At 47.7% G+C, this 288358-nt stretch overlaps 2 protein-coding genes and 1 long non-coding RNA gene across 9 annotated transcripts; 1 reads left to right on the top strand and 2 right to left on the bottom strand.

Annotated features, from left to right (window-relative positions):
• The first annotated feature begins 33700 nt into the window (after positions 1–33700).
• GPR26 (G protein-coupled receptor 26) lies at positions 33701–75551 on the top strand. 2 transcript variants are annotated; one of them, XM_077877311.1, is made up of 3 exons: positions 33701–34417; positions 43708–43821; positions 74443–75551. In XM_077877311.1, the coding sequence occupies exons 1-3, from the start codon at positions 33750–33752 to the stop codon at positions 74639–74641; spliced, it is 981 nt and encodes a 326-aa protein (XP_077733437.1). In that variant the 5' UTR covers positions 33701–33749; the 3' UTR covers positions 74642–75551. The 2 variants fall into 2 exon arrangements, with proteins under 2 accessions (XP_077733437.1, XP_077733436.1); XM_077877310.1 differs by lacking the exon at positions 74443–75551 and adding an exon at positions 55606–64318.
• Positions 75552–101594: 26043 nt separating this feature from the next.
• On the bottom strand, positions 101595–232146 carry CPXM2 (carboxypeptidase X, M14 family member 2). Its single transcript, XM_077877309.1, has 14 exons — positions 231826–232146; positions 222170–222268; positions 199628–199737; positions 180153–180292; positions 142394–142478; positions 141276–141426; positions 129346–129434; positions 122885–123008; positions 121294–121490; positions 119934–120113; positions 114188–114485; positions 109380–109519; positions 108681–108780; positions 101595–102971 (listed from the first exon to the last, which is right to left on the bottom strand). The coding sequence occupies exons 1-14, from the start codon at positions 232136–232138 to the stop codon at positions 102718–102720; spliced, it is 2280 nt and encodes a 759-aa protein (XP_077733435.1). The 5' UTR covers positions 232139–232146; the 3' UTR covers positions 101595–102717.
• Positions 232147–237528: 5382 nt separating this feature from the next.
• On the bottom strand, positions 237529–264529 carry LOC144300980 (uncharacterized). 6 transcript variants are annotated; one of them, XR_013367727.1, is made up of 4 exons: positions 264347–264529; positions 263572–263742; positions 262390–262493; positions 237529–237662 (listed from the first exon to the last, which is right to left on the bottom strand). It is a non-coding gene; the product is annotated as an uncharacterized LOC144300980 (long non-coding RNA). The 6 variants fall into 6 exon arrangements; XR_013367728.1 differs by lacking the exon at positions 237529–237662 and adding an exon at positions 243254–243297; XR_013367725.1 differs by lacking the exon at positions 237529–237662 and adding an exon at positions 259963–260359.
• Positions 264530–288358: the final 23829 nt, after the last annotated feature.

The raw sequence follows: 288358 nt of genomic DNA, 5'->3' as shown, positions 1-288358 counted from the left end.
TGCGAGACATTTACCTCACGTTTTGCCATTTGTACAAAGAACTTTTGGAGTTGTATGTTTTAAATGAAAATGGACAAAATTAGTGCAGATAAAAGTTGAAAATGTATCTGTAGACTAGTATTGTTTGGCTCATTTTGGTTTTGTTTTTACTTTTTAAAAAATGCTTAGGAAAGCAAATCTGTGTACTACTTTTACATTTTAAACTTCAAATTCCTAGAAGTTACTTTTAAAATCAGAATATTTACTTTTGAATATTCATTTCCTCCATAAAAAATCCATGGTATTTTGTATGGTGTAGTTTTGACTTTTACTGTGATTTTCTACTCCCATTTCCTATAAAATCTCAGATTCATATGTTTTTAAAACCGTTGAGCATTGGTTAAGTTTGAACTTTATATTGTAGCTGGTGTGAATGTAATACTGACCTTCAGGATTTTTTGTCTTTTACCAAAAGGGAGGTGGGTCAATACATTCAACTGAATTTTTAAAAATCAAAAATTACATTTCTCTAAAGATGTTTGAGGAAAGATAAATTACTTACATCTTCAAAATATTGAGGCATTTAAATTTATTCATAATTCTGTTTTCATAATTCAAAATATCTTCATTGTAGTAGATGCTCACATAATCAGAATTGCTATTTTGCCTTTAATAAATACAAACCTGAAATGTGCAGAAATGCTTGATTTTGATTTTTTTTACTCTCCCCAAAATTAGAAAAAGTAGAAAAGATACTCTTGTTAATGGCACTGATAATGAAACTTACATAGTTTCATAATTTTTTATTTAAATGTTCTATATTGCTCTATAATGTGGATTTTTACGTGTTCATAGGAATTAAAACTTAATTGTTCCCATATTCCTCTCTATCTCTAGGTGCTTTTTTAAAACTCACCATTATTTTAAAGAGATGGACTTTTTTTCCTAAGGTTGCTTCTCCTGGATAAAGAAAAATCTCTCTAGAAAACCAGTGTGTAGCCAAACTGCTTATATAAACTAAATGGAAAAATATATATAAGGCTTTCCCTCCATATCATTAGAGTGTTGTGACTGAGTGGAATGATTTAATGAGATTTCTATGTTTTCTTTTTAACTATTAAGGAATCTTTAGTGGGAAATAAAACATAGGTTGCCAAAAAAAAGGTGAAAGTAATAAGGAAAGAAGAAATATATATATTTACCAGGCAAATACTTATAAAAAGAGAGCTGGAGTAGCTGTATTAAGTTTTAAACAAAATTAACTTTAAGACCAAAAAAAAGGCATTAAGGATAAAGAAGGTCAATGCATAACAGCAAAAGAAAAAGTTCCCTGAGAAGAAATAACAATTCTAAATTCGTATGTATCCAGTCATATGGTCTCAAAATAGATAATAAAACAAAAAACCAAAAGAATAAAAATCCATCCATCAGGTTGGCAAAAGCCTTCTTTTTTTTTTCTATATGTGGAGCAAAGCTGAAGGAAGCAGAAGTTGCAGTAACTTTGGAAAACATCTGCGCGTGGGCAAGGACAAGGACATTCACCTACTGAAACCTTGTTTGAAATGAGGAGAAAATGGAAAGCACCTCAATGCACCTTGACAGGAGAACGGACGTGCTGGGTTATTCACATGACCAAGTAACATAGAGCAGCTAAAATAAAGGAGTAAGGCTGCATGCAACGAGGTGGAAGAGTCTCGAAAGAGTAATGTTGAACTACCACAAAAGCCATGATGGTTTATTGTGTTGCTTTCCTAGATGAGATTTCCTCCAACTTATGGCACAGGGATGCCTGGCTTCCTGGGCAGGGTGACTTACGGTTTGGGCATGGGGCACGTGTCAGATGTCAGCAGTGTGTCCTCTGGAGATGTGGTACATGCCCACTCCGGAGTGCACTGAGCACATCCTGGGAATAGGTATTTCTGATGGAGAAGTCCAAAGTAGGTTCACGGAGAAAATGATGTCTTGATCCTCCAAAGCCACCAAGTGTGGCCAAGATGTATGTGTCAGCAATGTGAGCAACACATGTGGATTCTCATCTTTGGGAGAGGCTGGTCGAGTTCTTGGACGTGTTCTGCATCTTGCACAGTGGAGGAGCTCCTTTTGTTCTTTCTCCCAGTAGAAGAGAGCTGTTGTAAACACGGCAGAGCCAGCAACATGTCAGGTGTCTCTCAGGGTAAGGGGACAGGTGTGTAATCACCCCCCACCTCAGGGCTGGGATATCAGACATAGGCTGCCCTTGAGCTGACATGTTTATCGGGGGTGGAAGGTGGCAGAGAGCAGGGTGGGAGCAGCGCTACAGGTGGAGAGAATACTGTATGAACATGAACCTATCTGTGCAGGGATCTAGGCTGTGAGTAGGGCAGAAGGAGCATAGCATGGAAGTCAGAGAAACTGACTGAGTATTCCCTCTCTGTCCCCTCACCTGTCACAATTGGTAGAGAAGTTCCTGGGGGAGGGGTGGAGCTGGGAGTCAGGCAAACAACCTGAAAACCAAACCCAGGGCCAAGACTGTGCTACCAGCTTCCCACTCAAGAGAGAGGTTTCAAACAGAAAGCTGCATGCCCAGAGCCAGTGAGACCTGCAAGATCTCCCAGGGGAACCGAGGAATACACTGGCTTGGCAGGAGTTCCTAAAGAAATATTATTTTCACTTTGTATGGTAGCAACCGGAAAAACAAGACTGAGGAAACTCCCAGAGGAAGCAAAAAGCTGTTCTCTGCTGACTCAGAAGCACCCACAGTTTCTCTGGAATTTAGGAGTTCTTTGGGCAATTGACCAGCAAGGCTGGACGCAGTTGCTTTGCCCCAAATGATGGGGATCAAGCCATAATTTTCTCCCTGCAGAATAAGGTGGGAGTGCCAGATGATTTAAAAGGTCTCTTCCAGGTGCTCTCTGTCAGTTTCCTAAGGGGAATTTCTCCATGAACCAGGAAGCTCAGTCAGGACATCTGGTAGAACACCACTCTCTAAAATCCACCTGACTGTCACACTGGATGCGAGTGTAGACGCCGAGTGAACTGAATGCCCTTCTACCAAAAAGCTGTCTTGGTTGGTTTCCCCGCTGCTGACCTTTAACTGATGTTTTAGTGAACAGATGGTTCTGAGCTAACAAAATGACCAATTTCTGAGCATAGATGTATAACTGATGGGGGTTCATCTCTGGATTCATCAGAGCTTGAAGCAAAGTCAGATATATCAGGTGAATCTTAGCATTTCCCAAACATTAAGGCATTTGATCATTTCCTCAGTCTGTGGGTCTCAAGCTTGCAGTCCACCACTGATCTACCAACACTCCCAGCTAAGATTCCAGTGCTGTAGACCACAGGGACTGTCCCTTTCAACAAGAATCAGATGAGGTTTGGAGGTTGGAGGGGAGAGTGAAAAGAGAGGAGGTGTGCATTCCAGTGGATAACCAGTGCCCTAAAACCCCCTTCTTGCAACCCTACTTTTGAAAGTAAAGATGCTGCAGAATGGAAACTCACTGCTCTTGAACTCTCTGCACATCTCCTCTTTGGGATGAGACAATTATCGCCATTTCACAGGTAAATACATTCAAGTCCAGAGAACTGGCACAAGTTGGCCAAAGTCCTATAGCAAGAAAACAGTGGAGCTGCTCTCACATCCTCATGAATTAGGATCCAAAGCCCTTTCTGCCATATTGGCAGAGCCCATGACATGTGCTGGTGGACATAAATTCAGCAACAAGTCCAAAGACTGGTAAGATCCAGTCTATCCTTGGGGAGCTTTCAGTGCAGCTGAAAAGAGACAAGGGTTAGATTGATTGCATGTTACTGTTCAATGTTATGGCCCCTTATGATTTCTCATGAAAGAACAAATGAATGAAAGACACAGCACCTGCTTCAGTATTTAGGGAGGGACAGATGGCATTTAGGGAAAGCTTGTGTAACTCTTGCATGTGTCACACTTAGCTAGGTCTCCCTCCAGAAGAAGAGCCAGGTCTCATGTTGGTCCATGCATGGCACTGAACAGGTGCTTAGTGCACAACAGATGAAGTAAGGAGCATACAAATGACTTGGGGGAAGGGAAGTTTCCCATTTGGCTCACTTGGAAGGCTTTTGCTGTAGGTGATCATGGCTTCTTTGCAAAGTGGAAACAATAATACTACCACTTCCCTGATTTTTGTGAGGCTAAAATGAGACCAAAAAAGACAGAGAAAGTGTATGGTCATTACTAAGGCTCTCCAAGGTAGATGTACTCATCCAGCAGACCTGCTGGCCCCAAGTGGCCTTCACAGTTCCCCACAGAAGGATCAGACTTGGATTTAATACCTACCAAGTGAATGAGCCAGGCTGAGTTTTGTATGTTTGCAGTTCTTCTAGACTTATTTGACTTCAAAAGAGATATAGAACAGAAATTAGTTTTCATCAAGAACATCATTCTTTAAATATTTATGTCTCATCTTCTTAACTAAACCCCTTGACAGAAGAGCAACGTGTCAGGTGTCTCTCAGGATAAGAAGACAGGTGTGTAACTCCCCCCTTAAAATGTGTCTAATTCCCTTTACTGAATACTGCAGGGGCAAGCAGTACCTGCTACAGATGTTGGTAATAAGGAGCACCCACCTACCTCTGCCTGGTAGTTCCATGAACACACAATAAACCCATATTCATGTATTTATTTATTTATTCATGGATTCAATCAACATATGCTGATCACTGACTTTGCTTGGTATTGTGAACATAAAAATGAACATGACACGACTTAATATTCAAGGGGCACATCTCAGCAGAAGATGTAGAGATATGCACAAACACCAGCAGTATAAGGATGGGTGCATCCAGAGTGTGATGCTCAGTGCAGTGCAGCCCAGAGAAGTTGCCCAGGGAGGGAGGTCCAGGGCTGAGAGGCTAAGAGGGTGAGGAAAGCTTCAAAACGAAAGTGACATTTGAGTTGGCACTCAAATGATGTCCAAAAAAGGACAAGACTTGTGGAATTACCGAGATGTAAGTGAGATTATTAGTCAATGAACAGTGATTTCATTTGTATGTAACACAGGACAGGTGCCTGGGTTGGAAGGAGGGGAGGCTGAATGGGGAAATGGAGCTGGGCATGGGGCTCATGAGTTGGAACCACAAATACCATGCTGAGGAGCTCAAACTCCACCATATGGACATTGGGGTGAGAGGCAGTACGGATTTAAGCTCCTAGAGGAGGAGGGAAATAATCCACTGATGCTGTGGGCAGTGGTCAGGAATAGAAGGGACAAGGGGAAAGTAAGGAAATCAGGAGACTACTATATACATCCAGGTTTGAGATGATGAAGTTCTGAACCAGGGCAGTGACGCTAGGCTGGAAAAAGAAAAGGTGCTCTGGTAGACGGAGTCCATCCAGAGGCCACGCTGAAGGATTTCTCATCTCTCCAGTGCCCTTGGCCTCTTCAACTACAAGCTTAGACTGGGCCAGCTGGACCTCAAACTGTATGAATTTAAAAGATCAAAATTGCAATCATTGGCTTGGACAGGTAGCTTTGGAAACACATAAGCTTGAACTGTGGTTTGACTCTGCATCAGGTTGAACCCATCATGGGTGACTCATTTAGTCAATTACTCACTGCTGGAAGCATTTGAGCAAAAATGATGACCGGCAATTTGAGGAACACTTGACAGGTTTTTTTTTTTTTTTTCCACTGGGAAATACTGCACTAGATGAACTCTACAGCTCTAAGATCTAATAGTCTGTGATTCTAATGTCCAGATAGATGGTCAAAGAAAAGCCCTGCCCTTGATGGGCTCATGTTCTGAAGACTAACTTGCAGCTGTGGGGCAGAGTTGAGCCTCTAAATCAAATTTTATGTGCGTGATGTGACTGCACACAACAAGTTCCCCAGTGAAAACCAGTACTACTGGTGACTCATCTTGTTGCAATGTCTTTTTGAGCCTCAGGAACTGAAGGATGAGAAATGCAGTTCATCCCCAGCAGCAGAAACTAGCCAGCGGGGGAGAGTATCTAAGACAGCTTCAGTTTTCTCTGTGCTACTTGTGACATATTCTTACCTCTGTCAGCATCCCCTTGCCATGCTTTTCTAATATAAGGAAGGAAGTCCCAGTGGGACCTGAGGTGTCTGGAATGCCACCAGCTCAGCATGGGGTGAGACTTTTCCCGTGGATGAGTAGGGTCATTTGAGTAGAAGACTACTTGGAAGGCAAGTGGGGAAATATGAAGAGTCCTTCCCTGAGGAAGCCAAGGTTGGCTTTTCTGGGCTTCCACATTTTCTGGCCCCCATGACATGGCTCAGGATAGAGCTGAATGATCATAATTTGCTCAGACAATTCTCAAAGGTCTCCTACTGGCTCATAAATCCACATCCAGACAGTCAGTGAGAGGACAACGATCCCCCCACTCCTGGGAGCACTGAGGGCAACTAGACATTCGTCCCCATCCTCGGTTGCTGTCCTCCGGCCAATGAGCCTCATGATGGAAGCAGAGTCAGCGGGGGCTGCCTCATTACCTAAGTGCACCTGCCACGCATGGCCCCAACCATGCTGTGTAATCTGCCCTATCTTCCTCCCTGCCCCTAGGGCCTCCTGGCCTCTGAGATTTGCCTTCCTTTCTATGTCACTTTCCTACAAATCCAGTCACTCAGAGCTTGTCTCTTTTCCTCTGAATACAACCAGACCTTCTACTATTGTCTGTCTTCATACTGAGCCATCAGCCTTGTCCCATTTCATACTGTTGAATTCTTGCCTTTCCTTTAAAGTCCAGCTGGAAGGCCACCTCTTTCACAGAGGCTCTTCCTAATCCTCGGTTGAAATGAAACTTTCTCTGGGGGTCCTACAAAATGTCCTACCTGTACTGATGCTACTGATGCAGTGAAGCCTCTCTGCCCATATTACAGTGACCCAGATACATGTCCCGTATCATTTCCACAAGCTCCTTGAGATCATAAATAGCATCTTATCCAAATGGGTAGCTCTAGCTCCAAGCACGATGCCTAACATAGAGGAGGTACTTCATTATGGATCACGGCAATACATGTCACGATGCCTGAAATCTCCACCACACAGGCATGCCTCAGGTCCCTGGAGACTGGAATATTCTATGAAGGGCTTTTACTTCCAGTGAAAGATCTCTCCAAACCCACAGTGGGTTTACCAATACAACCATGAACAAACTGCATTAATTATACACAGGCATAGACTTAGAATTTCTTTAAAAATACTGTCAAAATAGGTGTCCCTTCGGTTTATAAAAAAATTCATTTTTCCTTTCGTATTATGAAAAATCTATTTAAAGATGATATCCACCCAAGGGAAATACATATAACAGGAAGGTCTCCTCAAACACCTCTGGGCCGGAACAGGCTCTGCATACACTTGAACCCACGTGCTCTGGGATTATTGCCTCTGATGACAAAAACAAACAGCCTAATGAAAATGAAAACAGTCTGTCAATTGTTTGCACATTGAGAATTTGTCTAAGTGTTGGAAGCAAAATTGGCTAAATTTTTACAGGTCTGACCCAATGTTTTTGTCTGAAAAGCTGTGGCAATATTGGGCACAAATCAAACACAAACTATTTGAGGAGTCCAAACAGTGCACAAAGTTGATATTTTTCCCTGGCATTTAAAATGGAAAATAATTGAAAGCCAGGGAGGAAAAAAAGTATTTGCCTGTACTGGGAAAAGAATAGAACCAAGTGGTTCAGTCAGCCGCAGAAAAGTGGAATACGAAGGGTATTTCCTTATGGTATCTGCCCGCAAATTCAAAGTCTTCTGAAGGTTTACTTTGCTTCTCCTCAGACATCCCCAGGAGATGCGAGGGGCACACACACCAACGTCTCCTCAGGGCTACACGTCAGGTGCTCTGCATGGGGCTGGGACCCACATGCACATTCAGCACCCAGGTGAGGCTGTACTGTCTGGAGTCTGAGAACCGCAGCCCAAGCTTTCTTCTTGCTGCCTGCCAGGACCTGAGGTGGGATGCAGCGACCAGCCAGGGGGGAGGCCAGTGTCCTTGCTTAGGGCTTTGTTGCCATGATTCCAGTCTTCTGTGGCTTTGTCAGGAGAGAGAGAGAATGATGTGCAGAATCCAAGGCTCTCCCTCCCTCCTTGCTCCTGATGGTCTCCTCTCGGAAGTGAGTGCTGAGTTCCCATCCCTTTAGAAGAAATTGGGCCCACGCAAAACTCAGGGATCCATGTATCGGGTTTTTACCCTTAATGAGGGAAGTTTCAGCTGCTTTAACAGCCTATTTCTACAAACTTAATTAGGTTGGCCATGCAGCCCATCCAATTCATACCCTCTGATTACCGAGCGTGCAGGATGGGCCAGCATTAAGTACTAGGAGGCTTTTTCTGGATTTCCCTAATCTCTAGTCTCATATGAGGCTCTGCTACTGGCCTTCTTTAAATGGCACTGCTGGGTGAGAAGACTTCTGGTCTGGGGGAAGGCTCTTTTGGGGAACGTAGAGTGGCAGTTGAGGTGGCTGCAGGTGGCAGTGCAAAGCTTTCTGAAGCAAAGGATGAAATGACGGTGTTGTGGTTCGCTGGCAAGCCTCCAGCATAAAAATGAGAGCCACATGCAGACAGCTCTCTGTGTGAGTTTCCTCCTTGCTCATGGACTTGGACACATGCCATGGAATTAGTGACATTGAAAGACCCCAGGCCTCTCAGATCTTGCTGGTAAGCCAGCTCTCCTCTAAAAAGAGAAGGCAACAGAGACTTCTGGCTACGAATTCTGCTGGAATCAGGGCTGATATGTCTTTGTGATGGATTCCAGTCTCCAACTCACTCAAAGTAAACTTGAAAATAGCTCAAATGAGTGAACAGACCTCATCGCTCTCTGGGGTCAGCAGGACGAAGAGGCAAGAGTGGGGGTTTTGAGTCATTTTGCCTGACAAGGAATCCAGCTCCACCCCTCAGCAGTGGGTGTGACCTTGGGTGAGGGCTGGCTTTCACCTTTCCTGGCCGCAGTCTCCCCAGTGGCAAAGAAGGGCGCTAATAACTCCTTCGTAGGGTTGTGGAGAGGATGACGCAGAAAGACAAGGATTCTAGGAAGAGCTCAGCGAAGGCTAGTTTCTACTCTTCCTGGCAGAGCCTGAGGCAGAACCGGGGCCAGCTCTGTGGAGGTTAGAATATGGTGTTCTTGCCCAAGTGCTGGGGATAGAAGGACAGGCCAAACTACTATCATCCGGGACTGGTGACGGGCACCCAATAGAAGAGGGCGGCTCCAGGAGCCTCAGGGTCGTGCCCTGAAATTAGGGGCCATCATCAATTCCCTCTGTTATTTAGTGAGCGCTCTTTACGTGCCAGCTACAATGATAGGTAGCTCAGGGCAAGCAGTTAGCCAGGCAGATGTTGTCAACCTCATGGAATTTACAAGCTAAGGCAGTGTTTGAAAAATAAAGAGCTGACTTTAAAAAAAAAATTTATTTGAGTATATAGTTGACGCACAATGTTACTCTAGCTTTAGATGTACAACATAGTGATTCCGCTTCTCTATACATTATGCTGTGCTCACAGGTGTAGCTCCCACCTGTCACCATACAACCCTATTGCAGTATCCTTGACTGTATTCCCTTTGTGGGGTCTTTGATCCCTGTGATTTAATAATTCCATAACTGAAAACCTGTACCTCCCACTCCCCTTCACCCATTTTGCTCACCCCCACTGCCTCCCCTCTGACAATCACCAGACTGTTTTCTGCATTTATAGGACTGTATGTTTATTCCTTTGTTCTTTTCAGATTCCACATATGAGTGAGGTCATATGGTATTTGTCTTTCTCAGCCTGACTTACTTCACTTAGCATAATATGTAAGAGCTGATTTTTAAAAGAAATTGTTCATTTAAGGAATTCTTATTCTTTTTTTTTTTTTTTTGAAAGAGAGAGAGAGTTGCGGGGAGGGGCCAGGGGAGAGAGAGAATCTTAAATCAGGCTCCATGCTGGGTGTGGACCCTGGCTCGCGATCCATCTCACAACCCTGAGGTCATGATCTGAGCCGAAATCAAGTTGGACAGTTAACCAACTGAGTCACCCAGGCACCCCTGTAATTCTTAATCTAATGTTACTGAAATGTATTAAAATATAAAACTACATATTAACTTTATGAGTAACTTTTACACAACTGGGGAAATAAAGCAGATTAACAGCTAAAATAGAAATAAAACTGTAAAACCAATCACACTTAAATTATCACAGTTTGATGTGACAGATGATGCTGTTTTTCTGAAACTAAACATCCAATTTGGAATTTAAAAGTAGGAAGATGCTGCCTCCTGTCTATATTCAATGAAACTTTAGCAAAATTTATGTACCCACAGAATGGGAGGAATTATTTTCAGGTCGTATATCTCTGATAAGGGACTGGTATCCTGCATATATAAAGAACTCTTACAACTCAATAATAAAAAGGCAAATAATCAATTTAAAAAACAGGTAAACATTAGAATAGAAATTTCTCCAAAGGAGATGTACGAATGGCCAATAAGTATGTGAGAAGACGCCCTACATCCACAACTGTTAGAGAAATACACATCAAAACTACTAGAATGGCTATAATCAAGCAGTTGGATAATAACATGTATTGACAAATAGGTGGGGAAATTGAAACCCCCACGCACTGCTGGTAAGAATTTTATATGGTGGGACTTCTTCAGAAAACAGTTTGACAATTTCTAAAAATGCTAAGCACGGAGTTACCATAGGACCCAGCAGTTCCATGCTGAGGTATATAACCAAAAGAATTGAAAGCATATGTTGACATAAAAATGTGCACATGAATGCTCATAGCAGCAGTTCATATGGCCAACAAGTGGAAATTTCCAAATGTTCATGAACTGACTGAGGGATAATTGTATGCATACAGCAGTCTATCTGTACAATGGCAAATTTGGGGGACATAAAAAGGAATGCAGTCCTACACCTGCTACAACATGATGAACTTAAAAACATGTCAAGTGAAAATAAGTTAGACCTAGGAGACCACGAACTGTCTGATTCCATTTATATGAGATGTCCACAGAGGATAGGCAAATCCTTAGAGACAGAAGAGAAGTTAGTGATAGTCTAGGCGTTGGGAGGTGGGGGTGAGGGTGGGGGCGGCGGTCACTGTTCATGAGTATGGTGAGTATGAGGTTTCTTAACTGTATGGGGTGGGCAGGGACCAAAAGCCTCCAAAACTGGATGTGATGGTTGAACCACCCTGGATATACTAAAAAACATTTGATCATAAATGTAGGTGGATGAATTGTCCAGTATGTTCATTATACTCTCAATGAAACTGTTAAAAAAAAGGAAAGACAACATATGCCCAGAAACATATGCTGAAGAAACAAAGATGTGGTATCCAGGGGTCCTAGTCCCACCCAGGCACTGTTTTCCAGCGCTGGGTATGGAACCTCTGCATAGAACGGAAACTTGCCATGAACAATCCATAAACGCCTATTTTAACGCAGCGCCGCTTGATAACGGAAAAGCTACATCATGGCATTGAAGGTAGTTACCGCGGGGGAATTATTCAGGTTGGGAAATTAAATGGATGCCTCATCTGATTACTGCCGCTGGAATCGCGAACAAAATACATTTACTATTGTTGTCGAAAGCTGGTGCACGTGGACATGAGTCCTCAGACTGGGGGTGGTTTCCTGGCAAGACCCTCTCACACCGGGGCTGGAAGGAGCTCAGTTCTTCTCAATCACTGGCACGACCAGGCGCCAGGTGCTGCTGCACCTGTTTTCTGTCCATGAAACCGTCGATGCAGGTGCCCTGACATCCTCTGGTGCTCACCTGGCCCAGATGTGATGGCCAACACATGGGGTGACATTGACATTCTAGGGTAGAAGCAGGTTTTTCGATGGCGTCCCTCAAAATTGTGTGTTTGTCATGCAGCTACATGTGCACAATTACTGTAGAGAAACCCAAACCTGCTTAAAGAAACACAGATCAAGAGTTTAGAGCGCCAGGAACATGGAAGGGAGTCGATGAAAATAAGCAAAGCTGCTTGTAGAAACCGGGCCCGTGGGCTTATGGGGACTGGGTTGGGGGCTTCACTGGACGGTGAAATAAGCCCCTGGGGAGTGTTGGGCCAGCCTGAGGCACTGCAGGTGGGGTGGGGGGTGGTGTCAGGCTTTACAGGCTGGAAGGATTTGTGGAGGAGGGCTTAAATGCTAAAATGTCACCTATCCCTCCTGCCCCATGGGCTCTCTAAGAGAGGCAGCCTCTGGACCTTTCTGCTGTTTCATCCAGAGATTTCTAGCCATTTTCAGGTAAAAAGAAGAAAACTACAGACACAAAGAACCTTTGGAAGGTGCAACCCATGACCCAGCAGCAGAATTATTCCAAAGAGCTGCCAGAGGGGCTGGCCTTCGGCCAAGGCCTCAGACCTGCTGCTTTTCCACACCTTCTTTGGTTCCTGGGGGCGGAAGGAGATAAATCAACCCAATGAACTGAACATCAGGCCACTAATTAGCATTCTAGATAAATTAGGATGGAGAAATCACTCCCTCTCCTAAACAACCTAAATGGTGGAGCGGTGCTGGCATGTTGTCAGTGTGTGTAGCCGATGTCCGAACTGTACAGCCTTCTTGGGCCGGAGTCTTGCCAGTGCTTTTGCGTCCTGGAACAGGACCCCAGGGAGCCAGAATGCTCTTTTGTATCTAGCACATTTGACAGGGTACGCTGTGCTTTCAAAAGGCAAGTGCCGGGACACCTGGGTGGCTCAGTGGTTGAGCACCTGCCTTCAGCTCAGGGCATGATCCCGGAGACCCAGGATCAGGTCCTGCATCGGGCTCCCTGCAGGGAGCCTGCTTCTCCCTCTGCTTATGTCTCTGCCTCTCTCATGAATAAATAAATAAAACCTTAAAAAAAAAAAGGCAGGTGCTGACTGTGGCTGCTGTGGGGTGGGAAGCTCAGAGGTGAGTCTGGATCAGGGTTTGACAAATGGGGCAGAGGACAGTGGGGAGAGTTTTATACGGGATAGTTCTTTATCCTGGGGAGTCAGGGTTCTAGGTCCCAGCACCTGGGTCAGGACCTGAGGCAGTTGGGAGTGGGCTCGTGTGCCCGAGTGATAGGAGACCCCTTCTCCTGAATACCCACTTCAAAGGCCCCTGGCATGGGTGACTCTCTGAGATGCTGGCATCTAGACCCTGTCACTCAGCCCTCTGCAGATAGGTGCTGGACACTTGTCATGGAGGCAGAGAGACAGGAGGGGTCCAGTGTGCCAACTCGGGTAACGTTTTGCACTTATTAGCTACACGGGAAAGTTTGGAACCTTGGCTTCATCCCCAAGATGCAGACAGCAGTGCCTAACGATGAGATCTTGATGTTAGGCAATGACACGCCTAACATCTACTCTCACCTCTACTCCCAGTCCCCGGTGTGCGCTCTCCTCACCCCCTCCTTACCTCGTCGCAGTCATCTTCCTACTTATGCCTGTTTATGATTTGCACGTACATGATCTTACCGGATCATCCCCCACACTGGGGGGTCTGGCTTATTGTTCCTGTGTAACTGGTGGGGGAACTGAGACATGGGGAGGTGAGGTCACCTGGCGCAGGTCCCATCACCCAAGCTCTCAGCCTGAGTGACGCGCCCTCTGCTGCCCCCTGGTGGAAGTGGGGGTGGAGGGCCTGTCATGCTCAGCACTCACCCCTCCAGGGAGCCCTGAACCCCCAACTTTGCTGCTGGAGAGCCCGCCATCCCCTTCCAGAATTTATGCTTCCCGGTGTCATGGATTCCGTGTTTTTACAGAGGTACCTTGTTACAAGAGAAGCAAAGAATATATGAGTGTGTGGTAACGGGCAAGGAAGGCCCTCCCCAGCCTCCCACCCTAACGCCTCCCCACACCCAGATTGTCTCCACGAAGGTTTTGGAACATCCTTGCAGCTAAGTGTTTATATGCATATTCATGGGCATATATTTTAATATGCAAGGTGCCATACAACATATATTATTCTGAGAATTGATCTCAACAATACGTCTTGGGGAGACTTCTAAATCAACGGCCTCATGGTAAAGGCCTTTAGAGTGCTCCCTTGCATGGCTGATGCCTATTTTACCAGTTCTGCAGTGACAGGTGTTCAGATCGCTTCCATTTTTCATATTCTGAATGATATTACAATGACCACTCCTAGACATTGGTCTTCGTGCATATGTACAAAAAAAAATTTCTTCATTATACCCATTTTACAGATGAGCAAAATGAGGCAGGATGAGTTGAAGGGATTTGCTGGGACCAACACATGAGTATTCATAATCTTTCACAAATGCTCGTGTTCTTCAGAATTCTCAGACGTCCCCAGAGGAAGCAATTCCCACTGCCACGTGGAACTCTGAGCATAGGTCCTTCCTCTCGTCATCCCGCACACGGTGCAGCTTGACTCGCCACTGTCTGCTTACACCTGCTCCCTGCCCCCCAGCTGGTCCCCATGCCCTTGGGAGCAGCTCTGCACCTTCTTCCCCAGCACTCCTCCTACCCCAGCACTCTTCCCACGCCCCTGCATAGCCCTTGTTTTTGAACTTCCTTGTCTATGTCCCCGCTCACCAGGTGGACTGCCCTCAGCTCTCAGGTCACCTTGACCTGCCAAGCCCCCCAAGAAACCTCCTGGCGTCCTTCGCAGAGTTTTCCAGCCTAGCGCTCCTCCGCCCACCTACCTGTCTCACACCGGGGCGCGGGAGCTGCAGGAGGGGAAGGGTGGCCTCCACTCACCTGTCCCCTGGAGTGGCGCTGGCCTGGCACTGACTGTGGATTTGCGGAACCTATGAATGAACACCCGAATGCATGACACAGTCACACGCTGCGCCCCCTGGGTGGCCCTGAGAAGCGGGGGACATCGGACACTCTGAAAGCACTGACACTTCGACACAAGGCCACCCCCAGCGTCCTGGGACGGTCACAATGCACAGAATTAGCCACTTCACTTGATTCTGTTCCCAATGCTGCAGGAGCCAGAGTCTCCCTCAGAGGAAGAGAAGAGAGAAAGGGGACCAAGGAGGAGGGTTGGAGGTGCCCAGAGGGCCACCGTCGAAGATGGCTTCAGACGCTGGCACCTCGCTTGGGATGGCAGGCAGGGAGGGAGTGGCACAAGGCGCTGTGGCAACGTCGTGGTCACAGGATGAGCCTGTCCCTGTAATCTGGGTCCTGAAAGGACCAGCACCGTGGGGCACGCACCCTGCAAAGACGGGCACAACCGGCTCCTCACCCCACCGGCCTGTCTACCTGGTGCTGCTGGCTCCGTGAACACCAGCACCCGCAGAGCTGATGGAGGGCCTGCTGCCCAGGCACCTGGCGGCCCAGCATCCTTGGCGTATGTGCCTAACAGTAAGTGCCCCTGCAGAACTGACTTCCTTAAGTGTGGTCATTATTGCCACCACCGTGCCACTGAGCAATGGAAGTCGGACTCTTAGAGGGATGAGCAACATGTGCCCAGGCTCGGGAGGTCCCAGCCTGACCTCTGTGACTCTGGGGCATCGCCGCTGGAGCTGCATCGGGTACGGAGGGTGTAGACAATGCCGGGGACACCATCTGGACTTCTCTTTCCCTGCCTCTCACCCAGCTTCCTCTCTCCCTCTCTGCCACTCCCTACGCCAAGCTTTTTCTTTGGAACAGACCCCAGGAGTAATTGCTCCCAGGAGCACACGGTTCCCAGGAAAAGACCTGCTGCCCTCGTGGAAGGGTCTGTGCAGCTAAAGCAGATTGAATGCTCGAGGACTGGGATATTTTTGATTTTGAGGCAGGTGGCTGAGGCAAGATATTCCCTAAAATTAGAGAAATGTGTAAAATGTATGCTTTAGACTCTCTCTGGAGGAAGACTCCCTGCCTGAGACTGGTGCATCCCTGCATCCCTCAGCCTGCAGCCAGCTAGGCATCCCACTAGGGCATTGTAATGAGTTTCAGGGCAGCTAATGCCTTTCCTGGGTAAATGGTTCAAACGCTAGGATAATGCAAAGATCCCTCCAGATTCCAGAAGGGGCTGGATGTCAGGGTCCAATGGGTATAGGAAGAGACCAGAAGATGCAGAGAAAGGCTGTCACAACCCAGAGGGGAGAGGGGATAGAATCAGAGGGGAAAATGTCTGTGTTTGGTAAGAAACACTAATCAAAATTAAAGGGGAAAAACTGCTTCCAAGGAATGTGGGGGGAGGGGAGTAAGTTCAGGGCACCATAAGGAAGCAGCAGGACAAATCTAGCCGGTGGGTTTGTCTGCAGGGGGCCTGATCTGCCACTTAGTTGGGACATTGTTGAGGTAGCAGAGACCTGGGACATGGCAATATGCTCTGAGAGGTCCTGCATCACATGCTGCTTTGAACGAGCCAGCTCTAGAGACCATGGTTGGGTCAATCAGAGAAATTAGAATATGGGCTGGGGACTAGATGGTGTAAAAATATTCCCAAACCAACAGCAAAGTAGAGATTATTTACTGAAAACAATCAGATTATAAAACATGATGTGCAGAATGATCTCATTTGGGTGAAGTAAAAAAGGAAGGATATGCACTGAGGTGTTAGTGGTGGAAAGCTCTGTGTGGTAGGAATGTGATAACTTTTCATTTTTACTTTTGCTTGACTACATTTCTCCTTGTCCATAATGCACACGCAGGGGGGCTGTCCTGGTCTTTCCAGCAAGTCTGTCATTGTGCTGAGTAACAGGGACCTAGAGACAAAACAGTACGATCCAGGTGTCACCTCAGAGCTTCTAGAACAATGAAAGATTCATTAAAGGCCAAACTATTTGGACAATCTTTCTTTCTTTCTTTCTTTCTTTCTTTCTTTCTTTCTTTCTTTCTTTCTTTCTTTCTTTCTTTCTTCTTTTTTCTTTCTTCTTTTTTCTTTCTCTTTCTTTTCCTTCCTTCCTTCCTTCCTTCCTTCCTTCCTTCCTTCCTTCCTTCCTTCCATTCTTCTTCTTCGCTTTCTCCTTCTTCTTCCTCCTCTCCTCCTCCTCCTTCTTTTCTTCTTTTAGAGAGAGAAAGAGAGCACACATGCATGAGCAGGGGTGCAGAGGGGAAGAGGGCAAGAAAAAATCCTTAGCAGACTCCCCACTGAGCAGGGAGTCCGCCAAGGAGCTCAATCCAACGACCCTGAGATCATGACCTGAGCTGAAATCAAGCATCCGATGCCTAGCCAATGGCACCGCTCAGGCACTGCAATATTTCTAAGTAAGCTTGGCAGACAAAGGGCTAATAACCCCAAGGGGAGCATTCCCCCTGGACCTATTAGAAAACACCAAGGGAAGAAGAGGAGAAGGGGGGTGCAGGGGGGAGCCAGGACACAAATAGAAAAATCCACGGAACAAGGAAATGCAAATGGCTAGTACATTTGAAAATGTTCACCCTCATTAGTAATCAAGGAAATGCAAATTGGAACCAGGAGCCAGCTCTCTCCCCATCAAATTACTAAGCACTGGAAAGAGAAAGAATAGCCCGCTGAGTGAGGAGAGGCGCTGGTGGGCACGCCCGCTCCCTACCTTCGTTGCGGGAATAATCTGACCCTGAACATCGGAACCCTTGACGATGTCCGCCCTCATGAATTCACTGCTGTGAAGTTTTCTTTAAAAAAAGAACCATAATATGAAAACTGGGATGCTTGTTGCAACACTGTTTATGATTCTGGAAAATTAAAACTCCTCCAATCGTCTGGCGTGTGAAGGATGCTCTCAGGTAGACAGTGGCAATTCAGGTGGCTGCTTTAGGATGTTGAAATGCGGGACAGATTTGTCATAACATTAAGTAAAAAAGGCCATTGACAATATCATCTCCATCAGGGAAAGCAAAAGCACAAAAAGAAGCCTAGAAAAGGATGACAAAGAAATGCCCAGAAATGTTTCCACCTCTGCCTGGAGGAGGGAGGTGTGGTCAGCTCTTTCCTTATTTCCAAATGTTGACGCATGCCTCTTACTTTCATCATGAGGAGCTAGAAAAAAATAGCAAAAAGCTGATCCTGAGGCTTTTTTTTTTCTTTTTCTTAGATTTTGGGAAAGTTGAGAAAGCTCTGAGTGCATGAAAATCAACCCAGCCAGCGGCCTGAGTGGCAGCCACCAACGTGCTGGTCAGTTCTTCCAATGCCTGTGAGCCACGGGAGCCTCCATGTCCAGGAAAGGAGGTAGGAGCAGAGGGAGGCCCAGGCTGGACGTGGACTTCCCACAGAGGTGTGGGAGCAGCCCCAGGGGGGTCACGGTACCCCGACCATCTGACTGTAGCCGGCCCCAGGCCAGAAGCAAAGCCACCGTGGCCAGAGTGGTGCCAAGGAGACTCTGCTGCCTGGTCGGGGCAGGATGCCACGGCTTCCGGAGCAGGGGCTGGGGTGGCCTGCAACGCAAGAGGGAATTGCAGGGTGCATCCCCTGTGGCCTGTGCAGGTCCCGAGTCCCGGCCCCAGCCTCCCTCACACCTTCCTGCTTCTGTCACTCTCTGGTGGGTGGCTTTGGGTAAGGCTGACCTCTCCATGGCGTGGTTTCGTCCTCTATCCTGTGGGGCATTCATTCCCTGGGTGGGACTGTGCTAACCGAATATCAGGCATTTATTCTCCCACAGTTCCAGAGGCCAGACACTTACATCCAAGGCGTTGGCAGATGGTGTTTCCTCCAGAGGCTCGGGCGGAGGATCCTTCCTTGCCTCTTCCAGTTTCTGTGTGTTGCCAGTGTTCCTTGGTGTCCTTGGCTTGTGGTAGCGTCAATGAAACCTCTGCTCCGGTTCCTACACAACTGTCTTCCCTCCGTGTCTGTGTCTGTGCCTAAACCTCCCTCTTCTTATGGGGACATGAGACATTGGATTTGGGGCTCACGCTAATCGGTATGATCTCATCTTGACTTGTTACTTCTGCCAACACCTTATTTCCAGATGAGGTCACATTCCCAGTTTCAGTGTGGACGTGAATTTTGGGGGGACTCTATTCAACCCTGAACAGATGGAGACACTAATCACACCTGCCTTATGCAGTTCTCTGAGCTTTAAATGAGTGAGTATAGATCAAGTACAGAGAACAGTGCCTGACATTTAGAAAGCACCGGCTAAGCGATGATTATTTTTCTTCAGCTGAAGCCTGAAGCTGCCTTCTGGAACTTTCCCTACTCATAGGCAGATATTCAGAGATGCAGGACAAACGGTCCAGCCATAAACATGCCCTCAATTTTACTTCCCTTAGATGTTTTCCCACGGAGGCCATGGTTTTTGATTCCTTCTGTCTTGCTCTTCATGGTCCATAATAGCCTGAGCCCCCCATCAGTGGTAGAGAAATGGGGAGCAGGGAGAAGAATGGGGTGCATCGTGGCTATCAGGGAGCTTCCTTGGTCATCGGGCCTGCATTGAACCCCCATCACCTCCATGAGGGGGGTGGCCCAGCATCTTGGCTCTCCTCTCCCTTCTTGTTTCTTAAAATGCTGTCACTTCCTGTTGGCAGCCACTCCCTCCCAGCACAGGTGTCTCAAGTGCCCAAGGAGCTCAACTGCACCAAGAGTCTACAAAGTAACCAAGGTCATGCTGTTACACCTCCTTCCCCCCCTTGAAAGGTAAACTTAGTCTCCTCTTCACCCCTGCCATTGCCATACCCCAGGGGCTGTGGCTGATCTGGTTATAAAATCACCTCTGAGGGGCACCTGGTGGCTCAGTCAGTTAAGCATCTGCCTTCGGCTCAGGTCATGATCGGGGTCATGGGATCGAGCCCCACGTCGGGCTCCCTGCTCAGCGGGGAGCCTGCTTCTCCCTCTCTCTCTGCCCCTTCCCTGCTCATGCTCTCTCTCTCTTGCTCTGTTAAACAAATAAATAAAATAAATCTTTCAAAGAAATAAAATCACCTTTGACTGATGTACTTTTAGCTAAACTGGGGGCAAATGTACTTTACACCCTGGAACTTCCTCTCAGCCCCTGGAAGAATGTTCATTTGTTATTTTGTCCACCATGCAAGTATAAAGCACAAAGATGACAATGAATGGGCACAGCTTTCCACCTTACAACTAATCTTTCTTCTCTGACAGCAGTTGTGATGGGAAGCGGTGGTGCCCACGGCTCAGGCCTGACCCAGCTCAGCCACTAAGAGCCCTTCCCTGGGATTTGTTCATGTCCAACGAGCAGAAGGGACTGGGGTCCCCTTTGGAGGTAAGTTGATAACACGTGAGGTTTATAGGTCTTCAGTCACCACATTGTCTACCAGACAAATGAAACCAGCACAGATAAGAAAACTGACATGGAGAACGGCAGGGTGACAAGTAAGGACAGAAGGTGTAGGACGGTGCGGTGTTCCTGGGGCTGCTCACAAGTGTCTATAAGACACAGACGCTCCCTGAATCAAGGTTAAGGGGCACCTCAGCTTCTTTCTAATAGATCTCTTCTTTTGCTAAACTAGTTCAAATTGGGTTCCTGTCCATTACAAACATTCCATTCTTTCTTTTTTAAAAAGATTTTTAAAAAGAGAGAGAGGCAGAAGCATGGGCAGAGGGAGAAGCAGGCTCCTTGATGGGAGCTCGATGTGGGACTCGATTCCAGGACCCCGGAATCACGATCTGAGCCAAAGGCAGACGGTCAATCACTGAGCCACCCAGGGGCCCCCATAACATTCTTCCTAAAAGAACTGACTATATGCCTGTCCTCTTGGGACAGATTATTATTATTTTTTGGTGGAAAAGGAGAAAATTGAACAAATAATTACAGCTGTGACCAGAATTATGAAAAAGAGAAACACCAGGGATGGTAAGGTCTGATGCTAGCGCCTTGGGTTTTAATGTATGCTCTCTTGTTGCTACAGGAAAGAAAACAAAGACAGAAGTGTGTGTGTGTGTGTGTGTGCCTGCATGAGTGTGTATGTGTGTGTGTAATTAAACACAAACAAAGACAGCATCTTGTTGGCCCCAGCTGAGTATTCAGAAATAACCAAACAATCTTCAAAAACAGCAATGTGCTAAGTCATCCTGGGTTTTGTTTCTCAGGTGTTGGTGGTGACAGGTGTTCTCTAAATCCAGCTCCTATCAGCTCTTCAGGACGTGTCTAACCATATTTTCACACACAAAAAAAGAATGATATGGTATGATGAACGGAAGTGGAGCCTCCCCCAGGCCAGCTAGGGATGGGGGGAGGTGAGGGTGTCACCCTCTGTTCGGAGGGAGCTCCTGCCTGTAGGGATTGTCCCGTGACACTTTGCCCACACTGCTGACCCTCGTCCCGACTGGTGGCCTCCATTCCAACAGGAGCAGAGTGTCTGCTTGTGCCATTCGTTTGTGGTTAGTGGCATCTGCCACCTTACTCTGAAACAAGATTAAAGAAAAATCAGTATGGTCCTCACATCCAAGGTATTACAAATCGAAGAGATTTCCCACACGCTTTAGGCGTTCTCACACTGCATGTGCATAAACTCTTCCTTCTACCAAAGATGCTCTTCCTCCTGGTGTAAGCTCAGGACTTAACTCAGACCTTACCTGTTCCGTGGTCAGCCAGCACACACTTAGCAAGCACCTACTATTAGCAGACACTCACTTCAAGGGCCAGGATCATAGCACCTTCATCCTGCACCTTCAGTGAGGTCCAGAGACCCTCTGTAGTGTGTTGAAGGGAAGAATGAGTGAGCTGAAGCCACATAGGAAAGTGAATGCAATTGTTTGATGATGACTTCTTAGAATTGGCTTATCAACACAGAGCTGATGTCCTAAAATCTCAGTGAAAACTGTGAACTTCTCAAGGGACAAAGAAACACTCTCACAGGGCCAGCCTTTCACATATTCTCCTCTATTCCCCAAGGTTCACCCCAAAGCCCCATGCCCGGAGGAACCCCACCCCAGCCTACCTGTATGAGCTCAATCCCTTCCACAAGAGGCTTTTGATTTCCCCTATGGATTTATACAGTGAACCTTACCAAAAACACAGCCCATCCTAGGGGAACCAGGGCACTGGGTCTTGGCTCAAGCACCAGGTGACTCAACTCAGGTGGCTTTGGCCCTTCTGTGTTCCTGTAGCTGGAAGCTGTGGCAATGGGATGGGGACAGCCCAGGGCAGTTTGCAGGATTTCAGGACTATCAGATTGGCCTTCTGTTCTGTTGTGGGCACCATACTCATTATGGAAAGGATGAAATGTCTGAAGCCACCTTCAAGCTGACCTGAACACAACTGACCTGAGACTGGACAGAGTGAGTGGAAAGCTCCCCAAGTTGTGGGAAGAAGTGGTCAGAGGCAGTGAACCTGCTCTCCTGAATTCACATGCTGACCATTCCCATGCCCTCTTTTAATTGACAGAGGAGGTAGCCCAGACTAGAGGTCACTTAACAAAGAATGTGGGCTTTGAATATATTTTCTTAAAGAATTTATTTATTTATTTATTTATTTACTTATTTATTTAAATTTATTGATTTATTTAGTGCAAGTGGGGAAGGGGCGGAGGGAGAGGGAGAAGGAGAATCTCCAGCAGATTCCCTGCTGAGCATAGAGCTGGATGTGTAGCTTGATCTCACAACTGAGATCTCACTCTGTGATCATGACCAGAGCTAAAACCAAAAGTCAGATGCTCAAATGACTGAGCCACTCAGATGCCCTAAGAATGTGGGTTTTGGAATGAAATAGACCCTGGTCCTAATGCTGGACCTGCCAGTTCTTGTTGCAAACCTTGGACCAGTTCTCCCATACTCCGTCTGTGAAATGGGGATAATGATATGTTGTGAAGTAGAGTGACAAAACAGCATGGGATCACTCAGTGCAAGAGTTGAGGAGTCTGAGTCCTGGGTGTGTAGCACAGAGGAAGGAGAAAGGGTCTGACAAGGGATACAAGCAGGGCGGGTATCCACAAGAAGCTAGGAACTTGCCTCAAGGCCAGTTTTCCTGGGCTACAGCAAAGTGAGCTCTTCTCAGGGCCTGGAACCATCTCAGCCAGGACAATATCACTTTCCAGTTGCCTCCAGGGTCCCACTGAGGGAACTGGCCCTTCTGGCTTGTGTCTGCAGACATACAGTCTATTCCTGAACGAGTCCTTCACCGCTGCTAACATACCCTGAGGCGAACCACCCAGGGAGAAATGAAGAGAAGACTCACCTGGAGCCCAAATGCTTCCTGGCCAAGCCCCTCCCTCATCACCCATCATCCGTCAGTGTTAACCTATCAGTGTTAACCTTCGAGGGTCTCTGTTTGTGAGACTTCTGATCGGCAGCCACTCTGAGGCACATCTCACTGTCTCAGCATTCCTGAGGGTGTCCTTTTTGAGGGCAAGTAAGTTATACTATCTACATGGGCAATGTACCTCTTATCTCAAATCTCCCAGGGGCTGTGGGGCTAGGATGGGGTGGGGTGGCAGGAGTCAACTCATTTCCTGTCTTTTATAAAATGGAAGTAAGGAGAGATACATTCCTGACTGGGGGGCAGGTTTGGGGATTCTAGGTCCTAGTGCTATGTAACCCTCTCCAGCCTCTCATTTCCCATCTGTAAAATTTGGGGGCTGCTATAGATTATCCTCAGGGTCCTGTTAGCCTTCAGTGACCGTGACTCTGGTGAAACAGGTTTGCCTCATGAAGGACTTAAATGTGAGTAATCTGAAGGGGAGGGGGCTGGAGATGCCTCAGGGGCATTGGATCATTCAAAATCCAGACTCACCTCCCCAGCAATTTGGGCATGAAACTATGAGACCATGCGCTCGAGGAAAGACAGTGGGTTGCCAACAATAACCAGAAGGCTCTTGCTACATAAAACCCCAACACAAGTACTCTGCTAAAAAACAAATAAAAAAGGGTTTTATTGACAAAATAGAAATTTTCAGTTGGAGTCCTGTGCTGGCTTGGCCAGAAGACTCAGTGTTGGCAAAGGCATGCAAGTCTTCTCTAAAAGCATGGAAGGCCTATGCCAAGAACCCTGATCTCTCCTGAGGCCCACTTCCCTGGACTGCTCCCCACCACAGCCTGGCCCATACACCTACATTCCCCCAGATCAAGTGTTGCCAGTGGCACTTTAGATCAAACTCTCAGGAGGTGATGAGGGTAGGGTGGGAAGGGCAGATGGAGGTTCAAATCCCAGGTCATCTGTAAAGTGGGTATAATAATGCCAAACTATCTATTGCTAAGCTAATTGAGGTGAAAGCAATACTTGCCGTGGTCTTAGGAATGCTTTATTAGAGAACACGATGACTAAAAGGTCAGTATTTGGAAAATCTTCTGAGTGTGATAGAGGAGTCCCAGGCAGCCTGTGGGTCCCATTGCCTCCTTATCCAGCAGGTGGCCTCAGTCCTGAGTCTTTCTTCTGAGGTCTAGGAGCTGCTTAGCAATATGAAATCCATGTTATCAATATCTGACATGAAAAATGCCTGTCCCAGCTGCTCTGTTTGGCTCCCAACTTCTCCTCTTTCATTCTCGATTTTATGCTGTCATGATAGTCCTCTCTGGTCAGCGCAGCCCAGCATCCCCACATTTTGGCCCCAGAAGTGGGGACAGACACTTTCTATATCTACTTTGTGTAGGGGACTTAGCCTGCAACGCAGTGTGTGTGCTGAGCTGCAACAATGTCTCCCATCCACAGGTTCTAGAAAGACTCAAGTCTTGCTGCTTTCTTCCCCACGTTCTCTGGTCCTCTGCCCACCAAGGCTGCATCTCTCCCACCTGCTCACGGAGCACTGGGAGGGGTTCCTGAGATAACATGCGCAAAGCACTTGAATTGTCCTCTATTAAGTAGATTGAATCCACACTTTAAGACCTTCCAACAAAGAAAACCACATGCCCAGAGGGTTTCATTGGTGAATCCTCCCATTTAGGAAATAAATAATATTAAATCTATACAATATCTTTCAGAAGTTAGAAGAGATGGAACACTTCCCAACTGATTTTCTGAGGCTAGTATTTAGGCACAAACATAATAAAATTATTTTCAGTACCTGTATCTGAAAACTCAATAGCACTAATGAAGGGAATCTGAATAGACAGATGTATCATGTTTACAAATTAGTAGACTCAATAATGCTAGGATATTTATTCTCCCTGAATGTTCTATAGATTCAATACATTCCCAATCAAAATCTGAATAAGATTGTTTTGTAGATATCAACAAGCCAATACCAAAATCTGTATGAGAAGGAAAAGTAAACACGGTAGCCTAAACAATTTTGAGAAGCAAGAACAAAAAAGGGGAGTCACAGTTTATTTTAAGGCTTATAATAAAGCTACAATTGAGATCTCACAATTGAGATGTTGTGATATTATAGAAGGACAGATACAGAGATCAGTGAAAAAGAAAAGGGTGTCCAAAATAAGACCCACAAACAAATGAAAATATATTGAATTGCAAAGGCAATTCAGTGAAGAGAGGATGGTCTTTTGAACACACAAGTGCTGGAGTAGTTGGATATCCATATGCAAAAGAATGAGTCTTGACTTATCCCTCACACCTCATAAAAAATTAACTAAAATGAATTACACACCTAACATAAAACATAAAACTTTACAACATATGAGAAAAGTCTTTGAGTTAGACAAAGAGTCCTTAGAACAACAAATGCACTATCCATAAAAGAAAAAAAATGGGAATTTGTACTTTATCCAAGCTAAATAGGTTTCTCTATGAAACACATTGGCTAAAAGATGAGCCCCAGATTAGGAGAAAATACTTGTAAGTCACATAGTTAACAGAAGACTTGTATCTGGAATGTTTATAAAAGAGTCTCAAAATGCAACAATCAGTAATAAAACGCCCAATCTAAAAAGAGCGAATCTGAACAAACACTTTGCAAAAGGTAAATAAAGAATGAAAAAATGGTCAATATAATTATTCAATGTGGGAATGTGAATTAAGACCACAGTGAGATACCTCTGCACACTGTTAGAATGGATACTTTTTGAAACCCACAATACCAAGTTCTAGTAGGCATGCAGAGAAACTTGAGCTCTCATAAATTTCAGATAATAATGTAAAAATATCATAACCACTTTGCAAAACAGTATGACAGCTTTTTATAAAGGGAACATTTCACAAGTCTTTCAATGAGGAAGCATAACCCTGATATCAAAATCGGACAAAGCCGGCAGAGGAAAATAAAACCGTAGGTGGATATTCCTCAAATACATAGATGGAAAAAACCTTGAAATCTTAAGTAAAAGAAGGGCCAACTGGGAATGTGGAGTTGGTTTATCATGAGAAAGTTAATGTTTTTCACTAGATTAATGTTATAAAGGAGAAAATAGAAAGGATGACATTTTCTCCAAACTAATCAAAGGATTCACTGCCATCCTAGTCGAAAGTCCAGCATTTAAAAAAAACATTGGCAAGCCAACTCTAAAATTTATGTGTCATCAAAGAACACCATTAAGAAAAGGAGTAGACAAGCTGCAGTTTAGGAGAGTCATTGCAACAGATAAATCTAATAAATGACTTATATCCAAAATAGATTTTGAAACTCCTACGACTCAATAAGAAAAAGACAAACAGCCTATTTTAATGTTGGTTGCACTGCAAAATTATACAGACACTTTGGCAAACTGTTTGGCACTTTCTCATAAAAGTTAAATATAAACGTAGGTATTTACTAAAGAGAACTAAAACATATGTATGCTAAAAAAAAATGAGTGCAAGAATGTCCATAGTAGTTTTATTCAGATTATCCCCCCAATTTCATATAAAACAAATGTCCATTAATAGGAGAATATCTAAACAAACTGTTGTACATTTATATAATCCATTTCTACCCAACAATACAAAGGAATGGATTACTTAAATACACACCAGCATAGATAAACCTAAAAAATCTTATGCTGAGTGAAATAAGGCAAACTATAAGACAATAAGTTTGATATAAAAGAGCACACGTGTATGTTTTCATTCATATGAAGTTCTAGCTCTTCGCAAAATTAATCTGTTATGATAGCAGGACAGTAGTTAGCTAGGGTGGAGGCAGGTTGCCTGGAAAGGGGCATGAAGAAAGTTTCTAGGATGATAGCAACATTCTGAATCTTAATGAGTGTTTAGATTTCAGGGATGGTGTGTTTATCAGAACTCATCAATGACATGATTTGTATCTTTCTCTATGTAGATCAAAGTTTGGTAAGAAAAAAAAAAAGAATTTGCAAAGGAAAAAGGAAGCTTCCAATATCAGAGTCATAGCACACAGAACAGAATGACTCCAACAATCTGATTGGCTACTGAGCTGTCTTCCCAGTGGGGGAGCAGAAGAGGGGTGGGTGACGTCTTCCCTCCCATCTCGTTGAGCCAGGCCAGTATGACACCTTTTAGTTGGATCCCTAAGTGTCAAAGATACAACATCCGGTTGGGACAGTGACTTCTGATGTTAACAGGTGGTAAATGAGGATGTATGATCGGCCTTGGGTCTGAGAGAAGCACACTCTTTTCTGTAATACCCTCTTCCTTTATCTCTCTGCCTTGAGCAAATAGTTTGGTCTTCCATAAAGTGCCCCTTAGTATCCACGCAAAATAAATGACTTTGTCCTGCTTTCTAAATCTTATTAAGTTCCACCTCCATAAAAGTTGAGTTATTTAGTAAGAGATTTATGTCTGCCTCAGTTTCTCTTGTTCCCAAACGATAAGAAAAGACCATTTTCAGGTCTCTAACCAGTCTGACTCATTCCCTCTTCCTCTCTAACTTTCTCATTTTCTCTCCCTCTCTCTCTTTGTCTCTGTCTCTGCCTCTCTGTCTGCCTCTCTCTCTCTTTCTCTCTCTCTCTCTCTCTCACACACACACACACACACACACATACACACACACACACACAGAACCTCTGTCCCCAACAGACCCACAGGCGGTTCTTTTCCTGAATCATATATAGAGCAGCACCTGTTATGCATACACAGTCCACTTAGTTGTGTTGAGGGCAGAAAGATGAGCCCTATGATTGTTTTGACTAATGCATAGTCATAGGAGAATGAGCACACACACACACATGCACACACACACACACACACACACACACACCTCTTAAGCTAGAGTCATGCATGGACTTCAGCTGCCACTGCAGTGGAAGGGTTTGAATTCCAGCCAAATGGGGAAGGAAGGTCCCACAATGCCTGTCTCTGCTTTCCCTCTTTCCTGCTCCTTCCCCCTTTATCAAATCCTTGATGTGGCATCATTAAGCAGCCCAAATTCACAAGTGAGATTGCCTCATCCACCCACTTCATTCCACAGATGGGGAGTCTGAGCTACAAGAGGGGAAAGAACTGCCCAAAGGCATATGGTCAGTTAAGGCAGTGACTAGGCCAGAATCCTGAACTCCTGTCTTCTAGTGCAGGGTACTGTCCACTGCATGACACTGTCAGCGCAAGGTCTCTTTCCTATCACAGAGATGGGTTCATTCCCCCCAGAAAGTACTGGAAAGTGGTACTCAGATCAGGGGCTCCTGCCTCCTTGTTGAGGACTCATGTGACTGTGGCCCCAGTCCTGGAGTGAGGATAAGACTGGGAGAACTTCACAACCACCAGTAAAGCATGTCTCCTTTTCAGACCACTGGGAACATAGACCACAGAGGTATAGATCATGGGGACAGTCCTCAGGAAACCTAGTGGAGTCAGGTCAAATCAGGCCACACATAGGAAAGGGAGCAGCCCGGCGTGTTGTAAATGCTACAGGAGCTGATGATGGACAGAGAATGCCCAAGACATGGTTTCCAAACAGTCCAACTTCCAAAATGATAGAGCAGTATAGTTCAGTGATTAAGAGCTTTAGAATCCAACAGACCTGAATGTTGCCCCTCACTAGATGTATGGCCATAAACCTCAGTTTCTGAGTATACTGAATGGAATTAAACAGCCTAGAATTCTCTCCATAAATGGTAGTTGAATCTGGCTTGTTTTAAAAACCTGGTGTAGGAATTCAAAAGACACAGACCCAGGTCAGGTCTGGGCTTCCACAGCCACTATTTCTTGAAAGTAATGGGAGAGCGAGACCCTGCTGGGAGGAGGGGAGCTGTCCACTGCCGTGGTGCTGATCCTTCCACCACTAAACCCTGGGCAGGAGCCCAGAGTCTTCCCAGTGCTCAGGACCCCTGCTAACCTCCAGTCAGTAATAGTGGGGGAGTAGGGACAGACATGGGACAAGAAACTGCGAGAAACCGCCCTTGCTGAAGATTCTAGTCCTGGAGATATAAGACAAGCTCCAGTGCTCCACTGTAGCTCAGAGACAGGAAATGAACAGAAGCCAGACATCCTTAGAAGTCAGTCCAAACTCAGAGAAGCCATTGTTCATGGAGCGGTTCAATGCCTCACAGTCTAACACTCAGGAAGATCAATCACACACTTCTGTCCTCGTGGAGCCAGTACAGGTTGCAAATAAAGAAGCTGCTGCTGCCATGGGCAAGTTTAATGGATTTTCAAGGCAAAGTGCAAACCTCACTGGCTGGCTGTGTGGGCACGGTGAGTTCCAGTGGAGAGGAATGGCTCTATATTTTGGCCAGACGGGATCTAGCTGGACTGTAGCTCCTTCTGTACACCCAGTTGTGGGGGCAGCTGTGGTGTGGTGGCAGAGCCCTGGGCTGGGGCCAGAGAGGGGATGGGCATTGCAACCCAGACTTACCATGACTATCTGTGAGAACTTGGGCAAGGTGCATAGCTGCAAGACCCTATCATCTCACCCACAGGTGGGATGGCGATTCCTATCCTATGAACTCTAAGTGGAGAAATGAATGTAAAGTGCTCCAAAGAAGGCCCGACCGATGAGAAGCTCTTGAGTTTACATGTGTCACACTGATGTCTTATACCACCCAACTGATGGTCACCCCAAAGATCCTGCTTGTGAAGGAAGACAGGATAGGAGTGATGGTTGATGAACATCATCAGAAGTGACTAAATCTGGGAGTAGAACAGAGTTGCATGATTACATGGATAGCATCCACATTCCTTCCCTCCTTTACTGAAGTCCTGGGCACACGGATTAACTTTTAAAACCTCAGTTTCCCCATCTGTATAATGGTGGTAACTATAGCCTCTCTGATATAGGGTTGCTGTGAAGAATGAGTGAGATTAGGTAGACAGACTGTCTGGATCATCACCAACCTTTGATAAATGTTCTTAGCATCATGAGTCCCATCAGACAGAGGTACCTCATCTCTTTCCAGGAGACCACCAGCCAAGACTGCCAGGCAGCAGGCTCCCTCTTCTTTCTGATGGGCCTACTGCCTCCTATTTCTGGTCTGTGGGGCCTGGTTTCAGCCATGGAGACTCAAGAGTGGCAAAGATCCTGTCCAGACAGCCAATTCCCCTTCTCCCTGCTAATAGCAGAGGCCTGATGGTCCTGTTGGAAAAACTGTTCAGTTTCTTCTGTTCACCTAGCTTGAAGGCTGAGCCAGGAGTCTGCATGAACAGCCTGTCTGGAGAGATACCACCACAGAGGTAACCACTCTGGAAGTGAACTGACGCCAGCAGCAGAGAGGACATTGGTGACATTCCAGTTTCTGTTCAGCTTATATAAATCTTTCACCTGTTTTTAAAGATAGCCATGGAAAGGACCACCTCTCACTGTGAGTATATGTGCTTTGTGTGTGTGTGTGTGCATGTGTGTATGCAAGCACAGATGTGACAAGTCGTGTGTGATCAATATAGTATCACAGTGGAAAGAACATGGTTTTTAACGTCCAATAGATAAGGATTCTAATCTTGGCTCTGCCATCTTAATTCATTCTGCCCTATCTATTGATGCCCACCTGGAGTGACCTTGAACAAATTGTGGGTCTTTCTGGGTCTTGGCTCCTTCACATGTCAAGACAGACTCATGACACTCATGCTGGAGGGTTGTGGTAATGATTCCCTACCACAGGTATATGCACCTGCCACTATGTTGAACTATATTCAACTATCTGAAGGGAAGAGGCTCAGTTCTGGTTTTGAATATGTCCTTGGGGCCCAGTTGCAGTATTTAATGACTTATGTTAATGCTGTCATGAACATCTCATCACTTATCTCAGGTCAGAGAAGTATTCAGGCATACAGATCTGTTCACAGTGTGACAACCACCCCCCTGAGGATAGGCTCTGCACCCTGACATCTCATGTCCCCTGATCAGATGTGCCAGATGCTTGAGTTCACTCACAAGAGGCAGAGGGGCCCCAGCATTCAGGCCTGGACAGACACAGGCATCTCCCCTTCTGGTGACTATGACCTTACCGTTGGTGTCTGGGGCTCTGTTAGGACCTGCATCCAGTGAGGCCCAGGTTGGCTGAAGCCATGGGGGTTGGGTACCTGGTCACCATGGAGGCCTCCTTCAGCCTTCCTAGGAGCAGGAAATATTGTTCACAACCAAAAGAAAATTAACTGTTCTCTAGGAAACTGAGTTAAAGTATTCTGAGTGTCTTTCTGGCCTTTTAATCTTTCAATATTGCCTTTAAGAATTCAGAAGGCAGGGATGCCTGGATGGCTCAGTGGTTGAACATCTGCCTTCGGCTCAGGTCATGATCCTGGGTCCTGGGATCAAGTCCCACATCAGGCTCCCCATGGGGAGCCTGCTTCTCCCTCTGCCTATGTCTCTGCCTTTCTCTGTATGTCTCTCATGAATAAATTTTAAAAAAATCTTAAAAAAGAATTCAAAAGGCAAATTGAAAATGATGTGTGTGCATGTATGTGCATGTTCACTGGCTATTCGCTCTTGGACCTGGTTACATGGCCACTGATATCATTTTAATGTTGCTAAGTTGAGATGCTTTCAAGTTCCTGACCAAGGACACCTGCTTGAGAAGGTGACATAAGACCTTCAGAGCGTGCAGAAGGGACCCATCTATGGACCTACTGATACCTACTTCCTCCCTTACCAACTCTCTCCTGTGTGCTCTTTGAGCTTCAGTGTCCTTTTCTTGTCGTTGTGGCAATGATTAAATAAAGTGTGATAATGTTGAATGTGTCCTGTAAATGTCGAAGTGCTCTGAGGGTACTAGTTAGGGCTTGGCATTGTACTTCCTACACATGCTGGTGACCGGTCAGCGTGTGCCTCCAGGCCAGAACATCAGGCCACTGTTGGAGGATGTGCTCAGGTGATGAGCAGACATCCAGCTGGCCCAATGGCCCGCTTCTCATTGAGCGTGCTCTCCAGGCATACTCACAAATCATCCTCATTGGAGTTACCTAAGAAGCCCACTGACAATGCAGAGCCCCAGACCTGCTGACTTGGAAACTCCAAGTATGACCCAAAAATCCCAATCTTTAACCAGCACCCATGTTTATCAGGTGAGTCTGCCAAACACCAAAGTGTGAGACTCATGGGCCCAATGGTGCCCCCAGAAATGTATTCCTTGATTCATTTACTTTACAGCAGTACATGGACACCTATCTCATGCCAGGGGCTGTGTGTGGGGAGCCTTTGGGAGCAGGAGATGCACAGGTGAACACCTCACTCTCATGTCACACACCAAGTATCTAATGAAGACACCTACCCAACCCTGAATTCTGTGGGCCCCACCAGGGGGGCAAACGATGCATAGACTGCTGGTATTCGGCTCTGTCTCCTCCCCCGGGGAGGCAAGGTTCTGCACACACACCATTATAGATGCTGTCCGCCGGAGCTTTGAAAGGTAAAGAGGGAAACTGGGACTCAGCAAGGTTGCCCAGAGTCCTAGGACAGCAGTGGTGTGGTGGTAAAGGTTCAATCAGGCTCTCAGGGTTGGGGAGGGAAGCCCTGCTCCAGACACTTTCCCTGCAGGGTTTTAGTAGATGGACAGAAGGGCCACCGTCTCTGTGCACCTTCCTGACGGTAGGCTCAGACCTTGCATATCCAGAGTCCCTAAGGCTGCCACCAAGCCATGCCACCCGCCATCCTCCCCTTTTTCTGAAGAGCTTTGGCACATTATGTCATCCAGGTCCTTCATAAATTGGAACTCGCTGTCTCACCAGACCCAGGGCAGATGGTGTGTGGCTGACAGATGGCCGCAGCTGGAACTCAGGCCGGGAATGCTGAGCCACACCACGGCTCTGCCGAGGCTGGCTGTGGACGGACAGGCTGGCCCAAGTGTGCGTGCTCGGAGTCAGATAAAGGGCTCTGCTGGCTGAGGGGATGTCCAGAGGTTGTCCCAGCGAGCCCCGGCATCCCCCCAGCATCCCCCCGCAGACTTGAGCAGCTCTGGCTGGAAGGTGATGGGAAGAGAGCACCACAGGTGCCCTGGAGCCAGGCCCTTGGTCACGCAGGATGGAGGAATGTGCGTTCCTTCGCTCTCAGCCCTCTGGGCCGAGGCAGCCTCCCCGAGTTCCCCCAGCGCAGCCCGGAGAGGGAGGAGCGCCCCCGCCCTGCGAAACTCAGCCCGGCCCTCCACGTCCAGGTCTGGCTGGGCTGCCGCTCGGCCTGGGACAGGTGGGACCGAAGCGTGCAGGTGCCCGGGCAGCCGGCCGTCTTTCTCAGACAGACTTCCTGGACCCAGCCTGTCTCGGACACCCGGAGGGGAGGGCTGGAGGGGCGGGGAGCGACCGGGAGCCAATCACCTGCAGCGGAGCCTTCAGGGCTGGTTCTCTGGGTGTGAGTGTGTGTGTGTGTGCGCGCGTGTGTGTGTGTGTGTGTGTGTGTGTGCGCGCGCGCGCATCAGCGGGGATTTCTGTGATAGCAGCAGCCAGATTCCAGAGAGCGAGAGAAGAGGAGGGGGGAGGACCACGGGAGGGGAGGAGAAAGATTGGGGGTGGGAGAGGCAGACGGAGAGAGCAGCAGCGGGAGAGGGCAGAGGAGCGCAGCCCGGGAGAGCGCGCGGGCGCGGGCGCGGGCGGAACCACAGAGCCGGTGGTTGCGCGGCGGCGGCGGCGGCGGCGGCGGCGGCGGCGGCGGCCCGCGCGTGGAGGGATGGGGTGAGGGCCGCGGGGCGCACGGCGGCGGGGGCCGGGGGGCCGGGGGGGCGCGGGGCGGCGGCGGCGGGGGCGCCATGGCGACGGGTGGCGGGCCCTGAGCGCCCGCGGCGGGCGCGCACCATGAACTCGTGGGACGCGGGCCTGGCGGGGCTGCTGGTGGGCACGATGGGCGTCTCGCTGCTGTCCAACGCGCTGGTGCTGCTGTGCCTGCTGCACAGCGCCGACATCCGCCGCCAGGCGCCGGCGCTCTTCACCCTCAACCTCACGTGCGGCAACCTGCTGTGCACCGTGCTCAACATGCCGCTCACGCTGGCCGGCGTCGTGGCGCAGCGGCAGCCCGCGGGGGACCGCCTGTGCCGCCTGGCCGCCTTCCTCGACACCTTCCTGGCCACCAACTCCATGCTCAGCATGGCCGCGCTCAGCATCGACCGCTGGGTGGCCGTGGTCTTCCCGCTGAGCTACCGCGCCAAGATGCGCCTCCGCGACGCCGCGCTCATGGTGGCCTACACGTGGCTGCACGCGCTCGCCTTCCCCGCCGCCGCGCTCGCCCTGTCCTGGCTCGGCTTCCACCAGCTGTACGCGTCGTGCACGCTGTGCAGCCGGCGGCCGGACGAGCGCCTGCGCTTCGCCGTCTTCACGGGCGCCTTCCACGCGCTCAGCTTCCTGCTGTCCTTCGTCGTGCTCTGCTGCACGTACCTCAAGGTGCTCAAGGTGGCTCGCTTCCACTGCAAGCGCATCGACGTGATCACCATGCAGACGCTCGTGCTGCTCGTGGACATCCACCCCAGGTGAGGGGGGCGCTGGGGGAGGGTGGGAGGGCCCCTGGTGGGAGGTAGGGGGTCCCTGTGCGCCCCCCGACGCCCCAGCGTGCAGCCTCAGGCAGGTCCCTTGGCTGTGGAGCCTCCATTCTTTCTTCGGGAAGCTCAGGTGGAGGTGGGGGGTCGGGACCGGGGCTGCGGGTCTTGAGACAGGGGCTTAGAGCATCCACAAAGCAGGGCCACCAAAAACGTGGGTGAGATGGTATGTACGTTTTGTGAAGCCTCGGAAGAAATTGGCGTCAGGACTTTTTGGATTGCTTATCCTTCTTCCGTGTGTTTGTGGATTCCACCTTAGCCAGCATGCGGAAGGCAGGCAGTGGTCTCTGCTGGCTGCTTGAGTCCTTTAAAAGGCTCCACGCGGGCCCTGGGAGTGTGGCTTAGGCGCCCGGGAAGCCCCTCGAGAGCTCTTGGAGTGAGAATGTGCTGCTCTTCTGGGTCTTTCCTTTCTCTGGTGTCTGATGCTGCCTCTGTCTCCTGATCCTGTGTGTGAGAGAGTCCTCGGGCTGCACCTTCCTCTGTGGGTCCTGAAAGGAGCATCTAAGGGAGCTGGAGGAGGGGGGATGTCTCTTCCCGCCCTCGCCAAATGGCACTGTCCTGCGTCTCCCAGACTTGGAGGTCGGAGGCCCCTGCAGAGGGGCAGTATCACCCACAGGGCTCCTGGCACAAAACCTGCCCACACCACCTCCCGCTCACCTGGCTGCCGTCTGAGAAAGGCAGGTTGGGGTGGGCAGTTCAGGTGCAGGTACCCCCTGGGAACTCACACCATCCCCTGGAGCATCTCCGGGAATAAAGGAAGACACTCTTAGCTGAGGTGTCCTGAGCTCACCTGGGTTTTCCTTATGAGGCTAACAAATCAAGGAAGGAAATGGCTGGTGGTGTCTCTAAGGACTGTTCTTCTGTATCTCAACGTCCCAGGGAAGGGCAGGCTTCCCTTCTGTCACCCAGGATCCTACGGTACCGGGCTTTGGCTTCCAGATGGCACAGAAAGTGAGGTAGACAGAGAGCTCCTCGAGGAAGGGGGGGGCCTGGGGGCAGTGAGAGGGAGCTGGGTCCTTAGCATGCGAATGCCCCTCCCTGCCCAGGGAGAAGCAAGCTCATGGCTGAGGGGGACAGACCGGATGTATCGGTCGGAGCAAGGGTTCATTCAATGTGAGTCATTTCTGCCCATGAGCAACAGAAAGAAGAGCCCTTAAACTTCACTGTGTCTGCACGTGCAGAGGGAGGCATGTGTGCGTTCATTGTTTCTCCCCAGAATGACCCTTCCTCATTACGTGCTGGGCCAAAGCTTCCAGCCTTCCAGTCTTCTCCATGGGATCATGGACAGTGTGTTATATGAATGACCAATAGCACAAGGACACCAGGGCATATGAACAGTCGCGTGTGTTCATGTGTAAACTGCATGTCTAACGAACGGGCCAGCACATGTGCACCTGTCACAGGTGACATGCATGCACACACTGCCCACAAAGATCTGGGCTCACTCCCTGCCCGTGTCTGTTTATGGTTCAGTGTCGCTTATGGTAATATTGTGCAGTCACAACTGCATCTCCCGGGGTGTGGGGACCTTGCTTTAGAAGGTGCATCCCTAGGACTTGACGGGGGCTCTTTTAGAAGCAATAGGCAATGTTGCTGAACAACCAGGACTAGAAGGATTCCTATCGGGGGCCCTCCCACCAGGAGTCTAAGCAGAGAAGGGGTTGAGCCAGGAAAGGAATCAGCTCTCATTCAGACCAGTCACAAATCCCATCCGTGCTGCCCATCCATGTTCCAGAACAGGAGTCAGCCCATTTGGGATATAGGGCCGTCTCCACTCTTGCACAACTTGCAAATCTGTCACCGACTCCAGGCCGCTGCTCTGCTGCCCTCCAGTCTCCTCTGTTCCCTCTGTTCCCCTCTGGGGGAACCCTGACCTCTTCTAAGCCCCAGGATGCTTTCAGGAGCCCCTTCTCCCAGTGCCATGGGTCCCTGGGGCACCAAGGAACAGCACTAGTCTGCACCGGGGAGGGGAAAGGCTGCTGAGGCAGGGATGGCCCCCGGCCAGTTCAGACAGGCTCCGCTGGCAGAGGGCTGGCCTGAGGTGACAACATAATGGGCAGCTGTGACAGCACTGTCCCTTCAGTGAACCCAGCCTGCCTTCTGTGCGGAGTCGGGTCCCCAGAGCAAGAGGGTGGGTATTGGGCCACAGAGGAGGGCACCAGCTTCCTGACAGCTGATCCACAGCCTGTTTTCTTGGCAGCCCCAAACTCTTCCTCCCCACAAATGAGAAATTGCGATCTAGCTCTGTCGGATGGAGAAGGCTGCCCCTCGAACGTCCAAGCCCTAGGCACCAAGGCTCTAGAAAGATCAGCCAAGGCTCCTGGGCTGGTTTGGTGCTGACAGCCAGGGGCACCTGGGGATCAGCAGAAACCAGGCCTCCTTATCTGGACAGCCAGGGCAGCAGGTGGAGTCTTTGCTTGCTGGAAGTTTTCTTTAACAGCCACCACACTAATGGCCTCCTGGGACTTAATTAGAAGGGACCGTTCTGAGTTCCCTGAGGCCCAGGGCGACGTTTGTCAGAAAGCTCCCTGTCAGTGTCTGCTCTTCCCACAGAGTGTTTAATGCCGCGAGAGGCAGGCTGGACTCCTTTGTTTCAATACTGCCAGGGACCCTCTGTTTTAAATTAAATCTGTCCTGAGAGGCATTCCCCACTCCCATCTTCCTGAGGTGGCTTTCCAAGTTGCGACATGCATAAAGCAATTAGGAATTGCTAATATTTTTTCCCACCTGGTCCTCCAACTGCTCAGTTTGCTACATTCTGTTCTCCCAAACCATAGCTCCGAACTAGGAATAGTGGGTCCTCTCTCTGGTGCTGCCAGAGGCATGGGCTTTCACCTGCGTGGGACATAGGTGGGGCGTCGGGGCACCAAGGTGGCCTCCCTGCTCTCCCGGGCCAGCTGGGGGTCCGCTGCTCGCTGGCATGGGTCTGTGATTTCAGTTGGTGAAGCACACTCCTCCTTGTGACCAGGGTCTACTGAGGGTTGGCTAGGTGCCCGCCCCAGGGGGCGTCCGAGCTGTGGCATTGGAGATGGAAGGGCCCACGGAGACAACCTCACTGTGCCCTTGGCTTTACAGGGGAGGAAATTGGGAGACCCGGGGAAGGAGGGGAGGCCACTTGCTTAATTTAACAGATCAAGGATGTGGCTCGAGCCAAAATGTGTGCCCCGTTCTGCCCCTAAGATTTATGGATGGGACAAAAGTGCAAATAGAGGCTCACCATCTATATAAATATTTAGAAGTTCTAAATTAAGCCTACAAACTGTTAAATGAAATATGTTCTGTCCTCCTACCTTGACAAGTATACATTTATAATGCGCTGCAAGGCTGGGTTCAAATTTAGACTTCTCGGGCTCCGTGGAGTTCAGCCCCGTCCACGGTGGGGGGCGCCGAGCACACAGCCCCTGCCTCTCCTCCCAGCCCTGGCTCTACCCAGCAAGGCAAGGAGCCTCCCCCCTCAGCCTCAAGCCGAGCACACATGGCCCTGTCCACCCTCGGGGAGATTGCCTGTTCACATCCTAGAAGCAGGATCGAGGCATCTAGGGGGGAGTTCTGTGTTCCGCGTACTTGGGGCCTGATCTAGAATGGGTGACGTGGGCTCTGGGTGGGCACGTGAAGTCTTCAGCTCGTGGGGAGGGGCATCGTCCCCTCACCGTCCAGGGCCCAGCACAGGGCCCCCCTCTTGTGAGATCTGAGGACACGAATTTTCACACTAGTGTCCTGACCCCAAACTCAAGGTCTACTCCCCCATTGGTCAGCCTGTTCCCTTGCCTTTTGTTTTGTTCTTTTAAAAGCCAGGAAACAAATCTGGATTACCCTGGGAACACTTGGAGCATGCGCTCTGGACCGTCTGCAGTCATCTGGGGCCCATTCAGGGCTCAGACCATTGTGTTGGGCCTGGAGGTGTCTGGGACTGGAAGATATTGGCCGTGATTGCCTCATTTATTCACTTCAGATATTCCCAGCCTTCTCTGTCCCCTCTGCCATTTATTGACGCCTACCAGGGAACATCTCTTTGGCCCCACATGTCACAATGCCAGAAAAGCTGTCTCTTTGTCACAGGGAAGCTCTGTGCCCTGCGGCAGCCCTCGGGAACCCCCACGCTGATGTGCTTGCTTGTACTCTGGTCGAATGTTGCTGGCCAAGGGAAATTGGAGCCCCTCACCCTATGAATCTACAGATTCAGCCTATAAGTCTGAGGACTCCTGCTGCTACTCCTGTGCCCAGAAATATCTGGAGAATGCATTAGTGTGGCTAGATGCAGCTTGCTTCTTGCTCTGGGATCCTGTGGAGGGCAGTGGGATCTGGGGGAGATACCCCAGATCCTGAAGTCAGGAGTCCTGGTTCTGTCCTGAACTCATTGTGGGACCCTGGGCATGGCATAAACCCTGCTGGCCCTCTGTGTCCTCATCTGCAAATCAAACTGTAGCTCACAGGGCTACAAGATTTCAAAGAGCTCAGTTTTGCAAAGCTATGGTGGGGGAAAAATGAGAGCAAGCGCGGAGTGATTTTATTATTTTGTTCCGGGTGCAGGTAAGCTGCTCTCATATTGTGCTTAACAATAATGATAAGCAAGAGGGTTGCATGGCCGCCCTGCCCTCCTTCTGACATCCTCCGGCCTCACCTGGAAATCAGGAGAGCTCTGGGCAGGGGAGATGGATCCATCTTCTTGCAGGTGTTCAGGGAAGAAGCAGTGTGGTTCCTGACCAGGAGCGCCAGTAATGGGGCGCTGGCTCTTCCAGCATCTCACTCTCTAGGGGAGGGGGGCCCATTGCTCTCTGCTTTGAGCCTCATTTTCTCCGTCTGTGAGCTGGGTTGGGTAGATGAGGGGGTTCCCCATACTACACGTGACTGTGTGACTGTGGGGTCTAGCCAGTCTGTCTCAGAGCAGAGACATGACTAGGCCCACGTGGATGCTAACCCAGACACAACATCTATCCCAGACCCCCATGGTATGCCAGGAGTCATTAAGACAGCTTCCACTGGGTTCCTGGAGGCCAGAGAAGGTCACAGAGCCAGCGCAAGAGTCAGGAGTCAGCTCAGACCTCCTCTGGAACAGCCCTTGGTTGCAGCTATTTCTTCCTGTCTGTCTCTCACAAATGCACAGGGCAGAAAGAAAAACGTTTGCAATGGGAGGGAGCCCTGTGGTTTTGGAGTTCAAGATAGTACTGGAACATAGTAATTGTTCAATAAACATGTTGAATAGATTATCATCACGGTTGTTATTTATTGAGGGCTGAGTCAGGCACTGTCCTAGGTACATTTTGGATGTTCATCTCAGTAAGACCCTATGAGATAGATAGTCTTAGAACTATCATTTTATTTTATTTTTTATTTATTTATTTTTTTTAGAACTATCATTTTAGAGATGAGGAGGCTGATGAACAGAGAGGTTGTATAATTTGCCTAGAGCCACGCAGAAATTAAATGGTGGAGCCTGGGTTTGAATCCAGAAGCCGGGCTCTGGTGCCACATGCTTCCTATCACACCATTAACAAAAAAGGACTCCAGGCTAGTGGAAGCTTTCATGGCCTTTCATCCATCGACAAGACTTGCTTTATTCAATCGGCTCAAGGTTTCTAAGGCTCACTTTAAAAAGTCTGTTTCAGAACAGGTTTCTCCCATCATCTCTTTTGAGGAGGTCACTTAAATGATTGAGACTTAATTTTCTAAGATGTCTTTTTAAGGGTTCATCACTTTGTACAACACACACTGATTAGGGGGTTTCTGGATGTTAGATGTTGAGCTTTGCACTGCGGGCAGCCACAGATATAACATGTCTGCAGAGAGCTTGTGATTTAATTCTTCCTCCTGTACAAAGCTTTGCAAGAACAGTTAAAATTATTCCCCATAGATTTTTACAGTGTACAGTCATGACGTTGATCATTCTAGCCTGCACAGCGTCTACTTTATTCTTGTAGGGTCACTGAAAAGTGTCTGTTTATCCTCCCAAAGACCTCCGAAGCTTTTACCAGTATCTGCTTTTAAGTCTGCATTGTGTCATTAAGGGAGGACTATCTGGCGCAGCAGGGAGAGGGGAGACAACTGGGTGGTCAGCTCCTCGGCGGTGAGCTCAGTCCCTGCGGAGGGTGCCGGAGGGAGCTCCTCACTCCTCAAGAGCTTGGGACCTGATGAGTGATTTTTGTCCCTGACAAATGGTAGCTCCAGTTATGGCTATTATGAAATTCCCCGTGGATCAATGATGAACCAGATTCAGAGAGATTAAGTGACTTCCCCAAGGCCACATAGCAAGGAGGGCAGAGCTCGGACTAGGGCATCTAATCCAGAGCTCTTTCACTCATTAAGGTTATTCTAAAGCATCTGAGAAATGGACAACATCGTCAGGGTCACAGATTGGAGGGGGGCCCAGTGCCATCATCACCTTCCTTGGGGTACCCTTGTTTAGGCATTTATATGAATTCCGTGCCTTTTTTTTAGGAGAGGCCTAGAATGCTCTACCTCTCATGGGGTGAGTGTGCTGCGATGGCTCAGGACACCCAGCTCATGTCCCAAATCTCTAGCAATTCTCAACTCAATTACATGAATGTTTTGGGGGAAATAATATTTTTTTTAAATAAGAAGGTTTTTTTTTAATTTTTATTTATTTATGATAGTCACAGAGAGAGAGAGTGAGAGAGAGGCAGAGACATAGGCAGAGGGAGAAGCAGGCTCCATACACCGGGAGCCCGATGTGGGATTCGATCCTGGGTCTCCAGGATCGCGCCCTGGGCCAAAGGCAGGCGCCAAACTGCTGCACCACCCAGGGATCCCTGGGGGAAATAATATTAAAACAAATGGGCCTATGTTATGGAGAAAATACCAAACATGCTGCGCCCTAGGGTGATCATAGTCCTGGTTTGCCAAGTACTGATAGGGCTCTCCTAGGACACAGGACTTTGAGTTTTAAAATAGGATAATCTCAGGCAAACCAAGATAAATTGGTTATTTCACTGCACCCAGACCTCTTGTGAGGACCTGTACCTTCTCTCCACACCCATCCATATCATGCACACGTCACAGGAGCCAGAAGACATTGGTAGAAGACTCTGCAGAGACCCAAGTATAAATAGAGAGCAAGGAGATTAAGACTGACGTTTGCTGTGTGACCTCAGGCATAACCCCCCAGTCCTCCTGTTCCATCAGCTGTATTCTTCAGGTTTTCTGGATAAGATGATGCCCTGGTGCCTCCCAAAGGGTTTGTGAAGAGTCCCCTCCCTCCACACACACACGCACACTAGTTGGGAGATGACACTGAAGCCTCCAGAGTCAGATGGCCTGGGTTCAGATCCTGCCATCACCTAGGGGGACCAACTGTCCTGGTTTGCTCTAGGTGGAGGGGGTTCTCAGATGTGGGACTTTCCATTTTAAAACAGGGCCAGTCCCATGCAAAGCATCCAGGATGCAAGACTTTTAGTGCTAAAACCAGGACAGTCCCGATTACCCAGGACAAGTTGGTCATCCTATCACCACTCACCACTACTCACCAGCTGTGTGGCCTTGAGCAAGTTGCTTAACCTCTCTGTGCCTCATCTGCTTATCCAAAAAAAAATAAAAAATAAAATAAAATAAAGATTATAGTTGTATCAGTCCTCAATATATAAAGATGTTGAGAGCCTCAAATAAACCGACACCCATGAACCTCCATCAAAGTATCTAAAATGGGATGGATTAGTCTCAAGAAATGTGAGTTGTTATTAATATTAGTTATTAGAAATGAATTAGTAATGTGATTTCATTTTAATAATTTTACAACTAGTGTGAAACCTGTTTATACCAAACCAAACTCCAGCTCCCAATTCTACATTTCAAGTCAAGCAGGAAAAGTCCTGCAAGAATTTCAGGGGCCTTCAATCTAATCTAATGTGGAATTGTCCATCTGCAATCAGAAATATGGTGAAGAAGAGTTCTGATTCGGTGTTAAGATGATAGTCCTTGTGGAAGGAAGGGGAGGCTGCCCTGGCATTAATGCTGCCTGTGAACCCGGCTCATGCACATTCTCTCCACTCCTTGCCTTCCTTGAACAGGCTGGCCTAAATTTGGAGTGAGGTCTCTGCAGCACAATGGGCCTCATTCTTGCCAGATTATCTCCACTTCCTGGGCAACTCAGTCTGTGGTCTTTCTCCTTGTTCATTTTTGGAATGATGTGATTTATTTTAAAAATAAACAGCAGAAACACCTGCTGACATGGAAACCCATGGGTTGGAGCACGTGGAACCTTGTGGCTGGACCTGCCCCTTGGGCTCTGACAGTGGCAATGGACAGCTCGCTGGTGCTCATGAATTACCCTGTGGCTACAGGAAAGGGTGGCATGAACCACTTCTCTCAGTTGGTGGGAGATGTGAGTTCTTGAAAGGCCCTGGAGCAAGTCGAGTCAGGATGAGGATGTGGTTAGAAGCATAGGCAGCAAGCTCCTGATTCCATCCTCAAAGCTGTGTCCCTGATTTCCCAGAGACCTGGGAGTCTTAGCTTCACTGAGCTTGGTCCCTGAAGGAACCAAGTGACTTCACCCTGTGACCCCATAAGATAAGGTCTGTAGCTCCAGACAGGGCTGAGGCTTTGGGATGGAAGACACAGCGCTGAAGGCTGGAGGAAAGGAATCCCCGTGCCACCCTGCATGCACGGAGTCCGTGTCACCCCAGGTAGAAAGGACCAGCTTCTGAGAAACACACACAAGGGTTCAAATCCTGTCTCCATTTACCAGCTGAGCAAACCATTTGGCTTCACTGAGCTCATACTCTTCATTGTAAAACAGGGGAGGGAAAAACCCACCTGGCAGGTAAAACCCACCCGGCAGGATGAATATCAGTAAAGACGAGAATTAGATTTACTACTTAGAGAATGTGGACTCTGGGGCTGGCATACAGCAGGTGACCAGTGGAGTTCTGAATAGTAATAGTGAGAATTTATATTTCTTTCCACTTGGGCACCATGCTAATTGCTTTATGTGCTTTATGCATTGAATGCATTTCATGCATCTGTGTGCTTTTTGCATTTAATTCTCAAATGAGCCTCTGGGGGCATTTTATTATATGACCATGTACATTTTATGGATGACACTGAGGCTTGGCAATGCCATGCACATGTCCAAACTCATGTATGTGTCCCAGGCCACGCACCTACGGCCAGGACTCGACCTCGGGTCTCCCTGGCTCTTCCCTGAGTCCCTGCACTCACAGCCCTGCCTGTGTTCGTTGATAGCAAGTCGTCTTCCTCTCTCTCATGCACAGTGTGCGGGAACGCTGTCTGGAGGAGCAGAAAAGGAGGCGGCAGCGGGCTACCAAGAAGATCAGCACCTTCATAGGGACCTTCCTCGTATGCTTTGCACCCTATGTGATCACCAGGTGAGCCCGACCAGCGGGACTTGGGTTTGGGAGGGCAAATCAGGGCCCGTGTGACCTGAAATGGTCACCGACCTCTCTTGGATGCAGGTTTCCAGCAGGTGACAGTGAACTTGACAGGTTTGGTGAGAGTGGTGAGAAGCACATGCTTTTTCTCTCTGGCCCTCGGAACCAGAAGGATGGAAATGATTCCCCACCTTGATTCCCAAATCACATCATCTAACCCTTTAGCCTCAGCCCCAGCCCCAAGAGGCCCCAAAGGAAGGGAAACGGGAGAATGAAGGGAGGAAGACGCCCTGCCCTGGTTGGGTTACTACTGCCCATCAAGCACGGTGTGGCCTCACCCCCAGGCGTTCTCAGCCTGGACACCCTGGTCCACAGCAGGTGCCACCTGCCCTCTGCACAGAGAGCAGGGAGCCCACTCTGTGCCCAGCCAGGTAGGCTTGCCTATCCCACCGCTCTGGGGAGCTCCTGCCTATTAGCCAGGAGCCTGCCACCTTCACTCCCATCCGCCCCCCGCAACCTCATCATGCTGCAAGTTGCAGCTCGCTGGCCACAGGGCTGTGCATTCCAAAAGCCACCCTGCTCTACCTGCAGGATTTCTCTCTTGTGCTTTAGCCAGAAAAAAAGCATCATCCCATCAGTTTTGCACACTGGAGGGGGGAAAAAGACTCACAACTCTATATCCAAAATGGCTTAACTATTTGGGAAGCTGACAATAAAAAGAGACTTTGGTGTTTGATTAGGAGGTGGATGTTGAGCCAGGGAGGTGGGATCTACATATGTGTGTGTGTGTATGTGTGTGTGTGTGTGAGAGAGAGAGAGAGAGAGAGAGAAATTGGAAAAAACACAGCCAGCATCCCAGCATCCTCAGCTGGCAGGGGGAAAGACTCCTGCCTGGCTGTCCACCCCAGGGTGGCCTTGCCTGCTCTGGGGAGGAGGAGCCCATGGTAGCCAAGTGTCTCCGTCCATCCTTGTCCTGAGCTGACATCTGATGCCCTGTAGAAAGCTATCTGCTTCATTTGGTGCAGGAGAACATCTGTCCCCCCCTCCTAGGGGCCCTGCCGATGTGCAGACAGTGAGCCTGGCTCCTCCACGACAGCCCCCGTCTCTTCTCCTCTGGGAGCATCTTCCACTGTCTCTTCACAGCTGCTTCCTCTGGCGGAAATCTCACTTTGCATGTAGGCCTTAGGACGGTCTGCAGGTCCCTGCATAGGTCTGATCTGGGCAGAGCACAGCCATGTTCTTCCTTCTAGAACTGTCCACTAGACCTCAGCACTGCTGACATTTTGGTGGAACTCCCCTTGTGGTGGGGCTGCTCTGTGCCTTGTAGGTGTTCGCAGCACGGTGTCTTCTACCCACTGCTCACCACTACTTCCCTCCTGCTCCCCGCTTAACAACTAGAAATGTCTTCAGACACTGCCCTGGGGACCAGTGTCACCCCTGGTGGAGAACCCTTGGTCTAGATGCACTGCATCCAGGCAGGATGCCAGAGTTTGCATGGATCAGGTTTTCCAGGGGACATGAAGCCCAGGCAGTAACAGGAAGGTGGGTTTCTGTTGCCGTCGAGGGCTGAGGGGGCCGGGCCACAGGGTGGTTACAGCACGGGCTCTGGAACATGCCCACCTGGGCTCAAACCACAGCTGCACTTCCTCCTGCTGTGTGACCTTGGGCCACTGATGTCACCTCTCTGAGCCTCTGGCTTCCCATTGAAATAAACAGTGCCTGCCCCTTAGGGTTGTTTGAGGATTGGAGGGCTTGGAGCATAGGGACGTGGGCAGCACAGTGGATGACGTCGGTGGTTGGCACTCCGTCCCTCGTACTTGTAGCCACACCTGGGCCAGCCTGTGACTGGGTGGTTCGTGCAGGGAGGGGATTAAATCCAAGGAGGCATGAAGCATCAGGTGGGGAGAGCAGGCAGACGCCTCTCCTCTCAGATCCCACAGGGAAGGGGACCGGTGGGCTAATGACGGGAACTTGAACCCTCAGAGGAGAATAGGTAATGTGGCTCCAGCTTTAAACTATCGGATTTTTCTCTGGTTTAATCTCATTTCCCAACAAAATTTCCTTTTTTTTTTTTTTTTCTGATTATAGCTTGGTTCCTCTAATGGTGCCCAGAAAATAACGTTTCAGTAAAATTGATGGTAGATTCAGAATGCAATATGTTCCCTCCAAATGGATTTGATGCATTTGGGGTTTTTAAAAATATTCGCAAAACTGTTCATCTTTTATGGGGATGAATGGCAACGTACTAAGGAGGAAAAGCTATGTCCAGAAAACCTCATATATACAAAATACGGCTTTGGTGAAGCCACTCCTAGCCCCGCTGCCACCACCTAGCCAGCTCCTGCCTTGATTTTCTTTTCTTTCTTTTCTTTTCTTTTCTTTTCTTTTCTTTTCTTTTCTTTTCTTTTCTTTTCTTTTCTATTCTTTTCTTTTCTTTTTTTTCTTTTTTTTCTTTTCTTTTCTTTTCTTTTCTTTCTTTTCTTTTCTTCTTTTTGAGGGGTGGTGGTGACAAATTTTAATTTTATTTTTCTATTGAAGTATATACAGTGTTATATTAGTTTCAGGTGTATAATATTCAATAACTCTACACATTTCTCAGTGTTTGTCATGATATGTGTAGTCTTGATCCCCTTTATTTCACTCATTCCCCCCACCCATCCCCCACCCACTGCTCCCCTCTGGCAACCACCACTTTGTTCTTTATATTTCAGAGTCTGTTTTTTTTTCTCTCTCTTTTTTCTTTGTGTTTTTTTTTGTTTTGTTTCTTAAATTCCACATATGAGTGAAATCATAAGATATTTGTCTTTCCCTCACTGACTTGTCTCACTGAGCATTATATTCTCTAGTTCCATCCATGTGGTTGCAAATGGCAAGATTTCATTCTTTTTATTTATGGCTGTACTATTCCATTGCATATACACTACATCTTCTTTATCCGTTCAGCAGTCAGTGAACACTTGGGCTGCTTCCGTATCTTGGCTATTATAAATAATGCTGCCATAAACAGAGGTGTTTATATCTTTCCAAAGTAGTGTTTTTATTTTCTTTGGGATATATACCCGGTAGTGGAATTACTGGATCATACAGTAATTCTATTTTTAATTTTTTTGAGGAACTTCCACACTATTTCCCACAGTGGCTGCACCAGTTTGCATTCCCACCAACACTATACAGGGTGGGGGGTTGTCGTTTTTTCTCCGCATCCTCACCAACACTTGTTATCTCTTGTGTTTTTAATTCCAGCCATTCTGACAGGTGTGAGGTGATACCGCATTGTGGTTTTGATTTGCATTTCCCTGATGATGAGTGATGTTGAGAGTCTTCTCATGTGTCTGTTGCCCATCTGTTTGTCTTCTTAGGAAAAATGCCTATTCATGTCCTCAGCCCATGTTTTAATTGGGTTATTTGTTCTTCCTGTATTGAGTTGTAGAAGTTCTTTTTATATTTTGAATATTAACCCCTTTTTGGATATGTCATTTATAGATATCTTCTCCCATTCTGTGGATTGCCTTGTCACTCTGTTGATGGTTTCCTTTGCTGTGCAGAAGCTTTTTATTTTGGTGTAGTTCCAATAATTTAATTTTGCTTTTGTTTCCCTTGCCTGAGGAGACAGATCTAGAAAAGTGTTTTTACGGCTGATGTCAGAGAAATTACTGCCTGTGTTTTCTTTTAGGAATTTTATGGTTTCAGGTCTGACATTTAGGTCTGTAATCCATTTTGAGTTTATTTTTGTGAGTGGTGTAAGAAAGTGGTCCAGTTTCATTCTTTTGCATGTGGCTGTTCAGTTTTCCCAGCACCATTTACTGAAGATACTCTCTTTTCCCCACTGCCACCAGCCCACCTGGCTCCTGTCTTGGCTTTCTTGTGTGAACAAAGGAACCATCCAAAGCAAACCTCATGAAATATGCAAACATTCCCTCCTTTCATTTCAGCACACATTTTTCTAGCACCTTTTCTGTCCAGAGCATAAAAAAGACCCTGTAGAGGAGGCATGGGTTGGTGAGGTCCTGTAGAAGGCCCCCTCGGTGGGGACACTGACCCTGTAGATATGGCTCTCTCACCCAGACAAAACACCATGTCATGCCATCCGACAGGGATTAGGGTCCAGTAGTTCTGAGGCAAGAGCGAGGTCTCTCAGCTGGAGCTTCCTGGACGAGGCTTGTGAAGGGGATTTGGTTATGCTGGAGGGACAATCCAAGCAGAAGGAACAGCATGAGCCAGGTTTATAGCCCTAGGTGGTGTTCACCAGTCACAGATTCCTTTAGAGCATTTGAACATGGCCTCTCTAAATTGAAAGCACTGTCAGCACTGTAGGTGTAAAATGCACACTGGACTTCCATGGCTTGAATATATACAGTTTTGTATTGATCCCATAGTGAATGGTGATATCTTGGATTAAATAAACTATACAATTAAAATTAATTTCACCTGCACCTTTTCACACCTGTGGCTTGCCTTCTCTTCCTGCTGGGCAGCCCTGGTCTGTAGTCAGAGAGGCCTGAGGTATGAGATGTCCTGACGCTCTTTCTCCCAGCACCATCTTGTCCGTGACCCCTAGCTGCTTATATTACCCATCCTTCACTGACCAGGAAGCCCTTGGAGCCCCCATCCCTGCTGCGCTGCCAGAGTGCTCAGAATTTTCTGCCTCACTTCCTTCTCTGTCCAGTGTCCTACTCAATATCAGAGTTTATCTAGGAGCATCTCTGGAGTGGCCAAATCACTGTCGCCCTCCACCACATCAGGGGCACTGAGGCAGAGGCTCTTGGAGGACTTGAATGAGGGCACATCAGGCAGGGAGGGCAGTTGATGGCTGGCAGACAGTCCCCTTGGAATTATACTCCTCTTAGAACCACCTGCCCCATCCATACCTCTCCAGTGACTGAGAGGAGAAGAGATCCTGAGGAGGGGTTTAGTGTTTATGGTCACTGGAGGCCCCAGGCACATCCCAGGGAGATGGGCATATGCCAGCGTGTTCATCACATGCAGGGAGTTCTCTGGGCTCCAGGTGTGTGCTGGGCATGGTCAGAGAAGATCACCAAGGCTCGTCAAATGACTATGTTGTACTAGGATTCTCCAGAGAAACAGACAAGTAGGATAGATTAGTAGGTAGATAGATACATAGATGAGAGATGATAGATAGATGATAGATAGATAGATAGATAGATAGATAGATAGATAGATAGATAGAAGAGAGAGAGTCTGAGTAGTCCCACAATCTGCCCTCTGTAAGCCAGAAACTCTGGAAATCTGAAGGCCCCACTACCTGGGAGAGCTAGTGGTAAAAGTCCTGACCCCAAGGGCTAGAGAAGCTGAGATGAGATATTCCAGCTTAATCAGTGAGGCAGAGAAAAAGGGGGTGAATTCCTCTTTCCTCTGACTCTGGCTCTGTTCAAGTCCTCAGTGGATTGGCTGAGGCCTACCCAGTTGGGGAGGGCAATTCACTTTACTGAGTCCACTGATTCAGATGCTAAGTGCATTTGGAAAGAATGTTTAATTGAGGCACCTATGGCCAGTCAAGCTGACACATGACATTAAACCATCATCACACAGTACTCATGGGCTCAGACCAGCTGACTGCCCCTCAGCAGGCCTTATGGAGAGCCATTCTGCCCTGAGACAGGCAAAATCTCAGGCAACAGGGCAGGGGTGGGCCCTGGAGGGTTCCAGAGCTCAGGAGGAAGGAGTCACCTCCTTGTTCACCCAGCACAGGGTCTCCTGGCGGCAGTAAGCATCTGTGTGTCTCTCCAACCGCCAAGTGCTTGGCTGATGATGGTTCAAGTGAATTGAGCTCAGCAGCAGTCTGGACCCTAAAGAGGCAACCAGAATCTCAGACAGGTGTGAACTTGCCAGGGGTCAGGTTCCTGAGGTGTGGGGTTCCCAGCTTCATGAAGGTTCAGAAGTACCAGGAGGCAGCGTGTAGGGCAAGGTGGGCCCATGAGCTAGGGGTTACGTTCTGGCAACAGGTTAGCTGGGCCGATGTGGCTGTGCCTTCCGAGCCCTTTATAGTTTGTTCGCGTGTTATCTTCCTGGAGCCTACAGCACTCCCAAGGGTGGGCTGGGCAAGCCATGGGAGCTGCACTCTGCAGATGGGGGAACTGAGGCACAGAGAGGGAAGGAAATGCAGAAGTCATCGGTTATCAAGGCACAGGGAGCTGGGAAGCCTGAGCCCAGCCTTGGACAGGCACCGAGCAGCCTCAGGGACTCTCCCAGATGCAGCACCCACTTGCTCTTCTCTGCCTCGCTCCTGTGCATGGAAATGACAGTCAAAACCACTGAGGCAGCAACTGGCAGATCCTGTGGGATTCAGAGAGAAACAGCTAAGAGCCAGCTCTGTCTTAGAAACAAATCCGGGTAAGTCCCCCTCTGTGCCTGGACCGGTGCCACCGTCCACACCTGCATAACATCCCCATTTCATCCTGAGGCTCAGATACTGTTCTAGCCTCGCCCGATGCAGTCAGTGACTCGGCCGGGGTTCCAGCTCGGGTCAGCCTGGAAGCAAAGCCCGTGCACGGGGTCTTGTGCTGCGCCCCTCTGCACTGCACCCCTCTGTTCTCCCCTGAGAACACAGTGGCTCCTGCTCTCCTCCCAGAAGGAAGTAGGAAGGCACCCTGTGCTGTGACCCGCGGACAACCAGAAAGACACAGTTTGGGGGATGGTTGGGAGCAAGGTGTCCCCGTGTCGCTTAAACACGACACTGAACTGCTGCGGGGAAGCCATTTGCCGCCACCCTGCAGTGCCTGCCTAGCCACAGGACTTACTACTTTCACCCAGTCCCACCTTATAAATGGGGACGCGGGCAAGAAGGTGGGTCCGCATCAGGACCACCGTGGTGAACGCCGGAAGCTGGCAGAGTAGGAGAGGGGAAGGGGCTTCTGCTGTCACCTCTGCCACCTTTTAGAGCTGATCAAGGAGATCTGGCTGGCTGGGAGGGGGTCCCCACCATTCGCATCTGCCTAATAACTTTCTTAGATGGGAAAGCATCATTCTTGGGTCAAGAACCATTCAGGCCTTCAAATCGGTTCTCCAGCTTCCCTTCTTAGAGACCATGAAGTCTTTAGAACCACACCTGTCACCTGTTGTTGGACACCTGTAACGCACCTGGGAGGTACCAGTACACACCTGATTGTACCTGGTACAGCTCTCCTGAAAGGTAAGTATGGGAATCATCATCTTACAGAGCTTCAGAGAGGTGAAATGAGTTACCCAAGGTCACAAGAGTAGCAACTGGCAGAATGAAGGGTTAAAGGTCAAGGTCAAGCGTATTGGCAATCGTTTAGCCTAGCCACCATGCTCCATCTCCAAAGCCTGGGGCCTAGGCAACTGGAAATACAGAGATGCCCACCTACAGGGTGGATACCTGTCTGGCTTCTTATGCCCAAGCATCTTATGCCGTCACCATCTGTGGGTGAATGCAGACATAGCACCGGGGTCCTAGGGGTAAAGGCAGGTAGAAGAGGTGGTAGGTTCTCATGGGGTTACCGCTGACCACCTGGCTGATAGCAGCTTGGATAGACCTGGAGTAAGGCCCAGAGGCCATTAACTCTGGCAGTAGACTTGGTTGGCACAGTGCCTGATGATACAGCAAATACCTTTCAGAAAGGCAGTTCTACCAATTGTACCAACCAAAGAGCCACTTGCACCTGCACCTGAGGGGCTTGTCACGTCACCGTGGAAAACATTTGGAAATCTCCACCTTCACTCTTGAGAGGAGTCACTGCCTTCTACTATGCACTCATACCGACTCCCGTGTCCTTAGAGCCCTGAGGGGTCACATTTGACTTTTTCCAAGTGTCTGAACAGGATCTGAAGATCCGCAACAGATTCTCATCCAAGAGCTCTAATTAAATTTTTCTGAATTAAAATTCACATGTCTAGAAGCATTCGTAAGGCTATTATCTCTGCAGCAACATATGCTTACGAATAATTATGGTTGTCCCAAATCACCAGAGTGCGGCTTTGAGGCATTAGTGAATCTGACAGCACCATTGTTATGGCTTTTCAAAGTCATGGAATTATGTAGATGGCAGAGGGGTTTAATATGCAGGTGATTGTCCGGTGTTCATATTCTTTTAATAAAACGCCTTCCATTCTAATGTCTCATGAAAATGTAAATTGTCAGCTTATTACTTACAGGTCTTCAAATGCACAAACCAAGTTCTCCAGGAGTCTTAGGAAGGCATCAGGCTGGCTTCCCAAAGAATGTTCTGTGGCCCATGTGTCCTTTGGTGCACAGCGTGTGTGTGTGTGTGTGTGTGTGTATGTGTGTGTATACCCATGCGTGTGTGTGCGCACGGCAGCGGGAGGAGGAGAGATGATGGGGGTACGGAAGGTGTACAGACTGGGCACTAATTTACTACTTTACACGCAAGAGTTGAAGGTAAAGGTCTTTGTACCCTGGAACTGAGTCGAGGAGTGAGGGGGGACAGCCTGGTCACTGGCGCCTACAGCCCAGGCTTCAAATGCTGGTTTTTCCATGTTCAGGCTACGTGGCCTTGGTACATCACTGCGCCATGGGGCCTCCTCTGAACAGTAGGGCGAACACGGTGAGGGGTTTTGTCCCCTTCACAGTGTTTGTGAAGCGGCCATCAAAGCCCTGAGCCCCAGGGGACCCAGAAGGGTTGCTTGGTCTATGGCTGCTGTATTACTGGTCTTGCCCTCACCCCAGAACACCCCAGTTTCTCTGGAGATTCTCACTGTCAACCAGAATGGAGACACTGGTCGCTCTGAAGGTTCAGAAATGTCTCGGCCTTCTGGCAAAAGTACCCCCATCCTCCCTCCAGGGACCAGGACCACCAGGCTGCTGGGCCAGGATGACACCTGGGGGTGGGGGCTTCCCTGCCTCATCATCCCTGTGCTGTGACAGCCAGCACAGACACCTGCCAGTGACCAGGATCAGAGGGCTTTCTGCTGAGAGAAGAGCATGGCTTTCTGGAAGAATTTCCCTCAACAAATACAGGGCAAAGGGGTACAGAAGTGGGGCCGGGCAGGTCAGACTGGAGGAGTGAGGGGGGAATCACCCCGAGTCAGAAAAACTCCCGTCTCTGCGCTCTGCTTCTAATGTGTTAACAGGCCCCCAACCTGTTAGCGTGTCTCCCGCCACTCTAGGTACTCACAGCGCATCCCTGAACCACCTGCAGCAGAGTCTCCTGGAATGCTGGAAAAGCAGCTCCTGCCCCTCTTCGCCCTCCTCAGGCTGTCCTGCTGACCCAGAGTGTGGGCTCCCACCCCAGGGCCCCTGAGTGGGGAGCCGCGTCAGGGCCATCTGGGGCAGGCCTGTGTGCATTCTGAACACATAAGCATAAATGTTTCCCCCTGCCTAGAACCTGCTGCCAGTGTCCAGGCCCGTAGTAATCAAAGCATCTCTTTGCTTGGAGGCCCTGACAAACCACTCACACGGGCTTTTCAGAGCAGGAGTCATTGTACTGTGGACAGGGGCAAGTGACAAAGTCCCTGGTGGCACGTAACCGAGGCAGAGGGGTTCTCGGGCTGGGGGAGATGTAGAGCTCATCCTGTCCCATCTCCGCTGCTGGATCCGAAGCCCAGAGTGGCCTTTAATCAGGGCTCGGGCAGCGGTAGGTGGAAGCGGGTTTCCGTGTAGGAGATCACTGGCTCTCTGAGTCTTGATTCCCTTGTCTGTGAAATGGAAATAATGATATCTGCTCTGCAGGATAATTGTAAGAGGAGAGATCGTGTACATCAAGTATTTTGCCCAAAGGGGACATGCAGCTGGGAATTATTATTACTGAACCAGGCAGAGAATTCAGACTTTACATAAAATCTCTGAGAAGCAAACGAAATAGATTTTTATCTCTTAATTATCTAGTGGTGAAATTTTACATTGTCCTGAATAATTTTACACTGTGAAACCTACAGAACTTGCAAATAATAATGTTGATCTTGCTGGATGGTTTAATGATATTTGGCTCTTTTAATAAGTCCTCTCGGGAGAGCCAAAAACGTTAAGACTGAATTTAGCAACATATAGGAGAGAAGACATTTTGGAGAAGCCATTTGGCATCACATAGCAACAATGTGCTGGCATTCAGCTATTTCATTGTTATTATTAGGTGTGAATTCTAAATTCAGGGGTTTTGTCCCCTTAAAGTCATCACTTCCCAAAATAGGTTTCTTCAAAGTGCAGCTTTCCCTAATGCTAACAGCTCCATTTCCCTTTTGGGGCTGACAAGGACACGAGCAGAAACGAGGCCACGTTCTCCCACGAGGTCAGAGGGCAAGGGTAGCCACTGGTTCTGGAAACAGAAGGCCAAATAGTGGGAGGGGGGGTGCTTCAGAGTGGGTTCATTAAGGGTCTGTTAAAAAATGGGGCATTGCAATGGAGTCTGGAACCCTCCCAGCTTTCTCCTCCTTCCCTTTGTGAACTAGTCCTCAACAGCCTCGACCCAAAGAGAGGCAGGGAGAGCACTCAGGTTGGCCGCACAGAGCGACAGCCCCAGCCCAGTCCTTTCTGAACCTGGGGCCACCACTGCCTGCCCCAGGGAGCATGCAGGTGCCAGATCCCAGTTAGAGCGCAGGCACTGGACCTTCTGCTCTCGTTACGGGCTCTGTGACGCTGGGCAACCCCTTCTACTCTCTGGGCCTCAGTGTCCTCATTTGGCAGTGGGCATGGAGAGGGTACCTTGGGATCTCCGAGCTGTGGCCTTTTCTGTCTTGTATCAGTGCTGGATAATATCCAAATATGGCCAACAGCGCTGGACACGCTTGAGAAAGAGTAAGTGGCTTGATTTTGGGGGGAATTCCATTTACACAGAGGAAAAAGCTTGTACTTCCTCACAGCTGGCGTTAGCACCACTGAATGAAGTCGTTTGAGGGGCCCGGGGCGACTTTCAAAAAGACACCCCTTGAATACATGGGTTGTGTTTCCCGTGGGTCATGAGGTCACTTTAGGGTACCCTGACCGCTGCTGTGGCCAAGGGCCCCACGACCACAGCCCTGGGAGGAGGCCTTTGTCACCTGCAGATTCTTCTTGATGCAAGACATACTCTGAGCTTGGTAGAACGCTGGCAAAATTATACCTAGCCCTCCCTCCCAGGTGACTTTCTTAGGAGGGCAGAGCTGGATTTGAAGCAGAGTCTCTTCTCATTGTACAGATGATCTTCTTTTTTTAATATTTTATTTATTTATTCATGAGAGACAGAGAGAGAGAGAGAGAGAGAGAGAGAGAAAGGCAGAGATGCAGGCCGAGGGAGAAGCAGGCTCCATGCAGGGAGCCCGATGCGGGACTTGATCCCAGGTCTCTAGGATCAGGCCCTAGGCTGAAGGCAGGTGCTAAACCGCTGAGCTACCTGGGCTGCCCAGAGATGGTCTTATTCAACCACCTTGCTTTTCATATAAAACCCAAAAGCCCAAGGAAAGGAAATGACTTGCCCAAGGTCACACAGCAGGACAGCAACCGAGTTGAAGGCAGTGGCCAGGACACTGTTAGCCACTAGCCTATGTCTTAGGTGAGCCTGGGTTCCAGAGTCAGACCTGCCTGGGTTCAAATCCTGCCTCCACAGCTTACTGGCTGCGTGACCTTAGGCAAATTACCGAACCTCCTTGGACATCTAAAATGGAAATAGTCACCTGCCCACCCCGGAGCTCCACAAAGTCACACAGGTAAAGTGCCCAGTTACTTGGGGAGCTGGAATGAACCGAGTGCCTGGTGGATGTCCACCATCTGTTACTGCTGCTGCTGGAAACTGCAGTTGGGGCGGCCCCAGAGAAGCTGAGACTGGGCCGGGAGGCTGTGCTCTGGGTAACGGCCTCCCTGTGTCTCTGCAGGCTGGTGGAGCTGTCCTCCTCGGTGCCCATCGGCTCCCACTGGGGGGTGCTGTCCAAGTGCTTGGCCTACAGCAAGGCTGCCTCCGACCCCTTCGTGTACTCCTTACTGCGACACCAGTACCGCAAAAGCTGCAAAGAGATTCTGAACAGGATCCTCCACAGGCGCTCCCTCCACTCCTCGGGCCTCACGGGCGACTCCCACAGCCAGAACATTCTGCCGGTCTCTGAGTGAAGGACGCCGCTCTGGCCGGAGACTGAGGAATGAGGCAGCTGGTGAGAAGCGGGGAAGGAGGGCTTGGGGTCCTGGGTGGACACCGCCAGCTGCCACCCACCTGGCCGGCCCAGCCATTCCGGTTCCCTGGCCTGCAGGGCCTCTGAAGCCTGCTCCCTGGTTCCTCAAGGGCAGAGGTTGGATGGTCCCTATTTTGCACCAAAGGATGAGCATGGTTACTCGCTCTGGCCTTTCTTTCTGAGAAGCTCCTTTGAGCTCCCGGACTCACCAGAGACTCCCCAGGAGTGACGCTGAGGCCGGTCATGACCAAGGACACGCGGTGCTGGTGGCAGGTGGGGAAGCAAGGCGTCCTTCCTAACCACTAGGCGTTGGGCTCCATGCTGAAGAAAAGCAGTGGTCTCCACGGGACATTAATCATGCTGAAAGTCAGGTTGGCGGTGGCCATTTGGCCTTATATCCAACGTGGCTACTCTTCTCCACATGGTAGTGGTGGCTGCTTTAACCCAAATATTATCCAGCTGGTACTCACTGAATTGTGCTCAGCTGGGACTCTTGGGACCCTGAGCCCAAGGTGAAAATGTTTTTAACAGCTAGCGGCTACCCAATTGTTGCCGAGCAGCAGTCTCAGAAATGGTTAAACTCTGGTTCCCCACCTCCCCCCCCAAAGCTAACGTTTGTGTGTGTAGACAATCTTAGCATGAAAATGGTTTAAATAGGCAGGTAATACATGTAATAATGTTCTTGGAGGTCTGACCTTGAAGTCACCTTCTTCTGATTCACACGTCATAACTGTTGGAGCCGAGGGGAGGCAGGAGGAAGGTGGCTGCCTGGGGCCCCCACCCCTGGTTGTGACCTGAATTTGCAGGAAGCCTTTCACCTTGTCTCACACATCTTGTTCCACACACCCTGTGAGATGCACCCACCAGAACTGACCTGAGCAGGGTTTTAGCGTTGGTTCTAAGGCACTGGGTCCCATTATCCTAGTAGGCTCCATATCTAGTCTCCTTGAGTCTATCAACAGAAAGTAGAAGCTGTCCCAGGTGACCAAGAAAGTACCCTGTGCTCATGAAGGAAGAGTGACATTTTTATCGAAAACTATAACTTCAGTACCTATACCAATCCATTAGCAGCCCCATCTTGATTTATGAAAAGCCAAGGTGAGTGGGCCATGCTTTCTGCCCATCTGTCTTTGTTTATCATTTCAGATGACGTGTGAATGCTAAGAGCAGCTATTTCTCTGTCCTCTGTTCTGATGCCTACAGGGTAGAAAGGATGGGAAGCGAGCGACAGACTCCGATGGCTCATTCTCTCTTTCCAGCTCTGGGTGTCTTAACTTTGCAAGTGCAGTGGGGGGAGGACACAGCCCAAGAGGGACCAGGTGGGAAGAGCCTGATACTGTTTTACTGCCGGGGGGCCCCAGAATGGAAAGATAGAGGTGTGTCGTGCGTATCTACTTGAAAAGATATTGTCTTCTTTTACCTTAGCTCCTCATTTAGAAAACAGAGAGCTGAGCCTGGCCTGGTCTTGCCTACTTGCAAGGTTTTCCTGGAGACTAGGACAGGGACAGACGTAGCTTCCAAAGCCTTGGCACCTGTCAGATGTAGTTGGAGGTGTGCTCATATCTGCCTGGAGCAGTCAGTGGGGCGCATCCTTTCCTAGTCCCGTGTTCAGGGACATCATGTTGGTAGCTTCAAATCAGCCGTGATGGGAATATTTGTGCCAAGAAAATTAGCAAAGGCTACAAACCAGGACTTTTTGTATGCTGAGAGCTGGTTGTTCTGCATCTACCAGCACACCACTGCCCAGACGTGACTTTGTGTGTTACAGAAAACTTGCTCACGTTAGTTTGAATCAAGTTTGACTCACAGCAGACATTCATTTTTGTGGGACTTTCTTAGTGACAAGGAGCTGTTCGCCACCCACCTTGTCCCAACACCAAAAGTACCCATGAGGCCGAAAACAAGTATGTATCCAAGAAGATACACACAATTGAATCTGACAGTCTCCCTTTTCACACAAATTTTCTCAAAATTGGGTGACAGAGGAGTAGTGACCTAGTAGATGAGGCCAGTAGACAGTCAAGTTCAAGCCACAAAACGTGTTTTCATCGATGTGACTATGTCAGATCCTCTTTCTGCCTGCTCTGTGTAGGCAATATATTATACTCCCAGAAGCAACTGGATCTCTTTTACCTCTTCTTGAGCTAAGAAACAAAAGATCTGTCACCCACACCACCATGCATCCTAAAAAGATACATGTTGGAATTTTGGCCAAGCATCTAGGACTGCTAAAACAAAACAAAACAAAAAACCCAACAATAAAACCAGTCATATTGGCATCATGGAGACAAAAGCCCAGATAAGTTAGCTGAGGGGGTGTGTCCACTATTGTTCAGACAGGCATTGAAGGCCAAGGAGAAGTACGGAGGAAAACACTGCATTAGCGGTCAGCACCAACCGAGTCTGCTCTAATTACCTGTAGATGAATGTCGGTATTCATCTCTACCCAGTCTCTAAAAATTTCCCCTGGCTTCATTATTCCCAGGTGAATTATCTACCTCATTTGGTAATTTGATTTATCCAACGTGGCATGGGTTTCTCAGGTAAAACACTCCGAAACAGCAAGATCAGCGGGCCTGGGAAGAGTTACTTGTCCTCAGTCTAGCGTGAGGCTCGATGTGTAGGGCCCAGACTCTGGTGGACAACTGGACCAGGTGGGAAAGCATATTGGGAAGCTTGGAAATGAAGCCTGGCCGGGAGGGACCATCCGATTCCTAGCCCCACACCATTTCTAGTCCTACGTGATCTGAGATGTAGGTCAAATCCCTGCCCCTGGTGGCTTTTTTTAGACACTCTGCAACTATTCCAGCTTTTTCTTGCACTTCTTCTCGAAGGAGAGAGGACTTCCGAGCCCTAGGATCCCCTAAGGATCTGCCAGCTCAGACGAGGGTCATGGGGTTTGTGTGTCTCGTGGTCAGCCAACCCCCCCTTAGATATGCCACCAAGAGCCAGCCTGTTTTTACTTAGAAATTGGCTGGGTCATGAGGGAAGTTGACTGCAGCCACCTGGTCCCAATGGTCCATTCTTTCTGGGATTCAGTTCAGTCTTCTGAGCTGTCGCCCTGAGCAATAAACCTCTCTCCTCGTGTTTATGAAATTAGTTTTCTCTTTCATGGTGCCTTTCTCTCTGAGAGAAGACAGAACAGGCCACACCCATGTCCTGGTTGCCACCCATTTACACACGTGGGGTCAGGTAGACGATGGTGTGGCCTCTGGATGTGCATTTCTAGAATTTCATCCAAATGCAGGATGACCCAGGCAGCCTATGGTCTGAATAAGACTATTTTATCAGGTGCCAGAAATTCCTTGCATTGGCTCCTTTCCTTTTGACCATGAGCATCCCAGGGAGGAGCGAGGTCCTGGCTATATTTGCAGCTCCCATCCCCTTTCTGGAAGGTCTAAATCATCTGGAACAGAGCCTTTGGCCCTTGAGCTTCTTTTATCCACAAGAATTGCCAAGGGAGCTTGTTTAAAATGCAGATTCCTATACCCCCTCCTCAGAGATTGGTCCAAGGAGGTCTGGGCAGGACCCGGGACTCTGCATTTTCAAACCTCCATGTCCAGGCGACTGCTGCAAGGGACCTGCCCACTCCTCCCTGAGAAAGGTGGCCCTGGAGACCTGGATAAACTCCATGGAAAACTGCACCTTTCTAAATATCTGTTTCATCCTGTATCCTTCCCCAGTTCTCCAGAGAGTTCGATCTCCAGCCTCATTTAAGGGCTGAGTCATTTCGTTCTCAGAGCAACAAAGCGCTCACTCCATGAAATTCTAAAAACCCATCCTCAGAGGACTCTGGTGGAACCCCTGCCACCACCCCTCAAAGGTATTTGCAACGTAGCCTCATTCCATTCCGTGGGGCTCCCGGGTAGTAAATGTGGGTGTACACGGGGCATCGGCAGAGCATGGCGGCACCAGCTGGCTCCAGGTCAGGACACTTGGTTAGAGAGAAGGAAGCTGGCACCCAGAGGGGCCCACAGGGACACTTCCCTGGGTCTCGACCCCACCTCTGCCTGGGCAGCCTGGCTGTGGGAACCGATGGCGTCCGGCCCCTCTGCCACTAACCTCAGCGCCCTTCCCACCCAGCCTCACACCCCAGGAGTGGAGCCAGGCTGAGGCCAGGCCAGAGGGAGACACTGCTGGATGCTAACCCCTGTGTGTGGGTCTTTTTAGGGTTCCTCGCTTCATCCAGCAAGGCTGACCCTGCCAGGTGCCCCAGGAGCAGCTCCTTGTAATCACAATGGTCCATAGTCCTAACAGCTGGTGTGTACTGAGTGAAGCCTGCATGCCGGGCACAGCACTGAGTGTTTTCGGGTAGTGTTCCCGTGAATCCTCACCATAACCCTAGGATGTAGGTACTATCATCTCCTTTTCAGACCTCTGGGAAGATCAGTAAGTCCTGGGGCAGCAGGTAGAGAAATTTAAGGAGCAACGCAAAACAGAGGCATGGTCTGTTAGTCTCCGGAAGGGTAGGCTAGTGCCAATGGGAAGTCCCCTGCTGCACCCAACTCGGGGCATCTTTCCATCATCAGAAGAGGACACCCTGCTCCCAGCTTCTGTGCTAACACCCACACCCACCAGCTGGGCCCCAGGGCCCTTCTCATCCCACGGCCACCACTGGCTTGGAAGGGACTCTTTTGGATTTCTCTTTCTCTATAGTGTTTTTAGGAGAATTTGGGGGCCGGGGGCGGGGCTGAGCAGCAACCTCTGCACCCAGGATTTATGGTTCCCAGGTCCCTTGTCACCTCCAAGAAATCTGTCTGACTAGATGTCTTAGGTATCTGAAGGTTCACTGTCAACCTGAATTTTCCTGAAATTCTGGACCAATAGCCCTATGACATCAGAACAACACAGCACTGCCCTAGCACCAAAGTCAACTTCTTCATGCCCTGAAGCCAAAAGGGCTTCCGTGGAAGACCCTGGTGTTTGCTTAGGACCCTGGGCTGAGCCAGCCATGAGGAGAGGATGGGTGGAGGTGGCCTCCTTGGTTTGCTTTTAGGGGTTCAGAAAAGAAACCTGGCTGGGAGCAGTGCTTTGTAAGCTTTGTGAGTGTCTCCACATTCCCAGTAGGCTCCCACTGTGTCTCAGGACCAATTGGCCTTTCAGCCCAAAAAGAGCAAGTCCAACCCTTGGCCAGCGGCCTTCGCTCTGCTGCCGGCTGAAGCCCTGGCCTGGTGGAAGGAAGAGATGCAGGAAGGTCAGGCTTGCTGTTGCCTTTCCAATTCAGATGTAGCCATGACTTCGAAGTCCTCCTCGTGCCTCCTTCCACAAATACAGGGCATGAATTGCTCATCTTCCCAAGGAATCTGTTTCAGGGAAGTGGCTAGGACACGTGGCCTAGGGCAGCCTGACCTAGACGTCACTGCAGAAACAGTGATCTTCAGGGGGAGGGGGACACCCAGGAAAGCAGGGTCCTGGAGCCGTTCAGGGAGTGGCACATGGCAGCTGCAGACTCCAACCCAGAACTGCAAAAATACTTAGCTGTCACTCCTTAGACATTTACTGAGCACCTTCTGTGTGCCTGGCCCTGTGCCGTATCGGCCTCTGGAAGAGACAAGAAATTACAGTGTAAGACGGGGCTTCCCTGGAGGTGTGTGCACCCTGCTGGGAGATGCAGGGGCTGAAGCACGTGGCCAGTGGGGAAGGAGGGTCTGGAAGGCTTTGGAGAGGCGATGACGTTGGCCCAGAGCGTGTAGTAGGGAAGAACATATGACAAGGCACAGAGGAGATGTGAATGTGCCGGTAAGGAGTTTCGTGGGCTTAGAGCTGTGTGTCCAGGAATGGCGTCAGGTGAGCCCAGAGGAGAGAAAGTGGCTCCTGAGAGTGAACGAGATCTGTGGCCCATGGGAGATGATCCATATCTTGAAGTTTGGAGTGCCAAAATTAGGTGGCTTAGAGAAAACGTGAGGGACATTGACATGTATTTAGCTACCAAAAAAAAAGAAAAGGAAGAGAAGAACAAAGGAAGGAAGGAAGGAAGGAAGGAAGGAAGGAAGGAAGGAAGGAAGGAAGGAAAGACTAAAATGCATTGCATTGATTTTCAGGGGCAGCTACATTTAGCAGTGTGAAGGAAGAGAGTGGAATTCATTCTTCAGAAACCAACCACATTTGGCCACTTGACCAGGGCACATCCCTGACAATATACACGATTGGTAACAAAAGTCTATCTACAACAGTGAGTGTACACATTCGGTGTCAATGCAGGGCCCTAAAGGGCACCGCCACAAAGCCCCCTGCGACAACCGGAAGAATTAGCACAACAAAAACAACCACGTTTGCGAAAGTTGTCCTCGTGTTGCGTAGCAGTTCAGCCACTCTCCCTTCACACCCACACTGTCACCGGGCTTTGTACAATTCGCTCTCGCAGTGTGTCATGCAGAGACGTCTCTAGCATTTAAAGGTCAAACATTATGAATCTCATCAATCCTAGCAGTGCTGTAGTTTATCACGTATACCCATATTTAAGGATGTTTAAAATAATTTAGGCCGTTGACTCAAAAGACCGTGGATGCCTTTGGGAACACTCGTGCTCTTAGGAAGGCAGACTCTAGTGGCATTTCCGGTGTCCTTTCTCCCACGGGCCCATGGCTCTGTCATCAGTATCCTACTTCTCCCCTGGTGCAGAAGAGCTGTTGGACGTATTCAGGAGAATCTAAAGTCCATGTTTCGATAGTTTCAAAGAACCTGAAATCTGTATTTGGACACAGAAGCCCACTCTGAGTTGTGAGAGTCAGATCATCACCATCAAGGCCCTGGCCTCTGTCACACTCACTACTGTCCAGAGGGAATGCGTTTGGGAGAGCATCAGATGCCTTCACATGGCACACCATTGATTGGTTCGCCCAAGCCAGTCCATTTCCTGATGACCAGAGCAAAGTGATGGCTCGTGCCTGGTTAAGATACCAAACACTCAGCCTGCTTTTGCCTTGGCCTTTATGCCATTTAATACCAAATCCTTGCTTGAATTACTTGTAACCAAACCCCATGCTCTAAAAGCCTTTAAATGCCAAGTTCCCCTGCAAACTGAAATCATTCCAAACCTCAACAATTCTGTTTTACAACAAGCATGTAAATATAACCTCTTCTGGAACATTTGAGGGACGTTTAATGAGGATGGTGTCTCGCCAAGCCCATCAGGGTTTCCCGGAGGGGAAACTTGTTAATCGCAGGTCACAAACAGCATTGGAAGTCCAGTGACATGTCATCAAGGTGCCTTGCCTTATCCTCATTACCACATGGGGCATTTTTCTAAACCTTGGAATAGGCCCATCTTTACATTTGTAGGCTCATTTGGGAGAAGAGATTCAGACCCTTGCCATTTGGACATATGTTATCCATTTTGGTGAAACAGCTCCTAGGAGGACCTCAATCCATCCCTCTGTTGTGGTGTCCTGTGGTGAGTCACCACCCCCCCATTCATCCTCCCTAATGGAGCATGCCTGTCTCCCATACAGAGGCTTTCCCCTGCTCAGTACCCACTGAGAGAACCATCACTTCTCCTAAGTTTGAGGAGACTAGTTAGATTTTACCCTTAGAACTCACAGAAGCTCCACATAATGAGAGCACCAAAGTCAAATCCTTTGGCTACCTTGAGTTTTCATAGATTTCATTATTTTTTTGTGTGTGTGTCTGTGCAAAGAGGGGTTGGGGGAGTTACACCATCCATAGCTTGGGACACCCAGAGAACAGACCAGTAGACGACAAAAGGGAGCCCACATTAAAGAAACGTAAGGAATGTGCCACCTAGTGTAGGGTTCCATGGGGAAATGTACTTTCTATTTGGACACTAGAAAAAATATTTTTGGAAACCAGGATTTAGAAAAATAAAAGATATTTCATTCCCAGAGACAAAGTGATCTGCAAACGGCTGGCTCCTGTACAATGTTCTATCCCAATGTCAGACCCATAGGAAAATGGGTATGTTTATGTTGGAGCAAATGTGCCCGTGAACACGTGCGCCGTGATTCTGTGCGCCCTTGAGTTTATGCATATGGGTGAATGTTCACAAACTGAAGCAGCTGCATACTAACTATAAAAAAAAATGAAGCAAAATTTTAGCAGCCTCTAATGTTTGTTAACATCGTAGCTTTAACTTTATTTTCTCCTAATTTATTAAACAGAAATATAGCTCCACTAAACACACACACACACACACACACACACACACACACACACACTAGAAGCCCTTCCAATGTGGCAATATTACCTTTCATGTAATACACTTGCCAACACTGTTTTTCTGTTGCAACAAGACTCAAGATTTTTGAATCCAAGGCCAATGTTGCCTGCTCTGTTTACAATGGCTTGTGTTTTGTGAATACATATCAAATGTTGTAATATATTTTTATGATAGAATCAATAGTTAATACGGGGGGGGGGAAAGTATATATTGTGATTCTGTCCAATAAAGCCTCCTGTTATAAAATCTTGTCCACACTTTGATGACCTGGCGTGAACACATTTTTATTATGTACAAATTAACTGTCAGAAATGCTGGTGATACGTGACTTCATGGTGGGACATAAGTTTATACTTCTTTTCTCTCCTGTCTTCATGTATTGTGTTTAATTTCCCCTCCATCTCCAGCTGCCCCAACCCTCACACAGCCCTCTGAGAGGTAGGTCTTCATCCTTGGGGCCATCTCTTACTGGCCCCAGCCCACAGCAGCCATCCCCTCCCAAACACATCCTCCCAGGGAGGGACTGACTGGCTGTCTCTGGGAGACACGTCCCCCACCCCTCCCAAATACCATGCACCTTTGCCACGCTGGGCCTGGTTCCTTAGGCTTTGCTTGATGACTAATTGCTGCTTGATGACCAGTTATGGTGAGGTGTTAGGTGTCCCCAACATGCCCTCAAGGACCCATACACAGTCCCTGTCCCGACCTCGCTGGGCCCACAGAAGCCTCCAGTATGGCCACAACGCAGGAGGCACCCCCCTTCCCTAGGTGTGCTTGGAGTGAGGTCCAGGCCACTGCTCTGATTAGGCCTCTTCCTGCCCTGCAGAGCTGAGCTGAGCACCCAGCTGCCTGGAGGAGGGCTGGGGTGGCCTCAGGGAAGTGGCCCGAGGGTCTCAACCCAGTCTCCAGGGGAACAAGGAAGAAGGAAGAGGGAATTGGAATATCCTGGGAATGGGCAGCCTGGGTGGCTCAACAGTTTACCACTTGCCTTCAGCCCAGGGGGGATTCCTGGAGACCCAGGATCAAGTTCCATATCGGGCTCCCTGCGTGGAGCCCGCTTCTCCCTTTTCTCCCTGTTTTGTGTTTCTTGTCTCTCTCTATCTGTGTCTCTCATGAATAAATAAAAAAATCTAAAAAAAAAAAAAAAGGAATATCCTGGGAATGGGATGTCCCAGCCACCAGGGGCCTCGTCGCCCCCAGGGGACACCTCTGTGGCTGACTGCTGGAGGAAAGACCCTTATGCTGACTAAGGGTATGAAGAGTTTGAGCTTCCTGAGAAGCTCTGAGAACCTATGTGTTCTAGATACTGTGCTAAATCTTTCCAGAGCATCACCTTCTTCAATTCCCTAATACTCCTATGGGGTTGGTTTAATTTTTACAATCAGGTGAGGAATTGCTGAGGAACTGTGATGGTAAATGTCATGTGTCACCTTGACTGGATCACGGGGTGCCCAGATATTTGACTGAACCTTATTTCTGGGGGTGTCTGTGAGGGTTTCCAGATGAAATTAACATTTGAATCATTGGGGCTCAGTAAAACAATTTATCCTCCCAGTGAGGGTGGGCTTCCCTCAACCCCGCGAGGTCCTGAATAGAACAAAAAGGAGGAGGAAGAAAGAATCTGCCCCTTCTGTCCAGGCTGTTTGATCCTGGGATATTGATCTCCTGCCCTTGGTTACCCTGCTTCTCAGGCCTTTGGACTTGGAGTGACACTGCTGGCTTTCCTTGGGCCTCCAGCTTGTAGAGCGCAGATCAGAGGATTTCTCAGCCTCCAAAATTGCATGAGCCAATTCCTATAATAAATCTATGCACAGGTGCGTGTATGTGTGTGTATCTCCAGGCTGCTGGTTCTGTTTCTCTAGAGAATCCTGACTGACACAGGAACCTCTCATGGGTTGGAACAGCTCATGGAAGATCCCACAGCTGCCATATGGGGAGCCAGCTCCAGCGCCACCAGCCTCTCACTTCCCCAGGGACCCCACAGCCAGGCTGGTGGACTCCCAGGGAAGCATCATCCTTCAGCATCAACATCCATGCTACGATTTACTATTTCCCTCTTTGCTGACTTCCAGCAAGAATTAAAGATGCATACATACAAGAGGCACGTTCTGTCCCAAGCCTCTAACTTATTTGGTTTGATCTCATACAATTTCTCTTCCCTCTCTCAGCTCCAGATTTCTCATCTTCAAAAATAAAGCTGTGGTGTAAATCAGGCATATAAATCAATGGAAAAGAATAGAGAGTCTGGAAATAGACCCACATGTATATGGTCGATTGATTCTGACAAAGTTGCTAAAGCAATTCAGTGGGAGCAAGGCTAGTTTTTTCAACCAGATAGTATTGGAGGGCCTGGATACTCACATGCAGAAAGAAATAATCAACCTGACCCATCCCTCAGCCCGTGCACTTAACTTGAGTTGTATCATACACCCAAATGTTGTAAACACTGGACACATACAGCTTCCAGAAGAAAACCTGGAAGAGAAGCCTTGCAACTTTGGGGCAGGACAAGATGTCTTTGATGCTTTTAAAAAAAGCATGATTGCCAACAGTCAAGGAATTAGATCTCATCATGGTAAAAATCCAGTAAGAAAATACAAAGACAAGCTACAGAGTGGGGAAAATATTGCAATACATGTGTCTGGCAAAAGAATCATACCCAGAATATACAAGCAGACAACCTATACCAAGGGGCAAAACCTCAAATAGATGTTTCTAAAGAAGATAAGCACGCAGCCAGCAAGCACACGGAAGGGTGCTCAACATCCTGAGCCATCAGGAAAGTGCAAATTAACACTGTGTGAGATCCCACTTCCCAGGGAACAGCTGAAATCAAAGCTTAGCAATACGGAGTGTTGGGGGCACTGGGGCAACAGGAGCTCCCGTCCGTTGCTGGCGGGAATGCACGGTGACACGACCACTTTGGAAAGCAGTCTGGCAGTTTCTTATAAAGGTAAACCCCCACTTACCACAGGATCCAGCAATTCCACTCCTCAGATACTTCCCAAGAAAAATGAAAATGTGTGTCTGCGGAAAGACCTGTATACACGTGTTCCTAGAACCTTCATTCGCCACAACCCCCAAACTGGAAACGACCCAAAACTCCATCAATATGTGAGTAAAAAAAATTTCCTGCCGGATTCTACTACTATGAAATGGAAAAAAAAAAAAGAAAGAAAAAAAGAAAGACAAAACTAGTCTACAGTGGCTGGGGTAGCTGGGTTTGGGGTTTATAAAGAGGCACAAAGGCACATTTGGAAATGATAGGAATGCTGTGTATTTAGTTGTACTGGTAGCCCCCTAAGTGTTTGTATTGGTCAGAACTCACCCAACTGCCACACTTTGGATGGACGCATCCTACATGCTAGTGTGAATATACTTGACACAGCTGAATTATGTACACTTAAAAATGATTAAATGGTGGGGTGTCCGGGGGGTGCAGCTGGTGGTGTGTCCAACTCTTGATTTCATGATCAGCTGAAGCTCATGATCTCAGAGTCGTAGGATTGAGCCTCAAGTTGGGCATGAGGTCTGCTTAGGATTCCTTCCCTCTCCCTTCCTCTGCCCCTCCTCCTGCCTCACTTATGCGTTTGTGCTCTCTCTGTCTCAAAAAAAAAAAAAAAGTTTAAATGGTAAAGTCGATGCATTTTTTTGGTCACAATTTTAAAACAATGAGCACACAGAAAAAACGTGCATTTTATTATGTATAAATTTAAGCTGAATAAAGTTAACCAGCAACAAATAAAGCTATGTATCTCTCAGATTCCTTCCAGTTCCTGGAAGTTTTGGTCAGCATGCAAAATGTCTGCCTTTTACCATTATAGAAAATTCTTCACTTCTCTAAGCTGCCTGAAATTCTCTTCATAAGAGGAAATTCATCCCTACTAAGTCTTCCTTTAAAGGAGGGATCTTTGACCTTTGATGTACCATGGACTTATTGGCAATCTGTGAAATCTATGGGCCCCTCCTACAAGTAACATTATTTTTAAAGAATGAAGAAGAAGAAGAAGAAGAAGAAGAAGAAGAAGAAGAAGAAGAAGAAGAAGAAGAAAGAAGTAAAATACAAAGAAAAATAAGTAAACAAATTCTATTAAAATATAGTTTCCAAAATATTTTTAAAATATATGTTTGCAATATAGTAATGTATGTGGTTTGTTATTAATATGCTGAATGATACAATCTAGTGACAGTCTAGGAATTGTCATCATTTTAAAAGATGAGCCTCAACAATATGTCAAGTGTCTGCAACAACTGCAAAGTGATGTGGAAATACCTGTGGTTTCCATTGGTGGCAAAGTCACAGGCAGGCGAACACACTATCCTATCCACATTTATAATTGCATTTATAATTGAAGGTGCTATTGAATTTCAGCTGGAGGTTAGTGAAAATGAAGATGCAATTTCCTCTTTTTTAAGATTATTTCTTTTAAAAAATATTTAATTTCAATTTTCCAACATATAACACTCAGTTCTCATCACATCAAATGCCCTCCTTAGTGCCCATCACCCAGTTACCCCATCCCCCACCCACCTCCCCTTCTGCAACACTTTATTTCCCAGAGTTAAGAGTCTCTCATGGTTTATCTTCCTCTTTAATTTTTTGCCACTCAGTTTCCCTCCTTTCCTTATGGTCCCTTTCACTATTCCTTATATTCCATATACGAGTGAAACCATATGATGATTGTCTTTCTCCAATTGACTTACCTCACTCAGCATAATACCGTCCAATTTGTTGAAGCAAATGGTAGGTATTCATCCTCTCTGATGACTGAGTAATATTCCATTGTATATACAGACCACATCTTTATCCATTCATCTGTCGAAGGACATCATGGCTCCTTCCACAGTCTGGCTATTGTGGACATTGTTGCTGTGAACATTGGGTGCAGGTGTCCCATCATTTCACTGCATCTGTATCTTTGGGGTAAGTACCCAGTAGTGCAATTACTAGGACATAAGGGAAGCTCTATTTTTACTTCTTGAGGAACCTCCATACTGTTTTCCAGAGTGGCTGCACCAGTTCACATTCCCACCAACAGTGCAAAAGGGTTCCCCTTTCTCCACATCCTCGCCAACATTTGCTGTTTTCTGTCTTATTAATTTTAGCCATTCTCACTGGTGTGTGGCCATGTCTATGTCTTCTTTGGTGAAATGTCTGTTCATGTCTTCTGCCCATTTCATGACTGGAAGATTATTTCTTTTGAGGGGGGGAGGGATGGGGAGGGGCAGAGGAAGAGGGAGAGAGAGAAACTCTTGAGCAGACCCCCTACTGAGTGCAGAGTCCAACATGAGGCTCCATCTTACAACACTGAGATCATAACCTGAGCTGAAATCATGTGTCAGATGCTTAACAAACTGAGCCACCTGGGGTGCCCTGAGGATGGGATTTTCTATCCAACTTCATAAACTGACTTCTGTTTGTGGAACCCAGTGTAAGAATCCCCAGCATAGCCTGTGATTTCATCATTTACCCATGGTGGGAAATTTTTCATCAGACCTCTTTCACTTAACCCTGAGATTCTTTCAGAGAAGGGATGGGGTGCTTACCAACTGCAGCAGCGGGAAGTGGCAAAACCAGGGTTTAGGTTAGTGGTTCCCAAACCTGAAGGGGCATTACAATTGCCTGGATTGATCATTGCAAACAGGACTCTTGGGACCAATCCCAAACTTGTACCATCAGAACCTCTGCTGAGGGCCTGGCATCTATACACTGCCAATAAGCAACCCAGATGGCTCCAGTGTGTGGCCACTTTGGGGTCCATGGTGCTGAGCCATTCCCAGCAGTACCTTAGGAAGGGGTTGGGTTGGGTCCTCTGACCCCTACACTGGGCTCTAGCTGTGGAAGAGAGAAAGGAGAATGTCAGTCTTGGGGAGGAAGAATGAACCAGAAAGAGGTGTTGGTTCAAGAAAAATTGAAGCTTGGAAAGGCAGGGATCCCAGTGTGGGACTCCATCCCAGGACCCTGGGATCATGACCTGAGCCAAAGGCAGATGCTTAACCGACTGAGCCGTCCAGGCGCCCTTTGTTGGCTAAATCTAAACCTAAGGAGGATGGTTAGGGGCATTCATTACATACACCAATATTTAATTCTCTGATTCTGTCCATGAGATTTAAAGAAAGGGGCTACATCGTACTCGTGTCCATATCCCAAATGCTCAGCATAGAGCCAGGTACACAGCAGGTACTAAATAAATGCCTCTGTAATTGAATTCCCATCATTAGATACCCTGTACGAGGGGGACTTTCATGACGGCTTCTTCTTCCACCTCTTGAGTTCTGCAGACATTAGGAGTTGCTGAGAATGCTGTATTCCTAGTCAAAATATTCATCATGACACATGGTGCTTGCCATTTCCAAATCCCAGTCATTACCCTATAATGTGCTTGGGCAGGAAAACAAACCTCTCCTAGAAAGGCAGCTGTGTAAGACCCAGGCCGTAGCTCTGCCTTGATATTCGGTGGCTTTTTCAAGAGTACTTGTCTGTTGACCATGACCGGGAGGGATTGTAGGCCTGAGAGCACTGGCCAATGGATCTTTAGCTGGACAAGATCAAGTCACACATCTCAGGCAAGGTCAAAAAGCCCAAGGACCTGGACGCCTGGCTGGCTCAGTCAGTTAAGCGACCTGCTTTTGGTTTCAGCTCAGGTTGTGATCTCAGGGTCACAAGCTCAAGTCCTATGTCGGGCTCCACAGTTGGCAGGGAGTCTGCTGGGGACTCTCTCTCCTTCTCTCTCTGCCCCTCCCCCCATCTCCCTCTCTAAAACAAACAAACAAATAAATAAAAAAGCCTAAGGACCCAGGGTCACAACCCCCAGACATGCACTAACTGTCACTGGAGTGATGTGGGGATCCCTCTGTTTGACATTTCCCCCTATTTATCTCATTCTGCACAGTGCAGAAGTTTGTTCCCGGTCTTATTAAGTGCCTCCTCCTAATTGCAGGTTTGGGAGCAAGCTCAAGGCAGAGCCTCTCATGGAAATTAAACCCAAAGAGAAAGAGAAAAAGAAAAGCGCGTAGGAGTCAGATAATTGCGTGTGTGTCTCTAGTGGTGGGCTCAGGCAAACAAAGCAGCAGATGGAGTCGAAATGGAAGGAAATGCGGAAAATGAAGCCCAACCCAGACAAATGCTCATCAGAGCAAGGCCTGGAGCCCTTCTGGACAAGCTTCTGGCTCTTGGTTTGCTGACCTTACCTGGTACTGACTCCCCGCCCCCCCTACACACACACACACACACACTCAGGACGGCCCTGGGCTGCCCTCTTCTCTCCTCTTGGTCAGGGAAGGGTTCTGGCACCTGCTCCCAGGGCTGCAGGGCCCTGCTTGCTAGCCAGGGGTGGTTGGCTTGCACATTACCCCCCTGCCTCTCCTCCTGCCAGCTGCACCCACTGGGATCCGACCAGCTGCTAACCTGACAGGGACACTGGGGGGTTCCTAACACTGCATAGTCACAGAGCAGGTGTAGATGTTTTTTTTTTTTTTTTAAGCCTGAAATCCTGCTTAGTTTCTCCTCCAGCATGAATGAGAGAAAAAAAAAATCATGGGTTTTGGAATCAGAATGGCCTGGTACAGAATCCCTGCATTGCTATATGTGTGACCTTAACCTGTGAGGACCACCAACACTCACATGGTGATAATAGCACCAACGTTGTTAGGAGGGTTGAGTGAGCTCCCTCTGGAAAGTGTGGGAACACAGTAGGGACTCCACTTACGTGAGTGTACTGTTTAGTCTCCAGTGTCTGAGAAACTCATCACATTTTCTGGAGCAAAGGGCAGACCCTTTGGGGTATTCGAAATTTCTAGCTTTCCAGGGAAGCCTCTCTGGAAAAGACAGTGAGGGTCAGTGAGAGGAGCCCTATGGGTCTGAGTCTCCTGTGACCTTGGCTGTGGGCCCCAATCCCTCTGGGTCTCCCCAGCAGCCGTCAGAGCTTTGAAGACTCTGCCCCAGCCTTGCCCAGCTCAGCTAATGAGGCTGTTGTGAGTTCTGGGTGGTTGAGGCATGGGGTCAAGTTTTCTAAACTTGTAAAAGGGAAAACTCATTCTGCCCCAAATCTGTGGCTTCTGGGAATGGGCAGTTCTGGAAAAGCCACAGAGGAACAGAGTTGCAGCGTCTGGAGACGCTGCGTGGGTTGGTCGCATGACCTTAGTGCAGCGGCAACAGTGGAAAGAGTGGTCGCTTTGGAGCCTGCCCAGCATGTGAGAGGAGCGTCCTCACCTGGCACTGCTCCCACCATCAGGGCCACTAAAGGAGAGCCAGGCTGCCCAGTGAGGACGCCCCGTCTATGGCTGCCCAAATCGTTCTTACGAGGCTCCACCGGAGACCAGCTGAGTCCCCATAAGGGATCGGGGCCCTTCTAATCCCATCCCACATGGAGCCTGGAATGACCACCTCAACCGGAGCATCTCACAACGCCTCCCTGGTATGCAGGACACAGATTGTGTCCTCCTCAAGACCTGGAGTACCCCTGAGCTCAAAGTCCCCCCACACTCACCCTGTCCCTCTCGCTCACTAGGATGCGTTCCTGCTGCCAACCTCTGGGAATGGATGGGAAGCACTAGAACACATTTACTGTGCTTCTCCACTGCCCCTGGTTATTGCTTTGCTCTTTGATCAAGAACACAGGTGCACATATACTTATGTCAAGTGTTATCTGGGGACAGAGGTGGCCAATTATGCCATTACAGAAATCAGACACCTCATGCCTCAGGGTGACCCAATTTCACCCACTTAAATAAAGTGGAAGCGTCTGTGATGCTCGTAGGGAAATCAGACATGAACAAAAGTGACCAACTTAGGATCAGGGAAACACTGGCTCGGCAGCCGGTGGAGGGAAATTCCGCCCACTGAGAGCAGGATACGGGGTGGGATGATGGCTCTGCTGGGGACGTCGAGTCCAAGGTGCTGGGGGTGCCCTGGTGGGGAGGTCCAGTGCATGGCCAGCTGGATGTCTTTGAGGAAGGAGACAGGGTTCTAGGTTAGGGACAAGAATTGGGAATCATCCGATCCAGGTGGTAGTTGAAGCAGTATGGATGAAGCCAGCACTCAGCAACTCAGTGAGAGACCCAGAGAACCCCCTGCTGGAGCCACAGGGGAAGGGACCCAGGGTAGACACAGAGAGAGGAGCAGGGAGCTGGCAGTGCCATAGAGACCAAGCCAGAAGAAGTTTCGAGAGAGAAATGTGGCAGAAAGGACCAGAAAGACCTGGCCATCTCAGTAACCTTAGCCAGAGGAGTGAGGGGTCTGCAGAAATGGTGCCATTGGGCAGCTGGTGGAGATGGAAGTCAGAGCACAGAAGACAGAGCTAAGAATGGGAATGGGGGAAGGGGCTCCCTCCCACATGGGAACCAGAGAAGAGGCTGCTCCTTCTGCACTCTAAATAAGCTTGACAATAAACAAAGACTAACACCCCCCTTTCCCAATCCCTCACTCGTGGGGAGGTCTCTTCTTCCAACCTCATGGACTGGGGTGGGGGTGGTGTGTGCTGTGCTTAAGTCATTTGCTTTCAGATTCTTACCTTAAAACTACTTAAAAGCAAAACACAAATATATTTTTTAATGCATCTCACATCAGTCAGGGTTCTCTAGGGAAATAGAACTAACTATAGTAAGAGATTTATTTTAAGGAATTAGCTCATGTGATTACGGGGGCTAGCAGGTCTGAAATTCGTAGGGCTGGCAGGCTGGAAGCTCAGACCGTCTTCCGACAGAATTTCTTTTCTGGGAAACCTCAGTTTTTGCTCTCAAGGCCTTCAGTTGATTGGATGAGTCCCCCGCCTCCAATCTCCCCATTACTGAAGGCAATAATCTCCTTTTTGACAGTCCATTGATTGAGATGTTAGCCGCATCTACAAACACCTTTAACACAAGACGGAAACCAGGGTTTGGTTGAGTAGCTGGTGCTCTGGCCCGGCCGAGTTGATGGGTAAACTGACCCCTATCCACCGAGGTCATGCCAACTGCCAGTCTCCTCCTCCAGCCCAACCACTGCCAGAGCATCACATCCCCTTAATAAAAACACTGGAAGATGGAAGGAGGACTTGGGGATCTCCTATGGCTCCTCAATCAGTCATGAGAAAAAAAAACACAGGAAAATCTGCAATTCCATTTTTTCAGGCCATTTTCAGCTTCTTCAAAACTCCCCCCATGTGCCCTATACGATTCAAGGAAACATCTTATTATTTATCCAACAGTTGTGCTCTCGAAGTGACTTTTCCCACGACGTGTTAGCAAGCAGGCGCCTTTTCAATGACAAGCAGTCAGGGAGCTGATAAAATGCCCCCTCCCACACTCTGTTCTTATGGTACATTTAACAAGACTAAATTGGTCCAGGGTGCTCACTTGTGGGTTTTTTCCTCCCTTCTTTTAATGTCAAGGATCAGCAGCTCGAGCAGATGTTCCTTGAGGGCTGCACTTCTGTTTTCACAATGGAAGGGATACGCTCTGAGACATCCATACGCCACCCCCGAAGGATGCTCTTCGTCCCAGTGGAATATGGCCAACAGGAACAGAGTCGCTGTCCATGGCTGGAAGCAAAGTGATGTTCACTTGACTTGTCTGGAAATATTTGGATAGTAGCACCAATGTGATGGGCTGAGGACCTGGTTGGGGGTGTGCGAGAAGGAGGGAGTCAAGTTGAAAGACTCCAGGGTTTTTGCCCAGGGCTAGCAGAAGGACAGAATTTCCACCAACTTCATGTGGCAGGGAGGACAGGTAAGGTGAATCAGGGTCAGGGGCTCAGCTTGTTGAGTAGGAGATGGCTAAGCAGCATCTAAGTGGGGTGGCCAGTGACTTCGGACTCCCTGGTGTAGTAGAGGAAAGAACGGGTCTGAAATCTGAGTCCTGCCCCCCGGATCCCCCACACTCACAACAATAAATGTGTGATGCAACAGTACTACCTGGACATTGGTGTAGTCTTCTAAAATAATTCAGAGAGCTTCCACACCTACTGTCTCGTCAGATAGCTGGTGAACCCCCATTTTACGGCTGATTACCAGGCTCCACAGTCCATCACTAACCCACTCCCCAGCCCGCCCTGACAGCCCGCCTTGACCACCCTTTGCAATCATGGCCGGATGCTTCCACCTTCTCCTCCTCTCTGCTGTCCCCTTGGGGGAGCTCTGCCTTGTTTCACCAACTGACAAGTGCTGCCTTGTTTAGGAACCAGGTCACAAGTCATGTGCTGGGCTAGTTGAATTTGGGGGGCTGCAAGTATCGGGAAATAAATTCAGTCTAGCTTAGTCTAGCATGTGTTCAGGGTGGGCGTCGCTGGCTTGAGTCAGCAAACCATAGGTGGGAGGAGGGGTGTCAGGCAAGGCTGGTGGATCACATGGCCCCCCACTCCAACAGTGGATGGGGTTTGTAGGAAGGTGCACACACCATCCCTTGGGTGGTTAGAAAGCATCAACCTCAGCAGAAAGGGAGCTAAGCCGGTCTCTGCAAACAGTGGTGTCTAGGGGCACAGTGGCTCTATTCTTGGGCTCTCCAGCAGTCTTCAGCCCTTGGGCTCCAATTCCTGGTTTGCTTGTCTACGTATACTGTGAGCCTCTTTTTTTTTTAAAAAGATTTTATTTATTTATTCACGAGACACACACAGAGAGAGAGAGAGAGAGAGAGAGAGGCAGAGACACAGGCAGAGGGAGAAGCAGGCTCCATGCAGGGAGCCCGACATGGGACTCGATCCCGGGTCTCCAGGATCAGGCCCTGGACTGAAGGCAGGCACTAAACCGCTGAGCCCCCCAGGATGCCCTGCTGTGAGCTTCTTAAGGAAAAGGGCTGCATCTTATTCAGCAGCAGGTGGAACAGTGCCAGGCGATCAGTATGTGCTCAGTAAAAGTTTTGCAGTGAAACAATAGTATTAGATTCTTACGTGGGGTTCATATGTCAGAGACACACAGATACCTCCTCTTTTTCATCTCCTCTCCCAAACCACATGCTACCTGTAACAGCAAGAAGTCCAGCCTCTAAGAGACCAAAGTCACCTACCTTCGCCTCTGCAGGAAACCAAGCAAAGGCACCCAAGCCAGTCACATTCAGACAGCTGGAACAAGGATGCAGACTAACTTCTGATCTTAAAGGTTAACAAACACTGGGCGCCCAGTAGCCAGCTAGCCTTCAGCATTGAGGCCCCATTAATAGGGGGCCTTGTGGTCAGTCAGCCTGGAAGTTTCTCTTACATTATCCAGGGCACAAGTGGTGGTTCTTCGCTGTGATTTCCAGGAGTACTACTTTGTCTCTTATGAGGACCTCCTGTGCACACTTAGATACATAAAGCCAAGTCCCTAACATACACACACTTGTGCACACATGCACACACATGCACACAAACACCCCTCACAACCTATCTCTGATCTCACCGAAGAGCCCCCAGGACTCCTGGGCTCCTGGCTGCATGAGAAGGTGTCAGGGCTTCCGAAGCTACCTCTGTCTGCATCCCAGTCTCCATGGAAACCTTGAAAGTAGACAGGACTAGGCCAGGCTGAGTTATTTGTCTCCTAAATGAGGAGCTACCATGGAGCCCAGTCCCCGGGGCTAAGACTTAATAAGACAACAGCTTTTCAAATAGACAAGCACAACACTTCTCCGCCTCTGAATACTGGGGCCTCGTAGTCTGGGGACAGTCCTTCAAATAAAACCAAATGTACTTCTATGTAAATATGGCCAGTGCTAGGATCAAATATGAGCTAATGTCTGCAGAGGAAGGAGTATCTTAATCTTTTACAGCTACAGTTTAGTGGTAATAACAAATATTAAAAAAAAAAACACAACAGCTATCAAGAGTTGAGCACTTACTATGTGTCAGACACTGGGTGAAATGCTTTACCTAAAATTATCTCCCACGATCTGCACAAAGATTGATCTTCCTATAGTTATGTTAACTCTCTCAGATCCCCAAATTCATTCATTTCCTCCCTCATCCAGAAGTCCTCTGTGGTCTAGTTGTATTGGGCTCTTGCTTTGGTCTGCCTTCTTCTGGTAACCATACTTTGGTCTTCCCTTGGGAAAGGGCCTTCCCCCTTCTCTGTCTGGGCAGCCCTGTTTGAGAGCCAACTCCATTCCAGATCCAGGGCTGGATGTATGACCCAGGTCTAGCTGACTGACACCTTCCTTGACTGTGGTCATACTAGTTCATGGATGGACCCTGGCCCAATGCAATCCTATGAGGGGTGACTTCAGGACATTCACAGGAAATGCTCATAAACAGGTTGGAGACCAGGGGCACTAAGCTAGTAGGCTGTAGGAACCTATTTGGGTTATCTATTGCTATACAACAAACCACCCCAAAACCTAGTGGCTTAAGGCAACAAGCATCCCTCACAATTTGGTGGTTTGCTTGGGATCAAAGGACTGGTTCTTCTGCCACCTGTGATGATGGTTAGGATGCAGTCTTTCGGGGGTTCTTCTGGGCTGGAATGTTCAAGATGGCAGGCGATGCTGGCTGTTGACTGGGAGCTTGGCTGGGGCTTCTGATTGGAGGGTCTCTGTCATTCTCCATGCAGCTGCTTCATGTGGTTTGGGCTTCACAGGGTGGTGAATGAGCTCCAACAGCAAATGCTCCAAAAATGAAGCCCTCGTATGCAAGTGTTTATCATGTCTCTGCTTGTCATTTCATGATTGGTATATAAGCCAGATCATAAGGTATGTAATTTTTTGAGCTTGGTTTTTTTTCACTCACATAATGACCTTGAGTTTCACCCAGTTCATCATGTGTCATCAATAGTTTGTTCCTTTTTATCCCTCTGAGTACTATTCCATGGAATGGATGTACCACAGTCTTTTGTTTCCATTCACTTGTTGAAGGGCATTTAAATTGTTTCCAGTTTGGGGCTTTACAAAGCTACGATGAATACTTATGTGTCCATCTTTGTATGAACATGTGCTTTCATTTCTCTTGGGTGAATAACTATGAGCAGAATTGCTGGATTAATTAGTAAGTCTAAGCATAACTTCTCAAGAAACAACTGCACTATTTCCAAAGTAATTGTACCATTTTACATTCCTGTGAGCAGCGTGTATTCTAGTTCCTCCGCATCCTCAATGACACTTAGTATGGCTGGTTTTTATTTTAGTCATTCTCAAAGGTGTGTCATGATTTCTAATTATGGTTTCAATTTGCATTTCTCTAATGACTAATGATGTTCATTTTATTTCCATGTGCTGATTTGACCTCCCAATATCTTCTTTAATAAAGCTTGTTCATTTTTTTTGCCTATTTCTTTAATTGGGCTGTTTCAGTCCTTTGCTTGTTGAGGTTTAAGGGTTTTTTATATATCTGGAATACATATTCTTTGTCAGATAGGAAATTTGCAAAGATTTTTCTCTCAGGAATGGATCACAGACCTAGGGAAAACCTAAAACCATAAGACTTATAAAAGGCGGCAGAGGATAATATGTTCCTGAGCTCAGGTTAGGCAAATATTTTTTTTTAATACAGAATCAAAAGCATGATCCATTAAACAAGTGGATAAACCAGACTTCAGGAAATTAAAAACTGCTCTTCAGAAGACAAGTTTAAGACAATAAAAAGGTGAAGCTACTTTTATTAGCTTTTATGAGAGTTTGTCAACTGTCACGAAGATTAAGTGATTTGCCTAACATTATTCCTTCAGTATGTGAGGATCCAGACCAGAACCTGAGTGTAGGGAATTCCGAACTGCATACTTTTTAAAAAAGATTTTATTTATTTATTTGAGGGGCAGAGGGAGAGAGAGCATGAATAGGGGGAAGGGCAGAGGGAGAGGGACAAGCAGACTCCCTGCTGAGTGGGGAGCCTGACATCGGGCTCCATCCCAGGACCCTGAGATCATGATCTGAGCTGAAGTCAGACAACCTATTGAGCCACCCAGGTGCACCTCCAAACTGAATACTCTTAAATGGTTTCCCTCCGGTATTTCCTTGGAATGTACTGTGCCTTAATTTCCCCTTTAGGTAATGGGACCAACCCTTTAAAGCAACCTAACTCAAACCTTTAAAGCAACCTTACTCAATCCTAACTCAGAGAGGGTGAAACTCTCTGAAACATTTTCAAAATCCAAAAAGAGAAGGAAAAAGAAGACACATATGTTTAGGGGAGGGGGAGGAAACAAGAACTCCATCAACAGACTCAACATTCTATCCTCTGGAGCCTGTGAAATGATAACCCTTTCAACCTCTTAGGAGGACAGGGTGCGCTTTGCTTTAGAAAAATGGTTTCCAGCCAAGACTCCAAAGGCAGCCCCTCCTTCGCAGATGTTTAGCACCCTCACATTTTGGCCCATGAAGAAGACCAGATCTCTAAGTCAAGGCCATGAGAGCTGCCAGGTAAGACTTGGCTGGGACTCTGGACAGTACCATGCCCACCAAAACCTCCTCCACATGGCTCCTTCACATAAGAACCAAGGTTAAAATAAGCACCAAGGTCATTCTGAGAGGACAAAGAGGGTTCAGATAGAGCACTCTTGGAAGGAGGTGGTAGAGGGGAGGAAAAAAATGAGCAGTTCCCTCAGTCTGGAAACATCAGGAGGTGTTGTGCTTAAACATGAAGGGGATGAGGGGCCATTATATATGCACACTGCTGCTTTATAGACACAGGCATTTTAATTAGTATGAGTGTTGATGGGATTACATAGGTAAATGTTTCTCAGAGAAAAACTCATAGTCATTAAGAACGATTCTGCATGTGTCAAGCACTTTATAAACATTACTATATTCAATTTTTAATAACCCGATAATGTTGGCATTATGGTCAATCCCCATTTAAAAGATGAAACAGTTCAGCCTGCAGAGGTTAGGGGCTCAGATTTACTAAACGGTGAATCCAGATTCAAGTGCAACTGTTCCACTGTACCTCAGGAGGTTGTGTCGTAAGTGGGCTACAAGACACTAGTGTACACTAAATGCTCCCTGGGGGTTGTGTAGACACAGTCCTGATTAATACTGTAGCAGGAGTGGCAGTAGGTGGGAAGGTTGGAGTGGAGGGAGCAAGTGTGGGGAGGCTGAGTGGGCACCAAGGGACTTTTGCAGGAGCACGGGGGGCATGGCACAAGCTTCCAGAGTCTCTCTAGTGGTGCTGCCTACAGTGCAGAGGTAGTATGGGCCTGCTCTCTCCTGCAGCCATTTCAAGCCAGTCAAGGGCATGGCATCCACCCAGAGGTGGATGTCCTCTGGGTGCTCAGCAGCAGTCAGACTCCTACATGGGGACCTTGAGTTAGGCCCATTTGCCCCCTGGGAACTCTGGCCCAGCATACTGTCACTGCAGGCACACTCTCTCCGGTCTTCCTGGACCATGGCTTTTTGTTGAAAACAAACATGGTGCACAGACTGTCCTCAATAACCAAAAATTGCCTGAGCTCCAGGTTCTCCTGGGGATCAGCTGGTTCCAAAGCAGAGGCAACACCTGATATCCCTGCCCTAGATTATCTGACTCCAGGTATTCCTTAATACTATCAAGACATTTCCACAGGGGGTTGTGCAGAGCTGTGCCTCCAATCCCTAAGCCTGACTCTACCCTAGGTTAGGTTCAGGGTCAGGAATGAGAAATCATTAGGTGGACAGAGGAGGACAGGATGACCTACATTTCCACTCCTGACTATACTTTTATCCCTTACTAGACCTTCAAATAAAGTCCTTCTTCTGGCCCTTCTATGCCTCACCCATGAGTTAGAGTCATCTTGACATTGCAAAGTAGAGTTTTGGACAGAAATTCTTAGTTAAAAAAGAAGTCCCACAGCCTGAGTTCTGATTGCAGAAATGTACTATTACAGGTTCAAGGGTTTCTTCTCACTTCCTCAGACGCAGACTCAGGAAGGACAATTCAGTCAGTGATGCAAAGGCTCATGAACAGATTGGTAGGATTTGGAAAATGCAACCAAATAAATACATCTGTGAATTGAGGCTGCAAGCATGACCAGAACCCAAGAAATGTGTCATCTGTGCTCGCTCCATTCACATCCAGGAGACCTAGGTCTATGCTGCCTTTCCCACAATATGGCGAATCCTTTAGGCCATTAAATGTCAAGGGGAAAGGGCCTTCCCAGGTCACAGCAGAGTAAGCAGAGAGCAAAGAGGGGACTGCTATTTGCCCATAGGTTCTGTTCCTGTAGACCCCACATGGGGGCTATTCTACTTTAGAGAGCATAGTTAACTTGGGGCCTAATACACATACTCCTCCCACACACATGGGGAACAGGCATGGGGTACACCCAGCAGGAAGGGAGACACATTTCCCTGAGAGGCTTGTAGAATCTTATTAATCAAACTCAGAGACAATTTAGTGCTTGAAGGGAACAGAGAGGCCTGGTTCTGTAAGATCACTTATAGGAATGCGCAGCCAGGACCAGATCACGGTGTTCCCGCTCCCAGTCAAGTGCCTGCAATGGAGTGGACACCAATGTGTTGTTTTTGCAGAAGGGCAATCCCCCTTTTCTGGAAAGAACACCTCGGTTTTCTCTTGTAGAACCACTTTCTCCCCCATTCTTCCACCATGCTTTTTAGGTAGGATAGGCATGATTCCCTTTCCCAGCCTGGGAGATGGACACATGACCCAGGCCTGGCCTGGGAGTACGGCATCCCCTGTGCCAAAGAAACTGGGTCAGAGATGGGCATGCAACTTGGGAAACAATAAAAAACAAATGCCATGGATGGACCTAGAGGGTATTACGCTAAGTGAAATAAGTCAGACAGAGAAAGACTCCATATGATTTCACTTATAATGTGGAATCTAAAAAACCCAAACCAATGAACGAAGAAACAAACAAAAAACACAGACTCTTAAAGACAAGAACAAATTGGTGGTTGCCAGAGGGGAGGTGGGGGAAGGATGGGGGAAACAAAGGTACAAATTCCAGTTATAAAAAAAAGTCACAAAGATGAGAAGTATGATAAGGAATATAGTCAATAATAATAAGAACATTGTTCAGTGACAGATGGTGACCACACTGTGTGAAGGCTGAGGAATGTACGGAAGTGTTGCATTATTATGTTGTACACCTGAAACTAATGTATGCTGTAATGTAATGTAATGCTGGTTGTTAATTAAGCTTCAATGAAAAATTGTTTAAAAACCCTCTTTTGGTCTCTGCCCCCAGTTCCTACTAATATTTCATTTTTAATCCCAGATCCTGACACAGGGCTCCTAAATCCCTTTGAGTTTGCTTGCTGATAGAATTATCTTTTGTTCTGATGAGGCGACTCTGGATGGACTCCTGGATATGGCTTTACACAAAAAGGCCAAGCCATGATTAGAAGCTTGGAATTTCCAGCCCCACTTGCCATTCTTTGGAAAGGGGAGAGGGCCTAGAAATTGAGTTAATAATTGGTCATGTCTTCTTAATGAAGCCTTCACAAAAACCCCAAGAGCTCAGGTTTTGGGGGGTTTCCAGGTGAGTAAACATGTTCATGTACTGGGAAGGTACTGCATCCCCACTCCATGGAGACAGAACTTCCTGCACTCGGGACCCTCCTGGACCTCTCGCTATGTATTTCTCCATCTGGCTGTTTATCTGCATCATCATATCCTTTATTATGTCGTAAGCCAGTAAATGTAAGTAAGTGTTTCTCTGTGTTTTGTCAGCCATCCTAGAAAAGGCAAGAAGGAAGTCATGGGAACCTCAATTTATAGCCAATTAGTCAGAAGTTCAGTTGACTTGGAATTGGCATCTGAAGTGAGGGGGCCTTGTGGGTTTGGGCCTTTAATTTGTTGGCTCTAACACTAACACTAACTCCAGGTAGATGGTGTTAGAACTGAATTGGATTGTAGGACACCTAGCTGGTGTTGGAGAACTAGTTGGTGTGGAAAAACCCCACACATCTGGTTTCGGAAGTATTTAGAGTGAGGGTAAAAGAAAACTGCATTTTTCCTAGATACAACCCAAGTTTGGAGAATCCTGGTCAATCCGAAGACTTCCCTGAATTATTAGGGAAGAAATGTTCCCCTTTCCTGGTGTTGTTAAGCTGGTAGAATGGAAGTCTGGCACTACTAAGATTTATCTCTAACAATTCATGTTGAGAACCTTCTCACCATGAAGCAACTTCAGAGAAAACCAGACACAAGAGTTGGAGAGAGGGGCCCCATGGTATCGTCTGTGCCCAGACACAGCCATGCCTGATGTCCACAAAACTTCTGAAGTTGCATTTGCATTAGTTAATGGATTCCCTTGTATCTGAAGCCCATTTCAGTTGCTTTTCTATGCTTGCATCTGAAAGAGCCCTAACTTCTATAATTAAGATGATCCTCTGTACTCATTTCAAGAACTACTTGTGACAAGCAAAGTCAGGGAACAAATCAGTCTTTTTCCTCATTCTACCTGCTTACACTCAGACCACTTCCAGAGGTTAGTTCTCTCCTCTTCTCCACCCCACAACCAGCACTACCTCCCTCCTCCACTTGTTTTCCGCCTCCACTCCCAATATCCCAGATCTTTCTCCATTGCCAGCCTATTTTGGGTAGCCATCCCCACCCCCGTCCCTTTCCCTCAGAATCATATTTGGTGCCAGGAACCACAGTTCTGGGAGAGGCCTCTCTCCTACTTCCTTTCCTGGCCCCAGCGGACCCCTTTCCTGCCTGTTCCCCCGCTCCCCTCCAGGAGGGATCAGAGACAAGCAACATGTAGCGTCTTACTGAGCTCTTCTAGGTCAGAAAAGGCCAAAAAAATCCCAAGAAATGCAGACTATAGCTTTTCCTATTAAAAATCAGCAGATAGTGGGGGTTACAAACAGGTTTGAATGCAGAAGATCCTTTATTTGAATTGCTTGGAGACAAAGGTGACTTGTTCTGCTACAGGTTAATTAAAGAAACCCCCAGATAATCTTAGTAACTTCATGTCCTCTTAATGCTCGTATCTCCAGTAATGATGTTTTGGGGACTGGCTTACGTCGTAATTGAGTTAAATGCTTTGTAAGGATGAAATCAGACCCTAAAAGTTCAAATAAAGATGCCCTTTGTTTCCTAGAGTTATAATACGATTTTAGAGGCTTAGTTCATATGTGCTAGTTCTCCAGGTGTGGGGCAGGGAGGAGAAAAAAGAAAAGGAAATATTAAGAGAGCTGTTTCCATCTAGAAGTCACAAACTGGTGCCCACAAACCGAATCTGGCTCTAGACATTATTTTTATTTGAATTAGTGACCAACCGACACATTCCACAAAAATCCTGATTTCCTGCTTTTCTTCAGAAGTCAGCAGATCCGGTAATGCTGAGCTGCCTTTGTATGTGGTGCTCGGTAACTCCAGGCTGGGCACGCCCGCTGCAGATCCACCTGTTCCTGGCCTGGCATACTTGACCGCCACCCCTGTCCTGAGTCTCATCTTGAATGAAAGCAACTTTGCACCTCCTTTCACAAACCACCGCCTGGGCCCGGGGAACCTGCTGGGCAAACAGGTGTCTCGCCTTTTGGGGAGGTGATGGGGATTTGCAGAAACCAGTCCCACTAACACCTAGTCCTCCAGGAGTTTTGGGCTTTGGGAGGGGTCCACCCCTCCTGGTGGGGAGGCTGGGAATTGGCAAGCGTGCCAACAGAAAGGTACCCCCAAATGAGCCTCACATTCCTCTAGCCTACCATTATTTTACAATTGCCCGATTAAATGTTAAATCCAGAACGCATGTCAGGAACAAGAATGTAAATCAGCCTCTGGCATTTATGCTGAGTGGGATGATTGGTAGTTGGTAACTTAAATGTGTGAGCTGATACCGCTAATTTTTCAGTAGCTTGACGTATCCCCAGGAGAACACATCATTTCTTTTAGGACATAGCTACTGTCAACAGCATTTTCCTTCCCACAGAAGGCACACTTCTCTTTCAGAAGGATATTAGTCCTTTTGTGTGGGAAACGTTACATGACACACGGGATGTAGAGATACTTGAACAGGCAAGGACTACAAAACTCATTAGACCCTCTCGGGGGCTTCAGCACTCGGGACAGGTCCATCATACTGATAGGCATCAGTTGGAAAAATTGGCACACTTTTAAATCAGTTCCCAATGTATTGAAAAATATCATGCTTTCATCTCCAGAAAGTATAGCCAATTAATAAAATGATAGCATATGCTCCTCTTCTGAGAAAATGATGATTTGCGTTTTCTTCCCACTAGTACAAAGGGGAGGTAGAGTGGGTTTTGCTAAAGATTTTCAAGAGTGGAAGAGAAACTTGCCGGAAGACAGCTTTTAAAATGTGGTAACAGCCTCCTGTGGGGTTTTTATTTTTATTTTTTATTTTTTTATTTTTTTACCTAAAGCCAATGGATTTCATCAGCTCAAAGTCAAAGATCCATGGCCTGGATATGAGTGGGATGGATGGGAATGATCCATGGCAGCCTTGGCTTCGGTCCTCTCTGATGGGGGAAAGAGAGATTGGCTTGGAAGCACCAGAGGCCATGCCTAGCTTCAATATTTTTAGGTGCTGATAGGGCGAGTTAGGCATGTTTGAGTCCATACTTGACATCTCCACTAGGATCTGAAGCACAGAATCCCTCTGAGCAAGCCCTAGAATGCCTGAAATGTGATGGCACTTTCTGCCCTGCTCCAGACCTTTGTCATCTCCCATGGGGTCTGATGGAGTGACTTCCAATTGGCTCCTCATTCCCTCAGTCTTTCCCTTGCCCCCCTTTGCTCCCACCAACACCATCCTTCCATCTGCCATCAAAACTCTCTTCCTAAAATATAGAACAAAAGAACTGGAGAAGGACCACTCATCCTTGGCTCTATCGCAGTCTTCAGTGTCACTCAGCCATGTGTGTGAAGACTTGAACACCTGATCCCGTCAACTGTAGCTGAATCTCATAGGGCTGGAGGGGATATTTATTCCCCTGCAGTGAAAGGACCCCCTTCTCCTAAATCTCCTCACCCCTTGGCCCCATCAGGAAGGCTTGAGATTTACTCCCAGCCTCTTATCTCCCTCCAAAAATTCACATCCTGTAGACCTTTTCCCACACCTTTTCCCTGGATGACTTCTACTGGCCATATACCTAGATCGTCACTCCATTTGACAAGGAGCAGCCTCACCTGATTCCCTCCCCCTGGGAGCTCATGTCCCGTCTTCCATGCATCCACAGGGAGCCCACGGGAGTTGAAAACCAGGATACCGTGGGGGCAGAGACATTTCCTCTTTCCTTCCCTGCCATACTCCTGAGCCCCAGCACACTTCCTGGTAAACAGTAGGTTTTAGTGAACATTTGTTGTGTGAATGAGGCAACAAATAGACGTGTTCAGCCACAGTTCCTCTTCACTTCCTGCCCTCCAGTTACTGGTGGGTGGTTTCAGATTCCTTATAACCAGCAGTGTGTCAGGGAGATGAAGGGACAGAGATTACCTGTGTCTTCCCCATCCAGGGCACTGAGGCGTGCATTCAGAGCATCTTCTGTTCAATCGTCATCTGCATGGTCAGTTTCCTGGACCCACCTGTCCCCCGTGCCTTTCTGGGGTTGTAGACACATCTGGCAGCTAACTCCCATGCCCCCAGGTACACCTGTCACTGAGCTTCACACTGTCCTCCTGCTGGAAGCGTCCCCTTCCAGGCTCTGCGCTGATCACTTCTCACACCCAGACCCTCCTCTGACACCCAGGAGCCCATCAGGCTTCACACCAGCTCCAGCTATCTGTCCCTGAGGCAGACACCAGCAGGAGGCATTCACATTCTTCTCAAAGTCCCCGGGGGGGGGGGGCATGCCCCCCATTGCCTACAGCAGTGGCCTCATCTTGACTTCTTCCCAGATCCTTTTACCCACCTCCTTCACTCCTGCTTCCTGGGGTCATCCCCTAAATAAACTACCTACATCCAAGTGTTCATCCCAGACTCCGCATTGACAGAAACCCAAACCAAGGCATAGAGTTAGACAAAATATCCCACTGTGGATATTTTTTTGCCCCAAATTCCCATCTTGCAAATCTTCCAACTATCCATCTTTTTACAAAAAGCTGCTCTCTCAAAATCTCTGCTTTTTGATAAACTGAAAGGAACTTAGGCTAATTCCTGACCATTCCCAGGCTGCACCTCCCCATCTATAAAATGGAAATAATCGCACCATCTTCCCCAGTTTCATTGCTCCCCTGGAAGACAGTACGGGGCAGGCTAATGGGTGAGAAATAGTTGTTAAGGTACCAGATTTGCCAGACTAAGGTTTGCAATTAAATCCTGCAGTTTCAGGGCACTTGGGTGGCTCAGGGGTTGAGCTTGGCTCAGGTCATGATCCTGGGGTCCTGGGATCAAGTCTTGCATTGGGCTCCCCATGGGGAAGAGCCTGTTTCTCTGCTTCTCCCTCTGCCTGTGTCTTTGCCTCTCTCTGTGTGTCTCTCATGAATAAATAAAATCTTTAAAGAAGAAAAAAGAAACCTTGCAGTACTCTGATTTTAAAAAAATGCCTATTTATCCTTCTTTCTAAAGAACTGAACAATTTTTCCATTCCATTTATTAAAAGAAAGGTTTTAAAAGTGAGTATTTTTAGACTGAAGTAACCACTCACCGAAATGGCCCTGTTACTTCTCAGCGAGAAGCCACATTCCTGCTCTCTTGTATTTCTTGGAATTGGGTGTGTGCCCTTTGCTGAGTCCTCCACGAGCACCCACAGTGCCCTGCTTAAAGCTTAATCCAGCACCTGAGCCTGCCTCTGCTCTCCTCTTGGCCATTGTCCGCCTTCCGTTCCCTGATGGCTCTCCCTCTGTAATGCGAGGTCCTCTCACAGTGCCTCAAATATAATGTCACATGTGTGTCTTTGTGTCACTGTACAGATTGTCCCCTCTCCCGAGAGGCCTGCTCTTCCTCTCCTGGTCTGCCAGGGCATCTCTGGTTTACATTCCAAATGCTGCTGCAGGTCCCCTTCCCTGCCCAACACCGCCCCAGGTCACCAGAGAGAACTGGCCGGTCTCTAGGATGGACACCAAAATATATCGGCAGCCCTATTTTTGCCCAGGTTCCAACAGCAAGGTTGGAGTCTTTCCCATCCTAAGTCCCTAGGGCCTCTCAAGATGAACCCAAGGCAGGCACTCAATAAAGGCTTTTGATGACAAAGCTCATCTTATGACAAACTTTCATTTCAAGGGAATCCACAATATATTGTTATGAGCAGGACAAAGGAGTTTCTTCATAGAAGGTAAGATAAGCCATGGTGGTTAAAATGGTTGGGTCCCACTTCTGTGGAGAATGCCTTTCCATCTTAGCTATACTGTATCCCAGAGGTACAGCAGATACTTTGGTCTCTCCCAGCTCAAAGTCTGCCCCAAACTTTCCCTTTCCCTGTTTCTTGGTCACTCCTGAGAGCTGAGCTGGTTGTCGCTTGACCAGAACCCACGATAATCATGGGTGTGTGGGTTATGCACTTAAAGGCACAAACCTCTATAATCTTTCTCCCCTGAGGCCCTATGCAGACCTAGGCAGGCCCCCACTTGGATTCCCTGCTCATTGCACAGGCAGTGAGCCCTGCTGGAATCACTGGTCCAACACTACCATTGGGGATGGGACGGGGCTGGGTTTGTGACCAAAAGAGCCGTTGTTGGCTCAGATCTTAATAAAGTGGCCTTGACACCTGTGGCACTAGTGCATTTCCTTGAATGGAGCCCCTAGGGATGGGGAAGAGGTGATTGACACCAGAAGGACCCAGACATCTCTGCACCTCTGGCCTTAAGATCCTCAAGAGCACCAACATCCTCTTTCGATCTCAAATGGTCCCTGTTGCATTGGTAACAGAGTGTCAGCATAACAGAGCAGTGTGAATAAGAGTGGTCCTCATAACCAATTGAGGGCTGCCCAGTAGTTGGCAGCATCATGGAAGGAAGGCCTATACTGAATCAGGGTCTACATTCCATATTGGAAGCCTGGATATCCTAAATGAGTACTCCCAGGAGCTAAGCAAACATGTTTCGTTTGCCTCTTTGTGCCAACAGGGACGGCGTGAACAAGAGCCTTTGCCTAACTCTGCCTGCATAGCCCTTGCTAGTGAGACAACTGGTCAACCAGCACCTGCTCCAGCCTCACTTCTCCAGCTACATCATGGAGCTGATTAGAATCCAGAGGCGGTGGGGCACCTGGTTGAGCATCTGCCTTCAGCTCAGGGAGTGATCCCGGGGTCCTGGGATCGAGTCCTGCATTAGGCTCCTCACAGGGAGCCGGCTTCTCCCTCTGCCTATGTCTCTGCCTTTCTCTCTGTGTCTCTTGTGAGTAAATAAGCAAAATCTTAAAAAAGAAAAAAAGGAAAAAAAATAACCCAGGGGGGTGCTGGGAAAGAGGGGCAAAAAAATAATGTGCTAATCCTCTGTAAACTGCAAGCTGCCCTGTAAATGGAGAAAAAAAAATTTATCCAATGTTTCTGAAAGAAAGAGAAAAGGAAAAGAAAGGAAAGAAGAAAGAAAGAAAGAAAGAAAGAAAGAAAGAAAAAAAGAAAGAAAGAAGAAAGAAAGAAAAAAGGAAAGAAAGAAAGAAAGAAAGAAAGAAAGAAAGAAAGAAAGAAGAAAGAAAGAAAGAAAGAAAGAAAGAAAGAAAGAAGAAAGAAAGAAAAAAGGAAAGAAAGAAAGAGAAAGAAAGGGAAAGAAAGAAAGAAAGAAAGAAAGAAGAAAGAAAGAAAGAACAGAAAAGAAAGAAAAGAAAGAAAAGAAAAGAAAAGAAAAGAAAAGAAAAGAAAAGAAAAGAAAAGAAAAGAAAAAGAAAAGAAAGTCTGGAAGTAATAGAATTGATTTTTTAGGAGGTGACTTTAGTAATGCAGGATTCCTCATTTCCTACGTGCCTGTTCTGTGTCAGCACCAGGCAGGGTAATCTGCTTCGCTGCCTCCTTACAGATCATTAAAGAGACACTGTGTGGTCACCTTTGCTGGCTCATTTCACAGGTTAGGACACTGGGCCTGGGCAAGGTCAAGGGACTTTCCAGGAGTCACACAAGCAGTGAGTGACAGAGTCTGAAGTCAGATCCACTCCTCTCCTTCCAAAGTCTGAACTCGCTCCTGCAGGATCAGTGAAGACCACCCGAGCAAGGGCTACTTACTCAGAGCTTGCTGTAGGAGGGGGCCAGCTACCACCTCTTGCATTTTGGCAGAGACTCGAAGTGCAGGAAAGCTTCACAGCAGGAAAAGGGACGGAAGTCCATGGTATTTTGATAGGGATTGCATTAAATGTGTAAATTGCCCTGGGTAGCGTTGACATTTTCACAATATTAATTCTGCCAATCCATGGGCATGGAATATCCTTTTGTGTCTTCCATCTTTTTGTGTCTTCCTCAATTTCTTTCAGAAGTGTTCTGTGGTTTTTAGGGTATAGAACCTTTACCTCTTTGGTTAGGTTTATTCCTAGGTATCTTATGCTTTTGGGTGCAATTGTCAATGGGATTGACTCCTTAATTTCTCTTTATTCAGTCTCATTGTTAGTGTATAGAAATGCCACTGATTTCTGGGCATTGATTTTGTATCCTGCCACACTGCCGAATTGCTGTATGAGTTCTAGCAATCTTGGGGTGGAGTCCTTTGTGTTTTCTATGTACAGTATCATGCCATCTGCGAAGAGGGAGAGTTTGACTTCTTTGCCAATTTGAATGACTTTTATTTATTTTTTTGTTCCCTGATTGCTGAGGCTAGGACTTCTAGTACTATGTTGAATAGCAGTGGTGAGAGTGGACATCCCTGTCTTGTTCCTGATCTTAGGGGAAAGGCTCCCAGTGTTTCCCTATTGAGAATGATATTTGCTGTGGGCTTTTCATAGATGGCTTTTAAGATGCTGAAGAATGTTCCCTCTATCCCTACACTCTCAAGAGTTTTGATCAGGAATGGATGCTGTATTTTGTCAAATGCTTTCTCTGCATCTATTGAGAGGATCATATGGTTCTTGTTTTTTCTCTTGCTGATATGATCAATCGCATTGATTGCTTTATGAGTGTTGAACCAGCCTTGCATCCCGGGGATAAATCCCACTTGGCCATTGTGAATAATCTTCTTAATGTATTGTTGGATCCTATTGGCTAGTATCTTGTTGAGAATTTTTGCATCCACGTTCATCAGGGATATTGGTCTATAATTCTTCTTTTTGGTGGGGCTTTTGTCTGGTTTTGGAATTAAGGTGATGCTGGCCTCATAGAACGAGTTTGGAAGTATTCCATCTCTATCTTTCAGAACAGCTTTAGTAGATTAGGTATGGTTTCTTCTCTAAACATTTGATAAAATTCCCCTGGGAAGCCATCTGGCCCTCAACTTTATGGTCAACTAATATTCGACAAAGCAGGAAAGACTATCCACTGGAAAAAAGACAGTCTCTTCAATAAATGGTGCTGGGAAGATTGGACATCCACATGCAGAAGAATGAAACTGGACCATTCTCAGGGATCCCTGGGTGGCGCAGCGGTTTGGCGCCTGCCTTTGGCCCAGGGCGCGATCCTGGAGACCCGGGATCGAATCCCACGTCGGGCTCCCGGCGCATGGAGCCTGCTTCTCCCTCTGCCTGTGTCTCTGCCTCTCTCTCTCTCTCTCTGTGACTATCATAAATAAATAAAAAAAAAAGAAACTGGACCATTCTCTTACACCATTTACAAAGATAAACTCAAAATAGATGAAAGATCTAAATGTGAGACAAGATTCCATCAAAATCCTAGAGAAGAACACAGGCAACACCCTTTTTGAACTTGGCCATGGTAACTTTTTGCAAGATACATCCACGAAGGCAAGAGAAACAAAAGCAAAAATGAATTATTGAGACTTCATCAAGATAAGAAGCTTTTGCACAGCAAAAGAAACAGTCAACAAAACTAAAAGACAACCTACAGAATGGGAGAAGATATTTGCAAATGACCTACCAGATAAAGGGCTAGTATCCAAGATCTATAAAGAACTTCTTAAACTCAACAGCAAAGAAACAATCCAATCATGAAATGGGCAAAAGACATGAACAGAAATCTCACAGAGGAAGACCTAGACATGGTCAACAAGCACATGAGAAAATGCTCCGCATCACTGGCCATCAGGGAAATACAAATCAAAACCATAATGAGATACCACCTCACACCAGTGAGAATGGGGAAAATTAACAAGACAGGAAACCACAAATGTTGGAGAGGATGCGGAGAAAGGGGAACCCTCTTGCACTGTTGATGGGAATGTGAACTGGTGCAGCCACTCTGGAAAACTGTGTGGAGATTCCTCAAAGAGTTAAAATAGAGCTGCCCTACGATTCAGCAATTGCACTGCTGGGGATTTACCCCAAAGATACAGATGCAGTGAAACGCCGGGACACCTGCACCCCGATGTTTATGGCAGCAATGTCCACAATAGCCAAACTGTGGAAGGAGCCTCGGTGTCCATCGAAAGATGAATGGATAAAGAAGATGTGGTCTATGTATACAATGGAATATTCCTCAGCCATTAGAAACGACAAATACCACCATTTGCTTCAACATGGATGGAACTGGAGGGTATTATGCTGAGTGAAATAAGTCAATCGGAAAAGGACAAACATTATATGGTCTCATTCATTTGGGGAATATAAAAATTAGTGAAAGGGAATAAAGGGGAAAGGAGAGAAAATGAGTGGGAAATATCAGAAAGGGAGACAGAACATGAGAGACTCCTAACTCTGGGAAATGAACAAGGGGGTAGTGGAAGGGAAGGTGGGTGAAGGGTTGGGGTGACTGGGTAACGGGCGCTGAGGGGGGTACTTGATGAGATGAGCACTGGGTATTATGCTATATGTTGGCAAATTGAACTCCAGTAAAAAAAAAAAAAAAAAAAAGGAAAAGGGACGGTTTCTGGTGAGCCCTGCTTGGTGGCTGTAGGCCTGGGGTAAGCTGGAGGCAGGCCACCAAGAAGTAGGGTGCCCTACGTGGTTGGCTAGGGGAGCATACTGGACTGTTTCTGGTAGGTCCTGACTTGGAAGCAGGGACAGAAATTCGAGAAGGTGTCAGTTACTGATCACGTCCTGGCCATTTGGGGGGTGATTGCTCCGGGGCTCACGTTTGACTCCCTGAATTACTACAAGAGCTAGAAGGCTAACTTCCTACAAGTCTGGCTTGCAGACAGCAGGCTGGTTTCCTGGGCTGGATTCTGCAGATTGTGGGTCAGAATTCTACTTTTATATCTGCTCTGGCTGTCGTCCATTTGTACATTCAGTTTCTCACTCCCCTCCACCACCTGACTCAAAACTTATGCCCTACAAAACAGGACACGTGTCTTTACTGGGCTATTAAGAGGACACCGGCATTCTGATCCCTAATGAAGCAAACACACAAGCAAGCCCGCTTGGCAGCTCATGACCTTTCTGTTAACCAAAAGAAGTAGCTTGAAAAGTTATTTATTTATCAATCAGCCATAAGGCGTGAAGCAAAGTTTTGAAACATCACACTTATGTTCTCTGCAAGTGCACGATGGCCCCGGGGTCACCGATAAGGATTCCCCGTGCTGTAAGTTCCCTCTCAAATGTGTGATCGCAGCAGCATTCGAAGCTCCACCAAGGTCGGGGCACTGAAGCATCTTATTCTCACTCTGTAACCCGTAACAATGGTGCTGAGTTAGGAGGGGGTGCCCAGCGACAGCTTGAGAAACATTAGAAATAGCAGGCGACTTGGTGAGGATGTTCATAAAGGACCTCAGTGCATAACGGAACATCTGAACACAAGCTGAAAATACCCCAGCAACACGGCTCTTCTTTTTAGTCACAGTTTAGCATTTTGGCTTTTGGTTTCTAAAGTTCTGAGGCAGACTAAATTAGAAGGATATATGCAAAAATGTTCCTGAGTTCAGCATTGCTTCTGAGTTGGAGATGCTAACTTTTTTGCATCAGAGGGACCTGGATTTGAGCCTTACATCAGTTAGGATGAAGTCATGTTGCATGTAACGTAAAACCCTCTCTCACTGTGGCTGGAATTAGATTGGAAACATCCAGAGAGAGACAGCTGGGGGCTGATATGGTGGCACTTGGGTATCTCCAGGCCCTGGGCTCTGTCATCCTCAATTTTTGGGTCTCCATATTCAAGATTGGTATCAAAGATGGCTGCTGGGGTGCCAGCCTTCGTGCCTCTGTTCCAGCCCAACAGAAGGACAAAGAAGGAAAAAAACATGCCTTCCTCTTATTCCCACTTTTTAGAATTTTCACATCCAGAACTTTTATAGCATGGTGCCACCTCTACCCACAAGGACGGTTTAGAAATGAAGCTTTTTTCTTGTCCATATAAAATAATGTGGGTTCAGCTATTAAACATGAAGCAGATATTATGAAGACCCTAAGGGTGGGCTCTCCAGATGCAGCTTCAGAGAAGACAATTTGTATAAAAGGGAGGTTTATTGGGAAGTGAGTCAGGGAAACCTGGCAGGGACAGAAAGATCTTGGGTCAGGAAAAGAGTCTAAGGTAGGACATGACATTAAGCCAAGTCTCACCAAGGGCAACCTTGACAGGTCCCACCCAGAGCTCTGGGACAGTATAGGGTTTACACAGAAAAGTCCTGATCAGAACCAAAGGAACTGGAGTATTTACACGCTCATACCCCTCACTCATTGAGGAGGGGATGCTCCAAGGGGAGATGTGTTCCCAGACACTCTGGCTTTACAAGCATGAGCAAAATGAACCCCGAAATTTGAGGGCAGCCTTTTGCCTAGAAAGGCCATTGCTGGCTGTTGAAAGTAAGAGGTCCCTATAAGTTTTTGTTTGTCCATTTGTCTATTTCATATTTCAGGTCATACCAACTAAGAATCATGTGCCTACCAGGAAAGAAAACAAAAATATCTTTGATATTTGGACCTGTGAGTTTTTATCAATGGTGGTTAAAATGGTAGAGTTGAATCTATAGGTCCTCTAGGGACATCCGTGTCCGTGTGACTGTAATTCAGAAATAGCTCTACCATTCATTGTGTGTTTATTTGATGTTTTCCTCTCCCTAGAGGGCATTAAGAAATTAAATTGCAAAGTCTTAAATTAAAGGAGTGAGGATCTGGTTGGCTTACGGAGACAGACACTCATAGAGATTATTGTCAGAAAATTGTCAGAATTGTCAGAAAACAAGAACATTAATCTTCTAATACTTTAACTGTATTACTCGAACTCACTCTTGATGCATTTGAGGAATCCATATCATAAGGTAACTCTTCGGCAAATGAGACCAGTTTAATAATTTTGATTAGCTAAAAATGGCATGTATTCTCTAATTTACTTATTTACACATTTATTTATTTAAGGAGGCTCTGTACTGGACAGAGCTTGAACTCATGACCCTGAGATCAAGACCTGAGCTGAGATCAAGAGTTGGATGCTTAGCCGACTGAGCCACCCAGGCGCCCCGAATTTATTGATGTTATATATAATATCAGCCACATTTGATTCCACCAGGTATGTTTTTTTCCTAGACTTAGTCACTTTTGCTGATTAAAGGAGCTCACACTCTTCCTGGTTAATGTTTAAGGCAACAAAAAATTTAAATTTGTGTTCCATAAATTGAGTCATTCTGAAAAGCTCTGTTTCAACTGTAATTATGTTTTGTAGTGTGTGTGTCAGCTTGAAGATAATGTCCAAGATCTTTGAGCAATTTAAACCTTCGGACCCACACAGCATTAATCAGTGGATAACCATTGGATGCCTGGATCATTTCTAAACCAAGTAAAGACCAAAACATTGATTACTAAGCATAATTTTAAATTTATAGACCTTTGCTTCATAGCTTTAAATACATCAGGCCATATTAATGAACATGTAAATTTTTGCTACTTTCAGAGATTCTTTAAGGGAGAGATGTGGCTAGAAGAGAACACTGTTCTGTGGATTCATGAGTTCTCCCCATTTGCTAAGATGCTGGTGTGTGGAAGCAATTCTCAAGCACCTGTCCCCCAGCTCGTTCTATGAAAGAGAAGTTACTTTGGCACCAGTGATGGAGAAATACAGTTGTGTACACACTTCTATTTTTCAAGGAAAACAGTAGTTTTGTCCTGAAGCAACATTTCTCAGATTTTTTTTTTTTTTTTGGTCTCCATATACCTTTACCTCAAGCTTTATGGAAGACCCCAAGAGCTGCTGATCTTAGGGTTAGAACTATGAATGTTTTCTGTATGGAAAATGGAAACTGCGAGTTTTTTTAAACGTTTATTTACACACACATTTGAAGAGAACAGAGAATGCACTGCATGTTAATAACCTCTTGGTATTATTAAACTAGTTCTTCTGGGAAGAGCCTTTGATGCCCATCCTTAAGTCACTTGATTCTAGAACATGAAGGCGCTAACGAAGGACAAATTTGGGAAGTGAATATTATTTGGCTTGATTTTTAATGCCTCAATTCAGAAACTTCGACCGAGTCTCCTTAGTTCGTGTGCTTGTGTAGTTATTTGCACAGGTTCAAAAGGAACCTGTCCTCCTTTTAACTAGGATATAATTAGAAAAGTTGGTTATGCAATGAAGGTCTTATCTAGAATGTCCTATTTGAAAATGATGCATATTGATTCGGTATGGCTCTGCTTTTTGAAAAACAAGAGCTTTAATGAGATATATACTCCATAGCAGACAATTTATTCATTTAAAGTATACAATTTGGTGGTTGCTCAGAGTTGTGCACAGTTTTAGAACATTTTCATCACCCCAAAAAAAGCCCCATACCCCTGAGCCACTACCCCACCCCAGTCTCCCAACCCCCCCCCCCCCCAATCCTGAGCAATCACTGTCTGTCTTTGGATTTGCCTCCCCTGGACAGTTTGCATAAACGGAATCACACAACATGTGGTTTTTTACAACCGGCTTTTATTTTACTTAGTGCCATGTTTTCCAAGTTCATCAGTGTTTTAATGTTCTCGGTCCTTTTCCTGGTTTAATAATATTCCACAGTGTGGATATGTTATGTTTTGTCTACCCGTTGGTAGGTGGATGGACATTTGGATTGTCTTCGCCTTTTTGTCTACTACGAAGAGTGCTGCCGTGAACATTCCCAGACAAGTTCTGTGTGGACCTATGTTTTCACTTTTCTTGGACGTGGACCTAGGAGTAGGATGGCCAGATCATGTGGTAACTCCACGTTGAACATTTCGAGAAACTGCCAGACTGTTTTCTGAAGTGGCTATACTTTGCTCTAAAGATGGCCCATTTTTATTTCTAGATCTTTTCGATGCTGAAAGTTCCAAGCATTGTAAGTCTGTTAGCACTGACTGAGTCTCCACAACAACCCCGAGAGGCAGGGATCACTGAACCCATTTCAGGGATGAGGCTACTTGCTCAACATCACCCAGATGGTAAGAGGCGGCCCTGGGATGGAACCTCAGTCCATTCCCTCCCCTCTGGCTCCCACTGCCTCCCAGGAGGTGCAGTGACTGCCGGGCTCCTTCCTTCCTCCACCGGCCTTGGGGTGCCAGGGAGACTCCCTCTTCCTCCTCTTGCCCCGGCGAATTCCCCAGGCCCTGTGCAGTGTGTTTTATGTGAACCGGCGGAGACGCAGAGCTGGATCCTGATGTCCTAGAGGTTCTGGACTTGCCAGAGCTGGAAGGAGACGACACCCACAGGACAGCAGCCTTTGAGGCAGGGCCTGAAAGGAGTCATGACTTTCCGTGAAAATTCACTTTGAAAGCCAATCTGTGTGGTCAGTGCTCCCCGCACGACCAGGAGGTCACTTCGGCGGCTCTGGGGTCATCTGTCTCCTTGGCTCATCCTTTGCTCACCACTCAGCTGGTGCAGGTCGCAACAGCAGATTAAGGAGTAGATCAAGAGGGTAGCTTCCATCATAGTGATAAACTTAAAAAAATCAAAGTAGATGATCGGGCGTCACATGTTCCTATGCATGTCCTAGGCCTCGGTTTCCTCATTTGAAAAATAAATCATATTTAGCTCTAATGCAGCTGTGAGAAGCCCTAATGCTCGTGCGGGAAACACAGTACCCAAAACTAAACATCTGGCTTCTTCTCTGCATCTTGGTGCTGGCAGTGTGCCAGGAGCCAGCCTAAACACTCCCGATGGCGATCCTCACCACAGATGTGTGTTCAAGCCCACTATGATACCCACTCTGCAGATGAGAAGACCGAGACTCAGGGGTTATAAGGCTGTGCACAAAGTAAGAGGCAGGGCTGGGATGCCACTCAGCCTTCTTGACTCCAAAGACGAGACTCTTACACACTTTGCTCTGCAGCAGCCTGGAGCTGAGTCAGGTGGAGCTAATGGCCAATAGCAGATGGATGGCTCAGCTCATCTTCACCCTCAGCCTTGCTTGAGGGGCAGGCTGGAGGAGGTTCCAGGAGGCCCTCCTACAGTGTCAACAAACAGATGGGGTGTAGACAGAGCCCATTATCCGAGGCGCTAATGGATGCAAGTGGCATCCCTGCCCCCTCCTCTGTGGGGCTGCTCTCCTGAGAGATGCCAAGGAACACCAGTGTGGTGCTGACCTGCAGCTGCTCAGAAACCTGGCCTGGCTGCAAAGGGCACGGAAGCGGCAACCTGATGAGCGTCACCAACCAAAATGCACAATGGGGCGGGGGAGTAGGAATGTTGTCTAGCTGTTAAGTCATCTGAAGTGGACAGGGAGCTATGATGTTAAAAAAAAAAAAAAAAGCCTACAGAAGCAGGCCCAGGGACACACTCAGGCCCTTAGCACACATTTCCTGAGCTCCTCGCCAACGGTCTCCCAGGCAAGCTGATCTAACAGACTCTGAACTTTAGTCTTCTGATTTCTGAAATGCACCTGTGGCTCCCAGGGCTTCCATCCCTGCCCAGGAGCTTGACCTGCTCCTAAAAAGTCAGCCAAGAGACACAGCCTCAGGGCTGGCTGCTCAGGACCAAACTAGAGTTTTCTACTGGGACAGAGGAAGGAGCATTGCCCTGAGTCCTGCCTCTGCCAGAGACTGAAACACAGCTCTGGACACCTGAGGCCTCTCCCCATGACCTCAGTTTTCCTATCTCTAAACCCGGGGGGACTAGACTAGTTTGGAGATGGAAATGTACAGGGCTGTTAGCCCTTCCCACACCCAGAGAAGCTGCACCATTTTACCCCGCTGAGCCAGGACTCTGCCTCAGAATCCTTCTTAACACAGAGCTCCAAGCAAGCAGCTAGTACCAGTAAATCAGAGTTGGCTTACAAGAGGAAACCCAATTGCTGCCCTTGGGCATGTTCATCACGAGTATCCCTCAGCTCTAAAGACCTGCCATTCTCCTCTGTACCTCTTATGTTTGTCCCTCATTCCCTTTGTCTAATTGTCCCTGGACTCCTCGTGCCTTAGCTGGGAAGTTGGGGCTGTGTTTAGATGGCAGGGGATAGACAGGCAGGAGGAAGAGCTCCTACGACCTCGGGAGAGGTTGTCCTGGTCCTCAGAGCTCAGCTGCAGAATCAGGCTGGGGCAGACCAGTCTCTGAGTATGGCTTTGTGGGTGGCAGTGACCCCAACTGCTGGCCTGAGGAGGCCAAGGCAGAGCGGCATGGGAATTTGAGCTCCTCCAGGCAGGGTGGTGACCACCAGAGCCAATTCAGAAGCTGCAAACTGGAGATGCTTTCTGGGCACTGCCACCGAAAGCAGCATCCTTGCTACTTTATACATTAACAGCACAACATCCTTCTAGAGTTGTTCCTGAGGTCTTTGTTACACAGAGACTTGAAGGAGTCCTGAGGTTTCCCGTTACGGGCACAGAAAATGAGCTGTGATGGCTGAAGAGGAAGATTTGGGGCAGCTCCTTAAATGCCCATCAACACAAAGCACAGGTAGCAGTGTGGCTGTGGCTCGCTCACCCTGGGCCTTGAGCAGAAGAAGGACCAGGATACGCAGACCGAGGATTCTCTGCCAGAAGCAGGGCTTTTGTGTTGATTTTGTGCTGTAGAAAAACATCCAGATAGAACAAAAACCTATGCAGTTTTTAGACATATTCCTCTGCTCAGCCAAACATCAGACTTTATTGATGAGATAAAGATGTGAAATTCAAGTTGTGCATTTTTAATTTCTGAAATCACGTGTCCGTGGCTTATAAGGGAATCCTAAGAGCAAAGCACCACATGGCACAAGGCCAGTTCAATTCCATGTGTGCTCGTGGAGCACCAGCTGTGAGTTGGGAGCCAAGCCAGCCCCGGGGGAGCAGGTACTAAGAGGGCATCGTTCTTGCCCTTGGGGAGCTTCCAGTCCAAAGGCAGAGAGAACCAGAAGCAAGAAAAGCTTCAGTGGAAAGGGACGGGGTAGCTGTCCCTTGGAGAGGCTCTGAGGGCTCTGCACAGCTGCTCAAACATGTCCAGGGCAGGAAGGGGGAGGCTTCCTGCAGGAGACGGCATTTCAGATGGGTGGAGAGAGAGAGAGATCGAGAGAGAGAGAGACAGAGACAGAGAGAGAGAAGCAGAAGGGTTTTTAGCCTGGGGAGTCCCAGGCAGAGCCAGTGGGCGAGATCCACGAGGGGTTCATTCTGGCTGAAAGCAGGGAAAGTCACATAGCAGAGAAGCTCTGGGAACTAGGTCAGGAAAGGTGTTCGAGCCTTGAGGAATCCAGTGTCAGTTCTCACCAGAAATCAGTGGACACCACAGCCAGACTGGCCTTTGGGCCCCACGATTCCCTCTGCAGGAACAGATGGGATGGTAGAGAGGCCGCCAGGGCCCAGGTCACACACTGGGGTGGGGAGGGCACAGGCCGAGAGCCCACAGCCCTGGCCTGCAAGCCCAAGACGCCTATCAGGGGGCCAGGGCTGACGGCAGGCCTGCAGACAGCAGAGTGTGTCACCAACAGCCCGAAGGGGACAGCGCTAGTCACCAGCAGTTAGACTGAGTCATCTTGGCACCGCGGGGCCCTGACAAATCGGGTCTGCTGAGGCGCTGGGAACGGCTACGGCTCTTCCGAAGGTTCATCACCTCAAGGGCTTTATCCACATCACCACCTACCCCAACTGGTGACGCCACCTAAGTTCTTCCTACCGTGGGCTGGATGGAGAGCTGCACGAGCTCATATGGCTGTTACAAGTGAAATCTAAATGGGTGGAAATGATATAACACCAGAAATTCCGTCCCAAGTTGCACAAGCCACATTTCAAGTGCTCGCTACCCACACGTGGTTAGTGACTACTGTGTTAGCTCGCGCGGGAAGAGAACATCTCCATCAACACAGAAAGTTCTATCGCATGGTGCTGATTTGGAGCAGGGGTCAGCTAGTCGTGCCCCAGCCCGGGGGTTCACATCTAACTACTACGTGCTTTTGTAAATAAAGTTTTATTGAAATATAGCCATGCTCGCTCCTCTGTGCATAATGCAGGTCTGCTTTTGTGCTACCACAGTAGAGTTGAGTACTTGCAACAGAAACTGGCCACAGAGCCTGAAATATTTACCATCTGATCCTTTATAAGGAACATTTGCAATCTCCGGTGTAGACTGTCAGAGAGTTGCATAAGGTTCCTTTCTGGAAAGATGCTCGCTGGCATCCCCGGCAGTCATTAGCGGATCCCAAGCGTCAGGATGACTTTACCCAGGCATGTGGCTCTCCTGGGAGGGGAGCAGGGAACACACAGCTGTCAGCACCAGTACCAAGCTTGGGGGGTGGGCGGGGTGGAGGAAGGCACAGGACACCCCTCCCTAGGCAGGCACTGCCTCTGGAGGCACTGACCCCAGGGAGAGGCAGTGGGGCATGGCATTTGGGTGGCTGCGCATCTGCCCAGGAAAACCACACGCTGGAAGGATCTCACCATTTGCTTGTTTTATTTTTCTCACTCTCCCCAGGGCCACCTCTGCCCAGGTGGCAACAGTAATAAAAAGAAGACAATCTGTTTTATTATAGGGTCATCCAATTACCCTGCCCAAACCAATATTCCACAGATAATTCTAAGAGCTTTTCATCACATTTGGCCCCATCTGAAGGTCTGGCATTCCACACATCAAAAATAACTCCCTTGGTGATGCTACGCCAACTTATGAGTGCTCATTTCCATGAAAGGAGGAACGTCTTGAGCAGAGAGAGAGTGGCAAGTCAGCCTCCTCCTGGCCCTCCTTAAGTTCTTGCAGGTCAAAGAGGCTGAAGGATCGACTCCCTTTGGAAGGGCGGCTCCTCCCGCTTTCCTCTGCCTCAGCACCCAGGGCTGGAGGTGCTGCTGGACCAGCAGGGAGACTGGGGCTTCTCTGTGAGCCCTGCATGTAGGCAATGAATGAGAACCACTGCACTCCACTGCCCACCGACCACTGGTGATCTAGTTCAGCACTTTTCTCCTTTTATAAACACAGTCCTTTGTGGAAAGGGAAACTAAACTGATTCAAGGGGCTCACTGATGCTCACTTGCTAATGTCTCTATTGTCCACAGAATGTGGAATGAATCTGGAGCAGCTCAGAATGTCCCGGGGCCAGCGAGGGGAAGGCCCACGAGCATCTCAAATGGTAACTTTTGGGACCGCAGGGCCCGGGAAGTGCTGCAATCGGAGCCACACAAAATGCAAATGCACCAGGAGCTCTTGCTGTCACGCAAGCAAGAGGGGGGAGCACTGGCTTCCCCTCCTGTGCAGCCAGGAGGCCCTGAGCCGGCAAGCCCGCTCTCCGCCTCCGATTTCCCAGGCTGAGTTGCTCAATTCTCACTCCTAACCAGCCTTTCTCTGCTGATCTGTCCAAGTTATTTGGATAAATGCAACAAAGACAATATATATATATATATATCCTAAGCTTTCAGCCCTCCCTTCGGGACCAGCCTTGCAATGAACACATTCTCTCAGGTATTCTGAGCTACAGAGAAAACTACAGGGGGCGAGTCCTCTACGGAGTTACAACTGGGGGTGATTTAATCTGCAGGGGTGCAGGGCAGGTGTCCAGTGTGGGGAGGTCACCCGCGCTGTCGTCTCTTCCGCCCCCGCAGCTTCAGTCGCCTGGCTGGCAGGCTGATGGGCTGCTTCCCGAACTTTTCCATGATCTCCCGGATCCTGGCCAGGTTGGTTTTGCTGAGTGTGAAGTCACAGTGCGTGGCCCCCATGTCGTAGCCGACCATGCAGTTCTTGGTGGACGAGGTGAACCCTTCCGCCTTGGCCGTGACCACATACTCCCCGGGGTTCAGGAGGCGCCAGTAATCCCCATCGCTGGCTGTCAAGAGAAAGTAGGGGAGCTCAGAGCGGTCCTCTTCCAAGGCAGATACCACCAGACCTGCTACTATTCCTTGACCAGCATCCTGGCCAGAGAGAGACTCAGAGGCTGGCCGTACGGAATTTGAGCCTCTGCAGAGGCAACTTTTTTATTTATTTATTTTTTTTTTTGCAAATTCTTAATGCATTTTGAATGTTTTCCTCTGTGGAAGCCACCTTAATGGTTTTAACAGGCAGAGGGCCCGGGTGTAGGCTCCCCGCAGTGTTAACACACGTGAGTGGAGATGGAGAAATGATCACTCACGCGCCTTTCTCTGTGACAATACACGCCATTCATTATGAACTTGAGCTTCCAAATGCTGTGCCCTCACCACAAAATGCCATCTTGAAAAGCCATCAGTGCCTGGCTTCCTGGCCTCCTCTTTGCACGTCTATAAATACAGAATAGTAATTCTTTTCAGGGGTGGGGCTCTTGACTTCTGAAAAGAGAAATAGTAGACTACGGGGGACCAGGGCCAAATGGCCCAGGAGGAAGCCTGGTATCTGCATTCCCTGGCCCTGCGGCCAAGAAAATGTGAAGTTGCTGGAGCACAGACATGCTGGTGGTGTGAGGCTGAGCCCCCGCCTCCCCAGTGACACTGCTGGTCAGCCACCCAACAAGTACATCATGGGCCCCGTGTCCATCCTTCGCTCTAGGCTAGATCTCTGTTGTGTTGAGAGGTTCCACGCAAGGCTCTCCTCCCCAGAAGCCTACAACCTGCTAAGGACACTTAGACCTCTGATCTTAAATGAGCCTTTGAGGCAAAAAAAGGGGTGACCAGCGAACCCCATGGAGGGCGTGGCACCCGGAAGGTTGGGGCAGATACTGATCTGATGAACCTCCAAGCAAACCTCTGATGTGGGTTGTATAATGATTGCCTTCCTATGAGTGATTTGATGCCCAGGGGCTGGGGGTTGGGGTGTGTAAACGTCCTGCACGAGGTCACACAGCTAGTAGCCAGCAGGTCTCCCAGAGCCAGGTCTGGGTCTCTCTCTCATGGCAATCTCAGTGTCCCACCTGGTCTAAAGCTTTGGTGCCAGAAGAAAAAGAAGAAAGGTGTAAGGAGGCCCTGGGCAAGGGTCGTTTGTCTACACAGGCCCTCAAGTCTTCTAAGAGATGGGAGAGATTGTATATGTGTGTGTGTGTGTGTGTGCATGCGTGAATATATATCTCCCACACACATATGACACTTTGAAGCACCAGGTCTAAATCACCATCTTGATTCACCCGAGACATTTCCATGCAATTGAGTGAGCTCACAAGAACACAACATGCTGTGAAAAATGAACTCTGTAGGCAGCTGTCTGCCACACATCCGTGTGGCCTGCTTACCGGTAAACAGGACCCAGTGTGGGAGGTCGGGGTAGCCACCACGCAGGTGGCTGGCTCAGAGTTCCTGGGCGCTGCGCCCTGAGTCTTCCCTTTGGTAAAAATCCGAGTTTTTCAATGAAATGAAATGCCATCTCATGCTTTTCAGAAGGCAAGAGCACGCCAAGTATTCTCTGTTGGGGAGTCAAGATGGCCTGAGCCTCACGATGCAATTCACCCTCCAGAGAGGGAAGCTTCCTTGACTTTCCCAATAGTTTCTATATACTATTCAAATTCTTTCTTCCTTGGCCTTCACCATAGCCTGCAATTAACTTTTAGATTTCCTTTTATAATTACTTATAGGTCTCTCCCACTAGAATGCATACTCTTTGAGGTGAGGGGCCGTATCCGTCTTGTTTGCCTGTATCTCTAGGCCAGCACACAGTAGGTGCACAATAAGATGAATGAAAACCATCAGGAATTTGTTTAGGTTCACAGAATCTGAAGAAGGGGTGTAAGCTCTGGACTCTGCAAGTCTCCATTTCTGAAACCTGGAGAGCTCAATGCTCTCATCTGCCTGGCCATGCACCCTCTCCCCTAAAAGTCCTTGGTTAGGCTTTCCCCACATTTATCACCAAGGCTCTACTTGTAATCCCAGCTTCTTCCCCCGACCACCAGTAAAGTCTAGAATCATCTACTTCATGAAATTCAGGGGTCAGCATGTTAGGTGACTATCCCATGGGGTGATCTGGTCTGGGTTAAAGGGTGAATGTTCTGTGGAGCTGCAGGGGGAAGACAGTACACAGCTCGGTGTCGCTCAGCATGGTGGTCGGTGGGACAACCCAGGTGCTAACAAACATCCAGTCATTAGCAGGTTAGTGTCCACCAGACATAGGGCAGTCATGGAGCACTCTGAGTCAGGTGTTTGGCCAACATATTTACATGCATTTAAAAAGCACTCTTACTAACTTCTCACTCCTTGGAATTCAATTCCCCTGTTGATTTAATGCAAAATCCCTCCTGAAATAAAACTTGTCAGATTGCAGAAGCCTCGGAGAGAGATCAAGGCAAATTCAGAGCTACTTCAAGCACCGAAACAAATACAGTAAGTAACCATGTGTAGAGTACGGAGTTCATCAGTTATGAGAATACACTGGGAAATTACCTTAGGGGAGAAATAAAGGGAGAGGGGGAGGCGGCTCCTATGGGCTCATCCAAACCGCCTCTGTGATCATAGAGGCTTGAGGTTCAGAGCTCATTAGGCACACACAGCACTCTCTTCTGGCTTGTGGGGCTCAGGGGACTCTTTCTCTCCCACCCCATTTAAAACCCTCCTGTTTTCTCGCATTGCGTGTACAAAGTACTAATAGTCCCAAGAATGTTCTAGGCTCTTTTGTGAATCATTCTTTTACAGCAGCTTGTTAGTAATGCTTAAAATACGAGTCCTATGCGGAGCCAGATGTAGCAGTCTCTTCTATTCATAAGGATCGCCAGCATCCTGCGGAGATCCTGCCCATTACCAGTTCAGAACCTGCATTTGCTGAATGAATGAATGAATGAGTCAGTGAATGAACGCACGGATCCGTGGATGCCTGTGAAGGGAGGCTCTGTACCAAATGCCATGTTGCATAGTGTGAAAGCTCAAGGATCCCCAAGGACAAGCGGTAGGGAGATTCAGAAAACATGAAGGCGAGTCAGGGCATCACACAGCGATCTACCAGTTCCTGGCACGTCAGCTACATTTCCCCCATTTAAACGACAATTGGCCTTCTGTACCAGGCACGTCAGCAGGCAGCCAGGTCAGTCTGGCACTGGAGTCTGAATCCCAGCCTAGCCCATCATAAGGTCCCAGGGGCTCCTTTTCCTCCAAGGTCAAATGGAAGCGTTTGTTAGGAGGACCGGGTCTGTTAATGTATGTGAACAGTCTGGAGAAGAGACTCCTGTCCCCTCAGGAGGATCAGCATGAGGGCAAGGGCAGGGGCACCACATTTGCAGTCCGAGTCCCCTGGCTCAAATCCCAGCTCAGCCATTCTTTGTGCAACCCGGAAACACCATGTCATGTTCATTCATTCAAATTCGTTTGTTCATTCAACAAACATTTATTAAGCACCTGCTATGTGCCAGGCAGTGTGCTTATACTTCATTGAGGCACAAAAGCCTCAAGGATCCCTGGTCTAGGAGCCAGTGGAGGAGGGGCAGAAACACCATAAGTCTCGTGGGTCCTAGCTTCTCCGGCACAGTGTCAGACGTCAGATGCAGAGGCACTAGGGGAGAAGGCAGGAGGCAGAGAGGAATCGGCAGGTGGTAGGGGCAGGTGTGCGATGCTAGCAAAGGTGGTCACCATGGCGGGACTTGTTGACACGGTGACAACTGAGCAAAGACCTACAGGGGATGAGGAAGGAACCAAGGGATTCTTGAGGGAAGGAGGTTCAGGTGGTAGGAGGTGGGAGAGTGAGGACCCCCCTGACCACCATGTGCAGCCTCAGTCCTCAAGGAAGGAGCTGGCGGGGGTGCAGGAAGGGGTAGAAAGCATGGAGGAACAATTATTCCTATTTGACCAAACCTGGGACTCGTGATTTTCAGTTTTAAATGGGGGCAGTCCTGAGCAAACTGAGAGAGCTGGTGACCCCAGAAGAAGAGGTTTAGGAAGTCACCGGTAGCCCAATCCTGTATGGCTGAGAGGGTACCCTGAGGACTCTGGGGTACCCCTGCAGGGTTCAAGAAAGGGGCACATCACCCACTTAGCTGGTAACAAGCTCACCCTGTCTGCGGGGCTGTGAGGGCAGACGTAGGAGAAGCCTGCCTGGAGGGGACCGCAGTGACCCCGGCAGGGCTGCAGGTGAGACCAGCCAACAGCCCAGGAGGCGGTGAGCGGGCCTAGATACAGCATCTATTTGCTGACAGTGGGGTGTGGGGTGGAACCAAGGCCGAATCTCTGTTCCCCATCGACACCTTGTAGATCATTCCAGCCGTCACTGGCTGTACAGGTGATAACACGTGGGGAACACAGGAGCAAGATGGACTTGGCCCAGTTTCTCTGGGATTGTCCCCGTTTTAAATCTGAAAGTCACACAACCTAGGAACCTCCTCCACCCTGGAATCACTGGCCATCCCATACAGTGTAAGCTCTTGAACCAATAGGTTCAGCTCAGGCCACATTAAAAGCTTCCTGAATCGGCCTCATACCCTGTTTATCCCAGTTGTTCAAGCGTGTCCGAGGGCTGAACAGGTCTTTCTCCTGGCAATCATGACTTCCCTTCTCCTGCTGCTGAGTCTGTCCTCTGTGCCCAGGGAAGGCCCTGGAGTAGGCTGAATGATGGCCCCCAGCAGCCCACAACCTCCCACCCAGACCCTAGGAATGTGGCCTTATTTGGGAAAAGGATCTTTGCAGGTATAACTAAGGATCTCCACATGAGATCATCCTGTATGACCTGGGTGGGCCCTAAATCCATGACAGGTGTCCTTGTAAGAGGCAGAGAGGAGGAGACACAGGAGGAGGCCACAGAGATGGAGGCTGAAATGGAGTGACACGGCCAAGGAAGCTGCAAGAGCCAAGGGAGGGTCCTCCCCGGGGGCTCCGGCGGGAGCACAGCCCATTGACACCAGGATTTCACACCTCCGGCCTCCATAATTGTGAAAGAATACATTTCTTATTTTTTAGGTGTATGGTCATTTGTCACAATGCCCACTGGAAACCAACACAGGGCCCCATGCTCTGCTCACTGCAGCTGACACCAAAGCAAAGCCACCCACCCATGCTCTGACACGGTGCTCTGCAGAGTCTCCCGGGTGGCCCAAACCCTCTGCGTGGGGGTGTCAACAGGCTCATGGACACACCATCTCCACCAGGACTCCTGCAGACAACCAGCCTTAGGCCTCTAGCCAATTCTCTTCCCCATGCATCTGTCACTGCATCGTGCTGCACACGTCCCCTGTCACAGTCAAGGTCACCATTTCCTCACGTCCCGCCGGACACACAGAGCGCTGTCCCAGGTGATGACAGTCCTGGGCACAGGGGAGAGCTACACGGGTTTCACAGCAGTGGGGAAACCCTGAGAGAGCAGGAGCATGCCCCCGGCTGGGAGTCAGACACTCGAACCCAGGCCCCACCTGCCTCCTAAACCACCAGCAGGTCCTTTCACCTCTCTGGCATCTGGTTTTCATCTGAATAAGGGAGAAACCAGGAAGCACAGGTGGAGAACCTTGCTTTCGAGGGTCTCCATGGGGAATTTGAAGAAGGAGATGATCATTCAGCTCTCAGTGAGAAGTTTCCAGCACTCGACATGTGATTTTAACCAGAGTGAAATGCTTCGAAAAAACAGACGTTCCCTCCCGAGAGACAGATCATCTACACTCAGTTACCTGTTCGGATGTCATGATTGACACCTTCCACAGAGATCACGGCGTTCGGAATTCCTTTTCCGTGGGAGTCCCTCACCATGCCTTTGATGCCGCGATGGACCTGCCCAGCAAACATGACAAGAAACGGGGTGAGCTCACGACTCACCCGGCCTGATGGGCACAGTGAAGAAGGCTGTGAGCCAAACACCCCCCGGGGTGAGCTCTGATCCAACCTGACACCCTTATAGGAGGAAATGTGGGCCCGCAGAGACACCAGGAGAGTGTGTTCATGGGGGGAAGACCATGTGAGGACACGGGGAGGAGACAGCCATCTGCCAGCCAAGGGGGGGTCCATGGAATGATGTTCACTTCCAGCCTCCAGAACTGTAATTTCTGTTGCTTACACCCCACTGGGTGGTATGTTTTTATGCAACCCTAGCAGCCTAGCACAAGGGGACTGGGCATGCTGGCTTGGACACGTCACCCTGTCCCCATAGGGCAGCATCTGGTCATCCTCACCGTGACCCAGTGTGAGCCACCACAGGCTTTATGGCTCACTTGTGGGGCTGGATCAAGTACAGAGAGATGGTGGTTCTTCCAACACTGTGTGGGGCCAGCCCAGCATGGCAGCCACGGTCCGAAGCACTAATCTGGTCTCAGGTTCTCAGTCCCCTAATCAACCCCATTTCTTTGCTAGCTTCCACCGCAATGTGCACTCACCTGCTCCATGAACACAATTAAGGATTCCCGGTTATTCTCCCACTCCTCGGGCAGCTCACTCTCGTGTGGATACTTATCACAGCCCACGTAGATGGACAGCTCAAAGCAGTTTGTGTGAAGGTAGCTGAAGTCGTTGAGACCTGCCAAGCCAACCGGACAATGTTGTCACTGAACGGTGCTCAAAGTGGCAGAAGGGAAGCAGAGAGAATGTTCAAGAACAGGATTCAGAACACCTCATTTGAACAAGGAGGTATCAAGTATCCCCTATAGACATCAAATTAATTACAGCAAAGGGGAGGGGAGGGGACGGGAGTGGAGAGGATACAGCCAGGAAGGTTTACGGGGAAGACAGGTCTAAATGGAAACATCTCTGACAAAAGGAAGATGAAAATAAGTGCTTTTCAGATAAAATTCTGCTTATTAAACTCAGTTTAATACATTATTTTTAGAATAAAGTTACCATGAATTAACAGTACGGATTCTACGGGTATAAGTTTCTCTCTATATGGGACGCCTGGGTGGCTCAGTGGCTGAGCATCTACCTTTGCTCAGGGCATGTCCGGGAGTCCTGGGGTGGAGTGCCACATCAGGATCCTTGTATGGAGCCTGCTTCTCCCTCTGCCTGTGTCTCTGCCTCTCTCTCTCTCTCTCTCTCTCTCTCTCTCTCATGGATAAATAAATAAAATATTTTTTAAAAAGTTTCTCTCTATAGTTATGCTGCTCTCAGCTCTAGTTCTATAACAGTGTTCCATTCTCATTCATACCACAAGCCACCCCTACCTACCACTCTTTGCTGAGTGCCACCCATGAGCCAGGACCTGTCCTTAGTGCTCTGCACCCACTGACCACAAACTTAGCAGAGAGATAGACAGCATGGCACAACTTTATAAATAAGAACATTGAGATAGAGAACAGCTAGGAAATGTATCTAGAACCATGTGTTTGGAAAGAGCCAGAGTCAGGGTTTGAACCTCAGTGTGTGCGATGCCAAGACAAGACCTTGCTCTTATCTCCAGAGCTTGGCTGCTTGGAGGCCGCAGGGTGAACACACTCACCAACCGAGCCTAAGAGCAGATGGATCTCTCACATCCTGACACTACTGCAACAGGAAGTGAGGTGCCCAGCCTGGCGTGGAGTCAGTCCTGTGATAATATTCTGGGGCTGCTGTTACAAACGATCACAAACTGGGGAGCTTCAAACACAGAAATTTATCTTCCCACAGTTCTAGAGTCTGGAGGTCTGAAATCAAGGGATTGGCAGGGCTGTGCTCTCTCCCAAGGCTTTAGGGGAGGAAGCTCTCTTGCTTCTTCCAGCTTTTGGTGTTCCTTGGTTTGTGGCTGCATCACTAAGGATCCCAGTCTCTATCTTCAGATGGCCTTCTCTGTCCCTTATAAGGACATTTGTCAATGATTTTAAGACCCATCGAGGTGACCCAGGATAACCTCACTTTGAGACCCTTAATTTAATTATACAAGCAAAGACCCATTTTTCAAACCAGGTCACATCCACAGGTTCCAGAGATTAGGAAGCAGATGTGTATATATATACATATATTTGTGGTGGGTGGTGGGTGGGAACAACATTTACCCCATTATAGCACCCAAAATTTGCAAAGTGAAGAAATGAATGTTAGGTGGCATAAAGTTCTTCCCGACATTTTTGTTTTGGGGAACAGGGTGATTAGCAAGAACACAGTGCAGCTATGCTGTGAGTGACCATAGGAAGCACACACCTGGCAGGAGGCCCCTCCACGAGCCACCCCCTTGGGTTCTGAGGGTCAAGGCTAAGACAGCAGAGTTGGGTGTGCTGGGTTTCTCTGTGGTGCCTGAGCAAAGGAGCAGGTCCTCCTGCACGCCAACCAGCCTTAGCCCTAGGCATGTGTCTTCTCCCCTTCTTGCCTACCTCACCATCATGCTCAGTGATACGTTGCTCCAATGGAAAGACCTGATTAAAAATTACGGCTTTGGGTGTCAAGAGTAGTTCTGTATCAATCTCTGCCTAATTGCTAAAGTCACAGGCAAAATGGTACAAAACACACAGCCACTCTCTTTAGCGGATTCCAGATTTGAACCACTCACATGTCATCAGATGGGGCTTTGATCACATTTGTGATAAAACAAGGACAGAGAGCTGTGGTATAAAGGGGTGGGACCATGTCACGTTAATGAAACACCCTTCACAGGGGCCTGGTCTGGTTGAAGAAGGTTGGTCAAATGCCATGTCAACTCATTCACTTGAACTCAAAGTATGGAATTACAAGAGGGCACAACATGGCCAACGGACACCATGTCCACTAGTTAGCACAGGTGGCACACACTGAGATGGCTGGATGCCTCTGTGCACATAAAATTTTCATTATTCCCAACCTTTTATGTCTTGTTGGTGTGGAAACAAATCAATGTTACATAAGAAACTCTGGAGCAGGCCTGCCACCTTGCAATGTGTCTTCAAAGCACTACAAGTGCCAGAGGAATCAGTGAAATGCTGAGAAGCCAGAAGAAGGGGGCGGAAAAGCTTGAACCAGGCTACCTTTGCTGCTGACTTCTGGTCCTACAGCAAATGGGGTGAGCTGAGAATACTTGGTGAAGAATGGCTTCAATAGCATTACATGTAGGCAAGGAGCTGTGGTGTGACCCAGATAGTCCCCCACACAACCTGGGCCAAGATGTTCCCCTGTGCTCTCTTGGTCTAGAATCCTACCATGGAGGCTTCTTCCAGGAGCACAGAGCTGTGCCTTCCTTAAGACCCAGGCACCCACCACTAGCTCAGCACGTGTTTCATTGTGGGGACAGGATGGTAGAGGACACGGGATGGCAGCCCAGGAACAAAGGGGGTCCGGCATCACTACAAATGATGTGTGTTTTGAGCTTTCCCGAAGCCTGCTCTCAACTGCCCCATCTCCATTAACTAATGCCTTGTCACTCACGGCTAATGAGCGAGCAAGAACCGAACAAAAAGATGGAGCGGAGGTGGAGAGGGAGGGAAGGAATCAGAAGTCACATTTCATTAATCTACAAAGAGATGAATCTGCACACTTCCTCACACCGCCAGGAGGAAGAGTGATTAAGAAGGCTCCAGCCGCCACATGGCTCTGCCACAAAAGTCCCTGAAATAATGGAAAACATAATTGATAGGAAAAAATCAAATGCTGCCTATGTGATTATGTGGCTGCCAACTTTTCAGAACGTGACTATTGACTGGACGCCAACGAATCCAGCTTGGTCTATACCCAACATAGAGTGGTCATGAAAAATAAACCAATATTTTACATAAAGGTTGTTGCAGATGTTTAGGTTTAGAATTGCAAAGAAAGAATGGTTTTTGGCCATTAGAAAATCATATTGATTGACAGGGATTTGCATTTATTTTGCATAAGGCAAAACTATGATGGCAAATAAATAAAACACCTCTGCTGGGTAGGTGGCCAAGAAAAAAATGGCAAACTTTATGTACATGTGAAAACGTGGCCATAGGCACAAATCTATTTGCTACCTTTTAATGTTTTTCCCCAAGCACAGACACATATCTGAAAAATATGTGAAGGCTGAATCTAGCAAAGGGAAATAATAGGATGGCTACTTAGGGGAACAGAGTAAGAGGTGTGATGGAGAGCATCCCACTGGAAGGGGGGACGAAGGTGGACGTAGGAGCAGGTCATAGCTGTGTGCGTCTGATAAGCTAGCTGGGGAACATTCCAAACCCACCACCCATGAGAGCCTCATGACAGTCACAAAGGGCTCACCACCTTCACTGTTACCATCATACTCATTTCACAAATGGGTTCCAAGAGAGAAAGGAGCTCACCCAGGGTCATGCAGCATCCGAGTGATGAACTGAATTGTGAATCTAGGTCTGTTTGACATAGAACATTTTTCAAATTCATTGGTAGTTTGACCAACCCCCACAAAGTCAAGAAAATAAGGCAATGAGTATTATGCTTGGGCTCTTGCCATCTCAGAGCTGAGGGACCTTAGGGAATGTGACATCCTCATCCCTCCTCACTGGGGAGCCCTGGGCGGGGGCGGCCCAGACACAGCAAAGAAAGCTAATCCTGAGTGGGACCCTGGGGTCCTCTGTGGCTACTGCAAGGAATTCCTAAAGTCCCTGCTGCAGGCCTTTCTGGTCCCTTAGGGAGGCCAGGAGCAAGACCACATATTTCCTGCATTGCACACAACTGGGCTCTGACCAGATGTTCTGATCTGCCTGGAAGGCCAGGCTGCTGACCTCCAGCAGCTGGGAGATTTGTGAAACGGTGTTCACCACACGTCGAGCCTCAGGACACACCTGCAGCTTGGAGTCACTTCACACCCAAGTGCAATATACCCAGCCCTTCCGGGGACCTACAGCACGGGACGTCCCCATGATGGGAATGGCTCTGGGTAAAAACACCCTGGCCCCAGCACCAACACACACATGCCCTCTGCCCCTTTGCTCGGTTTGCTTCTTGGTCCCATACTTCCTCCAGGTCCACATAAACTGTCTCTGACCCTACAGAATCCGAATAGCTCAGTGGCTAAGAGCCGGCCACAGGGACACAGAGACCCAGCTCTGTCCCCCTTCTTGTTTGGAGCAACTGCTTCAGATATCCAAGCCCCTACGATCTCATTCATAAAACAGGGAGTAGCCACACACCCCAAGACTATGGGAAGGAACAAGGAGGAGTCTGTGCAGAGCGCCGGCGCCTTGTGAAAGGCAGGCTACAGTTACTACTACACCCCTAACAAATGATCAGGGAGGGCTGGGTCCCTCACTGGCCCAGGAGTCCAGTACCCTCTGGCTCCACCACAGCAAGGCCACCAGAGACTTACTTCCGGCGACAGTGTGCCAGGAGGCCCCGTTGACAGTCCCGTCCTCTTTCTGGAAGTCCTCTGTGTGGCATACCCTCCTCCTGGCATCAGTCATGAGCCGGTGAGTGGAGGCGTAAGAGTAGGCCAGCCAGCGGAACACGTGGTCATCAGGCGTGGGGCTGTGCTCCTGTGTCTTCCACATGGACCTCACCATGTCGTAGGGGTACGCCACCACCAGCTCGCCCCCCTGTAGGTTGCCACCCAGGACGAAGGGGATTTTCTCCATCCAGGCTATGACAGCCCTGGTCTCCACTGCCACCTGTGAATATGGTGAATTTAAACATGCGCTGATAGATTAAATAGGAAGGAAATGGCTTTCTCTCTCTACTTTCCAAACAGGGGCACAGTTGGAAGAGCCACCATTTCATGGAATACTTTTAGCAAAATTTAGACTTTCAATATCTGTCCTAGGAAAACTGGACTTCATGCAGATCATGGATTTAAAAAGACAGAGAGAAATCCAGAGAAGTTTCTTTTTGTAGGAATACTCCAGTTAATGCTCAGAGGGAAAGACCAAGTTAGAGTATCAACACTTGGCAACGCCAATGAACCAATGGGCCAGGCCTGTTCATCCATGGCTACAAGAGCAGAGAAAGAGAGAAAACCAATGTAATGTGTCTCCCGAGGGAAGAACATACACCTAAAGGAGAAATATCCTCCCAGAATATGACCAAGCCTCTAAAATCCAGGGGCCGGCAGCTGTTTTCTATAAAGGACTAGATGGGAAATACTTTAGATTTTGAGGGCACCATGGTCCCTGTCCCAACTACTCAACCCTGTCCTTGTGTCAGGGGAAGCGCCAGAGACAATACACCAATGAACAGGGCTGGGTTCCAATAAAACACCACTTACCCAAACAAGCTTGGGCGGCAAGTGGCCCACCTACAGGCTACAGCTTGCCAACAACCCCTGTTCCATCGAGCCTAGTCTGGTCTAAATCTCACTGCCAATTTACAGGAAACGCAGAAGAACAGGTTACACGACATGGCAAACATACGCTTGGCAGCGCTCACACAATGGAAAATGCTACAAGACGATCTAATCTAGTGGCTTATAGCCCAGCTGTTCTGAGATACGCAAGGAGCTGAACAACAGCAAGATTGCCAGGATAAGAGGCAGAAAGTAAAACAGGAGAAAACTATAGGTTAAAGGAGACTGGAAAGAGGACATATCCCATCACAACGAGGGAGCTTTAGTTGGCTCCTGGTTTAAACAAACTCTAAGAGGGGCGACTGATGGCTCAGTTGATTAAGTGTCTGACTTTTGGTTTAGGCTCAGGTCATGATCTCGAGGTCGTGAGATCGAGCCCCATGTCAGGTCTCTGCACTCAGTGGGGGGTCTGCTGGAGATTCTCTCTCTCTCCCTCCATCTCTGCTCCTCCTCCACTCACTCACACTCTTTCTCTCTCATATAAATAAATCTTAAAAAAAAAAACCTGTGTGAGAGAGAAAGATAATAGGGCAAATGTGAACCCTGACTGGATATTTCATAATACTAAGAAACATTCGATTTTGATATGATAATGGCAATTGTTCATGGTTTTAAAAGGGACCCTGAGCTTTCAGGGATACTTATGGAAATATTTGCCAATGAAATGACACCACTCTGGAATTTGCCTCAGTAATTCTGGGAGGGGGAGGAGATAGTGGGTGCAAATGTAGATGGAACATGAGCTGACAAGGTGTTTAAGTTGAGATGGGCACACGGGGGCCCTGCAAACTTTCTCTCCAATTCTGTATGATTGGCATTTTTCATGATAAAAAGTTACAATACAGCAAAAAAAAAAAAAAAAGGAAGGAACGAAGGAAGGGAGGAAGGGACAATGTTAGGTACAAAATTAGAAAGCCTGCCATGGTCAAATATTGATATAAATTCAATCATTTATCCTAAGTTCTGATTCCTATGAAGAGAATTCCAGCAGAATAAAAACTGATAACGGAAAAGAAACAAACACTGGACATGGCTTAGCTGAGCAGTATAGAACGTTGATTAAGGAATGACATTGACTTGATAGGATTCATTAAGTTTTGTTTTCATTCCTAAACACCTCAGTGGCCCTGTATGGGACTACTCCTAGAACGTGGCTCATTACACAGTATCATCCATGGTCCATGCTCGTCGTCTTCCCTATGTTGATACAACAAACACCCATAAACCTACCATCTGTGCCCAAAACCTGATTTAACGGATAATTTCTATGTAATATGTGATTCCCTCTGTCCCATCCTCCTGCTTCCCACTCGGAGGCAACCAGTGTGTCCTGGATGATATGATTCTCACTCTTTCTCCCTTGTTTTACCCTATATGTGTATGCTTAAAAAGACATTATTTGGTTTTACTTGCTTTTGATATTTAAAAATGGGGGGGGGGTAACCATACTGATTGTGGTCTTCTGCCCCTTTTTTCTCTCAATTCATGTTTCCAAGATTTATCCATGTTGTTGCAGAAAGCTGTAGCTCAGTCTTTTCTACTTCAGTATGAAGATGTCATTGTTTATTTGCCCTTATGATGGTGGGCATACAGGTCATTTTCAATTTTTTTGCTGTACTGAACAGTGCTGCTTTATCTTGTGTAAACCACCAGAAGTGGGACCGCAGAGTCATAGGATATACACATATTCCACTTTACAAGATAATCAAATTATTTTCCAAAGTCCCTGTGCTAATTTACACTTGCACCCACAATGCATGAGCGATCCACTGGCCCCATATCCTCTTCAACGCTCAGCTACTGTCAGACTTCTTAATTTGCCAACCAGTGGGTGTAAAATGTTCTCTTATTTGCATTCCTTAGTACTAGTAAGGCTGAACATATTTTCATGTTTATTAACCATGTTTCCTCTTCCACAAATTGCCTCTTCATATCTTTTACCTACATTTTTCTATGGAGCAGTTCATATTTTTCTTATTTGTTATTCTTTATGTATTTTAAACTTTTATTTCTTTTGCAACTACCTAATTTGCAAATAACTTCTCTCAGTTTTTAGCTTGTCTCTTACAGTTTTTAAATTTTTGATGAGCAAGCTTTCCTACTTCCATGTAGTTGAGTTTATTCATCTTTTATTTTATGATTAATGTCATTTAAAATAGTCTTCTTCACCCTGTAACTAGTGATCTGTATTAGAAAGTTTCATTAAGAGATTTTACTGGGAATGATTATTAAATCTTAGCAAATCATTCTTTCTACAGACAAATCCCTTTATTTTTTTCTTGGTTTTTCTATCATTCCGTTTATTTCTGCTCTTAGTTTTTGATCACAATATTTTTAATACATTTTGAGGGGTTTCTTCTGTTATTCTTTTGCTAGTTTCCTTAGCTAATATTTAACCTTTTTTCTTTGGAATATAATCATGGCAAGGTATAAAATTACTGAGAACACAGGAGTTTTTGTGGTACTCCACAAACTTTGATATGCAATCTTTTCATTACTGTTGGGTTCTAATTATTTTTTAGTTGCCAGTAAAATCTTTTAATATGACTCATTATTTAGAAGTTTTTTTTTTGGGGGATCCCTGGGTGGCGCAGTGGTTTAGCGCCTGCCTTTGGCCCAGGGCGCGATCCTGGAGACCCGGGATCGAATCCCACGTCGGGCTCCCGGTGCATGGAGCCTGCTTCTCCCTCTGCCTATGTCTCTGCCTCTCTCTCTCTCTGTGACTATCATAAATAAATAAAAATTAAAAAAAATAATAAAATAAAAAAAAGAAGTTTTTTTTTTAATTTTCTAAAGACATGGTGATATTTTCATTAACCTTATTACACTCTTCTGGTGGAACTGTATGTTGGTGAGGCATTGCAGTCTGACTACTATTCTCTGAAACTGGTTCAGATTTCCTTTACAGCCCAGAGCATCATCAATTTTTGAAAATGCTCCAAGGATTACTCAGAAGAATATATCATTACCTACCTAGTGGTTGTGGAATTCTTAGAGATCCCTGTCAAGCCTGTTGACTACTAGTCAAGTCTTTATCTTTGCTGACTTCTTATCTAATGTAACCATACCTGAAAAAGATGTTAGAGGGAGCAGATCTGTGTAATTCTTCCAGTGTTTCCAAAAAACAAGATCAGAAAGCTAAATTGTAGTCTTAAAGGAAAGACTGATATCCAAGGACACTCTACAATTATGTGGAACAATTCCTTATTTCTCATAGCCTCAGGGCCAAGAACACTGACAACCATATTCCAATTCTGGTCCAAGAGTTCCCAAATTATAACATCACTTGAATTCTGAGCTTTCCCAGATGTCATTAGTACGCTAACTTGAAAGAAAAGTGGGGGGGGGGGGAATTGTATAGGATGGAATTAGAAAATATGAGACAGGATGCAGAAGACTCAGAGGCCTTGAACCCTTACTCCGCAAGCTGCCCATGGGCACCCTAACTACACTACAGATAATGCCACTGTCTATCTGTATCACCTGACTGGTTGCTTCCTGAGGGCCTGGATAACACCATCCTGCACATAACTAACTGAGGCAACCATGCTGGCCTTCCTCCAGCAAGTGGTACCCATGCATGCAGTGGGCTGGAGTCCCCAGGCAGAGCACGGGAGCTGCCTTCTATCCATTCATTATTTCTCCCTTGATTCCTCAGAAAAAGAAGCCAGTTACTTTTATTTTTATTTTCTTGAGCTTGCAATGTGCTTGCCTAAAACACAGCATTTTCCAGCCTTCGCCGCAGTGGGTTGATAGCATGTTTTGACTAAATTCTGGCCAATGAGATTTAAGCATAAGTCTTATGTAGGAAATCTAGGAATAACTCTTCATGGAATTGTCTAAGAGGAGGATTTTCTTTTTTGTTTTCTTTTTTCTCAACTCTTTCTCCCCTCTTCCTTCACAGACATGACAGCTGGAGCACCCACTGCAATCTTGGATTTTGACCTTGAGAACGGAAGTCACATGCTAACATGGCAGAGGCAGAAAGATACACGAGTTATCGGTTCCTGATGCTCATGGGGCTTCTGCTTGGCCAGGCTCCCATCATCTGCCTTCAGGGCTCTTCTATGTGAAAATAAATAAGCCTCTACCTCATCAAGCTATTGTCCTTTTGGTTTTCCTGTTGTTCCCACTGAACCTAACCCTAACTCACATAAGCAATCGAGGCAGATCTCCTGAAGGACATATACAATCAGAGGTCAGGGGTAAAGAGGTGGGTGACTATGGGCAGGGGAGGCAATAAAAGGCATGCAAAATATTGTGAAAATTATTTCTCCCACAACACAGGCTTTGCAAAAGAAGACCAGAAAATTTGGGGGAAACCTTTGCAATGCATTTTTTTTCTCCTTCCAAAGCAGCACAACATGTAATAATCCACAGGGACTTCTTAAAAGAAAAATAAGATTTCTCAAGCAATTAGTAGGGTCTAAGGACAATTTCATAGCAAGTCCATAGCACTAGCAATGCTGAGGGTACTAAGGAACTACAGTAACCAACATGCAAAACTCCAGGGCAGGGCTTTTGGTTTTCTGTGTTGTTTCTGAAACCCTGTGTGGTTGTGAAGAAATCTTATTCAATGATCGCTCTCTTATGAAGAATAGCCACAAATATTGGCTTTAAGGTAGTTATTATCTAGCACACTTCCCCACTTTGGGAGAAAAAAGGAAAGGAAAAAATGGTTTTGTCTTGTTCTTAAATGTCAGATCCTCTGCAAATACCAGTGGGTGTTAACTTTGGCCTTCCGCTGCTCTGCAGATGATGGGGTATTTTTACTCACCGTGGCATTTTCAGACAGAAACCACTCAGGGATCGCAATGTAGTGGTTGGGAACTTTTCTTGGGATGTTTTGTCGGTCCTCTGCCTCCCAGAGCAGCGTGTTTAGGTCAGGAAAGTTGTTGTTGATGTCGATGCCATCATGCGTCCAGCGCCCCAGGGACCAGCCACCCAGCTCTGAGCCCTGGGGGACAATTCCACACGTGAGGGACCTATGGGCTTCCAGACTTCTCTCACACAAAATGTCCCTGTCTCCATGCCCACCATCCCCATCTGGGTGTGTCTCTGAGCCCCACACGTCCTCTGCCCCAAAGATGGCACCCGGTATTATTACTTGGTGGGTGGTGGGTGACACCGCCAAATCACTCCAAGAGGGAATGCAGAGCATTCCTCCAGGCACAGGGCAGTGCTCAAGAAGTATTACATCCCTTCCCTCCTCTTCCCTCCACTGAGAGCTTCTAGGCTAGATGAAACTTGGAGTAGGAATGAATCTAAGAGTCCAGCATTGCAAAGGCAACCATCACCACGTTAACGCATTCTCCCTGCCATGCCCACGAGTCTGGCTCACAAACCCCTGCCCTCTGGCCTGGTATATCGGGCACTGGAAATCCCTAACCAACTCTGTGCCAATAAACACAACCAAAATCCTGTATTATAAGGCTTGTGTGTGATAGGTACCAAGTACAGTTTTCCACTTTATTCCCATTTAATACTAATAATAGTCTATACATACTTGTGACCTACACAAATTCTATGTCATAATTAGAACATTAAATCTAAACAATATATCAGAATAATCAAAAGAGGGGCACCTGGGTGGCTCAGTGGTTGAGCATCTGCCTTCAGCTCAGGGTATGATCCCAGAGTCCCAGGATCGGGTCCCACATCAGGCTCCCTCAAGGAGCCTGCTTCTCCCTCTCCCTATGTCTCTGCCTCTCTGTATCTCTCATGAACAAATAAATAAAAATCTTTAAAGAAACTGAAAAACAAGAATAATAAAAACAACTCTTCTTGGAGCACTGAGAGGATTATAGGCAATAACTGAATTGAGGGCCTGCCTTGATTATGTGCTCTATCAATGTTCAGTGTTCCTTTTATTCTATTCTATTCTGATCACTGAAAATGCAACCCATATTACTCTTTCATGTTCACTTTTTCCAGTTTGTTGGATGTCCACCTCTTGGGTGCCCACTATTCTCAATTCCTACTTTGCATCTTTTCATAAACCCTATGGGTTTCCCTGTCTCAGCAGAGAGACACTCAAAGGGAAGCCAGTGATATGGAACAGAAATCAACTTGTGGCCGATAGTGCTCTGCGCTGGCGGCCTAAGTGCTGCCCCAGGCATGGGGAGCGGTGTCATTACCCCTTCATAGGCCTTCTCGTAGCCGTCGGGGTTGAGGGAGGGGAGGATGTGAATCCGGGTCTCCTCCACCAGGCGGACAATGCGGGCGTTGCCAGCCAAGTACTCCTGACACAGAAACTGCATCAGCAGAAGCATCAGCTCCCGACCCAGCACCTCATTGCCGTGGGCCCCCGCGATGTAGTGGAACTCCGGCTCACCTTTACTCGAAGACAGGAAGAAATACAGGGTCATATCGATGCTTCTAGCAGCAGAGCCCTCACCATTTAGAAAAAAAAAAAAAATCTCTGAGTAATATAAATTTACAATTTTATCCTGCCTCTTCTTACAAATAGGCCCCCCAAATTATATCACTACAATTTTCCTAAATTCCCAAATAGGTATGTAAGAAAATGTGTAGGGGTGCCGGGGTGGCTCAGTTGATTAAGTGGCTGCCTTCAGCTCAGGTAACAATCCCCGGGTCCTGCCATCAAGCCCTGCATCAGGTTTCCTGCTCCTCCCTCTCCCTCTTCCCCTCCCCCTGCTTTCTCTCTCTCTCTCTCTCTCTCTGTCAAATAAATAATAAAATCTTTAAGAAAAGAAAATAAAAAGTATAGAAAAATCTGGATGATACTAGCCCTTGGGTAATCATGTTTATTCTTATTTAGCAAGAATAGATAAAGGAACACAGTGTTTAGGGTTTAAAGTTTACAAATTAAACACAAGCCATAGCAATTATTTTTCTCTTTTGGGAGGCAATCATCTTCTCAAAAGATGGTCCTATTCAATCTCACAAGGACACAAGGATAGATAAACAGAAGCAGAAAACAGTTCAGCAGGGGACATCAGGATGGACACAGTTTTGAGTTTTTCCTCTTCTGGGCTCAGCTTTTCCAGCATTGGAGCTTATCACGCTCAGTACAGACCAACAGTACTTCTCTCTCTGGCAAACCTAGGAAATGTGATTTTACCTGAAGATGAAACCCTGACCCTTTCAAGGAAAACCCTAAGAGGAACTGCTGAAATACTGGCAAATATAAAGTTGAATGAAGCAGACAAATCTCAGATATTTTTAAATATCAGTGGGTTTTTTTGTTTTGTTTTGTTTTGTTTTTATATCAGTGGGTTTCTAAAGGACTCACAGATTTACCCAAAAGAAAACCAGAGAATCTTCTCTGACCCAGAAGAAGATCCAGGTTTGAGAGTAAGTGAATGAGAAATGGCTGAATATAGGAGATGCTCGAAAACAGAATTAAATCAAAGAGGAATTTAGGGGATGTCCTTCTCACTGAAGCCATTAATGACTTATGTCCAGAATGTTCTTCTATAAAAGGATTCTGTCCTGACCGTCTCTGGTCAGTGTGACTGGCCCAAGAGCTGGAGAACAGAACTAAATGTGGTTCATTTGGAGAAAAGCAAGGTGTCTCTGGCTTAAATGAGTCAACAGCCCTTATCACGAGGTAAGAGCTTCACAGAACCAAGGTTTGCAGAATCTGTCTACATGAGAGTGGTGTGTGGAGAGCTCCTGGCCTGTTTCATGAATGTTCTCACACGGGTGAGCTGTCTCCTGGCTCTGTGAGAAGGCACCAGATGCATCACAGAGGAGCAACCTCACCGACTTCGTGCTCCCCTGGGTGGTCGGAGATCTCCACGGCGTACAGCTTCAGGCCCTGGTGGCTCTTGCCAATGTTGTAAATTCTAGTGATGTTGGGGCACATTTCGTTCACAACCTTCATCAACTGAAAACCAAAATGGAGTTGAGGTTCTAAGTCATGATGAACCCCCAAGATAGCCACCCGCTGTTCCCCTCCCATAGCCCCCCTGAATACCCTCACCCTCCCCACACACCAGCACTATCCCCTCTGCCTGGAATGTTCTCCTTGGGTCGTGATTATCACCTCCCTTGGCTGTGGTCTCACCTCCCTTGGCTGTGGTCTTACCTCCCTGGGCTGTAGTCTTACCTCCCTTGGCTGTGGTCTCACCTCCCTTGGCTGTGGTCTCACCTCCCTTGGCTGTGGTCTTACCTTTTTACTGTGGTTTCCTGTTTTCTTTTTGTCTCCTCACTAGACTACAGATCCTTTAAGGAACAGACTGAAACTTCTCCATAACTCTGCCTAAATAAATATTTATTACTGAATATCAATTTTTTCTCATCATTTAATAAACATCTTTGATGTTGGGAGGAGGAAAGACACTGCTCCCACCCTCCTGGAGCTTACAGAGCAGCAACAGAGGGGAGTAATCTAATGACCAATTCACCGGTGCTAAGAGGGTGGAGGGAAGCCATGATAATGGGAGGTCATGTGGTGAACGGATGGGGAGAACAGGCTTTGACAAAGAAGTCAAATTAGATATGTGTTATTTCCCAAATTTTCATTTAAAGTTGAGTTCGTTAGACAGACAGCTTTGGTCTGAGGGGATGACACAAGCTACCAAAAGGAGGTAAGGAGGGCTCTGCTAGTCACAGGAGCACAGGCTACCCTTGGGAGGAAGGGGGGAGTTGACTATAAAGGACTCTTGTCCGAAACAGAGCAAAAGCAGAAATCCACCATCCGTGGAGAGATGGCATGCAAGGGAACCATAGCTTTGGCTCCCGTCACCATGATGGGCACATACAGGCTGCAGGGTTGAAGCAGGGCCACATGCACAGCACCACGTCTTCCCAAGAGACAAGATAATAATGTCACTAATAATGCCAACAATTGCATTAGCCACACACTCTATTTCTTCACTGAATTTCACTGTCATGATGGCCAGGTGGAGGAGGTAAGCCAAAGGTGACTGTCCCCATTCTACAGATATAGAGACTGAGGCTCAGAGAGCCACTGAGTGATTTGCCCAGGGTCATCCAGCTGATACCAGATGCTTTGGACTCAGGGCTCTTCTCTGCCAGTGAAGATGCAGCAAAGCAATGAACACCAGCACATCTCCGCTGCTCATTTTGTCAGCTGCGCACCATGACCATTCTGAAGACGGCCACAGCACAATCACCATCTGACGGGAGGGTGGGGGGGTCACACATCCCAGTCCCTGCAGACTGCTGTCATCCTCATCTACAGCATCAACCTCAGCAGATCCTGAGCAGCAGGTGATCCACTGCCTTGGTTTGGATCAACAACCAGTTCTGCAGACATAGCCACTTGCATCATCCTTAACTAGGCAACACAACCCTCCCACACTAGAGGCTGGCTGTCACTTAAAGTCAACCCTCCTCCTCTGTCCAATCAGCCACAGGAGCAACATGCCACTTGTGTTAGAGCTCATGACCTCGACACTGGAGAAGAACAAACTCCGCCTCCTGCTGGATGCACACTCAGCTGTGGACACACCTCTTGGTATAGGATGGCCTCAGCCATGACTTACCAGTCACCTCATCATACCCCACCCATCACAGTGTTTTCCTACCAGCCACATTCCCTCCTTGTCCTGGGGTGTCATGAGCACCTTTACACATGAGATTGACGACACAGGCATTTGAGGAATCTCCTTTATGAAGGTTCTTTATGGTTCTCTCTACACAGAGAGAAATTCTCTCTGAAATTCCAGGAAGGTTTCTCTTGTGGCCACCAACCCCATTAAAGACCTGGCCGGTGATCCACCTGGCTGATTCCTGAAAAGAGTCAAAGATGTCTTATTGGAGTTGCAGTCTTGATGGCTAAGGTGACAGTAAGGACTAGAACTTCTTCCTGGCCTTGGAACATGCATTCTCAGGGACGCCTGGGTGGCTCTGAGGTTGAGCATCTGCCTTCGGCTCAGGTCATGATCCCAGGGTCCTGGTATTGAGTCTCGCATCGGGCTCCCCACAGGGAGCCTGCTTCTCCCTCTGCCTGTGTCTCTGCCTTTCTCTGTGTGTCTCTCATGAATAAATAAATAAAATCTTAAAAAAATATATGTGCATTCTCAGCAGGAGTGACAATCATCCCCAGGAGGTGAAAACTGGTTGTCAGGAGCTAGAAATCTCACATACCACAGTGCTTTGTGGCCCTCCAAAGCTCAGCCCTAGCCAATAAAATCTTACTCGTTAGTATTTAATATAATGGGTAGAGAATAATAAAGAAAGTATCTAAAAAGCCTCTTGGGGGATGAGGAGGTGATGACAAAACCACGTTGAGAACAATCATCTAGAAAATGTCTGGGTTTGCAGAGTCTGAGTCTCATTGAGACTCTGCCTCCATAATTCCCAGATGGGAATACACTTTGCCAACGTGGTATCTACTAAATCCTAGGCTTTGTTGCAGGAAAGAAAAAGAGCCCCTTCTCTAGTAATTCAGTTTCCGGCAATCTACAGGAAGGGGCTTCTGCATAAAGGATGCTACAATGACATGTGCGATGGCACTTGCTGTGGTGCTTCACCCTTTCCTCAGGGGCACTGAGCTCAGAGATGTCCAAGTGCTCCAGGGCAGGAAGGTAGTGGGCAAGAGATGGGGAAGATGCTCTATCCACTCCCTGGGACGTTCTGCAGCATCACAATCACAACTATGAGGACAGCATAGAAAATGGCTCATCATCCAATATTAACCAAGGGGAGCAGGGCAAAATTATAACCACCCTCTGATCAAAATTGTAAGAATCCTTCGAATGCAGAAATTGAAATCCTGGACAGGAACAGTGGGAAATGCAAATGGCTGATTCTTGAGGGTGGTGGGTTTCGGGAAGGCTGACCTTAGGACTTTGGGCCTGCGCTTGATGTTGACATAACATTGTTTCTCCAATGAATTAAAATGTTTTTTAAAAGAGTGGGAGGAAGAGGAAAAGTCCCTTTCCACCAGCTTTATTCATTGGCCTGGAAGCAGGGACTGCATCTGGTCCTGTGGAGAAGGAATCTCAGAGGGCGGGAGGCAAGGATGGTGGAAGGAGGCCTCCCAGGGATGCGGAGGAGGTGGGCTCGTCTAGGTCTGCAGGCCGGCTGCCCTGCCCTGGCTTCTTGCCACCATCGCCCCCCACTCTCAGGCAGGCTAAGCCACTACCCCACTGCCCGGTGCCTCTGACCCTCCTGTGCTGCCCTGGAAATTAGCACCATGAGCTGGCTGCCTTCAACCCATGTCTCCGCCCCCACCCTACTTAGCACCAGCCAACCCCAACTTCCTGGGTACCATGCCCTCACAGTCCTACCACCAAAGTCAAGTCACGAGCCTCTTCCTCAAAACCACTTAATTTGCTCTCTTTGTGGATGGTACCCCACCCTCCTCAGAAACATCCCAGACCTCCCTCTCTCTCCCCGCTCATTCCAACAGGTGATCTAGGACTAGCCAGTCCTCCCCAGAGATGCCCCCCACCTCTCATCTCTCTTCAGGCCTGGTGGCTCCTCTCCTGGGTACTGTGACCATCCCTGCCAGTCCACTCCCCACATGCCTTCCAGACTGATCTCCCCAAAACACTTGCTCTGCAACCTAAAAACCTTCTCAGATTCTCAGACTCCATTTAAAGCCTCTCCCGGCACTCAGGCAAGCCTCCTCTCCAGAAACATGTTATTCTGCTCCTGCCTCCATACCTTTATTCTTGCTGCCTGGGGGGACCCTCCCTTCTATCTGCACCTGCCCAAGGCTGGCCGAAGGCCCCAGACCATAGTAGACCCCATCTGCAACCAATGCCTTTCCTCACCCGGGGCCAAAGGGCCAATCACTTCTTCCTACTTATCCCCTAAGTATCTCCCCAGGAAGGACCTCGGATGTACATATTTATCCAGCACACATTACAGGTTTATGACAAAGTAACAGAGTCTCTGCCCTCATGGTCCCAAATGAAGGAGATGTATATAGACATAGAGGTGACACAGCAATTAGAAACGGTGACACATGCTGTGAAGGCTGCAGCACTCCTGGAGGGATCGACTCCCTCGGCCCCACAACACCGGTGATGTGCAACTTGCTCTTTGCTCTCCTTTTCCCTTCCAATGCCACCTGCTGGCCGCCCCCAGCCCCCTGCCGGGGGAGAACAGTCCCTTACAAGTCAGTGCTCTAGAAATATTTCCTGCACACATTCTCAGCATTTCCCATGCAATATGTTTTTCTATTTTCTCCTCGCTCTTCTTGCTGCTGTTTCTCATTTTTTTTTGTTGTTTGTTGGAAATGTCTCTCTTGATACTAGGATAAACTAACATTTTTTTTTTCTGAAGTAGAAAGATTTCTATAGTAACCCAGCAGACTCCATACGGGGAATTGCTAAAAATGCTGGCTTCTTTTTCATCCCCAGGAGCCAGGAATCCAAATGGCAAATCACTTCCGGCTTGAACACCCTTCAGGATTGAGAGATGCTCCCCTGAATCGTTTCCAGTTGAGTGCTGCAGAGCCCTGAGGTCACCCGCCATCATCTGCAGGAGCCGCACCGGCCAGTCCAAGTGCCTTCTTGGCTCTACATCACCAAGTGATGGTGAGCAGAGTTGCCCAGGGTAATGAAGTACACTCCATTAGCTCTTCTTTTCTGGAAAGACCCCGATTTTCGACACGGAACGACTATTTAAAGCTACCAGCTACCCAGATTCTCTGTGCGATAGCTCATTTTAAATGCATTTAGATTCATTGCTTTTGACATTAATTGCACCAGCTGAGTTGATATTTGCCTAGTTTCTGGGCTCAGAGAAATATCCCGAGATGTGCTAGTGAGCAAAGCTGAATTAACACACAAGTGCTCCGTAAAATGGAACGGTGAGCAGAGTCGTATAAATGCCAGAGAATGTAGAGCAGCAGGGATGACTCAACGACCTCAGGTCCAAACACATTATCCTGATTTCTGAAGAGCAAGACAGCAAGACAATTTCTTTAGCTTTGCCCACCGCTAAGCCTATGCTGACGGGTGTCTCAGGCTCCGTGTGAGTGTCTCAAATTAAATGACATTGAGACAAACTGGGTTTGTTGATTCCCTGGGATGAGGCGGAGAGGCCTCTCGGCTCAGCCTAATTGCTCTGACCTCATGAGCGTCTCCTGCACTTGGACTGGGCAGCTGGCTCCTTCTCTCAGCACTCACGAGCCCTTGCTTTGAGCCTTGTCAGTCTGCCTTTGGTGAATCCTTGTTCTGTAAATGCATTTGTGAGGACATCTCTCTGTTCTGTCATTTCAAACAGATTCTCAGGTATCCAAGGATTTCTCATTTGTCAGCGCCCCCTGAGCTCTCCTAGCACCACGCTGGGGGCAAAGGCTGAACAGGATTTCGTGGGCAAAGCACTCGGCACAGGCATGGCTCTTTTAGCTTGCCCTAATAAACGGCTGGTCCCTGCTCCCTTCTGGGCCCAGTATGCAAACACTGTCCACAGCCCGGAATTACGTGCTTTCTGTAACTAAATCTGGGGACAGTCTCAGCTGGGATTGACTTTTGCTCCTAACGGCACTAAAGTACCGAAGGTATCAAGCAGTAGTTCTGAGGCCTGGCTGGCTATTCATTAGAAACACAAGGAGAGCGTTTAAACATTTAGACATCCAGGCCCTTCTCCTAAGGATCCTAATTTTAACCAGCGGCCTGAAATGGGGTTCAAGGATAGATATTTTTCCAAGTTTGTCCAGGTGATTCTGTTCTACAACCAAGATGGAGAATCAGTGAATGATAAGGCCTAGTGTTCTGAATCTCCTTGGTACCTGGGCTTCCTCATCAATAAGGTAAGGAAATAGTCATTGCCCTCCTAGGGTGGTTTACCATGTTGATGCAGGTAAACTGCCAACGTAGCAAATTAACGTCGGTCCTACGTGGAGGCTTCCTGCTATTACTTTTATCGGTGGTGCCCTAGATCCTCTTTTTTCTTTCACTCTGCTTGTGACGAACATTCTCAAGTCAGTGTTGTCACTCAAACATACAGCGAATCTTCACAACTACTGTGTTAAATTGGAAAAGTCTGGTCCAAATTCTGTTTCAACCATTTCCCAGAGAGGAAGCCTTCCTCTGGCCACCAGAACCCCAACGAGGCATTCTCAACCTAGAAACTGCAAGCATGTACTGTGGCTTCAGAAAACCAAAATGATCATTCAGATTCCTATTCCAAACCCATGATCTTAATTTCTAGAAAGAAAAAAAAAAAAAACTAAGACAAAAACAACTATGTTCCCCTGGGCACAGGGTATATAATACTTTGAGAAATCTGGAGCTTACCTGGCGCATTTCCTTATAGTTGTGGTGCTTAAAATCCAGGTCATCGGTGGTGGTCATTTCATTCCGTCGGTGGTAATAGTTATTTGGATCTAGGGACAGAAATATGGTTTTGAATTCACTCACGTAATTCTGTTGCTTGTGGTGGCTCTGTTAGTTGCCTGATTGGTGCAGAGACACAACCCAATCTCCAGCTTCTAACATATGCACAGAGGCGAGAGAACCAACTGTCGAAAAGCACCTCAGGAGTCAAAATTAGCCAGTGGTAGAGATGGGCCTAGAGCCAGAATGCCTGGTTCAAATCTCCACTCCTCTACTTAAGTGCTGTGTGACTTTGGATAAGTCACTGGAGCAGTCTCTGCCCTAGATTCCTTACCCTTAAACAGGGAAGAAAGGTATTTCCCTCACTTTTAGTATTAGTTGGGATAACCTATGTACCTGGAAAACTGTTGACACTTAAGGAATGAATGAGTGAACAAATATCACAACTGTATATATACATGGAAAGCCCTAAAAGTATGGTGCACACTATTAGTTACTCATCCAACATTCAGTCCATTTCCATCCTTCCTAACAGAAACTCTGTGTGGTTTGGGAATCACTCCAATGCTTCTGGGAAACAGACCTCGCATCTCAGCTCAGGGGTCCAGCATGAGAGATTTCAACCAGTCAGAGCACAGCACACCCTGGCCACTCTTACTGGTCCAGATTGAAGCGAAAGTCTTTAATGGCACAGAGGAGGAGTGAGAGAGAATCTCTCCAGAGTAGAGGAAGAGAGAACCCCACCAGCACCAGGAGTTACTGAAACCACCCTGGAGCCCAATCAATCTCCCTTGGGACTTCCAATCACATGAGAGATCAAATTCCCTTGCCCCACTAATCCAGGGGGGCTGAGGTTTCTGTTGTTGGAGCCAGGGCACCCCAACTATATTAACACTATTAGCCTATGGGGACTGGGATTCAGGGGTCTGGGAGATGTCTGTCCTTGACTTGATTCTCTTCCACATATAAATTAACCCTTTTCATTAATTCACATAGGCTCTATTATTTATATAATTATGGAAACAAAGGACACTCAGAAGAAAGGACAGGAGGGGGAAGAAGAGTGAGGAGGAAGATAAAGGGGAGGAGCACTCAGTGGACCTGGAGGTCTTTCCCCGGACCTGACCTGCAGCCGGGCCCACGGCATCTCTGTCTGGACGATGAAGCCAGAAACCCTGGCCAGCTCCTGACCTAGAGTTAACATGGTGCTTTAGACAGGTCGCCCTCCTAACCCAGACACCATGGAGGCAAGGCTGAAGCCACAGCAGCTGTGGGTTTGATCCAAGGGGCTTGATGGAGGATTCCAGAGGCAATGGCAGTGGTGGATGACAGAGGGGATGAGCCTTTGCTCCAAGTGGTATCAGGGGCAGCAGGTCTCGATTCGTGCCATCAAAGGTGCTCCTCAGACCAGCACTCTGGCTGCCTCTCAGACCTAGCCCAGACCTACCGAATCAGAACCCACAAGTTAAAAACAACCTCAGCTGACGCCACAGGCTCGGAAGTCTGAGGAGCACTGTCTTAAAGTACTGAGCACGCTGCCAGCAGGGACCAGGCATTCTGCGTACACCATGCACAGCTGCCATCAACCGAGCCAGCTGCGAGTCTGTGTTCCCAGAGCCACAGGTCATGACCACCATAACCGACCCTGCCAGGGTTCACTGACCACTGGCTTCACCCTTGAGGCCTGAGGCGACATGCAATGAGTTGAAAATCATATAGAGACCCAAACACCACAAAGCCAGATTTTAATATCCACAGAAGTAGTATTTGCTGATAATACTATTAGAAACAAGGACTGTCACTGAAGTGGGATTAGCACGTGGGCAAACTGGCACTTTGTCCAGGAAAGAGCAAAAGCAGATCAGGTTTGGCACAAGCCCCCCAATTATGTTTCAAGCACTTTCCTTCTGGGAGTGCGTGCTGACCACACACAAGCTGCCTCCCCTTGGGTTTCCAAACCTGTATGTTTCCAAGCAAAGGTAAAGCTTATTTTTCACATTAATTTACACTTCATTTGCCCATATGATGTCTTCTAAGAGCTCCTCAACACTCCCCCAAGTCCCAGAGGCCTCTTTCCAAAACTCTTTAAAGTCCCTTTGTCTTCAAACACAAGTTATGCCTTCAAGGTTCTTCAAAAGGATAGAAGAAAAACTCAGAAGTTGAAGTAGCTCCGTGATTGGCAATGTTCTACCTTCCTTAAGACTAATCCACTTGCCTAAGGACAAGGGTACAAGTTCCAGAACTGTCTCAAAACCACAGGTCAAGTATTTTTCACCACTTCCCAGCTCCCACATTTTGAGCAAACAATTCTTGATTTGTCAATTCATTCTACTTGGATCAAGTTTTATTGAGAACCTATTAGGAGCTCAGTACAGTAGGCAAAGAACCAACTCCAGCCCTCTTGGGGCCCAGAGTCTTCAATCACAGCCAATTAGTCAAACCACCAGCCCCTTCTTCTATCTGTGGGTCAAAGATCCCATTTTCTTGTGAGGCATCTATTCCAGATGTTTCAGATAAAACTGCCTTGCCCAATCTGCAGAGTCATGAATATGTGAGCACGGTCCGGCCATGAAGCATGAGTCCTCTACCCACAGTCACTGGCTCAGAGGTGATCCCAAGATCTGAGGATCCAAGCTGGGGCAATCACATGACTATTTCCCCGCAGAGCTATAGGAGGAGAATCAGTCTCCTTCTACTGGCATTGCCTGGATGGTGGGTGAGTTTGGGGTATTGATCTCTCTGTCCATGAGATGGAGAGAAGGGGAGCCCTGACTCCCCAAGAAGACCCCGACTTAGTGACCTATTCTTGCCTGAAGCTAGAGTCAGAGTCAAATCCACCCCCGGGAATTCTCATTTATGTGAGCCAAAATCCCTCCCCCAACCAAAGCTAATTAGAATAGGGCTTCTGGCATTTGAAACATCAGTCCTGATTCAGTCTGTGAGGCCTTTATCCTCACAGATGGAGCTTTGGAGAATCAGTCTCCTACTTCCCTTCGAGTGTGTGGTTTTGCACGTCCTATGTGCTGAAGACCAGCTGATTCTTTCCGGAACACCTTAGTTACAGGGATGAATTCCTGATGAGGCATGTGGAGCCTAAGGCCATCCCCCTGACTTCTCTTATTCAGAGGTCAGCAAGTCAAAATGAGGCCATTAGAGTGAGCCCTGACCCCTTACGCCTGGTATCTCTAGCGAGGGGGAGGCAGACACAGAGGTAAGCACACAGGGAGAAGGCTCTGTGGAGGTGAGGGCACGGCTGGGGTGATGCATCTACAAGACAAGGAACCCAGATTGCCAGCAGCCCTGCAGAAGCTGGGGGTACAGACCGGGAGCAGGTTCTCCCGCACAGCCTCTGAAGGAGCCAGCCCTACTGACGCCTTGATCTGGGACTCGTGGCCTCCAGAACTGAGACGGTACCTTTCTATTACTCTAAACCACGCAGATTTGGGTCCTCTTCCCAGCAGCCTTAGGAGACCGCTGCACACTTGGGACATTCCTGCCTCCTCACTGCCATGGACACCTGCTCTTCCCATCCCCAAACTCACGCCAGCTCACTACACAGGGCTCTTTTCACGAGTACAGTGATAATTCCAGACCAAACCGCATTACTGGAAATCCACAGAAGCACCAAGATTCTTGAACAATTTTGCTTATCTATTTGCTGCTTTGGGGACCTTGCTTGTGAGGAGCGGGTGCTCAGCTGGGAGAGGAGAGGGTATCTTTGCTGGAAAGGAGGCTCACATGCAATCAAGAATCGCTGGGCTCATGAATCCTTTGACAAGCTCCATCCCGAGTAGGCCATCCGCAGAGCTAGAGTTTAGAGGTCCCGGGGATGGCAGAGGGGATGGAGAAGTGATTACCTAGGGTGTGTTTATGGGTCCATGATGAAGTTCAGTAACTAGACAGGGCTGCTGCTTGCAACACGCGAATATGCTAAGTACACTGACCTATATCTTTAAAACAGTTCGTTGTATGTTATGCAAGATTCACCTCTTTTTTTTTTTTAAATAAAGGACTGCCATCATTTAAAAAAATGATCCCCTGCTATACTATGAGCCTTAGGCTTTATTTTCCTATTCACAGTCCTCAGAGTGCTCCCTGAGGATGAGGAGGCCACCAGAGGCACACAGCCACAGCAGATCTTCCTCTACGTGCCTCAAGGCCAGCCTCTCCCACAAGGAAATGCCTGCCCCAGTGGCCCTGCGACCTCCCGAAGCCCCAAAGCCCCAACACCCCCAGCACAGATTCCTGAGTGCAGACAGCCTTCCCAAATGCAAACTGAGCACAAAAGAGCTGGCCCCCTGGTGAAAAGAAGTCACATCTGCCCACACCCCACCTGACTGTTACGACAAAGTTCATTCCGAGAGGGGCAAGGAGGAGGGCTGGAACCCTTGTGTTGAGGCCAGGTCATTACTGTCAGTGGAAGCACCAAGCCCATGACTGCAAGTGGCTCCAAACGGGGAGCAGCACGTCATTCACGCTTATTTTCCTCTCACCCCCATTTCATATTATCCTACTGCATAACAGCTCTGCTGTGCTGCTCGCAGACACCGGCAACCCCTCTGATCACTTGGCTGACGCTGCTTCTCCAGACAGTCCTGGGGAACTATTTGCAGCCTGACAGGAGAAACTCTCAGAAAAGACAACTGTTAAGACTACTGATGTTGCTGCAGTTCCCCGGAACCAATAAGGGGCGGATGGACCAAGAGAAACCACAGGTTTATTTGAATCAGTAAGGGCAAGTCACCCTCAGTTGCAGGGAGGGCGGGCTGCAGCCAGCAAGGCTGGATCCCCCTCAATTGGAGTGGTTCCCTGGGGGGGAAAGGATGCCCGATGCGCTTCTCTCGTTACCCCGTTGCTCTGGGGGGAGCAAAGGTGTCCATCTCCTCCCGGAACCTCTGGGCCTTGCCTCAGAACAGGCACATTCTAACGTGTTTGATGCATGAATGCATGAGTGAGGAATGAGAGAATGGGTGGACGGATGGATAGGTATCCCAATCAAGATATTTAGGAAAGACTACTTACAAAAAAGATAACACTTTCTGGGGCTAGGAAACCTCGGAGAAGGGGCCCGCTTTATGCTGCGATACTACTCCCTCTTGCCACCACGGCAGAGCAAAGACTGGCAGGCAGGGCAGAGGGGGTGGTGAATGACAACCACATCCTCCGGATTGAAGGCGATTGTGGAACATTAGGCCATCCCGGGTCTCCCGGGTACTCGTTTTCTAAGGCTGCGAGCATAAACTATCATAAAATAGGCAGTTTGAAACAAATTTACTCTCTCACAGTGCTGAAGGATAGAAGTCTGAAATCCAGGTGTGGGCAGGGCTGTGCACGCTCAAGCCTTCCTTGCCTCTCCCCAGCTTCTGGAAGTTGCTGGCAACCCCTGGCTTGTGGCCACACCGTGCCAATCTCTGCCTCTATTACCATCAGGCCTTCTCCTTCAGTGTCTCTGTTTTCTCTTCCTAAGGACGCCAGTCACTGGATTTAAGGCCCACGCTAAGCTTACCTAATCACGCCTGCAAAGACCCTCTTTCCAAATAAGATCACATTCTGAGGTGCCCAATGGACAAAATAGGGGGGATGCTATTCAACCCAACGTAGTCATGGCATGCACTACACAGAGGCCCACTGGGGGAGGACCACCCACCTTTCTGAACTGAGCTATTTTGGTACAATAAGACCTAAGCTTCTTGCTGTGTTACTGAGCCCAGGGCAGGAGGGAAATCTGTGGCTCCCCATGTGACCTGCTCTCTCATCTCCAAATCTGAGTCCTCTGCACAAGGGGGAGACATGCGAGGGAGGCATTGTGATTTCCCGGAAAAGTAGAGGTTTATCCCCACCAGAATATCTTAAGAGCAGCCAGTAGCCTGTAAGCTACATACAGAGGACAAAACAGAACCAGGACAAGAAGAAATGAGACCTCTTCTCATCTCATTCTCCCGCCATCCATGGGGTCTGGTGACCTTAGAAATAAATGACTTAGCCACAGAACCAAATGGTCTGACCAAAGACAGTAAAAGAAAGTGGGAGGAGGAAAGGGAGACAATGACATCTGTTCTGCACTGACCGCGTGAGGGCACTCTACAAATGGTTCTTGCTTAGCCTTTGCAGTGTCTGTGCATCAGGAATGGAAGAGCAGATGAACAATGACAAGGCAGGAGGGCAGCCTGCGTGCATTCCAGGGGGCAACAGAGTCCTTCTCGTGGAACTCATGACTTTGAAAGGCAAGGCTCCATCAAGCCAGGATGGGAGAAGGGAGAGAAAGGGAGCTCCTGGTCTCTATCTAAAAAAGAAACTGATGTTTCAATCCCACTCGGCCCCCTCTCCCAACCCAGAAGTTTGAGAGACAGGAAGTCAGAAGAAGACAGAGCCAGACAGGGAATGGGAAGCAGAGGAAAGGTCTAGGTGGGGAGGGCACAGTCACAGGCCAGTCTGTGGAGAAAGGCAGCAAACCATGGATCCCCTTTGCTGGGATGACCAGGAGCCTCAGGGACAGAAATGTTGATTGTCAGGCCTGTGTGGTTCTATGTTACATGCAACAAAGCCCCCTTTTTAATCTCCAAACCTCAGCAATAATCCTTCATGTGAATCAGCATCAGTGGAGACTGTTGCTCTCAAGTCCGGGGGAAGGGGAACGATGGCGTGAGCTGACCAGGAGCAGCACCAGGAGGAGTCACATGAAGCAGAAGGCAGAAAGTGACCACCTGGAAAGTGCAAGCGACCACCCCAGGTAGCCCCAGAAATGCTGGGGGGCAGGAGGGGAATGGAGGCTCAGGACCTCCATAGGTACATGGGGAGGGCTTGAGTCATCTCACGGAGATGCTTTAGGGAAGGGGGACACAGGAGTGGAAGGAGTTGGTCCCAATTCTACAGGGAAGCTATTGTCTCCACTTCAGACACGAGAAAAGCAAAGCACAGAGTATTTCCACATCCTGCACAAGACCACAGGTGCCAAGGGATGACAGTAGAACTTGAGCTGACGCCTAATCTAAGCCAGAGCTCATACCCTTTCTCTCCACTCGGCTTCCCTGAAAGGGACATGAATTCTCTCTCTCTCTCTCTCTCTTTTTTTTTTTTTCAGATCACATAAGGCCCAGGCAACCAGTAACCATGAAGGCAGGCTGAAGCTGGTACACAGCCACTCTCGTGAGGGCTTCTAGTCTCATCTGGAGGAGGCTGAAAACGTCACCCACAGCAAAGGAAGATAAAATAAGGAACACAGCAACTTTGTGTTCTGATTCCTGTCTTTTCAAAAAATAATAGCCAGTTCCATGGGACAATGGGTATCCACACTGTGGTCTTTGTGAAGAAATGTGGAAGGTAGCAAAATAAGTAGATTTACGAAGTCCTCTGCAGCTATGCTGACCCAATGGAGCCCATCCTTCCCCCAACTTCTCCATATTGATGGGAAGCAGGTGAGGGTGGCTGAAGACAAGCAAGACAGGTGGTGGTCTTACAATTGAAATATTTCCTCAGTGATCTATGACTGGGAGGGTATGTGTGTTGGGAGGAAGGAGGGAGATGCAGCGTGTCCAGTGGTCTTGGCCCACCTGCAGGAATGACTGTGGGGCATCTTCCCTTAGCAGAGCTTCTGTGCTGGAGGGAAAACAAGCTCCTGCCCCCAGACCTCCGCACATCTCCTCACAAGGTCTTGAGTTGCATCCAAGAACACCTAGACACCTCTGCACTGTGCAGATGGAGGGCAGTTGCTCAGACCTGGTGGCAGGGAAGATGAGATGGAAGGAGTGGTGCTTTCCCAGGGAGGATGGAATCACACCTTTATGGCAGGAGCCTCTGAGCAGCACCAGGGCTCAAGCATTACCCTCCCCTGTAGTCCCCTGAAGTCATTTCCCAGGACTCTAGGCCCAGTCCTGCTGCCCTGTGGGAAGTCATATGTAGAGCAATGGGGCTTTTTTCAGAAACAGCACACATGGCAGTATTGTTTGCAGTAGCAAAATAAATGAGAACTGGCAACTCTGTGACCTCGAAGTCAGCCAGTGTGTGTTTTAACCTGAAATATTTATTAAAAGTATATCTTAGAAAAAAAAAAAAATAAAATAAAATAAAATAAAATAAAATAAAATAAAATAAAAGTATATCTTAGGAAGCTCTCCGCAGCTTCTGATATGCATAGATCTTTAGGCATTCTCATCCAAAGTGGGAAAATCCATTCAAATTTGGGGAAGAGGACTTTTTAAAAATGTATTTACTGGGCAGCCCCGGTGGCGCAGCGGTTTGGCGCCGCCTGCAGCTTGGGGTGTGATCCTGGAGGCCTGGGATCGAGTCCCACATCAGGCTCCCTGTGGAGCCTGCTTCTCCCTCTGCCTGTGTCTCTGCCTCTCTCTCTCTGTGTCTATGACTAAATAAATGGAATCTTTAAAAAAATAAAAAATTAAAAAAAAATTAAAAAAAATAAAAATGTATTTACTTATTTATTTATTTATTTTAGAGAGAGAGAGAGTATGAACAGGGGACAGGGAGCAGGCAAAAAGAGGGAGAGAGAATCTCCAGCAAACTCCCTGCTGAGCATGGAGCCCAACACAGGGCTTGATCCTGTGAGATCACACAGGCCCCTGAGATCATGATCTGAGCCAAAATCAAGAGTTGGCCACTTAACCAACTAAGTCACCCAGGGATCCTGACTTTTTTTCAACTTTTCAAATAATGAACAACCCAGAAGGTATTTGTTAGATGAAATAAGTCAGACTGAGAAAGACAAATACCATATGATTTCAGTCATATATGGAATCTAAAAAAACAAATGAATAAACAAGCAAACAAAAAGCAGAACCAGACCCATAAATACAGAGAACAAATTGGTGGTTGCCAGAGGGGAAAGGGTGGGGGATTGGTCTTGTCCAATCACTACTATGCTGTACACCTGAAACTCATGCAACATTGTGTCAACTATGCTCAAATAGATTTAAAAAAAAGAATACAGAATATTTTTAAATGAAAAAATTTTAATTATGGTATAATACATATATAATTTATCATCCTAACCATTTTTAAGAGTACAGTTAGGTTGCATTAAATATATCCACATTGTTGTGAGTCAGATCTCTAGAACTTTCTCATCTTGCAAAACTGAAACCGTAACCATCAACAACACTCCAGTTTCTTTTCATTTTGAGCTTTAAAAATCCTATTAATAGACTATGACATGCGGTAATTCATTTTCCAGTTCAAAAATTTCTGGAAACATTACTCAAGAAAGCTTGAAAAGAATCACCACCTTCTTCTGCCCCGACCTGAGAGTTCACAGGAAGATGGCAAGCACAGAACAAAGAGAGCAGAAGCAAAAGTAAATGAATTTTTCATAAACAAGCGTTCCAGGAAAAACAGACTCTAGGCAGTTGCATTTAGACCACAAGGTCCGAGCAGCTGAGTTGGTTGGGTCATCTCTGTCTTTGGCCTCATTAACTTGCACAAAGGAACTGTGCCAACAGCAGGGCAATGAGCAAGGTTCACTTACCCACGTGGATGTGGGGACCCCTGAGCTGCCCCAGTCCCTCTGGTGTGACCATTACCAGGTGGCATGTTCAAAGGCCAGTTCCCCTCTGTGTAGACTGCTAAGTAGTTTCTAGAAGAGAAATGGCCCTAAAAACTTGGGGTTGGAAATAAAGCCATTCAAAGTCTGTACTTGAAACCCATCTAGATTTCACACTGCAACTATTGTGTTTAAATTGCCCCAAGGATCTATCTTCAAACACACCCCCCCCTCAAGAATAACTTCCCAGGGAAATATTTATTTCATGAGACTCTCACAGGCTACCCTTTGCCCTTTACCAGCAGTGGATGAATTCCTGTCCACAGAGAGAAACCATGACCCTGCTCTTTAAAGCAGGCAGGCATAGGCAGGAGAGCAAGCCTCCTAGCCTGGCACAAAGAGGGCCTCTCAGATAGCCACCTGTTTCTGAGTCTGCAGACTCTGTGTGCTCTGCAAAGCCCAGTGGGCCTGGGGTGGCAGCAGGTGGGACCTGTAGTGACAACTCCAACACAAACCAGCCACAAGAGGAGCCCAGGTCCCAAATCATGTTGGCCTTCAACATCCTCTCTGGATCAGCCTTGAAAAGGTGCACACACCCTTTGCACCAGTGACCCTATTTATCAGAACCTAACATAAGCACTAATCCTATAACTGAATAATCCTGTAATTTACACAGTGATTGTGGATACGCACAATGACATAGAAATAAAAACGTTCCTTGTGTGGTTCTTTATGGAACCAAAATATTGGAAACAACTGAACCTCCAACTGTAAGGTAGACTAAAAACTGGATTTTGTCTATAGACTAGATAGATGCATCCACAGAACAGATGGTATCTAATAGTTTTAATGACATAAAAAAAAAAGGTTTGCGAGCTAGTAAGTCCAAATATATAACAAAGAATCTGTCTGGTGTGAGTGTGAGTAGGTAGGCAGATAGACCCATCTTTTCTCATCGATACAGAGTTTGTGTTCTAAAAATTCATACTTGGCAAAGCAAGAGCATGGATATTATGGGATCAAGAGAAAAGCAATAAATGACATTAAATGTGCTTTGAAAATGCAATAAATATCAATTCACAGTAGGGGGGCAGGGGGTTGGATGGCTACAGAAATAGCCCGATGGCTATAATGGCATCTGAGAGCGTCAGAACTGGTGATGCGCTTCCCCAGGCTCAGAGAACCCCAGAAGTAGCAAGGCTTCACTCTCTCACTAGACAAGAGTGGTAAGGAAAGCTAGAACCCAAAAACGTGCTCCCGTGTTCCCTAGGGACGGACTGCAGGTAGACAGGGATGGCTCTAATGAAGAGCTTTAGGAATGTGCTAGGAGCTTGCTTCCTGCCCTGGAGATGCCCAGGCAGGATGAAGGGGCTGCCATCGACAGGCTCCACGCGGGCACAAACTCACAAGTTCTGAAAGGCCAAACAGAGCCATTCCTGAGCCAGACCACATCAGCCCGTCCAGAGCAGACACCAGCGAGGATCCAGGTGACACACATGTGAATTCAAGCCCCCTTCGTCCTGCCACCCTGAGGGCACACCCAGATATCATCATGTGAAAATAGGCCACAGGAAATAAATAAGCACTCACCCAAAGACACAGGCACCCAAGCACAGTGACTTAAACAGAAAGAGCCTATGTACACAGTCACATTTAAAATTAAGGGCAGTCCTGGTGGTTCAGCGGTTTAGCGCCGCCTTCGGCCCAGGGAGACCCGGAATCGAGTCCCACGTCCCACATCAGGCTCCCCTCTGCCTGTGTCTCTGCCTCTTTCTTTCTGTGTCTCTCATGAATAAATAAAATAAAAATCTTAAAAAATACATTTAAAAATTAATTTCTGGGGAGGTGGGCGGGGAGTTGGGGTAACTGGATGACAGGCACTGAGGAAGGCACTTGATGGGATGAGCACGGGTGTCACTATATGTCGGCAAATCGAACTTCAATATAAACAAATGAAAAAATAAATAATTAAATTAAATTAATTTCTGACATCTCCTCTACCCAGAGTGGTGGGAGTGCTCGAGGAGAATTAAATATGCTACCAAATATTTTCTCTAATTTTTTTTTACTTGCTTCTGAGTGGTAGCATTGAGTGAGTTTTCAGCCTTGAAACATGCATCATCTTCAAATCCCAGTAGGCAAAACCACAGTTGACACATCACTTTGCTACCCCCAAATATTCATGATGCTTCTAAGTGGGATTATGGAGGTTTTTATTTCTTCTCTTGCTGCTTAGCTATGTTTTCTAAATATTCTGCAATAGATACAGGTTGGTTTTTTGTTGTTGTTGTTGTTGTTTTACATGAGAAAAAGATTGCTTGGTTTGTTTGCAGTCACCTTGGCTAGGCACCTGTTCTCCGTCAGCACCCCACCCGCAGTAAGCAGGGAAGGGCGAGCTCACCTGGAAGCGGACAGCCAAGAATCTCCATCCTCATACAGATGCTCCCATTGTCAAACCAGGACTGTGGATTTATGCGGATATAGCGGGCCACCATGGGGACAGGCAGCTCATTGAGAACAGGGATCTCCTTTTCGCTGTTTCCTTCAAATATCTACTTATGCACAAGGGGAAAAAAGGAGAATCGTTTAGAGCTTGATTATCGAGGGATAAAAGGGTGATTCACTCATTCCAGAAGACTTTACTGAGGAATACCCAATGTGTGCTGGGCATTGAGGGGGGAAAAAAGTGAATCAAGCATGGACCCTACTCTCAGGAAGCCCCCCCGCCCCATCTACTGGGGTAGTAGAGAGGGGAGGAGGAGGGAATACTTGGATAATCCAGGTAAAATCTATTAGTGCCTTGGTAGAGGGATGGTCACGGAGCTCTGGGATTTCAGAAGAAGGAAAGGACCTAGCAGAGCTTTGGGGAGCAGGTGGCATTTGAATTGGTCTTGAAGGAAAACTCTTTAGACCTGTAGGGATGGCAGGGATTCTAGAGAAAAGCAGCGGGAATGACAGGAGAAGCCCAGAGGTGGGCTTCCGAAGGAGCAGAGCAGCTGGCTCATGTTTACTGGATCATAGAAGGAGTGTGTGCAGGGCGTAAGAAAGAGAAAGAAGATTGAAGCCAGAGATGCCATCCAATTGTGGAAGACTCTGGAAACTGTGTGAGAAAGGAAATGCTTGAGAACCAGAGAAAGAGGGCGACATGAGCAGAACTGGCCAATGTGGGATGAATCATAGGGTGGAAAGATGGAGGTCATTAGAGACCACTGGAGAACTGTGACAGCTGAGGGGCTGTGAGGGATGCCAGCACACTGCCTGTGCCCCATGGCTCCCAGGGCTGACCTGTGAATTCTAGAAGAAACGACATCCCAGCAGCTCAGAATTTTACATTAGCTCTCAAAGGGCCACTTGGCACTGCACTTCAGGGCATGGAAGCAGGGGGTGGGGGACATTATCCACCACTGGTTTGAGTTGACACAGTATCAGCAGACATCGAGGGGGCACACATCACCTCTCTTTGCAGAGACCCACGTAGCTGGGTACCAAGGGCGTGGACAGAGGGAATATGAAACTCACCATGTCTCCAGATCCATTCTTAACAGTGACCCATGTGTGGCTGTCATTGCTCACCATGACCTTGTAGGAAGTCACCCAGTCACTCCTAAAAGAAAATAAGACGTTTTAAAACTACATTTTAAAATGTTTACCTCAGGTGCTTGGGTGGCTCAGTTAGTTAAGCGTCTGTCTTCAGCTCAAGACATGATTGGGGTCCTGGGATCGAGCCCCATGTCAGGCTCCCTGCTCAGTGGGGAGTCAGCTTCTCCCTCTCCCTCTGCCCCTGCTTGCTTGCGCTCTCTCAATCTCTCCAATAAATAAATAAAACCTTTTTAAAAATTAAAAAAAATGTACTTTCTTTCCTTATGATTTTCTCAACATTATCTTTTCTCCAGCTTACTTTATCGTGCATTAACTAACATTAATGGTAAGGCTCCGTTCTGGACAACAGTAGGCTATTGGTAGTTGATTTTTTGAGAGCCAGAAGTTATACAAAAATTTTCATCTGTACAGGGTGTCGATGCCCCTAACCCCCGCGTCGTTCAAGGGTCAGCGGTAGGTCCCAGTAATAGATGACACTGAGCCACAGCCTGGCCCCACTGCTCACCCTACCTGCGTCCTCACTCAGCTAACTGACCTCACAGCTAACATGACTCACCCATGCCACTGTGGATTCATCTGTAAAAATGAGGATCCTAAAAGCACCAAGCCTAAAGGATTAACATGAGCCTTCAATGGTTTAATGCTCCTTAAACACTTCAGACAGTGTGTGGTCCCCAGTAAGCACTCCGTGCTGGTCACACATGAAGAGACACAAACACTTATGTATCTGTTTATATGGAACATTAACATCACACGTGGTAGTCGAGTTCCATGTGGAAAAGTAACTTCAGTAAAAACTGCAAGTTGGTCTAGAAATTTCATCTGGAAAACGATTTGGGAACATAACAAACTGCATGCCACCAGCCACAAAAATAACAGCTTGACTGTCTAGGAGACACTGGGCTTCTCCTTGGTTGTCACAGCCATGCAGACAATCCCTCTACCCCCCAGCAATAATCCACTGTGAGCTGGGCCCAGAGCCAGACCTGCCACCATGTCCTACCGCACAGAAATCACTGAGGTGACAATGGTCATGAAAGGACTTCCCGGAGTGGGAGTCAACCCGTTAGGCCATGCCAGAAAAACAGCCCCACAGGGAAGGCACATTTTCGTCCCTCAGCCTCACTGTTCATAACATTAATGGTTAACCAATGTAGAAGATTCAGAGCATCATCCTTTTTAATTTTTAAAATCCTGGAACTAAACAACAATTCATTAATCCTTTAGAACATTCTGTCACCTGAAGCATTTGGATCCTTCTTTTCCTACTGTGAAATCTCCTTGGATTTGGGAGCTAGATCTATCCCAATACGGTTCTGAGCTTCTGAATCAGTACTGCCTAAGAAAGTTCACTTAGAAAGATGAGCTTCGGGGAATACCTGGGTGGCTCAGCGGTTTAGCGCCTTCCTTCGGCCCAGGGCGTGGTCCTGGAGTCCCGGGATCGAGTGCCACATCAGGCTCCCTACATGGAGCCTGCTTCTCCCTCTGCCTGTGTCTCTGCCTCTCTCTCTCCCTCTCTCTGTGTATCTCATGAATAAATAAATAAATCTTTAAAAAAAAAAAGAAAGATGAGCTTCTTCTATTCATTCTGGTTCATCCGACTGACTCGTGAAAACTATTCCTAGGTGCTTCTCTAGGTGCTTGGAGACGAATCCTCCCCACAAGTCTTCTCTCTCCTCCTCTCTCCTCCCCACCAGCTTGGTCTGAACACCTGCCAAAAGCTGGAAGCTGTCAAGCACCGTGTTTCCCCCTGGAGAGGGTGAAGGCTGAGCCCACACCTGCAGACTGCGAAGCATCAAGCATGCCTTCTGAAAGGCACATAGGCACAGCTCATGTCCTCTGCACTGGAAAATATCCTCACCCCGAAGAGCAACCTGTCTCCCACGTTCAAAGAATCACTAAAGACCTTGCAAGTGTAGCCCCTTTTATGGCTGCTAACACCCCATAGTGATCTGGCAAGGCAGCCTGCAGACATGAGGGGTGCATCCTACCTGCAGAGACAGAGGTGATGACCTTAAGGGAGCCTCTCGATTGAGAGAAACACACACAATGAGAAAGGGGTAGAAAGAAACATTAAAAATAAGCTGTCCAAAGAAAAGGGGAGAAAAGAAATGAAAACCAAGCAACAATTTCGCAAACTCAGAACAAATGTGGACCAATCCGTTACTTATGTTTGAAGGGCAATTGTTTCCCTGGCTCTGACCTGTTCTCTGGACTGCAGACCTCCGTCACTTGCTCTGCCCATCTGACCTCTCTCCACTTCTCATGTCCCAGCAACATCCCAAATTTACCCCACCCCAAGGAATGGATGCAGGTCTCCTGCTCCGCACCTCCACCTGGGCCAGACAGAGCATCTGCCTCAGGAAAGGCACTGGCATTCCCCAGAGGGGACAAAATCCCAGGGTCCTCCGTGGCACCCCACTCTCTCTCCCCCACCACCTCCATTGAGACTATCACCAAGTTCTGTCAATTTCACCTCCCACAGTTTTCTAGCATCTACCCACCTCTCTCCACCTTCACTGCCACCACCCCAGCCCATTCTCCCTGGCCAGGACTGCTGCCTCCCAATCTATCTTGCAGTCAGAGACTGCTTTTTTTTTTTTTTTTTTTTTTTTATTGGTGTTCAATTTACTAACATACAGAATAACACCCAGTGCCCGTCACCCATTCACTCCCACCCCCCGCCCTCCTCCCCTTCCACCACCCCTAGTTCGTTTCCCAGAGTTAGCAGTCTTTACGTTCTGTCTCCCTTTCTGATATTTCCCACACATTTCTTCTCCCTTCCCTTATTTTCCCTTTCACTATTATTTATATTCCCCAAATGAATGAGAACATATAATGTTTGTCCTTCTCCGACTGACTTACTTCACTCAGCATAATACCCTCCAGTTCCATCCACGTTGAAGCAAATGGTGGGTATTTGTCATTTCTAATAGCTGAGTAATATTCCATTGTATACATAAACCACATCTTCTTTATCCATTCATCTTTCGTTGGACACCGAGGCTCCTTCCACAGTTTGGCTATCGTGGCCATTGCTGCTAGAAACATCGGGGTGCAGGTGTCCCAGCGTTTCATTGCATTTGTATCTTTGGGGTAAATCCCCAACAGTGCAATTGCTGGGTCGTAGGGCAGGTCTATTTTTAACTGTTTGAGGAACCTCCACACAGTTTTCCACAGTGGCTGCACCAGTTCACATTCCCACCAACAGTGTAAGAGGGTTCCCTTTTCTCCACATCCTCTCCAACATTTGTTGTTTCCTGCCTTGTTAATTTTTCCCATTCTCACTGGTGTGAGGTGGTATCTCATTGTGGTTTTGATTTGTATTTCCCTGATGGCAAGTGATGCAGAGCATTTTCTCATGTGCATGTTGGCCATGTCTATGTCTTCTTCTGTGAGATTTCTCTTCATGTCTTTTGCCCATTTCATGATTGGATTGTTTGTTTCTTTGGTGTTGAGTTTAATAAGTTCTTTATAGATCTTGGAAACTAGCCCTTTATCTGATATGTCATTTGCAAATATCTTCTCCCATTCTGTAGGTTGTCTTTGAGTTTTGTTGACTGTATCCTTTGCTGTGCAAAAGCTTCTTATCTTGATGAAGTCCCAATAGTTCATTTTTGCTTTTGTTTCTTTTGCCTTCGTGGATGTATCTTGCAAGAAGTTACTATGGCCGAGTTCAAAAAGGGTGTTGCCTGTGTTCTTCTCTAGGATTTTGATGGAATCTTGTCTCACATTTAGATCTTTCATCCATTTTGAGTTTATCTTTGTGTATGGTGAAAGAGAGTGGTCTAGTTTCATTCTTCTGCATGTGGATGTCCAATTTTCCCAGCACCATTTATTGAAGAGACTGTCTTTCTTCCAATGGATAGTCTTTCCTCCTTTATCGAATATTAGTTGCCCATAAAGTTCAGGGTCCACTTCTGGATTCTCTATTCTGTTCCACTGATCTATGTGTCTGTTTTTGTGCCAGTACCACACTGTCTTGATGACCACAGCTTTGTAGTACTATGAAGCCAGCATCACCTTAATTCCAAAGCCAGACAAAGACCCCGCCAAAAAGGAGAATTACAGACCAATATCCCTGATGAACATGGATGCAAAAATTCTCAACAAGATACTGGCCAATAGGATCCAACAGTACATTAAGAAAATTATTCACCATGACCAAGTAGGATTTATCCCTGGGACACAAGGCTGGTTCAACACCCGTAAAACAATCAATGTGATTCATCATATCAGCAAGAGAAAAACCAAGAACCATATGATCCTCTCATTGGATGCAGAGAAAGCATTTGACAAAATACAGCATCCATTCCTGATCAAAACTCTTCAGAGTGTAGGGATAGAGGGAACATTCCTCGACATCTTAAAAGCCATCTATGAAAAGCCCACAGCAAATATCATTCTCAATGGGGAAGCACTGGGAGCCTTTCCCCTAAGATCAGGAACAAGACAGGGATGTCCACTCTCACCACTGCTATTCAACATAGTACTGGAAGTCCTAGCCTCAGCAATCAGACAACAAAAAGACATTAAAGGCATTCAAATTGGCAAAGAAGAAGTCAAACTCTCCCTCTTCGCCGATGACATGATACTCTACATAGAAAACCCAAAAGTCTCCACCCCAAGATTGCTAGAACTCATACAGCAATTCGGTAGCGTGGCAGGATACAAAATCAATGCCCAGAAGTCAGTGGCATTTCTATACACTAACAATGAGACTGAAGAAAGAGAAATTAAGGAGTCAATCCCATTTACAATTGCACCCAAAAGCATAAGATACCTAGGAATAAACCTCACCAAAGATGTAAAGGATCTATACCCTCAAAACTATAGAACACTTCTGAAAGAAATTGAGGAAGACACAAAGAGATGGAAAAATATTCCATGCTCATGGATTGGCAGAATTAATATTGTGAAAATGTCAATGTTACCCAGGGCAATATACACGTTTAATGCAATCCCTATCAAAATACCATGGACTTTCTTCAGAGAGTTAGAACAAATTATTTTAAGATTTGTGTGGAATCAGAAAAGACCCCGAATAGCCAGGGGAATTTTAAAAAAGAAAACCATATCTGGGGGCATCACAATGCCAGATTTCACGTTGTACTACAAAGCTGTGGTCATCGAGACTGCTTTTTCTAATGAAATACTATCATGTGACCGCCTGACTAAAATATTACCCTTCTTGGGTAGTAAGGCCAAAATCCTCATTCTGTTCTATAAGACTCTTGCTCACCTTTTGTTCTCTGTGCTCTTTCTTTCAATTCCTGATAACGATTAAACTCTCTTGCCTCCGGGCCTCAGCACATACAGTTTTCATTTCTTCTCTCCCATCCTGTCTGCCTCTAATCAATCATTCAGACCTCAGATCTTATCAGATAAGGCCATCCTAATCGCCTAACCTGGCCAATTTCTTTTCTTCTATGTTCCTTTCTTTCATAGTTTAATTCCACTTACAATTTTATACCCCTTTCTAGAATTATCTGAGAGTGTCTTTATCTCACACTACAGGTGAAGCATCTCATAGATGGAGGAAGAAGAGATCACGGTACTTTGGAGGATGCAAAAGGAAGCTGGTGCTCCTGGAGAGCAGAGCAAGGGACAAGGCAGGACAACTGGGGCTGCATGGGCTTTGCAGACCATTTGATGGAGGTGGAACTTCCTCTGTCAAGCAATACGGAGCTGGCCCCCTTGGAGTCCACCAAGCATGGTCAAAAGTACCTCAAGACCAATTAGAAGGTCTCCTCCACTTTCAAAATTTCCACCTTAGCAGAACATTTAGAAACCAGAGACTACCTGAGTGTCTCCTATTTAGTCTGTGAAACTGACTCTCCTTTCTACTACCTCCTGCTGAAATGCAAGTAATGGCAGAGGTCCCCCTGCCACCGGTTTATGCATAAACAGCCTTTGTTCATTTTGTCTCAGGCTTAGTTTTGTCCTTGACAATTCATACTGTTGCCCATATTATGATTTTTTTCCTTCTCATTGCTGCCTAGTATTCCATTCAAAGAACAGACACTTTGTCCATTTTATTGCTAATAAGCATTTGAGTAGTTTCCAGTTGGGGCCATTTTGAACAGTGGTTCCGTGAATATTCTTCTATGTATCTTTTGGTGACTTTATACAAAATTCTGCTTGGTGTGTAATTAGAAATGTCATTGCTGGATCATAGGATCCCAGGATATAGATGTGTTCAGCAGTAGTAGTTTCCCAAAGTAACTATCTATGTGCACTCAAACCGGCAATGTTTGAGAGTTCATGATGTTCCATGTTCTTGTCAACACTTGGTATTATCTTTCTTTTTCATTTTAGCCATTCTGATGGGTGTGTCCTATTATTCTGTGGTGATTTTTATTTCAATGTCCTAGATGACTAATAAATTTTGACATGTTGCATGTTTATTGGGCATCTGAATATCATCTTCTGTGAAATGTTTATTCAAATCCCCCCCTTTTTAAATTAAGTTGTCTCTCTTATTGTGATTTGTAAGAGTTCTTTATATATTCTAGATAGGCATTTTTTTTCTTGAGCATATGGATTGCTAATATCTTTTCCCATTTGTGTCCTCCTTTTCATTTTTTTGTGGTATCTTTTTTTTTAATTTAATTCATTTATTTAAGAGAGAGAGAGAGAGAGAGAGAGAGAGAGAGAAAGCACCAGTGGGGTGAGGGGCAGAGGGAGAGGAAGAAGCAGACCCTCCACTGAGCAGGATGCTGACTCCAGGCTTAATCCCAGGACCCCAGGATCATGACCTGAGCTGAAGGCAGATTCTTAACTGGGTCACTGAGGTGCCCCATCTTTGTGGTATCTTTTGATAAACAGAATGTCTTAATCTTTACATTGTCTAATTAACCTTTGTTTTCTTCACAGTTTTCAGTATTTGTGCCCCTTTCAACACATTTTTGCCTACTGCAAGATCATAAAGATATTCTCCTATGCATTCTTCTAAAAGCTTTATTGCTTTACCTATTACATTTAGATCTGCAACCCACACAGAGTCAACTATTATATGGTGTGAGTTAGAGGTCAAGATACATTTTTTTCTGAAAAGGCCTCCCAACTGACCTAGAACCATTTATATGATTATTTTTCTACTGCACATCAGTGACACATTTGCTATAGATCATGTGGCTGTATACAGGTAAGCATGTTCCCTGATGCTCTAGTCTCTTCCATTGGTCTACTTCCTACCTGGTGCTAAACCCATCCTGTCTTGATTTCTATAGCTTTATAGTAAGTCTTTATACCTGGTAGTGTATATTTTCCCACTTTGTTTTTGCTTTTTTAGTTCCCTTGACTATTCCTGGCCCTTTGTATTCCCGTATAAATTTCAGAATCACCTTGTCAACTTCCAAAAGAGGGACTTTTGGATTTTAATTGAGGTGGCACTAAATATATAGGTCAGCTTTAAGGGAATCAACGTCTTTCAATATTAAATTTCCTAATCCATAAACATGGTATATCCCTCTATTTATTTAGGTCTTTATTTTGCTTATCTCTTGCTGGATTTATTCCTCAGTAGTTGATTTTTTGATGATTTTATAAATGATATTACCTTAAATTTTATTTTCTCCCTGTTTGTTGCTGGTATGGAGAAATACAAATGCTTTTTGTATAATGATTCTATATCCAGCTACTTTGTTAATTCATTAATTAATTCTAATAGTCTAGGATTCCTTTGGATGTTGTTAAGGACATGGCTATATTATCTGAGCACTATGATAGTTCTGCTTCTTTATTTCTTTTTCTTGCCTTATTTATTACACTGGTTAGGATCTCCAGTTCAGTACTGAAAGAAGTGGTACTAATAGCCACCCTTGTCTGATTCCTGAGATTGAAGGAAAGGTTTAGGCATTTCACCACTGGGTAAGATGTTTCCTGTTAATATTTTTTTCCTTTAATTTATTTTATTTTAACCAAGTATGAGTTCATTATTTTTTCAAGTAATAAGAGAGTCTGGATGTTTGCAGCTGCTGGCACTCATTCAGCTGGTTGATTGTGTCAGAGTCAACATCAACAGACATTCATTTGTCATATCCGATATCTCAGAACTCTAAGAGAATGTTGCCAGGACTCAGTGTACATTCATTTTTCCATATTCATTGTTTCAGAGTTCTAAGAAGACATTCTTATATATTCATTTTCCATACTTGTCTCAGAGTTCTAAGAAAACACCAAGATATACTCATTTTTTTTTCACACTTACTGTCTTTGGGTTGTAATATAGTTGCTGTAGCTCCATATCATGTCCATGTTCAGAAAACATTGGATAAAATCTTTTAGTTTCTATCAAGTTTCTATCAAGCTATACAGTTTCTATCAAGCTACTGTTATAACAGAACAATGTGCAATTCCTCTTGTTTGGGCTTTTTTCACATTTTAAAAACTTACAGTTCTTGAAATGAATCAGTACACATAAACTTTGGACTCACTGCAGAAGCTCCAAGCAGATGCTATATAGTATGTGCCCTGGAACCCCTCACTACAAGGGGCTTGACTCTACCATATGTTTTTTATAGATGGCTATAGAATTTTCTCAGATGCCTTTTCGGCACTTATCAGAGCAGTCATATGATTTTTCTCTTTAGTTCTCTTTATGTGGTGAATTACAGTGTTTGGTTACAATTGTGGCTAAAGTACCCTTATATTCCTGGAATAAATCCCACTTGGTGGTGATATATGACCCTTTTATGTATTGATGGACTCAATTTAGTAGTATGTTGATTAGCATTTTTTGTATTCACGCTCATGAAAAAGTTTCCCATATTTTTGCTTTTTGTAATGTCTTCATCAGATTTTGATATCAAAGTTATGCAAACTCATAGTTGGGAAATGCTTCTGTTTCCATTGTCTGTATTTTTTTAAGTGCCATTTCTTTCTTGAATGTTTGGAAGAATTCAACCAAAATTTTTTAAATTAAGAGTTTTTTGAGGGGGGCAATATTTGATAATGAACTGATATTGGATTACTCTGATATTCTATTTCTTCTTCTGTCAGTTTTAGTAAATTATGTTTTTTGAGGAACTATTGCATTTCAGCTACTTTCAATGTTATTGGCATAAACTTGTTTTCGTATTATTTTATTGCCTTCCTAATGTCTGTAGCATTTTTAGTGATGCTACCTTTTACAATTTTGATGTTGATAGTTGATTTTTTTTCTCTTTTCCTAATTAACCAAGAGTTAATTAATTTTATTAATCTTTTCAAAGAATCAACTTTTGGCTTTGTTTTCCCTCTTTATTATTCATTTCCTATAAGTAACCTAGTGACCTAATATGTTTCCAGTTAGGAACCATATGTGTTTCCAAGTAGGAACCATATGACTCCTATCAAACTATCATTTTTACAGACCAAAATGGTTGACTATCAGCAATTTCCTAAGGTGAAAATAATATTTTATTAATTTTTACTCTTATCTTTACTGTTTTCCTATTGCACATTTTTTAGGTTTGATTTGTTGTTAATTTTGCAATAGTTTCTTGAGACCATTAATTTTCAGTCTTCAATCCTAATATATGCATTTATGGTTAAAGTTCTTTCTTAGAGCTGCTTTAGCTATATGCCATAATTTTTAAATTTTATATATATCATTTAGTTCAAAATATTAATTTCAGTTGTGATTTCTCCTTTAACCATGGACTATTTAGAAATATAATTTTAAATTTCCAAATGTGGGGGTTTTCTAGTTTTCTTTTTATTATTGATTTCTAGTTTAACTCAGGGAACAAACTGAATCATGTCAATCCTTTGACATTTGTTGAGACATCCTTTTATGGCTCAGCATATGGTTGATTTGGGCTAATGTTCCATGTGCACTTGAAACCAATGTCAGTTCTGTAATTATTGTGTGCAGTGTTCCACATATAAAATTTTGATCAAATGTACTAAGTGTATTATTCACATTTTCTGTATACTTAATGAATTTGTGCCTGCTTATTCTATTGCTTGTAGAAAGAGGTGTGTAAAAGAATATCAATCTGATTGTGAATTTATCTGTTTCTCCTTGCAGTTCTCTAAACCTATATATATATATATATATATATACACACACACACACATATATATATATGAATGAAGCTATGATATTGAGTGCATACAGATTTAAGACTGCCATATAGTACTAGTAGATTGACTCTTTTATGATTTAAAAAATGTCCCTTTTTTATTTCTATCAATGCTTTCTGCCTTAATGTTGACTTTGCCTGATATTAAGATAGTTATCTTGTTTTATTTTGCTAGGGTATGTGTATTTTTTTCCATTCTTTTGCATTTAAACTTCTGTTTCCTTACATTTAAACTGTGTCTCCTATAAATAGCCTGTAGTTCAGTTTTATGAGGTTTTTTCTTAAGCACAGTACGATCATATTCTTCTTCTCTTGGAGATTGTAGTTCATTTAAAGGTAACGTAATCAGTGTTCTATTTGGATTTATATCTATCATCTTACTATTTGTTTTCTATTTGACCCATCTGTTTCATTCCCCTTTCTTTTTCTGCCTTTTTTATTTGATAATCAGATATCCTATTATTCTATTTTCTCTTTATTAACTTACTAGGTATACACTCACATTATTCTTTTCATAATTACCCTAAATATTTCAATATGTATCCTTAAGTGACTAGTCTTATTCAAATTGTAATTCTATCACTTCCATGATAATGTTAGAACCATACAACATTGTAAGTCCATTTCCTATCTTTTGCATTGTTTTACAGCTCAATTTTAGTTTTTAATTCTATATATTTTAATATTAGTATTTATACTAAATATTTTTATAGTTAATATTTAATCCATTTTTATTCTATATGTTTTTTAAGATTTCATAACAAATTACTACTGTTTCATACAATTAATATTTATAAGCCTACTTATTTACCATTTTTAGTATTTTTTTAAAGATTTTATTTATTTATTTGATAGAGACAGAGAGAAATGGAGAGAGGATCTGAAGTAGACTGCACTGAGCATGGAGCCCAATGTGGGGCTCAATCCCACAACCCTGAGATCATGACCTGAGCAGAAACCAAGAGTCCAAGGTTTAACCAACTGCACCACCCAGGTGTCCCACCCTTTCTGGTATTCTTCATTGTTTTTTGCATTTCCATATTTCCATCTAGATCATTTTCTTTCTGCTTGAAGAACTCTCTTAGATATTTATTTTAAATCAGGTATGCTGGCAATAAATGTTTTCCGTTTTTATTGTCTGAACATGGCTTTATTTCATCTTCATTTTTGAATGATATTGTTACTGGATATTCTAGGTTGACATGTATTTTCTTTCAGTACTTTAAAAACATGATTATACTGGCTTCTGAGGCATGGTTTTATTCACACATACAGTTTGAAGCTATTGTTATGGCATTTAGTAAATGTACATTAAGAGTATGAGTAGAGAAATGAGTGCTAAACATTTTAGCTCAAATCCAACTTTGTCATTTACTAACTATATAAACTTGACAAACTGCCAAACCTTCTGAAAATAATAAAGATACCTACAAAGACATTTCATATTAATTTATAGATTGAGAGATGTTTTAGTATAGCGGTTAAGCCTCTGGCTTTGAGGTCAAGAAACCCATACTAAAATCCTAGTTCTTCCACTTCCTAGCTGTGACCTGTATGAGAGTTATGTGTCCTCTGAGCTCTAGCTGTGAAACAAGTTAACAACTCTGTCTTTGTACAGTAAGTGCAGACTGAATGAGGTAATGCATGTAGGGTGTCAGCATAGTGCCTGGAACATAGTAATTGATCCATAAACCTAAGCTCTTAAGAAGAATGACAGTATCATAATTAAGACAATGCCAAATGCTACACAACATACAGGACTCCAGTTGAACCGTAAACATAATTTAGGTGCTCCTCCAGACACTTCCAGGAAGTGACCAATCCTCAAGCTTAACCCTTTGTTAACCAGTAATGGTAACAATCTGACACAGCCATAAAGAAATTAAGAATTAATGAAATCTTAATTAAAATTAAGAAGGCTGATGATCCAGGATGACAGAAGAGGTATTTGCCAATCAGTAATGCTGTAGTAGGATTGAATTTTGCCTGAAGTTCTATCCACTGAAAACAGTGTGGAATGTGTTAAGTCCTGCTCCTCACTCTGCAGTTACTGTATTACAAATATCATGCCAGCCTCAGAAAAAACAAAGGTGAATTATACATGATCTCTTTACTCAAGGGTTTTAGAGGTTAATGAGGAAGACAGAGAGGTAACCTGGAAATCTGAAGAGAATATGATTAAGTGTTATGATGAGGCTGGTGGTGGGGGGAAAAAGGAAGAGTGTGTGGCTTAGAGGAATGAAGGGGGGGCAATGAAGGAGTGCTACATACTCCTTATCTAACACAAAAGCTGCATATTTTATTCTTTTGCTACAGGCACATCCATTGTTACTACAGAGCCAGCTTAGAAGTTCTTGGAGCTATAATGTCCATGTTTCCTGGCCTCTTAATCCTTGGGGAAGGTTTGAAATTCACAGCACTTTGTGGCTTTTTTTTCCACTTGCCTCAGAGAGATTTTTCCACATCACAAAACCACCTTGACATTTAATTCTCTGTGACTGGAGATTGCAACTCAAAAGCAATGCAGCCCAAGTAAAGAAGTATTTGTGTCAAAGATTTCCTGACTGCAGAAAGAGGGAGGTGACTCTCCTCTGGGCTCCAGCCAGCTCTCTCACTTAAAACAAAAACAAAAATAACAACCAAACCAAAATGAAAAGCAAAAATCCTAATCTTGTATGAGACTACCACACTCCCTACCAATTCAGCCTTCCTTCAGATCAAGAAAACAGAGAAGAGGGGCTACAAAAAATAAAAAATAAAAAGGAACACATTCAGATATTTTCTGACTTAATGTTGCTTTGGTTTAAATAAAAACTGAGAATGCCTATCATCACCAAAATGGCAGACTAAATACTTGCCAAGCCTTCTGCTACAATACAACTGGATCCTGGTTAAAACTAAAAGGAATATTTTAAACCATCACTGGACCTTCAAGCAAGTAAAGGAAATCTCCAAGGAGAAGAAAAGAGCTGTGAACTAAGGGTGTGTGTGTGGAGGTGGAAGTTGCCTCAGGGAAAAATGCACATAACAGTGCTGGGCTCAAAACACAAAACCTAGGACAACTGAGGGATGTTAGAAAAGTTGAACCAGGGATCCCTGGGTGGCGCAGTGGTTTGGCGCCTGCCTTTGGCCCGGGGCGCGATCCTGGAGACCCGGGATCGAATCCCACGTCGGGCTCCCGGCGCATGGAGCCTGCTTCTCCCTCTGCCTGTGTCTCTGCCTCTCTCTCTCTGTGTGTGTGTGACTATCATAAATAAATTTTTAAAAAAATTAAAAAAAAAAAAGAAAAGTTGAACCAGAGACTTTTGCCTGGACCCTCAGAGAGGACTGAAATGGTCTTAGAAGAGTAGTGCCCGCTTGGCTCCCAAAAAAAGCACACATAAATCCTCTCTAAAGAAGAGTCTTCAGGGGCACAAAGGTGGCTCAGCAGTTGAGCCATTGAGTGTCTGCTTTTGGCTTGGGTTGTAATCCCAGAGTCCTGAGATCAAGTCCCACATCAGGCTCCCCACAGGGAGCCTGCTTCTCCCTCTGCTTATGTCTCTGCTTATCTCTGTGTGTATCTCGTGAATAAATCAATAGAATCTTAAAAAAAAAAAAAGTCTTCAGTTTAAGCTTTCAGAGGTTTTGCTAAATTCAATCACATGGGAACTCATAATTTTTTTAAAAACTGTGAAACACATGCAAATGCATTCTCCATGAGGAAGGAACAGTAACAAATTTAAATCCTGAAGAATTTAACCATCAACAAAGAAAATTCAAGAGACTAGAAAAATTATTATACTTGCTAAGATAGTTTAGCAAGGTGACTGGATATAGGGCTACTATACAAAATTACAGTTCTATACATGAGCAGCCAAAAATCAGATACATAGAGATAAAATGAACAAAAGATGTGTAAGACATTTATGGAGAAAACTTCATTAAAAGACATTTTAAAGTATATAAATAAGTGGATATCTATACTATGTTTATGGATAGAAAAATATTGTATACATGTTGAATCTCACTAAAAATCCCAACAGCATATTAAAGAAATTTGATTAAATGGATTCTAAAATTTATATGGAGGAAAATAATCAAGATACTTTATGAAAAGAAGAAACAGTTGAGGGAATTGTCCTATCAAGATATCAGAACTTATTTTAAAGAGCTTTGGTAATTAAGATAGTGTAATAATGATGGACATATAGACAAATTTATAAATGGAACAAAACTGACAGCCCAGAAACAGACCCATGCACATATGTAAATAATACAAATGTCTTGCATTTCAGTGGGAAATAAATGAATTATTAAATAAATGGTCTCAAGGCAACTGGATATTAATATTAAAAGAAACTGAAATGGACCTTATGCTTCACATCTTTCACAAAAATCATGAACGGATTTTTAAGGAAAAAAAAAGAAAATCTTTGCCCTTGTAATTTCATATAAATACACAGTTTTTTCTTTTTTGAAAGAACAACTACACTAGCATTTCTTAATAAAAATTCAGTTTACAACATGCTTCTACACGCAGGCTCTTACTTTAACTAAGAAGAATAAGCCAAGTTTCTCTTTAAGGAGATGGCTGCTAACTGGACAGGTCAAGAGGAAAGGGTCAGATACCTCATATTTCTGTTTTTTCACACTTGGATGTTCCTGCCTTCCATCCTTTGGTCTTATACTCCTCTTTCCCCTAGGTTCTACCTACAGGATTTCAGTATTCCAAAATCAATCACCAAATGTTTGGGGTATTTAAATAAGTTCTCTGGAGCTGTCCACTGATGCATAGTAATTGCTCTGAGTCAAAAATGATTACATCTTAACCCTATAATTGGCATTTATCAATACTTGCAAATAACCTATCTGCAAACACAGAGTGACATAGGGCCACCAGAACAACTTTCAAAACTTAAGAAATTGAACTTTAAAAACATTAACTAAACATAAAATCTATACCTTAAACTTTTCTAATGAACCTTATGTAACATGAGTTGTTTTCAATAAATAAAAAGATGAGAATCTCAAGTCTTTGAAGGTGTTCCAAAAATAGTAGTGGCCTAACAGATATATCTGCCTAAACACATTATTTTGTGTTCAGCCCTATCATTTCAAGAGTTACCTTTTCGCCAATATCCTTCTACATGATTATCTTTGGAGCAGATATTTTAGGCAGCAGGACTCTGGACCTTTGCCACAGCTGAATGGCCTAATGGTGCCTAATGGTGACTAGGCTGAGCATAGTACCTTGATGATGTTGGCTCAGTTGATTTGCCAACACTTGACACTTGACCCTAGTGGGGCCAATACATTCTTCCCTGGGAATTTGGACTTGAAACCAAGATATAGCTGCAATTATAATTTGTAAACCTTGAGTACTGATGGCAATCCCATTCCCCATTGTGTAGCTGGAAAAGCAGAGGCCAGTCTACAGAGATAATAATGAATCAGAAGCACAGAGAAGCTCAAAATCAAGACTCTCAGAGAGTGTCCCAACAGTGCATGGACCCCACGTTCCAGCAGAGAAGCCTGAGCTCACAACCACCACCCCTGCTCTTAAGCTCCCTGAGACACACAGTGTGTCTCAAGATAGGATTTGGTAATTTTCACCCAAGGAAGTCCTATTCAAAAACTAACCGAGGGTTCAGTGATCCTCAAATGTGCAGCTTGCTAAGTCTGAGTGGGGCAGAGAGCATAAGCACAGGCTGGAAAGCTGGCAATTGTTCTGCAGGAGCAAAGCAATGAAACTGCCGCCAGCTATGTTTTGTGACTCAGTCCACAGGTCCAGACAAAATAGCCATGATAAGGGTACTGAAGTGGGTTGGCTACATCTTTTGACTTCAATAAAGTATGTGTCATAAGGGGAGAGAATCTCCAGTCCAGACTGATGTACCTGGAACCAGGCAAGGAACAGCAAGGCAAAGGCAAGTGTTAGAAAGCACTATTGGCCCCACCAAGCAACCTAAGTCTGCTGAGGGCCGATAATCAAGTGCCTGGCCAGCCAGTAGCCAAATTCCCCACTGCAGCTTGAGGAAAGCAGGTGGATTAGGAAACAGATATGACTACCATTACTATAGGGATATTTGATAACAGCCAAAAGAAACAGGACAGCCTGGTCTCCCCAATCCTACAATTTTCATTGTGTTTTCCAGCAAAACTGAGTGCAGAGAGAAGGCAGGTCAGCATTTACTATATTACAAGGTCTGGCACTTGTGAAGATTAAATGAGTTTATATATGTATATAGGTATCTCAACTCTAGTACTCAGAAATATAGCAGATGTACTACAAATATAATCTCATCTTCTTTCAAACCTCCTGATAAAGATAATAGGATCATGGGGCACCTGGGTCATTCAGTCAGTTAAGTGCCCAATTCTTGATTTCAGCTCAGGCCATGATCTCAGACTTGTGAGACTGAGTCCTACATCAGGCTCTGTGTTGGGTGTGGAGCCTGCTTAAGATTCTCTCTCTCTCCCTCTCCCTCTGCCCCTCCTCCCCATGTTCTCTCTCTCAAAAAAAAAATAAAATTTAAATTTAAAAAATAAAATAAATTTAAAAATAATAATAATAATAGGACCAGACAAAAAAATATGTAAGCACTAAAGTAGAATAGAGATGTGTGGATGTGGTGCTATAAGTAGTCGAATATAAGCCCTTCCAGGTAAGCTGGGATTTGAGTTTCTGCTTAGGGTAGGTCATGTCTGCATCCTGCCAGGCTCTGTATTTTGGCCAGTGTAAACATGCACCCACACACACATATGCACACACACAAAAACACACACTCCTCTCACAGGCCATGGATTACCATGTGAAACAGGATCAGTGCTTGCCGCAGGATATCTGTTCCTAAAGTACCCTGCTTTGGGCTTTATAGACTCTTATTTTTATTTCTAAAGACTTTGAGAGATATGTGAATTTCCAATGGCTGGTGAAATGAATTACCACAAATTTAGTGGCCTAAAACAACACACATTTATCATCTCACACTTCTGTAGGATAGAAGTCTCACTGGGCTAAGAACAAGGTGTCAGCAGGGCTGGTTCCCTTTCTGGAGGCCCTAGGAAAGAATCTGTCCCTTTGCCTTGCCCAGCTTCTGGAGGCCACCCCCATAGTCCAGGATCCTCTCGATAACTCAAAAGTCTATAACTTAATCACAACTGCAAAGTCCCCTTCTGCCATCTAAAATAAGATTGTGTATTCTCATGTCCCAGGGATTAAAATGTGGACATCTTGTGGGAGGAACATCTGTCTACCACAAGAGCTCCACTCAGATTCTAGCTCCATTCCTAGACTCATTTCAGACCCTTTCTCTCCTTCTCTAGGCTTGTGGGTCTCACACATGTCCTACCACTTTGGTCCCAGCAGGATAAAACAATGGTTGTCTAATTCTATACAATGAATCAGAAGCTCAGGGATTGGCCAGAAAATGGCAGCCACAGAAATCTAAGTCACTGTCTACCCTCAACAAACGAGTCTGTGTCCCAGAGTGGACAGTAGAATTCAAACATACACTAAGGAAATTCCTTCCGAACTGACAAATCAATGTTGGATGTCACAGTCCACTTACCATAGTTTATGTTACTGATACTTCTCAGAACATTTGGCTTCTTCAACACAGTATCAGAAGCTTCTGGTTTTTTCCCTATCATAAGCCCAACTGGCAAGATCAAGTAGGTCATTTTACTGGCCATGGGAGATTTCTGAAAACTTTCCAAATCCAGCCCAATGCTTGATATGCTCTTCTGAGTACTCCAACTACATAAGTGTGTCTCTCCTACACTGGGGAATGCCAACTGGCCCTGCACTGTCACCAGTTGTATTTGACTAGAAAAAAACCCATGTCCACGTGTATAACAATGTTTCTCAACTAGGGGTGATTTTGCCCCCAAGGGACATTTGGCAATGTCTGGAGACATTTCCGATTTTTATGACTGGGGGGGTTAGGGTGCCAAGTAAGGTGCTACCAGGGGGCCCTCTAGTGGGCAGAGGCCAGGAGTGCCACAGAACATCCTAAAATCCACAGGACAGACTCCCTAGCAAAGTGGTCTCCAGTCCAAGGTGCCATCAGTAACTAGAATTCAGAGTTCAGACACCCCAATCTGACAATTCAAAGACAACATGGTAATTCTCCATTTGCTTTGTTCAAACCCATTTTGAGGAAGGGATAAGTGTTACTGGCAATTAATTAGTGAGGAAACTAAGGCACAGAGTTTTCAGGGGCTTCTGACAGTTGAACTATCAAGATGGGTATCACGTGATACAATCTTCCTCCACCAGCTCCTAAAGGACTCCTAAAGGACTCAGAAACAAACACACAACCCATGAAGAAGGTGGGGACTGCAGTGACCTCACAGAACACTGCTCAGCTGCCTGACAGCCTTGTGCGATAAATAATTATTCACTGTACAGACCTGGTTTTCTCCCAAATGTTCCAGGCAGCCCCAGGACAGGGTAAACATTGTTTTCCTGCTGACTGAGACTTGTCTTTATAAGCTGAGCCAATCTCAGCTCCAATCTTGTTCATCCTAGCATAGAAGCCACCTTTTTCACTCACGCGCCAGATATTTGTCAGCACCAGGTAGAGGGAAGCTGTGCTGGGCGCTGGGGCAGAGGGAATCCCAACACAAACCTGGCCCCTCGTCTCAGGGAGCTCAGTCTAATGTGAAAGACAGGGGTTGGGTAACTAATTATACAATGAATTACTGAACTGTAACTGTGATGTTATTCAAAGAGGAAACAGCGAGTTTATAAATGGGGGAGGGGATAGGGATGGGCTGACTGTGCCTAGGGCTAGACAAGAGAAGTGTTCCTGGAAAGTGGTGTGTGAGCTGAAATATGAAGGATGGAAAGGAGGTGACCAGGCAAAAATTGGTTAGCATTTTAAGTCAGACAGAAAAAAATTAATGCAAGAGATTCACCACGCAAATAATAGTAATGTCAGGAAAGTTGGCAGGAGAAAATTGAGAGAAGAAAGAGGAGAAGGTGAGGAAAAGGAAGAGGAGGAGGGGGAAGAGGAAGGAGAAAGAGGAGGAGGAGCAGGAGAAGTAGAAGGAGGAGAAGGAGAGGAAAAGTAGAAGAAGAGGAAGAAGAGGAAGGAGGAGGAGAAGGAAGAGGAGGAGAAGAAGAGTAGAGGAAGAGGATGAAGAAGAAGAGGAAAAGAAGGAGAAAAAGGAGAGGAGGAAGGACTGGAAGAGGCAGAGGAAAAAGGAGGAAGAGGAGGAAGAGGAAGAGGAAGAAGAAAAATTAGAATTTCCCCAAACTGAAAAATACTATCTTCCATATTTCCAGGTCACGTTAAGTGCCAGTTACACAGCATACATGGGTAGTTTTTAACACAAGGGATATTTAAAAAGCCCTAAAACTTTATTGAGGAAAAATAATTCAAAAATATGTATAAGCATGCATATCCCCACATGTATATATTATAACACTGAAGGTAAAGAGGCAATGGAAAACGTTTCCAAGGTTTAAGGGACAAGTAAGGGATTTCTTTTCAGTATGATGAAAATGCTCTCAAATTGGCTATTGTGTTGACACTCGGTGGATATATTAAACACCAGTGAATCACACACTTGAAATGGGTGAATTAAATGGTATGGGAACTATTCTCTCAATAAAGCTATTATAAACTGTTAGGGAAAATTATTTCCAAACTACCAACAAAGAGTAAGGTTGGCAAAAATGCCTACTCTGACATTCAAGGAATCCAAAATTTTACTTCCCAAACTCCATTCCCAGAAGATCTATGCCATCAAAATAAATGGAAAAACAGAGAGACATGGGATCTAAGAAACACAGAATACAACCCAGAAGACAGGTGAAGAGAATTCCAGCAGGAACAGTGGCGGGACAGAGCTCGGCCATGGGCCTAGAGACCAGACAAACTCAGATGCCAGCAGAGGCCACATGACTCCAGGAGGGATAGCTCCAGGAGGACAAGAAAAGACTAATTATTGATATTATAGATGTATTCAGGGTAGGTTTTCAGGTCTATCAGAAAGCTTTGAAATGAATTGATAATAGGCACATAGAAAACCAAGGAACCATTAAAAAGAAGTGATTCTTACCTCCCGGAAAACCAAAAAAGCTATGGAAGAAAGTTAACTTAATTATAGTATATCTTGTGACCCAGCTATAAATAATAGTTCAACAATGACAAGATGCAAACATTAAATACTGAGTTAACTAAAATTGATACTATAACCCCTTTGGGAGGATAGGAGGAGACACAGAGACACATAAAATGAGTGTGTGTGTGTGTGTGTGTGTGTGAGTGTGCGCATGCATGTTGGAGGTAGGTCAATAAAAGACATTCTCAGCTTTCATAGCAGAAAGTGGACATATAATAACGAATTGAAAACAATCACGCAAGAGGGGCGCCTGGATGCCTCAGTGGGTTAAGCATCCAACTCTTGATTTCGGCTCAGGTGGTGATCTCAGGGTCGTGAGATCAAGCCCTGTGTCTGTGTCTGGCTCTGTGCTCAGCTGGGAGTCTACTTGAGATTCTTCCCCCCTTCCCCTCCCCCACTGCTCCTCCTCCTGCTCTCTCTCTCTCTCAAATAAATAAATAAATAAAATCATAAAAAGTAAAAAATAAATAAAACAATCAGACAAGAGTACTAAAAGCATTTGTTCAGAATTACAGGTATTAAGATAAATAAAATAGAAGAGACAGCTAAAGGGTTTACCGTAGTAGTCACCTTGGGACACCAGGAATTGGGACTAAGGGTATGGGACAGACACTACTATGTTCTTTTTAATTAGGCTCCACACTCAGCGTGGAGCCCAATACAGGGCTTGAACTCACAACCGTGAGATCAAGACCTGAGCTGAGATCAAGAGTCGAACACTTAACCAACTGAGCCACCCAGGTGCCCCTGGAGGCTACTATTTTTAATTATAAGTAGTGCTATTAGACTTTGAAAGCTACACACATGATTTTTTAGTTAAAAATTTAATGAAAAAATTAATGTCCATATTTCTTTCTCATGTCTGTTGTACCGTGGCACTTTCTCAATTTCTCCACCCAGTTTAGGGTCATTTTCATCAACGCAGGCAAGAATTGAGGCCAATTTACATCTTGGTTATAAATTCAAAGCAGGATTAAAAAACAAGGATTCTTTTTTATTTTTCTTTTAAGAGTTCACATTTTACTATGTTACTCTGGAGAGCAAGTCAGTGGAATTTTATATGATTGAAATTGGAAAGCATTTTGCTTTTTACTTCCTATTGCCCGCCTTGTGTTCTAAATGTATTGCCAATTGACCAGTCTGTTGGCCGCGCAAATGTTATTTTTTTAAATAGACTTTAAAAAAAAACCTGGAGATCAGAAAGTTATTTAAAAAGAAGAAAAATAGTGGCCTTCTGAAACTTAGCAGAGTTTAACTTTAAAAAAATGCTTAGAAAAAGCATGGGCTCGATCACTCCCTCCACCTGGGCTGAAGCTAGCATTGCATGAAAAGTCTCCCCAAAAAGTCTCTCTTTCTAACAGGAAAATAGGAACCTTCCTACCAGGCATGAAAGATGGTAACAGAGACTCACTCTGTTGCCTTTGACACTTGCAGTTCTCTGTAAGAGTGAATTGTTCAATTCTAACTTCCAGGGGCAATGTAAGGAACCAAGTTAGCACACACAATGCACTTACTACTGAAGTAGCTCAACATGTGGTAGTTATTTTCATCATGACTGTTTTGTAACGAAACTGGACAGCTTCAAGCACTGAATGACACCCAGGCACTCCACGGACTGCCACTTTGCCAACACAAGTGGAAGAGGTCAAGCCGGTGCGTGAAAACACGCAACCCGAGGAATCATGTCTTTTCCTCTTTGAAAGTCTCCTTTCTCCCAAATCAAAATTACCAAACATGGTTTGGAAATTTCTGCTGAGATGGTTGGACACCTACCAGAAATTCCAGAAAGACAAGAAGCTTCTGGGTAGAGGACGATGAAGGGAAAACATTCATTTTCTGGACCTAAATGGTGCCTTGAGACCACAATTCAAAATGGACTTCCTAATACAGAGAATCCACTGGCTAGACTTCACAGAGGCTCTCACATCAAGTGTTATACACAGATATTCAGTGTGTGTGTGTGTGTGTGTGTGTGTGTGTGTGTGTCCTCAGCAGAGAAGAGAGAAGAATGCCAGTAGAAGGCAGAAATCACTGTGGTTCATACACGATGGTTTCCCAGCATGTTACTATTTGTGCCACCAAGTCCCAGCCGCCTAATGGAAGCCACACTAACTCAGCTGAATGCAGCAGGCCACCAAGGATCCCAACACAAAATACCCATTCTCAGCCCTCTCTGCTCAGTTTGGCCATGTGCTCTAACTTGGAAGTGCTCATCACACAGTTATTTACTATCTTTATGCAAAAGAAACAAGCAGAAGATAATGAGCCAGAACTTTAATCTCTGTCCCCATAACATCTGGCCAGAGTGTGCAGCTGCTAACCTCTACCCTATCTTCTGACAATGACTTCCAATCCATCCCTGTCTCCTAAACATAACACAGCAGCATCAACCCTCACAAGCTAACTTCACCCTTTTGCTAAAAGTAATACCCTTTATGTACTTGAATATAGGATGTAACATGCTGATGCTGACATTTTATTAGGATTGTTGTCACTTGTAGTTGTGTTTTAGTTCCACGTTCCTTGGGTTTTGTGAAGTCTTCCCAAATAAGCTCCATTATTTTTAGTGTGGGGTTTTTGCCACAGAAAGGGCCCTCTAGGGGGAGGAGGGCCCCATGGTTTTCCTAACAGCCCTCAGAGGTATTTAGTGTGGACACTTTCTGGGATGCCCACTTTCCACTACCAGCTTCATTTGGTTCTGGGAACCAGAATCTTTGGGTATAATTAAGACATGAATTCCGTGCCAGACACAGTTCCAGCTCTCTTGGTCATTTTATTCCATATAATCAACACTATGAGGTCAGTACTATCATTATTCCCATTTTACAGATAAGAAAGGAGAAGCACGTGAAGCCAGTCACTTGCTCGGGGTTAGAAGAGGGATAGTTCGCTGCCTGACCCATGCACAGAAGGCAACACCTCACAGGATTGTTGCCTCCTCGGGAAGATGGTGCTACTAGGCACAGAAAGCTCAAGAGGCTTTCCCAGTTCTCAGTGGTGGAATGAGACCCCTAAACCCAGGTATCCTGGTGCTTTTTCATCTGCTCTTAATAGCTAAAGAAGGAGAAGGCAATTAAAAGATATTAGAAGTAATAAACTAGGAAGTAGAGGTATAGGAACATCTATCCCACAGAGGCAAACAGTAAGCAAGATAACAAGTCAGCTAAAATCAAAAGGAGCGGAGGGGGAGGGGAACTACATAAATTTAATAATTTGTTCACAACAGGGTGTTCATTACCGGTGCCTCAAGAAATGCTGTATTAGAGGCATTATAGAAACTTGTCATCAGAGAAAGAGCCATAAGAAGTACATTCTTATGAGCTTCCTAATCATCAGAGAAAAGACAACTCTATGGATATACACAGGAAACACACAGAGTGATTCAGAAATGTTGAAATGGAAGTAGGGGCACATGGCTCTCAGCAAATGCAAACTTGGAGAAAGTCAAGATAGCAGTTGTCAAAACTGCATACTGAATTCAGGGGTAAGAAAGCAAGAAGCCAGACAAAGAATGGCACTACATGATTCCAAGGGATGAAGTTCACAATAGGGTGTTGAGTAGTTAGGCATCTCTATGCACTAAAACTTAGCACCAACATTAATGAAACAAATTACAGGAGCCACAGGAGGGAGACAGGCAGTCTCCCTCGGTCATGAAGGATCATCAGCAGGAAGGAGATTAAATGCCATAATTAATAAGGTAAATCTAATGGCTATACATGTATTCTCTGTAGTCTGAAAATAAAAATATCCATTAGTCATGGAGCTTTCAAAAAAAAAAAATCCTATCCTTATTTTAGATCCCAAAAGAAACTTCCCAAATACCAAGAAATTAAAACATACAGACAATATTCTCTGATGCAATGAGAAATGTACAAAATTAAAAATCCAAAACCCTCTTGCCCCAAGAAATGTAAATCAGTCTCCTAAACAATCTTAGACCCAAGAGAAAACCAAAATCAAGACTAAAAACATCTAGGAAACAGTAGTAATAAACATCATATGTCAGCACCACCAGGAGAGAGGTAAGCAGTACTTAGCAGAGGCCTCTCAGCCTTACCAAGTGACATCACTCAATAAAAGGGAGAAAAATAAATGAATGAATGAAGAATCCAACTCAGAAAGTTATGGGATAATAAATCTAAACAAAATAAAAGAAAAGAATCAATCTAAAGAAATTAATGAATTCAAAAACAGAAAAATAGCAGAACTAATCAATAATTCCAAGGAATGCTGTTCTTAAAAAGGGAAGGGAAAGGGGCACCTGGTGGCTTAGTCAGTTGAGCATCCAAATCTTGGTTTCTGCTCAGGCTGTGACCTCAGGGTCATGATATTGAGCCCCGTGTCAGGCTCCATGCTCAGTGGGGAGTCTACTTGAAGATTCTCTCTCTCTGCCTCTTTTCCCACTCATGTGCATGTGTGTGCACACACTCTCTCTCTCTCTTCAAAATAAATAAATCTTTTCTTAAAAAAGGAGGGGCAAATGGTAAAATAGACAATGCATTAGATATTCTAGTGAAATAAAAAAAGGAAATGTACAAATACTTCAACATCATGAGAAAATAATCACTGACCAGAAGAAATGAATCCTAAAACAATTTTGCTGAATCAAATATGAATATATTTCAAAATACCAATTTTCTAGGACAACAGAATTTATCAAAATAGACTAAAGAGACAGAAAATCTAAATAGCCTGAGCACCAGTGCAGAAAGAGATGCAGTCATACAAAAGCTCTCACCAGCCCCACTGAAAGCACATGCCTGGATGAACTCAGAGCATTAAAAAAGCAAGGAAATCTTCCCTCCATCACTCAGAAGATTTGATACCAAAAATCAACAGATCGCTCACACAAAGGAAACTTTAACCTAATGTTATATATGAATATTGATGCAAAAATCCTAAATAAAATATTAGCAAACAATACCACTCACATTTGCTCAAAAAAGATGAATTTCTTAGGTATAAATCTAACAAAACACGCACTGGGCTTGTATACTAGAAACCATAAACCATACTGATGAAGGAGATCAAAGAATTCTAAGTAAATGAGAAAACATTCCCTGTTTGTAGGATTAGAAGATTCAGTGTGGTGAAACTGTCAATTTTCCCCAATAGATAGATTTAATGCAATTCCTGTTAAATCCTCTTAAGATTTTTATAGATATAAACAATATTATTCTAAAAGTAATATAGGAAGGCAGAGGAACTAGAATAGCTTAAACCATTTTGAAAAGGAAGAATGTGAGAGAAATGCATCTCCTCTGTTTCAAGACATCATATAGCTACACTAATAAAGACTATGCAGTATGGGTGGAAGGACAGACGCACAGATCTGTGGAACATAAGAAGAGAACACAGAAATAAACCCACACAAATATGGCCAATCACCTTTTTCTTTAAGATTTTAAGTAATCTCTATCTCCAATGTAGGGTTCAAACTTACAACCCCAAGCTCAAGAATCCCATGCTCTACTGACTGAACCAGTGGGTGTCCCATGGCCAACTGACTTTCAACAAAGGTGCAAAAGTGATTTTATGATAGGGAAAGAGTCTGTTCAAGATTTGGTGAGGAAGCAGTAATGTATCTATACACAATTATACAGCATTAGGTTTAATGAGATATCTCATTAAACCCCACCAAACCTAACAGTTTAGTTATTAATTCAAAATAGATCATACATTTAAGCATAAAACGTAAACCTATAAAACCTTAAAAGGTAATATACAAGAAAGTCTTTGGAATCTAGAACTTAGTAGAGAGTTCTCAGACAGGACTCTAAAAATACAACCTATAAAGGAAAAAAAATCAATAAAGTAGACTTGATTGAAATTAAAATATTTTTCCCTAAGAGGTTAACATGAAGCCAATGTGGAAAAGATTAAAAAATAAACTACAGGCTAGGAGAAAATATTTGCAAACCATGTATCTTGACAAAGGATATACCTAGAATTTATAAACTCTATGATAGACAGGAATTTAGAATATCAAGTTGGAGGCTCTTCAGTTGGGGTCTGAGTCCCTGTGGGCTGCTATAACCAAACACTAGATTGGATGGCTTATAAATAAAAGCAACTCATTTCTCACGGTTCTGGAGGCTGGGAGATCTGAGAGGGTCACAGGGTGCCAGGTGGTTTCAGATTCTCCTTACAACCTCCCATGGCAGAAGGGGCTAGCAAGCTTGGTTGGGCCTCTCTTATAATCCCAATCATGGGGGCTTCACCCTCATGGCCTGTTTCCCAAGGGCTCTACCCATAAATACAACCGCATCAATTATTAGGATTTAACATACAAACTTTGAGAGGACACAAACATTCAGGCCACAGCAGGTGAAGAAGATATGGGAAAAAAATAACGTTGGAACATCCTAGTGGCCACTGGAGAATGAGTTTGGTCTATTACGCCTACGTCGATACACATTCCGAAACACAACAGTTCAAAGATTTCAACGTAGAAGTCAAAACCATAAAAGTGTTTGAAGAAAATATGGGGGAAATTACTGACATCCTCAGAAGGGAGGATGCCTTTCCAAGTATGACATAAACCTTCAGGGACTGGTTATATCAGCCACACAAGAATTCAGGTTTTGTACAGCAAAAGTCAAAGTGACAAGAAAGGGAATAACTGGGAAAAACATGAGTAGCTCAAATCAGAGTCAAAGAACTAATTTTGGGTGGACACAGGGTAAGATCTGAGGCACCCACTGGAGGCCTACCACAATGGAGTTTCATGACACTTGGTCTTGCTGGTCAGACTCTTCTCTCCGTCCACATCACAGGAGAGAATCTCCCGAAATCCTCACCAACAACCACCATGGGCTTCAGGAAAAACCACCAGATATGGAGAATGAGCAAAGTCAGTCAACTAAAGTCCACCACCCCAGCTGTGAATAGCCCTGAGTATTGTCCACTTTCTCACACAAGCAGAGAAAGCACTGTAAAATCCCTTTTTGGTCAGAGAAGGAAGGGCCCAGCAATCACTCCCAGTTTTTAGGCCAATTTTCTGCTGGAACCATGAGGAGGCTGGCAGCTTCCTCTTCCGGTCCATCACCTCCTTGAAAGAGCTTTGCAGGCTCAAATCCTGGGGGTGGACAAGCTATAACTGGGCAAGACCGAGGTCTCAACTTGCCCTTTGTAGCATCTTGAAAAAATATGCAGGGAAAAAAGTGTTACCTTTTGTCTATAATAGACATGGTACCCATAACACTCAGGAACACAAATGCATCCTCTTTATTCTCTTCCTCCACCCCGCCTCTGCTCTCTGCTGGAATCAATCACACACTTAAATGGGTCTGCTATATTCTCAGTACAGACAAATGTTGGACACTGAAAAAAAAATCAGGCCATTGATTTATTGGATTTTTCACTTTGGACCAGTTACCATGGCCTTTTGAAAATGCAGACCATAGGAGGGAATGTTATAAACTTAGAAATATTATCCAGTTTCCATTACCTCCGGTAAAAAATGTCTACCAGGGTAAGAGGGGAAAAATACCACTTTGGGGGCCAAGTCCAATAAATTTGGGTAAAGGATAAGGCAATTCCTAGTGAAGGAGCTCCACTGCAGAGAGCTAAAGGTAAAAGGAAGATATTTAAAGTCCTTTAAATCTGAAAGAGTCACTCAAGAGACCAGGGGAAAAAAAGGAACCAAAGAAATGGCTCACAAGAATCTTAAAAGAGAGAGAGAAGAGAATTGGCCCCAGTTCCGTTCAGGTAAAATGTGTGTTGAGCAGGAGCTACCTGGCAGGTGCAACCTGCAGCTGGCACGCTCTAGCACGGCATGACCTTGCATCACAGAGCAAAGCTGTGGGGCAGCCAGGCCATGTGAGGGCTTTCAGGGGCCCTAGAAACTTCTGCCTTTGTGGGTGCTATGAGTTTCCTATGGCTGCTGTAAAATCCCTGCAGACTTAGTGGTTTAAACAGTACCCATTTATTATCTTACGGTTTTAGAGGTCAGAAGTCCTGAGATCAAGGTGTCAGCAGAGCTGTGCCTCTTCCAGAAGCTCTAGGGAGCAGCTTCTAGAGGCCGCCCTCATTCCCTGCTCAGGGCCCTTTCCTCCAGCCCCAAAGCCAGCAACAGCTGCCATCCCCCTGGCTGTCTCTTGTCCCTCTCCCTCCCACTTTTAAGGATCCTGTATCTACACTGATCCCACCCAGACAACCCAGGGTCATCTCTCTATTATTTCAGGATCAGCAGATCAGCAATCTTAATTCCACGTGCAACCTTGAGGCCCCTTTATCATGAAACCTAGCATGTTCATAGATTCTTGGGGCTAGGACATAAATATCTGTGCAGGCCACTATTCTCCTGACCACAGACCACTCCTTCCCTTAAAAAAATTTAAAAAAAACACAACATTTGTTCAATGAATAAATCAGCAGGACCCCCCCCAAAAAAATCACCATTTGTTGACTGCATTAGTATAAAGATGAACAAATTAACATTATAAATTAAAATGTGTTCTTCAACCAAAAAGTTCACTTTTTTTTTATTCAGGTTGTGGAAGAGGTTAAACAGTTTCACAGGCCCCTGAAGGTCACAAGGGCCCTGGCACCGTGCCTGCGATGTCTGATGGGCAGGTGGGCCTGGGCGCAGCCAGCCGTGCCCATCAGCCCCCGCCTCCACCAGCAGGAGCACACACATCAGACCACTCATGGGGCTCGAGGCCTCTAGGTACAGGAGAAAATCATGAGCAATAGTGGGAGGCGGTGGGGTGCAGAGAACACACGTATATTCACTCTGAGGCAGAGAGACAATCGAGTTACTCGTGCTCTCTGAAACTCCGCTTCTTCATGCACACAGTGGGGACAAGAAGGGACCTTCCCGACAGGCTTACAGAGAGCACTTTGTGGGGGGGACTCGGTAGAGGGAATAAATGTGATTTTATTTAAAGGAATTTCCTGCTGGCCAAATTAACATCAACAAAACACAGGCGTGTCACGGGAACATTTTCACAAAACGTCAGGCTCTACTTCTTCACTGCAATGGGGTGGTTCCAGTTCTAGTCCTTCCTGGGAGGTTCAAGCTCTGAATGGCGAGGGGAGGGGGCTCTGAGCAAGGGGAGGGTTGGGTGGGGAGGCCACTTTAATTATTTTTTTTAAGATTTTATTTATTCATTCATGAGAGACGGAGGGGGGGCAAAGACACAGGCAGAGGGAGAAGCAGGCTTTGTGCAAGGAGCCTGACGTAGGACTCGATCTCGGGACTCCAGGATCACGCCCTGGGCCGAAGGCAGGCGCCAAACTGCTGAGCCACCCAGGGATCCCCACGGAGGCCACCTTATAAAGAAGAGTAGCCACAGCTCTCAGAATCTCTGCTGTGTCCCCAAAGTGCCCGTGTTTCCATCGGTGCCTCGCTGCACACTCCTAACGAGCTGAGAGAGGGAGTCATCACCTCTCCTTAGGGACCGGGAAGCAGAGGCCTGGAAGAGAGGGGAGCCCAGCTGGACTACCCACCTCCCCCGGGTCTGGTGACGGCTACTCCTGGGTTCAGGGCTCTAAGAACAAACAGAGGGAGTGAGGGCCGTCGGAGAGAGGAGGGGACGTGATCCGGGTGCCCCAAGAGGGCCGGCTGGAGAGAAGAAAGAGGGGCTGGGGCCGGGGCTGGCGTGTGAGCAGGAGCCTCCACAGAAGACCAGAAGAAGGACCAGCTGGGCACTCACTGCGTGCCAAGGACCAGCTTACCTGCCTGCGGGTATGAGCTCACTCAGCCACACGACGCCGCAGGTACTACAGTCAACATTTTATAGATAAAGAAACTGAGGCACAGAAAGGCTCAGAAATGTAGGCTGGGCCATGCACCTAGGAAGTCTGGAGTCCCTGTCTGACCCTGGAAGCTGTGCTCTTGTCCGCCCTCCCAGCTGAGGACCTGGCCATCTGAGAAGGAAGGACAGCAAAGGCCTGGGAGAGCTGCATCCCCAGAGGGTGTGACAAATGGCGTCTCAGGGGTCTGTGCACCAAAGGCCCCCTCCTCTGGGTGCCTTCTGGCAGGGGGCAGCTGTCCAGCGTCCAGAGAGCAGAGAGTCGGCACATGGTCTCAACAGTTCTGAATGATGCAGCAGGAGGGCCGGTCACAGAGACTTTCCCTGCGGAGGGAACTATCTAGCATCCGGGGTTCAGTGGCAAACAAGAGCTAGGTCCTGCCTGCTGCCTGGGAGTGATATCGGTGCAAGTGCCAACAAAGAAGTAATCAAATAAAGCCAAGGGAGGACATAGAGCAACTGAGAGTGAGTCTCAAAAGAATAGTGAGAAGAAAACCTCTGGATGCAAGAAGGTTGAGCTTTCAGACAGAATGGCAAGTGCAAAGGCCCTGAGGCAGGAGCATGCTTGCTTTATCTGTGGAACAAAGAGGATGCTCCTGCTAGGGGTGCAAAGAGCAAAAGGAATGAATCAAACAGTGGGAGCCAATCCACAAAGGCCATGTGGGTCCAGGGGTGGAAGCCTCATGTGAGCTAAGCAGGGGAGGGGCCAACCGCTACAGGCAGGGCTTCCTCCACCAGGAAATAGAGGAGATAAGATGGGCTGTACCCAGCAGCCTCCTGGGGGGTTTCCTGAGGAGTCGCAGCTAGAGAACGAGGACTCCTGAGTAGGGCAGGGTAGAAGTTCCATCCCCAGGAAGGAGCTCTGGAGTTGTTTCCATTGCAAAGATTTTACCTTCTGAGAGCTTCTTTCTTAGTCACTGGCATATGCCGACCACCAAGTATGAGCCGTGCAGGGCATGAGCGAGAGTTTTGTTTCATTTCACACAACCCTCCCTGCATTGTGAAAACATAACACGAAGAAAGGACGGACTTGAACTTGCAGAGGTTTTCATTAAAACCCTCTGCATTTCGTGCCAAACTCAGCAATTCAAAGACTGTCTGTTTTCAAAGAAGTTAGAAAGGAGTTTGGAAGCTTGTCTTCCCAGCCCCCCCGCAGGTGGCAAACATCTCGTGTGGTCAGCAAGTGAGGAGACGCAGCATCACGCGTCCTGGAAACACACACACACACACACACACACACACTCAGCAGGAGATGAGGGATGAGGTGCCAGCCAGCCTCCCTTCGGGCTCTGCTCCAGGGGCCTCCGGGCGCCCCTTCCCTCTGCACCCCGGTGGGCTGCCGCCATGCATTCTGGGAGGTGGCAGGGGAAGGGGGGGTGAGAGAGCCATGAAGGCAGGGAACCAGATGACTTGGAGAGGAAGGGGGACCCTGGGGGAGCCCCTCCCATGGGGGAGCCAGAGGCCCAGAACCCTGGGCCTGGCAGGTGCACCCCCGTGTCTGGATGGATGAACACCCTCCAGCGGCGTCTCTGTTCACCTCTGCATCTTCTTACCTGCATTTCACTCCTCACCAGACCCCACCGTCACCTCAGCTGTCCCCCCACCTCTCCTGAGCTAGGGTCCAGCATGTCCTGGGGATGCTCCCGACAGGGACAGCCCCGAGGACCAACCCCGCAGCCTCAAGGTTTGCAGCCGTCTGCTCCTGTCTGCCCCTCCGCGCACCACCCGGAGCCCTGGAGCCCAGGCCATCACCTCTACTGGCTCTGTGGAGTCTTCAGATGACCAGGCCAGGCTATGTCACCTCCTCTGCCCCCTCCCTCCACCCATGGCTCCTGGAACTCGCCCTTTACTTCCAGGCCATCAGCCCTCCTGCCTGGGATTCCTCCCCCCGCCAGCCCTGGAGCTGAACCTCACACCCTTCCTTCCGAGTGCGCTCTGGGTCCTACCAGGTCCCAAAATGTCCTTGTCCTTGGACACCCCCCACTCCCTACCCGCCCCCCCACCCGCCCCAGCAGCACCGCCACCGACTCTACCACCCCCTGGTGGAGAAAGTGCCAGCAACACCAAGAGGGACTGTTAAATTCTGTAAGGTCTGGACACCAGTTGAGAGCTCGCAGCTCTCCCCGTCCTTCCTCTTTTCCTCTTTGCCAGAAGCATCCAGCCCCTAAACCTGCAGAGGACCCCGCCTCCTGCGTCAGTGAGAGACACCCTCCGAGGCGCAGGCTATGGATGCACCACAGCGTTTCTCCCCCACCCTCGGTATCTCAAGGCACAAGGGGACCCTCCTCTTTGCAGGACGAGCTCCTTCCCCGGGGGGTCAATCCCACTCCTCACTGCCAGCCCCAGGTCCCTCAGTGATCAGCCCCGTCGGCCACCAGCCCCTCCTGTCTCCAGGGCAGAAGTGGGGGACACGGCCTCTCCTTGGGGCACCGCATCTGCTTACTCCTCCACCATCAGAATTGGGTATGGGGAGACCCACACCCAGAACCTGTGCTCTCCACGGACAAATGGGAAGCCAGCTCTGCAGGCCGGGCTGTGTCTCCCCACCCCTTGGTGTCCTGGGTCACAAGCCTGGCTCTACCGCCAGCGCCCTGCTCATCTGGCTCTAATTAGACCAGCTGCTTTTTAAAAATTCAGCCAACCAGCCAAACCCTCCCAGGCCTCGCCTTCCCAGCTCACAGTCAAACAGCTACCTGACTTTAAGGACGTGTCGTTTACAGTCCCTGGAGAGGACAAGAATTGTGTTGTTTATGAAACAATTAAAATTTAAAACACTGGGTTATCTTTAATCGCCTGTATTTTGCCCACATCATCACAGCATCTATTCACCTCCAGCAGAATAATTAACTTTTCAATCATTGCACTGGTTATAACGGTAACACCCATATGTCTAATATACTTTCTGAAATTAGGGAAATTAAAAATTGGCTTTTATGAGTATACTAACGTTTCACTAAATTGCTGTGCAGTGTGGAAGGATAATTTCTGGTGAAAATATAAATTATTCAGTATCATGAAAATAATTATACTTTATGACTTTCAAATGGAAAAAAATGATTAAAACTCAAATTATAGTTGTTCATCAACCGGATTAGGAACTAGTCGCAGACCTTGGCTAGGCCGTGGTGACCCGGCCATATCCCCTTTCACAGCTACATCCCAGAATCTGCTACCAGCGCTCCTATCCCCATCCCTCGTCAATGGTACTTGGAGGTACTTTGCAGTATCTCCAAGGCTAGTGGGTCTGTTAACACACTGGCTTCTTCCACCAGACTGAAAGCTCCCTTTCAGGCAGTCACCCCTTGCCCACCCTGGCATCCCTAGTGCGTAGTACAGAGAGCTCGATAACAGATGGATGAATCCATAAACACATAAAAAGAATGTCAGGAACGAGATTATGGATGTTCACTTGAAAATAACAACTGTGGGAGTCCTGCAGATGAGAAGCATGAATAGTATTCCTAAGTAGATGCCTACTGTAACTCCAAGGTGCCCCTGTATTCTAACAACCAGACAGAGGCCTTTATAAACAGCAAGATCCATCTGGCCCCAGCCTCAAGGGGCCGGCAACCCCTTGCCCTTCCATGTCTAAACCATTCCCAGCTGAAATGCAACACTCTGAGATTAAGGTATGTATGTTCTGCATCTTTAACTAGAAGAATCAAGCTTTGATTCCAACTCTGCCTTTGTTTGTCTTGGTTTGAATTCCACAGTTTTCCCTTCACCCGGCAAGATTCAGCAGGTGGCCATGGGCCCTTGGAAGAGCTGGCGGGGCTGTAATGTGCACAGAGGGCCCGCGGGCTGTTCAGCACGCTTGCTACCAGAGCTACTTGGATGAAGGCATCCTCCAGGGCTGCTCCATGGAGGGGAGGGGGGTACCCCAGGCAGGCAAAGCTCCTCCCTCTGCCCCCTGGTTCCCAGAGCAGCCTCACCTCCCCGTACTCTCCAAAGGTTTCTATAGCTAAAAATACAGCCTCACAGCCACTGTTCTAAACAAACCCCAAGAGGTACAGAGGGAAGAAATGAACTTTTACTGAGCCCTTACTATGTGCTGGGTGATTTTAAAACACAGTAACAATTCATTTGGGGATCCCTGGGTGGCGCAGCGGTTTGGCGCCTGCCTTTGGCCCAGGGCGCGATCCTGGAGACCCGGGATCGAATCCCACATCGGGCTCCCAGTGCATGGAGCCTGCTTCTCCCTCTGCCTGAGTCTCTGCCTCTCTCTCTCTCTCTCCCTGTGACTATCATAAATAAATAAAAATTAAAAAAAAAAAAAAAAAAAAACAATTCATTTGACTTGCACCGCATCTTTACCAGATAGAGAATGGTTATCTTCTTTCAGGCAGCAAACTGAGGTTCCGAGAAGGGCGGACGTGACTCCAAAGCCGCTCTGTTGTACGTGCCATCCACCTCTAGAAATCGTCACTCCTCAATGGGCCACGTCCCCTCTCCTCTCCCAACTCCCGTCCCCAGCTAGCTCTCAGGCACTGACACTCTCGGATTAATGAACTCATTACTGCTTCGTGTGCATGATCCTTTGTCAATGTGTTACTTTCTTTTTTTTTTTAATTTTTAAAAAATTTTTATTTATTTATGATAGTCACAGAGAGAGAGAGAGAGGCAGAGACACAGGCAGAGGGAGAAGCAGGCTCCATGCACCGGGAGCCCGACGTGGGATTTGATCCCGGGTCTCCAGGATTGCGCCCTGGGCCAAAGGCAGGTGCCAAACTGCTGCGCCACCCAGGGATCCCCAATGTGTTACTTTCTAACAATATTCGTTCATTAAAAAATCATTACTTGAGCACCTAAGAGATGCCTGGTACTGGGCAAGATGACCAGGCATTGCCTCTACCGTCCCAGACCAGTAGGGAGAAATACACAAGCTGGTAAATAGGAATATAAAAAAAGGGACCACAGATGCCTGTCCTGGGAACAAGGTGGGGACACAGGTCCTGGGGAGAGGGAAAAGACACCTGCTGCCTTCTTCACGGTTAGGAACCATTTGATGGTTTCTACGGCTGCCATGTTTTTCTGGTCATACTGGGACAGATCCCAGTGCTTCCAGTATTATTCACGCCTCTGGGAAAAAAAGTATTATTCACGCCTCATGCCAAACTGCACCTTTGTCCTATTTCCTCTTCAGTCTTATTCCAGGAGGTAAGATGAACTGAAACTCATCAAATTTCTTTCCATTGTCCTAGAAGAATAATTTGACTTGAAATACATTTAGACATTAAAAAAAAAAAAAAACCCAACACCTGACTCTTAAAAGCAATTCTATGCTTTCCCTGTCTTCCCTCTAAGATGTTCCTGTCCTAGGCTAAGTCAAAGAAAGATACTGTTCTACTGCAATTTCTTGTTCACCCAAAATGCTCTTGTGTTCTAGACGAAATGGAATGTGAGTGTTATTGCTACCCTGCTCGGTCTTTCTAATCCAATAATAACTTGACTACTGGCTCTCTAATGACAGTGGTTAGGCGGGTTAATACCCAAGCATCAAGGTAAAATCCCTTCCCTCATCCCTGTGGATAATCTCAGATCACTGCTTCTGTCCAAGTTTCTTTCCATTCCCTTTAAGCAATTCAACATTTTCTTCCCCCAAATTCTTGCCTTTCAGAATCTAAACCATGAAAACAATTGTCATGGTAATAAGCTGATTAGAGCATAATGCACACCACAGAGCAAAAATCATCATTATGAGCACATACACAGGCGCTGCTAAAAAGCGAAGTGACAAAAAATGAGCCATACAAAACAGCACAAATACATAACCGAATGCTGTCAAAATGCACGAATTATCCCAGCTCCAGAAATGTATTTGAGGGACATAATTCAAAGGAAGAAAAAAGTATGAAAACGCTTTCTTGCAAAATGATATGTGATACCAGAAAACTGAGAAGGTGGCAGGGCCATGGCCGGGTAGATTACAAACTATTAAAAATGATCATTATGAAGTCTGAGTAACAGCATGAAAAATGCTTTGATACGTTTTTAAGTTAAAATAACATAATTGCATATGTAATAGGATTATAAATATGTCCAAAAAAAAAACTATGTTTGTCTAAGGACAGTGGAATCATGGGTAATGTTTTTAAATGTTGCTGGATATTATAATATCATCTTTACAATACAAAAGCTCAGAGGAAAATAGATGATGTGTCACTGCCTGACAATTGTCACTATGTAAGAAAGTCCCCTTTACAGTGACAATGACAGGCAGTTAAATGAGAGCACAGATGTCGTCTCCCTTCTTTTATCCTGGTTTATTTATTAATGTTGACCTTTCCAGGAATTAAAAATTAATCTAATCAACAAATTACAGACAGATTTTACATGACTGCCGAGGGGTAATTAGCAAATACTGAAATGAAATTCGAGAGGGTGGCACAGACAGGGAAGGTGAAGCGGGCAGGGCAGGGGAGTTCTTAGCTAACTGGGCCAGCATCCTAATGTCAGCACGTGAGGCATGAGTGCCCTTGGCTTCTCAGTTGCAATCAGATATTAGAACTTGAAAATTCTCTCTTAAATTCAGAAAGCATCCAAGGTCTCATGGACCCTTCTAGGCTTTCCCAGCCCTCAGTCTCGTGTGCCTGCTATTCACAGGGCAACCCCACAGATGCAGCCCTGCTTTGGTCTCTACAACCAGTCCTGGGTTGAAGCGGGGAAGTTGTTTGGGTTTTTCTGTTGCATTGTTGTAGCACATAGATTCTTTTCATTATTGTAGTAAAAATACATGACATAAAATGTATCACGCCAACCAATGTTTAAGTGTACAATTCAATGGCATTCGGTGCAGTCACATCTTTGTGCAACCACCACCTCCATCCACCTCCAGAATTTTTCATCACTGCAAACTGAAACTCAGCGCCCATTAAACAATAACCCCTCCTCGCCTCCCCCTGCCCCCAGGCCCTGGAGGCCAACATTGTACTTTCTGCTCTGTGGATGTGACTCAAGGAACCTCACAGAAGTGGACTCACACAATGTTTGTCCTTCTGTGACTGCTTTATTCCCTTTGGCATAATGTCCTCAAAGCTCATCTATGGCATGGCAGCCAGGTGTCAGAGTGTCCTCTTCTTTTAAGGCTTAGTGATATTCCATCCTATGTGTGTACCACAGCATAGAGTACCTACGTCTCCTTGGGATGACTATCAGGTCATCTTGTTATTGATCCAACCCTAGGCACCCAAGCTCAATTCTGAGAAATGGGCTCCATCTCGTTCTCCGGCCTCACAGAGGCTCATCCTTCACTTCTACTACTTCTCTAGTAGTCCTGACTTGAGAACCTTTCTAGGCTTCCAATCCTTCTCAGATTCTAAAGGATTCATACCAGCTTACTCCAGAGCAGTAGCTTGGACCTGTTACCTATTGCTCACTGTTTGTTCAGAGTCCCCACCTCGGGCTGTATTCAATCTACCAACTGGGGTACAAGTAACTCATCACAGATCCAAAATGGCAGCCACCTGCCTAAACTGCACTATTTTAATGACACCTTTGTCTATTCAGCCCAACCTGCCAGGTGGGTCCTTCTCTCTGTTCTTGTGCAGGGAATAACATCATTTCAAGAGATGCTGGTGTCTACGGCAAGCTCAGCATCCTGTCCACATTCCAATTTTCTTCCTTTCTATTGCTTTTCACCAGATACTTCTCTACATCTTCCTTGTCTCTGTCCAAACCTTAAACATTAGACCCAAGGCATGGACTCTAGAGAAGCCCAGGTCCACCCACACTTACAGCCAAAGTGAGTTCCTTCCTTGAGTGATGACACCAGTGAATTTGGTCAGACGTCTAGCATCCACTTCAATCCACTGATGGAGGTCATTCCTTCCTGCACACCACGCCCCATCGTAAAAATCATTTTCATTAATACCTGCCTGGAAAGAAAAAGAGATGTTCTTCAGAAAGACCCAGAATCATGAATATTTTCATGAGATTTGTAGGAGTAGGGGGTGGGGGGTGGATAGAAGAAAATGAGTAGGGGACAAAGAAAGAAAAATCACTATGCCCTGAACACTCCTTATTCTAAATCATAAAATGCAGTGGCTTATTATTAACAAGTTGGAAATATTTCAATATGAGATGTCCTCTTCTTGCCCAGCATGGAAGACGAAATTTAATGAGCTCCCCTATTACTCATGCATCCAACAGGCACAGACCGTCTCCAACATACCCGCCTACACACGCCAGGTGCCGGGGATACAAAGGTGAATCGTTCTCTCCCAGAACCTCACCATCCAGGCACAAAGAAAGACACAAAAACAGATGAATTAGAAATACAATGGGGCATGTGTTATTTCGGGAACAGGAGCAAACCATTAGAGGAGCATCTCGGGATAATGGCTAACTTGGTCTGGGGGAGACCAGGATGGAAGTGCTATCTGAGCTGGGTGCTGAAGGATAAATTTATCTAGTGAATATTTATTTACTGACATTTAAATCACTTGATGTGTTGAGTTTTAGCTACTACTGCTACTAAAGATTCTTTTAATATGAATTTACATGGTATGTGATGTTTCTGCTCTGGAATGTTCCCTCTATTATCACCATTTCAAGAGAGAATTCCCTGATACAAAAAAGAAAAGAAGGAAGAGGAGGAGGAGGAAGAAAAAGATCATTTGAACTTCACATAAGTGAAGCTTCCTAAGTTACTAAGGCTCTTTCTACATGAACCCCATGGCTTTTCCCATAGCTATTTCACAAATACATAATCAGAAAAAAAGTCTAAGTGATATCTTAGTGAAAGACAGGCCATCCCATCATTCCTACTTCTGAGCACCTTTCAGCTCAAATTCTGGGGCAGCCTGACTTCTAATGGGCAACAGTGATGTGAAACTCCCAGTCTAGCTACAGCACAGAAACAACATGGCCAAGAGTTCCTTTAGTGGAGCCCCACCGCCTCTGCATCAGCTAACATCAGCCTTGTGTCAGGACCAAACCACAGCACATCCATTCCCATCCCCTCCTGAAACAATCCTAAAAGAGCTCTGAGGGCAAATGTCAGGATACTAACAAATCATGGCCTCCTGAAAGCACTACCATCTCAAATGAAGGTGACCAGAAACACCCATTAGTCAACATTCTCCAGAAACTCAAGCTCTCAATTAACCAGCACCTCCAGGTCTGATGGTATACAGGGCATCTGTGATAAGGGCCTGGAGGTGCTACAAGGTTCTGCCTTCTAGAACCATCAAAGAAAGGCTAAATCTTGCAAGTATGTGTTACCAGTACTTACCCGGCCTTTGGTGGGTTTTGTGAAAGTGAGGGTGACTCTCTGACATGCAAGCTCTCATTTCCCAAAGCTGCCAGCCAACAAGGAGACCACTGCCCCAGCCTGGAGGCTATAAGGGCACAATCCCTGCATGTCTTCACCAGGGGCAGCTATCCTCCCAACGACAAGTGCTGGTTAAGAGCATATGCTCTGAACTCCTCCTGCCTCAGTGTGAATCCCAATCCTGTCACTTCCATCCTGTACAAACTCAAGCAATTTGCCTAAAGGCTCTGTGCCTCAGTTTCCCCATATGCCAAAACAGGGGCAAGGATCATTTCTCCCTTAGGGTACCAATAGTGCTTTCAACAGGACCTGGCATGCTGTTTAGACTCAAAAAAAAAAAAAGTGAGCACTTAATAAAGGTGAGTTACAAGTATATTCAAAACAATGACTATCTGGCAAATTATGGAAATATGGGTGCTTGGTGAATTACCTCACATTCTCCAAAATTATAAAGAATTATGGTACTATTCTGGGCACTTGCTGCCACATTTTCAACAACTTCAAATATCCAGAATAGAGTTACAAAATCTGAATAAAGAGGAGACTTACCATCTAAAGCTTCCAACAGGAATCCATGTCACCCTCCAGGGGATAGTTGCAATGTCTAAACACATTTTTAGCTGTCACAACTGGAAGAAGTGTGTGCTATTGGCAACCCACGGGCAGAGCTCAGGGATGCTGCTAACCATTCTACAATGCACAGGCCAGCCCTGCACCAAAAGGAAGTGCTTCCTCCAAAATTTGAGCCATGCCAAGACCGAGAAGAATATGTGGTTGTGAGCTGAGATGACAAGAACAGAACTGCCACAGAGCCTGGGATTTTTCACAAGAGAATCATGGAGATTTGGAGGAGCTATCCTCGTGCTACTTGACCAAAGTCTATTTGACTAAGACTTGGAATTAAATTTTAGGCTCCTGGTTTTGTCAGCCTACATATTTTGCTTTGGCCACCAATCTCAGTTCTTCTTGAGACCAGATATTCAATTAAATGTAGTAAGGTATCAGGGGACAGTATGGCCCTTTCCGAAGCTGACTCACAGGGAAGGGACAGCCACCTCTGCAAAATCAATTATAAATTTATAAAGTCAGCGCCTGGAAGGATTCAGTGAAAGAGGAGGGGCAGGCCTCAGAGGTGTCACCAAATTTCAGCACAGTGCAATACATGGCATCAGTACGACGACTAAGAAACCAAGAGGAGGGTACACTCATCCCTTTCGGTTCAAAAATGCAGGAAGGACTTCATAAATTTTGGAGAAATATCTTTTTTTTTAAGATTTTATTTATTTATTCATGAGAGAAACAGAGAGAGAGAGAGAGAGGCAGAGACACAGGCAGAGGGAGAAGCAGGTTCCCCGTAGGAAGTCCAACGTGGGACACGATCCTGGGTCCCCAGTATCATGCCCTGGGCCGAAGGTGGTGCTAAACCACTGAGCCACCTGGACTGCCCAATTTTGGAGAAATTTCCATCAGAAGTTGTTGGAATAAAAAGTGGGATCCCTTAGAGTATAAGCTAGTCTTGAAAACATCACTAAGATGGAATGATAATTTGTATTACAGGGCTCAATAAATTAAGAATTAATGTAATTTTCTCTAGGCAATTAAGTCATGCTCATCATTTCTTTACCTTAAAAAAAAAAAAAAACTCACCAGTGCATCTAACAGACTAAATTTTGCTTACGGTAAATGTGGAAATTATTAAATCTATAACAAAGAGAAAACCTGATACTATCCATTTAAGATCAGATGGGATTTTTCTGGGGCACCTGGATGGCTCAGTTAGTTAAACATTTGACTCTTGATTTTGGTTCAGGTTATGATCTTTGGGGTTGTGAGACTGAACCCCAAGTCAGGCTCTATGCTGAATGTGAAGCTTGCTTAAGATTCTGTCCATCTGCCCCTCTTTTCAATCTCTCTCTCTCTCTCTCTCTCTCTCTCTCTAAAACAAAACAAAACCAAAAACAAACAAGATTTTTCTGTTTTGAGATGATAGAGTAAATGTTGATTTTTCTGTGCTCTTTTCTCAAAAATTCCCCCCAAAGAAAACAAGATGAAGAAACACAACCTTGATCTCTAACAAAACTAGAAGATATTTATAATTGCCAAATTATAATAAATTAAGACAGAAATCAGATGGAGGAATTCCAAATGGCTCAGCAAGAGGAGATGTGAGCTTATGAGGGAAACACCAGTGAGAAACAAGCCACCCAGGGCTTTAAAAAGCTCAGAAACTAGACTCTTAGGTAGCTTGAAAGGCAGGGTAGGGCTGAAAATAGGGAACTGATTCAAAATATGCATTAAAGAAATAGATTCTCACATTCCCTTCCCCACATTATAGAAGACCTGAAATTTTTCTCTTAAAAAAAAAACCCAAACATTCCTAGAGGCTCTGGATTTGGGGACTCCAGACATAGGGGAGCAGACATAGGGGAGCATATGATAGATAAAAAAGGGGAACTCAGTCAGTAGATAGCAGAGTCAAGAGTGAGACGCCCCAGCTCCCCTCCTCCTTCCAGCTCCAACCAGGCTTTCAACAAACAGAAATTAAATAAACTAAAAATATAATGGGAAACAGAAGAAAATCTCAAAGAAATTATAATGACTATTCTCTGAAACAGAAGATCTTGCTTGCATACAACAAAAGAAGGATATTCTTAGAAAGGAAAAAGCATCGTTCTTACAATGTGAAAATACCAGTAACAATGGGCAATAAAAGAAAAATAAGAGCAGAGGAAGAAATTACAAAAAAAAAAAAAAATACTGTAAGTGAATAATGTCCCAGATCTGTAAGGTTTAAGTCTCCAAAGCATTAAGAATCTAGTATGATGAATAAGACCCACATCCAGCTGTATCTCTGTAAAACTTCAAAACATCACAAATGAAAAGAAGATTCTAAAAGCCTCCAAAGAGAAAACAAATATATAAAACAAAGCCAAAGGAATCAGAATGGTCCCAGAATTCTTAGTAGCAACATCTGAAGCTCAAAGAATGGAGGGATAATGACTTCAAAATTCTGAAGTTCATGAATTCAAAATTTCACTCATGAATTTAAAATTTCACTCATGAATTTTATACTCGGCCAAACTGTCCTTTGTGATGGTAAAATAAAGACATTTTCGGATTCACAGAACCTCAAAAAATTTCTCATGTACCAATTCCATAAAACTGTAAAATGAATGTGCTCCACAAAAATGAGGCAGAAAACCAAAAAGAAGATATGAGTTCCAGAAATCAAGGGTGCCAACATAGGAGAGATTCCCAGAATGAGGGAGGAGATATTCCCAGGAAAGCAGCTGTAGAAAGATCCAGAAATCAAGCCATTCACAACACAAAAGGTCAAGGGCTCCTTGAAGGAATGTCTTACAGAAACATAAAAAACAACTGTGAGGCTAAAAAAATCATTGAACAGGTTTGACCTTATAGAAAATTATATTAAAGGGTATTTTACAGACCCAGACCTATTGCAGGGCATGGGAGATGTTTTTAAAAAATATAAGCAGATCTAGGAAAACAAAAAGTTGTCGAGAAAGTACATATCTCTTGGCTCAAAACTACTTGTTGGCTTAGGCAGTAAGGACTATTTACACAGTCATAATATTGAAAACCTTTAATGTGGTTTTACCCAAAATTTGAGATATAATTTTACTGGAAGGATTAAAAAGGTTAAGGTAAAGGGATCACAAAAACAAGCTGAAATTTTCATCCTCTATAATACAGATTCAGAATAAAAAGTCAAAAATGTACAAACCAATACATATCAATATGTGCATGCTATTTAGTAATAAATATATGGGGCACCAGGGTGGCTCAGTCAGTTAAGCATCCAACTCTTCTTGGTTTCGGCTCAGGTCATAATCTCAGAGTCATAATAAGACTGAGCCCCATATGTTGGGCTCTGTGCTGGGCATGGAGCCTGCTTAAGATTCTCTCCCTTCCACTCTCTCTGTCCCTACACTTCCACCTTAAAAAAGATAAATAGAAATAAATACTTAAATTCCCAAAGAAACAATTAAAAGGAGTTTGGAGTAGTCACCTCATTCACAGCACATGATGGCTTCAGGGGGTCAGTGGGTGTGGGGTGTATTGGCAAGGCACCTTTGTTTTTTATTTTTTCCAATTTTATTGAGGGATAATTGACAAATAAAATTATATATAGTCTATTACATAAATATATCAGACATGAATATCTGCTATATTTAAAGTATACAATGTACATATACGTTGTGGAATGATTACCAAGATCAAGATCATTAACACATCCATCACCTCCCAGTTAACTTTTTGCGTGCTGAGAATGTTTAAGATGGTCCCTCAGCAACCTTCAAGTGTATGGTACCATATTATTAACACAGTCCTCCCGCTTGCACTAGAGGCACTAGATGCACTAGATGTGCACTGTCCTCTGAACTTATTCCCCTTACAACTGAAAGTTAGTACCCTTTGTCCTACAACTCCCCACCTCTCTTCTCCCAGCCCCTGGCAACCACCATCCTCTTGTTTGTTTGTTTGCTTTTAAATAATCCTTTAACACTTTGATTTCTCAAACTACTTGCTGACAAAACTGATCGATATTGATTTTAATTTTAAAAAGCAAAGGGATGCAGAGCATTTTCTCATGTGCATGTTGGCCATGTCTATGTCTTCCTCTGTGAGATTTCTGTTCATGTCTTTTGCCCATTTCATGATTGGATTGTTTGTTTCTTTGGTGTTGAGTTTAATAAGTTCTTTATAGATCTTGGAAACTAGCCCTTTATCTGATATGTCATTTGCAAATATCTTCTCCCATCAGGGAAATACAAATCAAAATCACAATGAGATACCACCTCACACCAGTGAGAATGGGGAAAATTAACAAGGCAGGAAACAACAAATGTTGGAGAGGATGTGGAGAAAAGGGAACCCTCATACACTGTTGGTGGGAATGTGAACTGGTGCAGCCACTCTGGAAAACTGTGTGGAGGTTCCTCAAACAGTTAAAAATATACCTGCCCTACGACCCAGCAATTGCACTGTTGGGGATTTACCCCAAAGATACAAATGCAATGAAACGCCGGGACACCTGCACCCCGATGTTTATAGCAGCAATGGCCACGATAGCCAAACTGTGGAAGGAGCCTCGGTGTCCAACGAAAGATGAATGGATAAAGAAGATGTGGTTTATGTATACAATGGAATATTACTCAGCTATTAGAAATGACAAATACCCACCATTTGCTTCAACGTGGATGGAACTGGAGGGTATTATGCTGAGTGAAGTAAGCCAGTCGGAGAAGGACAAACATTATATGTTCTCATTCATTTGGGGAATATAAATAATAGTGAAAGGGAAAATAAGGGAAGGGGGAAGAAATGTGTGGGAAATATCAGAAAGGGAGACAGAACGTAAAGACTGCTAACTCTGGGAAACGAACTAGGGGTGGTAGAAGGGGAGGAGGGCGGGGGGTGGGAGTGAATGGGTGACGGGCACTGGGGGTTATTCTGTATGTTAGTAAATTGAACACCAATAAAAAATAAATTTAAAAAAATAAATAAATAAAATAAAATAAAAAGCAAAGGGAAAGGCAGCATGGATATAGAAGTCAACTGGTATAAAGCCTGTTTTGTTTACTCTTCCACTTTCCAGGTGTCTATAGAGCTGCTATTACATGCTAGACATCATAAAAAGTTTTCTGCCTCATGGTATGTATAGAAAACAATGAATCTCAAAATTGCTATGCTGTTGTAAATTCACCGATCTGCGCTGTAATTCATAATCACGGGCTGCCTCTCTACAGAAACATCTGGAATGAATTAAAAAGTTATATACAAGTGAATATAACTATTTAGCAATTCCAGGATAATTGACTTACAGCTGCCACTGTGCAGACACAGCCCAGGACTATTTGGACAAAAATAGAATAATGTGATAGTTATTTTAAGAGATCTTTGAGAAAAATCTTAGACACAGTGGCTAAAACTTTACATGTTAGCAAAAGTTACCACCATGGGGGGGGGGGGGTGTTACCTAAAATTGTTAGCTGTGACATGTGATTAATATAGTTAATCTCCCATACAAGGGCCATCATCTGGTCTGAATATCTCCTTTGGCAAATTTCTATGATAGACCTTTGATAAATCCATAGAACGGCCCAGGTACAAATCAGCTGATCCTTCAAATCAGCAGAACATCTTGTCCCAGTTCAGACCTCACCATCAGTAAAGCTGGTTGCGAAGAAATATTCACTGTTTTTTGAAGTGGTTTTTTTTTTAAAGATTTTTAAAGATTTATTTATTCATGAGAAACAGAGAGACAGAGAGATAGAGACACAGGCAGAGGGAGAAGCAGGCTCCATGCAGGAAGCCTGACTTGAGACTCAATTCCAGGTCCAGGATCATGCCCTGGGCTGAACGCGGCGCTAAGCCATTCAGCTACCCAGGCTGCCCTGGAGTGATTTTTAAAACCCAAAATCAACATCTTAAAGAGTTCCTTGCACTGGCCAATGAAAACAATAAATATCTAGAGCTTGAAATTTAAAACATTTTAAAATAGAAATTTATAAAATATACCATACACCACTGTTTAATTGTTTAAAGAAAAAAAAACACAGGGAAAGGAATATTCTAATTGAAAAAGAGGGTAAAGGACTTTTCACATCAACATTCTAATTCAATTCTACTAAAACCTAGCAAACATTTTGGTCCTAGAATCGCCTATCAGTGGAGTAACCAATTTAATTCTCCCAACAATTATGTATTCACCTGTCATGATCCACACAAAGACAGAGATGTGTTCCTACACTCTGGGGAGGCAGCACAGCCCAGGACAGCCTCTGGGGTCCTTGCTGGGCTAAGCTCAAGTCCTAGCTACAGCTCATTATCTGGATGCCCCCATTAGGTCCATAAAATAGGGACAGAAATAGAATCTGAGTACACGGAGGAGTTTACAAGTCCCACGGAAGGGCTGTCCAGGGCACAGTCCACCCTCAGTAGAGGGAGCCATGGGGGTACAAGCATGGTTCACTTTGTTTCAAGTTCCTATCTGTGGAGATTTGTGGTTGAATTTGCTTTATGATGCAACCTACGTTTTCTTCTATTAATAAGTGAGTGGTCAATTTAGCCCATTGACAAATGTTCTTTGTTATCATGAGTTGTCAGCTTTTCTTAGACATTGTATTTTTACTGCTTCTTTTGTTTGTGCTTCCTCGTTGACTCTTGAGCTGTTTTCTTTGTTCAACATCTACGCCTCCTCTGAAATAATTTTTTTTTTGGAACTATATAAGTGATTTTTGCTTTTGCTATGTACTTTCTTTTGGGGGTTGTTTTTTATTTTTTGTGGTTGTTGCTTCAGGTTTTTATTTAAATTCCAATTAGTTAACATACAGTGTAATATTAGTTGCACATGTAGAACTTAGTGACTCAACACTTCCCTACATCCCCTGGTGCTCATCACAAGTGCCCTCCTTAATCCCCATTGCCCATTTCATCCACCGCCCCCCCACCACTCCCCTCCAGCAACCCTCAATTTGCTCTCTCTAGCTAAGAGTCTGCTTCCCGGTTTGCCTCTCTCTCTTTTCTTCCCCCTTATGTTCATCGGTTTCATTTCTTATCCTCTAAAAATTTTAAAGGTGTGTCTTTGTTTCAGTGGTTAATTTAATAACTACATAACTTACATAAATTACATAAATGCCTTCATGTAATATGCTTAATTCTATATTTTCTTAGAAAGTCCCTGTTCACTTGATGGGATGAGCACTGGGTGTTATTCTGTATGTTGGTAAATTGAACACCAATAAAAATTATTTTATTAAAAAAAAAAAAGGCCCTGTTGACTCCCTACCATAGGCAGTGATAAATTCATTTCTACCTCCTGTTGTACCCCTTTCTTCTCCTTCATCAAGTAATTTCATTCCTCATATTCTTAACATTCACTTTTAAAGTTTAAACCAACTTTACCTCCTTTCTATGATTTATCAGCTTTTTAATAAAGTTTTATTGAATTAAAAAAATGTATCTATGTAGAAGGATGGATATTAACCAGACTTACTGTGGTGATCATTTCACTATATATACAAATACTGATTTATTACGTTTATTGAAACTTACTTTATTGCAATATTCACTTTGTTGAGATGGTCTAGAACCAAACCCACAATATCTCTGAGGTATGCCTATACTGGAATTAAAATTATTAAGAACCAAAGAAAAGGCAATTCTGAAATACAACAGTAAAGCAGGAGAATAGATACATGATTTTATTATTTTAAGTTTCAATAAAAATTGAAATAAAAATTTTAAAAATGAAATATATACAAAAAAGTGCACAAAGCCTAAGTGTGAAGTTCAATAAATTTTACTGCACACTCACTCAAGTGTCCACACCCAGATCAAGATATAGAACAGGACCAGCTTGCCACAACCTCCCTTTTACCACCTCCCACTATTACCTGCCCCTCAAAGATAACCTCTACTCTGACCTCCATTTCCCTAGATTGGTTTTTCTGTTTTTAAATTCTATGTAAATGAAACTTACCCTAACTACTCCCTAGCGTCTGGCTTCTTTTGCTCAATGTTATATCTGTGAGATCAATCTGTATTATCACAGGTAGCAATAATTTACTCCTTTTCATTGGTGTAGAGTATTCCATCGTTCCATCATGTGACTTACTCATTGTATGCTGATAGACATGTGGCTTATTACCATTTTGGATTGTCATGAATAGTGATGCCATGAACCTACCTGTCCCTGCCTATCATGCACATATGATTGCATTTCTTTTAGGCATAGGAGTTGAATTTGTTAGATGAACAGGTATGAGAATATTGAGCTTCAGTAGACATTTAGTAGACATTCCAAAAACATTTCCAAAGCTGTACTATTTTACATTTTCACCACCGTATAAAAGTTTCTATTGTTCCACTTCTTCACCCACACTTGGTACAATCCTTTTTCCTTAAAGTCATTCTGGTGTCTATATGTCATATCTCACTGTGGTTTTAATTTGTATTTCCTTAATGACCAATGATAGAGAATACCTTGTCTTACATTCATTGGCCACAATATTGCTCTGTAACCAAAGCTCAGCTCCAACCACACTGTCTTAGTTTTAGCCCCTCAAATATGTCATGTTTCCTACAACCACAGGGCCTTTGTACTACCATTCCCTTCGACCTGGAAGGTGATGCAGGGGCATGCGGGAGGCTGCCACGTGACCCTGGACATGGAGACTCGAGTGGTGCAGCACTCAGCCCAGGGACACCACGGGATGCTCGGGCCACCAGAAGCTGGAAGGAGCGAACAAGGAGCCTTGCCTAGTTCCCCGAGGCTGGGGAGGGAGAGCAGCCCTGCTCACACCTTAATTTCAGACTTCCAGCCTCCAGAATTGTGTCAAGCTGCCCAGTTTGTGATACTTCTACGGTTATCCAAGGAGATGAATACATGGTGGTGCTTCCTTCTGAGCACTCATCCTAGGCTCTAGTCGTGCTTTCACTGGTAATTTATCTTTTTAATAGTTTCACTTCCCCATTAGATTATCAGAGGTATAGGCCAAAAAAGCACTGGAGGTATCCCTGACTCCTCTTTTGATCTCTCACACCCCTCATCCAGACATCATCCAGCCTCCTGAGAAAATCTTACTTTCAAAATATCCAAAATATAACCACCTTTCACCACCTCCACCACTCTTGTCACAGCCAGAGCCAGTGCTATCTCTCATCCCGGATGCCAAGGTCACGCCCCAACAGGCCTCCCTGCCTCCATGCTGCTCCCCTAAGTCAACACAGGTCGGTCCTTCCTACCTATAAATCACAGCACAGCATTTCTGTGCCCAAAAACTTGCCAGGGCTCCCCCAACTAACTTAAGAACAAAAGCCAATGGCAAAGTCCGCCCAGTGTTCATTCTGGGCCTGCGCCTCCTTCCTTGCATGCTCATTGTGCCCCAGCCACACCAGCCTGCTGCTGCTCCTTGGTAGGGCCATGCATGCAGTCACCACAGGACCTTTGCTCAAGCCATTACCACTGCCGGGAGTGCTTCTCCCACAGCTACCTGACTCCCTGATGATCACCTTTAGGCCAACTCAGCCCCAGTACCACCTCTTCAATGAAGCCTGCCTTGTTTACCTTTAACAACAGCCTGCCCCCTCCCCAGAGCCAGCCCTCCTGACTCCCGCTGCCAGCTCTAAGTTTGTTATGCTCTCTCTCCCTAACACTCCCCTCTGACACTAGAGAAGTTCTACTTTATTACATTCCTTGCTTTTATGTGCCTCCCCCACTGGAATGGAAGCTTTCAGACGGCAAAGACGTCTGTCCGTCTGGTCTCTGAAGCATCCCGATCACCTAGACAGGGCCCAGGACACGGCACGTCCTCCCCAAACATTTGCTAAAATATAAGGACAATTTCTATTCTTGCTCTTTACTGTTTCCCCAGAACTAGAGGTAGGTTTGTGTTTATGGAATCAATGAATCGACCAACCAGCCAGTCAATCAAAGCATCTGCTCTGATCTCCTTTTTTTCTCTTCTCTCCTCCCTGTCTCTTCCTCCATCCCCTCCTCACACAGGCTTCTCCACCTGTGCCATCTGTCGTGACCACAGAAACCCTGGTGCAGGATGACTGGCATACCTGACTCCCACCCGTCCACGTCCAGGAGAGAGCCAGGCTGGCCTGTGCGTGGCTGGGCAGACCACCCAGAGGGCCCGTCCCCACAAGTCATTATCCGAGGAGGCACCATTCGGTTGTGCCAGCTGGATGGACGTGAGGTCCATGCCTGCGACTCCCGGGGCCCCTCAGGCTTCTCTGGGCCCGGCCAGGGGGGTAGCCTGGAAGGTACTGGGGGATGCTCGGGCCAGCGGTCAGGGAGATGAGTCACAGGATGGGACGCTGGCCGAGGCCACAGGCTGGAGAACACATCGAACCTTCTCGTGGGTACCGGAGATAACAAAGAGCTAAAATACAGCCAGAAACCTTGAATTTGACTCTCAGCTTGGCACTTAGTAGCTGTGGGGTTGGGACAGGTCACAAAACCTCTGACTTCAATTTCCGTATCTCCAAAATAGAGTTTCCCTCTGAGTATATTGAAGATGAAATGAAATATTAATTTAATGAGATTTAATAAAAAAAAATAGTCAAGAAAATTCCCATAGCAAGTAACAGAATCCGCATTTGAACCAGAAAGCCCTGTGGTTTCTTAATAATCTGTGGTTCACAGGCCAGGGAGCCCCAAAGGGCCCCTTCCTTTTGTTTCTCTGGTCTTCTACTCTTTGCCCTTTTCCTGCTCATGTGTTTACGGTGCAAGCTTCTGGGGAATAAGAACAGCGCATTACCATCATTCTGGTAAATTCTCCTTTTAAATTTTCCAAGAGACTCATGATTTAGAATATTTGGTCCTGTTATTCCCATAAAAATCCAAACATCCAAAATTCCAGCACTTTGGCATCCAAATGCTGTCTCCCAGACTGCTTCTTAAAGCCAGATAGAGCACAAAATCCCTTTATCGGAGCAAGCAGGACATTCCTTGGTTTGGAAGCAATCCCCACTGTGATTATTTCTGCCTCTGCAGCACTTAGCACATTTATAGCCCCCACTGAGGACCTGCAGAGCTACAGCAGGGTTTTGTGCAGCCAGAAACAGACCGGAGGCTGAGCACCCAGAGAAGCAGGAAGATCTGATGGAACAGACAGGCTGTGAGGTCAGAGGACTCTGGGTGCAGATGATTCCTCTGATAAATAGAAGCAGGGCAGGCTCGAGGTGACACCTGAGAAAACAGTGCTACCCCAGGCCGTCCCCACGATTGGGCAAGGTGGGGCACCAGGTGTTTCAAGGCCAAAGGAGACAGGGGGACAGATGATGGGATGTGCCGTTGCACATCAACCTGGACATCAAGATAAACCTGGTTGGATGTTTTATAACCAACTTCATGCCCTCCTAGGGGGTGCATGTGAATTCAGCCACAGGCATCGGCCATCTTCCAGGCTTACACCTCATTTCAGGTAAAAAGATTATCAGAACATTGGAACTGGATCCTAATATCGGCATCCAGGTGCTCCAGAGAATTGCATTAATGGAATGACTCAGAAGAGCTGTGGTTGATTTTAGTGGCACTGAGAAATGGCTTGGACAGATGCTCTTAGCTTAACCAGACATTTCCTCATGAGAGAGGTACCAGAGGCGAACTCCTCTCAGAGGTCAAACTCAAGTGAGACAAGACATGGGCCACAGAATGCCACGTGACGATGGGCAGGCGCCACAAAGACATCTGGAGGTGTTAACGCAATGCGCCAAGTGTTTTCTCGTGACCTCAAAATGTCAACTCTTTCTTCAAAACTCTGATCTGAGTACCAACTGTCTCACATTCCCGGCTCCAGGCAGGAATCGTGGTGGTATCCTGAGTTCCAGCCATGCTCTTCTGATCATGTCAGGTTCCTACTTAGCTCAGCTTTAGAATCTTAAGAATGAAATCAAAACCCGGCCCTCTGAAGTGGCAAGTGCTGCTCTAATTTGTTCAAGGATTTGCAGCAATGAAAGCATCTGATGTAATAATGGTGGGGGGCAGATAAATCACTCAGGGAGCCGTGTGGTCTTGAACTCCACCTTGCTTAGTTTACAAGCCATGGAAAAACCTCGGGGGGAGGGGGTCTTCAGAAGAGTCTGCAAGGATAGGACAGCTGATGAGCTGCCACTGAATGACCCACCTGAGCACAGAGCCACCTCCTCAGACTGTCTAGAGGCAAATGAGGATCCGAGAGTGATTTTAAAGGACAGTGCTGAAATGTTGTCTTTGAGACTTAAAATGTTAATTTCTATTCTGCCTGTGGCAGCTCCTGGAGCAGAAGTCAGTGATTATTTCTAAATGAGATCACGTTGTCACAAGTGGGTCGGTGTTAAGAGGATCTTGACCATGCTGGAAAAACAATCACAGATGAGAGGATAAACCTTCGCTATCCTGATGAACTTGATCTCTTCCTTGAGTTCTTGGAAGATCGATCTTCCTTCAATATGAGAAATATGAACTTGGGTTTCTTCTCTAAGTTTATATCATTAAACCAACATTAGCAAAATTCCATTTGCAAAACAAAAGAGGTTATAAGTGGAGTTATAAGGTGCTTTTATTCTTCCAAAGTCTTCTGCTTAAAAATGAGGACAGGGGATCCCTGGGTGGCTCAGCAGTTTAGAGCCGCCTTCAGCCCAGGGCATGATCCTGGAGACCCAGGATCGAGTCCCTCATCGGGCTCCCTGCATGGAGCCGGCTTCTCTCTCTGCCTGTGTCTCTGTCTCTCTCTCTGTCTATCATGAATGAATAAATAAATAAAACCTTTTAAAAATGTTTTTAAAAATGAGGACAAAGAGTGCCATAGACTGACGGTGTGTCCCCTCAAAGTTTGTATGTTGAAACCAACCCCTAAGGTGATGGTGGTAGGTGATGGTGGTAGGAGTCAGGGTCTCAGGTAAGTGACTAGGTCATGAAGGTGAAGCCTTTGTGGGTGGGGTTAGAGCCCTTATAAGAGAGGCCCCCAGAGCCCCTAGATCCTTCCACCACACGAGGACACAGAAGGTGGTGAAGAAGATGGCCATCTATGAACCAGGAAGCCGGTCCTCTCCAGACACCCAGTCTGCTGGCATCTTGACCTCAGACTTCCCAGCCTCCAGAACCAGGAGAAATTCGTTTGTGTGGCTAACAAGCCCCTGGAGATGCAATGTTGTCCTAGTGGCTCAAAAGGACAAAGACAGAGAAAAGCGTTTCTGCTATTTGGCAAATGGCAACTCAGGAAGAGCTCACAGTCTGCAAAATCTGCACTGTCAACACCGGATTCTGGTATTGTCATACCAGTGTAAACCAGTGTGAGATCACAATCAGAAAAGAGAGACGGGCGCGGTCTAATCGTTCCCATCACGCCCAGAACACTTATCTGCTGACCCGGGGACAGTTTCATGGCATCGTTAGGGGCAACAAGACTGGGTTGAAAGTAGCTTTGGATTCATGCCCTGCCTCTCCTGGGCATCTTAACCAAGTTATTCCACCCATTCATGTGTCTGTTTTCTATAAGATAGAGGTAATAATAAGAAGAGTATTTGTCGGGACGCCTGGGTGGCTCCCCGTTGAGCGTGTCGTGATCCCGCAGTCCTGAGATCGAGCCTGCTTCTCCCTCTGCCTCCCTGCCTCTCTCTCTGTGTCTCTCATGAATAAATATATAAAAATCTTAAATAATAATAATAATAGTACTCGTCTCCTGTCAGGGAACAAATGAAAATACTGGGCAGAAAGCATTTGGCACAGTGCTGACACCTCTCAGAGCCGAGTCCGCTCTTCCTATGCATCTGAGGAAAGGGGGGACCCAGGAACGCCCCGTCTTGGCTCTTCTGGGGACAGCACAGTCCCTGGCTTGTACCGGGCACTTCGCAGGGGTCAGAGAAACGAGTGGATTCTGATGGGCCCACATAGGGCATTTGAAAACTTCTAAGGACCATTCTCTTCCCTGGTTTGGTAGATCCCCGTTCTGAGAAGGTGACTGTGCGGGGGGCGGGGGGGAGGGCTCAATTCTTGGATGAGATGAAGACACCAAGGCTCAGACGAGGGGGCACCGTGCCTAGAGCCGCTCAGTCGCCAGTGGTGAAAGCAGGATGAGCACCCGGCCCGCATGCCCTGTGTGCCCCATGCACCCCGGGGGCACCAGGGCCAAGCCTGCAGACGCTGGGCCATCCCACTCACATCTGCAACTCCAGCGCACCAACGGTTCTCACACCTGGGTGTTTCTCCCGCATCTAATCCCATTAGCTCTGATACACCTACAAAATACTCCTAAGTGGGGAGAGAGGATATTTTTAAACTGCATTTCAAACTGTTATGAGTGGGAAGATGTATTTCAGAGCACCTGTGGCAGTGAAATCAGGCTTCGTGGGGCACTGATTCTGGAAGGCCACAATAGAGGCCCCGCCCACGTCATTATTTCCCTGTGGGGGCTGCACTGAAGCCCCTCACACAGCTGCAGGCAGCCCTCCACCCTCTGCAGTTAACACCACATCACCTGCTGCGGGGGGAGGCACCCCAGGGCTTGGGGCGGGGAGTGGAGGGGCGGGCACTGGCCTGGACTTCCCTGTTAAAACAACTACTTCCTATTCTAAGAGCAGGTGCAGAGATTTTTCTTCTCAGAGGGTACTTGGAGAAATGATAAACCACCGAAGAAAAATAAATCCCCGTAAGGACAAGCCGCACTGAAGTGGTTTTCAATGACTCTCCTACTTCCTCTTGCCTGAAGTCAGGAGGGTGGGTCTGTCCCCACTTTCCAGCCCGGGATACCTGCCTTCTCCCTGGCCTGTGCCTCTCTTGGGGGAAGGATGAAGGAAAGATGATGAGGACCCTGCTCCCTGCCGGCTGACCGTCCACCAAGGGGACCTCCTGTGGGGCCCAGCAAAGGCAGGGCGGTGAATGCCCACCATCTATCCTCTGTGTGTGTCCTGTGTGCCAGGTGACATTCTGGGTTGGGAGGAAGGGGGTGGAGGAGAGTTCAAGCCCCTTCTAACCTGGGGCTTCTGCTCAAGGAGGGGCAGAGAACACCCAAGGGAACAAGTCACCGGCATTCGAGGAGGGACTGCGCCCCACAAGAATTAAGAGGGGCCAGTCACGCGGGGCCACCTAGGAGTTTCCAAGAGCCCCTGGAAGCTACCAGAGGCTAGAAGCAGAGAAGCGAAATGATCCAGTAAATGTTTTCAAATTATAAACCATCTAATTTCACTCCTCCACTGATCCTATGAGTTCTCAGCACTCCCTCTTGTCTGGTGAGGCAGGTGGGGCTCAGAGCCATAAGATAATAGTTCCAAGGTCCCAGAATCTGGATGTGTCAAGGCCAAGGTCTGAACTCCACATGCCTAGGGCCCCTGCACTATGAGCCCCCCCGCCCCGCCCACGCTCCACCCATCTGCTCTGGGAATAGAATTTCCAACCAGAACAATACAACTCTCAGGCCCTATCCCCCAGCAACAAATTCAGGACTTCCAATTGCTTGACTGAAAGGTTAGATAAATGCGAACACGTCCTCTGTAACAGAGGATAACTTCATTTATAGAGAGGGCATTCAAGGTATTGGCTGACAGCTCCTCTAACTGATGCTCAAAACAGCTCCACACCCATTGGGCCCTGGCCCTGCTAGCCCTTGACTTCCATAGAAGCCTGGACCCCATCCAGGTTGCCACAGGCACTCATATTATTAATGGTCACTCTTGTGAAACTTGGAACTTCATCCTCTTGAAAATCATAGTGTTGAGTTATACACATCCAAATGTCTCTTATCAGCTGTTATTAAAAAACAATCATACTCATAAAGCAACTTTGGACTTCATTAACGTTAGTTCTGGAAACGTCTTGCCGGAGTTCTGGCCTGCAAAGTGGTGCCAGGTGAGCGGCTTGAGAGTCTGTGTGGTGCGGCCAAGTGTCAAGGGAGGAGGGAAGAGTTGCTGGGAGTCGGAGTCGGAGGGCCACTCAGACACCCCCGAGCCCCTGAGCTCCTGGGAAGGGGTCTCGTCCACCCTGGCCCAGTTCCCAGCACAGCGGCTGCCCACAGCATGTTCACAGGGATGGTGAGGGCATGAGGTGTTGGTGACATGGCTCAGAAGGTGTCCGCCTGATGGCCCCATGTCTCAGGGATGCAGGGCATCTTCTTCCCTGGAGCTGGATGAGACGGTGCATGTGCAGAAGGGGTTTGGAAAACACACCCACAGTCATGGAGCAGCCGGGGAAAGACGGCTAAGATACTAGAGACCCATACAGGACAGCACATCACCAAATGCTGAACAAGGAAGGAATGGAATGGCACCAGCTGGAGCTGGAGCCAGAGGGAAAGGACCCCGTGGATGGACTGGTAGGATAACGACGCCCCCTCCCCAACAGAGAGGCCAAGGTGCTAATCCTGGGGCCCGAATGCTGGAGGCTCTCTGATAAAGGAAAATGAAGTTTGCAGATGCGATTAAGGTCACTTGAGGTGGGAGATGATCCTGGAGCATCCACGAGGATCCAGTGTCATCTCAAGCCTCCTTAAAAGTGGAAGAGGGAAGCAGGAGGAGGACCCAGAGCCTTGGAAAGAGGAAGGGACCACGCAAAAGGAACACAGGCACCTCTGGAGGCTGGAAAAGGCGAAGAAATGGATCCTCCCCTCCAGGTCCAGATGGAACGCGGCCCTGCCCACACGTTGATTTAGCCCAGTGGGGCTCTCGTGCTCCAGAACTGGGAGAGAATGGGTTTGTGTGGCCTAAGTGGCTGCATTTATGATAAGTTGTTAGAGCAGCACGAGGAATCGACCACCGGGGATGCTGCAGGACTTATGATGCCTGGCAAGGTGGAGGCCAAGAGGTTGCCCAGGCAGGGGGACCTGCCTGAGAAAAGGCAAGAAGAACCACATGGTGTATAAAATGTGCAAGGAGGAGCTCATGTTCCTGGAGCAGGACCCCGACAGTAGCGAGGACAAAGGTCACAGGACCCTTGAGTTAGAGAAGCAGGCCAGACATGAGGTGCTGAGCCTCGGAGAGGCACACAGGGTTTGCCCTGGGGGGAGCCATAGAACAGCCTGGAAGAGGTTTGTGTGGTGGTGAGAAGCAGTGGTGGGGTGGGAGGAGAGGACAAATGCCTCTGGCTGCCGATGCCTGCTGGAGTTGCCGATGCCGGCCTCCCCGTGCCTGTGCAGACAGATCACAGGAAGGGGAAGCGCTCAAGAGGTGGAGGAGGGCCCACGCAGGTCCGGGTACTAGCAGCATCCTTTGTACTGAGGGCTCCTTGTAGAAGACACATATCCTGAGTCTCATCTCAAGGCTCTCCCTCTAAGATGAGCATCTGAGGCAATGCCCTTCCTGCTGGGAGAAGTGGAGCTAATGCATTTGGAATCCCATGCGGGGTATCCAACCCAAGCCCAGCGAACCGCCGGCTGCGTCTCCTGCCAGAGCAGCTAGCAATGCAACCAGAATCCTTTTGCACCACCAGTACCTGGATGTTGAGTCTCCCTCGATGCGCGCCCAGGCCGTAGCGCTTCGAAGTAGATGCATGAAGCTGGAAGTCTGTGATTTTCAGGGTCTCCAGACCGAGAGGTGGGCAACCTAGAAAGGACAATGCTTGTTAAAAACAAAGACAGATGTTAAAAGGCAACTTTCCAGTTTTCTCCATCTGGCCCCCCAGCTTCCCATTTGCCCCTGAGCCCCCAGCCACCAGCACGGCCCACCCCCTGGCAGGTCCAGTGCTTCCAGACAGAGGCCATTGTCAACTCAACCATGAGTATGTCAACTGCCTTTCTCATGGGCATTTCCTCTCAGGCCGTTTGTGCTCTGCTATCCCTTATCTCTGTTGCCGTCCATGCTACTGTCTGAGGCTGTTTCCAATTAAGGATCCTTCCACGGTGTGACTCAGCCAGGGAACACTATTGGTTAGAAATTTTGAAGTGATCCCGTGGTTGAACTCTGCAAATTAATCAGAACTTGTTGATTTTGATTCAGCAACTCTGGCCTTTGTGTTGTGCATGCTAATGAGCAAGGCAATATAAATAGAAAAAAAAATCTATTGTTTTCCATTCTTGGCAAAACTGGTAGTTTTGAGAACAGCTACCAGACACAGTTTAGTCCAAGCTGCCCCTGGAATAAGACACTGGAGCTTGGGCAGGCCCCTGGTGATCCTCCCTGTCCAGACCAGCATCCTGTGGGTACGGGCTTTGACAGCAGCTCCAGGGCCAGCTCCCAGGCCTCCTGACCCCCGGGCTGCTCTTCTCACCGCCCACTCTGTCTTGGAGCTAGAAGTCTCCAAGAGACGAAATCTGCTTCCTCAAATCTGACCCTGGAGAAAGAAAACAAAAACTCTGGAGGAGAAGTAAAATCTATTTCTACTGGAAGTGTGAAAAATCTCTTAAGTAAGAGGCACATTTTAAAAGCTGTGTGGGAAGAAAAAATAAATAAAATCAATAAAATAAAAGCTGTGTGGCTCACTGCTGAGATGGGTGTGCCTCCAGGGACCCCAGGACACCTGAGGATGTGGGGGTATCTGTCCATCCATGACAAACCCCTGCAGGGAAGAAGCCCCTCTGGTCTCAGGATGCTGGCGGAGCCAGACCAGGGGCTGGGCGGGCAGCTGGGTAAGAAAGTCTGCCCGCAGGTGGGGGGCAGGGATGCCATCAGAGTGGTTCAGCCCTGCCAGGTGCCGAGACACCATCTAGTCCTCCCCTTGGGTCCTCAAAGAGGAAGCTGAAGCCCCGAGACTAGAGGTGAGCCTTTCAAGGCATCCCTGCCAGCAGCCAAGCTGGACCTCAGATCCCGGGCTCCAGACTCAGCTCCAGGCTTTCAAACACTGCCACGCGGCTTTCCTGGCCCTGCCCACACCTGCCACGCGGCTGCCTGGGCTGGTACTTATGCATCAGACATCTGTGCTGGATGGGGGTGGGGGGAGGTACTGGTGCCCAGTGTTGTGGGGAGCACTAAGAGTGGGGTACGGTGCCACTGCCACCCACCTGATGCTGCAGGGGAACCCAGCAGGCTTCAGCTGGCACCGTGAACAACGGTGTTCCAGCTGGATTCCTCCAGAGGGGGCTGTGCCTCAAGTGGGGGGCCATGTGAGCAGGAACCATGCAGTGAATGGGGGCGGAGGGCGTGTAGCCAGTGGGGACCAGAGAATGAATGGGGAGGGCAGGGCATGCGGCCCGTGGGGATCCACACAGCAAGCATCCCTAACCACCCAAGGCTGACCCCACAGAGGCTAATCTCATTGTCATAACCCCCTTCCCCCACTAGGATTTGCCCTGGGCACTTTCCAGGCCTGGAGGGCACAGGGGTCTGACCCACCCAGGTGGCATTTCCTCGGTCCCGATGTTGAACGAGTAATTCTCCATCACGCCCCCCGAACACTGACCAAGTGTCTGACGACTGAGCAAAGGTATTTCTCACACACTTACTCAGAAATCCACGCTGCCTGCCTCCACCAGCCACGCCTAGTCGTGGAACCTGCTCACGCTCACAGGCGGCAGCCACACCTGCCCCTCCGCAGCCCAGGCCTGCGCCCAGCCGGGAGAGAGCAGGAGCCCGAGCCCCCACGCCGTCCCACCGTGGCCTCCGGATAGCAGCACCGCCTCTCCATGCCGCTCCTCCCTGGGCCACATCCCTCCAGCCTCTCACTCCCCAGTGGTCACTGGCATGCACCTGAGGCCCTGCTCCAGACGCAGGGCAAGGACGGAGGGTCAAGATCACTTCCTGTCCCCTCTGGGAGGTGAGACTCCAGAAGGTCCTCCACACCCTGTCATTCAGCCCTTGTCCTGAGCCTGGGGCCTGGAGACTCCCTCAGCTGGAGATGCCGCCCACTGTCCCCAGCATCCCACCCCCCAATGCTCCTTATCACCTCGTCCCAGCCCACCCTGCTCAAGGCACATCAGCATCCTCAGACAGCCCGCACCTCCACAGCCCTGACGCCAAACGGGCTGGTCAGCCCTTCTGCTGGGAATGGCCTCTGCACCTTGATTCCGCCAGGTACGCCAGCTTTGGTTTCAGACCCTGACGGGGAACAGCACACTGGTCTGTCCCTCCACATCCCGGCTCTCCGTTCAGAAGCCTGATATCCCCACGTGAGCGAGCATCAGAAATACAAAAAGGTCTTGCTACCATTTCAGGGAAACTCTTTCAAAGTTATATCAGATGTATTCCTCCCTCTGTTTTTTTTGTTTGTTTGTTTGTTTGTTTGTTTGTTTGTTTTTTTACAGATTTTATTTATTTAGGAGAGAGAACCACACTCACAGTAGGTGGAAGGGACAGAGAGGCAGAAGCAGGGAGCCCGACGGGGGGCTCAGTCCCAGAACCCCCGGGATCATGATCTGAGCTGAAGGCAGACACTTAACTGACTGAGCCCCCCAGGGACCCCACCCCCTCGTCCCTCCTTAGCAGAAAACACAGCAGGTGGTGAATTCCAGGTACTTGATCAAGCTAACACCTTCTATTACTCATTTAGATTCAGACAGACAAACTGACAGGTGAATGGCACAAATTTTTTACGAGTTAAATAAGGAACAATAACTGCTATCCAAAGCATTTCTTCCAGGAAAAGAGAACATCTCATTTGCACATGAATATCTTAATTCGAAAAGAAACTACCTGAATACAATTGCATACTCATCAAAATCACTCTTATATTGGTAAGTCGAAGCTGCACCACATGTCTCCCCAGGATACACAAGGGGTGGAAAGAAAGTGCCCCTAGGTGGGGTGTTTATTGATTACACATCTGATCTCAACCCAAGAGCTCAATGCCTGCCCCCTTGAGGGGCACAATCGTCGTGTACAGGAAGCAAGTGTGGAGTCCCACAGAGCCAGCACCACATCCAATGACAAATGTCCACTCTTACCCATTCTAGAGATGATGTGACCACATAAGCCAGAAGAGCCACTGCTTCGGTCCACAGCACAGCTGATGACGTCTTTGGTGGGGAGCCCAGATAAACACACACGCTCAGCCTGCACACAAACGCAGTCTTCCCTGAATCCTAATAAGGATTTTTTTTTCCCCTTATCAGAAGACACTATCTTCAGAGAATGTGGTTTTGTTTGGGAGCCTTCTCTGTCAGCCATGCCATTAATAGAAACACTAGGGACATCCACCCTGAGATAGGCTACAGCCTATCTGACTCACTGGAGGTTAGGGAGGCATCTCTGGTTGTTAGAAACCAGCAGAGGTTAACTTAAGCAGGAATGGGGGTCATTGGAGGAACAGCAGAAAGCTCCCAGAAGGGACCAGGGCAGGGACACGGGACACACACAGCGGGGAGCCCCAAGAGCCCTCATCACCCAGGCAGCAGAAACCACGGACCACGTGCTCCCAGAGGACTGGATGGATCCCCACGGCACCTCCAGCCACACCACACCTCCCGAGGGTCTGCACAAACTTCACACGGCTCGTCCCAGAGAGGGCCTGGCTCACCGCATCACCAGTCTGCCCACTGAAGTCAGGTCCCGACAGCAGGGGACAGACATCTGGAGCTGCCTGTGCAGCCCTGCAAGGTTGGGGTGGGAGGTCCCACCCTGCGCAGCCCTGTGCCCTGTAATGCGATGGGTTCTCCAGCCGCCTGCCCTCACTGTCCAGCCCCACGTCCACCTCCTCCCCTGACTTTGCATTCTGCACTCTGGTTTTCTGTCCCCAGGCTAAGCGACTCTCCTCATTTGGTGGCTTCGTCTCAGGCTCCCTGAGTCTGCTGCCTCTTGGCTACTCCTGCCCCGGTGGTTTCCATAACATGACCGTCTTCTTCCACTCAGGCTGCTGTAACAAAACCCCATGGACAGGTGGCTTATAAACAGAAGTTTATGGCTCACATGTCTGGAGGCTAGAAAGCCCAAGAGGAAGGCCCCAGAGCAGCTGCCCTCTGCTGAGGGCCCCCTGCCTGGCTCACAGCCCCCCCTTTTCACCGAAGCAGCACCTGGTGCCTCTTAGAAGGGCCCTAATCCTGCTCGTGAGGGCTCCGCCCTCAGGACATAAGCACGTCCCTAAGCCCCCCACCTCCCCACCTCCTCACACCATCACCTTAGGGCCTGGGATTTCAACACAGGAATTCCGGGGGTGGGTGACCCAGACTTTCAGGCCACAGCAATGATATTTCCCTGTTTCTCCCCTTTTCCCCCTCCTGGTTTGTGGGGCCTTTTCTTCCCCTGCAGCTCAAGGCTGTAACCCTCTGACTCCTGGAGAGTCTTCCCTCCCTTCCCCCTGAACAATCCATGTGGGCGCCAACAGCTGCATCCACGCAATCACGGGCACCGTCTACGCCAGCAGGGGTCAAGTCACATATTTGAGGTTTCAACTCAGGACCCCTCCTGTGAGTGCATCTGGAGACCAGACTCTTCTACAGTGTTCCACATGAGGCCTGCTTGGCTGCAGCAGCCCTGGTGGCTTCAGTCTGCTGTGGACGTGAATATCACCCCTGACACGTCCCGACTGTCAGCCCACTGCTGAAGAAGCTCTCCAAGACTGTCGTGACTTTCTCCTCTTCCTCCTCGGCATGCTGTCCCCGCACGGTCAGATGGCAGGAGCCCCGGGAGGGGTCATGGAGACGCAGCACTAGTGCAGGCTGCCCCCGTGAAACTCCCCTCTGTTCCACCGCCACTGGGCTTTGTCCTTGGAGGACCTTCATCCTTTCCTGCCACCACAAGTCTGTTTCACATGGGCTTTCCCTCAAGTCCCATAACCATCAAAGCAACTTAGCACAACACACACTTACCGCATCCCCGCCTGCAGGGCCCTGGGCACCAGATGCCCGATCGGCTCGGCTCAGACTGACGTGCTAGACCAGCTGGGAGTTCCCTGCCTTCCCAGAATCTCATTCAAAACTTTTTTTTAGGGGCACCTGGATGGCTCAGTGATTGAGCATCTACCTTTGGCTCGGGTCGTGACCCTGGGATGCTGGGATTGAATCCCACATCGGACTCCTTGTAGGGAGCCTGCTTCTCCCTCTACCTATGTCTCTGCCTCTCTCTCACTCTCTCTCTCTCTCTCTGTTTCTCATGAATAAATAAAATCTTTAAAAAAATTTTTAATTAATAAACTGTTTCAACATAAAGTAGTTTAGCACAAAATCTCTATCCCACATGCCTTTATGTAAGGATCGACAAGGCAACAATGCCAGGTCAAAGCCACGTTATTCTGCACAGAAAGTTCCTAGGCCTGTCTTATGCAGGAATCTCCACATTTAGAAAAATGCAGGGTTTTCCTATCCTGAAGGATAGGGAAATGAAGGACAGGACAAATATATTTTGATTTAGAGATTCTAAATTAATTCAAAATAGAATCCTGCAATGTCCATATTAAATACTTAACTCTGATGAATTCCAATATATTTCCACCTGATTCATTTTTCCCCTCTTCTTTTTACCCTGGGAACATCAATCTCAAGGCTTTTGGTGGATCTACTCAGTGTCCACAATGAGCAAAATGAGCTGTCCTGCCACCTTGGGTTCACTCACAAAGAGGAACAGTATTGCACTGGAAAGAAAATTGCAGAAGAAAAAAAAAAAGAAAGAAAAGAAAATTGCAGAGGACAATTAAGAAAGCACTGCCAAGTGCACTCAGCCACTCAGGAGAAAGGTGCAGGTAGGAAATGGAAAATGTACAGAATGGTCTGGAAGGCTGGGGTCCACCCGGGCGAGGAGTGAGCCACGTGCTGCTGCAGCACCAAAACCACCTCGGGTCCCCTAGTCTGCAGAGGCCTACAGGGGTCACGGAGTCCATTCCTCCTTCCAGCTGCACTCTGAACCATCAAAGACTAAAGAGTAAAATAAAGAAAAAGAGCAGGAAATGGCAGGCTGACCACATCTGGCCACCAGGCCCCACGACCTCAGGCCAAAGCTCAAAGCTGGCTCCCACTCCTCGAGGTGACATCTGCAAAGCTTTGGTGACTCAGCTGGTCCCTGGTTTTGGACACAACAGGGGACTACTGCTAACATTATAACCCCAGGGGCAGAAAGGAGCCAAACAAAATCTGCAGAATGAATTAGCCTCCGCACCTTTAAAACCAGAACTCTCGGACTACTGGAGATTATCAAGACAGAGATAATCAGACCAACGGGTGACTTCGCAAAAACAAATTAGAATCTAGAATCCACTATCAGTCAACAGCCCACGTAACTAAGGGCATTTTCAGAGATATAATACTTAGAAAATTTACCCCCTGCCACCAGATTCGCTGAAAGCACTTCTGGAATAATGTGCCAGAAACACGGAGAGGCACAGACGTGCACACAGCAGATGGGAGAGCGGAGTACTCCATGTAGTCGTTCCCCCTAAAAGAAGCCCAGAGGACTCTCCAACCAAAGCACTCCAGCAATGCAAAGTGAGAACAAGAAGTGAGAATTCCTTTGGTTTTATTTTTTTTTCTTTATTTAAATTCAATTTGCCAAGATATAGTATAACACCCAATGCTCATCTCATCACGTGCCCTCCTTAGTGCCCATCACCCAGTTACTCCAGCCCTCCATCCACCTCCCCTTCCACAACCCTTTGCTTGTTTCCCAGAGTTAAGGATCTCTCATGGTTTGTCTTCCTCTCTAATTTTTCCCACTCAGTTTCCCTCCTTTCCCTTATGGTCTCTTTCACTACTTATATTCCACGTGTGAGTGGGACCATACGATTGCCTTTCTCCAGTTGACTTATTTCACTCGGCATAATATCCCTCAGATGTAAATGATAGGTATTCATCCTTTCTGATGGCTGAGTAATATTCCACTGTGTATATATACACCACATCTTCCTTATCCATTCATCTGTCAAAGGACACTGTGCCTCCTTCCACAGTCTGGCTATTGTGTACATTGCTGCTGTGAACATTGGGGTGCAGGTGTCCCGTTGTTTCACTGCATCTGTATCTTTGGGGTAAATACCCAGTAGTGCAATTGCTGGTTGTAACACAGCTCTATTTTCAACTTCTTAAGGAACCTCCACAATGTTTTCCAGAATGGCTGTACCGGCTTGCATTCCCACCAACAGTGTAAGAGAGTTCCCCTTTCTCCACATCCTCACCAACATTTGTTGTTTTAAATTCTCAGAGAAACATCTTACCCTGACCAAAGAGCTGTCAAGCATGACGCCACCTCCATGGAGGGCTTGTCTGCATCCTTCAGAATGCTTCACTGAGGGGACAGGAGCGCTGCCCAGTGAGCAAGTAAAATGGAGAAGAAACAATTGCTTTGAAGCTCAATTCAAATGCCCACAATTGGAAAGTAAAAAGGCCAGAAGCTGAAACTGTAATGTGCTTATATTACAACCAAGACTGTAATGTCAATTGAGGTGATCACTGCAGGCTTACAGAGTGTGGGGAATCCACGGGGAAGCTCAATCCCCCACCCTCCTGGTTCAGCCCCGGCCAGGCTGCCCCGAAGCCGCTGGACAGTGACTCTGTAGAGACCCCACAGCAGTCACAGCTCTCCCTTCCCTGCAGCACGGTTCCCGTTCCTCCTACAAAACAAACCAATAAGAAAATCCTTTCTCATCAAATCAAGTTGTTGCTTCTAAAAGGAAAAAGATTAATCCTCAGAAGCACGTGGGGGAGGAGAACATGAAAATGAGTGTGAAAAAGAGACTTCAGGAAGATATTAGAGACGAGAGATGTGTCATAACCGGGAGGAAAGAGGGTGACAGTCATCAAAGGTGACTCCACGTCACTCCCAAGGGCAGTGCAGCTCTGTGAGAAGGCCCTGTGCTGAGCAGCTCCATCCACCAGGCTTGGGCCTGTTCTGAAGGAGGGTGGGCGGAGGCCTGCCTCCCTCCTCTGACCAGCACACATGCACACCTGCACACTTTATTCAATCTGTCCTGTGCTTCTTACAGGACGAGGTCAAAATGGAGGGTGTAAGCTAGGATTCCGGGTCTGGAGCACCAATCCCAACATCCCACCCCCAAACCCCAATCCGCCTAGGGGAGCCTGTCATGACAGACAAGTCAGGAAAATTATTTTAAAAGACTAATGATTTGGGGAGCGAAGGGGCTAACATACAGGCAACTACCATGAGCTTGACGCTCTGAGGACATGCTGTGATGTCATCTCCCTAAGGACTGTGAGAGAAGGGCATCACCATCCCCATCCTACACGTACACAAACTGACTTACACAGAGTTAAACGGCTAAGCGCCCAGGTCAAAGTCTGAAGATCAAGTATGCCCTAAGAGCCCAGGCACGCTTGTTAGGCCACCTGTTTGTCTTGAAAATGCAGGAGCATAAGGTAGGTGCCAGTTTCATGGTGGTGTTTGGGGTCACACCGGAGAAAGGCAGTGCAGTGGGACAGGGGAGCTCAGAGTCCCAGACCACGAGGCCTGCGGTGATCGTCAGCTGGAAGCAGAGCAAAGAGTTCCCCAAGACCTCAAGAGGGCTGCCAGGAATAAATGCACTGTCGCCATAAATCAGATAGCTGTGACTTGCGACATTCCATCTTTCACCTTTCTGAACCTGATGCTCCCTTTGATGGATGCGAGCGTGGAAGCGGTGTCCTGCCGCCCTGGAGGACGTTTCTGCAGTGGCTCTCTGTGGGTCTCAGACACGCCTGGCTTCCCAGAGGGGCATGCCCCCCTCAGGGTCTTGGGGAAAGGAGTTAATCTCACTTATTCAGCCACCCTTGGAAAGCACCACCTTCACTGCAGGACCCCCTCCCATGGTGCTCTCAGCCTCACCCAATATCAGAATCTGCTGGGGCTGCCCAGAGTCCTCCACAGAGACTCTGATGGACAGGACTGCAGAGGGGCCCTGGTTTCTAAAGCTCACAGGGATCTTCTGAGACCCTCAGAATCTGGCTGGTGTCTTCCCTGAAAGATACACAGGCTCAGAGCTCCCTTGTGCAGGCTCTGTGTAGCAGGGACAGGAAACCCTCAGGGAGCAGCATCTGTAGGCTGAAGCCTCATGCCCACATCATGCCCAGAGCACCTACATCGCAGAAGCCCTGACCTCTGATCATCGGTGGCTCCTCACTTGAAAAGCCTCAAGACTTCCTCCCCGACCCCCATCCATCTCATCCTACTCACCCCTGGCTAACAAAGCGACAAAGCATACTGTTCACATCACAGGGCAGTAACTATGAGTTTCCATCACTGAATCCCCAAAGCCCAATCAATATTTCCCGAGTAAATGAAAAAATGTGTATGATGATCCAACAAAACTGACAATCATTAGCCTGCACCACCGTGGAAAACTGTTTTATTCTTTACATATTGCTTATAAGGCCAAAAAAAGAAGGAATTATTGTTTCAAAAATAGCATTTCTCAAACCTCAACCACCTGCTTATTTTCTTCATGAATTTTTCCATATCCAAGTACCACCTGCACTATTACCTCATATTTTTATTTAAATCAAGAATTTTAATGGAAATAAGTCAGTGCAAAAGGAAGCCTTTTTCTAGAAAACAACATAGGAAAATGTCCTCATGATCTTTCAGTAAGTGAAAAAAATTAAACATGCAACAAAAAGCACTAAAGGAAAATACTGATGATTGGTCTATATTAAACTTAAGAACATCTGTTATTCAAAAGACAGCACTACTAGAGAGCAAAAGTAAGCCAGGGAGTGCAAGAAGTGTATTGCTTGGCATACATCTGACAAAGGACTCATATCCACAGTATTTTTAAGAAAGGCAAACATACAAATAAACCCTCCTATAAATCAAAAAGAAAAACGATAAGCAAAAGATCTGGGCAGGCATTCACAAAAGGAGATATTCTGATGGCGAATGAGCATTAGTCATTTGTCCTCAGGAAAATGCTAATGAAGACCACAATGAGATGCTAGTACACACACACCAATATGAATACAATTAAAAAGACACAAAGCAAATGTTGGCAAGGAGGTGAAGCACCAATAGGTGAAGCACCAATACTGGTAGAGAATTGTAAATGGGTACGAGGGATCTGGAAAACTCTAGGAGAATTTACTAAAGCTATAAATATTCATGCCCTAGGACCCAGCATTTCTACCTAGGTGCAAATACCCAACAGAAACACACTCACGTATACACCAAAAGGCTTATATGCAGGAATAATCTGCATAGTGCAGATTATAATTAGCACTATTTGTGGTAGCCGAAAATGAAAAACAACCCAAATGTCCATTAACATGAGAATGAAAAAATAAATGTGGTATAGCCATGTCATAAAATACATGAACCACAACTATATACAACAACATAGAGGAAACTTATAAACATAATATTAAGTGACAGCAATCAGACACAGTGTATGATTCAATGAATATTAAGTTCAAAAATAGGCAAAAGTAATCTCTGATGGTGTTTATCTTTGAAAAGGAGCAGGGCTTGTGACTAATGAGTGGGAGGGAGGCCTCATTGGCTCTGGTCACCTATTTCTGATCTACATGATAGTTAAAATAGTGCATTTACATAACATGTGAGTGGTGTATAGGACAATCCAATGTGTTGTGCTCTTAAGACTTCTAGACTGTTCTGTATGGGTGTTATACTTCAATAATAATAATAATAAAAAGACTTTGCTTTCCTTGACTATTACATCATACTGATACCAACTAAGTCTATGTGTCCAATTCAGAAAGAGGAAAAGAGAATTCTGCTATGTGAAAAAAGCTAATCTCGAAAGTTATATACCATATGGCTTACTTCATCTAAAATTCTTGAAAACACAAAATTATAGAGATGGAAAGTAGCTTAGAGGTTGCTAGGAGTTAGAGACTACAGGAGGGAGTATGTGGCTAGAAGGGATGTCACAAGGAAGCCCCACAGTGAAGGGACAGCTCTGTATCTCTCGGTAATGGTATTCCCATGAAATAGCACACGTGATACAAGTGCACAGGACTAATGCACATACAAACACACACATGTATAATGGGTGGGACCTTAATATACTCTGAAAATTTTGCTCTTGTACCACAGTTAATACAGAATGTCAGCACTGGAGGAGGCAAAGCGAAGGGTACATGGGACCCATTTGTTTGCAACTTCCTGTGGATCTATAATTATTTCAAAATAAGAGATTTTTTTAAGATCCCTTAAAAAAAAACTCTCTCACAATGTGTTCCAGGTTATTTAACATAGCTCATAAAATCACCAGTTGTACAGAAATATCACAGACTTTGGGGAATTCCAGTTTAAACTTTTGCAACATCTCCCAAACACATCCTAAAAACCTACAGAGACTCTCAAAAGGAAAGATTCCCAACAATGCTTCAATCTAGTGCCAGATGTGCAAAAATATTCACCACCAATGAGTCAGATGGAGAGAGTTGAGGAAAAAATGGAGATGATCAGAGAAGGGACAGAAAATCCTTCATCCATCTTGCATGCCTCCATTTTGAAGTCTCCGGACTATAGCTACTAGAAAATTGAAAATTGGACACCATCTCTAAAGCTCAGACCCCGCTTTCTGAGGTGGCCAGGTGCTCACCTTTCCTCCCCAACCCCCATCAACTTTCACAACCGTTTGGATCAGAAAGTCTTAGAAAATAACTGGACAGGAAGGAGGGACAATTGTCACACAGGATGACACTATGGAGGACAAGAACACTGATGATAGCAAAGGGAGCTAATTACAGTTCCCCCATGTATCCCATCAGAAAAGAGTATCCAAGAACTGCAGGCAGCAAAGAAATCAGCATCACAGGGAAGCAAAAATACGTAGAAGATAAAGAGCTGCTTGAAACTGAACACTGGACTGGTCATTTGCATGCTGACCTGGTCAACATCTGCAGATCTGAGAAAGTGCTGTAACTGCCCCCCAGTGGAGGAGATCTGGCTGTATTTTGCTTCCTTGAAAGATGAGTAAAGAACACTGATATGAAATCACTGAAGGACAAAATTCCACAAAAAAGAACATGAGATGTATCACTGTAAAGACTCCAAGAAATAATGTGCTTTTGAAAGTGATGTCATGTAATAACTAGGAAAATATTTTTCCTAGAAGTTGTTCATCCTAAGTATAGAAAAAATATTTAAGATAAGGCCTGGGGCTCTGGGTGATTCAGTTGGTTAGGTATCCAACTCTTGATTTCAGCTCAAGTCATGGTCTCAGAGTCATAGAATTAGGCACCTGTGTCAGGCTCCACACTCAGTAGGGATTGCTTGAGATTATCTACCTCTCCCTCTTCCCCTCTCCACCATGTTCACACAGTCTCCCTCTCTCTCTCTCTCTCTCTCTCTCTCAAATAAATAAATCTTAAAAAAAAATAAGGCCAAATATTAAGATAACTATATATCCAAAGGCAGAATTAAAACCTATGGAAAGATCCATTATTTTTAACCTGGAATCTTTGCCAATGAAGTAAAGAAAAATAAGTAAAAAGTATAAGAAATGGAAAGAAAAAACAAAATTGCCATTATTTAGCATATATTATGATTTTGTACACAAATCCAAGTAAATATATAAAAATTGTTTTTAATAAGAGTTTATCAATGTTGCTAGATATAAATCAGCATAGAAAAATCAACTGTCCTCCTGTATACTAGCAATAGTTATAAAACTGAAATTAAAAGCATCACAAAATAGCAAATATCTAATAGAATAAATCTATTAAAGATGGGCAAGATCCATTTATTGGGAGATATTTTAAAAGACTTAACAAGTGGGGAAATATACCATGTTCATGGATTAGAAGACAATGTTGTAAATATGTTAATTCTCCTCAAATTGATTTATGGAATCTATGCAACTGTCATCAAAATTCCAGAAGTTTTCAGAAAGGTATTTGAAGAACCTGGCTGTATGGCATAAATACATGTGTAGACACACACACACACACACACACACACACACACGTGCATATAATGTCAACAACAGCCACAACTTTTTAAGAATTAGGTCCTGCTCTACTGGATATCATGATTTGTTATAATGCTATAGTAGTTAAGAGAGTAAGGGGGTACCTGAGGGGCTCAATCAGTTAAGCATCTGCATTCCACTCAGGTCAGGATCCCAGGGTCCTGGGATCAAGCCCCAAATTGAGTTCCCTGCTCAGCAGGGCGTCTGCTTCTCCCTGCTTATCCTCCTTTCTCTGTGTGTGTGTCAAATAAGTAAACAAAGTCTTTAAAAAGAGACAGAGAGAGAGTAAGATATTTCACATATGGGTAGAAAAATGAATTAATGATAAAGAACTGTAAGCCTGAAAACAAAGCCATACATATATGGACTCTTAATCCCCAATGGATAGAGTAGCAATGCAAAACAGCAGGGAAACAATTAGGGAAAAAAATAAAATTGTATTCTAACTTCATATCATAAATAAACAAAATCCATTCCAGGTATTTGAAGACCTAACTATGCAAAATAAAAAAGGGAAGAGAAAGCTTTAGAAGACAGTATAAAATATTTTTATGACTTTGGAGAAAGAAGAGATTTCTTATACAAGTCACAAATAGTAGCAAACAAAAAGAAAAAAATTGAGAAATTTGGCTACAATATTATTAAGGACTTCTGTTCCTTAAGACCCCATAAGAAGGAAAAGCAAAAAATAGAAAAAATATTTGCTACCAACATTATAAAATCAAAATTCAAGCTCAGAATGGATAAATCTATAAGGAAAATAAATAGAACAGAAATGTCTCCAGAAGAGACCATCAAATGGCAAATAAATCTATGAGAAGATGCTTAACCTCATTAATAATTAGGAAATGCAAATAAAATTACAATGAGTCACCATTATACACCCGCCAGATTGGCAAAATACTAAAGTCTGATCATGCGACAGTTACTCAAAATGTGAAGCCTGGAGCCTACATAATGCTGACAGGATGTCAGACCGGCATGCCCTCCACCCCGCCATTGAGGGAAACAACTGAGCATTTGTTCAACGGTGAAGCTAAACCCAGTCATTCCATACCTAAACATATATATACTTGGAGAAACTTATGTCCATTGGTGTTAGGATATATGTACAAGAGTTTTCATAGTGCTTTTCATAAAATATAGAATCTGGCAATAAGTCAGATATCCATCAGAGCTGAAGTGGATTAAAAAATTGTTGTGTAGTCCGATGATGGAACCCTACCCAGTGATGAAAATGAAGGAACAAATACATAATGTTAATTGAAAATTGTAAGACATGTATGACTGAATATACACAGCATAACTCCATGTATATAAATTTCAAAATCTGGTTAACATATTCAGAGATACAAACATAAGTGGTAAAGCTTTGAAGAAAATCTATCTGTTAAAATTGGGATAGAGATCACCTTTATAGTAGAAGAGATAAAGATGTGATGAAGATTGACAAGGCTCTACTTCTTGACTCGGGTGAGGGTTACACAGGGATTGGCCTTACAAATATTTGCTAAAAGAACATATATACCATATGTCATTTTTCTATGTCTGCTTTTCAAAATAAAAGTAGGAAATACCCCACATGAAGCGATAAAAGCGAAATATTACACAGAAAATCACATCAGGGACGTGGTAAGAAATTGTAAAGATTTCAGAATGCATTTGAAAGGACAAAAAAAGGAACAAATAGTAACTCCAGTTTTTTTGGAGGGGGGTTGGGGGAGGCTAGTGGGGGTACTATAAAAGAGACAGTTTCTTATAAAACTTAAAATATGATCTTGCCATATGATCCAGTCATTGTGCTCCCTGGTATTTGCCCAAATGGGTTGAAAGCATGGGCACACAAAAACCTGCCCATGAATATTTATGGCAGCTTTATTCATAATTGCTGAAACTTGGAAGCAACCAAGATGTCCCTGCATGGATGAGTGGATGAACAAATGTATGTGGTATAGCCAGACAATGGAATATTATTCAGTGATATAAAGAAATGAGCTGTCAAGCCACGAAAAGACATGGAGGAACTTTAAATGCATATATGACTATGAAAGAAATGAGAAAGCTAGATGCTATATGATTCTAATTTTATGAAATCGTGGAAAAGGCAAAATTTTGAAGACGGTAAAAAGATCTGTGGTGGCCAGAGGTTCAGGGAAGGGAAACAGAAATTAGTAGGTAGGGCACCAGGGACTTCTAGGGTAGTGAAGCTGTTCTGTATGGTACTGTTAGGGTAGCTACGTGTTATTATACATTTGTCAAAACCCACAGAACATAACAACACAAACAGCAAGCTCTCATGCATGCTATGGACTTCAAGTTACTAAGAATGTACCAATATTCCCATCACTTGTAACAAAGGTATCACACTGATGCAAAGATGTTGATAATAATGGAACCCAGAGTAGGAGCAGAGATATATAGGAAGTCTCTGTACTCTCCCTCCATTTTTTTCTAAACCCCCAAATCTAAAAACTTCTCTAAAACACCTAAAAATGGCAGCTGACAAAGTAACAAAAAATAAGTACATAAATTGCAAAAAGAAGATACATCAACAGAGTGACCATGTCTTCGAACTCAACCTTATCCAAATTAACTAAAAGAATAGAAAATCTGGACGCCTGGGTGGCTCAGTGGTTGAGCATCTGCCTTCGGCTCAGGGCATGATTCCGGGCTCCTGGGATCAAGTCCAGCATTGGGCTCCCCATAGGGAGCCTGCTTCTCCCTCTGCCTGTGTCTCTGCTGCTCTGTGTCTCTCATGAATAAATAATTAAAATCTAAAAAAACAAAATTAGAAAATCAGATCAATAACCATGAAAGAAAGTAGATTTATCAAAGAACGTCTTTGATGGGAAATGCCTAGTTCAAATGAATTTCCTGTCTCATTCTTTCGACCTTTCAAGGAATAGATCATTCTGTGTTCCTGCCCTGTTAGAGGCCTTTAAAAAAATGTGTCAAGTGCCCAAATGAATGACCAAGATGAAATTCACACAACAGAACCTATTTGTCAGTCACTGTTGTAAGTGCTTTATTCAAGTTATCTTAGTAGGTATTTATCCCCATCATTATGGGTATGTCTAATTAGTACCCCCATTTTGTATTTGAGAAAATTAAGGCACACAGAAGTTAAATAACACACCCAAGACCACACAGCTAACAAACAGAGAGTGGGCTTTGCGCTCCACTCAGTACACTGCAGTGCATAAAGAGGGTCCCTTGTCTTTCCTTCACCTATAAAGAGCTCTTACAAAACAACGCACACACACATACATGAGAAGAAAAGGGACAAAAGACTGTAAATGTTGGCATGAACCTTCTGAGAGGGCAGTGATGACTCCATGCAGTTCCTCCTCTAAGAAACATGACCTCAGGGAGTGGGTAAGCAAAGACACAGACAGAAGAGGGGGACAGAAATCTTCACAACCTGAGAGGAACAGCTGTGACTCCATCATAAAATGGAAAAGCACTTCACATCACGTCATGAAAGAATATCTGATGACATAAGAACAGAACAGTAGCACATTAAGTGAGAAGAGAAGATTACGAAACAAGACTAGTTCAATTTTATAGAAAGTGTGTGTGTCACCTACATACATACCTGTAGTTGTGTTGCTGATGCATGCACGCAGACACACATGGAGACACACAGAGACACACACGGACACACACAGACACACACATAGACACCACGGACATACACACACAGAGACAAGATGGGAGAGACAGACTCCAAATGTTGACTGTTGTTATCCCTGGCAGATAACACTATGGATTTGCTTTAGTGCCTCCTTTGTTTTCACTTATCTTCCAAATTTTCTACAAGGAGCATCCACTACTTTCATAGTCAAAGTGTTTCATAAGCCAGGAAATAAATCTATTTTAGAACAACTTCCACGTTAAGTGAGTTAAGTTTCTCATTTTGTTTTTTAAATTTTAGGGTATCTCAGGGCAAATTCGGTTTTCTGCTAAGTCCATCCTGAGTCAGCGACCGGGAATTCCAGAAGAGGAGCTCATCACAGAAGGATGGAGAAGACAGAAAGAGGACAGGCAGACTGTCACAGGAACAAGGTCCCCAGAATGACAAGTAGCACGCAGGGGGATGGGGTGACTGGGTGACGGGCACTGAGGGGGGCATTGTACGGGATGAGCACTGGGTGTTATGCTATATGCTGGCAAATCAAACTCCAATAAAAAATACACACACACACAAAAAGAAGCAGCAGCATGTGTGCTGGCCTTCATTGCATGGACTCAAAGAAGTCGCCACTAGAATTTCTGCTCTGTGTATGGACAAATGTGACTGTTGGTCAACCAGAACCAAGCCTGGGCTCAGCTGGGTGACAGAAATGAGTGGAGCCCATGGGTGCTCCCAAGCACATCAGAGCCCTGGCCCCTGGCCCCTTACCTGGGAGGTATTTGAACGCCGGCAGGTCCACTGTGGCCCAGGTTCCAAGCCAAGGCTTCTGCAGCCTGCGGCCCCAGGCTCGCCACACAGCCCACCTGGCATTAACAGACACTCGGGTTACAGCCCACTGCGGGTGGCAGTGAGCCCAGGACCCCTAATCGAACCCAGTGAAGGCCCTGCCATGAAACCATTGGAGGAACAAAATATATATCTCCCTGTTGCATGGGAAGGCTAGGAAATCCTTATGAGACATGTTTCGCCTTAGAGACTGAAGAATAACCTTTGTGGCACATTTGAGACAGTGAAAGTAGAGGAGCTAGCAAGGCCCAGAGGAGCCCTTTGTATCCCAAGGCCCCACATCCATCAGGCTCCTCAAGCGAGCTGTGTCCAAGAGGGATGTGATCCCATCCCGATTCTGGCCCCTTGCCTCCACTCTCACTTCCAAAGAGGTCTGCAATACAGATGTGGCTTGTGTATCATCACATCTGCTAGGGCAGCCAGGACCATGCCGGCCACTCCTCCTCCAGAATCAGGACGCTGGACTCCCTCCCCTGCCCTCTGCAGCAGTGCCAGGCGTCTGGGGGAGCCCAGAGCTGAGCCCCAGAGAGGCGCCCAGCCAGGCAACCCTGGGGAAAGGCTCACAACAAGGGCTTGGATGAGAAACCATACTGTCTCTGCTACAATGAAAAACTCTCAAGTGTCACACACACACGCACACACGAAGTAGTCAATCCCCAAACATGATACCTGGTTGAGGCCTCAAATCTCACCCAGCCCAGGCATGAGGGAGATCCCGTTCACCAACGTGCATCACTTTGGGAAAACCACTCTATCTCCATGATGGTGGGAAATCACGTTCCTCTCCTACAGATCAAAGAGCATTTCCTACGGAGGCTAGCCCTGCTCCTCCGGGCCGCGAAGAATCCACCTGAGCATACAGAGCACCAGTTCCAGCACAGGGCAGGTGTTCAGTGAAAGAGTCTGACATTCTTGTCATGTGCTACGACGGCCCTGGGTGTATCCCGAGAAGCATCAGAGCAGGCCAAGCTCTGAGTCCTCATATCCTCACAGACGAGAAGGGCTGCCATAGGAATCACTAGGATGTGAGAAAGGAAGGGACCGGGACCCTGAGGAGGAGATGTAGGAAAATGAAAGACAGGTGATCAGGGCAGTCTTCCTGGAGGCAGCATCTCAGAAAACTGAAGTTCTAAGGCAGAGCTTGGCAAGCCTCAGGCCCTGTCATGGCTACATCCAGGCCACCACCTGCGTCTGTAAGGCCCAAGAAATAAGAATGGTTTGGTATTTTTTAATGGTTACGTTTTAAATGGTTATTTAAGTAATGACATAATATCCTCAATTTTGCTTCTTGGCCAATAAACCATATATTTACGATCTGATCCTTTTAAAATGTCTGCCAACTCCTATAACTGAGGCACCAAAAAAAAAAAAAAAATCCCAGATGGCAAATAAAAGCCATAGTTAATGCTCGCTGAGAGCGTGCTGTGTGCTGTGTGTGCTGTGCCCTTCGGACACTAACGAACCTTCAGAATAACGGGATCTCGTCCCCCACTCTACTGAGGAGGAAACTGAGTCATAGAGACATTAGGGACTTGCCCAGACTTGCACCGGCAGTGAGGGTAGAGCCTGATCCAAAGCTGTTCTCTCAATCACCGACTTAGATGCTTGTCCAGTTCCCTTTGGAGAAAAACACGTGAGCCATGTGTTTCAGGACAGGACATGGTGTGAGAAACAAGCCCATCTGGCTGGGGGACAAAAAGGAGGCAGAGGCCAGAACTGAGAAGCAAAGAGAAACCAGCAAATCCTCTGAAGCCCTCAGCTCAGAACGGGCACCCCGGCACTCCACCTTATTCCACGGGACTCAGCGAGGCACACGGACCGGCCCAAAGTCAGGGGGCTCTCATGTCTTATGAAGGGAACTGAAAAAGTCACACGGCCAAGGGGCAGACCCAAGGAAAGCTGAAGCACTAGAGCAATAATTCAGCCAGCTGCACCAATTATTTTAGGACAATCTCCAAGATGCATTTTGGATGCTCGCCGGAGCTGACACGCTTCTCAGCCCATGTACATGTTCTCTCCCTCAAAGCAAAAGCTCCTAAGGGGAGAGTCTGCGTCTGGCACAAGCCCTTGGTGTCATCCGCTCACATAACCAGCTGGTGGCTAGTATCTGTATTACCCACTACCTTGAAAATGAAGTGAGTAACATCTCCTCCATCTGCCACTTTGCACACCCTATAGGTTACGTCTATTCCATCTGCTACCTCGCACATGACTTAGGTGACATCTGCTTGACCCGCCACCTCGGACACAATGCAGGTGACATCCATTCCACCTGCTACCCAACCCCTTCATTCTGCTGCCTCTCCAGCAGGTTCCCCCAGGGAGACCTGAGCAGAGACAGAATGGAGGCTGAGAGTGCCCGGTTGTACCTCTGAGGCCCCATGCCACCCCGCACCACCCCCCAGGCACCCCTGCCTAATGAACACCCCTTCATTAGGTGTTCCTGACTGCTTGCTACCTGCCTCCATGCACACCACCTCCATGGCTGAAGTCCTATTCTCTCCCATCCCTATTGCCTGTCACGCCCCCCACACACAGCTTCTCTCCCCTCCCAGGTGATGCCTAATTCCTCAATTTTGTTTTAATGGAGGAGAAATGTAAAGGAGTTTCATAGACCAAAGTCACTTGTAGCGCACTCAGTGAATCAGAGCCCCGGTGGCTGCCCTGGAGACCAGGGACCCCAGCCCATTCAGACAGAACTCTGAGGCCAGGGGAGCAATTCTAAGTGGGCTGGTGTGTGTGTGTGTGTGTGTGTGTGTGTGTGTGTGTGTGTGTGTAAAGAAATGGGCCTTAAAAAATATTTTTGAAAATGCCTCCCCAAATTTGAATGACTTCCAATTCTGGTAATGAATAACTAAAATAATTCAAACCAACCCCTGTGCTAAACCAAAAAAAAAAAAAAAAAAAAGACCTAGACAAAATATTTGTTATTTAAAGCACTTAAAAATTAACAAGATAGTAAAAGACTCTGAGGTCCAGATAGGATGACAGCAAGTGCACAGAGAGGGCAGCCCAGCACTGGAAGCTGCGGTACCCTGTGGCATTTGTGATCCTAAAGGAACAGCTGGTGTTTTGATCAGCTTGCCTGGACAAGGGAACAAAAGCCATGCCCAAGGCCCACCCGAGGTGAAAGTCTTATCACTACCCATTCCATCGAGACCCCAAAGGTCAGCAGGGTTCACCAGGCTGAACAAGCAGAAGCACAGCCCCGCATCACACGTGTCCTCAACACACACTCTTCCCCAATATGCTGGGTCCTCCTGATGGCAATGGGTATAGTACATGCCTGCCCGCTTTAAGATGGAATATAATGCTCATTTGGTAAGTGGTTGTAGAAGTTCACGGTCGTTGAGTTTCTCTTTTTATTTTAGGATGTACTGTTGGTCATTCATATGATTTCTTTGATGGCCAGTTTTCGGTTAGAAACACAGACCTCCCCACCCCCGGGGGGCACTGGGTGGCTCAGTGGTTGAGAGTCTGCCTTCTGCTCAGGCCATGATCCCGGGGTCCTGGGATCAAGTCCCACATCAGGTTCCCCACAGGGAGCCTGCTTCTCCCCCTGCCTATGTCTCTGCCTCCCTCTCTATGTCTCTCATGAATAAATGAATAAAATCATTTAAAAGAAAGAAAGAAAGAAAGAAAGAAAGAAAGAAAGAAAGAAAGAAAGAAAGAAAAGAAAAGAAAAGAAAAGAAAAGAAAAGAAAAGAAAAGAAAAGAAAAGAAAAGAAAAGAAAAGAAAAGAAACATAGCCCCTGACCACTACATCATGCCTAAGGGAACACATAATTCCCTTATGACAATCGACTCTGTGACACGTTATACAGCCTCACATAGCAGCTGACAACGGACCCTGCCTCCCGTACATGCAAATTTGTGAAATGCTGTGTTTATTAAAGCAGCTGTGCTGCTGGGCGGAAAGTCTAGAACCAGAAAATCTTGGGTTCAAACCCCTGTTCTGCCTCTGTTCGCATAGCCTTAGGCACGTGGCACATACCACCAAATCTCACCCTCTATATCCATAAAATGTGGATAACGGTGATGATGACACCAATAATGTCCACCACACCCAGGGAAGCATTGGGAGGTATCAAATATAAGGCCCAGGATCTTAGCCTTAAGCTTCTGAGAACGGAAGCACTTAAGAAAGGCTCGCTATCAGCATTAGCAGAAGTGCGATCCTGGATACCAGAGCTTAAGGTAATACAGATACAGTAACAGTAATGCTAATAGTCAGTCATAGTAAGAGCTATTGCAAGTGGGCCAGAGTTGGCCTAGGTAGGCATCTAGAACTAATGGCTTCCACCATCCTGAGGTAAGTAATTTAAACACTAATATTTATATGAGAGAGTAAGATCCCAAGACTAGCATTATGTGGTTTGTAAACAGAAGACTGGCTCTCTGACTCCAGAGGCCTCTGGGTCTGGTTGGGAGATAAGAAATGTACACCCCATGGACATGGGCAGCTATGAGGCCCCACAAGAAAGGAAATGAGATTGTTTTGGGGCTGAGTGGGAGAAGGGCCAGGAAGGCAACCTAAGGTCCCAGGAGATTCAGAAATGACTTCAGGTGAGCCAGTGCAGAAAAGGTGGCTGTGGGTTACCATGCACTGCAGGGGAGCAAGCAGCTCAGAATGTTCTCACCCAGGAACGATAATGTCAAAGAAGAGGCTTGAGAGGCAGCCCCAGGGGGATCTATAGCTGCCAGCTGCACCAGGGGCCTCTGCCCTCCCTGGGCCGGTGATAGAACCAGCAGGAGGTTCTCTGCAGAGCCTCACTCACCCTCTCTGACATCGTCATGGGCCACCGGAATGCCGTGATCATCGCTGGCAGCTTTCTCGGAGCTCTTGGTTCTCACGCCTTTTCTGTTGCTATTTTTACCTAAAAAGAAGGAGAGAAATGCTTTTACTTCCACATATGTCAGAGTCCTCCCAAGACGGTGAGAGCTCAATCGTCTCCTGCATCCCCTGTCCCCAGGGACGGCACCCTGGACCATGAGGTGCTGGAGGTTTTAGGAGATGAAGTGTGTTATGCCCAACACCCGGGGAAATAAACCCTTCAAAGAGGAAGACAAACCGTAAGAGACTCTTAACCATAGGAAACAAACTGAGGGTCACTGGAGGGAGAGGGGAGGGGGTAACTGGGTGATGGGCATTAGGAGGGCATGTGATACAATGAATGCTGGGATGAATCACTGAACTCTACCTCTCAAACTAACAATACACGATATATTATTTAATTGAAATTAAGTAAAGTTGATTTTTAAAAAAAAAAAAAAAAAGAAAGAACTACTCATAAAGACAATGTATCTGTGCAGGTCTTTGGTGTTCTAAGACTGCAAAAATACCCTGTGGCAGTACTTTGACCTACTCTGGGGCCCAGAAAGTGATAACACACCTAATTGATAAAAAGGACCTGGCCATCTGGACTTCTGACCCCAGAGCTAGCATTTCCCACCATGCTGGGTTCCACTTTCCAATTCTCTCCAAGGGTCCTGGCTGGGTACCTGGGGGTGGGAGTGAGGGGTGAGGATGCCCCCACCAATTGGAGAGATCCTTACTAGGGCCTAGAAAGGCTACCTGCCCATGGCCCTGGCCTCTTCAGCTTCCTCTCACACTGAGCTCCCTCTACTTCTGAAACACTGGCCTCTTCACAGCCTTCAGTGCACATGCTGTTCCTCCTCCTGGAGCACCCTTGCATTCACCTCTGTCTAATTAACTCCTGCTAATCTTTCAAATCTCAGTTCTGGCATCTCCTCTTTTGGCTTTCCTGAACTCCCCAGCTAAATCAATGCCTCCTTTGATGGGCTCTGACAGCATCTGTCTTGGGGCGAGTTGCCTCTAAGCAGAGCTTGATGCAGGGGTTCAGTGGCATGGGGTATATTGGAGGAGGGCTCTAAAAGGAAAGGGGAGGGAGAAGCAGGATAGGGCAGAGGAAGGAGATAAATAAGGCTGTCTTCCTTCTCAGCCAGAGGCTGACTCAGCTTGATCCCATGGGGACCTCTTCAACAGAAATTACACACAGCATTGTCTCCACTTGGAGACAAGAAGCCACCTTTCCCACTGCTGCTTAGCCTCTGTGCTACAGATGGACCAACTGGGGAGTGAGAACCAAGCTTCCAGGGGCAATATTCCAGAGAAGGGATCAGCCATGAGCCATCACAGTCAAGACCCCAGTGGCTGGGACATGGGTATACCTGCAGGCAAGGGCCTGGGTGGGGTACCAGCAGCCCCCACTGCAGGTCTCACACACCTGTGCTGGGCAGCAGCATCGCATGCACATGACATATGTTGCTCTGTTCGTGAGGGAAGGGACTATGTCTGGTTTTGCTTACTGCTCTGTCTCTGGAGTCCGGTGTAAGCTGTGATGAATGAGTGAATGGACATACTAATGACTCACTGAATGATAAACAGACAAAAATAAGAGGAGGGGCAGGAGAAGGATACTTAGCTTGGACTTTAAAAATCAAGTTGAAATACCAAAAACATCTAGTGGACTGTGTGCCAATTAATGAATCATTTCAGGCTGTTCTACAGTCTTTCCCCTGCCCCCCAAAAAAGATACTTATCAAGAAAACCCTAAATCTTCAAAAAAATTCAAAGGCCACACTGCGTCCAGCCAAGACTAATGCTCTCTCCATCATGTTCTGGGGTAGTGTCTGCTGGGAGTATCATTCATTTTTCATGGAAGTGTCCCCCTCGGGTCCAAAAAGTCAAAAAAAAAATGTTTGGAAAGGCCAGAGGCAGAGAGCTGACCCAGAGGACCCAGGAGCATCTGACATCAGCCTGATGTCACCTCAGCATTTGTCCCACTTCTGTGGGATGGAAGGTCATGGCCGGTGACCTCCGAAGATGGCAAAGATGGTCCCTTCTGAAAGGGCCTGGCTGGGGCTCTGTAAAGATCCTGACTGTTCAGAAAAGCTGGTGTTATAACCTTTAAGAGTGTGGAGTCTGATTTGGCAGAAAGATAAGATATTAAGGGGGAATAAAGTTTTACAAAATACATGAGGAAAAAGCCAAAGTTCTGGAAAAGAATGTTCCAACCCAATCCTCCCCAGAAGTCGGCCATTGGTTTGCAAGCCTTCTCTCTCGCAGGGCAACCTCTCTGGAGCCCCTGTCCCAACACAGGAGTGAGAGTCAAAAAGCATGGCCCGGTGACACCGTCAGGCTCACCTCCCGTGCATCGGATCTCGTGACACAAATGTCCCCAAGCAGTTCTGGGGAGTCAGTAAAGGCCCAGCTGAGGGGCAGATTTCAAAGCCCTGGGAGTCTGACTCCCCGGGGGGACCGACATGTGGGGAACAGGATCCCAGAGGGGCTGGCAGACAAGCAGAGACAGGGGACGTGGTTCCAGCTCATCACGGGCCCGCAGATCCCATCCCAGCCCTGCCACTGCACTGACCTCGGCGTGTCCTCAGGGGCCCCACTTCACCATTGCTCATCAACAAGACAAGCACCTGCCTCGGTAGAAGTGATGCAGGGTCAAACAATATATGTCAAGCGCTTAGGATGGTGTGTGGTCTGCAGCAACCACCCAACAAAAGACAGGGTCTGTCCTTCCATCACTGATTTGCCATCAAGCCCCCATCACAAAGCCCCATTCCACCTGCTGAAGACCCACGGCTCATGCGTAGAGCACGATTCACAACCTGCAAGGTGGCATCTTCCTGGGCATTACCACGCTGGGACTCGGCAAGCACCCAGTGAGGGCAGGAAGCTCACTACGAACATGGAGTTGCAGATGGGGACACTGAGGCATGGAGGGAGAGGAGGCCCTCCCGAGGTCAGTGCCAGAGCCACGAGGCGGGAGAGCCAGAAGCTGACTCTGAGGCAGGGCCCTCCCCAGGCCCATCGTCTCTTACAGCGAGAAAAGCAACATACGGTCTGCAGAGATGAAAGAAGAAAGCACAGTGGAAGTAGTGTACAGAGAAGGAAATCAAGAACCCCATCTGGGCTGCGTGACAAAACTGAATTCCTTAAAAGTAGCAAGCGGAGTGCCGATGCGGGCCACATGTTCTATTCTGGTCTATGGCGATAAACATCATGCTTCTTGGTTGATAGGAAACTATTTTTTTCCCCTCTTTATACAAGGAGCTTACAGTAGCAACCCCCCAGAAAACGAAAAAATTCTTTGCTGCATATTTGCATTTTCCCCAGGAAATTCCAGCCCAACAGCATCTGCACTCTGTCTCGTGAAGGATTCAGCCCAGGGCCCTAAGCTCCTCTCCTGCCTCTTGCTAAGGAACCCACAGGAGAAGAAATCCTCTCCCAAACACTCTGCAGGTTCTCCGGAGCTCCCCGGGAATGCAGATTCACAGGCCAGACAATAATTACAGCTTTCCAAAGCAGCACCACACATGCACGTCTGCAGGGGATCCTCAGGCACGGGAGCCAGCAGGAGTTCGCAGGTGAATGGAAAAGCCTCAGCAGAAGTGGCCAGAAATGGGAGCTCCATGTGGGTGTGAGCAGGAGAAGGGCCATGACACAGGGAGGGACAGCCTGTGTCTTAGGCAGTTCTGAGAAAGTCAAGCTACTGATGGAAACAAGAATCGGGAGACCGGATAGATCCTGAAAGGCAGGCTGAGTGGTTGAATGAGACACTTGCTTCCATTAATCAGTGACCTTGAAGGTCTGGGATGGAGATGGGGGCACGAGTATAGTTTTCTAAGTACTTTTTCCAGATCCAGGCCAAAATCAGCCAATCAACCAATCAAGCAAAAGCTTTCCCCTTCCCCCGTCAGCGGTGTCTTCCCAGGGAAACTGGTTGGCCATCCTGTGCTCTCTGGACCAGCCTTTTGTGCAGACTTGGTCTCCACCAGGGCCCAGGGGCATGAGGGCCAGCCGCTCCCAGGTCCCATGCAGCAGCAGATGCCTTCCTGACTTGCAACCAAATAAGAAGCCCTTTGCTCTTCTAGAGCCACCACACTTAAGAGCAGTAGCTGGGGATGTGCCAGGTGCTGGGGAGGGCACCGCTGGCACTTGCCTGTCTCGGTTTAGGTTCCATCTGGAAATAGCCCGAGATGCAGCCTTAGGTGCAGGAGTGTATCTGGGAGGGGACTTCATGAAGAGTGGAGAGAGAAAGACCCAGAAAAGGAAACTCCAGGAATTCGGGTGCTGAGCAGGACCCCCTGGGACTCAGCCGGGCTGGAGACTATGGGGAACTGAGTAGAAGGTGTCCCTGAACCATGTCTCCGAGGGCGGGAGGCTGGAAGTTGACCTGTCACACCTCTGGAAACGTGGCTTATCATCATTCCCGTGTCAGCAAAGAATCCAAGGCTTGGAGAAGTCACACGCGCCCATGAATGGCAGAGCCAACTTTGGTCCCGGCTCTCTCTGAATCCTGAACAAACTGCCAAACGATGACATGTACTTTGTGTGATTGAGTATTTCATAAAAATCTTGGACACTGGAGTCTTAAATTAACATTCGGGAGGTGTTTTGTGCCCCTCTCAACCATTCTATGATGCCTGGATGCGTAGCCAACTGGATGCCAGCCAGTTAAAGACACCAGCCCTTCCCCCCTGGTCATCCAAAGATACACTAATTTCATGGGTTTCATGATCCCAGAGTGGCACCTATGGTGGCAGGGACCTCAGAAGGCCACAGAGGGCAGAGGCCTTGCTGGAGATGCCAAGGCTGAGTGCTCAGGCTCCCTGGCCCACTGGAGATATCTGAAGGAGAACCTCACCTCCACACTCCAGCCTTGGAGGCCCTGGCCCCCCCTTGTCCTGGCCCTGAAGGTACCATCCACCATGAGATCTGGTAGCCATGGACACCGGGGACACGCAGAGAACACGATGGCTAGTTTTAAGAACCACAGCATCCAGCCCAGCTTCCGCTACCATGGGAGTGTCTCCCCTTCATTATCCACACACAGACCCTGTTTTCTGGAACCACGGGCATGGGCAAGGGGCATGTCAGCCTGAATAGTTGACTTTGGAAAGCATCTTGGAAAGAGAGGTGGTGTCTTAGAAAGCTGCTGGCTGATGCACATCAAGCAACATTTTTTTTTTAAGATTTTATTTATTTATTTATTTGAAAGAGAAAGAGAGAGTGAGCATGAGCAGGGAGCCTGACAGGGGACTCGATCCCAGGACCCCAGGACCACAACCTGAGCCAAAGGTAGACACTAATTGACTGGGCCACCCAGGCACCCCTCAAGCAACCTATTTTTATTAAATGTCCTTTCCCTCAGGGTTCTGTAGGGGGTTTATCTGGACACTTTGGATTTAATTCTTCTAGTGAGTATATAATATCCTGATGTAAAGAGTTTTTGCTATTTGTTCACATGTGCTGAGAGCACTGTGATTGCTTTTAAAATACAGCGGAAGACTGACAAAAACATTCTCCTGATCTTCACACTCCAGCTCTGCCCAAGAGAAGATGTTTCCATCCAAAGGCCAAACACAGCAAGACACTCTGAAGAGAGACCAGGCAAAGCTCAAAAGTGAGGCCCTTTCCAGCAAATGGCCTGCAGGACACAACAGAAAGGGCTTTGTTTACAACCACATATGCTCAAATAACAAGCCTTTGGTTATTTCCCCCGGCGGCGGGGGCACTGCAGAGTACAAAACCCAAACTCGCTGATTCTGGGCACAGACATACAAACAAACGTGGCTCGCCGCCCACTCTGCACATTCCACGGGCTCCAGACTATGGACCAGGACCACGGGTGTGATGCGGGCGTGCCCATACTCCAAACAGTGGCGCATTCCCACCAGACCCCGAAGAGAGCAACAAACAAACAAGCAGGAACCCCAAAGTAACCCAAGGCCCAATGGAGGGGGAAGAAAAAAGTTTTCAGGTCACCAGTTTAGGGTCTGGTTTATTGGCCTGTTTGTTTCTTACCGCCACTTGGGAGGGAAAAGGTAAATGACTTTTATCAACTACGGTTTACTTCTCTGTTCCATTTTATCCTCTCCCAGAAGTATGGTTACAAACCAAGCTCGTCAATTTGGAGATGACATACAAGGTAAGTACACCCTAAATCCACCCACATGCCAAAAACGCGGTCCCTATATTATTCCTTGTGCTGGGATCACGGAAAGTGGGGACCTGGGACTCAGTCTCTGGATCCCAAAGCATTCCAACTGCAAAGACCTAGAAACTATTGAATTTGGCTAGCAACAGCTGAATAAATGGAATGAGAAAGAAGCAGGTAGTCAGGTCTCTAGACAAAAGAACACTCTAGCAATCAATACTGTTCATCCAGTGAACGAGGTGCGAAGAGCCCATTGGTGGAAGTATGTGAGTAGAGATGAGACAGCCCAGTGCTGGAATCCTACAGTGAACCAGAATCTGCATGCAATGACCACGTGGTTTCCTCCAAGTCCTGAAATTTTGGGATTAACTGATGTTCACAATGAGGACCTCAGAAACTGTCCAATAGTGAGTCCCATTTAATCTAAAAAAAAAAAAAAAAAAAGAGGTGCTCAGGTGCACCTGGGTGGATTAGTCGGTTGAGCATCTGCTAGGGTCTAGGGTCCTGGGATAGAGCCCCACATCAGGCTCCCTGCTCAGCAGGGAGTCTGCTACTCCCTCTCACTCTGCTCCCACCTGAGCTTGTGCTCTCTAGTGCACTCTCTCTCAAAATAAAATAAATAAGTAAACAAATAAGAGGTCCTCAGGTCTGTATCCTGATGGTAAGAGTGGTACAGAAATCGGTACATGTGAAAAAACTGCAGAGAACTTACACACACACACACATACAGGTCTCTGCCTCTGTGTGTGTGTGTGTGTGTGTGTGTGTCTCATGAATAAATAAATAAAATCTTTAAAAAAAAAAAAAAAGATCGGGATCCCTGGGTGGCGCAGCGGTTTAGCGCCTGTCTTTGGCCCAGGGCGCGATCCTGGAGACCCGGGATCGAATCCCACGTTGGGCTCCCGGTGCATGGAGCCTGCTTCTCCCTCTGCCTGTGTCTCTGCCTCGCTCTCTCTCTCTCTGTGGCTATCATAAATAAAAAAATAAATAAATGAATAAAAAATTTTAAAAAAAGATCCCACTCTCTTGAGCATATCAGAGCTCTGTTTCTCTGGGAATCTGTCAGCCCCTCATGGAAAAATGCAATGGCCTCAATTAACCAAAGGATTCAGCTGTCCCAGCCACCTCCAGGAGAATGTCAACATGTGATATCCACTCCACATTTTTTAAAAAGATTTTATTTATTTATTCATGAGAGACATAGAAAGAGAGGCAGAGACACAGGCAGAGGGAGAAGCAGACTCCTTGTGGGGAGCCCGATGTGGGACTCGATCCCAGGACCCCGGGATCACACCCTGAGCCAAAGGCAGACACTCAACTGATGACCCCTCAAGGCGTCCCAGATGGAGGCATTCTTAAACCAGTCTCCTCCACTTAAGGGTCCAGGGATGGAGGGTTCCACTGGCCAAACATCCAAAAACAGGGGGAAAAAGGAGGACAGGAGTTTTAAGCTGGGATAACTGTCCCACCTTGCTTGTCCTAGCTGGGGCGGGGGGGGGGGGGGCTCTTAAAAGCCAACCCAGGTCATGAGAAAGAGTGGCAGGCCTGGGGAAGCAGCTCTCCCAGAATGCCTTGAAGCTGAGTCTCTGGAATTTCCAAGGACTTTTTTCCAGTTTGGGGTTCAGTGACCCAGCCCTCAGCACTGTGATGACTTTTTCAAAGCCCCCCGCCCCCGCCTCCCCGCCAACCTCTGCATGGTAACAGGGGCAGAGGACGACCCGTGCTCTCCGCCCCAGGACCTCACCCAGCACCTGGTGTTGAACAGGTTCTTGGTAAGCACCTGCAGATGAGTGGAGGAGCACAGCTATCAGCGAACACACTGGAAGCTTTTGTGGAAAAGCTTTTAAAGTGACTGACCAGGCAAAGAGAGGTAGCAGGTACAGGCTTCCTTTGAAGGTGAAGACACCAAGTCCCAGGAAGCTGAGTGCAGAGCCCCAGACCTGGGTAGTAAGCGTGGTCTCCAGGCTCAGTCCGGGGCTCCCTCCACCTTCCCCCTGCCCTCCCCGCACCAAGCCCCAGAACCCGACATACGTGTCTCCCTCCCACCAGGCCCAGCACTGCACTAATCACACAGCAGACACCAAAACCAAAAACACATGCAAATCTGACTCAAACTACCAAACACAAAAGGCCCTGAAGCACAGAAGGGCTTTCAAATTTCCCAAGCCAGAGAGTGACACGAAGTTACTTAAACTGTCAGCGCCTACGGTTCCTCATCTGTAAAAGAAAAAGAACACCCTTCCCTCAGAGCCACTGAAAGGAGTAGATGAGACAGTTGTACCTCGAGCTCCTAACAGGCACAGCAGATGCTCTACAAACGGGACTGTCTCCTCATCCCTCTGCCATCAAACCACTGTGGTTTGACACATCTTAATTCCCATGATTCCCCAGAAGATATGGGAAATTCTGGATGGTTCTGTTGAAGGTTACACAACTCACAGAACTGCCTGCCCATCCGCAAGCTGCTCACCCAGCGAAGCCTGGCAGGTCGCCCCCCACCTCCACACATGCGCAGAGCGGCTGCTGAGCTGGGTGCACACCCTCAGGAGTCCTGTGTCCCCACCTCCCCCCCGCCCCACGCTGCCTCCTGCTGACTTTCTCAAGAGTTGAACCAAACAAAAGCAATCCCTCCCTGCGCGCCAGGAGCCCGTAATGGTGCCACCAGCATGGATCTCCTTTCAAGGAAGGCCATTTAGGAGGCCGGGGAATCTGGCCACAGTCCTGCGCGCTCCCCAGTCCTGAAATCCTAGGACCACAGCCCTCTGCAATTTGAGCAAAGAACATTTGGAACAATTAAGAGAAAGTCTCCCCGCTCCCCTTTGCAAGGAGTGAAACCGAATGGAAGTCATTTGCCAAGACAGGGCTGGCAGGGGCGATGGATGAGAGGAGGGTGTGCGCGGCTGGGAGGGAGGCTGGCGCTGCAGGCTGCCAGGCCGCGGGCTTCCCCTCCATCTGCAGCGCCCTCCCCACGGGCGCTGGAGCCTCCCCGCCAGGGGCTGTGCCGTCGGGGCCCAGGGGGGGGGACCCCAGGAAGCGGGAGGGAGCGGAGAGGCGGAGAGGGGCGCCTGCTCGGGAAAGGCTCCCTGCTGAGCTCTCCCCCAGGAGGCCTCTGTGCCAAAGCAGGCCAGCCCTTCACGAGGCCAGACCCTACACTCACTCCCAAGCAAACGCCCTGCGGGAAGGCTTTAAGGGGCGTCGGGCAGAAAGCGCCTTGCCCAGCCCGGTCCGTGCCGCTCCGGCCGCGCGGATCCGCCTCCACCTGCGGGGCCCAGGCCGTCCGGGAGGTTCGGTCCCTCCGCGTGCGCGGGCTCCCAGCCCCGGGGCGCGGGGCGGGGGGTCGCGGGGGGTCACGGGGGGTCGCGGGCTCCGGGGTCCCCGACACAGCGGCCCGGGAGCCGCCGCAGGGGCAGGCGCACGGCCACGGGCACCCCTCGGGCCCCGCGCGCCCAGTTCCTTACCTGGCGGCGGCGTCTGCGGAGCCAACCTGTCGGTCCCGGGCGCCTTCTTGGGCTTGGTCGCCTTCTGGGGCGGCCTGGGCTCGGCCGGGCTTGGCTCCCGCCCCCCGGCCCCGGTCCCCGCGGGCAGCGGCGGCGGGAAGGGCTCGGGCCGCGGCTCCCGGCGCGCGTAGTAGGGCTCGCGGCTCCAGGTCTCCTGCGCGTGGGGGTCCGGGGCCTGCAGGGCCGCGCCCTGGGCGCGCAGCGCGGCCAGGACCACCGCCAGCGGCGCGAGGGCCAGGGCCAGGGCCAGCGCGGCGGCCCCCCGGCGGGCCATACCCGCTCCGCCCCGCGCCCCGGGCAGGGTCACGGGCGCCGGGAGCGCCGGGCGGGCGGCGGGCGCGGGCGGCGGGGCGGGGGCGGGGGCCGGAGGGCCGGAGGGCAGCGCGGGGCGCGGGGCGCGGGGCGCGGGAGGCGGCGGCCGGGGCGCGTGTGGCCGGCCCGCGGGGCTGGGCTGGGCCGGGCTGGGCCGGGCTGGGCCGGGCCGGGGGCGGGCGCAGGGGGCCGGCCCCGCCCTCCCGCCTGCCCTCCCCGCGCGCTGACCCCGAGGCCCGCGGGCGGCAGGTGTCGGCCCGGTCCCCGCCCCGCCGGCCCCAAGCCTGCCCCGTCCCGCCGCCCCGACGCCGGCCGGGGAGCTGCCCGCTGGCCGCCTGCGTCCCCACAGTCTCCAAGGGGTTTCCGCCCAGGAGGAAGCTCGGGCGGGCTCGCAGGTGGGACGCGCGCGGCCCCGCCAGCTCAAAGGATGGCCCCGCGTCCCCGAGCGAGTTGGTGGCCCAAGCCTCGCTTCCAGCTCTCCCGACCCCTTCTCGTCCCTGGCCCCACACCGGGCACCGGCTCTCCACTAGGCCGTACAACCGTTTTTCGCTCAGCTTGACCATGATCCTATTTCACGAACTGTGAATAAGGAATTCCTGGGGCCCCGCGAGTCCCCAGAGTCCGGGGTAGTCAAGTTTCCGTGACCCTGGAGGGCCCCAGCTCCTGAGACAGGGCCTCTGTGGGACAAGACGGAGAAAGCAGAAAGCGGAGTTACCCCAGGGCTGCCATCCTGAAAGTCACAGAGGACATTTGGTTGGTCCAAGGAGTAGGGTTTGCCCAGGGGCAGGGGCGGGGGCGGGGGGGGGGGGTCTTCTAGTTGGCAGGGAGCTTGCTAACTTCTTCTGAGAAAGTGCTTCTGTCCTTGGACCACTTTGTTTTGGTCCTTCGGACTGGGACTGGAGAATGGAAGCCTGCAGGGCTTTCCTACCGCTGCTGTTACAAACCACTGCAAATTCAGAGGCTTAGAACAACCCGTATTTGTTATGTTAACAGCTCTGCAGGTTAGACGTGTGAGCTGGGTCGCTAGACTAAAATCAGCAGGCTGCACTCCCCCGTGGAGCGTCTGGAGAAGAACCTGCTTTCAGGTTCACATGGGGTGCAGTTCAGTTCCACCAGGCGGAAGCGGTCAGTACTTGCTGGCCGTCAGCACCGCCAGTCTTGACTGCCCCTGCCTGCCTGCATTCCTTCTCACACTTTCCATGAGGAGCTCTAGCAGCTTCTCTCTGGTCCTTTTATGTGGGCCTGACACCTCAGAGCCAGCACTGGCACACTGAGTACCCCCTCCACATCCATGGCTTCAAATCTCTCTGACCTCCCCCATCTACATCTTCCCTCCTTCCAGTTGGCGGCAGAGCCCCTGTGATTAGATGGGCCCACCCAGGTCATCCAGGATAATCCCCTCTTAAAATATCGACTTCAGTCACATCTGTACAATTCATTTTTGCCATGTATCCTACTCACAGGTCCCGAGGATTCAGCTAGGGAGGTCTTTAGGGGCCTTCTGTCTACCCCAGGGATGGACTGAGCTAGCACCTTCCCAGCCCCTTGGGACCAGACATCCTAGGATACCACTGAGCTGAATCTGGGCATCCGGGCAAGGCCTCCGCACTTCCCTGGTGTCTCACTTATGAGCCTACACAGTGGGCAGTGCTTGGGCCAGGCAGCTGCCATCCTCCGCCACTGGCCTCTCCATTTGCCACCTCATTTTCTCTCATTGTCCCCACACAGGCCGACTAACTAGACCATCCTTTAACACAGGTCTTCTGGGGTCCCAGGCCACAGACCAAAGAGAATGGCCAGAGTGAGAATAGGAGGCTACAGGCTGAGGCAGGACCCTGCCCTGTCTCTAAGGGCCAGGAAGCCTTGCACCTGACTATCAACAGGCCCCACATCTGCTGAAAATTCCGGAATCCAGAGCCAGCAGAGGTCTCCAGAGTGACAGAGGAGGAGGGCCCCCTTCCCTCCCACCACTCTCCACATAGGCCTGGTTGGGCCCGGTTCATGAGCCCCTGTGTATCCTGGCCCATGCTCACCCCTGATATATCCCCAGGGCTCACTCATATGGAGCTCTTTAATCTGAAGCCAGACCCTCCAGACAACAAATCAGGGCTTCAGTGGCAAAACAGCAACAAGTGATGCACTCAGAAGTTGCAGCTAGCTATATGAAGCCCAAGCATGAGGATTGCCTAGAATCCTCACCAGAAGGGACCTGGAGCCCACCCAGACAGGGTGGCACCCTGCACCAACTCCGTCGGAGCCCCCAGGGCTTGCTAAACATGCAGATGCCCAGGCTCCACCCCAGACTCACAGAACTTTTTGAGAGGTGGGATTGATCATGGGCATGTCTAAGAAGCTCCTCAAATCATTCTGATACAGGGAAAACTTGAGACTGACCTTCTCTCTCCCATTTTACAGAGGAGGAAACTGAAGCCCAGACTCACCCGAGGACACATAGCAAACTAAGACAGTCAAGACTAACCTTTGTCCAATCATTAAAGTTGGGCAGTATGAATCCTGGTAACCCCAAACACATAAGTCCTGAAAACATTTCACTTTTCTGGCATCTTGTAGGCAAATAAAATAACACACGTTCTCTGCAGTGTCTGGTAAACGTTTAGAGAATGCCCCCACTCAAACGTGAGGCTCAACACATCCCTAAAATCTGGAAACAAATCCCACTAATCTCTCTTCTCCCTTGAATGGCTTGCTTGTTTGTTTTCCACCAAGAGACACATAATTAAAGCAAGCAGAACAAAGAGAACGAGAATTGATTGCATCGACGCCAATTCTCCCAACACATCACAACCTCCTGCACAGTTTCTGGAGCTGCCTTTGTCTCCCTCCAATTCCCTCCCTCTGGGGCTGCTCGCCTGAAAATGAGCTGGGCACAGCCAGCATTCAATGAAGTTTAAGAAGGCAGGATGGCCAAGCTCACTCATTCTCTTCATCCCCAAGTATCATCCTGCTTATCAACCCAGCCATCGGCCCCGGAGCCTCTGCTCATCTTCAGGTCCCCAGATCAAGACTTGGTCCCATTTATGGTTTACCTTCTACTGCATCTGACATTCCAGGAAGTCCTAGTGCTTCTGGTGGCACATATTCTTGAACTCACCTCTTCCTCTGTTCCCTCTGGCAATGGGAACACTGTTCCCATTGGTCAGAACCCCGCGCCAGATTGTTGGAACACCTGCCCAGCAGGCCTCCTTGCCTCTGGCCTCTATGACTTGCTGTCCACCCCACCGGAGAAGCTACTGAGTTTTCTCCCTAAGACACCAAATTATAATATTGCTGTCCTATACCAATCCCACCTAATCCCTCCGCCTAGGATTAAGGTTCACCTGCTCACCCACACTGAGCTCTCCTGGTTCACCCATGGCCGCAAGCAATACGGCATGCTCTTCGTTTCCCCTTACACAGTGTCTATAAGCTCTTTATAAACCAGCAATTACTCTAATCTGCTAATTTTACATCCTCCACAGAAACACAGGAGTACAAGAACAGAAACTTCTCAATAAATTCTTGTTGCTTGCCTAATCTTGGCAAAGGGTTTTTTGTAGCATCGTCAAAGAGGGCTCTTTCTGGGATCTTTTTGTTCTCAAACTAATAATTTGTTTATTTAGCTTAAGTCTGGGATCCTAACAAAGGGCTGTTCACATCTCTCAAAGTCTTAAGTGGAGCTTGGTAAAAAGTGTTAACTTTTCTTGGACGTTTGCCACGCTATAAAACCAAACCCTCCAGCAGGGTGTAGCAGCTGGGAGGGAGACACTTGGAAACCAAAATGGCAGCTCAGAATCCCTCCTGGGTTTGTCTGAGTTTTTAAAATGGTGACCTTTAAAGTCAACCCATTGTTGGCTTCAGTTAGGAACCTGGTACGTGCATTTCTGTTAAGCAAGGTAAGCCAATGTTTATTTACTCATTCATTCATTCATTCCTGAGACTCAGGATTCCATTAAGCCAATTTCTGTTATACAACATAAATCTGCACTTGTCAAATAATCTTCAAACACCTTACAGAGCTAATAATTTTTCAAATATTTATGAGCCACACAGCAAAGATTTATGTTAAAGCTGCTTGACAAGGAACAATATAGAGTGTACAGGTCCAGAGAACATTTTGTTGAAACAAATGTTGTCAAGACATCAATACTTTTATAGCATTTTTCATAACGGACTTTCACACCTGCTCATTTCCCTAATTATCCCGGAGACTTTACACTTAGAGAGAATGAAGATGGAATTGTGGGTTTGTTTTTTTTTTTTTAAGATCAGTAATTTGAAAAATTAGCTGCTATATAAAGAAAAATACATGCTCAGACACAGTCACTGCTAAAAATATAGTCTTGAGATAGATGCTCACAGAGAGAGATACTAAGTTGTTATGGCAACTATGATTATAATTACGAAGCTGGAGGGTTTTTCCCGTTCATTACTGTGTTGAGATGTGGTGGTTTAAATGACAGCGTCCTTTGTAATGTCCTCAGTCTCATTACTACATAATTATCCATTTCATATTTAATTTTCAACATGTTTGTTCTTACTCCTATGCTCTGTAGACTCAGCATCTTCTGATAAGCCTTATTCTTAGTTCATGGGTCCCCCTGCGACCCAGATCCCTTCATCACTATTGCCTCTACTCTGTGATTTCATTTTCATTTTGACCTGGGGAAATTGGCTTTGGCTTCAGATATTCCATTTGTAAACATAAGACACTGTTTATGAAACTGTTATGAAACCATGCCCAAGGACACTTGGGGAGACACTGGACTCAGGATAGCCAGAGGCTGCTCACCAGCCCCGGAGAGCCAGCATTTCCTGGTCACCTACTATGTCCTAGACAACTACGAGATATGACCCCATCTAAACTTTGTGCTGGTTTTTGTCTATTTGCACCCCATCCACTCTCCATCCCTCTCAGCCCTCTGTATCCTGGAGCCTGACCCTTATGGGTTGAATATCCCTGCCCTCTGGTTTCTGATTGGCCATGGTCAATGGGAGGAACCAGCGAGAGAGAGAGAGAGAGAGAGAGAGAGAGAGAGAGAGAGAGAGATCTGAGTACTTCTTCCCTTTTCCCACAACCCTTCCTCATCCCTCCCTGCTTTGGCCCCAGGAGTACTGGTGGTGGATGCATCCTTATTGCTGCCCTGAAGCCCCCCTCCTTGGCTCCAGTTTTTGCAGGCTAGTGGGTGGTGTTAACCTTAAAAAAAATAAAACTGCCAGTTATGTCACCAGCAAAAGATGGGTTTATTCAAGAATAGCAGAGAATTGTAATCTGAAATAAGTTTTGGCAAAAGCACAGGCAAGTCCAGAAGACAAAGGAGAGGAACACTCTTTAATAGAGGAAAGGGAGGGATGCCTGGGTGGCTCAGTCAGTGAAGCATCTGCCTTGGGCTCAGGTCAAGATCCCAGAGTCCTGGGATCAAGCCCTACATCGGGCTCCCTGCTCCGCAGAGAGTCTGCTTCTCCTCCTGCTTGTGTGCTCCCTCTCTCTATAAAATAAATTAAAAAAAAAAAAAAAAGTAGAGGAAAGGGGGATGTTGGGAGAGTTCTTATAAACAAAATGTCCATTGTAGTTTTGAAGCATGGTAGCTTCTCACTGGCTGGTCTGTGGCCATCTCTCATTGGATGGGCTGTTGCCAGGGGAGAAGAAAAAGCTTTCTTTCTCCTGCCAGGTAATAAAGTAATGTCCACCTCTCAAGGTCTGTCTCTTCCTGTTGGATTTGCAATCGGAGACAAGTGGTGGGGAGTGAGCGCTCCCCCTGCTGGCCTCCGGCTCCATTCTAGGGAGGGCTCCCTTTGTTAATATTCATGGCAGTAATGACTTCCTGCAGGCTTATGCTTGATGTCGCTAGACTGGTGCCTCAGCCTCCCCTGTCAGTCCCCTCAATCCTGACCATGCATCTGGGCTTCATTCAACTTGCCTCAGCTGTGTGTGCCTCTGTTCCTGCTGGGTGCCTGACTACACGATACTCCCCAGGCCTCGTGAAGGGAGAATGACTCTCCCCCACCTGACAGCCCAGGAAACCAGAAACAGTTCCATCATTTGCTGAAAGTCACCCACTTAATAAGTGATTCAATCAGGAACTTGAGCTCCAACTGTTCAGCTTCAAAACTTCTACCTTCAGCAAACCCTTCACAATCTCAGGGTAAAGGGAATTCTGGCCCACAGGCGGTCCAGCAAATCTCTAGCCATTCCTTCCAATGGGGTTGCTTAAGATCTAGGTTCCTCAAACTTAGAAATTCTGGAGCTGCTCCTGTGGTCACTTAATGCATGAAGCCTCAAAGACAAGGAGCAATAATCTCTTTTTTTGCATGAGGAGAAATTCAGTGCAAAAGGCCAAGAAGCTAAGCCTAGGAAGACGCTGCCCTGTCCCCCAACAACTTCCCCTCCCACGATGCTCATGGGGCTGCCACTCTAGCCCAGAATCAGAAGAAAGGGGTTGGAAGACCTGAAACTCAAGCCTCACTCCCCACCCCACCCCCACCCCCACCTCCCTACCCCCCAACACCCCCCCACCCCTGTCTAAGACGTTGGGAGGTAATGCCAGCAACGTCTTAGTCTGAGCAAAACTTCTATCCATGATGCACAAGGAAGGAAAAAAGAGAAGTCCCAACAGAAAAAACAGTAAAGAATCTTAACAGGCTACTTATAGAAGAGAAAACGTAAAAGGCTAATGACATGTAAGGAGATGCATTGCCATTAGTAATCAGGGAAATTTAAATTTAAATGAGGAGGTATCCACTGGCAACCATCAGCTGGGCAGAAATGACAAAGCTGGATCATGTCAAGTGTCAGTGATGATGTGGGGTCATAGGAGCCCCCAAACCCTGCTGGTGGGTGGGGAGACAGGTGACACCAATCTGGCAGGCAGAGTCACGTGCCCTGATGCATTCCAAATGAACACATGTCCACTATCCTCAAATGCCCATTATTTGTTTTAGAGAAAATTAGCAGCCCGAAGAAAAAGAAAAATTTAGCTGAGAAGTGGTTTTTTTTCCTGCTAAAATGCTCGCACCGATAGAGAATAGCCCATTGACTCATGATGCGCACCACGAAAACAATTTCTATGTTGCCATTGGAAAACAGAAGACTTAACTGTTTTTTTCCCCCCCACGGAATTAAATAAACCAATCAATTTTATGGCACTATCTTCTAGAGTCAGCCCAAATTAATTAATCATTTGATAATGTTGGAGTGACCTTTTTATTCTTCCTTAACTCCCTGATTACTTCTAGGCAATAACGGAAGTCTGCACAGGTAAGCAAATGCAGTGTATGAAAATTATTTGTAATATGCCCTTTTGCCATCCAGGGACTAAATTATGTAAATGCTCCCATACAGTGAGAAAAATAGATCCCTGTTCTCAAGCTACAATTACCTGATTAAGATCATAACACTGAGCATAAACCAAAAGCAGAGGCATAGTGGTTTTTAAAATTCAGCTTAATTACATCTACCCTGAGGGGCACAATCAGGAAACACGTTTTTTTTAGAAGTGTTGGCATCTTTCCTTCACACCTGGGCCTCGCTGCCGACTGCCTCCAAGTTGTGAATCACACGCTGAAACGTGGAGGGGCTCGGGCATAAAAGACGGGGAGCTCTTGGGAGCAAGCAGCCAACGCTCCCGTTCCTTTCACCCCATTGTCTCCCTCCACGTGCTAAGTGAGGAAGCTAAGTTGTCACATCCAGTTATAAAGTCTATCCTAAGAATCCCTTTCTATTTCGAAGAAGGTTAACTTTCAAGGCCGAAAATCCCATGCTCTGTGTATCCAACCATAGTTGGCAGCCGCTGTAACAACCTGGATCCAATTCCTAAATCTTTTTTAAGCCTAAGCTTCCAGAATCCAATGGATAGAACAGAAAGTATGTTTGTTCTTGTTTCCATTTTCCATCCGGGAGGTGGGAGTGAGGCGTGTTAGATGCTGAAGTGTTTAAATTGTATATTTTAATACATAAACAGCCAAACCGAAGCTGTCCACCCCGGGGTGTGCAGCCTGGAGCACAGGCAGGTCACCCACCTGAGTCAGACCAATATGGGGGGCAGGACCTCTCATCCCGACCCAACCTTTCACATCATGTCTTTCATTCTCTCTTCATCACCCCCCACATGCTACCCGCCACGTTTGCACCCTGTTCCAACTACCTGGCTGCTCCCTGGCCCTTCCTTTCCTGACAAACTCCTGCTCACACTCCCAGGTCCCACTCCTGGGGAAGCCGTCCTCCCTGCAGTGGGGGGAGCTCCTCTCTCCCTGTCCACCTCCCACCCCAGCCCACCCTGCCGGGCTCTCACAGAACCCTGCACACGGCTCCCACGGCCCTCAGGACCTTTGTGTGTTGGCACAGTGCTGAGTTCCTCACTGCCCAGTGAACTCCTCCAGGGAGAAAACCTTGGAAAGCAATTGGCCTCCCTCCTGCACACAAAAGGTGCTCAGTAAATGCTGGCTGGATGGCTGCACGAAAAGCACTTGAGAGCAGAGTCCAGAGCCTGACTTCTCTGTGTGCCTCCTCCAGGCTCTACCCCAGCGGCTGGCTAAAGTAGGTGCTCAATAAATGGTCATGCACTGAAACTGACCTTCAAAGGCCACATCGACTTCCTCCAAGGGGCCCCTCCCGGCCTTCTGCTGCAGCCTGAAGATCTGGGACACCGTCCTATCCATCCCATCCCACTGCCCGCATCACTGCCTGGTCCTAGGGTCCCCTCCCCCCACTCCACATGGTTGAAGCCCTCCCAGGGAGGGGTGCACACAACATGAGGAGGAGAACCCCACTCGTCCCCTGAGCCCACCCAGCACACAGTCTTCCCTTCTCCTCCCCAGGCTGGGGAGAGGAGGTTCTTCACTAGGTGCAGAGACCATTTCCCCCCTGGCACTGCCACTTTAATTTTACAATGGATCTTATTCTCAAAGGAGGAAAAGTTGGAGCCAAACCAATTAATTTTTTAAACACCCCAGAGATCCAAATTAAACAAGGTTTGCCTGGCATAGCTACAGCCTGACAAAAATAGGAGACTTTCTGGGAAGCTCTCAGCCTCTGGCATGGGTCAGCCTGGTTGGGACCTGCGCCTGCCCCATGGAGCTCTGTGTGTGCCCTCCGCTCTGGCCAGTAGAGTGCTTAGCTCCCTCTTTGGAGAAAAATAATAATAATAATAATAATAATAATAATAATAATAAGGCTGATGAGGCAAAGCAAAAATAGCAAAACAACAATTAAAATCAATATGCAATATTTTCTTTTTCAACTGAAGCCTTCCCTTGGGTATTACTCAAATAATAATAATAATAATAATAATTCTTAAATAAGTACTATCCCTCTCATCCTTCAGAACTCAGTCGTTTTTTTAAAAGTAAGCTCTACACCCAACGTGGGGCTGGAACTCACGACCCCAAGATCAGGAGTCACAGGATCTGCCGACTGAGCCCTCCAGGTGCCCCATTCAGGGGTCAGTTTCAATGTCCCTTCCTCAGAGAGCCCTTTCTGGAAAATCCTATTTCCACTAGGACTCACCCTTCTCCCCTCGTTTCCCAGCTCTGCATCCTGTTCGTTTTCTTCATGGCACCCACCCGATCTCTCCCGATTGCCCTGATGCTTGAGTAGGTGAGACACAGCTGGGTCAGTGGCTAAGAGAGTGGGCCCTGGAGCAATGCCCGAGCTCAGAGGCTGGCACGGTCACCCTCAGCTGAGTCCTGGACCAGGTGCCTCAGCTGTCTGTGCCTCAGTGTCCCCTTCTGGAAAATGAGGACGAAAATCATCCCGACCTCACAGATTTATGGGGATTGGTGGTTACTGTGTTCAAAGCACTGAGAACAGAGTCTGGGAAGGCTTACATTGTATTCTCACCATCCCCACTGTTAACCTCATGGGGTCGGGGCTCAATAAAGGCTGACACAGGCCGGCTCTCCCCGACTCTGGCCTTAACCTGTGCTTCCAAATTCACCCCTACATCTTTAGAATCATGAAGCCCTTCTGTGTCCAAACTGAGTGCCTCTTCTGCATTCTCACAAGGGGCTCCCCCCCTCTCCAGCCCCCATCAGGGCCGTCCACTCTGCCACCACCTGTCCTGTCCTTGCTTCATGTCCTGTCCTTGCTTCCCATCCTGTCACCCCTCCCCCATTTCCCCAGCTCACCCACCACTGGAGCACCAAGCACAGCCCTGCTCCTCCTTCCTAGTGGAGACACAGCCATGCTGGCCTGGGAAGCCAGAGTCTCTGAGAGTGCGTCCAGTGACCACGCTCTGGGCCAGGCAGGTGGCAGCCCAGCCATGCAGGGAAGCCACCCTAAGGCCAGGACAGAGCAGGGCTTTGCAGCTGTCTTATTAGGTGCTTGCATTCAAGTGCCCTATGCTGCCCCCAGCGAGGCTAATCCTAATGGGCATGTGCTGTGATGTGGCCTTCTAACAAAGGCAAAGAGGGAGCAGGACAAAATGATGAGGAACACAACAGCCTGGCAGCTGGGCATCATAGCCTGGTGTTTCCAGATTTACAGACGGTGTGACTTGATGATGAAGCCATGGTCCCAGAGAGAGCAGACTGAAGAGAGGGTGCTGGCCCTGAGTCGCTTTGGTTCTAGGGACACCATTCTCTGTGCTCTGGGTCTTTCAGAGCCTTGGACATCCCATCTGCAAACTGGGTGACCTTGGAGGCTCCTCCTCCTTCAGCCCCTGAGCTTCTAATGCACCATGACTGCACCCCCAAAGCCTTCAGTCCAGGACAGAGGATGCCAATGACCCAGAAATGGCTCAACTCACCACATGGGGCTCCAGACCTCCTTGTGGCCCTGGGACCCAACCCGCTTCATGCTTGCCTATCACGTTCAGGGCTCCTCCTTCTTCTCCAGCCACCCCCTTCTCCAGCTCCATCAGTGCACAAGTCAGACCCTTTGCTGCTTCCCTGCTATCCGGAGGATGACGCCCAAAGCCCTGGTCTCCGTGCTCTGGCCTAGCCTCCTCTCCCAGTGCCGTCCCCACTCCTGGGTGATGTCCAGGTAGGAAACGAGGTCTTAGCATCCACACGGCTCCCGCACACACCTGTTCGCCCACACCCTGCTGGAGCAAGCCTTCCCTGCTGGCTCCTCCATGTGCTCACCTGCTGGATTCCCACGTCTCTGAACTTCATTCCAGAAGTCTCCTTAGATACACGTGAGGAAAAAGAAAGAAAGAAAGAAAGAGAGAGAGAGAGAGAGAGAGAGAGAGAAAGAAAGAAAGAAAGAAAGAAAGAAAGAAAGAAAGAAAGAAAGAAAGAAAGAAACCATGTGAGAAAGAAAGGGAGACACGGGCAGACCATGCACTAACCTCGTCATTTCACCTCATCGAGCCTCAGCCTCGCCATCTATGAAATGATGCTCATGCTCACCAAGCTCAGAAAAGAGAGAAAAGAATCAAAGATGCTTCACAAATGGGACATGCCTCACAAAGGTCAGGCTGATGGCAAGCCGAGGCTGGCCTCTCCTCCTACCCGTGGTAGCCTCCCCACTCCGGTAGGTGTGGTACATCTTCGGATGGCCACAGGCTCTTGTGGGGGCTGGCAGATTGCCGCTTCCCAAATATCCCTGCCATAAATCATGTCAGCCCTACTCAGCTGTCTCTGAGCCCCTGGCCATGTGTGCACAATATCGGGATAGAGTTTAAATTAAATCCAGAAGCTGTAACGCTTCATAAAACTCACACTGCAAATTCCCTGCCATGGAATGCCACACCAAAAAAATAATAATAAATAAATAAATACTACATTTTTCCCCCATGGGTGCTGAATTTTCCCGAACTTGGCTCCATAAGAGCTGGGGACCTTCCAAAGATAAGAAATCTGTGCAGGAAACCTCTCACATTTCCTCAGGATTCAAGTCATTCCCATGCATTTTCTGGAAGGAGAGAGAGGAGCAGGGTCCCAAACTACTAGGGGCCAGAAAGACGGAAACGTGGTGCCAGGGGGAGAGCTGAGGAGGATGTCTACACCGCGTTGCATATGCTGCCTCCCTTGCCATAACCAGCCCCTGTCTTCTTCTACACTGAAATTCCCACTGCCCAGCAGCAACTCAGTGCATGTCCACTGTGCATCTGGAGTTCACCTCCAGGATTTATGAGTTTCTGCCCCTTTGAGCTCAGGGCACTGAACGTCATGCTGGGAGACACCTGTAAGAAGCATCAGAAAGGGGTGTGTGTGCGTGTGTGTGCACATGGGTGTGTCCGTGTGTTCTGAAGAGCTATGTTTCCAGAGGGTCCCATCAGCATGGAGTGTTGATGAGAGGCTCCGTGGACGGTGGGGGTACCTGTTGCAGCCGCCAAAACGATTTGCTAATATCGGCCTGAAACGGAGGAAAGTGGTTCTCGAATCACAAGGACTATTTTTGGAGGCCTCCCAATGGGAAACTCTCTCCCTTTCAAACACACAGCTTTCTGTCAGCAGAAGAGACTATTCTTCAAATCAGATCTTCCTTTCTTTCTCAGATTTCTGTGCTTTATACGATGTGATCATGAAAATGCGTCTACTTGGAAGGTACAGCGTGCAGAGCAAGCAGCGTCGCCGGGGTGGGCATGAGCAGGGTGCCCGTGGTGTGCAGAGGGAGGACAGTGTCACCACCCAGGCTCCCTGCCGCCACGCCACAGCCCACCCTGACCCCGCAGGGGATCATGGCAGGTGACACAGTCCCAGCATGCTTTCCTCTTAGGGCCCGGCTGGGAGTCCCTGAGAGCATCGGCCCATCCAGAGAATAATTTATAAGTGTTTCTTCTGCTGTTCCCATCCTAGACTCACAGATTCCACTCCCCGCCCCCCCCATAGGCTCATGCAGGTGTGTAGAAACAGCCAGTGAGTGTCCGCTCGGTGCCAAGAGAGGGGCTCAGCCCCAAGGTCTAGGATGCGTGGATGTGCATGAGAGGCATCACCACTGCCTCCGTGGAGCTTATATTCTAGAGAGAGCGAGGTGTTAAGGAAATAAGCCCGGGCAGCGACAAAACTTACAGCTTTGGATAAACAGTTAAGAAAGAAAAAGGAAGAAAGAAAGGAATTGAGAGAGGAAGGCAGGGAGGGGCAAGGAAAGGAGGGAGGCTGGGCAGGACTGGAGAGGGAGGCAGGGAGGGCAAAGGGGAAGGGGATGGGATGGGGGTGGTGGTGAGGGAGGCAGGGGGAGGGGCAGGGCAGGGAAGCAAAGGGGAGGGGAGCATGGGGGAGGGGGCAGGGAGACAAGGTGAGGGAGTAAGGGAGGTACAGGGGAGGGAGGCAGGGGTGGGGGGAAGGAGACAGGGAGGTAGAGGGAAGGGGCAGAGAGGCAGGGGAAGGAGGGAGGGAGGGAAGAAGGGAGGGAGGGAGGGAGGGAAGAAGGGAGGGAAGAAGGTAGGGAAGGAGGGAGGCATGGGCACGGAGGGGAGGCAGAGGGACAAGGGGTCCCTCCGAGGTAACACTGGGCAGGTAACACTTGCCTCTTTGAGCAAGTCGCAGGGCCACCTGGCCTGTCTGCCTGTCTGCAACCAGGTGGAGCCTTCCAGAACACCTGGAGTGGGCGGAACCTGTCCACATCCCCGGAGCTGATAGTTCAAACAGCTGCTGTGGCACCAGGGCTCCGGGCCGCCTTGGGTGCTGGTCGTGCATTTGTTGAAACTCCGCAAACCGTACACGTACCGCATGGTGTGGAAACCCACTGTCCTCACCTTAGGCCTTAACTGTCTTTCAATTAAGGACTTTGCTTTCTTTTTGAAGAACAGTTTCAGGCTCACGGTGACATTTAGAGGAAGGTACAGAGATTCCCACAAACCCCCTGCACACACACCTGCCCCGCCATCAACAGCCCCCCAAGGACGAACCCACACTGACATGGCCTCATCACCTGCCGTCTGTACTTCACATCCGGGTTCACCCCCTGGTCCCACACATTCTAAGGGGTTTGGACAAACGTACAAATGACTTGCCTCCCTCATTATAGTATACAGAGCACACAGCTTTAATTTTGTTTAAAAAAAAAAAAAAAAAGAATCTGAAACCGTGACCACAGGGCGCCTTGGTTGGCTCAGTTGGCTAAACATCCGACCCTTGATTTCCGCTCAGGTCGTGATCCCGGGTTCAGAGATCGAGTCCTGAGGCGGGCACCCTGTTCAGCAGGGAGTCTGCTTCTCCCTCTCCCTTTGCCCCTGCCCCACACCCCCCTCCAATAAATAAATAAATAAAGTTTTCTTCTGAAAACCCAGAAGCCCTCACCAGAGAGCAGGATCTATGTGTTGCTTGCATCCCAAAGACACTTGCTTTCCATAGACTTTAGGGTCCTACGTCCAAGAAAGGCTTCCAGGGCACATTCCGCTGACCCACGTCCCACCTGTGACAGGTCTATGCCTGGTCCCCTGGCAAGGTCCCGCTACCTCCCAAATTCTGCTTCTATAAATTCAGACTGCAGTCTGCACCAGGCTTAACTCTTTTTTTTTAAGAACATCTTTTGCCAAAGTACAAATCTGTGTTGAATAAAGTAATTAGCTGGTGCCCTGCCCAGAAAGCAGCTATATAATTTATGTTCCGCACGGTCACATGTAACAAATCAAAGCCTGCCTCCCTGTCATTTGTTACCTTCCCCGGCCGGTCATTTAGTTCTAAAGGCCTTGGTCCAGGGCTGCTTGTATCCTATGATGTTTACTCGCTGGGCTAGTCGACGACCCCAGAATAACTCTCCTTCCACTGCACACCGCTGCATCGCCGTTGACACACCCCCACTTGCAGAGGTTGGTAGTCAGCACTCGAAAAGTCTAAAGCATGACTCAAATGGAAAGCCAGTAAAAGCTCCCTGAGGAACAGCTTTCAACAAGTCGTTCTGATTTCATTTAAAATAAGCCAAGAAGGCGAGGGATGAGTGGATAACTATATACATGCTTCCCTCCTGTCATGTTCTTGGAGCTTCCCCGATGTCCAGGGACGGTCCCACCCAGGAGAGCCATGCAGAGCCCGGTAGGCAGGACCATCACAGCCCCACTTTGCAGACAGGACTGGAGCACCCTGAGGAGCCTCTGATGGCCACGCTCACCCCCCTGAGCTCAACCCCACTACAGGGGCCAACTTGCACCCTCGGGCCCTATGCACCTGCCCTGTTCCCCATGCATCCCTCTCCTCTCCCAGCTGCACCACACTGGTGTCGTGCTCTGATGTCAGAGTCCTGGGCCAGCGCCTGCCCTGGGCCACCTGGCTGGGCTCCTTCACTCCTTCCCCCTCTGTGCATCCACAGTCTTGGATGTGGGCTCTTCTTCAAGGCCACCTGCCCTCCCCCAGTAGACGCCTTCCAATGCCAACTCAGCACCCATCACACCTGACGGCACCCCCAACCCCGCTGCCCCCACCCACAGGTTCTGGAGACTACCCCACCGGCCCCCGCCTCACCTCAGAGCCAGGCCTGCAGGTGGGCTGCAGAGGGAGGTTCCCACAGGAGCCCAGCTTTCTCCATCCCAGAAGTCCTCCCAGTAGTGTCCGCCAGGGACAAGCACCAGGTGGGCTCTGAATTGTCAATCGCTAAATAGTCCCGGAAATGCTCCGGACTGTAATAGATAGAAGACAGAAGTAGCCACAGAGGCTGAACCAATTGCACCTCTTCTCTGATTCACCACTGACCTTGCATCGGTCTCCCGGTGCGGCTGTGACAAAGTGGCACAAACTGGGTGGTTTCAGAGAACACAGAATTGTCCTGTCGGAGTTCTGGGGGCCAGAAGCCCTAACACAAGGTGTCAGCAGAGCTGCTCCCTACAAAGGCTCAAAGGGACGACACATCCTGCCTCTTCCAGCTTTGGCAGCCCCATGCAGTCCTCGGCTTGAGGCTGCATCGTGCCAATCTCCATTGCCAGCTTTACAGAACCATCCTACCTCTATCTGTCCCTCTCTGCTGTCACATGGCACTGTCCTGGTGTGTCCATGTCTGAATCTCCCGCTTCTTATAAGGACAGCAACTGCACTGGGTTAAGACTCCTCCTAATGACCTCAGCTTAACCAGATTACACCTGCAAAGACCCCATTTTCAAATAAGGTCACATTTGTAGACACTGGAGGTTAGGGTTTCAACATATCTGTTTTTGTGGGGACACAATTCAGCCCAGAATGAATCTGAATTAGGTTTCCCTTGATAAGACTCTTTCATTCACGAAGTCATTCAGCAAACATTTATTGAGCGCCTGTTATGTTCCAGGCCCCGTGCTAAGCATAGGGACTCCTGGCCTCAAAGCCTCACGGGCCAGGGGACAAGTGAGCAGACAAGTGCGACACAATATGAGCAGGGACACTCGGGGGCCCAGCAGCCCCTCTCCCTGGTGGGGCTCCTCTCCTGATCTTAGAGCATCCAGGTACTTCTCGGAGGGAGGGGGACAGTGACGGAGCTAAGAATAGCAGCAGAATGCTAGCTACCCGGGCAGTGAGGCCAGGCCAGAGGGAGTTCCAAGAGCCCAGGAAAGAGAAGCGTGGATCCTCTAGGAAGTGGAAGAGGCAGGACCGCTGAAACGGAGGTGGCCAGAGGTGTGCAGAGTGAGCCCAGAGGTCACATGAGGCACCCCCCAGTCGCTGTGAAGGCAAAGGCACCCCAGAGCGTCGCTGGGCCACAGTGGTGCCCGGCCGCTGGGCCCACATCAGAGCCTGTACCCCAGAGCATCCCTGCCAGACAGGGGGCTCCTGTCCACTGCAAGGCTGGGGAAACAGATCATATGAGGTGTTGCAAAGGCTGGACTCGGGACTCTGCTCCGAAGCCCTGGCCACAGCCCACATCCACAGCCCGGCCTTCCAGAGACAGTCCTCAAAGGGGGAGACAGAAGGCACGCTGGTGGCCACTCATAGTTTGTTTTCATTTTTAGCCCTCTCTGGGGCACTTGCCCTGGGACTCACCCAGGGACACCTGCCTGGGCTCAGGAACATGGCCTCAAATACGCCCACCGCCCAGCCCAGTGGTGAAGGTCAATGAACTCAGTTTGCGCTGGAACCTTATAAGCAATCCACGTTTGCCATTTTGACCCTCACGATTTACCATTTAAAAAGAAAAATAAATTCCCAATCCAGTCGGCCATCTAGTTATGTTTCAACTGTTCTGTTGTCGTTTCTTTGCCACCTGGCTCTGCAGGTCATGAAGGAAGTGCCAGCCCTGGTCCGCTCGCCATCCTGGGTTGAGCACCCACAGAGGACCCAGCTAGCCCACTTGGGGAGCTCCCTGGAGGTCCAGATCTTCTGGTGCACCGGGAGCCACCTGCTGATGGAGAAGGCGCCCAGGCTCTGCTCTGGAGGCCGGGGGGAGCTCTGTATCCGCACTCTTCTCCATGGAGTTGGCTGTTGGGCTCTCTGCCTTGATTTGATTAATGTGGAGAGACTCTGGCAGATGCATTCTTGGAAGAACCTGGATTAGTTGTGTGTGTACATAAAATCGAAGATGCGCCGTGGGTGTTTTTAGCCGAGCATGACTGATAGCTAAGCTTGCTAAGATAGGAGCAATCAAACCCTGGCTGTTTTTAACTTTTTCACAGATATGCCAAAGAAGCTGTCTTATCTAAATGCGGGTCTCAGGATAATCTAAAAGAAAATCCTGTACTCCGAGTAGCGTCTGGTGAATGGCAAGGCTATAGCATGCACGTCCCCACTCTTTTATTCTCTTTCTAATAATCGTTGGGCCAGCGCCGGCGTGGTCAAAGGGCGCCGGGATCTTGCATCACGGATGTGCTTTATGTGTGTAGACGGGGATGTGCGTACATCTAAATGAGCACAGCTACCTTAAGCCCTCGGAGGGAATTAAAGGTGGCTAACAAAGCTGCACGTAATAGAAAAATAAAATAACAAATGAGGAAGTCAGGGCAAGTGACACAGAAAATGAGGAATAAAAATCGAGGAAGGAAAAGGAGAGAGGAGAGGCGTGTGGCTGTAAGGACAGGAAAGAGGGGGAACAGGAGGAGGAGGAGTGAGAGAGAGAGAAGGGGAAGCGGTGAACAAAGCTTCTGTTTCCATGGTGACCAGCAGCTCCAGGGCCATGGAGAGGAAGCGCTGATGCTCAGGAAGATGCTGTGGACCGGCGGTCTAACCACATGCAGTCAGCCTCCTTCCAGTTGTTGGTCTAGCCCAGAAAGCAGCAGCCTCCAGCACCTCAGAAGGCTGGGAGCTGCCCTGGGCCTGCGCTCTGTGACTCCCCAAGCCCGGCTGCACCTGCTAGCCCTGGGGTGACCACCGCACACTCCCTCCCTTGGGGATCTGAGTTCCACCTGAGGGACGACTGTTGTGTTGGCTGGTGGCTCATCCTGTGGATGGAGCGAGTAAGCTCAGAGGGATTCTAAGCTGCTCTGTGGACTGAGAAGCCGGGAAACTGAGTAGGGTCAAGTCAAAGGTCAACACAGCTCTTGCCAAGGTCGGCCATGGACTCCTTGTGGCCAAATATGACTGTCCTTTCCTTCCTCCATGTCTCAGCACTGTTGGACACTGTGGACCGTGGCTTGCTCCCACACACTCCCCCATGTGGTTGCTGAATGCCTGACGTCCTTGGCTTTCCTCTCCGCGCCCTGACCAGGCCGGCTATGCCTCCTCATCCTCTGCCGAGACCTCAGACAGTGGGCCCCTTGTTCTTCTAGTTCTCCCGCTCCTCTCTCTGGGGGCTCTCCTCCTTTCCTGCGGATGCAGATGGGGCCCAGGGAGACCCCACGCCCCAGGGGCTCTCCAAAGTCCAGGTCGGTATGTCCGCAGCCTCCGGACCTCTCCACTTAGACACTGCGTCAACATCCCAGAGGGAAATCCAAAGTGAATTCTCAGTTGGCTCCCCCAAACTTGTTTTGTCCTCTCAGTAAATGACACCATCTTGTTCCCGGATGGTGACTTAAACCTGGCACTCGGCGTTATTTCCACACTCCCAGCACAACAGCCATTGGCACGCCATGCCTGTCCCTTCAACTTCCAAAATGAGTCCCTTTTCTCCTCTGATGGTCTAAAATCCCAACTCCCGTCCTGGCCAGCACTGTCTCCAGCCTGAGTGCTTGATGGCCTCCTCACCAGTCCCGATGCCCATGATTGTTGCTCCTAGTTTGCTCTGCCTGCCACAGATGGAGGGATCAGTTTACAACAAGAATTGGATCAAGTCACACACACACACACACACACACACACACACACACACCACTTTAAACCCTTTCCATGACCCGCCTTACATTAAGAATCAAGCACTAACTCCTTCCTCCGGCATTTGAGATTGGACCTGTCCCTGCCAACAGCTTCCCTGGCTCCTTGCCCATCCCTCCCTCCAACCAGCTTCTTGTATTTTCTCAAAAGTGAGGGTCTTTCCTGCCTCCAAGCCTTTGCACTCACTGATTCTCTGCCTGAATGTTCTTCACCCCGCTCTTCATACACCTGCTTCTTCCTCATCCATTTGCACTTTGAACCCCAGAGAGACCTCCTCCCTCTCTCTGTCCCAAGTAAGCTCTGCCTACTGGTCTCCATTGAGGCCAGCTGCTTGGTTCCTTCCTGGCACCTAACATGCTGGTCATGTTTTACTAACTTGTTGCCTCGTGTAATGTCAATTTTCCTTGCTGGTCTGTAGCTCCCTGAGGACAGGGTCTGTGTCTGACCCCCTGACACCATAACTCAGAATCTGTCCAGAGTAGACATTCGCTCAGTATCACTTTGAAAGCTGAGCAGACTACAGGAGACTGGGTAAGTGACCTCTAGATGTCCCAGTTCTGGTTCTGCTTGCTCTGAAAGCTGGTGCACAACCCCAGCCCTGGAGTTCCATTGAAGACATCTGGAGTCTTCCAACAAAGCCCCCTCCTGGGGTTGAGCAGGTTTCCGCTGCTGCAACCAGAGTCCTCTGTAGTTCCCAAACCAGAGTCCCTCTCTGTGCCAGCCTCCAGTTCTGGGAGTTTGTGGATTTAAGGGCACTTGGCATAAGGCTTGCTCCGTTCTCAGGCTTGGAGTGGGGTGCAAATCCAAATTCCTGCAGCAGGGAGACCATCTCAGCCTCCACTTATTTCCAGCCCTGGGAGCACAGTGTTGGGCACTATTGAGTTGAAACTGCATCCCGGAGATAGGGGCAAGATGCTATGTGTGACAGGGGTGTCTGGGTGAAGCAAGAAGGGAACGGACCCATGGGGTGATGGCCAGGGGCCTGGGATACAGAAGCCACTCTGTACTGACAAGCCATAAACATGAGGCTCTCAATTATTCTGGGTTCCTAAATCCCAGTCTGTGAGCCTGAGGCAGCCAAGCCACTAAGCTACCCAATTTGACACTCCCCCCCACCCCCATACACCAACTAGGTATGACAGTGACTGCTCCTTCCCATAGTCCCACCGGAGTTTCTATTCACTGCAGCTGGCCATCTTTCTCAGACTGCCTTAAGCTCTCTCTGTTAAACTTTCCCATGTGTGTATGTGTGTGTGCGTGTGTGTGCGTGCACGTGTGTGTGCGTGCACATCTGATCTCATTAACTCTAAAGCTCCTCAAGGGCAGGGACCTTGGATCTCAACTACCCTGAGCTCAGAACCCAGCATACAACACGCATCAAATTAATGTTCGTGGGTTTGATCTGCCTGCATTATTATCTCAAGGGCCGCTTCTAGCTCTGGCTCAAGCCGCTTCCCACCTGCCCTGGGGCAGGGAAGAGAGGGAGGAAGAGAGTGGGCAGGACAGATGGAAAAATAGAAGCCAGGAGGGAGCAAGGAGAGGGAGGGTGGGGAGGGGAGGCTGAGCCTGGCTTTCCTGAAATCGAGTGAGGTTGGGTTGAGGCACGGATATTCAGAAAGAGCTTGAGGCAGAGAGAGCGCAGGGAGATGAAAATAGATCTATACAATCACCAGATGCCAAAGTATTCAGAATGTCATGAGTCTCCCCGGAACATCTCTCCAGAGAAGCCCATAGAAAAGATCCTTCATTCCGTTTCTAATTAAGGATCCACTTTGAGGTACCCAGCCACAGGAAGGAAAGTTACAGTGACTAACATTCTTAATGTCATTAAAATAATTAAATTACACAGTCATTTCTTACACCCAGCATGGCCTTTTTTTTCAACACTTCCCTTCAAAATGAAACATTGCAAAAGCACTGGGGAGTTGGAGAGAGCCCGCGGACAGAACCTTCATTTCAACTGCCACTCTTAGCAGACAGATGTAATGGGCTTCACAATCCGTTTGAAATTTTCTTACTGTGTTGTACACATAATAGCCATAATGCCTCAGATTTTAACGGCCCCCTCTTACCTAACAACAAAACGTGTTCCCACTAACATTCCCTTTTTGTACACTGAAGAGGGGAGAAGGATTAGTAGCCCCACTTTGTGGAAGTAAAAATTTCAGGGTAGCACACAGTAAGCACAGGTGTTCCCTAATGCTTGCCATATACCCCAGGCCCTGAGCTTCTCGTACCTTATCATCTATCCCCCAACAATTTAGGAGCTCTGAGCGAGGATTCAAACCCAGGCAGTCTGAGAACACATATGCTTAAACACTATGCTACATCATGTGCTCAACAAACATTTATTGAGCACCTACTACATGCCAGACACTATGCCAAGTACCAGGGAATAGCAGGGAGTGAGAGAGACAGGTCCCCATACTGGAGGATGACATTCTAGTAGGGACACTCACCAGGGAAAATGATGAGTGTGACAACTTTATACAGAGAAACAAGGCAGGAAGAAATTAAAACAGTATGTCGTGATCAAGAGCATATGGCGGGTGATGGAAGAGTCAGGGGCCTCCTGAGGAGGTGACATTTAAATTGAGAGCTGAATGACAAGAAGGATCCATTTGTAGGAAGGCATAGGGCAGAGCATTCCAGATGGAAGGAAACACAAGATCTAAGAATGTTGACCTTATTGGGCTCAGTAATTCTACTCCTGAATATCTGTTGTAAGATATTCTTTTTTTTTTTCAAGATTTTATTTATTTGTTCATGAGAAACAGAGAAAGATTGAGAGAGAGAGAGAGAGAGAGAGAGAGGCAGAGACACAGGCAGAGGGAGAAGCAGGCTCCATGCCGGGATCCCGACATGGGACTTGATCCCGGGGTTCCAGGATCAGGCCCTGGGCTGAAGGCAGCGCTAAACCGCTGAGCCACCCGGGCTGCCCAGATAATAATTCTTAACACAGAAAAAAGGTATTCTCTGTGCCTTATTCACAATAATAGAAACAAAATAAAAATGACCCAAAATACATTAGGAGAAAATTTCAAGGAACGTGACACATGTGTTTGATAAGATGTTATACAGCCATGAAAAAAATCCTACAGGCCTTGATTCTGGCTGAGAGGCACAGCTTGTTCCACCCTTCCCACTGATTGCAACTAGAAACCTTGATAGAATATATGAAATAACTACCAGAGTACTCTGAAAAATAAATAAAAAGAAGCAGAGTGAAGAGAGAAATCAGAGCCTGAAAAAATACAATATGGTAGTGAGCGTGTTGGGGTCCCCTCCCATATTTTCCAGCTTGGATGTGAAGGCAGTCAAATCCTGAAACCGTGCAGCAGATGTGGACAAAATAAATTCTGAGAGAATTCCTCTCTTTCTGGCTGGAGAACCAGCAGGGCAGGTCCTGCAGGATGGAATGTGGGAAGAATCCCCAATTGGTTTTAGAGTTTCCTCCTTTTCCTCTCTGAGGGCCCTGAGTGGCCCGAGTCAGGAGGCCACAACCCCTGCATGCACCGGTGGGCATGGCGGCCATGCAAGCACTTCAAGTTCTGAGAAAACTATTTTCTTTGACTAGAGCTACCTGGAAAGGGGGCCTCTCGGGCTCAAAGTGAGGCAGGAAGACTGCCTGTGGCTTTTTCCTTCTCCTTTTTTTCTAGCTGCTTTGTCTCCAGTGTGGACCCAGTCATGTTGGTGGTGGGGAGTGTTGAGAGAGAATACAAGGAAGATAAAAGCCTCAGCTTTCCAGCCAGGGCACCAGGAGAGGGGACCCTAGGAGCTGGAATGTGTGGAGAAAGCTGAAAAAAGAGATCCCTTGGACCTGACATCCCAGGCTCATCTCCGTGTATGATGCCCCCAGCCTCATCTCTGAACTGTGCGTGTGCGTGTGCATGTGTGTGTGTGTGTGTGTGTGTGTGTGGAACTAACACAAAGCAGCAGAGACAAGTCTTCAAGAGCTTAGCTGCAGTATGAGCACAGTCCAGATGCCAGGCTGGACCCTGCAGGGTGCACTCGGAGGACATACCTGAATAGCACTGCAAAGGTTTTCAAAAATAAGCTGACATTGAAATTGCAGCCCAACAGAAGGTGGGCAGGTACTCGTGGTCAACCCTAAGCAGGTTGGTTACCCACTAAAACCAAACAAAACAAAACAATCAACATTTACCAGAAGCTTTGTACAGCACCAGAATCTCATCAGGTAGTAGTCAAACTACCCAAGATACAATCTGAAATCCCTCAGCATACAAAGAACCAGGGAGGGGCAGCCTGGTGGCTCAGCAGTTTAGCACCGCCTGCAGCCCAGGGTGTGATCCTCAAGACCTGGGATCGAGTCCAATGTCGGGCTCCCTGCATGGAGCCTGCTTCTCCCTCTGCCTGTGTCTCTGCCTCTCTCTCTCTCCTTCTTTCTCTCTGTCTCTCATGAATAAATAATAAAATCTTTTTAAAAACAAAAAAAGCAAAAACAAAACAAAGAACCAGGAAAATCCCAACAACTCTCCAGAGAAAAGTCAATCAAGACAAGCCCACCACAAGATGACCCAGATAGTGGCATGATCAAACAAAAGACTTACAATAAGCAACCATGCTCCGTGAAGTAGGAAAGATCACTGTTGAAATGAATAAAAAGTCAAACGTTCTCAGCAAAGAAATAGAACCAGAAAGAAAGAACCAAGTGGAGACATTTATAACTGAAAAATACAATAGCCAAAAAGAAGTGTTTTTTAGTCACTAAAAGAGCACAATAGAAGGGAGATAACAAAGGAATAAGTCAGCTAATTTGAAGATAAATCAATAGAAATGATCCAATGATGGGGAGAAAAAGGTTTGGGGGGAAAAAACAGTCTCAGAGTCCTTTAGGACAATACCACAAGGTCTGGTATTCATGTCACTGGAAACCAAGAAAGAGCATGACATTAAAAAAAGAACAAGAAAAATGTTTTTAAATTCTCAAATTCAGTAAAATACATAAATTTATGGATCCAAGAAACTCAGCAAAACTTGGGCAAAATAGGCTTAACTAAAACCATGTTAAGATACATCATAATTAAACTGCTGAAAACCAAAGATAAAGCAAAATTCCTGAAAGTAGTCTGAGAAATGATGCATCGCACATAGGGGACCAGCAATTTGGAAGACGGCAGATTTCTTATCAGAAACCATGGAGACCAGGGGACAGTTGAAACTTATTTTTAAAGTCCTTGAAGGCAAGAACTGTGAAACCAGAATCCTAAATGTAGCAAAAATACTGTTCAGGAATAAAAGTGAAGTAAAGACAACATCAAGAGAATTTATCACTGGCAGTGTATACATCACAAAACAAACTGTAAAAGAACACTACAAAATTATTTTGCAAAGGGTTTGCGATAACCTTGAAACGTTCCTGTGACCTAATGTTTTAAACCATGATGATACAGAATTAAAAAAACTTGTGATTGCAGTTGTGTCCAACAGCATGATTGCAATATGCTTCTCCATAGAGAAAGGGCTGGATGTGAGGAAAATAAAATGTTATTAGTGACTTCTTTTGGTAAAAGAACTGTTGGTAATTTTACTCTTCCTTTATTTTTTTCTCCAAAATTTCAGTAGGTGATTAACTACTTGTATAATGTTAAAATGATTCTTTCTACTTTCTAAAGCCCTGGTTAGTCTGGGGGGAAAGGTGAAGTCCATGTCTCAGTTTTGGTACAAGAAAAATAACATGTTTATCATGTTGGTTTCTTTTTTAGAGAGAAGGGGTGTGGGAGAGTGCCCACCAGATGAAGAGCACGGCAAACTCAGCATTTGCTCATTCTCATGAGGTCCCAGTTATTCAAGATAACTGGGATCAAAACAAACAGAAGAATCAGTAAAAACCTAGAGTTCGAAATCATTGAACACTATAATAACAGCCTGCCTGAAGGTCTTAATTCTGTTTACATGGAAAACAAGGCCTTTATGGAGGTGGCTCAGTTGGTTAAGCATCTGCCTTCAGCTCAGGTCATGATCCTGGGGTCGTGGGATCCAGACCCACATCAGGCTCCCTGCTCAATAGAGAGTCTTCTTCTCCCTCTCCCTCTTGTGCTCTCTCTCTCTCAAATAAATAAAATCTTAAAACAAAACAAAACAAAAACAAGATCCTCATGGAAAAGACCCTCCAAGATGCTAATGGTAATCAACTGATAGCACCATCTATTGAAAAGAACAAACAAAAAGCCCAAAACAAAACAACAACAAAACCCCCCCCAAAAAACAAAAACCAGCCAGTCACAAATGACCAAAGCAGATTTAAGAGCTTTAGAGATGCTGACACAGGAGCCAAGGGCCAGCGGCAGCCCACCAGTCTCCAGAGACAACCTGCTGAGTGCGGGAGGTGAGTCTCAGAGGCGAACAGTGACCCAGGGGAGTGCAGGGTGGAAATGGAGGCGGCCTCCTCCTCCGTGATGGGCCTGAGTCAAGAAGAGAAAGGCAGGCATTTAGGAAGCTAGGAAACATCCTGGAGATGGGCAGGGCAGGTCCAGGGTTTGCAGTTTCCCAGCAGACTTCCAGCTTTGGGAGAAAAACCACGCGAGTTCCATTTTCCACCTCTTTCAGGAGCCCAGAGAAGAAACTGAGGCATGACGATTGCAGCGTGTGCTGGCTGGCAGAAGCCTTCCCTTTTGTACCACACTTTTCTGCCAGGAAAATATGGGGTTTCCACCCCACCCCATCTCTCCTTCACCGCCCTTTGGATCCTTTCCCTTTTAATGAGAATGTCTCTTGTCTAGTCCAACATTTCTCAACCTGAACACTGTTGACTTTGGGAACATCCATCCCTCTGTCATGGGGGTGTCCTGTGCCCTTGGAGGCCAGCAGCACCCAGCCCCACAGGGGTGACAACCAAAAATGTCTACATACGTTGCCAAATGTCTCCCGGGGAGCAAAATCAACTGCACTTGAGCACATTTTAGAAACTTCATGGGCAGTGATTTTTGAAGAACAGGAGGTGGGCCCAGTTGTCTTAACTGGAATGGTCCCCGGGGCCAACAGAGCTCTGGGGGGAGTAAGGGCAAAAAAAATGTCAGGTTCAAGATCTGTTTTTCTAATTCAAAAAAGGGTAAAATGTTGTCTGGAGATAATACAATTTTCCCCATGTGAATTTATTGCTATTCTGCTGGAATATTCCTCCTGTGTTTAGCGTGTCCCTCAAACCACACTCATTACATGCTGTGTACTCCTCGCTGGGCAGTGGCCGGCCTGGTCAGCTTGCCTCTACAACCATGTCCCCAGTTTGCAGAAACAAATGCAGCGGGGTGCTTGGGTGCCTCAGTGGTTGAGCATCTGCCTTCGGCTCACAGCATGATCGCGGGGTCCTGGGATCGAGTCCCACATCAGGCTCCCCACAGGGAGCCTGCTTCTCCCTCTGCCTCTCTCTGTCTCTTATGAATAAATAAATGAAGTCTTGAAAAAAAATATAGAACTTTGCAGTTTATAAACTGTTCTTTGCCTCGCGGAGCCTCACACTATTTCTGAGAGCTGAGATCAATCTCCCCCAGAGAAAAGGAGGCTCAGAGAAAGGAGACATCTTTCCCCAGTGGGTGGGATTGGGGCTATAGGATGTCCTCAGCTCCAGAGAGAGGGGAAAAAGGTTGCTCCCTTTTGCAATCCAATGCAATAATGAACTCAGGCTGGATTTACGGGTGAAAAGCAGTGGAGAAGCAAGACATTCACACAGTGACAGCATGTCGTCCTGCAGAAGAGTAACTACAAAGAGAAAAGTTGCCTTAACATGGCGATCCCTCGCTGTCGCTGCCTTAACCAAGTGTTGGGCTCCCCAGCAGAGGTGCTGCAGGCCTGTCCGTGCCTGCAAAGTACCCTCCTCACCCCAGGACACAGTATTTCACCCAAGAAACCTAACGAAGCCTCTAGCCCTCTCTCCCAATGCAGAGGACACATGAGGGATAGAAGAACATGCAAAAGCCACAAGGACACAATAAGACAGATCGAAAATGTGGAGCATTCTAGAAGACAACTGGTCTGCATTCTCCAAAAAAAAACAAACGTCCCAGAAAAAAGAAAAAGTGGAGAAACCATCCTGGATTAAAAAGACTGAGGGGCACAACAACCAAACACAATGTGTGTGGCTGAATTGGAGCCTGGTGTTTTAAAAAATAACCGTGAAACACATTTTTAGGACAGTTGAGGAAATAGGAACTTAGACCGAATATTGTAAAGATAATCGTTTTTAGTGTAACAAAAATATTGATGGATAGAAGAAAGTGGCTTTGTTTTCAAGAGGTATGTACTGAAGAATTAGAATTTAGGTGTGAAATGTCATAATAGAACTTCCAAATGATACGTTGCGGGATGGGGGGGCAGTATACAGTATGTATCTACAGTGAGGAAACAGATGTAGGCACGGTCATACGGAGAAAGAAATAAGATATGGCAGTGTTCAAATGAATCCGAGGGAAGCATACATTCTGCAGTTTTGACAATTTTATTAAAGATTAGGGGTTCCTATTCAAATAGCAATTTATTAACATATCCATTCAGATATGATGGTGAGCACCTGTTCCGTAGCAATCCCAAGCCCCCAGCTGACCTTAAGAAGCCTACCATCCACAGAGGGATGGGAGGAAGACCAGGCCCATGGAACCAAATCTGATGCTTTTTCCACTGCTTCACCCATAAGGATTTTTTTTGTTTTTGTTTTTGTTTTTTAAGATTTTATTCATTTATTCATGAGACACAAAGAGAGAGGCAGACACATAGGCAGAGAGAGACGCAGGCTCCTCATAGGAAGCCTAATGTGGGACTCGATCCCTGGACCCTGGGTTCACGACTTAAGCCAAAGGCAGACGCTCAACCACTGAGCCATCCAGGTGCCCCACCCATAAGGCTTTAGCAGCAAGAGATTTGGGGGAACTGTCCATCGGCTATTTTTCTCAATTCAGTGTCATCGCTACCATGTAAAAACCATATCCCTTTAAGACCATCCAAGAAGTCGGGCTTGAATGCTTGCCTAGTTCTTCGGCAAGTTTCCAGAGCTCATTAAGTAGTGGAGATTATTAGAAAGAATCTCACACGCTTATTAATTTTTTTCCAGTGAATCAAAGATCATCGTTGCCAGGCTTTGTTAAATCTGCAAAACACATCGGCATTTTGATTGCTAATTAGGGTATGGAGAGAAATAGTGGCTTCAACAACAATTTCACATAATAGAGTGAATTTAATTGAAATGCATAAATTTAAAAAACATTCTAATTCGTAAACATCCTCTTGGAAATCTGTGCCTACACCAAAACACTCGTGAGTCGTACACATCCAACAAAATCGGCATCTTCCAAATCTCTCTCTTGCGTGTCACAAGGTAGAGCTTCCAGCTCCGACCATGCTGTGCCTCCCCACCCGCCACTCTTGCCACAAGGTTTTCATCTTCTGTGTCCCTGCAAGCTCCTCCTCTAGACCATGAGATTCATTCATTCATTCATTCATTCATTCATTCATTCATTCATCAAATACTTATTGACAACCTACTAAGTGTCAAGGCCCAGTTCTGGAAACCAGAGATGTGGTGGTGAACAAAATTCATGGAGTTTAGAGATGTAACTAGAACAAGTTGCAATAACTTAATACCATCAGAATTAGCCTCCAAGGTCTACACATTAGGCAAAAATGCCCTATCTCCATGTTCTCCCAGTGAAATCCCAGTAATGTAGAGGCACATATAATGCTTTGAAAACACAGCAGGATTGCAGGTCCAGAAGGGCCCCAGAGGTCAGATACCCCAAGACCACAGCTTTTCGTAGAAGATCCCCAGGATGCGCCCTTCTCATGGTGGGTCAAGGGGGCAAGGCCAGCAGTGCCTGTGCCATGTTCTCAATGTTCCACTTGCCAAAGCAAGTCACTGAGGGGCCATGAGGACCTGGGAACGCTAACGGGTCTCCCAAGAAGACTTGCAGCCTGTGCCCACTCCTACTGTCCCTAAGATTCAACCCAGATCCCACTGTCTCTGAGAAGTCCTCCTCGGGCTGGACACCTCTTGATGGGCCCCCACTGACCTCTACTTACGTCTGTTATCCACCGACTGTGGTTTATTGGAATCATATGTTCACGTGTTCATCTTTCTCCCTCAACCTGAACTTCCCAAAGCCCCTTCTCCCCTCCTTCAGAATGTAGAGGGCATCACTTTTGTACAGGGCAGTAGACAAAATGGCAAAACTATTCACCTGATAAAACTATTCACCCTCCTAGATTCTCTTGCAATTAGGCTGTCCCCACAACACGGCCTGGCTTATGCAAAGCTTTCTTGAAGGAGATAGATTTTGGTTCCCTTGTGGTTTTGCCCTTTACTCTTTGGTCTTGGTGGTGGTGGGTGGGGGGCAGTGCATGCACGCGTGAGAGGGCCTGAAACATGCTGCGATGTCAGATGCAGCAACCAAATTGCAACCATGAGACTGCAGCCTCATGGAGTAAAACCACAAGGTACAGCAAAAAGACAGGAAGAGAACAGAGCCTTCTGTCCTTTAATGACTTAAGTCACTGCCCATGGGGTTTCCTGAGTCCCAGCCAAAGGCACCTTCACCAACACAGCCTCTCAGATGAAATACAGGGCCCAGCACCTAACAAGAACGCAGCAGCTGCTCAAGTGTGGAGGGCGGGCCCCCACTAACTTCCGCCAATATTCTCAGCCCATTGTCATCACTTCTCTCTCTTGATTTCCAGGTTGGGCCACACTCCACATGCGGTGCCTTCTGTGCCCCTTGCTCTGGCTCACCCCAGGGCTGTGCAGAAGAAGGGCCTTAACAAGAAGCACTGTTTCTCCTCTTACCTCCCTTGACGACTTCTTGAGGCTCCTGCTCTGGCAGCCTCCTGTGCTCCACCCTCGAAAGATACTAGACTGGCAAAATGCACCCCTGTGCCTCAGGGTCCTCATCCACAAAATGGGTATGTTAACTGTCCATATCTGCCTCGAAGAGTTGTGAGACTCAAATCAGCCAGTTCTCACAAACCATCAGAACCACAAAAGCTTCCACAGCACCTACCACATGTTGGGCCCAATTCTAAACCCTTACATGAGTAATTCTACTACTTTTCCCTGTGACCCCATGAGCACTAATTGTCACCCTCACTTTATAGATGGGGAGATTGAGGTGCAGAGAGGTGAAGCACCTTGCCTGTGGAATCACAGCCCTTGGATCTTCTCAGACATCAGAAAGTAGAGATGAGTCATCCCCACTGCACTGACTTGTTTGCAGATTCCTGGCCCACAGAATCTGGAAGCATAAAAAAGTAGATACTCTGTGCCACCAAGTTTGGGGTGGTCGGTTACTTAACAGCAGTGACTAGGATATGGGGCTGCCCCAGTGGGTGCCTGGGAGGCCACCAGTGGTCCTGAGTGGAGCAGGGGACACTCCCACAGGCAGCGTGCCGCTGCTCCCTCTGCAGGACAGGAGGCTGGGCCAGAGAATCCTCAAGAAGCCAGCAGGCTCGAAGCCAGATCTGAGAAAGGGACTGTCACAGGCGATGGGGCAGGGGCAGGCAGTGCCAGGACAGGTGACGGCTCAGAATGCAAGCTGAATTGAGGTTGGGATGGGTACAGTGACAGCTCTGAGAAGCCAATGCGCTGGGCACCGGCACATCATCCCCTGGAAGGAACGAGGCTAATTCAGCCTTATGGAGTGGGACAGGGCGGGGGGCGGGGGGGCAGCTTCCCAGTCGGCCCCCTCGGTGGCTTTATGGGTTAGAGTCTGTGGGGTTCCTGCCAAAATAGAAATTACAGAATAGCAAGTGCACGTGAGCAGAGACCAGGTAAACTGAGGACCAAGTCGACAATAGGTCTAGGAGGAAGAAAGCAGGGAGGCCACACTGGAGGAAGCCTCATTTGCTCCTGCACCAAGATGTCTTGCTTCCCTTCAGGTCCTGCATTGAAGTGGGTGTCCCAGCCAAAGCCCTGGTCACTGCTCGTTTCCTCCCCACCTCTGCTCCTGCAGGGAAATGTTCCTCTGCCTTCTACAAGCCTTATCCTGAAATGGCTACATGCAAGTGTCCTGCCAGCCAAGAGCTCCTGCTTTGATGATAGCCCAGCAGGAAAGCAGCCCTCCGTGGCCAGCAGGTGTACACAAGCCTGCCCCCAGCCAGCCCATAATCTGCAGGGAGGAGCAGAGCCTCTACTGCCTGGTCCTGCTCCCCCTAGAGCAGGGCCTCCTTGGTTTGCCTCAAGCACCCCCTAAAGTGGCCTTGACACAAGGGTGCTGCATGGGCACAAGCGCTCCCTGCCCCACAGCTACTGCCCGGGCCCCTTCTCACCCAGATCAATGATGCCCACAAAAAGGCCTGCTCAAAACTACACACCTTGATGGCTTTATCGACTTTCTTGGGGAAATCTGTGCCCGGTGTCACACGGGGGACCTGTACGGGAACCCGAGACTCTTCTCCGCCTCCCAGACCTGCTCTCCATTTGCTGAGTAGAGGCCTTCAGTTTGCTCCCTGCTGCGCCATCTGAACTGGAGGCAGAGGTACTGTCTGCAGAATAAAAACAACTGCATTGTGCGGCTTCCAGCAGCGCCGTGGCTCCAGCTTTAGTTGATCTGGGGCCTGAGACATTCCAAAGGCACGTAGCCCTCCCTTGGCCAGGGCCCGGCCAGGAGGAGCAGCCCGCGTGAGGGCCCTGCTCGCTGGTCCCGCACAGGACTCCAGGTGCCCACTCGGGCCTGCAGACAACCTGGCCTTCTGTGCCATCAGAGCCTCAGCGTACACACAGCCCAGAGATGACCGGCCCCTCGGACCTCCAGCGGGGGGGTGGGGGAGCCCGGGATTTGAAAATTCAAAACACGCCCAAGAGCTGCCATGTGCTTTTAATTTCCCTGTTACGGTAAAAGCAGGAGAAAAAAGACATCCAAAGAGTGCATCCAACAAGTCACTAAAGGAAAGCTCCCCAAACAACTCACAATGGCATTTCCTGGCGTTAATTTTAATTGGATGGTTTAATGTTTGATTATCGCAACCCTTTCACAGCTGTAAAGCATGAGCAACCCAGGAAGTCGCCAGCACTGGGTAATGAGCTAATCAATCTTTCATCCCCAACGCAGCAGATCTGACTGCAGGTGGGGGGGGGGGGGGGATTCACCCACGCTGGGTTTGCCACGATGTCCTGCTGTGTGGCCCACGCTTGAGTGTCCAGCCGTATCCGTGAGGACATCCTGACCTCAGTAGCCTCAACAGAGAGAGCATGGACCACTGAGGCTCCCCAGTTGTCATGGGCCAGATGTTGGTTGAAACTCAACCCCTGAGTGGGATGGTGTGAGGAGGTGGGGCCTCGGAAGGCCCAGTGGGTTTGTTGAGGTCATAGTGGAGCCTCCATGAATGGGATTAGTGCCCTTGTAAGAGTCCCCAGCGTGCTTGGTCCCCCTATCTGCTCCCCGCCTCTCTTACACGGATGGGAGGAGAGGGTCCTTTGCCAGAACCCGACGCATTGCAGACTCTCAACCTCCAACTCCGTGTGAAATAAATTCCAGTTGCTTGTAGGCCACCCGGTAGGTGGTACTTTGTTCTAGGAGCTCACACAGACTAAGGCACCAGGCAGGGAGGGCCCCAAAAACATAGGGAAGGGACTGGCCACCAGTGGAAGGGAGGGGTGACAAAAGAGAACCTCGGATGTCTGCTTGTTACTTAACAAAGAAGAAAAGGAGGTGAGGGGAGATTTTTTGGAAATGATTCCTTGAATGATCCCAAACTAATGGAACTCCATTCCTGGATGTCTCTGCATAGACGTGTATGTTCATGAACATGTGAGTACTCGGTTATTGTGCATCTAGGAATTAGCCTTGCCCAAAGAGAGATCTGGCCTTTGTCCTGGGCTCCTGGGAAGTGACCTCCACACCCTTGGAATGTCCTGCCTGATTAGAGTGTGTTTATGTGGAAGCCCTGGGCCACAGCAGATGATCTGACATGATTGATGGTGGGTACTTTCTTTGGGCCACATGTCATCAGCTTAGCTCTAGAGAGACTGCAGATTGAGGTCAGCCATGAGCCACCAACCAGGTCTACACCTCCCAGATCCTATAAAAGCACTCGGCACAGGGGCACCTGGGTAGTTCAGTGGTTAAGCGTCTGCCTTCGGCTCAGGTCGTGATCCCTGGGTCCTGGGGGACCTTCCCTGCAGGGAGCCTGCTTCTCCCTCTGCCTGTGTCTCTGCCTCTCTCTCTGTGTGTCTCTCATGAATAAATAAAATCTTAAAAAAAAGAAAGCACTCAGCACCAAGGCTCAGGTGAGCTTCAGCAAAATTTTGTCTATTATTCACGTTGCTGCCAGGAAAAGTCCATGACTCCACTGGGAGAGGACATCTGGGCACTTCGTGCCTGGAGCTCTCCTGGACTCTGCTCCACGTACCTCCTTTCTTGGCTGTTTTTAATCTGTGTTCTTTTCCTGTAATAAACCACGACCGTGACTGTAATAGCTGTCGATGTGGTCCTTCTGGGGTCCTTCTGGGGAACAGTCAAACCCTAGGGTCTCTGGGATCATGAGGGACTCGACTTTTCCTGCCCTTCCAGCAGGGGAAGGCAGCCCCAAAACTCACAAAAAAGCAACATTTGCAAAACTGGTAAGTTGAGCTTCACCAGAAGGGATGATCTTGCTAATCGACTCCTTCAGCTATGTTCACATAAAGCAAACAGAAATAGGATAGGGGGAGCCTGGGTGGCTCAGTTGGTTGAGTGACCGACTCTCTTGGTTTTGGCTCAGACCATGATCTCAGGGTCTTGAGATCAAGCCCCAGTCAGGCACCATGCTCAGTGGGGATCTGCTGGAGATTCTCTCTCTCCCTCTGCTTGTCCCCCACCTTGTACACACTCACATACTCGCTCTCTTTCAAATAAATAAGTAAAATCTTAAAAAAAAAAAAAAAAAGTAGTAGGACGGTCATAGTCCACCAATTATATGGGAGAGAAGAGAACGTCTGCAGAAGGACGCCTACCCCACGGGTGTTTGGAGTAGCACCGCCGTTCCCAAACTATGTGCCACACAGGAAACATCAGGCGGCCACTGATGAGGAAATCACAAGAATTTGACATAATATAAGAAATACTTCTGTGGCAATATTAAGTTGAAAAATCAGGATTCAGGACTGTATAGAGAAGAGAAGTCTGAAGTGTTTTGTTTTATTAAAAAAAAATGAGGCGACAAGGTATTCGATTAAATTAAAAGATCTAAGTCTTAGGAAGGTGCAGGTGGAGCTGCAGGAGGACCGTGTCAGCGACCTCTTCAGGCACAGATGGTGGACACAGTGAAGCCAAGCGGCTTTGTCCAGGGCTCTGTCCAGATCCACTTCTTGCTTATGCAAGTGCAAGGTCAAGAGGCCACACGTTGTCTTGTAGTGGGAGGCAGGATCCCACTGCCCTTGGGCCCCCCTGCGAGAGGGCTCTCCGCCTACTGCTCACTCCACCTTTGCGGCAACAGCCAGTTCTGAGCAGGCTTTAAGCTAACCTGAAAGCCCTCACCCTCAACTTGCTAATTAATACCCCATGGGACACCCTTGACCAATGGGGTCAGGAGCTAGCCAATATTTCCCATTTTGCTGGGTGGGACAGTTCTAAGACACATTCCACAGGATGCTCAGAAAGTCTGCAGATGGGGCAACCAGCTGCCTTTCACAGTGGCCAACTCAATATGTGGTTTTGCACAGACTCCATCCTCCTGGGTACTGCCCAACCCAACTCTGCTCCTCACGATCTCATTCCCAACAGTGCTAAGACAGTGTCTGCTTCGATTTGCTTCTCCTCTTTGAATGCAAGGCTCTGGGTATACAGAGGACCAATCTGCAAGGAACACAAAAGCCTCTGGGGCAGAAGGGTTCAGAACTCTGATGCCTGTACCCAGAGCTCCAGGTGCAGGAAATGTGGGGCTAAACTAAGACGCCAAGACAGAGTGATTCAGATGACCTAATACATGTTTCTCAGCTACATTTGGTCCTCACGCACAGTTCCCGAAAATGCTTCCGAGGCAGAAAGGGGAAATCAGTGACTTATTATCAATGAAGGCAATTGTTGGACCCTACCCAAGGGTGGGGCTGGTTGAAGGAGGACCAACCATATGATTCGAGGGTCGGAATGATCAGTGCCCCCCACCCCAGGGGACGGGAGGGGGGAGAGTGGCTGGAGGTTGAATCAGCCAATAGCCCATGGCTTAGCCAATCATGACTACATAAAGCCTCCATCAAAACCCAAGAGGGCAGGTTTTGGCCTTTTTCTTTAGAGAGCTTCCCTGCTTGGGGAACTGGAACGCTTCCACATGCCACCAAGCCAGGCCCAGAACCCCATGAGGAGAGAATTTCCTGTGTTCAGGACCTCACCCTATGGATTTCTTTACCTAGCCATGGATTCATATCCCTTATTATATCCTTTATTTTTTAAAGACTATTTAGTTACTTATTTGAGAAAGAGAGAGCACAAGCAGGGGACGGGGCAGAGGGAGAGGGAGAAACAGACTTTCCCCTTGAGTAGGGGGGCCTGATGTGGGGCTCGATCCCAGAACCCTGAGATCATGACCCAAGCCAAAGGCAGATGTTCAACTAACCGAGCCACCCCCTTATTTTAGCCTATAATAGACTGTTAAGCCTAAGTGTTTCTCTGAGTTTCACATGCTGTTCTAGCAAATTAACCTAATGTAAGGAGGAGGTCATGGGAACCTCCGATCTGTACTGGTGGGTTAGGAGTACAGGTAACAGCCTGGTGCTTGCACCTGGTATCTGAAGGGAGGCAGAGGCAGCCTTATAGGACTGAGCCCTTAGTCCATGGACTCTGATGCTACCTCCAGGGGGACAGTGTCAAAACTGAGTTGAATTCGTGGATGCCCTGCTGGTGTCTGAAAATGGCTTGGTGTGGTAGGAGGGACCCCCCCCCCATCTTGGAATTGGTTCTGGTTCATTGACATGAACCTAAAAGAATTGGTGTCAATGAAGATGCTTCCTAGTACAATGGGTATGAAACACACCAAGGGCTCCTGGAAGGAATGCACGGGAGGGACAGGGCTGGGCGGGGGGCGTACAAAGTACCGGGCCGGCATGGGAGGGTTAGTTCTATAAAGCACTGTGAGCTATAACAACAGGACACCCAGAGCACAACCCTGAAATACAGTGTGTCCAGGCCCCTGGAGCTGGGACCCATGGCAGAGACAAGAAGATCTTAAGATCAAACCACCCCGGTACAGTGATTGCACTAGGGACGATAGCTGACCAGGGAGGTGTAAACCAGGGGTCACCTTGCATCTGGCCTTAGAACCAAGCACGGGGTCCCACATGTCCCTAGGCAGAGAGTGGACAGCGAGGATGTCACAAGAGTGGACAAGAAGGGCCAGTGCCCAATGGCAACACCCCATGGCAGCATGTGGCAGCTGTCCGGCACTGGCCACCTAATGTCCAGGTCCCCTCGTCTAGCATTGACCCTGGAATGGTTGCCTTTGGATTAAATAAATCCCAGGTGTTCTGATCCTGCGAGGGGAGGGGTAATTCAACATGAACGAGTTGTTAGCAGGATCAAGAAGAAAGCCAAAAAGTGATATCACCATATTTGTACTTCAAGGAGACACAGCAAAATCTGGGCAGCAGCTGTGCGGGCAGCTGGCCCAACAACTATTTCTGTTCTCTCCTCCTTGGCCACAGGGTCTGCTCTCACCTGCCCTCCTCTGCATCCAGGCCGGGGCATCAGTGAGGATGCCTTGGGCTGCAAAACAGAAACCCCCAACTCAAATTGGCTTAAATAATCATAATTCGTTATCTCACAAAACAGAGCCCCAGAGCGGCCTGTGCCGGCCCCCTCCCGTCCCCTCCCCCAGGCAGGCCGACGAGATGCAAGGCTCACAGGAAGAAGGGGCCATCTCCTTCCCTGGAGGCTCCTTCTGGAGAGAAAGGATATCTTTCTTCCCAGCAGCCACCCCTCCCCTCATCAACTCCCCTCATGTCTTGTTGTTCCAAAACCAGGCACAGGCCGGGACACTGGGTGACGTGACCAGGCCTGGTTTGGGGGGACCTGGGGCTGTTCTGGGGTCAGGGCTAGTCACCTTCATTTTACTCATGTTGGAGCAGAGGCCAGGGATAATATACTGAGCAAATGTAAGGCTGGGTTAGCAAAGGAGAAGGAAGAAACCAGCTGCCAGACACGCAGCCGTGCCCCCCTGTCCCTGTAGGACATAAGGCCACAGCACTGGGTCGGTGTCCTAGTACCGCAGAGTGGTGGCTTAAAACAAGAGAAATGTACTCTGCCATGGTTCCGGAGGCCTCAAGTCCAAAGTCACAGTGTCAGCTGGGCCATGCTTGCCCTAGAGGCTCTAGAGGAGGAGCTTTCTTTGCCTCTTCCAGCTTCTGGTGGCGGCTGGCCGTCCTTGGCGTCCCTTGGCTTGTAGATGAATCATTCTGGTCTCTGCCTCTGCCTTTGCTGAGCCTTCTCCCCTGCATGTCTGTGACCCTGATCCAACATCTCCCCCTCGGGATGCCTGGGTGGCTCAGCGGTTGAATGTCTGCCTTCGACCCAGGGCATGATCCTGGAGACCCGGGATGGAGTCCCACGTCGGGTTCCCTGCATGGAGCCTGCTTCTCTCTCTGCCTGTATCTCTCTGCTTCTCTCTCTCTCTCTCTCTCTCTCATGAATAAATAAATAAAATCTTAAAAAAATATCTCCCCCTCATAGAACACTAGTCATACTGGATTCAGGGTCCCCCCCCCCCAACCAATCTAGCTTGACCTCATCTTGACTTGATTACACGTGCAAAAACCCTATTTGCAAATAAAGTCACATTTGTAGGTTCCAGATGGGAGGATCACTACTCAACCCACTACAAACCCCAAGGGGAAGAAGAGATCCTATGAATCCCATGCCCAGAGCAGGTCTGGTTTCTAGTTGGGCCTGGTTTCTACTTGAGGCTGTCTTATAGAAAGTAAAACGTGGGCATAGCTCATCCTTCTCCTGTGGAGGTGCGTCCTAGCAACATAGCACGTGGGGCCTCTCCTCCAAGGCCGCTTGCACCCACAAGAGGAGAAGATCGCAGGGCCCTTTCTCCCTTCCCTGTGCCTGGATTTGCCCTGCACCGTCTACTACTTAAATCTAACTCCATGCACAAGGATGGCAACGAGCATCCTGTGGGCTACATGTCAGAGGGGCTTTGCTTCACGTTCCCTTTGACTCCAGTGCCCTCAGCCTTCACATTCTGTCAGGCTCTGCGAGGGCAGCCCCTCAGGACCTGAAACTTGGCGGCAGCAGCAGCTGAAGCCCTCCTGAGGCAAAGCTGTAAGGCAGGCACAATCCAGCTAGAAAGTTCTCGGTTGTTCCATTCTGTAGGTGTTTTCCCATCTCTGCCCAGGCTCCAGAATCTATTAGCAAGTTGCTTAGCTTCACATCCTCTGTATCTCTCTCTAAATGGAGAGGCATGTACAGCAGGAGAGAATGGGGTAAGCAGCCTGTCCCCAAGCCTAATGCACAGAACATGCTCAGTCCTGTCAATCGTGAGCTATTAATGCTGTTGCACGGAGCAGGAACTAATGCAGCGGCCAGAACTCACAGGGTCTGACATGCCTGGCTTAGAGCATGGCTTGTCTCAGGGAGGGCTGTACTCTAAATGAATAAAGACTTGAACTGGTGCCATTTCCAGTTGCCAGGGGGCCTTAAGTGGAGGCAGCAGGCCTCTGGTTGGGAAGAGGAAAGTGAGGGTCTACGCCCAAGAAAGCCCTTCCAGGAGGGAACTATCGGTCTGGGCTTCAGGCACCAGGTGGCACCTGCCCATTCCAGCTCAGCACGGAGAGCTCAGGGCCCAACAGCATCTGTCACTCAAAGCCTCAACTCTGATGGGATGAGGCTGCTAGTGCAACTCTGCCTTCGACAGAAAGGCCCAGAAACTGAGGAGAGAGCCCATGGTGGCTTTATTACCTCTGGCAGGGAGACCCCACCTCATGGCCTAACTGCTCCTCCCCATTCACTCCCCGCATCTAACTCCCCACTGTGGCTGGTAAGTTAGATGCCAGATACTTTCAAGCTGGCGTAGGCGGTGGTGGTTCAGGCCTGGAACCACCCAAGGCAGTTGGGAAGAAAAAGGGCCAAGGTGAGCAAGAGTCAGGGAGGGACTCTGAGCAAAGATCTGGCCAGAGAAACAAGCATCATGATTATCATCATCATCATCATCACCACCACCATCACCATCATCATCACCACTATTACAATCATCATTATCATCATCATCACCAGCATCCATCACCATCATCACCATCACCATCGTCATCATCACTCCTGTGATCACTATCATCACCATCGCCATCAACACCATCATCATCATCATTGCCATCAATGACTGCTGAATGTTTTACCAGGGATTAGGCACTGTTCTTTATATCTATTATTTAATTTAATCCCCAAAACAACCCTGTGAGGTCAGCTTTATCATCCCCATTTTACAGATGAGGAAACTCAGGTTCCAAGGCAGTAAATCAACTTTCCAAAGTCACCAGGCAGAGAGGAGCAGTCCAGAACTTGGAGCCATATTTGCCTAACTCCAGAGCATATGGTCTGAACCCTTATGCCTTACTGCCATCTGAAGATCCATCAGTAACTACAGGAGCAGATGGGTCAGAAACTGATGATTATTCAGAAGATTCTAGAAGTGTCTATGGTGCTTCTTGGCTGCACACCAGCTTCCCGAAGTATGGGAGCTTCAGGCTGGTGCAGGGGTTCTGTTTCTGGGCAACAGGCACACAGGCACAATTTTACATCTTCCAAGTAAAATGAGGCCACTGTGAGCCCCATTTCATCACCACCAACCCACACCCAAGCAAAATGGAAATACACCTCCAATAAGCCATGAAAAAGAATGAAGATCTTGTCTGAACGTCTTGCCTTGAGGGAGAATTAAATCACAGGACACTCAAGATCTCTTTAAAATGTTCTCTCCTGGCCACCTGGGTGGCTCAATGGTTGAGCATCTGCCTTCGGCTCAGGTCGTGATTCTGGGATCTGGGATCGAGTCCCACATTGGGCTCCTGAGAAGAGCCTGCTTCTCCCTCTGCCTATGTCTCTGCTTCTCTCTCTCTCTCTCTCTCTCTCTCTCTCTCATTCTCTCTGTCTCTCATGAATAAATACATAATTCTTTAAAAAATAAAATAAAACAAAATGTTCTCTCCTCAAATCTCACGCACAGTGGCAATTCCCTTCCCCTTCCTCCCATACTCCCCCCCACCCCCCCGGTTCTCGCCCGGACCTGATCTTCTCTCTTCCTTGGTGGCCACTCATCAGCTCCCTTCCCCTTGGCTTCTTCTGCAGCGTCTGACCCCTTCCCCTCATCCACCAGGCAGCAAGTGCCACGAGCCAAGGCTGTTCCCTGGAAAGTGGGTGGGGAAGGGTGTGAATCTCACATCTTTTGTCATCTCAACCAGGAGGAAATGGACGCTCTGAGAGGTCAAGGGCAGCGAGAGGGAGCAAAGTGGGATCTCTTCCAAACTGGAAGCACCAGCAATGCCCCCTCTCCAGGCCTTGGCCTCCCTGGCAAACTCTGAGGGAGTCCAGGTGGCCCGCAGTGCCTCTCCTGGTTAACTCAGGCATGGGTGGGGAGTGGCGGTGGTGCTAACATGGCCTTGGGTTCCGGACCGGCTCCACACTCTGGAAAGCCCTGGTACCCCCATGGCCTCAGAGTGGGGAGTTTCGGGGAGAAGGCGCTGAACCGGAAGCCGAGGTGCCTCGACTCTCGCTCTGGTACCAAGCATCATCTCTGATGTTCTGCAGCTCTGAGGTCGCTCCATCCCACCTTCTGGAAGCCAGTGTGCTTCTCCAGCGTGGAGCCCTGTTACAAGGGCAAAACCAAACATGAAAATCCTGGTATTGCGAAGGGAAACCCCACGGGAGCTGAGCTGAGCTCTTCGTGTACTTCCAGGAACCACATATGTGTCCTCAAGAAAGAACTCCACTTTTCCACAAAGTCTCCTGACAGTTTCTTGAAGCTAAAATTCACACTGAGTTTTTTCCTCCAAGCATCCTGGCTGCATGTCTGAGAAGGGAAACAAGGTTTTTAAAAGAAATAGCCTCGGGCAATACTTTTCACATCTCAGAGCTCTGTTTTTGAACATGCAGGTTTTAATCTTTCTAAACGTAAAGCTCAGACTTCAGAAAAGATGAGGGGAGATCGAACTGGAAGAGCCAGGAGCCAAGTTCAAAGGTGCCCTTTGCCCACAGCCATCAATCATGACCTGTAAGCCCGTCCACCCCTTGCATTTCTGCAACTGGATGGGGAGGAGGTTCCGAGGGGGTGGGGCTGCCTCGCCTTCCTTTTCATAGAATTAAGATTTCATTGTTCCTAGCTTGAAGAGGTGTAAACACAAAAATACCACCAAGAAAATTAATCTCCAGAAAAATCTCAGTACTTGCAAGAGGTTTATATCCACCCCACCCCCTACCCTGAGGTCAGTGTTTCTCACACTCTTCAGGTACACACACATCCCTTAAAGATCTTTTTTAAATGTCTATTCTGATTCAGGAGGCTGGGCCGGGCCTGAGCGTCTCTATTTCTAACGTGTTCCTGGGTGTTCCTGCTGAGCTGGGATCACACTTTCAGTAGCAAGGGCTCAGACAATAAAAAGTACCTCATTATGTCACAAAGCATGAGGCCCTGAAAGATGCAGGGCAGGTTGCAGGCAGTGATCATGTCAACCTGCTTGGTCAGTGTCTGCGATTCTCCTGAGCCCACGATGGCTGCAAATGGCAGGTCCTCACATGAGTGACCCCAGACACTGGCAGGTGGCAGAAAGGGGCTCCTTTCCAGGGTCTGTCTGTTCCTTTTACCAGGAAGGGAACAATGCCTCAGAAGCCTCCCAGGAGACCTCCCCAAGTATCTCAGTGGCCAGCACTCTGTCTCGTGGCCACCTGGGCTGCAAGGGAGTCTGGGAGAATGTGCATCTGGCAAAAGGGAAAGCAGTTATCATGACAGACCCTTTCAGGAAGCAAGAAAGGGGAATTGCCGCTGGCTGACGGACCAGCAACGTCTGTCAAGGCCATCTTTCAAGTGACCGATGGCACCCCTCTCTTCTGTCTACTGAGGGCCAATGGGAATGGAGGGGGTAGTGGCGGGTTTCAACATGGAACAGGCAGGACAATGGGAGGCACCCCTTAACTGGGACGCAGGTGGGACGCAGCCCAAGTGTTCCTCATTGGGGGACGCAGGTGGGACGCAGCCCAGGTGTCCCTCATTGGGGGACGCGGCTTGGACGCAGCCCAGGTGTCCCTCATTGGGGGACACAGGTGGGATGCAGCCCAGGTGCCCCTCATTGGGGGGGATGCAGGTGGGATGCAGCCCAGGTGTTCCTCATTGAGGTGACGCAGGCAGGACGCAGCCCAGGTGTTCCTCATTGGGGTACACAGGCGGGATGCAGCCCAGGTGCCCTTCATTGGGGGAGACACAGGTGGGACGCAGCCCAGGTGTCTCCACAGCCAAAGCAGAGCACCAGCCCTGCCAACCCAGCTCGTCAGACGGCCCGGAGCCAATGCTGACGACACCCCCGACTCCCTTGTCCTTCTCTAGGAGCAAACACGTGGTGTCTCCTGGTAGCCTGGACACTACAGGAGGGACATAAGGCTGAGAACCTGTCCCCTGAGCCAGCCGTGAGCCGAGCCGCTTAAGCCCGTCCTGCAGCCCCACGGAGCACTAAGCGCCGGGCACCAGGGTGTCACATTTTCCAGGAGCCGTATGCTGCCCCCTGAACGAGGGCTACCACGGCGATGCTTTCGCCCTGGGTCGGCCTCCAGGAAGGTTGGCAACGGGATGCATGCATCCACGCGGAGGCCACACAGCCGCGGGGGCAGGGCCCTGGGGCTGGAGGGCAGGCGGGCCCAGGGCATCTCCCCTGTTGGCGCTTCGGCGGGCTTGCACCTGCTGGGCTACATGGCAGCTCCTGCTGAGGCACGGCAGAAGGGGCCCAAGTGGGAGTCAGACCCGGATTCCAATCCTGCCTCGGCCACGGACTTGCGTGCGGCCTCGTGCAAGCTACCAATCTGTCGCAGCCTCAACTGCTCCACTCCAAATGGGGGAAGAGCGAGGCATCGCCCCTGATACACAAGATTGTTGGGATAAAAAGCAGGCCATGCATGTGCAGGGCTGGGCCTGGTGCCTGGTGTAGAGCACGAGGAGCCGCATCTGGGGTGGTGTAGACGCCGCGCCTACGGAGAGGCCATCTGAATGTGACTTTCATCAGCCCCGAAAGGGCAGACTCGAGATAAAAGTCAGCGCGGAAGCCCACGCACGGGTGGGCCCTGAGGACTCCTGCCCCCACCCTGGGGCCGCACGAGTGTGCACCAGGGCCAGGGATGGCGGGGCCTGCCCTCCCCCAGAACCACTGGGAGACCGGGGAGCTGAAGGGGGGCTGGCGCCCTCCCCTCCCGGGCACAGCTGCTGGGCACATCACCCTGCTGCTGCCTCGGCTACAAAGTCCCTCGGGCCCAGCTCACCCTGAAAACACGGCCCCCACCGACGGGGCCGGGGGACCCACAGGCGCCGCCGGGTCCTCCTCCTTCCCTGGGAGGGCCACCTACCCTTGCTTCGGGGCCTCTGCTCAGACCCGCCCTGACGTTCTCGGAGATTCCCTGGAACCAGCCCCATGAAGGAGTTTCCAAGCCAGGAGGTCCCTCTGCAGCAGGGGCACGCGTCTCTGATCCCAAGGCTACGGGGCCGCTGTTCACATGGGCCTTTCCTCGTTTCCAAGTCCTCGGGGGTCCCTCCACTGCTACCTAAGAAGCATGTGTGCGTCACTAGCTTTTCTCTCTCTTCTTCCAGCGTTTAAAGCTAACACCGGATTTTAGAGGTGGGGTAGGAAGCAGCAGCGCACGTGTCTCCACAACACGAGTGCGCAGTGGATCTGGAAGACAGGACAGAGGAGCCTGTGCTTCTCCCTGAAGCATCTATCGTCTCCATGGTGGGTGTCTCTTTCCTGGGGCTCCCGTAACAAAGTACCTCAGACTGAGGTACTTAAACAACAGACAGGCATTGGGTCGCAGATCCAGAGGCTAGAAGTCCAGCATGGGGGTGTCGGCAGGCCTGGCTCCCCGCAAAGGCTCTTCGGGAGCATCCTGCTGCAGCCTCGGGTGGCCGCCAGCAATTACTGGTGTCCCTTGGCTGGCAGCGGGAGCCCTCTGGTCTCGGCCTCCACTGTCACATGGTGTTCCCCCCTCATGTCTGCAATGCAGAGTCTCTTCCCTTCTTCTTCTAAGGACACCAGTCATATTGGATTTATAAGGCCCCACCGGACTCCAGTGTGACCTCATCGTAATTGATATCTGCAACAACCCTATTTCAAATTATGTCACGTTTTGAGGTAGTAGTGATATGGGAAACAAAAGTAAAAAGAAAAATTAAATTTTGGGCACCTGGGTGGCTCAGTCAGCTAAATATCTGCCTTCAGCTCAGGTCATGATCTCAGGGTCCTGGGATCGAGCCCCACATCGGGCTCCCTGCTCAGCGGCAAGTCTGCTTCTCCCTCTCCCTCTGCCTCCCACTGCTCCACCTGCTTGTGCCGTCTCTCTCTCTCTCTCTCTCTCTCTGTCTCTCTCTCTCTCTGTGTCTCTCTCTCTCTTTCTGTCTCACATGAATAAATAAAATCTTTAAAAAGAAAAATTACATTTCCTCACTACCTATAACCCACTGATAAGCCCTTAAAACAAGCAGAGTGACCGTCTACCCGGAACTCAGCTGCCTCAATGTTAATACTTTGCTAGGAGCAAAAGGCAATCTTAGTCTGACTCCCAGGATCCTGTAAGTCTACTTTAACATGTCAAAATTCCTTTGGAAACTTCCTTTATCTCTACCCCCCGAGATAGATGTTGACGATCATCCCCCAAGCATATGACTCACCAATATATATCTGAAGGGTCTCATGATAAAGGTTTTATTAAACAGTAATAAAGAGCTTTTTCCCAACAATAGCTGGCCCCCTCACATCCTGGAAACCTTGCTTCCCAACTCCTTTGAGACTTGTACTATCCTTAATGCTCTCTCAACTCCACTCTTCATGACCCCAGGGCAGCTCTTTCTGCTCATAGGTCCCGTCCCCATGCTTTAATAAATCCACCTTTTTGAAAAAAAAAAAATCCACCTTTTTGCACCAAAGACATCTCAAGAATTCTTTCTTGGCCATTGGCTTGGAACCCTAGTGTCCTTCCCCTACATCTGTAGGGGTCAGGACCTCAACCTGTCTTTCTGGTGGACACATTTCAACTCATAACTGATTAATTTTAAAACATCATCTTAATGTTTCACCCAATGTGGATAAATGAGGGGCTAAAACATAAAATTTGCAAGAGCTATAATGAAGGCCCTTGCGCCTGCAGCAGGCTGGACCCTAGATGACCTTCACCCTCCTCTGCCTTTGGGGTGCTTGGGGGAAAGAGCCCTTATCTTGAGCAAGCCACTTCCCCTCTCTGAGCATCATCTGAGATAAGGATGAGGGAACCCAATACAAACCTAGAAGCAGCAGGTATGACGGCTCACAAGCCCACATGTGCATGGACCTTTATGAGGGTGTTGGGGAAATTTGCAAGAATTTGAAATAGAAAGGTGACTAGTGCACCCCACCAAGGTCATCTGATTTTCTAGGGGTCTGTACCTCTCATTGTCTGAGCCAACTGACTACTCTGCAAGTTACAGAGAACTTAGAACAATACAAATGGTTCTTGTCCCTAGAAGAGAAAATGAGTTTTATCTGTAAGAATGCAATTGACTGTTGCCCTGTGGCCATTGGTCAGTTTTGTACCTCTTTCTACATTCACTTCAGTATTCCCGATTACTTCTATATTCGTGGATTCTCTGAATTTTCCTTTGAACTCTTTGTAACATACTAGTGGTTTCCTCATTAAGTGATGAGTTAAACTTGCCTGTATTCACTTCACATTTTTCTGAGACTCATGATTTTAACATTTACTAAAGGATCTTTTGAACAGTAAAGATGTGAATGTACGAGTTCCTGGAAAGTGGAGCAGTGTATGGCCACAAATGATGACAACAACAACAACAATAATATCAGGATGTGACACCCCAGGGATCTCTGCGGACTCAAGCACAACCTTAGAATGATCAGCAAGAGGCAAATCTTCAGAAGGCCAGCAGGCTGCAAGGAAGGCCAGACGCTCTCTTGGGCTGTATTTCAGGCCCACAAAGTACAGAGAAAAATAACAAGCAGGATCATAAAAACGTCACCGCTGGCTGTATGGCTGGGGCATGCGTGTGCCAATGGACTGAAGCCAGGTTGCCGAGACATTGCTGACAGCCCCAGTGAGTGGAGGTCCAGGGCCAAGGCCATGGTGGGGCTGTTGAGAGTGGTTACGACATCTACACAGGCAAGCACCAACTGCCTTGGTGCTGGAGGGAAGGGGAGACAGAGCCCCTGCTGCCCCATGGAAGAGAAGAGTCTGTGCCCTCGGTGACTCTGAGAAGGTATTTCTGACTCCAGAGCTGGAGCTAGGGCAGAATTTCCTTTGTGAAATTCTAATTAAAGAAGCCCATTGTGGAATGCCTATCATGGGATGCCTGCGTGGCTCAGTCGGTTAAGCATTTGACTCTTGATTCCAGCTCAGGTCATGATCTCGGGTCCTAGGATCAAGCCCCACGTCGGTCTCCCCATGTTCAGCAGGGAGTCTGCTTGAGGACTTTCTCTCTCCTTCTGCCCCTGCCCTTCCCTCTGCTCATACATGTTCTCTCTCTCTCCCTCTCTCTCCCTCTCTCTCTCTCTCTCTCTCAAATAAATAAATCTTTAAAAATAAAAATTAAAAAAGAAGCCCCCCCCCAAAAAAAATAAAAAAAATAAAAAAGAAGCCCATTGTCCTGGTCACCTGCTGCTGCTTCCACCTGGGGCCATCTCGCAACACTTCACAGCTTGGCACAGGATATGTGAGTCCTGCAAGGTTGGAATGTCAAGAACCCTTCATCCACGATGTGGTGCAAAGAACCAAAGTTTGGGCATGAGGTGGACCTGGGCTCAAATCCCGACTCTTTCCTACCTGCTGCATGACCTCCAGGGAGGTACCCAATTCAGTTTCCTCGGTCCATATAAGGAGAATAACAATCGTGTGCAACTAGTGGGTTGGGGGGATTACCTGGGAACACAGGAAACCTGCTGAAAATAGTCTCTGGTACGGAGCAGAGTCTACCCGAATCCTGGCTCCCGAACTGCTCCTCCGTGTGTGGCGGAAACAGGTCTGACACTGGCTCTGAACGCACGAACCAAGATCTGTAGTGCTTTACTTCCAGCTCTGACACCGGCTCACTCACTTCTGTTCTCCGGGTCTTTAAAATAAGGGGACTGAGCCAGTGTATGAAATCCAAACCCTCGACCCTCGACAAACCCTTGCCATTTTGCAGGAATTGGACCACAGAGCTGCTTTCCTAAGAAATGACTAGGAAGTTTCGGCAAAACGCTCCAGCACTCTCCCACCCTCTCGACCCTCCTCAGACGGTTGCTCTGTGGCTGGACGAGAATTTCTGGATGCAGCAGAGCAAATCTGCAGATGACTGCTCAGAGTTATTTGCAGAATTTTCTCTAACCCCCACGCCCTTGCCCTCTGGAAAACAGACAGAGTCTCCGCCGCATTTCCAACATCCCGCCTCTGAAGGGAAGAAACGGCAATACTTCTTTGTCACGAAGATGCCTGGCGGTTCTCAGGCACCCGAAGCCGGAGTGTGAGCTCCGCAGAGCAGGTGCGGGGCCTCAGTGGCCCGAGAAGCCGGCCACCCGCAGGTCGGCGTGGGCAGCTGGGCCTATTATGGAAGGTGATGGAATGCTCTGGCCTGGAGAGCTCCCAGGGTCCACAAAGGAATTAGCCTCGCTGTTCTGGCCAAATGATTAATATTAAGTGAAAAACACTGCTGAGAATCAAGGAGAGCCAGGGTAAGATGTGTCCTGAAATAACTCCCAGGCTGCACTTCCAGTAGCTTCCCCCGCGAGCTTCTGGCAGCAGCACCGACTTCAGGGAGGACCCAGGGGGGCAATTTCTCTCCCTCCCCTACAAAGACCACACTTCTTCTGAAAGTCATTTTCCCCCTTGATGACTATTCCGAGTGTAAGCAGAGTTCCTATTTTCCTCTAAGATTATGCCTCCAGACTCTGAGCTGGGCTGATGTATATGCATCAGCAGCTAAACAGAGGCAACAAAAAACTGCTGATGTGGAAATCTGAAAGCACAAAACAGGTGTCTCTAGAACCAGCCCCACCAGAAGGTCCCCCTCAAGAACTCTTTCAAGTGCATTGGAAGGGATTCCATGAATTGTGAGCCACGTGTCTCCCTGCCTCGGAGGGGTGGGTACGGTCTGCACGGACCCTTCTCCAGGGCCCATGGAGGTCTGCAGTTCCAGCAGAGCAGGGGACGAGTCATGTTCACGTCCCCAAGAGCAGCTCTGGCCCTCGAGGTATGGCTTGTGCCCCCACCCACCTCCTCGATGCATGCCCCGTGCTGCTCGTGGAGCCAGCTGAGACCTGGCCTTTGTGGTTTCTACACACACACACACACACACACACACACACATACACCACTTCTGTGTGGCACCTGTATGCGTAACAGAGGCATCAAGGGAGTGTCCGGTGCCTGTTCACAATAGGCTGCCTTCGCTGGGCACATGGACTACCTTTCCTGACTCCTCTTGAGGTTGGGTTTGGCCATGTGACCTGGCTTCTAGCCGATGGGAGCAGGAGGGACCGTGTCACCACCTATGCATTAAAAAGGAACAAATTGAGGTGCCTAGGAGGCTCAAGTGGTTAAGTTTCCCTTTGGCTCAGGTCATGATACGCTCAGGTCATGATACCAGGGTCCTGGGATCGAGCCCCAGAACAGGCTCCCTGCTCTGCGAGGAGTCTTCTCCCTCTCCTGCTCCCCCTGTCTGTGCTCTTTCTGTCTCTCTCTCAAATAAATAAATAAAGTCTTCAAAAAAAAAGGAACAACTGACCCAAGCTGTGTCAGGATGAACCTCAAAAACATTATGCTCAGTGAAAGAAGCCAGACACAGGAGACCATGTATTGGATGGTCTTATTCATAGGAATGTTCAGAATAGACAAACTGGTAGAGATGAAAAGCAAGTTAGGAATTACCCATGGAGGGACGCCTGGATGGTTCAGTGGTTGAGCGTCTGCCTCTGGCTCAGGGCCTGATCCTAGAGACCCGGGATCGAGTCCCACATCGGGCTCCCCGCATGGAGCCTGCTTCTCTCTCTGCCTGTGTCTCGGGCTCTCTCTCTCTCTGTGTCTTTCATGAGTAAATAAATAAAATTAAAAAAAAAAAAAAAGGAATTACCCATGAAGCAGAAACACTAAGTGGGCACATAGGGTCTTAAGGGGGGAGTAGGTGATGAAAATGTCCTGAAGTTACTAAAATTCATTAAATTATACATCGAAATGCGCAAGTTTCATGACACATACAACTCACTTCAATGAAGTGGTTGAAGCAGAGACTGACCTGTAAAAGCCCCACACATGTTCCCTCCAGGTCCCCTCCTTTCCCGCTGACCAATGCGGATGAGGACCGAGAGGGACACAGGGGCCCTGGTCCCTGGGCGACTACAGGGAAGAGACCAGCCCCCAGGCCTTCCTGAGAGCAAGAAGTGAAACACGACTTTGTGCGGGTTTTGCTGTTAGAGCGGCCAGCTCACACCAGCCTGTGCAGATGGCTCCGTCCAAATCCCCTTCTGGGCCTCCGGCCACACGGCCACCGGAGCTGTTTCTCCCCCCAGAAACGCTTTCAGCTTCCGCACATCACTGGGCCTCTCTTCCCCTCCACCCTTCCTCCTTCTGCCTCACCCCTACCTCGAGCAACTCCGGATTCTCTACTATGCAGAGAACAGCAGCCAGGAGACAACCAAACAGGACAGATGGGTTTCGGGGCAGCCGTGGAGACAGAAAAGAGGTGAGGAAATCGCAACCTTTTAGTGTCGGGGATGAGAGGCTGAGCTGTGGGGTGGGGCCAGGCCCTAGCAAACTCTGCAAGCACTCACTGGGGAGGGGGGCACGCACACACGGGGCTGGGCACACTGCTGCTTTTCCGGCTCTGGCATCCAAGCTTTTCTCCTTGTCCAGAACTAAGGCAGGCGGCATGAGTGCTGTAGGAACCAAATGCATCCTTTAAGTCAGAGAGGAGGAAAGGTGTTGGGGTGCCTGGGTGGTGCAGTTGGTGAAGCGTCTGACTCTTGCTTCTGGCTCAAGTCATGGTCTCAGGGTCGTGGGATGAGCCCTGCATCATGCTCTACACTGAGCCGGGAGTCTGCTTGGGGATCTCTCTCTCCCTCTCCCCCTACCCCCGCCCCTGCCCCTCCCACTTGCAAGTGCACATTGTGCACATGTGCGCTCTCTCTCTCTCTCTAAAAAAAAGAGGGAAAAGGTATTGAATATCAGCTTGGAAGAGATAGTGAAACAAGGAAATGCCTCCAAGTGTGCATATTATTTGCAACAAGCAAAATAATTTTTCAAGCATCATTGAAACCGTGGAGGAGAAAAATCCTGGAAAGTTCCTGTGGCAGAAGCAATGACAAATGGGAGCTAATTTCACAAGGCTGTTGTTATTCATTGAAGGTGTTCACAATTTGGGCATTTTCTGTGTTCAGCCCACGGAGGCTGCAGTCCTGCAAAACGCGCCCCTCCCCACCTCACCCCCACCCCACCCCCACCCCACCCCCACCCCGCACAACACATCTCCCTCACCTTTCTCCCCAGCAGGCCTCAGAGCATTCCGGTAAGTAACCTCCAGCTGCTGCTCCTGCCTCCTGTCCCTCCTCCAACCTGCTCCCCACGATCATGTTTATAATCACGTGCTCTACGTCTCACGACCCTTTGATACCTTCCCATTGCCACTGGGATCAAGCTCAGTTCCCTTCATTAGAGCAGGGCCACCCTGTTTTGTCATTCTGGGTGCGCCCTGCACAGGTTTAGGGGTGCTCCTGGAATGGTGCAGTGCACAACCCACACAACTGTACCCTGTGGCCTGGAGTCAAACATCAAGAGAACTTCAACGTCTTTGGGCCCCCGAATCTCTCTGGCCTCACCTGTGCCTATCTTTGACAGGCACCCTCCGTCTAACCACTTAGAATCCCCAAATGCACGACTGTGTGCTTCCAGGCCTTTCCATGCGCTGTTTCTTCTGCTCAGAACTCCTCACACCCTGTTCATTTTCCCTTCAAAGCTCAGTTCAGCATCACACCCTCCCTGTGTGCTCCCTGGGGGCACCTGGCACTGCTGTTGTTTCTCTATTTCCCATATCAAAGCACAGACTGCAGTGCGTAGGGACCTTCCCGGACAGCATCGTGTCAGGAGATGTGAGGTGAGGCTTGGCCTCCAGAAGCAGAGTCATAGATGGTTCTACCCCAGCCAGGAGAAGGGCCTAGAGGGAAATGCTGAGAGGAGCCAGAGGGAAAACGAGGCCAGGTAGAGGGCTGGGGGCTGGGTGGACCTAAAGCCAGGCTCAGCACCGGGAAACCCAAGGAAAGACAGCAGATCGTGGTGGAAAACACTCACTGTCCCCATCGCCTCCCCACCACACCTGTCCTCTCCATCCCAGCCTCTCCTGGCCATGGCCACCATCCCCTCCTCACCCCGGGGCTGCCAAGACACCTGCTAATTCAGCCGGGTGCAGGTGCCCGGGGAGGGGCCGGAGGTGACAACAGCGGCGCTGCATGCAGTGACTTGCCCGTGGGGGACGCTGCCAGCCTAGGATCGGAGCCAGCAAGGTCAGCAATAGTAGCAGAGCTCAGAGAACCCGGGGCATGCATGTGATTTGATCCCCTTAAAGTACAATTGGACCCCCATCTCAGCTGGAGACACAAGCTCCCCTCGGAAGCACACAGGGCGCTCGGCCCACACGCCCTGGCAAGGAGCGTCTCCGGGAGCGCGTCCTTGTTTATTTACCTAGAGAGATAATAAAACCACATCATCGTGGAGATTAAAATGCAGCCACAGAGATCAAGCGAGAGCCCCCAGAATCTTCCATTCTTGCTGGAATGATTAAAACTCTCCAGATGGGTCTCTGATACAAAAGGTCAGATAATTGGATTCTCTCTAAAGGGAGAGCTCTTCCCTTCTCCTCTGTCCACACAGCAAATACCTACTTGAGCGCTGGGGGCCACGGAGGCTCTGCGGCCGAGTTGGGATGAGCACCCTCGGGGGAGGAAGGGCTGCACCCAGAGGCAGCCAGCCTGCCTGCCAGGACCCTGGCGAAACCCCTTTTTTCAGAAACCAGGTGCCTTGTTTTATCGTGTTTGGTTTGGTTTGGGTTTTTTTAATGAAGCTGATGAGTTCAGAGCTTTTGGTTCTCTCCTGCAAGTTTCTAAATCTCGGGCTTTTTGCTCTTCTCTTTAAATGAGAAACAGACCACAATGGAGGCATTTTTGTTATGTATATTGAAGGCAGACACATCCAGAGAAAACAAATGAGAAGGCAGACATAACACAGGCTTGCGCATCCCCGTCCGCATGCATATGCATTAGCCCCGGTACCTTAAAATAAGCCGGTTCCTACGGTCTCTCATTATGCAGGAAAGGGAGTATTTTCCAAACACTTTCTCAATTAAGGGGAAATGGCTCTGGCAAAGCTCTTCTCTGACAGGCCTTTATTCCCTCTCTCCCTGCCCACTGTCCTTTCTGTGCGCACTGCCTCGGTCTTCCCTTTGGGGCGTTTTGTTACTCACGGGTTAGAAGGGGGGAAAGAATCGTCATTTAACCAGGCCACCCAGGAGCAGAAGAATAGACTGATTAAACACGAGGGATCTGGAGTTGGAGAAGCCAGATGTCTCGGCCACTCCCTGTGGGGCAGGTGGCACCTCCCCGGCCTCGACGTCCCCATCTATCCTCAGAGAGCGAGGATTGAGGGTTGCGGGGCGATGCCCGTGCAGGGGTCTGAAGTGTGCCTACATGAGCATGAGCTGTATTATTACGTTTCCCAAGTGCATCACTTGGGCCGGAGAAGTCAGCTTCTGGGGCTGGAAGGGGGCTTGGAGATCTCTAGTTCAACCGGCCCCTTACAGGAGAGGCTGATGGGGGTGGGGGTGGGGGTGGGCGGTGGCGGGGAGCAGGGGCTCACTAGGGTCAGGCGGCAGGGAGGTGGAAGCTAATTCTTACCGGGTACCTATGATGTGCCTGAGCCCACCTCAGCATCCTGGCTGCCACTTAGAGCCCCCACTGCCTGGGCCCGGCCGAAGCTGGCCCTTCCCAAGCTCTGTGCTCCAGGTGAGCCGCATGACCCAAGCTTGCTTAGCTTGGTTGGTGTCCATCAAGCCCTAGAAGGCATCCCCTGGCCCACCACATCTGCACATCCCTGTCCCCCTCACCCCCCAGGTCATCATTGCGAGTAACAGAACATCACCACCACCACCACCATCACCACAGCACTAGCAAAAAGGAGAATTTTTCATAAAAACACAGCTTGGATTATGAACTCCAAGAACAAGAGAAAAGTCAGCCTTTTGGAAGGACCAGAGCCTGAACCAGCTGTGCCCCCAGGAGACCCGGGATGCCCCCCATCTCCTGGGCACATCTGTGCCGTCACCGACCGGGCACTTAGCACAGTGCCAAACGCTCTTCATCGGATCCTCCCACAGCCCGGTGCAGTGGGTGGACTTGGCTCCGTTTCATGTCGAGAAACAGAGGCACACAGCAGGTGCTGGCTCACCCAACCCATCAGTCAAGGAGCTGGGATTGAACCAGGAAGCCTGGCGCCCTTTCACTCTGATTGGGCCAAGCTGGTTGGGCCAAGCTGGTCCCTGCCTGGATCCACCAGTGTGACCTGGAGGCAAGAAGTCACAGGCATCTAAGGACAGGGGAGCCTCTGCCAGAGAAAAGCCAGGAGGACACTCGACTTGAGCCACTCCACTGTCATCCTCCGAGGCCCGCAGAGGCCTTCCTCCAAGAGGCGACCCTCTTCCCAGCCTGGAGCCACCATCGTGCGCACTCTTCGGGTGGCGCCCGGTACACAGCCAGCTCCCCACAACTCCCCTATGGCCCCAAGGCTTCTGTGACAGTGTTCCCGGTGGTCCCCTCACAGGGGCCAGAGACACCAAGAGGCCTCAGAGTGTCAGACCCCCTCTGTGTCCCCAGAGATTGAGAAAGCCTGAAAGGAGGGGCCGTGCAGTGCACAAATCCAGGGATGAGCGTGGCGCCCCCTTGTCTGGGCCTCCCCTGCAGTGTGCACACCCCCTTTCTCTCTGCTCAAGCTCCAGCTCAGGAGGAGCACAGACTGGAGACAGACAAAGCAGCAGGATGGCTGTTCTGGGAGAGTCTGACCCCAAACCCCAGATGGAGATGGGGGGGAGAGGGGAGCTTCCCCTCCAGCTTTGGGGGAGGCCTGCCAGCGTTCTTCCCTGCAAAGCAAGCCCCAGCCCGAGCACAGGGCACCCCCTCTGCCCCCCATGGGCCACGGACCCTTTCTCTAAGAGCTGGGTGCTCGCTCACAGAACCTCTCAGCGGGCGCCACTCAGCAGGGAGACCCCCGCCCCACCCCCCGGCCCCCCACTCCCAGGCTTGGCCTGCAGCTCGGAGCTCCTGCCTGCCCTGGGGATGTTGGATTAGGATAGCTGCCTTTCAAAGGCATGGAAATTCTTTCTTCTTCTTTTTCTTCTTCTGGTTTTTTTTTATTATTATTATTTTGTTTTAATGAAGCAAACCAGATGGAAAAGAGAAAACTCAAAAAGAAATGTTTTAAGGATAATGACCTTTTTTTTTTTGATTAAAAAAAAAATCATGCTCATTAAAAAAAAATGCAAGCAATATAAAAAAGAACCGAAAGATCCCTTCAAAGTGAAGAGACGGAAAGAGTATAAAAATAAAAAAGAACTTGAGGTTATTATATTTTGAGACGACTGTGGGTTCAAGTTGGACTTTCTGACGTGGAAGCGAGTCACTCTCCGCCCGGCCAATTTGGTCGCTGGCATCATTATTCACGGGGGCCAGCTCGGCGACACCAACGTCCTGTCCTACGCCGTCATTCCAAGAGTTATAGAGTCTTAATTCCAGAACAGAATGGACTCTGTGCTCACCACCAGCCCGTCTAGGGGGTGCCTGGGTTCTGAGACCCGCGGTTTGAGGTCTCGGAGGTCTGTCATAAAAAGGCTTTTCGGAACCATCTGCCACCGCTGCCTCTTGTATCCCAGGATGCAGGGGCCCATTCCCCCTTCCCTCCACACTCTGCAGACCTTGGCCACCACCCATAGGCCCCGGAATGCTGTGCGGGGATTTTTGTCTTGTTTGGTTTGTTTGCCTTTGTTCTTCATGGGACTTTACCTCCAGCCCAGTGTCCAGTAGTGAAACGTGGTTATGTCCCGCGTTCATCACTCTCTGCATTTTTCCTTTTCTGGGACACATGTACTTTGTTAAATTAAAGATTCAAGGGGCACCTGGGTGGCTCAGTGGTTGCGCATCTGCCTTCGGCTCAGGGCGTGATCCCAGGGTTCTGGGATCGAGTCCCGCATCGGGCTCCCTGCTTCTCCATCTGCCTGTGTCTCTGCCTCTCTCTCTCTCTGTGTCTCTCATGAATAAATAAATAAAATCTTAAAAAAAAAACTTAAAGATTCAAGAAGTTCCCTTTCTGGAAAGGTTATTTCTCATAATTCCCTTGAACAGCCTTTCCGTCCCATTCCTTCTGTTCCCCTCTCCGGAAGCACAGGCTCGCTCCTCTTCGCTTCCCTTGCACACATCTTCTCCGCCATCACGTTTGTATCTTTGCTCACGCAGTTTGGTTCTGTGCGATGTCGTCAAACTCGGGTTTTCAGGATTTTGCTGCTTTGCACACAGATTCCATCCCTGTGAGGTTTCATTTTTCTCTTCCCCTTGCCTCCTCAGTTCTCTCAACTTGCCTTTCATCTTTTTCTGTTTTTCCAGAACCTCCTCCTGGAAACATCATAGATCTCACCTGAGCCCCGCTCTTCAGACCACTGCGTCTGGGGCTTCTGCTGGATTGTGGGCAGCTCGTTTGACCTTTTCCTTCCCTTGTGCAAGCAAGCCTCCCCCCAGAGGCCTGTGGTTCATCTGACTTTGCCTGAGATTCCTTTCCCCCTTGTTTTTTCTTCCCACTGAATCTCCGCAGAAGTTCTAGGCCGGTTCCTTTCTGTCTTCCGCTCTGCTTGTGTGCTCAGCTCTCTGCTGAACACAGTGGGGCAGGAGCAAATG

The sequence above is a fragment of the Canis aureus genome, chromosome 29 (assembly GCF_053574225.1).
Source record: "Canis aureus isolate CA01 chromosome 29, VMU_Caureus_v.1.0, whole genome shotgun sequence".
Taxonomy (NCBI): domain Eukaryota; kingdom Metazoa; phylum Chordata; class Mammalia; order Carnivora; family Canidae; genus Canis; species Canis aureus.
This window is presented reverse-complemented; position numbering and strand designations above follow the sequence as displayed.

Bases quoted from the DNA above. Each gene is read 5' to 3' on its own strand.
- CPXM2 (XM_077877309.1), bottom strand. From the start codon at position 232,138: ATGGCCCGCCGGGGGGCCGCCGCGCTGGCCCTGGCCCTGGCCCTCGCG. The intron at 222,269-231,825 runs GTAAGGAACTGG...CCTTCTTTTTAG, and splicing joins TCCGCAGACGCCGCCGCCAG to GTAAAAATAGCAACAGAAAA. The intron at 129,435-141,275 runs GTGAGCTCGCCC...TTCTGTCCCTAG, and splicing joins TCTTGGCTGTCCGCTTCCAG to ATCCAAATAACTATTACCAC.
- GPR26 (XM_077877310.1), top strand. From the start codon at position 33,750: ATGAACTCGTGGGACGCGGGCCTGGCGGGGCTGCTGGTGGGCACGATG. The intron at 34,418-43,707 runs GTGAGGGGGGCG...TCTCATGCACAG, and splicing joins CTCGTGGACATCCACCCCAG to TGTGCGGGAACGCTGTCTGG. The intron at 43,822-55,605 runs GTGAGCCCGACC...GTGTCTCTGCAG, and splicing joins GCACCCTATGTGATCACCAG to GCTGGTGGAGCTGTCCTCCT.